Source organism: Sorex araneus, chromosome 2 (assembly GCF_027595985.1).
Source record: "Sorex araneus isolate mSorAra2 chromosome 2, mSorAra2.pri, whole genome shotgun sequence".
Lineage (NCBI taxonomy): Eukaryota > Metazoa > Chordata > Mammalia > Eulipotyphla > Soricidae > Sorex > Sorex araneus.
Genome location: NC_073303.1, coordinates 217,946,661 through 218,182,037, shown reverse-complemented (window position 1 = coordinate 218,182,037; position 235,377 = coordinate 217,946,661). Strand labels below are relative to the sequence as shown.

Here is a 235,377-nt window from a genome sequence, read left to right as displayed (position 1 = left end):
GGTAGTTTACCTCTCTGGATCTTGTGCCCTCTCCGGCTCTTCCGTACTCTAAGACGTGTTTCTCTGCTTTGAAATTTATTTATAGGCACCACCCCGCCTCCACTAGTCCAAAGTGATCTCCCATACTGGGAAATCCCACCACCAGGAGTGAGCCCAGGGCGGCTGTGAGGAGCCTCCTAGCCCTCCGAGATGGCCCCATACAGCTCTCAGCCCGAGTTTGTCTTGAGCTGTGAACATTTCACACTTCCTGGAAACTAATTATAAACAGATGCCAAGAGTAGAATTCTGGGTTTAGGGGAGTTGGGGGTGGGGTGCCAGGAGGGGTGAGGGAGTGAGGGAGGGCTGGGGAGGCCAGTGTGCCAGGCCCCATCGGCGGCTCACTGACTCCATTCACCAATCACTCAGGGGTCCCAGAGGGTTGACCGTAAGGGACAACCACATTTGGGGGGCTGGGCCTTCCTGGCAGAGGGGCGCACCGCTTCCACTGGCCAATACAGAAAGGGTTGGTGTCTCACTCTCCCCTCGACAGTGGAGACGAGCTCAGGGAGCCCAGGAACAGACCCCCCCCCGGCCCAGCTCCCTTGGCGGAGGCGGGGTGAGGGGGGTGGGGGCCGGAGACACCGCTTTCACTACCCTCCTCCCCCCCTGCTGAATCTATTCCTTTCTTGGGGAAGCCCTGCATTTAGACACCTCTAAAATTAATAATCCTCTCCTTACCTCTTAAAACAGAATCCTATTTCCAGCCTCAGCCTCCCAAGTCAGCTCTGAGATCCTCTCCCCCCCCACCCCCGCCCCGCGGCGCTGGGTGACCCTCCTGGGGTAAGGGGGGGCTCGTTGTTGTTGTTGCGAGGGAGCGTTGTGCCGCCATCTGCCCACCAGGTGGCGCGCGCGCTCCTACAGAGCCGCTCATCCAAGAAGCCCGCCACGGCCCCCTCCCCTACACACGCTAATTATGCACCTGCCCGCGCACCCCTGCCCAGCCTCTCCTTTCCCTCCGGCTATTTGGCCCCGCGCACCTCCCCTCTAGCCTCCCCCAGACCGTTCCTCTCCCTCCCCCCCACACACAGACACATCCCGCACGCCTCCCTCCCCCACCCTCCACACACACACCCCCGCCAGCCCCACCCCCTCACTCCTTCTCCCTGCCAGCCGTGCATCTGGCGCCCCCCGGGAGCCACTGATTCTCTGCCTGTCGCCTCGAGATCCTGGGCAGAGGGAAAGAGGCGCCCAGCTGCGGAATGGAGCACGCACCCCCCCAGCCCCCAGTCGGGATCCTCTCTCTGGACCAGCCAGAGGCGGGCCCGCAGGGAGGCGGTTCTCACCAACTCCCCGCCTGGCAAGGAAAGCAGAGGGGCCCTGTGAGAGCCGGGGAGGGGGGAGCAGAGGCCTACCCTACCCGCAGCCAGCGGCAGACACAGATGGGGCACCGAGGCAAAGAGGCAGAGGCGAAGATGGGTGGGTCTATGGTGCAGCTGCAGGCGGCAGGGGGGGCTGAGGCCAGCTCCCCAGGAGAGAGCAGATGGGTCAGGACCAGGCCCCTCGTGGCTTGGTAGCGGGGTGGGACCCACCACCTCAGCAGCGCCCAGGCCTGGGACCCGGCCCTGCCTCTCGCCTGGTCATGCCTGCCGCTCCCTGCACACACAGGCCGCCTCCCGCCTCTGTCTGATCTGCGGGGGTGGGGGTGTCTCTGTGACCCCTCGCCTTCTCAGCCAGTGCCCCAGATGCTGTCTGTGTGTCTGGCACATCCCTCGGTCTGTATGTGCCTGGGCTTGCCATTCAGGCTGCCAGAGCCAGCACATGCCTGTGTCTCGGGGAGCGAGCGGGTCTGTCTCTACCTGCGGCACGAGGCTGGCAGAGGAGCAGGGCGGGCTCTGAGTGCCCAGCTGGCTGTGCTGTCCCCTGTGCCACCGTGTTTTGTCTGTCTGTCTGTCTGTGGTCCTGCGCGTGTGAATGAACTGTGTCCCCCTGTGTGTGCCAGCCTGATTCTGGCGGGGTATACCTGTCTCTTGCTCTGCATGATTGTTCTGGGCTGGCCGCGGGCTCCCATCTTAGGTCCTGCTGCCTGGACGCAGCTGCAGGCGTGTCCCCCAGCGTGCAGCTATCTCTCTGTGTGTCTCCAGTGTGCAGCTATCTCTCCATGTGTCTCTCTGCCCGTCCCTATCTCTCCCTGTCGGTCCTAACACAACCTCAGCCACAGCCTCCGTGCCTAGCAACAGCTGACAGCTCAAGACTCTCCGGCAGGGGAGAGCGACTAGGGGGAGGAGGGAAGCGATGAAGAAAGAGCCCAGAGGATAGGGACGGAGCGAGCTGGGGCTGTGGACAGAGACAAGGACAGAGAGGGAGCTGGAAATGGGACAGGAACCTGGAGGAGCTGTGATGAAAGATGGGACGGGGAGAGGGAAGGGGCAGAGACTGCACCAAGAAGCTGAGCAGGCGACACGGTGCTGCTGGTGGTGGGGGGGGGTGACTTCCTGTCCACCCCCCAGGAGGGAGCACTTTGGGATGCGCGGGGAGGAGGCGCGGGCAGCGAGCGGAGGGACAGGGACAGAGGGGAAGTGGCCGAGGGGTCCTGAGACGTGCCTGGGGGGCGGGGCGGGGGCGGCGGGCGCCGTTTGTCAGCCCTATTGACAGACGTGATGGGGTTTCCGTCCGTGATCAATGATTCTCATCTCCGGGCAGAATGAGCCGCGGGGCGCCCATCCATCCCCGTCAGCGCCGCGCGGCGGCGGCCGCCCGCGGCCCCGCCCGCCCTCGCCCCGGCCCCGGCCCCGGCCCTGCGCCCGGCCCGGCTCCCGCTCCCTCCGGGGCCCGACGCCGACACGGGGCCGGGGGGCGCGCGGGGGGCCCCCAGCAGCCGCGGAGCCGCCCCGCCTCGCCCGCCTGCGGCTCGGCCGCGCCCCCTGTCGGCCGTGGCGCGCCGGACCCTCGAGCCCCACGCCCGGCCCGGCCCGGCCGCTCGCGCGGGGGGACGCGGGCCCGGAGCCCCCCGCGGCCCGCCGCGCGCGGCACCTGGGCTGGGGGCGTGTCCGGGGCGTGTCGGCTGAAAGTCACCTTCGGTGGCCCCGGCTGGGCGGGAGGGGGCGCGCGGGGCGCGGCCGGGATTGGAGCGCCGCGGAGCCCCGCCCCCGCCCCCCCCCCCGGCCCAACTTTCTCCCCCGCCCGCGCCCCGCCCCCCGCGCCGCGCTCCGCTCCGAGCCGGGCTCAGTCCGCGGGCCGCGCCGCCCGCTCCGCCGCGCGCCCCGCCGCCGCCCCGCGCCCGCCGCGCCCCGCGCCCCCCGCCCGGGAAGATGCGCCTGCCCGCCGGATGGCTGCTCCTGCTCTGCGGCCCGTGGCTCCCGAGGAAGGTAAGGCGGCGGGGGCGGGCGGGGGGCGGCGCCGGGACGCCCCGGTCCTCGGAGCGCCAGGGGCCCCGCGCGCCCGCCCCGTCCCCGCCTCGCCCCGTCCCAACTTTGCGCGGCGCGGGGGGTGGGGGGGGGACGCGGGCTAGACCGACTGCCCGATCCGGGACGGGGCTCTCCTGCCGGGCAAGTTGGCATCGGAGCTTGGGGGTCGGGTGGGTGGGCGGGGGGGGGGGCCGGGGGTGCACCGGGCGGGAGGCCGGCTCGGAGCTGGCTCGGGGCGCGGCGGGGGAGGGGACGGAGCCCGACCCGCGAGTGCGCCAGACGGAGCGGGAGTGCGAGACAGACAGACAAGCCGGCGGGGTGTCAGCCTCGCCGTCTTGCCGCGCCAACCTCGCTCGCCTCTTCTCGCTGTCTGTCCTTCCACCCGCCGCCCACCCCCGCGCCCCCACCCCGCCCCGGTCCTCTCCTCGGCACTTGTCCCCGTGCCGGGGGCACCGGGGCCCGAGCCGGCGCGGCCCGGACACACGCGCGCACACGCGACTCAGACGCGGCCGAACTTGGCTCCCGCGTCCCCTCGCCTTTCCCGCGGAGACTCGCCGCCCCGGCGCGGCCCCAGACACACCCCTTCGCGCGGCTGCGGGGCGGGGGTGCTGTCTGGACGGCGAGTCCCGCTCCCCGCCCCGCCGGACCCCCACCTCCCCAGGCTGCCTTCTGCCCCGCCCGGCGGGGGTGGGGGTGGGGGGGCGCACGGCCGGGGTCCCGGGGTGCAGAGAGTCCTTCGCCAGCCTCCCTCAGACTTCAACTCCTGTACACCGTGTGTGTGCTCGGGTGCGAGTGCGTGGGTCAGTGAGTACACCTGTGTGCCTGTGTGTGCTGGGGGGCAGCCAAGCCTGTGTGTGTAGTGTTGGGGTCCGGGCTGTGTGCCGCGACTGGCAGGGTTGTGGCCCTGGCTTGGAATGAATGGGTGAGTGCAGTTACCTGCTCCACCCTGTTGTGGGTTCCCCCCCGCAGTGCAATGGGGCCCTTAGCCCTGGCCCCATCTCTCCCCCTGCCCTGGGCTCCTGGTGCCTGCCCCCCAGCTGCGACTTGCCTAGTTCGGACAGCAGGCTTCCTAACCCCCACCCTGCACCCCAGCCCCTGCCGGCTTTGAAGGGGTGTAGTCATCCCCCCCAGCAATCAGATCAGACCCCTGCTTACTCAGCCAAACAGCACTGGCCCGCAGGGTGGGTGGGGGCTGCCCCAGGGAAGCCGGTGACAGGCGCCCTGATTCTCCCCGGGCCGTCTGGTGACCTTGATGGCTGGAAGGTGGGTGGAGAAGCACCCCCCCCACCCCCACCCCCCAAAACTCGCTTCCACCAATGGGGCTGGGTTTGGATTCACTGCCTAACTCTGCCCCTTAGGACTGCACAAGGTGGGGGGGTCTGTGCCCCACAGGCCACAGGGTGGAGAGGGGGTAAGGATGGTACTCACCCCCCCTGCACCCCCACCCCACACCGCCCGCCTTTCTGCTTCCTCCCGGCTCTCCCCTCATCCTCCCTGCCAAATAAACTCCCCTGTGGACAGATCTGGTTTAATTTCCTTTGCCCCCTGAAGGGGAATGGAACATCTGGTGGAGACTGGAGGGAGCGTGAGCCTGAGGATGAGAGCGCAGGGGCTGGAGCTGGCGTGTGCGTGTGTGTGTGTGTGTGTGTGTGTGTGTGTGTGTAGGGGGGTGTCTCTACCCTTTAGCCCAGCTTGTGTGTGTGTGAGAATCTGTGTTTACCATGTGCACAGATGCTGGGGGTGTGGTAGAAAATGGTGTGTGTACCTGTGTGCGCTTGTGACTGTTGTACACCCGCGTGTACCCCAGGGTGGGTTCCCAGTGCCTGTGTGTGTGTGTGTGTGTGTGTGTGTGTGCGCGCGGGGGTGTATGTGTTGGCTGTCAGTGTGGGTCTGTTTGTGGACTGGAGAGCGTTTGTGTGCAGGTCTGATACTGGGAGCCTCGAGGTGTGTGGGGGGGGGGCCTTGTGTGTGCCCCCCCGGGCGGGATCTGTGACAAGCTGGCAGGAGGCTGACACCTGGGAAGGGACTGGGAGCAATGGGGAGCTGGGAGGGGGCAGGGGAGAGAGTGGGGAGGATGGTGGGACCCCAGTCCCACAGGCAGCCCCTCTGACCCCGGCTCGCCAATATCACCAGCCCTGCCCTGCCCGCCCGCCACGCTTGCTCCCTCCCCAGTGCTCTGGGCTGGCCCACCTCCCAGGACAGTCTGTGGCTCGGGCCCTCGTTGCCCCGAGGGCTCTGGCCTATCCGGGTCCCACCCCAGCTCTCTCTCTCTCTCAGACCCCCTCCCTCTTGCCTGTCTTCCTCACCCCTTGCCAAAGGGGCTGCCTACTGGGAGAAGCAGCAGGAGATCAATAGTCACTAATCACTAATCACTAATTACTAATTAGCAGGGGGGAGGGCTGGGGCGCCCCGTCCTGCCTGGGGGAAGGATTAGGCCCTGAAGCTGGTCTAGCGGAGCCCGAGGGCCCCCGGTGGGCCACCCCTCCTGCCTCCTGCGCCCCTCTGCCCCCCCCACCCCCCCCAGCTAATCTCTGGCTGGGCCACTTAGGCACGTTCAGTCTGGGCCGGGCTCGCCGCCGCTGGTGGGGATTTGGGGGTAATCAGGGCCGCAGGTGGGCCGGGGCCACCCGGGCGCTGCTGCCGGGTCCCTGGGGCCAGCGCCTTCCAGGAGGCGAGGAGGGGAGGGGGCCCCGTTGCAAGGCAGGATTTTGAAGGCCGTGGGCTTGGGTGGGGGAGGAGCCGCAGATGACAGGGACGGGGTGACAGGAGCAAGGACAGGGGGGGGGGAGGGGGGAGAGGAACCAGGAGGGTGACGGGGCGGGGAGTGGGGGGGAGAGGAACCAGGAGGGTGACGGGGCGGGGAGTGGGGGGGGGGGAGAGGAACCAGGAGGGTGACGGGGCGGGGAGGGGCGGGCGCCAGGGCCCCGCCCAGTGACCCCGCGGGCCCAGAGGTGGGCAACTTTGGGCAGAGCCCCGCAACTCCACCTGGCCGGGGTCCAGGAGGGGAAGGGGTGCCGCAGCGAGAGCAGGGGCGCAGGGTAGGGGGGGAGCGGGCTGCCGGGCGGGGACGGGGCGCGGGGAGCGCTGCCCCAGCGCAGGAAATTGGCGTGTCTCCCCCCCCATCTCCCCCGCCTGCCCCTCCTCCACCTCCACCCCGCCCACTCCCCCTCCGGCTCCGGCTTCGGGAAATTACATCCCCGCTCCGCGGCTCCCTCCGTCCCCCCCACCGCGCCCCGGAGCCCGCGCCTTTATAGGCACATTTATTGCAATAATAAAGTGAGGCGCGGGGCGGGGGGCGGGGGGCGGCCGTTCCCGGGGGGCACCGCGCCGGCTCTAGGAAGCAGGGAAATAAAATAAAATAAAATAAAATCAAAATTCAGATAACGGTGAGCCTTGCGCTGCAGGCCGTGAGCGGGCGGGGCTGCGGGGGGAGGGGGCGCCGGCCCAAGGGCAGAGCCCGCCCCGCCAGCGGTCCCCGCCCCCTCACGCTATTCGGGGGGCTGCAAGGAGGTCTCCTGGCTCCCACCTGCCCGGGCCTCTCTGCGGCCTGAGCCTTCACCTCAGTCCCTGCCCGGTCCAGACCCCCTTCTCCCCCCACCCCTCCCCAGTGTCTCTGCTTCCCGGGGGCAGCCCATGCACCGGCCCGGCCCCCCACTTCTGCCCCACCTGCATCGGGCCCCCATCCTCATCACCCCAGCCCCTGCCCCACCTCCTTCAGCCCCCCAAGGCTGCCCTTCATCTGCCAGGCTTACCCTGCCGCACCCCTACTCCACCCCCACCCCCTGCAGCTCCCCACCTTCCCTCCCTCGTCCGGCCTGCCTGGTCTGCATGTCTGTTCTCTCTATCCCGCACCCCACACCTGTGTCTGCAGCCCCCTCTGAGCCCCCTTTCACCAGCCCCAGACCTCTCCCGGCTGGCTTCCTGGTCTCGAGCCAGCTCCCAGCCCCCCACCTCGCCCCATTCTAGGTGCAGGGGTGCAGGAGGCTCAGCCCCCGGCTTCCCCAACCCCCCTCCACACCCGGCCTGGAGTAGTTTCTCTCCCAACCTTGGGGTGCCACCCCCGCCCCCTCTGAGTGGCCCCGCCTGACCCGGCAACTGAGAGGAGCCACTGGCCTGTCCGGAGGCCCCGGAGGTGCGCCCTGCAATGCGGCTGGGGGGGCCGCCGGCCGAATCCTCTCCCTGTTCCCAGGGCCCCATTCCAGAAGAGATCCCCCCCCTCCACACACACACACACCCCAGGGCACTTGGCGCAGCGGCAACAAGAGGGGGCCCCGACTCCCACCCCATGCGCGCGCGGGCTTCCTGCCTGAGGGGCAAGCGCGCCCGCCCGGCTCCCGCCCTGCTCCGGGCACCCCCTCCCCACGGAGCACCTCTGCCCCTCCAGATGACAGGCCCGCTCCCCTCTCCCCTCTGCAAATGTCACCGCGCCCAATTAGCTTAATTAAACCAGCTCTGGAGCAAAGGGAGCCCCGTCTCGGACAACACCCTGCGCCCGTCCGCTGGCCAGTCCGAGGCGGTGGGGGGACAGCACCCCAAGTGCAGGCAGGCAGCCCGGCTCCTCCAGCCACCAGCTTCCCCCCTACCCTGAGGCCCGCCTCCCCCCTGCAGTCGGAGACACTGACCTAAGCCCCCGGGAGGGTATAGAGGGAAAGAACCTCCCCGGGGCCCGGGGGTGGGGGGTGGGGTGGGGGGGGAGAGAAAAACTGGGAGCAAAACCGGAATCGCGGGAGGAGAAAATTAGAGACGAGTGAGAGACTGAGAGACAGACGCGAGGCGAGAGAAAGATGGAACGCCACGGCGGGGAGAGGGGCGCGGGCGGGCGCGCGCTGGAGCAAGGAAGCCAGAGGGAGGATTTGATTTTATTTTATTCCATGTTCCCATTTCTCGGCTCGTTTCCCCGCAGCCTCTCGCCCCTCCCTGGCCGAGCTCCCCGCTGCCAAGGTCGCTTTGGCCGTCGCCCCCCCCAACTCTTCCCTTTTTTTTATCTTGGCTGTCTCCGGCCAAGGGTGGCGGAGATTTGCCAGGATTGGGAAAGAAAAGGCTTAGGCCGCCCTGAGTCTGGGATTGGGGGGACACGGCCCCCCAAAACTCTCGCCGCCCCGCTGAACTGCCTTCCCTCTCTCCAGCCTGCTCGCAGGGACCCCGGGGGCTAGCGCAGCTTAAGTTCCCTGGGGGTGCTGGAGGCAGGGGTGCTGGCTGCTGAGGGAAGAGCAGTGGTCGGGCCCAGAGGGGTTGGGAGACGGGGGTCCGCGTCCATGGGGTCCCCTCACATCTTTCCTTGGAGGCCTCACATCATATCCTCGCTCCCCCAACGTCCTCCCCAGGGTTCAAGTCCACCTCCTGAGCCTCGGCCCCTTTCCTCTGGGGGTGCTTTTCTCCCCTCCCGCTCTGGCCTGGGACCCCTGCTCCCTCCTCGCGACACCCCCCACCCACCCACTCACCCACCCAGCTTCTCAGGCCCACTGCCTGGGTGCTGACTCCCAGCCCTGGCTGGCCTGTGGAGTCAGTCACTCTTCCCGCCCCCGCCCCCCTCACCTGAGCTGGGAGGAGGGGCGGGCGGGGGGAGGAGTGAGGGGGGCGATAAATATGTATGACGAGCTGGTGGCGGCGGCATTAATAACCCGGGATCGCAGCGCTGCAGGGATGGGGACCAGCCGGCGGGGATCCCAGCCCCACCGCGCCACACTGGCCTCCCAGGACGCAGCCACGCGGAGTGTGGGCCACCGGAGACCACTTCCCCCAGGCCGGCCGCCAGCGTGACCACCAGGCCACACGGCTGCACCCCCCCCCGGGGGGGAATGCATGCGGTGGGCTCGCTTGTCCTGCGTGCACCCTCTGGACAGAGCCAGGCACAGGCCTCACGGGGGGGGGGGAATGACACCCCCAGCCACCCGCAGGCGTGTGGCCGGACATGCCAGCTACACCCAGCACACACACAACCACGCACTGACAGACAGCCAGCCCGCCAGCCCCCCAGACCAACGGCCAGCTCGGACGGGGACCCACAGGCACCAGACTGCCACCACGACAAACCGGGTCACACACCGCCGCCACCGCAGCCACGCACACAGACACCACACACTGCCCCAGGCACACACACCCACACACGTCAGCATAGGAGACACACACACACACACACACACACACACACACCACCCCCGGCGGCCGGGAACAGCCGCCCCCAGGCCCATCCTTGCAAGCCTGCCTCCACCCCCCCAGGGCGGAACCCCCCACACTGAAAGGGCCACACAGCGGGCGCTGCGGGCACCGTGTGACTGACACTCTGACACGCAGGCTCCTCTCCCTCCCGCTCCCCTCTGAGCGGCATCTCCATATTTCTTCCTCCCTCAGCCTCTCGCCCGCTCCTGCACTCCAGGCCACCCCCACCCCCGCCCTGATAATTGATGGCCCGGGCCTGGCCCCGCTGCTCCCGCCTCCCGATCCATCTTGTACTTACGGCCCGCGCTGTCTCCCTGATCAGCTGCCACCTGAGACAGGCAGAGAAGGGGGGGGATGCCTTGGGGCGGCTTCCTCGGCCCCCCCACCCCGGGAGCCCGGAGAAGGACCGCCAGGGGGGTCTCCTCCACTGCAGAAATGCCGGAAGCTCCAGGGGTCCTCGGCCTGGACCTGTGGCCCTCTCCCTGGGGTGGGAGGTGGGACGGGGACTCTAGTCTTGACGGAGCTCTGGGAGGCGCTGAGTATTACCGTGGCCAGGGCCAGCTGTGCCCGGCCCTTTGCCCCCCAACCAGCCGGGTCCGAGCTGCCCCTCCCTACCCATCTCCACTTGGCATTGGCGGTGTCTGTTGTGTCTTTTTTGTTGTTGGTGGGGGGGGAGCCCTCCTGGAGGTGCTTGGGTGTCACCAGGACTGCATCAAAATGTGCCAGCACAGGGTGGAGTGTGCCGGGATTCATGGGGAGTGAAAGCAGGGTGGGGCGCCCCCTCCCCCCAGATTACACCCCCCTTTGAGCCACTGCTCTGCTCCTTACTGGTGGGATTCTGTGAGAAGGTGCAGTTCTGCCCTCCCGGAGGTAGAACCACAGGCCTAGGAGGTGAAGGGCCCCTACCAAGACCATAGGCCTGGGGCCAGAGTGGTCGTGCAGGGGCATCACCACTGGGGTTTGATCCCCAGGATCCCATATGGTCCCCCAGCACCCCCAGTGGAGATCTGTGAGCACAGAGACAGGAGTAAGCCCGGAGCACTGCCGGGTATGGCCCCCAAAACCCTCCCTTCCAAAAATAAGACAAAAAACAACCGAGATCCATGGCTTGAATGACCTGCCGCCTGCTCCGTCGGCGTCTCCCTGGACCCCTGGCCACAGGCAGCCCCCATCTCTTCATCTCTTCGGGCTCCTAGCGGCTGTTTCTTTACAAAGTCTGTGAGGGGATCGCATGGAGGGTCTCACCCGTGGAGGCAGTCTACCCCTGAGCCACGTCCTGGGCCTCTCCAACACCAGTTGGAAAAAAGGGTCTGGGACAGTTGTGGAGGGAAGAGGCGCCCGGGTGGTGCTGGCGGGTCTCATGCATATGCAACCCTCCCCTCCCCGTCACAGTTCCGTGTGGCACGGCGGTGTCTGACATTTTCAATGAATTTTTAAAATTCCAGGGGCTGGGGGGCTGGAGCGATACAGCACAGCGGGGAGGGCGGTTTGCCTTGCATGTGGCCGACCCGCGTTCAATTCCCAGCATCCCATAGGGTCCCCCCCCCCCCCCCCGCACCGCCAGGAGTAACTCCTGAGTGCGTGAGCCCGGAACTAACCCTTGTGCATCGCGGGGTGTGACCCAAAGAGCAAAATAAATAAATAAATAAATTCCAGGGGCCGGCGTGCAAGGGCGCTGCTGGGGTGCCCAGGGCCAGCCCCAGATCATTTCCCTCCTCTCTCCCCCCTGCAGGCCCTGAGTGCCCAGATACCCGAGTCTGGGAGGCCTCCGTACCTGGAGCTGCGCTCCGCCGCGGCCGGAGAGGGCGCGCCCGGCCAGCAGCTGCCCGCGCCCAAGTCTCCCGAGGGCCTGGGTCCCTCCCGCGCCTGGAGCTGGGCGTGGCCGGTTAACCACACGGGCGCCCTGGCCCTGCCCGCGCAGCGCACCAAGGGCAAGCCGTCGGTCAAGGCGGCCCGCGCCAAGAAGATCTTCGGCTGGGGGGACTTCTACTTCCGCGTGCACACCCTCAAGTTCTCGCTGCTGGTGACGGGCAAGATCGTGGACCACGTGAACGGCACCTTCAGCGTGTACTTCCGCCACAACTCCTCCAGCCTGGGCAACCTCAGCGTCAGCATCGTGCCGCCCTCCAAGCGCGTGGAGTTCGGGGGCGTGTGGCTGCCGGGCCCCGCGCCGCACCCGCTGCAGTCCACGCTGGCCCTGGAGGGGGTGCTCCCGCGCCTGGCGCCCCCGCTGGGCATCGCCGCCGCGCCCGGCGCGCTGGCCGGGCCCGTCGGGGGCGCGCTGGGCGTGCCTGGGGCCAAGGAGTCGCGCGCCTTCAACTGCCACGTGGAGTACGAGAAGACGAACCGCGCGCGCAAGCACCGCCCGTGCCTCTACGACCCGTCGCAGGTGTGCTTCACCGAGCACACGCAGAGCCAGGCCGCCTGGCTCTGCGCCAAGCCCTTCAAAGTCATCTGCATCTTCGTCTCCTTCCTCAGCTTTGACTACAAACTGGTGCAGAAGGTGTGCCCAGACTATAACTTCCAGAGCGAACACCCCTACTTTGGATAGCGCGCCTCCCCTCCCCGCCACCCTGTCGCCCCAGGCTCCGAGCTCCCCGCCAAATCCTCGCCACCCTCCCCCCCCCACCATCTCCCATGCCGCCCCCCACCCCCGCAGCTCCTGCGGGCACGTCCACCCTTTCCATTTGGGGGGGGCAGAGGGGAACAGCTTTGGGGAGGGGGGTCCCCTTTCCTCTCTGGGAAGTGAGTGATCACGAGATGCGGAAGGGGGACCGCCCGCCCTCTCCGCTGCGCCCTCCGAGGAGGGGTAAGAGCACAGAACAGGACGGCCTTGGACGCACTGCAGCCACCCTGGGTCGGTTCGCCCCTGGCCTTCGGCTGGACACTCCCTTCGCCCGCAGCTTTAAAGGCGCCTGGCCTGGCCCCCTCATCTGCACCCCCCCACCCCACGTTCTCGCCCCGAGGTGCTTGTCACCTTCACCCAGACCCCTGTAAAGGCTGCCCCTTCCGCTCCCCCCTTCTGCCTGCGTATGCCCGTCCACCTCCCCACGACCCGGGTTAGGGTAGCAGAAGCACAACTCTCGCCCCACCCTCCGCCCCGCCCCTCCCCTCCCTGCAGCTCTGCTCCACCCCCCCCTTACTTCCTCCCCGTGGTATTTCTTTTTTTTTTTCTACGCCAAAACAGACGTGAAAGGGCACAAAATAAAGTGGAATACTACAGGCTGTCTGCGTGAGATCTTTGGGGAGGGGGGACGCAGAAGGGGTGTCTGGGGCAGGGCCTGCTTCTTTGGCGACTCCTGGGGAAACTGAGGCAGAGGAGGACGCCCTTCGGGAAATCATCCCGGGCCGCCGGGTAGAGATGAGGGTGGCCCTGGTTAAGGAGGAGCACGGGAGGGGTGTGTGTGTGGAGGGGGGGTCGCTCCCGGCGCCGACCCCCGAGGGCTGCCCCCGGGCCGGGGTCTGCGGGCGCCCGCCGCACGGGCGGCGGAGACCGGGACCGCGTGGGCAGAGCGCTGACAACCTGCTAAGCTCCGCGGGGCCCGAGGCAGGTGGGGGGAGGGGGACGGTGTTTGCGGCATCTGGAGTCATCGATCTTCCTTTTCCTCCCTAATTTCGTGGGCGCTGAGTTTGCAGACGGCGGGGGGAGGGAGGGAGGGAGGGAGGGAGGCCCGAGCCGCGGCGTGGGGGAAGGGACGCGCGGGAGTTTGGAGAGCCGGGCCGCGACGCCGCGCCTGGCCGCCTGCAAGCGAGCCCCCTCCAGCCGGCTGCCCACCCTCCCGCCGCCGCCGCCAGCTCCCTCCCGCAGCCGCCGCTGCTAATTTTATCCGCCCCCAGCCCTGGCCAGGGCGTTAATTGGCTGCGGCTTCATTAGCAGTTCTCAAGCTCAGCCGGCCCCCTCCCCTCGGGACCCCGGACAGGGGCGAGGGGGGAGGCACCGACAAGCTGGAGCACAGAGCCAGCCCTGGCGCCGGCCTGCGGCGGCCCGAGCCAGGGGTCAAGGGTTCAGAGAGGCCAGTGATCTTCCGGGAGATCCAGTGGGGAAACTGAGTCAGCGTTGAGTCTTGACCCGGACGTGCCCGGTGGTGGAAAGTCAGTCTGGTCCGTGCACGATGACCATCTGATCGCCGCTGGGCAGAGGGATGGCAGGACTGGCGGAGAGGAGGAGGCAGGCGGGAACCGGCTCTGGGTCTGAGGCCAGACCAAGGACCCACAGCCTCCTTACCTGGCTGAGGCTCTGAGGTGCCAACACCTGAGAACTCCTGAGGCTGGAGGGGGCGTGAGCAGCCCTGCCTCAGAGCCAGCTGGCGGTGGCTGAGATCTGCAGGTTAGTCCCTTTGGGCCTCTCACTTGTAAAGCAGTAATAAAATAGCGTGTCCTCATTGCAAAAAAAAGAAATAAATAAATTAACTGGGCCCAGAGAGATAGTACAGAGGGTAGGACTTTTGCCTTGCAGGCAGCTGACCTGGGTTCAATTCCTGGCACCTCATATAGTAATTCCTTCCCCTCCCCCCCACACCATTCCAGTCCTGCCAGGATTGATTCTTGAGCACAGAGTCAGGAGTAAGCCCTGAGCACCGCTGGGTTCGGACCCTCCCAAAAAAGGGAAACAGTATTTTTAACTATATATGGTGATTGATGCTAAGTAGACTTCCGTGGTGACCATATTGTGCTATATACAAATATTTCATTAGTATGTTGTACACTTAAAACTAAGGTATGTCAGTTATCACTGTAGCACTGTCATCCCATTGCTCATCGATTTGCTCGAGCAGGCACCAGTAACGTCTCCATTGTGAGACTTATTGTTACTGTCTTTGGCATATCCAATACGCGGGCGAGATACTCTCGGTAGCTTGCCGGGCTCTCCCAGAGGGGCGGAGGAATACCTTTAAAAAAAAATCAGGGGCTGGAGTGATAGCACAGCGGGTAGGGCGTTTGCCTTGCACGCGGCCGACCCGGGTTCGATTCCCAGCATCCCATAGGGTCCCCTGAGCACTGCCAGGGGTAATTCCTGAGTGCAGAGCCAGGAATAACCCCTGTGCATCACCAGGTGTGACCCAAAAAGCAAAAAATCATTACCTGCAATATAAAGGAAATTCTGCTGGGGGGATTCTCTGGGGTGCATTGTCCTTCCCCTCTTCCTCTGCCTCCTCCACAGACTCTCTTTATCTTATTTTTTGCTGTTTGAGTCACACCCGGTGATGCACAGGGGTTACTCCTGGCTCTGCACTCAGGAATTACTCCTGGCAGTGCTCAGGGGACCATATGGGATGCTGGGAACCGAACCCGGGTCGGCTGCATGCAAGGCAAACGCCCTCCCCACTGTGCTATTGCTCCAGCCCCTCTCTTTACCTTCCAACATCTGGCTCTTTTGTTCCTTTTTAATGCCTTTTCCCCAATGTGTATATCCGGGGGCGGGGTAGGGTGGGAAAGGAAGCAGGGATCTCAGTCATAAGAGTGTTTCCTACTTCTGAGCTACAGTCCCAGCCTTGCTTTTCAGCTTTTCACCTCTTGATGTCCCACCAGCCAGTAATCTCCTTTGAGGTCCCCTGGGGCGAGGTTATGCCTGTCAGAGAATGAACCCTGTATGCCCCTTGCTACTCTACGTCTAGTGACTGAACTGATGTGTAATATTGCCATGCAAGACAACGGTTCTCAAAGCGAATCACCGTCGAGAGGTTTTGTTGTGCATGGTCATAAGTGGGCAATTGTCCACTCGTTAAGAGCCACTGAATTAGAACCCCGGAGGAGAGGCCCCACACTCAGATACTTTTATCACGTTGCCCTGCTAATTCTGATGTCCGAGTTTGGAAGGGGTCAGTTAGCCTCCCCCTCTGGAGTCAGGTTAAATGGAAGAGCCAGCCCTTCCCATTTTGAGGAGCTGCAGCTCTGCAAGAGGTGAACAGAGTTCAATGAGCACTGTGCCAGGAGTGGTCTCCCCACCCAGCAGGTTTGTGAGTCTGAGACAGCTCATCCCACAACATGTTTACTTCAAGTGTCTTAATTTCCACATTATTTTATTATTATTTTATGGACGAGGAATCTGAGTCCCAGAGAGGATAACATGTTAGTCCCCAAGTTGGACTTTCAGCTCAAGGCTCTCACCTTCCAAACCAGATGCTTTCTGGACTCTGCAAGTCTGTCTGGGCCTCAGTTTCCTCACTTGTAAAGCAATATAAAATAGTGTGTCTTCATTGCAAGAAAAAAAATGTGTGTGGGGGGGTGCTGGCTGGCTTTCACATCTTTCTTTATCTTCTTTCTCTTTCTTTCCTTTCTCTCTCCCTTTTTTTTTCTCTCTCTCTTTCTTTCTTTCTCTCTCTTTCTCTCTTTCTTTCTTACTCTCTCTCTCTCTCTTTCTTTCTCTCTCTCTTTCTTTCTTTTTGCTTCTTGGGCCACATCCAGCATTGCTCAGGGGTTACTCCTGACTCTACACTCAGGAATTACTCCGGGAGGGTTCGGGGGACCATATGAAATGTGGAGGATCAAATCAGGGTCAGCCACATGCAAGGCAAATGCTCTATCTGCTATACTATCGCTCCATCCCAGGCTTGCTTTCTTGTATGGGCATTTTTTTTTCTTTTTGGGTCACACCCGGCGATGCACAGGGGTCACTCCTGGCTCTGCACTCAGGAATTACTCCTGGCGGTGCTCAGGGGACCCTATGGGATGCTGGGAATCGAACCCGGGTCGGCCTCGTGCAAGGCAAACACTGTGCTATCGCTCCAGCCCCCTGTATGGGCATTTTCCCAGAGATCCTAATGTTATTCAGCATCAATAACTGTTGTAGACAATAGACGGGAATAAGAAAAAAAAAACAGAAAAGTAACATAACACGGAGGAGATAATGGGGTATATATGTGTGGGAATCTCTTTTCTCCCAGGCAAGCCCTCTGTCCCTGGGGCTAGCTAGGGACAAGTAAAGAGGAAAAAAACTACAATTCCCAAAAGGCTGTGAACGGGCCGCTGCACGCATGCCTAGGCCCCGCCCCCTAGCTCCCGCGCGTCTCCGGCGCATGCGCGCTTGGCCGCGGGCTCCTTCCGACCCCCCGGCTCTCCCCGGCCAGAGTTGGTGGCAGGACCTCGTGGGACCTCGTGCGACCTCGACCGCTGCTTGTGATGCTTGCCTTCTCGCTGCTTTCGGCGGCTCGGGTGAGAGAGGGGCCCGGAGACGGCGCTGCCGTGGGAGACGGCGTCTCCTCCCCCCTTAGTTCCCATTCACAAACTCCGGGGTTCCCCCGCTTTCCCACGCACGTGGCCGGACTCCTCGGGGAGCCGATGAGTAACCCGGGATTCCCGGAGGTCCCTGGGTGTCTCAAGGGCTAGCGGCTCCCGCTCCGTGCCTCACCCCGGACGTGCCCGGGCTCCCTGACGTGGCGTTGGGTGTGAGAACCTCGCCGGCTGCCCCGGGGCCCCGAAGCGGGGCCAGTGGGCAGCTCCCGGGCAGGGACCGGCCCGCTGACCCTGCAAGCCTGCTCGGAGCGGGCAGATGATGATGCAACCGGCCCTGCTGCTTGCATCAAGGGTCCCGCGACTTCTCGGGCTGGAAGGTGGTAGGAACTGTGCGTGTGTTGTTGGGGTGTGCGAGTGGGCGCTGCACAGCACCGGGGTGTGGGGTTCGGCGTCCTTGGCAAATAGACGCCCGGCGCCTGCTCTCCAAGGACTGCCAAGCCCCCTCCGAAGCCCCATCAGGCCCCAGGAGCGTGTCCTGTCGGAAGACCCTCTCGTTCAGTGCGCAGTAGGACCCCCCCCTGAGTTAAAGACAGTCTTCTGGAGGACAGACTTTGCCCTGCGCCCCTGCAGAGTGGGTCAGGGGTCAGGCAGGAGGGAGATTCTGGGGTGAAGTGAATGGACCGAATCAGAGCCACCCCCTGGACATTGATCTCAATCTTGGCTCCCGCATGGCATTTGAAGGTGGCGGCGGGGGGGTGGAAAGAACTAGAACAAGCCGACTGGACAGCTGGCAGCTGGGTTTGGCGCCAGAGGGGTGTTGGCGGGCGCCCTGGGTGTTTGATTTGACGCTGCTGTTTCCCTTGTCTAGCCTCTGCGGAGATGTGGGCGGCTGGGCGGCGTGGCCGTGCGGTGCCAGCACCGGGAGGCAGCCCGGACCCAGCCTGGAGACGCAGCGCGGGGCTGGACGGGCCAGGAGAGCCTGTCGGAGAGTGACCCCGAGCTGTGGGAGCTGCTGCAGAGGGAGAAGGACAGGCAGTGTCGGGGCCTGGAGCTCATCGCCTCCGAGGTGGGCACCACGGGTGCAGGCAGCCCTGGGTCACTCACCGCCCTGTCACCACCTCCCTTCCGACGTGGGGCCTGCCTGTGGCGTCTTGTCCCTCCCTTTTTTTTTTTTTGGGGTCACACCTGGTGATGCACAGGGGTCACTCCTGGCTCTGCACTCAGGAATTACCCCCTGGCGGTGCTCAGGGGACCATATGGGATGCTGGGAATCGAACCCGGGTTGGCCATGTGCAAGGCAGACGCCTTCCCCGCTGTGCTATCGCTTCAGCCCCCGCTCCCCTCTTTCTTAACTGTCCTCTGACACACGCGGGGCAGGAGACGGGGCCTCCGAGAGCTTTTTAGGTCCCTGCAAACGTGTCCCTGGAAGAGAGGGGCCCGGAGCTTCTGAGTCACAGGTGGCCTTGCTAGGGACACTGGCAGAGCATCTGGTGTCACCGGCTGCCTCTGTCCTTCACAAGCCTGGCCAGGAGGAGCCCCGGGGGAGCAGAGGGAGGGCCTCCCTGTGGCCTGGCTGCCCAGCGGGTTGGGACTGGGGGGCTCCCGGGGGTGTCCTCAGTGCCTCTGACGCTGCCCCTCCTCCCAGAACTTCTGCAGCCGCGCTGCCTTGGAGGCCTTGGGCTCCTGTCTAAACAACAAGTACTCGGAAGGCTACCCTGGCAAGAGGTGAGGGCGCGCCCTGCGGGCATGCCCGCCCGAGTGCGCTGAGGCGAGGCCTGGCCTGGCCTGTTCTCGAGGGGGGGGGAAGTGGCCCCCCTCCCCCGCACCCTCACGGGCCCTCCCTCCCGCGGCAGGTATTACGGGGGCGCGGAGATCGTGGATGAGATCGAGCTGCTCTGCCAGCGCCGGGCCCTGGAGGCCTTTGACCTGGACCCTGCGCAGTGGGGGGTGAACGTCCAGCCCTACTCAGGGTCCCCGGCCAACCTGGCCGCCTACACCGCCCTCCTGCAGCCTCACGACCGCATCATGGGCCTGGACCTGCCTGACGGGGGACAGTGAGTGATGGGGGGAGGGGAGGGTGGTGGCGTGCTCGGAGAGGCCTCGGGAGCGTGGCAGGGGTGAAGCGGGGGGGTGGGGGTGGGGGGAGCGCCGCTCTGCAGCCTTCTCCCATCCTCTCCCTCCCAGCCTCACGCACGGCTACATGTCCGACGTCAAGCGGGTCTCGGCCACCTCCATCTTCTTCGAGTCCATGCCGTACAAGCTGAACGTAAGTGCCAAGAAGAGAGGGCGTGGGGCTGGCGCGACAGCACAGCGGGGAGGGCGATGGCCTTGCACGCGGCCGACCCGGGTTCGATTCCCAGCATCCCATGGGGTCCCCCGAGCACTGCCAGGGGTGATTCCTGAGTGCAGAGCCAGGAATAACCCCTGAGCATCGCCGGGTGTGACCCAAAAAGAAAAAAAAAAAGGGAGGGCGTGCCTGCGGGGGGCGGGCTGGGGGGTGGCTTGCGCCCAGTCCTGCTGCCTCCGCGGGCTTTAGTGGCTGTCTGTCTGTCCGTCCAGCCCCAGACCGGCCTCATCGACTACGACCAGCTGGCCCTGACCGCGCGCCTTTTCCGGCCCAGGCTGATCATCGCTGGCACCAGCGCCTACGCCCGCCTCATCGACTACGCCCGCATGAGAGAGGTCGGTGGGCGTGCGGAGCGGCTGCAGGGGGGCGGCGGGGGCGGCCGGCTGGCTGGGCTCCTTCCCCGCCTGGCCCAGGCTGAGGTTCTCTCTGTACCTGCCCAGGTATGTGATGAGGTCAAGGCTCACCTGCTGGCTGACATGGCCCACATCAGTGGCCTGGTGGCCGCCAAGGTGATCCCTTCTCCCTTCAAGCATGCGGACGTGGTCACCACCACCACCCACAAGACCCTCCGAGGGGCCAGGTCAGGCTCCCCCGAGGCCAGGCCTCCCCCCTGCCTCACGCTCCCCTTCCCGGGCACGGCTGGGCCGCCGCTGAGCCTTCCGCTCCCGCCCGAGCCCTAGAAGTCTTCTTCCCACTTGCTGGCGACAGGTGTGCGGCCGCCCCACGGTGGGGTGGGCCGCTGGGGAGGGAGGGGGGCTGCTTCCCTGCGCCTTCCCGTCGGGCCGGCAGGACCGCCCGGCTGGACTCGGTGGCCCACAGGGGCCAGGCCAGGCGGCTCATCAGCTTGGCTCAGCGCTGCCCGAGCTCCCCTCCCCCGCCCGCCCCGTCCATTCTGACCCCTGCTCCCACGCAGGTCGGGGCTCATCTTCTACCGGAAGGGGGTCCGGACGGTGGACCCCAAGACGGGCCGGGAGATCCCGTACACATTTGAGGACCGAATCAACTTCGCTGTGTTCCCCTCGCTGCAGGGGGGTCCCCACAACCATGCCATCGCCGCAGTCGCCGTGGCGCTCAAGCAGGTTGGACGCCTCCCCCCCCCTCCCCAGGGCTTCTGGGCTGGCGGGGGGGGGGGGGGGGGGGGGCTCTTTGTAGCTGATGCGGGAAACGGAGGGGAAGGCAGAAAGCAGCCCCAGAGCCTTCTTTGGGATGGTGGGGGGGACACAGCTCCGTGGGGGGGCCGAGGGGGAGGGCCCGGGGTCATGGGGCCGCGCTCTCCCGCCAGGCCTGCACGCCCATGTTCCGGGAGTACTCGCTGCAGGTGCTGAAGAACGCGCGCGCCATGGCGGACGCCCTGCTGCAGCGCGGCTACTCGCTGGTGTCCGGTGAGCCGGGGTGGGGGGCGCCTCTGCGGCCCCGGGCGGCAGCCCCCGGCCCCGGACTCACTGCCCGCGCCCGCCCCCGCCCCCAGGTGGCACGGACAACCACCTCGTGCTGGTGGACCTCCGGCCCAAGGGCCTGGACGGAGCCCGGGCCGAGCGGGTGCTGGAGCTCGTGTCCATCACGGCCAACAAGAACACGTGTCCCGGCGACCGCAGCGCCATCACCCCGGGGGGCCTGCGCCTCGGTGAGCCCCTGGGGGGGAGGGGGAGGCGGGGGAGGGGTGCGGAGCGGTGGGTCCTGCACCTTGGTGAGCCCCGGGGCAGGGGAGGAGGGGGGGAGGCGGGGGAGAGGTGCCGCGGGCGGGAGGCGGGTTGCCCTGACCCTCGCCCGCACCTCTGCCAGGGGCCCCGGCCTTGACCTCCCGGCAGTTCCGGGAGGACGACTTCCGCAGGGTGGTGGGCTTCATCGACGAGGGCGTCAGCATCGGCTTGGAGGTGAAGAGCAAGACCGGTGAGTGGGCAGGACCCGGGCTTTGGGGCATGGGGAGGACCCCACGGCCCCCCGAGAGTCTGACCACTCGCCCTCTCCGCCCCCTCGCCAGCCAAACTGCAGGATTTCAAGTCCTTCCTGCTCGATGACCCCGAGACCAAGCGGCGGCTGGCGGACCTGCGGCAGCGGGTGGAGCAGTTCGCCCGCGCCTTCCCCATGCCCGGCTTCGACGAGCACTGACCGAGCACTGACCGCAGCGTGCAGACGGGTGCACAGACTGGACTCTCCTCCTTCCCGTCCGGGCCCCGCAGAGGGGCAGGCCGGGCTCGTCGGCTATTGGCTGCCGGAGAGAGGTTGCCCCGCCCCCCGGCCTGGCCCGGCCCCGCCCCCGGGTCTGAGTTGAGACGGTTCCTTTTCATAACAAGACTTGTATCTCCAGGGGCTTTCTGCCCCGGCCTCGCCCCTCTCGCAGTGTTAGGCTCCCTCGAGGGGGAGCTGCCCTCCTGAGCCAGCGGAAGGGAGGGGTCGGCACCCTCCTTTCTGTTTTTATCTAATAAAATGCTAACCTGCTCTTGCACTTCTTGTCCTGGGCGAGGGTCCCCAGGGCGGCGCGGCGGGGCTGGGGGGGGGGCGGGGGGGTGTTTGTCTCCCTCAGCACCCCCCCACCCCCTGCCCCCACCAGGACCCCCCGGGGGGCTGCAGCCTCCTCCCTGTCTCTGATCGCAGCCGACACCAGACGTGATTAGCAGGCGCAGCAAATTCAATTTGTTAAATGAAATTGTATTTTGCCCACGGCTGCTTCTGTTTGATCCCCGGGGATGGAGGGGAGCAAGGGAGGAGCAGGCGATGGCGGGGGTGGGGGGGAGCCCAGGTGCTAGGCGGGAGGGGGGCGGGCAGGGTTGGGATCTCCGCTGTGCGCTGTGCTCGCCCGCTGGGTGAGGTCCTGGGGCAGGCTGGCAGCCCGCGGCGAGCCCGGTCGGGCCAGAGCAGAGCCGCCCGCCGGCGTGGGGCCCGCCACGTCGCCTGGCACTCGGGCCTCTGCCTGCTCCTGGCGCACGTAGGCCACGCGCAACACGTAGCCCGGCCCCGCCCTCCCAGGCCCAGGAAGGGGGTGGGTCGGGCTGCTGGGTGGACGGACGGGGCCGCGGTGGCCCTCCCGGCCCTTCCCCCTGGGATTCAAGCTCAGGGTCAGAGGCGCTTCCGCTGGGAGGCGGTGGGTGGGGCTGGATCCCGCCGCGTGGGAACCCGGGTCTGCACAGGGCCCGGCCGGGAGCTGGCCTGCTGGCCGCGGCGGGCAGCGGCTGTGCCCCCAGCCCCGCTCAGAAGTCCGGCCGGTCCTTCTTCAGCTTCTTATAGTCGGTGGAGACGGCAAGGAACTAGGGAAGGAGAGGGGGCTTGCGCTGAGGGCCCCAGGCCTCTGGCTTGTGGGGCACTGAGGGCCGGGCGGGTCAAGGGGCTGAGTGGGGTGGGGGGGGCGCAGGCCTAGTGCCCCCGAGGGTACCTTATACTGGTCATTGGGACTCAGGCGGTTCCACGGCTCCGGGTTGTTCTTTCGGTCCCAGCTGAGGACAAGGAGGGGGACGGGGATGAGCTATGGCTGCAGCCTGAGGTGACAGCAGGGCCACTGCCTCACCCAGGACCCCATCCTGCTCCAGGTGGGGGCTTCTAGAAGTGGGGGAGGGGGTCACTGGTGCTGAACTGGCCCAGAAAGCTGCCCCAGAGGCTGGAGAAAGGGCACGGCGGGGAAGGCACTTGCCTTGCACACGGCCCACCTGGATTCCACCCCCAGCGCCCCATATGGTCTCCTGAGCGCCTGCCCGCAGGAGTGACCCCTGGGCAGTGTGCCAGGAGTAAGCCCAGGTGACTGACAGGCCACCCAGCCACCCCAGGTGAGCCCTGGCAGAGCAGCGCAGAGGGGCCAGGCGGGGGCTCCCACGGGGACGGCTGAGATGTGCCTTGAATGCCAATAACAGCAACGGGGGGGGGTAAGGGGGGCTTCTGACAGGCAGGTGCCCCTGCAACCCAGCCACCCCTGGGGGGGCTCCGCAGTGTTCTGCTCCCCACCACAGCCCCTCTCTGAACTCCCCCCCGCGGAGAGAGAGGTACCCAAAGGCCGCTGGCGGGCACAGCAGCGTCGCCATGGTAACCAGACCCTGAGCCGTGTGGACTGCACAGCCCAGAGCCGGGGGCGACCGACCAGCTCCCGCCGCAGCCTTCCGGTGGGTCAGGCCAGAAGAGGCCCCGGGTCAGCCAGCGGGGAGTCCCCCACCCGTCCGTCCATCTGTCCGTCCCTCCGTCCGTGCCCTGCACCCTCAGCCTATCTCGCCCCAGCCGGGACCCCCTGCGAGTGTCCCCCCCCCCCCCCCCGCCGGCCTTTACCAGACGTCGGGGCTGCGCAGGGCCAGTCGCAGCAGGTAGAGGGCGGCGCTGCCCATGCCCAGGCCGATGAAGCCGATCATGGGGATGAGCTGCGGGGAGAGCAGGGGGCTGTCGGGGTCCGGGCCTCCCCTGTCCCCGACTTCCCAGTCACCCTTCTGCTTGGCCGGCTCCCACGCCCCCAGCTCAGACCCCCGCCCCCCACTCCCAGCTCCTGCAGGAGGGGCCTGGCCTCCCCTCCCCTCCCCCCCACCCATTCTCCTGGCCATCTCTGTAGTGGGCCGTCCCGAGCCGGGCTCAGTGGACCTAGGGCACTGGAACTCGAGAGGGGCCAGAGCCGGGGCGCTCACGGAGGGGCCGCGTCCCGGACTGGAATCTGGCTGTGCGGCACAGCTGCGACAGGGCTGGGGAGAGGGGGGGGAACCAAACTCACCCCCGGATGTCTCTTGACCTGCCGGTATAAGCGGGCCCCCAGGCCGGTTCCTGCCATGGCTCCTCCGTGCTCTCTCTGCTCCTTCCTCGTCGTAGTGGTTGTGGGGCTCCCTCTGCTCCTCCTGGGGTCCCGCCCCCCTGGGGAGGGGTCAGCCCAACCCCGCCTGGCCCCACCCGCTTCCTTGCTCCCGGCTTCCTCCCACATCTGGAAGCCCCGAGGGGAACGGTCAGGAGCAGAGAGGTTTTGGCTGTCCAGTCTCCGCCTAAGACGAGCCCTGGCCCTTCGGGTCCCTTGTCCAGGCGCCAGGGTGAGATGGTGAGAGACTGCTTCAAGGAGAGGAAGGGGCTCTCCATGGGACGCCCAGTGAACCACAGGCAAACTGTGTGTGTGACCCCTCAGCTGGGACCAGGGACGAGTGAGTGTCACTAGCTCCTCAACACACCGACCCTCGAGCCCCCTGGGGCTCGAAGGTATTAGGAACCTGGCTTCCTTTTTTTTTTTTTCTTTTTGGGTCACACCCGGCGATGCTCAGGGGTTCCTCCTGGCTTTGCACTCAGGAATTACTTCTGGTGGTGCTTGGGGGACCATATGGGATGCTGGGAATCGAACCCGGGTCTGCTGTGTGCAAGTCAAATGCCCTACCCGCTGTGCTATCGCTCCAGCCCCCAACCTGACTTACTTTTTTTTTCCTTTTTTTTTCATACACCTCGTTGTGCTTAGGACTTACTCCTGACTCTGTGCTCAGGAATCACTCCTAGCAGTGCTCATGGGAGGACCATATGTAGTGCCGGGGATTGAACCTGTCTGGTCCGTGCAAAGCAAATGCCTTTACCCTGGGCTTTCTCGGTGGCACCTGGAAACTTGGGTTTCTCTCCCAAGATGGGGGTGTGGGGCGGGCAGCATTACACTGACACAGCCCTTGCAGTCGGGGGGCTCTGTGCAGGTTGGTCTGGAATAGTGCTTGGAAACCAGCCCCTCCAAACCTGGCTCATGGAGGAAGTGTGGCAGCCTCCTCGGAGGCTTGTGGGTCCCCCGCGGTGGGGTGGACACTCCCCGGGGGAGAGAAAGATGCTGAGGGACAGGACACAGCCCGCCTCGCTTCATCTAGGCCAGCAAACAACTCAGGTGCGTGCAAGGCGAGTGGCTGGCAGGTGCTGGGGCTCAGGAGGCACAGTTCTTGGCGGGGCGTGGCTGCACCCTGCTGTGCTGAAGGCTTACTCCTGGCTCTGCACTCGGGCATCATGCCCGCCAGGGCTCAGGGGACCAGGGGGGATGCGGGAGACTGAACCCTGGTGGCAGCGTGCAAGACTGTACCTGACCTGCTGCGCTATCTCTCGGCCCCGTCTTAACCCACCTCTCCCCACGCACGGCCCCCCCCCCGATTCTGGCCCCCGGGTACCCCACTGGCTCCCTCTCCTCCGGAGCGCGGGCATCCTGGCCTAAGGAGCAGGGGAGGGCGATGCATTTGCCTCCAGACTCCTCCGGGGACGCAGGAAGGGCGGGAAGGGCCCTGAGGCTGCCCTTCCAGGGGCCCCCTCTTCCTCCGTGCGCGCCCCCCACCCCGCTGGTACCTCCCCACTCCCTGCGCTGACAGGCGCGGCTGTAATTAGGCTGCGGGGTCCTGGGCTCTCCGCCTCCCTCCGGCGGATAATGAGATAAAGTGTCAGAGACACGGCGAGAACAAAGAGACAGAGACTCGCAGCGACGTGTGACTGGGGCGGGGGAGGGGGACTGACGGGATGTCAAAGACTGGAGCCGCGCGGCGCCCCGCCCTCCGCGGCGCCCGCACCTACAGGCTGCAGGGGTGCGGGGTGGGGGGAGTGGAGAGGTGCCCGGGTGTGTCGTCTCCGTGGCTCGCCGCCGCCCACTTTCTGGAACTGAAAAATCAACCCCGGGGCTCGAGCCCCGGGAGCTGCACATCTGCACCGCACATCTGGCTCCGTGCGGCCCAGCTGGGGCGCGGGGACATCGGGCAGGGCCAGGCGCCCGGCCCGCCCTCCTGCACCCTGGTGCATTTCCGTGACCCGGGAATTCCGAGCCGCAAGCGCGTTCGGGGCCTCGTGTTCCCCTTTCCTGGCCTCCTGCAGGGGTGGGGGGCTCCCCCCACCTCCCCCACCAAGCGCCCTACTCCTCCCTGTCGAGCTCCTTGTCACTCACGTCATTGCTTCCTGCCTGGCCTCTGCACGCTCGCCTGCACCTGCCCTGGGGGCCTCCCGCCCTTTGTCTGTGCCCCTGCCGTCTTTCAGGAGGGTCGCACCCGGGGCCGAGCTGGGACAGCACAGAACCCACTCGGAGAGTTCCAGATCGCCCCCCCTGCAACTCCGCCCCGGCCCCTCGCACTTTCCCAGCGGGAGCTTCGGGCCGCGACAAGACAGCCGGCTCGCGGCGTGGCGTGGGGCGTGGGGGGCTGCGGGGGGCGCTCCCGACGCAGACACCTCCACCGCGTCGCCGGGACACAAAGCCCTGGGTCGGCGGCGTGGCCCGTCCCGGAGCCGAGGGGCCGAGGGCGCGGGCGCCCCCTGGAGGCCGAGCGGTTCCAAGCGCGAAGGGGCGCGGCCTCGGGCGCCCCCTGTCGGGCCGCAGAGACCCGGCGCCCCGCGGATTCCGTCCGGGTAAGTCCGCGCCTGCAGCCGCCCGCGCCTCTGCTCGGCTAATGTGGGGAGGGGCCTGGGGCGGCGGGGTCGGGGGGGCGGACAAGGGCCAGGAGGCGTCTGTCTTGCCAAGCGCGGCCTGTGGCTGCGCCTCCTCCCCTCCTCCCGCATCCCCGGGACTCCTGCCCTTTGCCCTCCGACGCGGGCCCCTGCTCCTGCTCCCACGCCTCCAGCCTGGCCCCTGCCTCCGTCCAGCGGTCCGTCGGCGTCTCTGGGTTCCTCGTCATTCTGGCTGTGTCTGTGCGTCTCACTCTCTGCCGCGCGCTCTCTCTCCCCCTGTCTTTGTCCCTCGGCATCGGTGTCTCTGCGACTGTCCTCGCCTTCCCGCTACTCGGCCACCTCGCCGCGCCTGGGCGCAAACGTCTCTCTCTCTGCCATCGTCTTCGCCTCGGCCTCTCCCGCTCCCACTCCCCAGCTTTAGTGCTAATTCTCCGGCTTGCTGGAGCGGGCTGGACAGCAGCAGCCCAGTGGGGCAGCCTTGGGAGCCCCCCGGGGGCACTGCCCGGGGCCCCCTTCCGGTCACCTCCACCTGCCCCGTGCGCTCGGCTCGGCGCGGTCTTCCCTCTGCAGAGGCTGGGCGTGGAGGGGGCGCCTGGGAGGGACGCCAGTGCCCGCATCTGCTCCGGAGCCCGGGGGGCCGCTGACCCCCGCTGCTGCTATTAAGGGCGCCGGGTCCCGAGGCTCCGCGAGGATCGTGATTGCATCAGCCAGACAGCCCGAGCCGCGCCGCGCGAGCGAGACAAAGACGCCCGCGCCATCTGTTTATGCAAAGCGCGCTCCGCCCGGGGACCCCGGCGTCCTGGAGCCGGGCCGGCGCGGGGCACGGGGTCGTGCGCCCGCCCCTCCTCCCCGGGGCCCCCGCCGCGCCGCGGCTGCCCCCTCCCCAGCACCCAGCGCGGCCCGCGGGGCCAGCCGCACGCGGGGGGACGGGGGGCGGGGGGTGTTGATGTGATTGGAGCGGACGCGGCTGTTTCTTCAATAATGGATGGAGATGATGCGGACGGCGGAGCCGAGCCCGCCCGGAGAGGAGAGAGGAATAGAAATGGGGAGACGACGACGACGACGACGGGGTGGGGGCGGGAGACCCACGCAGGCGCGCGGCCGTCCTGCGCGCCCGCGCGCGCGCGCTCACACACACGCACACACAAACACTAGCGCGTGCGTCACTGTCACTCGAATCCACGCCGCCGCCGCGGCTCACACCCAGGCCGGCGCCCACGCCCTGTCACTGAGACACACACCTGCAGGCGGAGACGCCGGAACGACACACACTCGGGCTTGGCGGAGGCGCTCCCCGATTCTCACACACAGCCACGCAGACACACGGAAATACCCATCCCAGGGGGCGGGGGGGCACGAGGCATGAAGCACACATAGATGGAGGCACCCCAGATCACATATGCGCACTTAGACAGCCCAGGGCTTCTGCGCCAGGCTAAAATCAGAGGCTGGGTGTGGGTGCATGCAGGAGGGGGGTCAACATACACGCACCGGGACACACACATCAGCACAGGGGCAGCCGCCCTGCCCCTTCAGAGGTTTGCACCCACATATGCGGTGGCTGTCGCCTGTGCTCTGCTGCGGGGAGTGTGGCCGAGAGGTCACTGGGGTCTCCTAAACAGCCTTGTCAGTCCTGCAGAATGAGTTCCTGTGCACCCTGTACCCCACTGACCGAACGCAATTGCCCCAAATCTCCTTCTGGGGGACTCGCAGTCATGATCAGATCATGGTGGTGATCTTGGGCCCTTCTGGCCACAGTTGACTCAGCTGCTTCCCTCCTGGCTCCTGCCCGCAAATAGGTAAAGGAGTGACAGTCCTTTGCAGTGCCGCTGGGAGAGTCCCTACATCCCCAGGTGGGAGTGGGAGTGGAAGAGTCATTCTGTGTCATCCTGAGACACCTCTGTGCTACCCAGTCTCGCTCCCAGGCCAATGCACCAGGTGGGGCGGAGGCAGGGGGTGGGGTGGGGGTGGGGGTGCAGGTGTGGGTCCTGTCCCCGGCCTCTCCTCGGGCTGTTTTCAATGCAGGTAGCTCCTTAGCCCAGACTCATGACCTTTGCGGGGTGAGCATGCTCATCCATCACCCAGGCTGCTGCTTCTGGGTGTGGGGACTCTGGGGGCTTCACAGGACGGCTGTCACTCCCTCCCCTGAGGGCAAGTGCGAGGAGGGTGTGCCCGGGGCAAGACTGGACCCCCTGTCCCACCCTGGCATCCCGGGCACCCCACATCCGTCCTCACAGCTCTGCACAGCGGCCTCCCGGCTCCTCGCGCCCTCCCTCTCTCGGGCCCTTTGCTTAATTTCCTATTAACTGCTGATAAATCCAATTAAACCGCCGCTCTAATTAGGGACAGCTGCCGGCTCTGCCAGGCGGGGAGGGGGGTGCCCCCCAAGTGTGGGGGGGAGGACAGTCTCTCTCTGCTTCTTAGCACCCCCCCACCAGCATCTCCGCCCAATGAGCCAGTAAATTGGTTTTGCTTCGGCTTTGTGGGGGGCCCTCTCGAGGACTTAAGGGGGGGGTCTTCGGATTGGAGTCCTTCCTTCCATCAGATTGCTTGCCTGGTGGAAGGGATGCAAGGGGGACGTCTAGCTGTCCCTCCACCCCCTCCCATATTTATGGTCGGCAGTTCCCAAGGAAGGAGGAAGGGGCAAAGGGTTTGATTTGTGTGTGGTGGTGGAGGGACGTCTTTGCTCTCTGTTCCTGTTCCAGTCCAAGCTGGTTCAAGGGGGGCTGTGTGGCTTCCATGACGACCCCGCGGTGCCCCCCGGGATCAGGGATTGTCAAGGGCAAAGAAAACAGGACCAGGGACCCAGCTTCGCAGGGCGTCTTGTGTGCTCCCCTCCCGCCCCAGCCTTCTGTAGGAAAGGGGGGCTCCGTCCGGGCCCTCCTCTTCCCCAGCCCAGCTGAGCCTCTGCCCTCCCCCGCCAGCAGCAGATGGTGCCCGGGCTCCCGCTGCCAACCTTGCTAGGCGGTGCCAACCTCAAGCCTGGCAGACAGCGGGCAGGAGAGGAGCTCTTGACTGGACCGGCTAGCCCTCCCCCGTCAAGCTCAGGACCCCTCCGTCTGCCCCACTCCCGCCATCACCCCTGGCTGCTCCTCACTGGTCCGCTCCCCGGTCCCCAAACTCCTGGTCTCCTTCAGCTCCCTTCCCCGCACCTTCCGGCTCCCCGCCACCTGCTACCCTGACCGGGGCCGGTGTATTAGCATATTTGCATATGCAAATAATAACATTTGCATACGGCGCGCCGCAGGGGGGTCTCGGCGCGCGCGGGTGAGCTGTCTGCCCCGCGCCCTCTCGCTCTCTACCTGTCGCAAAGGGCTGGGGAGGGGGCCGTGCGGGAGGGGTGAGGCCCCCCGGCCTCGCTCGCGCGGCTCCCGGAGGACTTGAGGAAGTGTTGCCATGGAGACGGCACGCACCCCACCCCCTCCCAGGCCCAGGGTCTCGGTGTCTCTGGTTCTCTCCTCTCTCCACGCCCCCCCGCTCGCCCCCCACGCCGGCCCTCGCTCTCCAACTGAGATCTTGTATCGCCCCCTGGCGGCGCCGCTCGGCATTGAGCCAGGCTCCGCGGGCTAAGGGGCTTCCCGCGGTTCCCGACCTGACCTGCCAGTGCAGGACCCCTGCTCCCTGGGGCCGGGACGCGGGGTGCCACGGAGACCTCCCCAGCGCCTGCCCCGGTGGGCGTCCGGCTGTCCGAAGGCAGGGCCAGGTGAGACAGCTGAGAATGCCCCCTTCCTAGGTCCTCACCTTCTTTCCCCCTTAGTTCAAAAACAAACTTTTTTTTTTTGCTTTTTTGGGTCACACCCGGCGATGCACAGGGGTTCCTCCTGGCTCTGCACTCAGGAATTACTCCTGGCGCTGGCAGTTCTCAGGGAACTGTATGGGATGCTGGGAATCGAACCAGGGTCGGCCGCATGCAAGGCAAACACCCTACCCGCTGTGCTATTGCTCCAGCCCCTCAAAAACAAACTTGTTAAGTTTTGTGGAAACTTTAATAAATTCCAACATTGCACAGTTTGCTTCCACCCCGTTCCTGGTTGTTGGTGTGTGTGTGTGTGTGTGTGTGTGTGTGTCTGCGTGTGTGCGCGCGTGCACACGTTCAATGGACACCAGCTCATTCTCTAGCTCCCAGAGGCTGGGCCTGAGAGGTTGAGAAGAAAGGCAGTCTTGGGGTAGGGAGTTGGGAAAAGGAGGTGCACACATGTCCCTTCCCAGAAGCCACGTGACTTCGGGAGCTCCGTTCCATCCCTTTCTCCCCAGCAGTGTCCGAGTTTCTGCCTCTTTCCTCCCCAGCCTCCCCCACTGGGCCTGCCCAGGACGGGGCAAGGGTGAATCTGGCCAGCAGGTGTCTTGCTTGCCTAAATCTCTTCCAGGAAGTCAGTGGGGAACAGCCCCACCTTGCGACCCGTGTAGACCTTGACGTAGCCGCCAGCTTCATCTCCCTTCTGCACCACGATCTAAAGGATTAAAGGGTTTGGGTGAGAGGAAAAGGGCAGAGCGCAGGGGAGCCTGGCATTCTCGGGTTAAAATCTGCATGGAATGTGGTTTGCAGGGGAGTCAAGATTTGGGGGCACCAGGGCTATCTGATTTTATTTTGGGAGGGGGATGGGGGTGCGGGTGGGGTTTCAGGTGCTGCGATACAATTCAGGATCACACACACGCAAGGCATGTGTGAGCTGTATCTCCAGCTCCTACCTGATCCTTTTTGAGAGTGATCTGCCCTATTTCTCGGTTTCCCACAAAGGATCTCGTCACGCGGTGAACACGCTCTCCAGCCCGGACGCGAATGATGAAGTTTGGAGGGAAAAATCCCACCTTCTCCCCGATCTTCCCCTAGGGGAGAAGGCAGGGATAATCAGCCTCTGGATTTCAGATTTCATCCCCCGATGCTTGCTGTACCCACCCTCGTCCGTTACTCTTACCCGCCACCACTCCTCGTTGGAGTCATCAACCACTGTTATCTTCTCTCCAGGCCTGGGAGGGAAAGGGGGGGGTCTCAGACGCCAAGGCCTGACTCACAAGCCCAGCCACCCATTACACCCAGCCCACCAGGCTCTAGCTTTCATTCCCTGTGTCCCACTTAACTCATTCCCTTCCTCCTGGGGACCTGGGGTCTCCCCTCCCAGCCCCACCCCACCCCAACCCTTCGGCCTCTCACGGGAAGTCCAGATCATCTTTCTCCAGGGCTTTGAAGCGATAGAGAGCCACAAAGTAATGAGACTGCTGGAAGCCGGGCTGCTTGTGCTGCGGGCGGAAGGGGCGACAGATTTTAGGGCTCCCTTGGGCCCCTCCTCTGAGAGGGGCAGGAGTCCGAGGTGCAGGCAGTCTCTGGACAAGCCGCGTGCCAGCGCTCCTCCAGGTCCCTGATCTGAAAGGCGTGTGTTGGCAGTGGAGGACGGAAGGGCAGGTTAAGGGCGACGTGGGTGATGCAGGGTGAGGCTGTGCATGTCAGGCCTGGACGGGGAGAGGGCAGGGGGCCCCCGGTGAGAAGGACGGAGTCTTACTTTGTCATCAGCGGTCTTCTTTTCGGCCTTCTTAGCCCCTTCCGGGTTCCCTGGGGTGGGAAACACCGACAAATTGCCCGGCTCCAAGGGGCAGTCTTCACCCTTACTCTTCAGTCGAAGGGCAGCTTTTTCTCTCACCTCCCCACCTGGCGTCCTTTTGCCCTCTGACCCCTGGCCCGTCCCCGGTGCTATGCCTTCCCCACAGATGAAGGTGGGGGACACTCACCATCCTGGGGTTTGCTGTCCTCCGGCCTGGCAGGTTCTGGCTCCTCTTCCATCATGGCTGCGAGAGGCTGGGGGGGCACCCGAGTTAGGAAGATGCGGCCTTGGTAGCCCGGGCCTGGCCTGGCTTCCGGCCTGGCCAGAGAGCCACAGAGCACGCTAGGACCCCTCGGAACGAAAAGAAGCTTGGAAAGAGGTATCTGGTCCAAGCACCCGCCTACCGCGGCACTTGCTCCGGAACTTTCCGGCAGATGGAGCATCCACACCGAGCTTGAATGTCGCCGAGGACAGGGGGCTCACTATTTTGTAGAACAAATCTATGCGATTTGAGAGCAATGCCCTATCTAAAGCCTGCTGGCCTCCCCTAACTTTTAGTCATCGTTCCCGATTTGCTCTTTAGAGCGATGTAGCATACAGTCCACACATGCTCAGTCCCTTCAACTCCCCCGGGGCTTCTGATGTCAGGTCCTTCACTCTAATGTCTACTCTTAAAATACCCCAGTATGAGGATGGCAGAGAAAGCTTAAAGGGCTGGATGGGTTGAGTGATGATACAGCGGGTAGGACACCTGCCTTGTACCTGGCAGACCCAGGTTCGATCCCTGAGCACTGCCAGGAGTAATTCCTGAGCATTGCTGGATGTGGCCCCAAAACAAAATAAAAAAAAACCCTGCACTGCATTCAGGAGTCACACCTGGCAGTGCGTGGGGGACCACGTGGGGTGACAGTGCACTGGCTGTGTGCAAAGCAAGTGTCTTACCCACTGTACCATCTCCACCTCCCTCCACCCCTGCCCCGGCCTGTCTTAGGTCCTGAGCCTTTCTTTTGTTTTTTGGGCCACACCTGGCGGTGCTCAGGGTTTACTCCTGGCTCTGCACTGAAAGATTATTCCTGGCAGTGCTTGCAAGTACCCAGGAATTACTCCTGACAGGTCTGGGGGGACCCTGTGGGATGCCGGGGATTGAGCCTGAGTCAGCTGCATTCAAGGCAAACGTCCCCCCGACTTCAGCTATTGCTTCGGCTCCAGGAGCATATTCTGGACATGCATGAACCTGGGTTCGATTTCCAGCAGTGTATGGCCCCCAACACCGCCAGGTGCGTTTTGTTTGTTTAGGGGCTGGAGAGAGAGCACAGTGGGGAAGGTGTTTGCCTTGCACATTGCCAACCTGGGCTCAATACCCAGCACTGCATAGGGTCTCCTGAGCATAGCCAGAATTAGTCCCTGAGCACTGAGCCATGAGTAAGGCCAGATCACTTCTGGGGCTCAGGGACAATACGGGGTGCCAGGGATCAGTTTGGATATGGCCCCCAAAATGAAAAAAAAATTAAAAAAAAATATTGTAAGAGGACTGGAGTGATAGTACAGTGAGTAGGTACTTGCCTTGCATGCAGCTGACCTGGGTTTGATTCCTGGCACCTCATATTGTCCCTGAGCCAGGAACAAACAAACCCCCACCCCCTCAAAAAAAAAAAAAACAAACCAAAATATAAAATGGGAAGGGAAAGTTTCTGTAATTTCTTTTTTTTTTTGCTTTTTGGGTCACACCCAGCAATGCACAGGGGTTATTCCTGGCTCTGCACTTGGGAATTACCCCTGGCAGTGCTCAGGGGACCATATGGGATGCTGGGAATCGAACCTGGGTCGGACGTGTGCAAGGCAAATGCCCTACCCGCTGTGCTATCGCTCCAGACCCCAAGTTTCTGTAATTTCCTTGTAAAAACAGAACCCAGAAATACTCATGGGGCTGCAGGGCCTGCTTTATAAGAGGAGCCTGAGTTCAGTCTATGTATGCTTTCTGGAGCACTGTGGGAGTATCACCTGAGCACAGAACCAAAAGTAACTTCTAAGAACTATCAGGTTGGCCTTCCCAGAATAAATACCCATCAGGGAAAAAAAAAAAAGAATCCAAGTGTGTGACAAATCACTTTGCCGGTGTCTTGCAAGTCAGAGTTGTCTCCACAGTGAACTTGCACCCAACCTTTATGGAAAATACTGTGAGGCCAGATCCTAGTTATATCTTCGTGTAGTTAATTTGGGGGTGGGGGTTGATCCAAGAGTAGTTTTTCCTTACAACAATTTTTTTCGGGTCACGCCCAAAAGTGTTCAGAGCTTACTCCTGGCTCTGTACTCAGGGATCACTTCTGGGGCTCAGGGACAATACGGGGTGCCAGGGATCAAACCCAGGTCGGCCGCATGCAAGGCAAGTGTGCTACTCACTGTACCATCACTCCAGTCCCCTTACAACAATAAAAGAAGTTAAAAAAAAGGAGCTGGAGCAGTAGCACAGCGGGTAAGGCGTTTGCCTTGCAAGCGGCCGACCCAGGTTCAATTCCCAGCATCCCATATGGTCCCCTGAGCACCGCCAGGGGTGATTCCTGAGTGCAGAGCCAGGAGTAATCCCTGTGCATTGCCAGGTGTGACCCAAAAAGCAAAAAAAAAAAAAAAAAGAAGTTAAAAAAAACTTTATCTCTGGGGCTGGAGCAATAGTACAGCAGATAGGGCATCTGCCTTGCACGTGGCTGACCCGGGTTCGATTCCCAGCATCCCATATGGTCCCCCGAGCACTGCCAGGAGTGATTCCTGAGTGCATGAGTTGGGAGTAACCCCTGTGCATCGCCGTGTGTGACCCAAAAAGAAAAAAAAATTATTTCAGTTTTGGGCTACACCTGGCAGTACTCAGGGCTTACTCGTGGCTCTGTGCTCAGGGGTTAATTCTGACAATGCTCAGGGGACCCTCTGCGGTGCGGGCCACTGAACCCAACCAGGTGGCTATGTGCAAGGCAAGCACCTGCCCCACTGTGCTATCTATCCAGCCCCTAAATGTTTATTTGAAAGGTTTTGATTAAACACCCGACAATGCTCAGGCCTGCTCCTGGCTCTGTGCTCAGGGATTATACCTGATGGGTCTTGGAGACTCTCTGCGATGCTGGTGGGGATGGAGCCTGATCTACCATGGGCAAGGCAAGTGCCTTCCCGACTACTCTCTGGCCTCTCCTTATAGAATATTCAATTTTAGGTTGGGGATTCTACTCTTATTTGTAAGAATTTGAGTGTGTGTGTGCCACACTCAGTGGTGGTCATAGGCTACTCCCAGCTCAGTGCTCGGGAAAACATGTGGCACCAGGATCAAACCTGTGCCCCCACAGAACATGAACGTCAACCCCTGAGTCATTTCTCTGGTTCTAATAAGTTTTTAAGCTTTTCTTGGAGGGGACCAGGTGCCAGGGATCGAACCTGGGGCTCCTGCATGCAAAGCCATGAATTTTAGTCCTTTGGGCGCTCTCCTGGGCCCGGGATCGTTTTCTCCTGGTTTTGGTGTGGAGTCACAAGCAATGCTCGAGCTGTACTTGACCAACCCGACTGGACAGTTCAGTGCTCAGGCCCAGCAGTGCCAAGGGGCCCCCAGGTGACAGCCAGCAGTACTAGGGACGGCCGTGCACTGCCACGGACTGCACCAGCGTCCCACCTCTGTGTGAGATCTACACTCCAGCCCTTTGAGCCGTCTCCCAGACCCCATGCTGCACAATATCTTTCTGTGTGTATGTGTAAGTGTTCTGCCTCCGAGAGACACTGCCTCTCTATGACAAGACTTCGTAACTCGAGGACCTCGAGAACCACGTGTGAAAATAGGTCACTGGGGTGACATGCACGTTCAGAGGGGCCCTAGCTCTGTCACGTATCAGAAGGCAGACGGGCCCACTCCCCGGGGAATCTGGCAGAACCTCGGTAGAAAGGAACGATGCTCACACTTTTCTTATCTGCCTGTCCCTTCTTCCGCTCCTTGTTTGCCATGATCACCCCCGTGCGCAGGGTCTCAAACACGGGGTCGTTGTGGCTGGCAGCAGCTGGTGGGGACGGGAGAAGAAAGAACATGTCACTGGGGATGGCAGAGGAGGCAGGAGGACAGCACAGGGGAGGCGGGTAAAGCCTGGAGGAAAGACTCCTACTAGGATGCAGTGGCAGACACCTGGTGTGTGTGTGTGTGTGTGTGTGTGTGTGTGTGTGTGTGTGTGTGTGTGTAGTGGTCAGTGTGTGAATATGTATAAGGCTCAGCATGTGTAAGGGTCAATGTGTAGGAGTCTGTGTGTGTGTAAGGGTCAGTGTGCGCAAGGGCCAGTATATAAGGGTTTGTCTGTGCGTGTAAGGGTCAGTGTGTGTAAGGGTCAGTGTAAAAGGGTCTCTGAGTGTGTGTGTATAAGGGTCAGTGTATAAGAGTCTGTGTGTATGTGTGTGTATGTATGGGTCAGTGTGTGAACATGTGTAACAGTCAGTGTGTTTAAGGGTCAGTGTATAAGGGTCTCTGCGTGTGTCTGTAAGGGCCAGTGTGTATGTGTGTGTGTGTATATATATATGTGTGTGTGTGTGTGTTTGTGTGTAACAGTCAGTATGTGTAAGGGTCAGTGTACAAGGGTCTCTGTGTGTGTGTGTGTGTCAGTATGCATAAGGGTCAGTGTATAAGGGTCTGTGTGTGTGTAAGAGTCAGTATGTGTAAGGGTCAGTGTATAAGGGTCTGTGTGTGTGTGTGAGTCAGTGTGTATAAAGGTCAGTGTATAAGGGTCTCTGTGTGTGTGTGTGTCAGTATGTGTAAGGGTCAGTGTATAAGGGTCTGTGTGTGTGTGTAAGAGTCAGTATGTATAAGGGTCAGTGTATAAGGGTCTGTGTGTGTGTGTGTAAGGGTCAGTGTATAAGGGTCTGTGTGTGTGTCAGTATGTGTAAGGGTCAGTGTATAAGGGTCTGTGTGTGTGTGTAAGGGCCAGTGTATATGTGTGTGTATATATATATGTGTGTGTGTGTGTCAGTATGTGTAAGGGTCAATGTATAAGGGTCTATGTGTATGTTTGTGTGTGTAAGGGTCAGTGTGTGCAAGGGCCAGTGCATAGGAGTCTGTGTATGTGTGTGTGTGTGTATGTATGGGTTGGTGCATGAATACAAAGGTCGGTGTGTGTAAGGGTCAGTGTATAAGGGTCTGTGTGTGTGTGTCAGTATGTGTAAGGGTCAGTGTATAAGGGTCTGTGTGTGTGTGTCAGTATGTGTAAGGGTCAGTGTATAAGGGTCTGTGTGTGTGTGTAAGGGCCAGTGTATATGTGTGTGTATATATATATGTGTGTGTGTGTGTGTGTCAGTATGTGTAAGGGTCAGTGTATAAGGGTCTATGTGTGTGTGTGTATAAGGGTCAGTGTGTGCAAGGGCCAGTGCATAGGAGTCTGTGTATGTGTGTGTGTGTATGTATGGGTTGGTGCATGAATACAAAGGTCGGTGTGTGTAAGGGTCAGTGTATAAGGGTCTGTGTGTGTGTGTATGTGTGTGTATGCATGGGTTGGTGCGTGAATACAAAGGTCAGTGTGTATAAGGGTCAGTGTGTGTGTGGAGGGGGAGGCGGTGTGGTGGCTGAACATACGTGCTCTATGACCAATGAAAGTGTGACGTGCTGGGGAGAGGCCTCTGGCCAGCGGCTCTTCCGAGCACAGGGGCAGGAGCACAGCTTCGCCACTGCATCGCCGAGCAGCTGGGAAATGCTCCGAGTGGCTCAAGTCCCAAGAAGTGCCTTTTGTTCCTTTTCTTGGGGGTGGGGGAGGATCTGGGGCCGCACTCAGTGATGCTCAGGGGTTACTTCTGGCTCTGAGCGCAGGGGCCATCCATGGCAGTGCTTGGGGGGTCTTGTGGGAGCCCTGGGCTGACCCCGGGTTGGCCGTGTGCCAGCAAGCGCCCTCCCCGCCGCGCTGTCGCTCTGCCTCCTGGGCTGGGCTTTCACTGATGACTTTTGTCCTGCTGAGTCGCACACCCAAGCTGGGTTTTCCTACGAGTGGGTTTTTCCTTTCCTGCCTACGTTCCCCTCGGTGTTCAGTCTCTCCGATAAATCGGGCAGATTGTCGATAAGAGTGTTTGCATTTCGGGTCTCCCAAGCGGTGCTCAGGAGACCCAGGGCCCCCAAAGTTCAGTGTGCAGCCCTGAGGACAGAGAGCCGCTCCGGTCCTGTGGTGCTGGGGATGGCCCAGGGGACCCCAGCAGTCCTCGGGAGCCTGCAGAGCCGTGCCCTGCGATGCCTGGGGGCCGTGCAGTGTCTGGAGGTTGATCCAGGGTTGGTCGTGTGCGGCAAGCATCTTAAGCCCCGAACTATTTCTTCTTGACCCCTATGCACCAATGAGCAAGGTTTTCGGGGTTGCTGGACTGTGAATGTGCCCGCGATGCACACAGCGTTGGGCGTAGTCCTGTGTCTGACATTGTTCTACAAGGATGAGGGCAGCCTAGAATCTTGGTTCTTCCCCAAAGGCAGCTTTGTGCATGAGGAGCACAGACTCTGAAGTTGAGAGAGTCTTGCCTGTCCTGAGCTGGCTTTCTGGAGGGCTAGTTAATCTTATATCCCTTGGGGCCGGAGCGATAGTACAGCAGGTAGGGCGTTTGCCTTGCATGCAGCTGGCCCGGGTTCTATCCCTGGTATTCCGTATGGTCCCCTGAGCACTGCTAGGAGCAATTTCTGAGTGCAGAGTCAGGAAGAACTCCTGAGCATCACCGGCTGTGATTCCAATAGCCCCCTATAAAAAAAATAAAAATCTTATCCCCCTCAGCTGCCAAATAGGGGAACATCTGCATCCGAGACAGTTAAAATAGGTTGAGAGAGAACAATCAGGAATAGAACTGTTTTCTGAATCAGAATTTGGTTTTCAGGGGCCTGGAGTGATAGCACAGCGGGTAGGCCATTTGCCTTGCACTCGGCCGACCCAGGTTCGATTCCCAGCATCCCATATGGTCCCCTGAGTACCGCTAGGGGTAATTCCTAAGTGCAGAGCCAGGAGTAACCCCTGTGCATCGCCAGGTGTGACCCAAAAAGAAAAAAAACAAACAAATAGGGCCAGAGTGATAGTCCAGCGGGTAGGGTGTTTGCCTTGCACGCGGCCGACCCAGGTACCCAGGTTCGATCCCCGGCATCCCATATGGTCTCCCAAGCACTGCCAGGAGTAATTCCTGAGTGCAAAGCCAGGAGTAACCCCTGAGCATCGCTGGGTGTGACCCAAAGAGCAAAACAAACAAACAAACAAACAAACCAAAAACCCAGAATTTGATTTTCAGGGGCCAGAGAGACAGCTCAATGGGTAGCGCACATGGTTTGCAGGCGGGTTCAATCCCCAGCACCATACGGTCCCCTAAACACTGCCAGGTATGACCCCCTGAGCACACATCTAGAAGTAACTCCTGAGCCCCACAGACTGCAGTCCAGAAACAAAAAACAAAACGAAACAACAGCATTTCGTTCCCAACTCTAGACAGAGGTGGTGTCGAGACCACTGGCTCCCCCCGGCCCGGCGGACGCACTTACAGACACAAGCGTACTGCTGGTTGCTGTAGAGAGGGGAGCTGTAGGCCCGGCGGAAACCAGGGGGCTGTCGGGTGGGATGGGAGGAAGCATTAGAGAGGCAGAGGAACCCCGCACCCCGCCTCTCCCACGGGCGCGCCCACCCGGAGGATAAGAGGCCGGCCTGCTAGTCCCCTCCCGTCTCTCTTCACCCCGGCGCCCACTCACGATCTTGCCGAAGCATCTCTGCATCTCCACGTAGGACTGACAGTGCTCGTGGATGTTAGTTTTGCAGTTCTTGCAGCGAAGGCCAAATTTGTTGTTGACTTGGGAGAGGGGGAGAACATTCAGTCGAGATTCCGGAAGCCCCTTTCCCTGGTGCCGCTGCACCTGCTCTGGTTCTTAGCTCACTTTTCTGTCTGGGCCTTGACATACTCTTTTTTTTTTTTTTTGGTCTGTTTGTTTTTGGGTCATACCCAGCGATGCTCAGGGGTCACTCCTGGCTCATGCACTCAGGAATCACCCCTGGTGGCGCTCAGGGGACCCTATGGGATGCTGGGAATTGAACCCGGGTCGGCCGCGTGCAAGGCAAACGCCCCAGCTGCTGTGCTATTGCTCCAGCACCCTGGACCTTGACAGGCTCTTAACAGTATTTTCTTAAAGCCGGGAAGTTTCCTGTGCCCGGGGTCCAACCCAGGGCCTCACATATGCAAGGCAGGTTCCCTACCACTGAGCTATATCCCCGGCCCCTTGCTTAGGGCAGACCTGGCCGGTGTGGCTGCTGTATCCCTACACCTCTCCCCAGCCTGTGCCCCACCCCTGCCTTCGGGAATCGCTCTCTCGACACTTCCCTTCCTCCGGGACTCACGGACAATCATCCGGGCACAGACATCGCAGAACTTGGGCTTCTTGAAGAAATGGTCTTTGAACTTGTGGGGCTTATCATTGACGAGCTTAGGAGGTTCTGGGGGTGGTTCCTCCTCTTCCTCCTCTTCCTCTTCCTCCTCCTCATAGATGTAGTAGATGGGCCCACCCCCGGCTCCCACTGCCTCCCCGTTGGCCTGGGGCTCCTCGGGGATCTCCATCTCTTTTGTCCCTTGAGCCTCTTTCCTGAATAAGTGCTTCAGCCGCTGCAGCTGAGGGAGGGCGGGATCGAGGGAAACCCGGGGTTAGAAGAACCGTCGTGAGTAGGAGAGGTGAAAGCTAACGGGGCATTTTTCAGGCCTGGGACAATGAACACACCCCAGGCTCGGGGGTTATTGGGGGGTCCTGGGGGCTGGCTAGCACCCTAACAGGAAGAGTCAGAGACGATGAGATTAATCCAAGCACTCTCCGAAAAGGGCTGCACCGGCTTCCCAAGTCCCCACTCCCGGTGACCGGAAGTCCAGACTCACCCCGCTTTGCGGCGTCTCTGCTGGGAAGGAGGGCTTAGGGGACTCCAGCCCCTCCTTTTCTGTCATCCTGCAAGAGGGCGGACCCCACTATGACATCTAACCCCTGAGTGCCATTCTGCCCTCCTCACGCCTGGCCTGAGACAGGGTGGTCCTGGAAGGGGGGGCTTTGGGAGAAACTGAGCTTAACGGTCGTGTGAAAAGGAAGAGTCCTCAGGGGTCCAGAGAAAAGCCACGAGGCTAATGAAAAGACCCAACCAGTGTCCCAAGCCCACTCTGATCCTCCCGCCCTAAGAAGTAGCCCCCAGGTTTGATTCTCCAACTCCAGGCTTTGGGGGGTTTTATAGAGACTCCAGAGGGGCTGTTTCGAGAGGGCCAGAGGACAGAGGCATTGCTTAGGGGCATGTGCGGAGAAAAGGCGCAGCCCCCCGAGTGCCCCGCCACTCTCTGAGCCCAGGGGCCCGGGACCTAGTTCCATGACTCTCAGGCCTCAGCTATTTTTAAGTTTTCAGAGTCATCTGAGCCTTGCCTTTCCTTACTCCTGCGTTCCCTCGACCCCACCCCGCCTACCCTCCAATCTGAGCTCTTACCCCAGGGAAGAACAGTTTTCCTCCTAAACCCCACACTAGTCCCAGACGAGGGGGGGAAATGAGAAAAGCTGAGTAGACCGGGATTGGGAGAAGCTGGGGGAGAGGAGCCCTGGGAACGGGGAGAGGACAACGGGGACACTTACGTCTGGGGTCCCCTAAGCCAGCTCGCAGTCTGTGGCGCGAGGCAGAGGAAGCCCCCGGGTCTTGAGGCGTGCTGAAGACCCGGTACCCTTTCTTGGGAGCCAAGACTCCCCCCCTGACCCGCCGGCCCTCTGGACTCACACCGACTACCGAGCCTGTCTGTGTAGCCCTCCCAGCCTCTCGCCCGGGTGTCAGAGCTGCTGTGACAGGGCTGGAGGGAAGTGGACAGCTGGGACACAGCTGACACAGAGAAATCGGACACGGGAGGGCTGGCGAGGCTGGACCCTAACTCCACCCCACCGCGAGAGCCGTGGCCGCCTGCGCTGCCCCCTCCGGGCTGCGGGTCAGGCCAGCCGAGCTCGGGGCATGCTGTCCGACTCGGTCTCCGGCAGCTCATTCACCTGGGTGACACGCTGGCTGGAGATAGAAAAGAATTAGAAATGACCTTGGCCTGTTCCCTCTCCCCTCCCTGGCCTTCCTCTGGAACCCACTTCTTGTAGCCACGGCCTTCGAAGCCTTCACTCGGAGATCGAGTCTCCAGCCCTTAGGAACGGAAAGGACTGGGAACTAGTGAAGAAAGAAAAAAAAAAAAAGAGTTCTCACAGCTCAGTCAGCCAGACGAGACTGCAGTGCCAGGGACGGAATCCAGCCCTCCCGCCAGGAGCCCCCGATTGGCCCCGGGTTGAGCATTTAGAAATTTTTTTTTTTTTTTTTGGCTTTCAGACCACACCTGGCAGTGCTCAGGGCTTGCTCCTAGCTCTGTACTCAGGGACCAATCCTGCTGGTGCCGGGGGTCTGCCTGCAGTGCTGAGGGTCCAACCTGGGTCATCCGTGTGCCAGACCAGCACCGGCCTCCACCCCTGATGCCTCCCGGCGCCCTCTGTCCCGTGGGTGGCTCAAGGGCGACCCTGCTGCCGTCTCAGGGGACGCAGGCGTGAGGACAGAAAGGGCTGCTCGGTTGCCCCAGTCACTCCCCAGACACCGCTCCTTCATTTCTCTGGACTCAGGAGGGAAGGGAATCGGGAAAGCTACTGAAAACAGACAGTCTAGGACTTCCAACAGGGAGGTTTTGGGAAGATCAGGTGAAGATGGCCTTGTTAACACTGGACGGAAGGGAACAGCTGCCGCACAGGGGAAATGTGAATAATGTGAATAGTGAAATGGCCCCTGTCCCAGGAGAACTGCAAACTCCAGGATGTAGAATGGGCAAGACTGACACGCCGTAGCAAAGGGAGTGGGCAGCACCTGGAAGTGCTCAGGGGACCATGTGGTGCTGGGGACTAAAAGTCCTTTGTCCCAGTACCACTATCCGGCTTTTTTTTTTTTTTTTTTGCTCTTTTGGGTCACACCCGGCGATGCACAGGGGTTACTCCTGGCTCTGCACTCAGGAATTACCCCTGGCGGTGCTCAGGGGACCATATGGGATGCTGGGAATCGAACCCGGGTCGACCGAGTGCAAGACAAACACCCTCCCCGCTGTGCTATCGCTCCAGCCCCCTAAATCACTTTGATTCTTTGGTTCTATCTCCCTCCTCTGCTGCCCAGTCTGTGAACAGGGTTAAGGAGATAACTGCCAGTCCTTTGAAATGGGGGGATGGCACATCCTCCAGTGCTCAGTACTTGCTTCTGGCTCTGCGGTTTCTGGAATCACTCCTGGGGGAACTCTGGCTCCCATATAGGGTGCTGGGGATTGCACCCAGGGTGGCTGCATATATGGCAAGCACCCTGTCTGCACCCAGGGTGCCTGCCATTCTGATCTCAGGGACATGCAGGGCTGAGACGGGAGATGCTCTTGTCATGAGAGAGACCCGGAGGTGGTGTGTAACGATGCTCAACCCCTTGTATCTATAAGACGGGATTAGACAATGGAGGCTGGGCCAGTCAAACATGGCTAGAGACACTCGGACCCAAGAAACTCCCAGAGCAGGGCAGGAGAAAGTGAACGGAGACAGGGTACTTGCCTTGCACACGGCTGACCTGGGCCTGATCTCTGGCAAAACATAGGATCCCCTGAAGCCCACCAGGAGTGCAGAGCCAGGAGTAACTCCTGAGTACTGCCAGATGCGGACAAAATAAAACCCCAAAATCCCAAGAGGAGGAAAAAAACAAATTCTCAGGGCAATGTGCTTAGTCATTTCTACCCACTACTGTATCCTAAGGAATGGCTCCTGGGTGATTCTGGGTCCAAGGGTCTTTGTTTTTTGTTCAGGGGCGACTCCTGGCTCGACACCAAGGAATTACTCCTGGCTGTGCTCGGGGAACCCTATGGGATGCTGGGGACTGAACCTGGGTCGGCCTCAAGGCAAACGCCCTCCCTGCTGTGCTATCGCTCCGGCCCCCAAGGGTCTTCAGTGGTCTTGCCCAGCTCCAGAACAAGAGCTAGCTAGGAGTCAGGAGAGAAGACGCTCCACTCCGGGGTAGCTGACTTCTGTTTTTCACTCGTCTTTAGCTGCAGAGAACAGGCTGTGAGAACTCTGGGATAACGTGCCGTCTCGGCACTGCGAGTTCAACTGGGGTAGCTCTTACTGTACGAAACACCCACTCTTCTGTTCCTGCCGGGCGGGGCTCAGTCCTCTAGCTTCAGGGTTAAGGGCCCAAGTCCTCTACCTCTGCGGAGTTTTCAGAGGTGAGGCGGGCGGGTATGAAGCCAGCATCTCAACCCAACTCTGGGCCTCACGCACCCCTCCTCGGCCCAGCTCTGAGGACCCAGGTTAACAGGAAAGCATCGGCAGAGTGAAGGAGCCCGAGGAGTCGTCTTGTAGTTCCAGGAGGAGAGCTGAGAGACGGGCTTGATGAGCCAGGCAGGGGTGGAGTTGGGGGAGCCCAGAACTAAGATCTCATTAGCGGCCTCAGACTAATCCGTTTCCAGAATCTGTGCAGGGCAGCGCCTGGGACAGAGGGGGTTGTACGGGCCTACTTGGGTCAGCCCTCCGGCCTTGACTGCCCCTTCCGCTGAGGGGCTGCACCCCTGGGCCCCCCAGACCCCAAGCAGGGCGGCAACAGAGAAACAGGGACCCGTGTCCAGTGACAGAATTTTTCTTTTTTCTTTTTATATTTAAAAACAAAATCAACTTCCCCCCAACAGCCCCCCCAACAAACAAAAAAATCAGATTAAATAAAATTTACAGTGAATATACCCAGCAAACATCTTTATGTGCAATTAAATACTGTGTCTGTTACTGCGGCACAAACCTCAAACAAACAATATACAAGTGTTCTGGGGGGTGGGGGGAGGCCCAGGGTTTAACTCTGTGAGGCTGGGGGAGACAAGATGGGGGAAGTGCGAGAAGAGGGAAATCAATTTTGTTTTTTTCTTAATTCTGTCCATATAAATATATTCATAAAGACCAAAAAAAAAGAAAAGAAAAGAAAAGAAAAGGGAATCTGGGATGAGAAGGAAACAGGAGAGTCGGGGAGTGTGGGGCCCTCCCAGTTCTACCTGACCAAAGAGTATGAAATTAATTTCATGGTGGGAGGGAGGAGGAGAGATTAAAAAAAATGATAGAAGAGATGGGAGGAGGAGGGAGGCAGGGGTGGGGAGGGGGAGGAGGAGGCCCACGGCAGGGGAGCAAGGGGCCAGCGCCAGCCCTGCATGGCTTCTGCTCCCGTCCAGGAGCCAGGAGCCCGTGGGGCCTGTTCTTCCCTCCTGCCTCTGTCCGAGGGTCCCGCGCCCCTGCCCACCTGCCCGCCGCTGCTGTGGGCTCGTCTCCCCCCTACTGGGAGCTGGCCCGCTCCAGGATCCTCAGGTCATAGTTCTTTTTGGCCACTCGGAGTTTGAAGCGACTCACGGAGTTGTTGAGGCGGAGGGAGGCGTTCTGGGCCGCCAGGGGGCTGGGGAACACCGCCACGACGGTGTACAAGGCCGCGAGGTCCGCGTGGCGGCCGTTCTCGGCAGTCCCCGCGCTGTCGCCCCCGCCCCCGCCCGGCAGCCCCGGAGCCTCCTTGAGCCACTGGATCTTGGCGCCGGACATGGCGAGCTGCGTGAAGAGCTTATCGGCCTCGGTCCGGGTGATGCCCTCGGGGAGATCTGTCACCTCCAGCACCCGCCCCAGGACTGGAAGGGGAGGAGAGAGGACAGGGTGTGAGAGGAGCACAGGAGAGACGGCCTGGCCCGGCAGGGGCAGGTCCCGCTGGCTGCGGCTGTACCAACTGACATTCTCCAAGGCCCGGCTCTCCCCGCCTCCCCCTGCGGCCTCCCCCAAGGGCCCCCCAACCCAGCTTCTGAGCAGGCCAGGAGGGGAAACAAAGGGAACGCTCTCTTCTCCTAGGCCGGAGGCCTCAGCAAGCGGAGAGTGAATGCGAGCCCTAGATTTCAGTCCTGAGCCCCTGTTCTCTCACCCGGGGCGTGAGGAAGGCTGGACTCTTGCTAAGAGTCGGTAAAGTGCTCCGGCTCGGAGACGCCCGAGAGGTCTGCGGTGCCAGAGACGGCACAGCCCGGCAACAGACATCCGAGGGCGGGGTCAGGCTCCCACCGGGGACACCTGCTGAGTAGGAGGCACAGCAGCCCCCGTCACTGTGTTTTTCCTGATCTTACCTTTCCCAGGGGGCTGGAGCAATAGCACAGCGGGTAGGGCGTTTGCCTTGCACACAGCCGACCCGGGTTCGATTCCTCCGTCTCTCTCAGAGAGCCCGGCAAGCTACCGAGAGTATCTCGCCAGCATGGCAGAGCCTGGCAAGCTCCCCGTGGCATATCGATATGCCAAAAACAGTAACAAGTCCCACAATGGAGACGTGACTGGTGCCCGCTTGAAATCAATGAGCAACGGGATGACAGTGACAGTGACAATGACTTTTCCCAGGACCTGGGTGACGTGGAGATGAGGACCGAGATGACTTTTTCATGCGCTTGAGTACAAGAGGGTCTCACTCCATTCCTCGCCCTAGGCTTGTTTGTCCTACCCGTCCCGAGCCGGTGATGCAGGGGTGGAGAGTGGAGGACTCGGCACCCTGCTACTCACCGACGTCTGTTGTCCCCAGGTCCGTGGAGGCAGACTTGAGCGCTTGTCTCTTGCTTCGGTTCCCATGCTTCAGTCCGCTCTGCCCCTTCACAGGGAAGGGAAACGGGACTCTCACAGCCTCGCACCCCGATGGCCTGCCCGGGAGGCTTGGGGAGTTTTCCCCGCCCCCGGCGCTCCCGCACCCCACCAGGCACGCCCACTGCTCAGCGGGGTAGCAGCCACAAACAAAGAGCACCCCTTTCCTGCCCCTGGAACTGGGCAGGAGGCCCAGGCACAGGATGAGACTTGGCCCTGCTTACCAGGGCACCCTTGTCTGTGCGCTGGTCCCAGGCCCTTACCTGGTGCACTGAGTACGAGGACTGGCCGTGGAGCAAGGGGGAGCAGATGGACAGGTTGTACTGCAATGGCTGGCCCAGGAGTGAGTAGCGCCCGTCACCTAGGGAGGAAGAGCCGACGGTGTTCTGGGAGTTTCGACTTCAGGGGATGACTTCTTCTTTTTTTTTTTTTTTTATAGTTTTGGGGTCACACCTGGTGGTGCTCAGGCTGACTCCTGGCTCTGCGCTCAGGAATCACTCCTGGTGAGCTTAGGGGACCAAATGAGGTGCTGGCGATTGAACCCAGGTTGGCTGCATGCAAGATAAATGCCTTACCTGCTGTACTATAGCCCTAGCTCCTCTGCCCTAAAGTTTCCAAACCATATGCTCACGTTTATTGCTATATTATAATAATTAGTATTAATTAATATTATTTTATAATTAATTATAATCATCATTCACAATAACCTATAATTAATTATACTTACTGTAACAATATCAGACTGGAGCATTAGCACAGCGGGTAGGGCGTTTGCCTTGCATGTGGCCAACCCAGGTTCGATTCCTCTGTCCCTCTCAGAGAGCCCAGCAAGCTACCGAGAGTATCCTGCCCACATGGCAGAGCCTGGCAAACTGCCCGTGGCATATTCGATATGCCAAATACAGTAACAACAGGTCTCACAATGGAGACATTACTGGTGCCCGCTGGAGCAAATCGATGAATAATGGGACGACAGTGCTCCAGTGCTATGATTACTTGTATTTTGGGGGCCACACCCCCCAGCAGTGTTCGAGGCTTACTCCTGATTCTGAACTCAAGGGTCACTCCTGACAGGGCTCAGGGGACCACTGGGTTGTCGGGGGTCGAGTCAGGGGGTGAGTCGCCTGAAAGGCAAGCGCCCTATCCACTGTGCTATCCCCAGCCCCTCTCATTTATTTTTCTACTGTTTGTGATAACCAAGGCAAAACTAAGGAAGATTATTGCCATCTCATGTATCAGTAAGTTCACTTGGTAGATTATAAAATTGCGATCTGGTTCCCAGTTTAAGTATCATCACAAGTTAGTTCGTGGAGAAGCTGGAATCTGAATTCAAGTCTTGTGTTTATCACGTTTTTGGCAGAGGAGTGTCCGGACCCCACCAGGCCTCGCTCTGTACAGAGGGGTAGGGTGGTACTTAGACTGTGTGGTGCCAGGGATGAAACTGGTGCCAACTGCCGCAAGGCCAGTGCCTTAACAAGATTCAGTGAATTACTTTTCGTGCATGTATGGTGGCAGGAATAAACCCCGAAGTGTCACACCTGCAAGGCTGGTGTCTCACTGCTGAGCCCCCATCTCTGGCCCCTTAGCAAACCTCCCTCCAGTTCACGATCACCTGCCTGACTGTGCAGTCACAACTCAGAATGGCCAGTTCGGGAGGAACTCAGCCGTGGGCAGTACGACAGAGGGCAGAGGTCCTCTGGCCTAAGCGCTGACACTGCAGGGACAGACCGGCCCTCAGGCTGGGCCCCCCGTCATACGAGTCCCCTTCCTACTGCTACTCTTCGGATCTCCCCGCCGGCATGTGGGGTGTGAACCGTGCACTTGGCAGCGCAGTTGGGCCTAACCTAGTGCCTCACCTTGTGCTGGCCCCCCGGGTCTGGGGAACTGTGAGAGAACCGGGAGGGGGCTGAGTCCTGTGCAGACGTTGCTGAGGCTGGCGACAGGCGAGGGTGCTGGAGACTGGGTGGGAGACGTGACGGGGCTGCCGCTGAGCTGGGAGCCGGCCTGCGGAGACAGGAGCGCACGGCACGGAAACACCGAACGTTAATTACCTTCGGGACAGTCTTTTGATTCGGCTTAAAATTCACCTCCCTCAGGAAAACGTCTCTGGCTGGGCTCGGCTGAAGACACTGCAGTTCCACGCTCCCCCCTCTGTCCCTGATGGGTTTATGATATATTTTTTTTCCTTTTTGGGTCACACCCGGCATTGCACAGGGCTTACCTCCTGGCTTTGCACTCAAGAATTACTCCTGGCGGTGCTCAGGGGACCATATGGGATGCTGGGAATCGAACCCGGGTCGGCCGCGTGCAAAGCAAACGCCCTCCCCGCTGTGCTATTGCTCCAGCCCCAGGGTTTATGATATTTTAACATCTCCTTCGGAAGCAGTTAGACCTCTCCTTCACCTCTTGTGTTTCTCCCCAAAGTGACCCCAGGAAAAGCCATCTGAAAGGGGCTGTTCCGCCAGCGGCAGAGGTTCTCTCCTGAGCAGACCGGGGCTTGCTATCTGGGGGCCGTGACCAGCAGACGCTGCTCCCAGCCGGAGCAGGGGTCCCCCGGCGGAGGCCCAGGGTTCGCATCGTCGCTGCCAGGATAGAGCTGGCGGCAGGACTCACCTGGGGGCTGCTGTCTGGGTTGTACAGGTCTCCAGGCTTCTGTCCCCGCTGATCCATGCTGTAATATTTACAGTGACTCCACTGGACCATGGATGGGTTCTGGGGGGGCTGGGGTCCATTCGGAACATTTAGCTGCATGACCACCACACCGGGTCCGGACGGTGACACACCTGAGAGGCAGGAAGAAAGCGGCTGGCTGTGAACTCGTGCTTCCTGTGGCTTCCCGCTAGCCCTGAGTGGGAAAGCCAAGAAGCAAATCCAAGGGCCTGCTTCAGGCTGGCTTGACTCTGCCCCACCAGGAACTGAGCCTGTTTTAGTTTTTGCTTTTTTTTTTTTTTTTTTGTTTTTGGGCCATACCTGGCAGTGCTCAAGGCTTACTCCAGGCTCTGTGCTCAGGGGTCACTCCTGGGGGCTCAGGGAACCAAAGAGCATGCTGGGGATTGAACCTGGGTCGGCTGCAGGCAGAGTAGACAACCTACCTGCCGTACCATCACTCCGGCCCCTGAGCCTGAAGACAGCACTGCTTTTGGTTTTGGGCTGCACCTGGCAGCACTCAGGAGACCGTACGGGTGCTGGGGCTGCAAGGCGAGCGCCCTACCTGAGGCACTGCTGCCCCAGCCCTAAAGCTGGATGCTCTAAATGCCTGGGCTTGACCGTTCAGATGAGGAAGGGAGGAAAAAAACCAAACAACCCAACAACTGAGCTCCAGCTCTGTTCCTGGGGACTGTGTGGCCCCTCAGGTACCAGCCGTATGGCTGCAAGCAAACAACCCCCCAAATAACAAACAATGAAACACCAGACTGTTCAAATTCTGGGCCTGGTTCGGATCCTCGTCTGAGGTTTGGGTGAGGGGCTCTTCTGGTTATGGTGGTTTCTAGAGATGCCTCCGGCACACTGCTCAGAGCTTACTCCCAGCAGCTCTTGGAGGACCATGGGTGTCCGGCATCAACCTGGCCTCCAGCCTGCAAAGCACATGTACTGGTCCTCTGAACCATCTCCTGTGTCCAGGACGGGAATATGTTAGCAGAGGGAATGGCGGAAAGATGCATGTCATAGTTAGGGAGCAGAGAGGGTACAGAGGGTAAGGTGGTTGCTTTGTACACAGCTGACCGGGATTCAATCTCCAGCACCACATGTGGTTTCCCCAAGTCCCGCCAGGAGAGACCCTGAGTACAGGGCCAGAACTAAGCCCTGAGCAGAGTCAGGTGTGGCCCCTGAAACAAAAAACAAACAAAAAACTGGAAACCCAAAATATGTCATATTCAGGAACTGACAATTATTTCAAGGTGAGGCACAGGGGCTATGGAAGAGAAAAAAATACATTAATTCAACAAATGTTTATTGAACATTTCGTGTACCAGTTTCTATTCTGGGCACCTAGTACACAACAAATCAAACTGCTACCAATCCTCATGAAATCCACTATGGAGTTAGATATTAAACACATGACTGCTATTAGAGATGGGTGTTCTGGTAAGAGACTATCTGTACGTGTGGGAACAGGACTTGTACTTCAGAGCGCAAACTCAAGTGGCGAGTATCTGACGGCTGAAGGGAGGCAGAGGCAGGAAGACTGACTGGGAAGCCACTGCAACCAAATCGTGTGCTCAGGAACGGAGTGTGTGTGTGTGTGTGTGTGTGAGTGTGTGTGTTGGGGGGGGGGGAGTCAGTAAGGGGACAGGGAGCTGACGGATGCACTCCTGAGGCCTGAACCCGTAACTATGGACACCTGACCCTCACGGGCCAGGGGCGAGAGAGGGCCCAGTCAGGAGTAACTCCACGCCCTGGATCTTTCGAGAGGTGAGAAGTCCAGCAGGGGCTCAGGGAGGAGCGTGTGACGGGCATTGACTGCGGGGAGAACTCCGCTTCCCCACGGGGGGCTGTTCCGGGAGAGGGTTTGTGCCCGACCTCCCAGGCTTTCTGCAGTGGGAGAGGCCGAGTTCCTGTGGCCGTGGAGAAACGGGACGGAGGTTGCTGGCTGGAAAACCTGCCGCAACGCTGCTGTTTTCATGGCTCGGCGCTCTGAGGCGGCCCCGCCGCTATCACGCTGCTTTCTGCGCCGGGAAATGTCGCCTCTGCCCCGGGCACCAGTCATGCTGGAAAGTGAGTGTGATTGCTTTTCTCAGGCAGATCGGTGAGGTCGAAATAAAGGGAAAGGGAAAGGCCTGAGCACTGCCAGGTGTGGCACACACACACACACACACACACACACACACACACACACACACACACACACACACAGCTTGGAGAGCAGCTCAAAAAGATACAGTATCTGTCATCTAAGGTTCACCTAATCACGAAATACACAGGGCAGCAGGCTGACAGGACTCAGCTCCCACCCCTGCCAAGGGGAACTGTCAGTCTGGCTTCTGGAAGGGATACAGGAAAAGTGGAATGTCATGCATTTAACAACTTGTCCCCAATTATGTTGCTCTGGGCATTATTTAATTTTTGTTATTTTATAAAGTAGTTCACAATATTTGACTGCATTTAATATTCAAACACCAATACCACCACCCTATTTTGGATGTTTCCATCCTGAACCCCAATCCCTGCCCCAAAGCAGAACCAAAATAATATATTTTTGCATTGCTTGTTATGAAAAACTGCTGAAAATGCCACAAAAAAGTATCCTTAGAGGAAAGAGTGTGAAGATTGCTGTATTTCATCCAGGGGCCATTAAACCCTTCTTTAAGAGTTCACTAACAGGGGCTGGAGCGATAGCATAGCGGGGAGGGCGTTTGCCTTGCATGCGGCCAAGCCGGGTTCGATTCCCAGCATCCCATACGGTCCCCTGAGCACCCCAGGAGTAATTCCTGAGTGCAAAGTGAGGAGTAACCCTGTGCATCACCAGGTGTGACCCAAAAAGCAAAAAAAAAAAAAAAAAAAAAGAGTTCACTAACATACTGTTAAAGGTTGAGCCTAGTATGCTTATATACATGTATTTGTAAAAAAAAAAATTCCCTCTAAGACTGGTTGCCTCCTACTTTGAACCCCATCAAATGTGGTACGGTACTCTTGGAGTGTGGGTAGGGTGTGTGGAATGAAGTGTCATGTGGCTGCAAATGCGGCCACATGGTCCAGAAAAAAGGTTCACTCATGGGTGGGTCTCGGCCCGAGTGTGTGGATAGCACATGGGCATGGTGGTTGAGTTCTGGAGGTTTTCAGCTGCTGGGGCTGGGTCACTTGGGGTGGGGAGGGGTCTCACCCGCCCCCCTACAAGGCGGATCTGGGCTTTTTATTTCCTCCTCCTCAACCCCCCCCCCCCCCCCCCCCGCTCTGACAAGTTCTACCAATGGAACTGCAACTACTGACCTTATTCAAACACCTCTTTGCTGCCGGAGGGGTCAATGCACAAAAATAATCAAACCCACAGTTCTGGAAGGCAGCTCATAACCTAGCCTAATGTCCCGAGCCAGGAAGGGGTGGGATATGTGTGAGGTGTGCAGAGTGTGGGCGAAAGTAAGGAGGTGGGCACTCTCTTCCTTAAACCACCCTGAAGCCATGAGGGCACTGAAGGGGGACAGAAACAAAACGCTCTGACAGATTTCTCTGATTCCCAAGACCACCGCCAAGAAGCCAGGGTCCTGAAGGGCAGCTCTGGCCTTGAGCGACGCCCACAGAGTGTTCTCCCCCACTGGCCTGGAGCACTGTCCCCTCCCTCAGCCGAAGGCATGGAGCCCTACTCTGAAGCGTTTACTTTTATGCTTTTCTTGCTCAAGCCAAAAGTAGGTGGCATCAGTTAGCAGCTGAACTGTCTCCTTAATGAATGCAGTAATAATAATAGTAAAAATAATAAAAAAAAAACCAAAGCAAAACAAAAATAAATGCCCACTGCCTGGTGACAGAGCTTCCATATAATCAGGCTTGGGGAAGGAGCCGGGCTCGAGTGGGAAGGAGAAGAAGGGTGCTGAATAAGGAAATCAATTGTGGCTTGAAAGCTCTGGAAAGAAAGGGGACGTGTGAATGGCTTTTTAAGTGGCATCATTAAACCTGGGCAGAAAGGTCGATTGGGCAGAGCAAACCATATAAATACAAACAGATGACATTTATGTCTGGCGAAATTGGTTTTTGTTTAGCAGTTTGTTGGTTGTTGTTTTTTTTTTTTTTTTAAATCTCTGAGGCAGAAGACAGATAAGGCGTCTTCCTCACCACCAGGAGTCAAATCTATGGAAAAGAATGTTTAGAGAAATAAAATCCACAGGCATCTTTCTCGAGTCACCAGACAGAATCAATAGTATCTCGGTCTCTTCCCCTGTTGTGGGGGCAGAGGAAGAGCTTCAGAGAGTGGGAGGGAAAAGAGTGAGTCCAAGCTCTGGAAACCCCTCAGTTACACAATGCCCGGGAAGAATGCGAGAGGCTATTTCTGTATTTCAGGCCCTCTGCTGTGTCACTGTGAGTTGGGAGTCTGTGTGTAGGGATCACTGTCACTTCACGTCTGTGTGCATTTTCCCCCAGAGAGCATCCCTAGAGCAACCTTATGGGACCTGCAAGGCATCATTTTAGACGGGAGGAAAGTGTTTCCTGGGTTTCCAGTCAGTCTGTTACCAGAGTGGAAGAATCCACAGACCAGAAGGCAAACTGGACAACTACAAAAATGTATTAATAAACCAGAACACTTGTTCCAGGAACAGCCAATCCTAATCCCTGCCTTTATTTTTGGAAAAGTGACCATGTTGCTATGTGGGAGAAAGGCGGTGGCTGTCCTCTGAAGGTGACTTAGCAACCTTGTGGCCATGCCTGCCTTCTGTCTTCCCGGGAGAGGGCAAACTGGGAAGAAAGGGAGAAGAAGCACTCTCTCCTACTTCCTCTATAATTTACATGAGAAGCAATCGAAGATTCAAAATCAATGTTCGGTGAATCCGGTCTCTGACATGGGTAGAACAGAATATTCCATCCCATCATGGAGGACAAGCACAAAGGATCTGTCAGAAACCTAGAAGCAATCAGCGTAGAAAGGGAAAAAAATGCAACCGAAAATTCCAAAGAGGAAGGGAACTAGATGATGAAGAGGGTTACCTTCGCGTCTATTGATTGGGGAAGAGCCTAGATCATCTTCTTCCAATTTCAGCCCAGCTCTCCAGTGCTACCAATTTTCAGGACAATAATTGTTTCCGTTTACTTAACAAGTGCTAGGTTCAGAGTAGGTAATAAAAAGTTATTTTTAATTGGTTTGTTTCTGATTTAGGGGCTGGAGCGATAGCACAGCGGTTGGGCGTTCGCCTTTCACACGGCCGAGCCCAGTTCGATTCCTCCGCCCCTCTCGGAGAGCTCGGCAAGCTACCCGTGCGTATTGGATATGCCAAAAACAGTAACATAAGTCTCTCAATGAGAGATGTAACTGGTGCCTGCTTGAACAAATCGATGAGTAACGGGATGACAGTGTGACAGTGTCTGATTTAGAGGCTTTGTTTACTGATTGGTGTTTATGTCATACTGGACGGTGCCCAGGGCTTACTCCTGGCTCTGTGCTCAGGGAACACTGTGCTTGGGGGACTATATGTGGTGTCGGGGTCTGAACGCGGGTCAGCCACGTGCAAGGCCTTAGTTGCTGTACTACCTCTCCAGCACTAAAGACCTTGTATTTGAAGATACAGCCACAGAGACACAAGACACACACACACACACACACAATGCACATACAAGTACATTCATGTGCATGTACACACATACACTTACATCTTTCGGCACAGAGCAGTTTTTAGAGCTGGTTCCTACAATTTCCTTACTGTATGGGGATCTCAATGAAAATACTACTTGGAGGGTCCAGAGTGATAGTCCAGTGGGTAGGGTGCTTGCCCTGCACATGGCTGAACCGGGTTCAATCCCTGGCACTGCGCATGACTCTTGAGCCCCACCAGGAGTGAGCCCAGAGTGCATAACCAGGAATAAGCCCTGATCACTGCTGGGTCTGGCCCCAAACCTAAAAGACATACAAACAAAAAACAACAAAAAAGAAAAGAACTACTGGCATATACTGGGGGAAAAACAGACTAGGGGGAATAATGATGTAATGAAGATTCAGAGCTGTAGGACTTGAGCTCTCTGCTGGGAGAGGCCCATGGCAGGCCTTGGTGGGCGGAAGTTGTTCCCTGAAGGGGAGAACTGACCGTATCTTATAAGCAGGATAACTTGTGAAATTTACTCCACAGGATGTCACACAGAGCACAAAATAATTTCTTGGGGGGGCTTGGGGCATAGCCAGTGGTACTCAGGACTGACTCCTGGGTCTACACTCGGGGATCCCATGGGGACCATATACGGTGATGGGGATTGAACCTGGGTTGGCTCTGTGAAAGGCAAGTTCCCTTTCCGCTGTACTATTACTTTGGCCCATTAGTGCAAAAAATCATTTGTGAAGATTCCACTTCCTTTTTTTTTTGCTTTATGGGTCACACTCTGCGTTGCACAGGGGTTACTCCTGGCTCATGTACTCAGGATCACTCCTGGAGATGCTCAAGGGACCCTATGGGATGCTGGGAATCGAACCCGGGTTGGCCGTGTGCAAGGCAAACGCCCTCCCCCCTATGCTATTGCTCCAGCCCCCCATTTCCATTTTTAAATAGGGAAGCCTGGCAAATACCTCCTCCTTACCAGAAGAGGGCACTCTCGCACCCCACAGCAGGACGGGGTTGGAGGCAACATTAAGCCTCCTCTAGAAGTCCCAGAATTTTGTTTGTTTTTTGTCTTGTCTTTAGGCCACACCCAGTGCTCCGGGCTTACTCCTGGATCAGTGCTCAGGGATCATTCCTTGTAGGCTTGGGGGACCACATGAGGTGCCAGGGATGAAACCTGGGGCAGCCACATGCAAGACAAGCCCCTTACCAGCTGTGCTCTCTCTCTGGCCCCCAGGACCCCCCGACTTTCTTTACTGCTGTGAGGGAAAGGAGCACAGAAGTGTGTGGTGTGTCGGGGGAACAGTCCTTGGCAGAGACAGACCGCGAGAGGATTCGTAACCCAGGCCTGGGACCGCTGGCCCCGGCAAGGAGTACCTTTCTCCCTGAAACACGACAGCACTCATGATTTCTTACGGAGGGAAAGGAACCGTGCACCAGCTGAAACTGTGCTAACGAGGATGCAGCCCGGAACAGAGGAAAATCAAAGGACACACCCAGCGGTGCTCAGAGGCGACCCCTGTTCCAGTGCTCCGGGGACCGTGTGCCGCTGTGGACCCACCCTGGGGCTGCTGCACGCGAAGCACGTGTGCCGGTTCGCCAAGCTACCTCCCCAGCCCTCCTTAGGGAGCCTCACAATTTCTTCACAAAATCCAAGAATCCAAGTGACACAACATCTACAAGCACATACAGAAACTGCTAAATGAATCTAAGGTATGATTTAAAATGCTTTTATCAGCCTCTCGCACGCCAGAGAGGAGAGAGAAGCTGCTTATAGGTGGACCGAGTGCAGAGACAGAAGTACTTCATGTCTCAGAGGCCTGCGAGTATAATGCTGGACGCAGGGGAAAGCCAAGGACGCAGGAACCAGCCAGGGAGATGGCTTCCTCGGGATGCAGATGGGGCAGCCAATCCTACTCCTGCTCTCGCCTGCTCTTCGGGCCACACCCACTGGAACTCAGGGGTTACTCCTGGCTCTGCACTCAGAAATTACTACTGGCGGTGCTCAGGGGACCATATGGAACGTTGGGGATTGAACCCGGGTCGGCTATGTGCAACCCTGCTGTACCCGCCTACCCACTGTACTATCACTACGGCCGCGCAACTTTATTTTTTTTCTTTTTGGGTCACACCCGGCGATGCTCAGGGGTTACTCCTGGCTCTACACTCAGGAATTACCCCTGGCCGTGCTCAAGGGACCATATGGGATGCTGGGATTTGAACCCGGGTCAGCTGCGTGCAAGGCAAACGCCCTACCCACTGTGCTATCTCTCCAGCCCTTAACTTTACTCCTTTTGAGAGATCAACTTCAAGAGCCCCGGAAAATACCAGTGAAGACTTTCCTCTGGATGAGGTCACGGCTGAAGAGCAGGCTTCAAACTCTCTCTGTCCTTCCCAGACCGAGGGCATCCATCCACAGGAACAATCTGCCCTTGCCAATGTCTAAGCACCCCCCGCCCCCACCTCCCCGCCTTTACCTCTTTTACCTGAGTACTGCTGCGGCATCTGCGGCGGGCTGCAGGGAGAAGGAGACGGGGACATCTGAAACTGCTCAGAGCCAGGAGGCTGCAGAAATCCCACCGAAGGGCTGGGGAGATGGAGAAGAAAGGAATGATAAAGCGGCGGAGGGAGGAATACAGCGCCTGACAAACAGCTGCTGCTTTCGGGGCCTCCCCTGTGGGAAGCACAGGCAGCTCCCAGCCATTCCCAGACCAATTTGCCATGCAATTTCTAAAATCACTCATCAGTTCAAAGTTAATTATATATATTTGTACTTGATCATCTTTCAATTAGGAAGCTGCTAATCAGTGCTACAGATGGAGTGTTAGTGACACATGTTTTAACCAACAGTGTGGAAACATAGACATAAATGTGCACGTGTCATGCACGCACGTGCATGCATGCACACACACACACACACATTTCTGACAGAGAAAATTCCAGACACAGTGCTAGAGAAAGGTAAGAAAAAACAAGAGAGATGTGATTTAGCATATTTACATGATGACAGAGTCCCCAAAAAGACAAATGGGGGAAACACCCACAAAACACAACATGCAGATACATGAAAAAGGCAGAAAGAAACATACACGCAGAGAGGGAGACACACAGAAAGACACAGAGGTAGGCCCACACCAGCGCCAGTTCAGCTTGCTTTTAAATTAGCTGTCTGACTTTGGCACGGTTCTTAACATTCCTTGCTGAGATTTCCACATTTATGAGACAGAAAAGCAAAACGAAGGAGTTGCCTGAATATGGTTTTTTTATTTCCCCTCTTCCCTTCTTTTGTTTTTGTGATGACCAAGGGTGGCACAATTAGATGCGATGCCTTACCAGGAATGAATCACTCACAAAAGAAGCTTTTTTTTTTTTTTTCTTTTGGTAGTGCTGGGGATTAAGCCCCTATACACAGAAATAGACTGACTATTCGAGATTCATTCATGGCCACAGCATATGAAGAAAAACGCTTATAAATGTATTCTAATTACTTTTTTCTTTGTTTTTTTGGCCATACCTGGTGGTGCTCAGGGGTTCCTCCTTGCTCTGCACTCGTGGTCAGGGGACCATGTGCAACGCCAGGGATTGAACATGGGTTGGCTGTGAGCAAGGCAGGCGCCTGACCCGCTGTACTATCTCTCCAGCGCTCATTACTTTCGGGGGCTGGTCTCCCGAGCAGTGCTCAGGGAGTGCTAGGGCCATTCCCAGTGGATCTGGCGTGGTGCTGCTCAGGCCCAGCAGTGCTCAAGGGGGCCCGTTGCTACTCAAGGAACCAACAGTGTTGGGAATCAAACTTGGGGGCTTCCCCATGCCAGGCTCGCGGCCCAGTCCTTTGAATCATCTTCCCACCCCAAAACTGCTTCTTTATTATTTATTTATGTATTTTGGCTTTTTGGGTTACACCTGGCGATGCACAGGGGTCACTCCTGGCTCTGTGCTCAGGAATTACTCCTGGTGGTGCTCAGGGGACCCTATGGGATGCTGGGAATCGAACCTGGGTCGGCCTTGTGCAAGGCAAGCGCCCTCCCCGCTGTGCTATTGCTCCAACCCCCCAAAAAGCAGTTCTACTTCTGAATCTCACTGACCAGAAAAACAAAGAAATGGGGAACTGGTATAGCTGTTGCCCCAGAAGCAGGGTTTTTACTTCTGAAGCGTTCTTCTGTAAGTGTCAGGTTCACGAGGAGAAAGGGAACGGCCCCTCTCCGTCGGCCTGCTGTCGGGCAGCACCGAGATCTCCGAGCCTGCTTTGCGCAGGCCACTGGAAACAAAACCACACTGCAGTCCTCACCTGGTGCCATTCTGCTGAGCTGGGGGGATCATGCTGTAGTAGACTGGGACGCCCCCGGCCGGGAGGCCCCCCTGCACAGACTGGCTCACGGGAACCAGCATCGGCTGCTGGAAAGGCGGCTGGACCACGTTCTGGGAGTCACTCCCCACCGGTACCTGGGCGGAGACAGGGAGGGAATGACCACCGTACCCACAACTGTCCCGTAACCCTGAGACCAACTTCCTCTCCCTGCCTGAGAGACTCCTACTCCCCCCCAGGGGCTGCAGGCTGCTGCTCCCAGAGCTACCTGCCTCTCTCTCTCCCCGCCAAGCTCCGCCCTGGGTATGTGACACAGAGGAAGGAACCCGGTTTCCCTGAGCAACTACTTCCCCAAGCATCAGCTCATTCGTCTGGTCGTATAAAGACTAAACAACTTTTCTTGCTCTTCGTGGTGTGGGGGACTGGGCTCAGGGCGGCACACATGCGCCCAGTGCGCTCTTGCTGAGCCACATCCCGCTCTGACTGAACAATTTAAATGACACTCTTGTCAGACTCTGCTTTCAAGGGGAGACTGCACAGGCTGGATGACTGCGCTTTTCCTCGTGCCAGGGGCTGGGGGGTCTTTCCCAGTGCAGAGTTCACCCACTTGGTAGGAAGACAGTGGAGTGTACTGGACCACCAGGCCTTGCATCTGGCCCCCCGGGCTGTTCCTCTGGCTGCTGAGCAGGCCCTGGTTCTGCGGCTGCTGGACCCCGATCACACCCTGGTAGGCTGCCTGCTGCTGGTTAGGCATCACGGGCTGCAGACCTAGGCACGGGCAAGGCAGAGAGACATCAGCAAGGCCCTGGCAACGCCTAGGGGGTCGCACACTTCTCACAGCTTCCCTTCTGTCTACTGAACCTTTTCTATTTTCTTCCTTTTTTCTTTCTTCCCTTCTTTCTGAGTACCTACTGTCTATTTTCTGGCTTACTCAGGGGTTACTCAGAGTGGTGCTCAGAATCAAACCAAGGCTGGATGCATGCAAGGCCAGAGGCAAGTGCCTTAACCCTTCTTTCTGGCACAAGCTTTCCTACCCCTACCCCACCCCATGCCATGCACAACGCTCATGGGATTCGGTTCCAGTGGTGCTCAGGGGACCATGTGGTGCCAGGAACTGAAATGGCTGTATGCAAGGCAAATACCTTAACCTCTGTGCTATCTCTCTGGCCCTATTTTAATTTTTTTTTTTTTAGGGGGCTTCTTGGGTCATACCTAGCGATGCTCGGGGGTTACTCCTGGCTCTGCACTCAGGAATTACTTCTGGTGGTTCTCGGGTTGGCTGTGTGCAAGACAAATGCCCTCCCCACTGTACTGTCACTCTGGCCCCCTCCTATTTTAACTTTTATCCTTTTTTGGTGGTGCTGGGAATTGAACCCAGGGCCTCACACATGAGAAGTAAGTGTTCTACTTCTCAATATTCACAATATTCACAATCCCTGCACTACTTTGCCTTTTCCAGGGTCCCTTGTTAGGACCCTAATCACTTCTGCCTCTTTGTCCTTTCTTAACCGGTAACTCAACTATTTCGTATTAGTATCGGCCTTTCTCCTACTCACTGCCTTCTTACGCCAACAATTATTCTTTTTTTTTTTTTTCTTTTTGGGTCACAGTGGCGATGCACAGGGGTTACTCCTGGCTCTGCACTCAGGAATTACTCCTGGCGGTGCTCAGGGACCATACGGGATGCCGGGGATCGAACCCGGGTCGGCCGTGTGCAAGGCAAATGCCCTACCCGCTGTGCTATCGCTCCAGCCCCAACACCAACAATTATTCTTACCAGGCTGCTGAGATGGCTGAGGCAGCTGCTGGCCACGCTGGGGGCTGTAGGCCACCGGGTGCGACAGAGGTCGATATTGCTGGTTGGAGTTAGGGTACTGTCCAGGGGGGTAGTAAGAAACCTGGATCTAAGGTGACAGGAGATAGCTACGTGAGAGGATCCCTCAAAATTCAGTCCCTAAACAAAGGTCACCAACGCAGAGGACTGGAATCGGTACACGGAGGTGCTGGAACCTGCAGCTGCATCAGCCGGCAGGCCTGTGTTACGTCCAGGGAAGACAGGCTTCCGGCTGGAAAGACAGACCTCTGGGGAAGGTGGGGGCACGGAAATCTGTTCCCGCCAGAGGAGGAAAGGGTCGTAACACCGGCCAACTTGGGCTGTAGTGGAGGAGGCTGGCGCCCGGCCACTCACCTGCTGCGGGGGCTGCATGTAGCCCTGGGGGGGGAGGACTGGCTGGGTCGGGGGCGCGTGACTTGAGGAGGGGTAGCTGGGGGCGGGGAGGGGCTGTCCCGGAGAAGCCATGATGAAGTTTGGCTGCTGGGCGTGCTGGGGCATGAGTGACGGCTGGAACAGCGCTGAGGAGGGGTCGGCGGCTTCTGTGGAACCTTGGCGGCTAAGGCTCATTTGTCCAAAGGGGTTGCTGAGGTCATCTGCCTGCGGGGAGAAGGGGGACACTAGGACGGAGGTCTGGTCGGGATGCACGTCAGGCGTCAATACAGACAGACAGAGATCACCCCCCAGAGCCTTCCTTATCTACGCCAACGGGGGGGGGGGGGGGGGAATCTCCTTTCCCGGTGCTCCCGCAGGCACCTCTGAGTTCCCAAACCTCTGTTGGTTTCCAACGGCTATGAGGTGGTGAGCAGCCGTTCAAAGCCGCACGCCAGCGCTCGGCTCCCTTCTACGTACGGGTGATATCCCTGGTCATTCAGACGATGATCTTTATTAGAACTAGTCTGGGGAGATGGGAGCAATGACACAGTCTCTACATGCGGGGGGGGGGGGGGGAAGGGAGGAGGCCAATTAGCGGGTAACTAGTGGATAAGAACAATAACGACAAAGATCAACGTTTCTGATTCCTGTTGTCTAGGCCCCAGCCACACACAGGGATCCATTTTTCACATAAAGGACGCAGACGACCCACTGCCGGTAGATGATGGACCGCGGGGTTCCCGCGCCCGTTCACAGGGAGAGGAGCGGGCTCCCGTTCCTGCTGTGTGTCTCCTACTCCCTCTTGAGGTCATTTCCACCTCTGCTTTCTGCCACTTGCCTAGAGAGCGCCTGCTCTTCAGAAACCACTTCCAATTCGCACCTCTCAGAGGAGACCAGGGGGAGCGGCCGAGCTAGCGGGCAAGACCGGCTGGGCTGTCATGCCTGCTCGCCCCCCCGCCCCTGCTCGCCCCCCCGCCCCTCCGAAGGGCAGCCGTGTTCCACAGCACACCGGGCCGCCGGTAAGGCTGGGGCTTGCTAGCTCCCTCGTCTCTAGATACTAACCACTAACTTCTCCTTTCTCTCACACACAGATACAAAACACACACACACACACACACACACACACAGGCTGCAGAGTATTCTGTGGTCCATATTCCAAGACTTTTCAGAATGGAGGTAAGAGGTGTGAGGAAAGAGGGATTCTAGTGAAAAAGCAACGAGTATGATTAACACAAAACTCAAAACCCAAACCAACAACCCTGTAACTAATAGGATTTATTATGCCTTCGAACTACGACTTATTAGCTACGTGCCAAATCAGATCTTTAAAGGATTTTTATTTGAGTATAGACTTTGATTATTTTGGGGGGTGGTTTTCTGGGGCTCTGTGCTCAAGGGGTCTCATGGCGGTGCTCAGGGGCCATATGCGGGGCTAGGGACTGCAGCAAGGCGGGTGCTTTGCCCCTTGTCCTATCTCTCCGACTCAGGTGGACCAACAATCAGAAAGCATTTGCTGTGCAGTGCAAGAGGGTATTTTAAATGTAAAGTAGCAAAGTAAGATAGGAGTAAATATAATATATATATATAATTTTGGTTAATTAATTTTTTTTGGCCACATCTAGTGGTGCTCAGGGCTTCTTCAGGTTCTGCGCTCTGGGATCACTCCTGCTGGGGCCCAGAGGACCACACAGAATGCCGGGGACTGACCCAGGCCGGCCATGTGCAAAGCAAGTACTCTACCTACTGTATTATCACTCCAGCCCTGACAAGGGGCACTGGAAAGATCCTGCAACTGTGCCTTTTTGTGTTTGTTTGTTTGCTTCTGGGTCACACCTGGCGATGCTCAGGGATTACTCCTGGCTCTGCACTCAGGAATTACTCCTGGTGGTGCTTGGAGAACACATGGGATACCAGGAACTGAATCTGGGTCGGCTGTGTGCAAGACTAGCATCCTACCCACTGTACTATTACTCTGGCCCTTAGTTTTTTATTTCATTATTTAATTTTTAAAAAATTTAAAGAAAATTACAGAGAACCATTCTGCAATGAATAAACCAGCGTCTCCAGACACCATCAGGGAGCAGAAGAGATAAAGCACCCAAGACAGACCAAAAACCAATGTCCTTCCATCTCCTTAAAACAGGGCCTCACCCAGCAGTGCTCAAGGCCTACTCCCTGGCTCTGTGCTCAGGGCACCACGTGGTGTCTGGCGGGCCACAGGCAAGGTAAGAGCCGGGCCCCTGGCAGCTCATTGACACATGGCCCTCGGCAAAGTGCGGTGGCTATGCAAGGCTGTCCCAGAACGACCCAGACACACCCACAGAGAGAAGTGACACATGGACAAGACAACGAGGGATCTGAGGTTATACCATGTTGTACTGCTGGGGCGGAGAGACTGGCAGGAGGACCTGGGGACAGGAGCCTGGAGAGAACGGAACGGGCTGCGGAGAGGGCTGCAGAGCCGGGACGGGCTGCGGACCGCAGAGAAGCATGTGGAGAAGGGGAGAGAGAGGGGAGGCACGGGGAGAGGCGGCGGAGAGGCAGGGAGGGAGAGGAAGGAACGACACGGTTAATCATAGAGGAAATCTCACGCGAGCAGCACGGCGGCAGAGCAGGCTGGGAAGCAAGCCCAGGATGCTCGCTCGCTCGAGGCTTTCGAACCTCCGACACACTGGCAGCCTCTCCTGTGAGAGCCGCAGCGGAACCTGGCGCCCCGCAGCCTGCGAGCCTGCGAACCTCCCAGTAGTCTCAGAACCGGAGTCCGCTGCCTGATTCCAAACCATCTTCCCCCAAGCGTTTTTGTTTGTTTGTTTTTTGGAAGACATGATTCCTGGGGAGCACATTCCTAACCCTCCCTGGGTGCACACCGAGGAGGGGTGCCTGTCTGCTTCTGCACAGGGGTCACCCCAGGTCTGGCTCTGCCCGCCCCAGGCTCCCCTGGAGGAAGTGCTCACTCACCAGGACCGGCTCCCTCCCCAGGGCAGAGAAAGCAAAAGCAGCCAGTCCCAGCCACTTCCTCTGGCTCGGGATGGTTCTCTGCCCCTCTAGGCGGTGGAGGCGGGTTCGGAAAAAGAACAGGCCCCAGAAACAAAACAAGGAGCAATTTAGGAATGGAAGAGAAATAGGTTTGTGTCCCTTCGGTTCCTTCACTCGCCCCAAAGCATTCTTAAAAAATTAAGAACATGCTGTCTTCTCAACTGCCTGACCGATAATTGTTTTTCTTTCGGTCTCTCTCTTCTTACCCTCTAGCCATTTCAATCCGCTGATCAATTCTCAATCACAGTCCTAGCCCCGAAGGCAGGGGGGGTGGGAGGAAGGTGGAAAGCCAGAAAGAGAAGGGAAGTAACAGTTCCATCTGCTGTCCTTACAGACAGTCTCTTGCTGCCGGCTCCTACAGGAGTCATGATAACCTGCATTCGTTAAGACGCTAAGGCTCGGAGACACAAAATCAGGCACCCAGGATCACAGGGGGCAGAGCAGGTAGAGGGGCACAGTTCTGGCTCGTATATTCTCTCCCTCCCCTTAGCCCAGTCCTGCCCCTTCCCCTGCTGGTGCTGCAGTGACCTGGGTTATACACGCATACTTGGCTGGGTGCTTGTCAGGGGCTGGACCCCCGTCCCTCAGTCGAGGTGGTGACCGTGTGCTCGCCAGGGGTTGAGCTCTGAATTTAGGGCATCAAGAATCTGGGGAACCAACACAAACTCTCTTGCCATCTATCTCTGGGGACCCTTTCACAGAGGGGACTGGGCAGATCTGGAGCGGAGTCTGGAGATCAGAAGATACCCTCCCCGACAGAGAGCAACCCTGGTATCTGGATTAGATGCGACGCTTACTTAATGGCCTTGATTAGGAAAAGGTTACTGAGGTCTGCGTAGTGTGGCCTGTGAGAGAGGCTGGGCTCGGGAGGAGAACTGGGGACACAGAGCTTCTCCCAGCTGCCCCCGGGAGGAACTTGTGCTGGTGACTCTCCACCCCTCGTCATGACCCTCCTCTCCTCTCCCTGCAGGGAGGACCAACTGTGCCTTGCTCTCGGGGAGAACAAGTGACACGTGGATGGTTGAAGTGTGAAACAACTTTGCCTTTTCCTCCCTCACCTTTGCGAATTCTGCATTGCAAGTGGAAAAGCAACGATGCTCCTCTTAGAGGTCTCCTCTGACTGAAGAAGGGTTGTAATAAAAATAGGGTCCCCGAGCAGTGTTCATGTTATTCCACGAATACCTGGAGCGGCAGGTTTTCTTCCAGGATAGTCTCAAAGATCCGAGTAAGGAACTTCTGGAGATTAAAGCGCAAGACTGGCCCTGAGGGCCGGTGAGCGCCACCTACTGGTGAATTCTGAGCTAGCGCTTTGGCTCCTACAGGTCTGATCAGACGCCAGGAAAGCTTGGGAGGGCTCATTCCTAGGACAGTCGCACACTTTTAAGTCAACTGGCCAAAAGGCAGGCTGCTGGCCCTTTAATCTTTGGCCAGCCGTATCAACCACCAGTTTCACACAGTACCTGACACAAAGGTAGACTTTAATAGCAGAGGCCTGCCAAGAAGGGAAAGTTTGGCAGCACTGGGGAAAAGACCTCTGGATACAAAGCTTAACAATAAGCACTTTCTCTCCTGGGGGTGGGGAGGTGTTTGTTCCATACCCAGTGATGCTTGGGGCTCCTCCCAGCTCTATTCAGGGGACCATCTGCTCAGGATCAACACAGGCTACGACATGTAAAGAAAGTATTTTATCCCCTATACTCTATCTCTCCAGTCCGAGTTTTCTATTTTTCTTTTAAAAAAGATTATTATTTTGGTTTTGGGGCCACACCTTGCAGGGACTACTCCAAGGTGAGAGCTCGGAGCCTGTTCCTGGTGATACCTGATGGGCCATGAAGTGACAGTGTTCGAACACAGGCTTCCTACATGCAAGGCATGGGTTCAGTCCCTTGAACTATCTCTCCAGCACTCTGTTTTTCTTTTTTTGTTTTTTGGGTCAACCTGGCAATGCTCAGGGCTTACTCCTGGCTCTGTGCTCAGGATTACTCCTGGTAATGCTCAGGGGACCAGATGGGCTGCTAGGCATTGAACTCAGGTTCGACGGCAAGGAATGCACCTTATCCACTAACCAGGTCTCTGGTCCATTCTCAATTTTCCTTGAGAGGAAAAGCTGTTAGAGTAAGCACACTATTTTTTTTTGTTTGTTTTTTATTTTTGCTTTGGGGCCACAACTGGTAGTGCTCAGGGCTTCCTTCTGGCTCTGCACTTGGGGATCACTCTGAGAGTGAGCACAGTGTTGTGCAATGTGGCTGGGCACAAGAGCACAGGTGTGTGTGTGTGTATATGTGTGAGTTTGTGTGTGTGTACTTGCTTCCTTTGTCTCTGAACTGTTACATCGTTTGAGAATCTAAGCCCTAAGGATTCTGGGGTTCAAAAACTTGAATGTAGCCCCATGCTAAGAGATAGGGGGAATAAACAGAAATAAAGAAGCACTATGAAGAGAAAGAAAGGGATAAAGAGAGAGAGAGAATAAGTCATGAGGAGAAAAAAGTAACAACAGGGAGGGAGAGTGGAATACTACTGCAGTTACATAAGTGCTTCAGGGACACTAAAATGGAATTTTTTTATTTAGCTTCTACTTATTTTGGTTTTGGGGCCACACCTAGCAGTGCTTAGGCATTATTCCTGGCTTTGAGCTCAGGATCACTCCTGGCAGGATTGGGGGACCATCAGTGGTGCTGGGGATTGATGCTGGGTTGGTCCCAGCTTCCAAGGCAAGTTCCCCACCTGCTATACTTTCTGGCCCCTAAAACGGAGCATTTTTTAGTCTGAAGTTTGAGACTGCAATTAACCTCAACAATAAATTTCGGACATAAAGAAATGGGCGAGAGATCATACAGGGGTCAAAGTGCTTGCCTTGCATACGGTCGACCCCAGTTTGATCCCTGGCATCACACGGTCCCCTGAGCACCATCAGAGTGATTCCCTAGCCCGACCCCTGCTCCCCAGACAGAAGAGGAAGTGGCTCATGAGCACCACTGGTTGTGGACCAAAATCTGACCCCTAACCACCTCCCCCAAGCCCCCAACAACCCCAGACAGGCAAATATCATGTGATAACATTTCCAAGTATAATCCAAAATATTTATTAAGAACCAAGAACAGAGCTCAGCATAGAGTACTTGCCTTCCAGGAGTGGGGCCCTGGGTTTGATCCTTGGCACTGAGATAAAAACAATCCAGAGTAAAACAGGGGGATGAGTGATAGTACTCAAGGGCACCAACCATAAAAAAAAGTGACTCAAGCTAGTCACCTAGATTTTAGCTTTTTCTGGTTTGGGCCACACCCAGAGGTGTTCCAGGATCACTCCTGGTTCCACACTCAGGGATCACTCCTGGTGGTGCTCAGGGGACCGTACAGAGTGTCAGAGATTAACCTGGGTTGGCTGCATGAAAGGCAAGCGTACTACCCATTGTACTATCTCTCCGGCCTGCTAGCTTCTTTATTTTTTATTTTTTTTGCTTTTTGTGTCACATCCGGCAATGCTCAGGGATTACTCCTGGATCTGAACTCAGTAATTACTCCTGGCGGTGCTCAGGGGACCATATGGGATGCTGGGAATCGAACCTGAGTTAGCCTCGTGCAAGGCAAATGCCCTCCCCGCTGTGCTATTGCTCCAGCCCCTAGCTTCTTTATTTTTAATTTTTGGGCCACATCTGATAGTGCTCAGGGGCTAGTCTTGGCACAGTGCTCAAGGGGTTACTTCCAGTGATGCTTAAGGATTGAACTCAGTATGCAAAGCAAACTGAGTTATCTCTTTGGCCCCAGGCCCTAACTTATTAAACTCTAACTGAATAAGGAGGTCACAAAAAAATTTGACAACAGCGAAATTTTCTGAACAATGCCAGCAACCAAAAACTCATTAAAAATCAACCACAGGGGCTGGAGTGATAGTACAGCAGGGAGGGCGTTTGCCTTGCACGAGGCCAACCCAGGTTCGATTCCCAGCATCCCTGAGCACCGCCAGGAGTAATTCCTGAGTTCAGATCCAGGAGTAATCCCTGAGCATTGCCGGGTGTGACCCAAAAAAGCCAAAGCAATAAAATAAAATAAAAAACCAACCACATAATGAATTCTAGGTGTTTCTAGTAGTGGTTGCCTATGTTGTATAAAAAGGGGCTGCGAGTGCAAAATGTCTAAGGAACTATGACTTACACATCACATCAGTGAGAATGGCCCATTTCAAAAGTTCGGGAACACGGAGCTGGAGCAATAGCACAGCGGGGAGGGCGTTTACCTTGCACACAGCCGACCTGGGTTTGATTCCCAGCATCCCATAGGGTCCCCTGATCATCACCAGGAGTAATTCCTGAGTGCAGAGGCAAGAGTAACTCCTGTGCAATGCTGGGTATGACCCAAAAAGCAAAAAAAAAAAAAAAGTTTGGGGACAGCCAGTGCTCGTGAGCTGTAGTTAAAAAGAAACCCTCAGTCACTGTTAGTGAGACTGTCACCTGGTTCAGTCTCTACAGAAGACTATATAAGTTTCTCAAAAAAATTAAGTCACTTTCATATGACCTAACAATTCTACTCTTCTTGTCTATCCCTCAAACACAGAAATATTAATTAAAAAATACACATGCATACCTATGCCCACTGCAGCCCTACTTGTAACAGCCACAGTCTTGAAAGAAAACTCAAGAGTCCAACAATAGATAAGTGATAAAGAAATTATGGTTTATACACACAATGGAATATTACTTAGCTCTAAGATGTAACCTTGCAACTTGCTGCAATTTGGATATAGCTGGAGGGTGTCATGCTGAGCCGCATGAGTCAGAAGGAGAAGGATTCAAAACCCAGATGATCTCACTCAGATGCGGAGTATTCAGAAACAAAGAAAGGGATTAGACAATGGCCAGGAAGCAAATTCTGAGATTCTGCCTGTAGAACTGAGTCTGCTAACACCAAGGATGAGAATGGACCTAGAGGCAGTGGGGGGGGGCGACGGGGGGTGGGGGGGGCTGGCACTTTGGCATTCAATGTGGTGTGGTGACACTGTGTGCCTAAAACATAAACCCTATTGGAAACCATGGTACATCAATTAAAAAAAAAATAAAATAGGGCCAGAGAGCGAGTGAGCGAGCTTAGCAGGCTGGGTAGAGCCCTGGGTTCAATCCCGGCACCCTCTCATCCCCTGACGACACCACTGGGAGTGACTCTTGAGCACCTCCCCACACAAAAAAAGAAACCCTGATCTAGACATTCCAAAACAGCCTTCCTCCCCCCGGCCTCCCTCTCTCTTTTTTACTATTTTATTTTTGTTTTTAGGGCCACACCTGGCCATGCTCAGGCCTTACTCCTGGTTCTGTGCTAAGGGGATCACTCCTGGTGGTGCTTGGGGAACTATAGGTTGTGCTAGGGATAGAATTCAGGTTGTCTGCAAGCAAGGCAAGTGCCTGGCCTGCCGTACTATCTCTGGAATAGATCTCTCTTTCTCTCTCTCTCTCTTTTTTTTTTTTTTGGCTTTTTTTTGGGGTCACACCCAGCGATGCACAGGGGTTACTCCGGCTCATGCACTCAGGAATTACTTCTGGTGGTGCTCAGGGGACCATATGGGATGCTGGGAATCGAACCCGGGTTAGCTGCGTCACTCTTTCTCTTTTAAAAAAATTTTTTGAGCAAGGCAAGTGCCCTAACTCCTGTACTATTTTTCTGGTCCCCCGATATTCTTTTTACTTATCTCTCTATACCTCTTCCACTCTTGCTGTGACTTGACACTGACTGGAAACAGATGAAGACTAAGGGAGAAAGGGGAGCAAGACTGTGTTAAAGAAAAAATATTGGGGCAGGAGAGATGGTACAGTGGGTAGGGTGCTTGCCTTGAGTGTGGCCTACCTGGGTTTGATTCCTGGCACCCCATAGAGTCCTCTGAACACCATCAGGAGTAATTCCCAAGTGCAGAGCCAGAAGTAACCCCTTAGCATCATCAGGTATGACCCCCAAATCAAAAATAAATACAAATATTTCAGAAAATTTTAAAAAGTCTGAACCTTGGGAAAAGCGATTGTTTCCACAAAAAGAAACAGGCGATACCCAGAGAGAAAAGCAGAGTTTACCAGCTCCTAAGTCTGAATTAACACACTGGCAGGGAGGGCCGGAGCCACAGTACAGTGGATAGGGCATTTGCTCTGCAGGTGGCCAACCCACCCGGGTTCAATCCATGGCACCCTCTGTGGATCCCTGAGCCCCACCAGGAGTGCCACCTGAGCACAGAGCCAGGAGCCAGGAGTAAGCCCTGAGCACTGCTGGATGTGGACTCCAAAACAAAAGCAAACAAACAAAAAAGTCCCTGATAGGAAAAGCCCACAAGCCGGCTATGCTTCAGCAAGGAGCCAGGAGAACGGATCTGAAGGAGACTTCATGAGGCTCATGGCGGCGGAATAAAGTCAAGAATACAGAAAGTGGGGTTAGAGCGATAGCACAGCGGGTAGGGCGTTTGCCTTGCACATGGCCGACCCGGGTTTGATTCCCAGCATCCCATAGGGTCCCCTGAGCACCACCAGGAGTAATTCCTGAGTGCAGAGCCAGAGTAACTCCTGTGCATCGCCGGGTGTGACCCATAAAGCCAAAAAAAAAAAAATACAGAGAGTGAGCAGTGAGATCGTGCGATGGGCTGAGGGCGTGCCTTTGCTCCGACACTGTATAATCTGCTGAGTGCTGCTGAGAGCGATTCCCGAGCACGGAGCCAGGAGTAGCCCTTGAGTACTGGGGGTTGTGGCTCCAAAGCCAGTAACAATAACTAAGGCAAAAAGAATATAAAGACAAAAGACTGGAGTGATCTGCACGTAGGTTACATAAGGTCACATACAGGAGGAGGATTTCCTAGCTCTTCAATTTATTTCAGCTTCATTTCACAGGATGTGGGGGGCGGGGCTGGGTCATTCAGGTGTGGGACTTGCTTCCTGAGCCTATGGGAGATGTAGATGAGGACAACCTAGACTGACTGGTGACAGAGAGGAGGAAGGTGGGAGGTGGAACCAGAACCTAGATGACAGCAGCCAAGAAAAGAGTACAGACAAGTGTGTTTCCGACTATGGAGAACACCCGAGGATACAGGATGGGCTAGCTGACAAACAGTCCTTTCCGTGGAAGGAAATAACTGAAGAGCTCAGCGTCACTCTCCCCAGAGTATTTTTTTTTTCTTTTTGGGTCACACCTGGTCTTAAACAGGGGTTACTCCTGGCTCTGCACTCAGGAATTATTCCTGGTGGTGTTCGGGGGACCCTATGGGATGCTGGGAATCGAACCCGGGTCGGCCACGTGCAAGGCAAACGCCCTCCCCACTGTGCTGTTGCTCCAGCCCTCCTCAGAGTATTAAGACTAAATGACTTGTTTGCTCTGGGTCACAGCTGGCGACGCTCAGGAGCTATGTGTGGTGTGTGGGAGACCTTGAGGAAATGAGGTGCCAGGGACCGAACCTGGGCCTCACGCACGAAAGAGTTTTAAATCTAATATGCTGAGGTTCCAGTTTAGACTAGGACCTCATTCTTCTAATCACAGGCATGGTCTCCACAGAAGCAAAACTTAAAACTCAGATCTTATGAGGTACCAATATCTGCCAGCCCAGAGCAGGAGGAGGGGACCTCCCTTACGGGGTGGGAAACAACAGCAGCACAGGCATTGGCTTTTGCCACATGGTAAAAGGATGGCAGGAGCAATGGGTATTTCTTTTCCCCCAAACCTCATTCCCATGCGAGCAGATTAGCAGCACGGATACACCGTCAGACCACAGCAGGAGCTGTAATCTCTGTACGCTCCCTGTGTGTACGGAGTGAGCGGTATCACCTGCCAGCCACAGAGGGTAGAGCCGCAGACGGGGCCTAGCAGTCTGGCAGCGGGGAAAAGGTCCTGCTGCAAAGAAGGACGAGGAGGAAATGCTGAGGGGAAGAATAAAAAACCCCAGGTCGAGACTCATGAAAGGTCCAGTCTTTGCCTTGACTCTCCGACCCCTGCAAGCAACGAAGAAGAAGTGGGGGAGGGAGGGCCGTGTGTCCGGAACGGGCCCCTCCTGCACCTGTCAGCCCAGGCACGGAATTCAGGCCTCTGGAGTTGGCCTGGCCAGGAGCGGCCGCGGCCAGCGACTCACCTGTGAGATCATGTGGTTGTTGAGGGGCGGCGGCGGCGGCTGCTGGGCGGTACAGGGGAGGAGGCCCCGGACGGACTGGGAGGAGGGCACCTGGTTGCACACTTCTGGGGTGCCTAGCACCATACCTGAGGCGAGGAAGAGGCAGCCCGTGAGCACACGGCGAGGGCGAGTCCGAATCACGCAAGGCCGCTCGGGGCAGACCTGCTGCCCAGAACCCTCCCCTCGCCAGCAGCCACCTGTGGACGTTTCGCCTGGAAGTGAACAAAACGGGACCCTGCTGAAGCGCCTCCTCTGAAGTGCCCAGAGTCTGCCCGGGGTGAGAGGACAGGGAGGACACGAACGTTTACTTCTTTTTTTTTTTTCTTTTTTGGTCACACCCAGAGATGCTCAGGGGTTACTCCTGGTTCTGCACTCAGGAATCACTCCTGGTGGTGCTCAGGGGACCATATGGGGTGCTGGGAATCGAACCCGGGTTGGCCGAGTGCAAGGCAAACACCCTCCCCGCTGTGCTATCGCTCCAGCCCCACGAACGTTTACTTCCTGGGAAGGTGCAGACTTCCTATCAGAGCCAACACCGCCACTCTTCCTTTGGACTCCGTCTCGACTCCAGCACCCCCGGCAGGGAGCTGAGAAGGGCCAAGGGGAGGCTCGAGGGCGGGCTGGGCACAAGCTCCGCACTCAAGAGCCCTGACCCCGTGGGCACTGTGCTGGGAGCAGTCCCTAAGCAGCACCAGGGGCGTGTCTGGAGGGGTCTGAGGCAAGACTCAGATCAGAGAAGCAGGAAAGGAAGTGAGCAAGGCGGCCTCGTCTCTCCCACCTGCAGGCGCAGACACAGACCTGCCCGCGCCAGCCCCACTGCACAGGTCGTGCATTCGCCCACACCGTTTCTTCTCTTCCTTCTTTCCTTCTGTGGCTGCTTGGGACACATGTGCTGGTGCTCAGGGGTGACGACAGGCATTGTCCTTGGGGCTCATTCCCGGCTGTGCCTAGGGGGCCGTGCACTGCTGAGCACTCCGACCTCCTGTACGTGAAGCGAGCACCACAGCCTGTGGAGATACTCTTCTCTGGCCCACAAATTCTATTTTTATTTAAAAAATTGGGCGTGGGGCCTGGGAATTAGCCCAGCGGTCAGCAGTGTGAGCCGGGATGTAAGTCCAAACCCAAGGAAACAAGGATTCCTGAGCACTGCCAGGGGCGCCTTGCTGGTCACTGCACCTGATTAATTCTGTATCCTCAGATCCTAGCATTGAACCATCCGGCCAGATTCGTTGAGTATTACCTGGAGTGGCTCCCTGAGCACTGCCTGGGAGATCCCCTTCCCAAACACCCCGACAGTTTTTCTTTTTGTAGTGATGGGAATTGAACTCAGGCCTTTTAAGCCTTTTGTGTTGTTGTTTTGGGGCCACACCCAGAAATGCTCAGGGGTTACTACTGGCTCTGCACTCAGGAATCACTTGTGGCGGTGTTTAGGGTGCCGAGACTGAGTCTGAGTCAGTTCGCTGCGTGAAAAGCAAGTGTCTTACCCGCTGTACTATCTCTTTGTTTCTCCTTCTACCACAGAGCCATTCCAAATTTTTTACCAAATAACTACTAGATCGCACAGGCATTGTGCAATAAACGGAAAACACAAAGGCAAATATGCAGTCCTCATAGCGGAGGATCTTCTGGAAGGAGAAGGACATCTGCACTGTGACTATAACATGGTAAGGATAAGGGATGCATCAGCAATAGAAATGGGAGCGCATGAAAGCAAAGAGGAGGCAGCAATGATCCCGGGAGGGTTAGGGAAGGCTTGAAAGAGAAAACAGCAAGTTTGTCAGACCAAAGGAGGACAGAATGAATGTCATATCAGAGACACAACTGGAAGCCTGGAGGAAGATGGACATCTAGAAATGAGACTGAGTGCAAACTGGTTTGCTATATTAAGTAATCTAGTCTTTTCTATGCAGGGAATGAAAAAAAACATAAATTTTGTTTGATTCTGGGCTGTACCCTGCAGTGCTCAATCAAGGCTTATTCCTGACTCTGCACTCAGGGATCATTCCTGGAAGTGCTCAGGAGATCATCTGTGGTGCCTGGGATTGAACCAGGACTGGCCGTGGGCAAGGCAAATGTTTAACCCCTGTACTACCTCTCTGGACTGGAGCGATAACACAGTGGGTAGGGCATTTGCCTTGTACATGGCCGACCCAGTTTCGATTCCTCCGTCCCTCTTGGAGAGCCCGGCAAGCTACCCAGAGTATCCCGCCTGCATGACAGAGCCTGGCAAGCTGCCCGTGGTGTATTCGATATGCCAAAAACAGTAACAACAAGTCTCACCATGGAGACATTACTGGGGCCCTCGTGAGCAAACTGATGAACAACGGGACGACAGTGCTACAGCGACAGTGCAGTGCTACTACCTCTCTAGTTCAACATTAGTTTTTGTTTGTTTGTTCTGGACCATATCCGGGAATGCTCAGGGCTTACTCCTGGTGGGGCTGAGGGACTTGTAGGGAGTCAGGATGTCAGGGACTGAATCTAGGTCAGCCGCATGCACGGAAAAGCACCTTCTTTTCCACACGATCTCCCTGGCCCCTCAGCACGAATGCTTCAGAGGTGGGTGATGTGGCGTTAGGTGGGCCAAAAGGGGTTGAGGATGGAGCAGTGACTAGCTTGAAGCTAGTGTCAAAATGAAAACAAAGGAAGATAAAGGTAAAAGAGGAAGCAGTGGGATTTGGAAGGAGCTAACAGAAAGAGGCATCCAAGCCCCAGTCAGAGGAACACCTGAGGCCCAACTGATGCCTACTGAGGACAATCTCACTGCAGGTCTGCGCGGAGACCCCAGGGGCGGTGGGGGTGTGAAACAGAGGCCAGTGAGGCTGAGCTGAGATGCAGTGAGCGGGCTCGTGCATTCTATGAAGCGGCCCTTGCAGCAGCTCGGAGTTCCAGCCTTCTGGCAGCTCCAGACCGATGACACACGGCTGAACTGTAAACGTTCCCTCTGCTCCACAAAGCCCCCAGAGTTTCAGACACCACAGGAAAGCTGTCAGCATCCCTCCTTTGCGTATAACTTGAATGTGGGCTGACGGAGAGTGATGCTCCCTCTCAGTAAGAAAACACGTCAAGCAGAGGCCGGAGACACAGGACAGTGGACTGGGCACCTGTATGCAGCCAATTCAGGCTGAATCCCTGGCACTCTATGCGGTCCCCCAAGCCCTACCGAAAGTGATCCCTGAGTGCAGAGTTGGGAACAAGCCCTGAGTACTGTTGGGGACGGCCCCAAAACAAAAAGAAATTAAACAGGTAATCAAAACTCCAATCACATTTTTCCCTCCCCAATTAGGATGTAGAGTCAACACAAAACTTACAAAGAACAATAGATCTCCTCCCAAAAATTCCCCCTCATTTGGTTGTGTTAAGACTTCCAGGGCCTGGGGCTGGAGCGATAGCACAGCGGGTAGGGCGTTTGCCTTGCACGCGGCCAACCCGGGTTCGAATCCCAGCATCCCATATGGTCCCCTGAGCACCACCAGGGGTGATTTCTGAGTGCATGAGCCAGGAGTGACCCCTGTGCCCTGTGCATTGCTGGGTGTGACCTAAAAAGCAAAAAAAAAAAAAAAAAAAAAAAAAGACTTCCAGGGCCTAATATTGGGTCAATTTTTGTTCTTGGACTTTTGGGGCCACCCCTGGCAGTGCTCAGGGACTACTTCTCACTCTCTGCTCAGGGATCATTCCAGGGGTGCTCAGGGGACCGTGTGGTACTGGGGATCAAGTCTGGCCCTTCCTCATGCAGCGCATGCACTCAGATCTTCAGGCTGTCTCTGCAGCTCCAGAACAAGCGTTTTTCTTTTTTTTTTTTCCAACACTGGAGCTGGGGTGGTGAAGGGGTTCGAGCACAGGCTTTCCATGCAGGAGTCCAACATTAGATCTCTGGCACTGCATGGTTCGGTTCCTGACGGAGGGCCCCTAAGCATAGAGCTGGAAGTGGTCTTTGTTACAAAAGTTACAAAAGTAAGCATCAGTGTTTGGGGGAAGTGAAGCGAGAAACAACAGTGCCAGGCATGTGGTACCTGGCCGGGAGATCCTTCCTGCGCTGCCACCTTTGCTGCTCCCAATGCTGTCACCGCGGGTGAGGATGGAGATTCCGCTGAAGCTGCTGGCTTTGGTGACGGGGGGACGCATGCTCCGAACAGAGCCGTCGGAGTCCGTGCTGCTCCACGGCCGGGGCTCCAGGGATTTGAGTTCGCTGTCTGTGCTGCTCTGGCGGCTGCTGGAGGTGCGACTCAGCCCCTCACGGTTCCCCCTGCAGAGAGCACAGTGGTCAGAGCACCCCCCACCTACCACTTCAGCAGAAGGGCTAGGAGAGAGTTCATTTCTACTCCTCCAACAGTGCGAGGGGGGTGCGGAGTGGGCGGAGGGGGGGGGGCGCTGATTTCTTGTTAGTGGGTTGGCCAATCAAGAACTCAGGGGAGCGGACAGAACAAGATCCAGTACAGTCACAGAGAGAACAGAGCGAGTCTGGGAGACAGTGCACTGGCAGCTAGTTCAGTACGTCAGACCAGAGGCGGATGGGAAACCACATACATGATGCTGAGATTGGCTGTGGTTTCCTCCCGAGCACCTGCAGGGATCCCACACATGCACGAGATAGTAGGGAGCAGAGGGCTACCGGTTCCTTCTGGGAGTTTGTGAAACGAGACGACTCCCAGAAGTTAGTGACGCTAGAAGGGAAGCAGCTAGTGGCATGGGTGAGTCTCCAGACAGGTCTTCCACATAACATCCTTCGAAGCCAGCAGAGGTGCTACTTAAGGCCAGAGTGTCTCCAGGGTAGGAAGAGAACAGTGGACTACAGGGGCAGGCTGCGAGGGCTCTGCAGAAGCTCTGTGTTGCTACCTAGGAACAGCGGGTCCCGAGGTCTCTCAGGGCTGATGTTCTCAGCACGATCGAGCAAATACGCTGCTGGCACCCAGACTTGCGAAGAGCAGCGGCGCTCACCCTGCCTAGCTGCCTCGCCTGAGTAACTGTCGCTCCAGACCAAGCACAACGCGCTGACAGACGGGGTTCGCCTCTTACTCTGCTCTGGAGACACCAAGGTGTCCTGACGTTTATACCCACAGACAGCCTGTGATCACTCGACTACAAACAGGTAGACTCTCCAACACAGGCGGGGTAGCAGGCCTGAAAACTCCTAAGTCTTGTGCACTCATACTGCTTATTAATCAAAAGTCCACTGCGAACCAGGAATTTTCTTTTCAGATCTCGCATCTCCTATGACCCATAACTTAAGGAAGCCAATCGACAACCGCCAAGATTTTGGCATGTAGAGAGCAATGAAGCAAAATTCTTTGTCGTTTGCTTTTCCTCCTCTTCAGTGTTTCATCTCAATCCCCTTACCTTCAAAAGCAGTAGGCTAAGAGTTACTGCAGCAAAGAGTTATTTTGTCTTAGGGGACCAAAAACAACAGAAAATACAGAGGCCAGAGAGACAGCACGGGAGCTCGGGGGCAGCCTTCCATGTGGCTGAGCCCTGCTCTACCCCAGGCTCCCCTTGGTCCCCTCAGCATCACCTAGCTGCTGGGCGGGGACCTGGGGGCCTCCGAACACTTCCAGGTGAATCTGCACAGGGCTCCAGAAGCACCGAGTTCCCAGGCCCCTGCACTGAGTCAACAGATGGCCCAGCTGGTTAAGAATCATGTGGAGGGCCGGGGCGGGAGCGACAGTACGGCAGGTAGGGCATCTGCCTTGCACACGGCTGACCTGGGCTCCGTCCCTGGCATCATGACCCATTCATGGTCCCCCGATGAAGAGCCAGGAGTAATCCCGGAGTATGGCTGGGTATGACCCAAAAAGCCAAAAGGAAATAAATCACTGGGTGGGGGTGCGGTGGCATCTCTGGGCCTCTTGGCCACCTGGAAGGCTTTAAACTAAAAAAAAACAAAACAAATCCAAGAAAACAAAAATATCAGAAGGAGAGAGAAAGAAAATACCTTTTTGTTTTGTTTTGTTTTGAACGGAATATCTGCTCTGAAATACTGTAGAGGAAATGGGCAAAACATATGGCAGGGTCCCTATTTATTACCTTATGGTTGCACATGCCATACTAACAGTGCTCAGAGACCCAGGACCATTCCTGACTGTCTCAGATGCCACCAGGACCCCACTGGTCCCTACAGGGACCATGCAGTGCCAGGCAACGAAGCCAGGGCCCTGCTGGAGCCATATTCTCAGCTCTAAGGTCGATATTTTACATCTTGGTCAAGCCAGTCATGGTGAGCTAAGAACATGAAGGCACCACTGGTTTGGAAAATGCTAGTTCTTCTGAATTAAAAGGAGATATACATGTAACCTCAATGCTTCCATGTAGCTAAAATATTCCAACCTTTCCTGAAAGTTTTCCCAGAATTTTACCCCTTTTCTCTTGGGGACAGCAAAGTAAAACAGGAAACAAGAACGAAGTACAACCCAGACTCCCCAGGAACGACCAGACCTGAAGTGAGGACCATGTGCATGGCTGTGATGGGCAGAGGTGTCTAGCTGAGAAGACCCCATAAATACTGGTGTTTGGGGCTAGGGGAATGGGCAATGGCCGTGGAAGAGGCTTGTCATTAGACAACACAGCTTGGATTTTTCAAGAGAAGTCCTAATGGTCTTTTATACCGAAATCAAACACTGTATGAGCAACTACGATAATTCTCGACCAAAGATAGACAGCAGATAAATCAATTTTGTGTCAAACACGTAAGTGAAAATGACAAGCACTTCTGAAGTTATCTAGTTCCCCGAAACAGAGATGGTAAAGCACTCAAAATGTAGACTATCTGGTGACCTTCTGACTGACCTTCGAACTAATCTGGATGAGCACACCACACCCTGGAGGGGTAGAATTACTGTGTCACTGTTATCCCTGTTGCTCATCATTTGCTCGAGCGGGCATCAGTAACGTCTCCATTGTGAGACTTGATGAAGTCTTTTATAGAAGAGAGATAGCTTCCCTCCTCTACAGCTAAACCTAAGTCTCTTGGCATGTCTTTCTACATCACTGAAAAAGGCAGTGGGGCAAAGTTATCAAGACTCAATTCTGAACACTGCACTGAGTAGTGCTAGGTTAGACAGACGGGAGTGGAGGTCAGGGATCTTTTAGAACTCATAATCATGTGAAAGCAGAGCTGACTAAGCTTTCACGAGTAGACTTAGTGCTGGTGAAAATAAATTCCCATTTACTGGGTCTAGGGAATGAGAGGAGAGGCTTGTGGAAGAGGTGGCAGTAAACATCAGTCCGCCTCACTCTGTCACATTTATTAGTGGAGCAGAATGTTTCAGAGAATTGGTTAGTTGCCACGGTTATTGCCAATGTGGATGATGAAATGTGGTGTACCCATGTGGATGGCACTAACTTGGGAAGAAAGCTATCCAGCTATCAGAAGATCAACTTGTAGTCACTGGAGTCGGAACTAGAACCCAAATAGAAAGAAGTTACCCCCAAGAGTCCATAGAGCTGCGTTTTAGATGATGTAGATCTATAGCCAAGTAACAGCTGGAAAGTGACAGCTCCAAAGACGGAGTGGACAGCAGAGTGTTGTAATGGCCAACTGGATCCTTCAAGCTATCATCTGTTTCCGTGATGTCAGAGTACTAACAGGGGCATCACTTCTATCAGCGAATCTGAACTAGTACTCTGAATGGAACATGACTCGGGATGAAGGGTGATCCCTGTAGAGAGCTGGTGCAGTATGGTGAAAAGAAGACTGAACGGGGGCCACAGAGATAGTACAGTGGGTAGGGCACTTGCCAGCATCTGCCGACCTGGGTTTGATCCCCTGCATCCCATGTGTCCCCTGGGCACTGCCAAGATCGATTCCGGAGTGCAGAGGCAGGAGTAACCCCTCAGCACTGCTGGGTGTGGCCCCCAAACAAACTACAAAAGAACACTGAACAGAGTTAGTCCTGGTCTCATCACCAAGAGACCAGTGAACTGGGGTCAGCTACTCAACTGCTATGCTTTGTTTCCTTACATGTAAACAGGTCAACCAAGTCAGAGTGGCAGAACTGAATTAGACACAGTATGCTTTGGCAACATAAAGCATTGGGCACTAAGTTAGTTTGAAAACTCCTTTTTAAAAAATGATATTCTGGGATGATTTTCAAATCACACAGTATTAAGCATATAACACGGAACTTTTTTTTTCCTCCAAAGGGGACTCTCTACCTTGACCAACACCAACAATGCAACAATGCAGAACCCTATCTTCAGATGGCTTTCCAAATGAAAGGGCTAGGATAAAGATCCCTAAACTGAATTTGCCTACTGTTTCCTTTGCAGGAAAAAAAAAAAACCAACAACAACTCAAAACTCAGCACCTCCTAGGAATCTACCTTCTTTAAGCAAACAAATGAAAGTGGCCCCCAACTGTACCTGAGCAACTATTGCCCCTGCCTCTCCCAGTCCCATTCCCCGGGGGCAGTACCTCCACCCATCCCAACCCCACCCCCCCTACACACAGAGAGACAATATTGCTCATTTTGGCAGACATTGACTAAGGAGCTATGGAAAAGGAAATAAATTCTCTGTCCAAGAATAGGAAACACCACTATCCCAATTTCCCAAGTTTTAGCAAGGACGACAGTGACAGGGCACTGTTGGACTGAGTATGAGACTACTGACTGTTTGATTCAAAAGGGGAGAAGCTCCCGTTGGCAAGGGTTAGATCTGAATCCTAATACTGAACGCGTAAGTTGCCTATAGCTTTTCTACTGGCGCACCGGGAAGAACAGGCTACTACTGAGTGTGATCCTCTGGGCTGGAACTAAAAGACTTAAATCAAGGGAGGAGAGCATGACTGCTCTGTGGAAAATGGAGATTAGGCACTGGAGAAGTTAATACAGCAGTTTTCACCGACATTAAGAACAAGTCATGGACAGCGATATACAGAACATGCTTTACATCCATCCTAAGGCAGACAACGTCCCAAAGAGACTATATAGAAAACTCTACAGGTGTATGTTTATGCTATTTTTTTTTCTTAAAGAAACAAAGTGCTCCCTATGTTGGATCAGGGATTAGTTCTTCACATCCTTCCATAGACTCGGGAAAAGCAGGCAGAAGACACCCATTCTTTTACCTTAATATAAATAAATGCTCAAATCTTCCCCGAATGCCTAATTCTAGCAAACTCCTGGGAGGGGAGCAGACGTACCTATTCGGTCCCCTTCACCACCTATCCACATCTTAAAATGAAATCAGCAACAATAAAAATAAATTATCGAGCAGAAGCCATTTACTTAAGGGAGAAAAATATCTAATGTTGCAAAAACCACAAACTGAGTTATTCCACAAGCAGCCATGCATGGAGCAAACTCCCTCCGCTGGGAAGAGTACAGCGAAACAAAATAAAACTTAAACAGAAACAGAACAAGGAGAGATAGAGATCACACAGAGGTACCTAAAAATCTGCCTTCTCTTGTGAGAGCTAGAAGAAAAGGCTTCTTTGGAGAGTCTGTTGGTTAACATCAAAGAAAAGCATCATTACAGGAGTATATTAACCTCACTGACAAAGCTCAATGAGAAGCAGGGAACATGCTAAGTGGTACTAACCTGATGTCATTTAGATATCCGTTCTGGCCAGTCTAGGTGGAGGGGAGAAAACGGAAAATAACTTATAAGAAAACAGCATGGCATAACCGAAAAGGGTGTCCATGATGCTATGAATACCCAAGGTCCAAACCAAGCTCACCGCCCAACGGGGGGGAGGGTGCAGGGACAGAGGACCTTCCACACCCGCGCACCCAAACTGACTTCTCACCTTTAGTGGGAAAGAACACTTGGTTCTGCAGCCTTCCCAGAGCATTTTAAAAGAGAGGTTGAGAAAGAAAGGGAGGAGCGTGGGAAGGAGGAAGAGGAAATATTAACCTAGCTGCTCTATCCCGGTCAGCCCTGAGTTTATTCTCTCTAGAGTGAGCGGGGCACAACGGCTGGTGTGCTCGGTCCTGGAAGGCGGGTTCAAAGGAAGGGACGGGGACAAGAGAAAGGAATTTAGTTTGTTCTGGTCATTCATTCTCAGTGTCATTTCTGTCCTCTACAGTGTCTAGCAGGAAAGACACTCGACCTGAGACCCAAGGAGAGGAAGAAACTGGGAATGCAGGTAACTTTCAGAGTCTAGAAACAAACTTAGAAAAAATTGAAAGCTTGACACACTCCTTTTGGGACTCATTCCCCGACAGAGCCACCGTGGTGGACTCCCGGGCCTTGGGAAAAGCTGCCGAGAGTGTCCAGCGGCTGAGCTGCAGGCAGTGCTCCCTGTACACAGCCCAGGCCCCCGAGGAGCTGCACTGCAGCCCAAACACCCTTCGTGCCACTTCCTGTTTCTTTTGGCCACTCTCTCCTTCCCCCTGAGCCCGAGCTACAGGCCCACCCTTCATCAGTCCCCTTTGGCTGCCCCTCACCTGGGAGTCTTGGAGTTTGTTTGGTTTGGGTCACTTTCCTTATCTATATCTCTGAGATTCCTGATGCCTCTACCACATCAAGAGTAAAAAGAAAAGCAAGTGATAAATCCTAATGTACATATGTATGTGTTTGGCTTGAGAGAACTAGCCAGGAGGAAAAAAGGAGTGAGGAGCTAATTTTGACTTTGTTATCAAATGTTCCAGTCTTATCAATAACTGGCCCCGCTACCCTATTAAAAGTTTCTTGTGTTTTGGGGATTATCTGTGGCTTTGCCGATGATGGACACTGTGGGACAGCATTTCCCAAGTGACAGTAAAGCAGAGAAACTCAACACAGACAGCTGCCTATGATGCCACTGGCACTTCTGACTTGAAGGAGCCCAGGGCAGAGGGAGAGGGGGTTCACTTCATGGGTTAAGGACACTTGGGGCCAGAGCAATAGCACAGCAGGAAGGGCGTTTGCCTTGCATGCGGCCAACCTGGGTTCAATCCCCAGCATCCCATAGGGTCTCCTGAGCACTGCCAGGAGTAATTCCTGAGTGCAGAACAGTGCAATCACCCCTGAGTATTGCCGGGGATGACCCAAAAAGGAAAAAAAAAAAAAAAACCAAAAACCCAAACCCCAAAAAACAAAAATAACCACAAAAACACCCCCCACCAAATTCTGTAATCTGTTTTTTTTTTTTCCTTTTTGGGTCACACCCAGTGATGCTCAGGGGTTACTCCTGGCTTTGCACTCAGGAATCACTCCTGGTGGTTCTCAGGGGACCATAGGGGATGCTGGGAATTGAACCCGGGTCGGCCGAGTGCAAGGCAAACGCCTACACACTGTGCTATGGCTCCAGCCCCTCTGGAATCTGTTTATTTGAATTTAAACATCAGTTCTTGCATTAACTTGCAGTATGGCTTTAGGAGTTTACTTAATCTCTCTATGCCTAGTTCCTTGTTCAGAAAAATGAGGAAAATAATACAAGCTACGTCATAGGCCTAGTGTGAGGATAAAATTAATTGACGTAAAGTGCTATGGATAGTGGCAGAAAGATAGTACTATATAAATGGTTGCTGTTACCATCTGCCACCATGCTAGATCCATAACCTGGGGTCATCACTGGCCAGTCATGTATACATACAACTCCTCTCCTCTCACCCCACCTGAATGATTTTCAGGTAAACGTAGAAAAACCTCTTTAAAAGACTATGAATAATTTGGAGGACAACTTTTTTTTTTTTCTTGACAGAATGGCAGTATTTTATATAAGAGAGTAAGAAAATTCCTTCTCCTTTGACTCCTCCCAGGACAGGTTTATCATGTATGTTGGTGAAGGGCCCTGGAACTCTTGGATCTCCTGGGATAAATGAGCAAGTTCATGGGGGAATTCAGTTTCCTTGAGTCAGAAACTATTTTTCTAGCTAAGTGATAATGAAAAAACTACAGATAGTCTCAGTGAGGGAGGGAGACTGGGAAAATGAAAGAAGAGCAGTGTCCATCTAAGCGTATCAGTTAAAAATAGGCCATTTTTGGACAACGAAGGGAGCCTGGCTCTTCCTTTTGGTTGCTAATTTTACAGGAAGACATATAATGCTATAACCTGGACTCTATGTTTCCGAGAGGTATGGCCCTCTCTCACCTATTCTCAACCTTCCTGATTTTCTGCTACATTTTTCTTCAATCTGGTTGGCAGGGGCCCTCAGGTACAGGGGTATCAAGCACATATGATATGGACCACACATTTTAAAAATAAAGTTGCCTAAAATGATTCATGTTGCCTTTTGGCCCACAGAACCAGTCCCAGTCTAAGAAGCAAGGTAAGAAATATGGGCAGAAAGAGACTTCCTATTTAGGGAAGGATTAGCGAGAATAATGAACGGTACCCTCTGTGCAGGTGGAATGTGGAGTTTAGGAAATGGATGGTGGATCTGTGCTCTAACAATCACCATCATATCCTGAAAAAATGAGGCTGGCCAAACAAGATGAATGCATAGGCTGTTTGGACATTAAGTCTTCCACTGAGAAGCAAAGATACCCATAATGGAGAGTGAAAGTGAAAGAGGGTAAATGGCAGGAGGGTTTAATAGGCAAGATTCAGGGCCCTTTCATAAGCTTTGCCAAAACCACTTCTATTTTCAATCTATATTTACCAAATTCAGCCACTCCATTTGTTCTCTTTGTGTGCTACACAGCAGAATATATTAAAAGTAATACAAATACAAATAAAAGATCTGCAATTTCCCAATAAGACAGATTTAACGTTAGAGATCAAATTTGGGGTTGGCTGATGTTGGTTAAAAAAAGCAAAAAGCAAAAATCAATAAAACATTTACGGAGGATTCATTCCAGTCACAGTTCCAAACTTAAGAGCTAAAAACTATGGGCTGACAACTCTCAGAAGCTACACTTACCTCTCGGGCAAATATTCTCTCTCGGACCCTTTGATATTCCTCCTCTCTCTCTTCTATTGACTTGCTCCTCCTTCCATCCTGCAATGGAACTCTGATCTAGATCGATGAGCAGAATTAAGCTAGTTAAGTTCTCCTCGTACTGCAAGCTCACTGCACACCAGCAAGGAAGAGAAACCGGGAGAGTTTATAGTTGCCATCAAAAAATGGAAAAATAAAAAGAAAACTTCCAGTGTTGGGCAGATTTCACTGGGAACATCTAACCACACAGTTCAGGAGATCAGTTTTCTGGATGGTGAGGGTCTCTCTATCTCCCCACCCCCTGCCCCAGAGTATCAAGAACAACTATTTATAAGGATTGGGCTGCTTCCCTAAAGTAATTGGGTATTCTACAGTCAGCAAGGTTCAAGAGAATAGCTCAGAGAATAGGAACATTGCTGTGGGGGAAAGCAAGGGACAGGAAGACGAGAGAGGGAGAAGAAATAGGTAATTAGCAGAGCTGAATGCAGAGAAGAGTTTTGCAGAACGAGGACTTCACATCATCCCTTCTTTAGTAATCAATGCCAGACCCTGGAGACCCAAGTCACATACAGCTCAGCAAAGAGGGCCTCGGCACTGAAATCTCAAGACTGACTCTAGAGTTAAAGGTTAAGGAGTTTTTCTCATCTCAATGATAGCAACTGGAGGGAGGGAAAGACAGAAATTACAGAAATAAAGAGTAGAGAACAACACAAAGAGGAAAAGAGGAAAGAAAGGAGAGTAGCACAGAGAGGATGTATGGAGAAACAGGGATGGCGGGTGGAGGGGAGAAACACAGTGACAGAAAGAGAAAAGGAGACGGAGGACAGAGGAGCTGACAATCCCTGAACAATGTAGTAAGTCAACTAGAAGGGCTGGCCAGGTAGGTCACCACTGTGGGTTTTCTGCCACCCAACTCTCCTGATTCTGATTCTCTAACTCTCTTACTCCTCCCTGGTTTGTGAGTCGGGAGCACTGTCTTTGCAAGGATGTCCTAGTGTCCCCATCCTTATGGCTTTTGAAGGCAAGAAGCTCTGGTGGAAATAGCCCATCAAACGAATGTCCTCAGGTCACGAAAGATTCTGACCGTCAATCCAGAGGCTTGTAAAGCAACCAAGGAGACTGCGGCTCTGATCTCTTCTTCCTGATCTTAACCTATCTCCAGAGGGACCTGGTTTCATTTTCCCTAAGCCTTCAGAGCCTGAACTCTACTAACTGTCCTGTCACAAATCCCATTCCAAGAAGACACAGGATATCAAGGCGCTATACTACCCTTGGCCCCTAGCACTGGCAAACCCGTGGCAGAGAGAGTGGTGAAACTTAAAGAGTCTGATGCACTTTGAGGTCAGGCAGGACAAGGATATTAACTCTGTTACTTTCGTCTAACATGACTCCACTCTAGGTAAGTCACTTAACATCTCTTTGCCCCATTTTTCTTATATACTTCACACGGGGTTGGTGACCCCCAATATATACTAGGTTAGAGGATAAAAAGAGATAATTGATATTGTGCATTTGAAATTAAGTTTAGTTTGAGGGAAATACTCTAAAAAACAGCAATTGCTGAGCTTAGTATGAATATCACAGACAGAAAGTACACAGAGCCTGTTCTATTCTGAACCAAGCCTGAAGCCGAGAGATGCAGGGTTCCTCAGAGGCCGATTTCACTCGGCCCCAGCGTGCTTCTAGGCCTGAATCTTTCCTGAGACATGGGAAAAGGGTTCTGAGAAAACAGAGGGAAGGGCATCGGGATGGAAAAGTTCTTTCTTGCTTTCTTAAAAAAACTTTTTTTTTTTAACTTTTAAAAATTTTCAATCAAACCAAATGTATTGTCCAACAATAGATAAAGGCGCTTTCCTCAAAAGGACTCCTGAAGACATACATACAGTAGTAATCAGGAAAAGCCCTGGTCATAAGACCACAGGATATCCCAAGCACACAAACTCTAACCCTAGAGGTAATATGAAAGTTATCGCTAATTAGCATGACTCATATTTCCTCAACCCAACCCTAATCCCAGATCTCCACCGACCCTCCCTTGGTGGCCAGGCAGAAATAGGCTGGATGCAAACCCTGTATGTGGCTAGTAAATTTATCTCTGATCTTCCTTCAGGGGCGAGTTAGAAGTGGGCCACAGTTAGGCTCATAAATGGAGGGATGGGACGGACTGTTCACTTCCTACTCCCCGAGGAGTCAGTTAAAAAGGGGATACTGCCTGAGACTCCCAGCATCAAAGGTCAAATGAACTCACCTTGGTGGGAGGAATTGGGAAAAAGATTAAGGAGCTTGTAGGAAGGGATCAGAAACGCCTTCATAAACGGGTAAATTACACTATAACTTTGCCAGTTCAAGGTTATCCCTGTGCTAGGAGAAGAGTGGAAGTGGGATAAAGTAGCTTTTTTGTGGTTCCCCAAGAAATCCCTAATTATTAAAGAAAAAAAAAAGAATGAAGTCACCAGCTGAATTGAGGTTAAGGCAGGAAGGGAACTTGCTTTATCCAAAAATAATATGGAATTAGAAGTCAGTGGCAGAGCCGGGGAGTTCCAGGTCAAATGAGAAACCCCAGCAAACCTCAGCACCATGATTCTCTGAGTTCAGCTTAGCAAGTAAGTCAGTCCTCAACATTAAGCCAGGGCCAACTCGGTCGAGCTCAATATATTTTTCCATAGAAAGGTATTTCGGATTTCACTCATGCCACAAAAATTCTCTTCCCCCTCCCAGTTTCTCTTACTGCAGTCTCTTTTCATACGCCCGCCCCTTTCCCATTCTCACCTGGTTATCATCTCGGTCCATACTGGCATCATCTCTCTTGAGAATGAATCTCTGTTGAAATTCGGAATTCTTTTCATCCTTTATATGTTCTGAGAATCGCTGTTCAGGGCTGGGATCGGAAGAGAAATGTGGAAGGAAGGGAGAAAAAAGACTTTTGTTAGGAAGCAAATCTTCTTGTACAGCTCTCTTCAATTCCACATCTGTCACTTGGGATTACAGAAGTCAAACATCTAAAATAGCACATGAAGCTTTTATTACAATCTTCAGATCTTGTTATTTATGTATCTATAAACTTGTCTTCCTCTAAAGTTATATATATCTGTCCTATAGGGGAAGACGAAGACAGGCCAAGGGCCGGTAATAGCAGTTTCCAAAGAAGAATATCCTGAAGTCTCATAGAGTCCAGGAATTGATATAATACAGCCCCCGCTGCTGTCCCCCTCCTCAGAGGGAGACATCTTAATCCTTCTACTCAAAGGTTGCCCAGGAAGGTCTTCCCCATCTGTGGTTTATTCCCTTACATTCTTGTATTGCTAGTTTTGTTGATGATGACGGCTTTTCCAGTCTGATCAACATTGTGGTCCATCCCAAAATAGGCAGCTACCCGGTGTAATAGCATCCGATGATATGAGGTCATCTGAGGGAACTTCTTGAACTGGTTACTGAAGGGAAACCCGGGGAGGGAAAAAAAAGTAACAGCAGGAACAGCCGATTGTAGTTTTTCTTACAAGTGTTTAAAGAGGGTAGTTTTTTAGGAGAAACGTAGTATAAGGAATATGTTTACTCAATGGGAAGCAAAAAGTTTCATCTTAATTTTTTTTTTTGGCTACTGTTGTGAGGGCTACTCTTGGTCATGCTCGGGGCATCTAGGGCTGTACCCAGGGTGCTGGGCAGCGGTCAGGGTGGGGGCTGGGTACGTATGGTGCAGGGGCTGGTGCTGAAACCTGTGTGCTCTAACACTCGAGACACATCCCTTATCCTCTCTCAGACTCTTTATCTACACATTGGATCACTCTGGCCCACTATCCTCTTTATTCTGTAGGTCCAAGCTCTCACCCACCTTGATGGTAAGTCTACAAAGCAAGAGAGGGAGACATTTAAGAAAAACACAATAGGGGACAAGGGCAAGGACATCTTGCTGAAAAGATAGAAATTATTTCTTAGTGCAAATATATGCCATAAAAACCTCTCTTATCCATTCTGATTATTCTCAGTATCTTTGGTTCCCAGTGAGTAACTACGTCACTATCAGACTTTAAGGAAACATGAAAGGATATTTTAAAGGTGTACTAAATTTCCTCCTAATGCCCTTAATGCCCCCACCCATCTCTAGATGTGTATTTTTATTCAGGTCACTTACTTGTTGTCATTAATAAATTCCAGAATCTCCTGTTCTAATTTTAGCAGCATCATTCTGTCCCTGTTCAAAAAAAAAAAGTTAAAATAAAGCAAAAAGCAGACCTTCGATAAGACACTGAAAACAAGGATTGAAAATGTAAGTTGCTTACTAGGGAACTTGAAGGGAGGGACAGGTTCAAATCCCTACAGAGGATTAAAAATGCTGAACTCTGGGCATCCCTGACCTGTCTTCTTTTTTTCCCTTTTTGGCTCACACCCAGCGATGCTCAGGGGTTACTCCTGGCTCTGCACTCAGGAATCACTCCTGACTGTGCTCAGGGAACCATATGGGATGCTGGGGATCAAACCCAGGTTGGCCTCGTGCAAGGCAAACGCCTTGCCTGCTGTACTATCACTCTGACCCCCTTCATCTATTATTTTAAGAAGAAAAATAATCAGGTATTCATTTGACAGAGCCTTCTTATTATATAGTTTGCTTGCTACATTTGACACCTACGTCTGTTGGCAGTCATATGCATATAAATACATATTTTATACACCTATTTATTATTCTAATTCATCTGCTTATTATAGGATTTAAGCAATTGTGATTTTAGCTTCTATACAAAGCAATTATGATTTTTAGCTTATTTTCTCCTGTGATTTTTAATAGTACTCCCAAGCATTCTTTGTGCTTCTTTCTCCACAGAATTTTCCCCAACTATTCTGAAAGCAGAAATGTCAATATGAGAGTATTCAAAATCCCTCAAATAAAACTACAGTGGAGAGAAATGAGGGTGTGGGGCAGGTATTCTAGATTTTAATATTAGAAAACATCTCTGCAAAGTTACTTGGCCTTTTAGGACTCCTGCCTGGCTCCTTTTCCCCTTCCATCAAATCATGCTCTTACCTTGGATTCTTTTTCAGTGTATTTACAATAAATTCATGTAGGTCTATTCCAGTGGAGTCTGTGTATTCTTGGCTGGAGTCTAGAGCAACCACAACAACAAAAAATAAAATTTGAAATAAATAAATCTGCTTAGATGTCTAATCCCATGCTGAAACCCATAATCTGCTCAGGAGAAATGAGAATCAAAAAGGTAGAAATGACACCTCTGGGTGATGTTCAAAATAAGTTTGAAGGGCTGGAGCAATAGTAGAGCAGGCAGGGTGCTAGCATGCAGCTGACCTGGGTTCGATTCCTGGCACCATACACGGTCCCCTGCCAGGAGTAACCTCTGAGCACTGCTGGTTGTGGCCTAAAACCAACCAACCAGTCAACCAAATAAAAAGTAAACCCCCCCAGAACCCCAAGCCAACAAACAAAAACCTCCAAATCTGCACTATTTAAAAAATAAAATTCAGTCCAGGCATCTCAGAACCCAAATATAAAGGGTAACTGGAGACTCTGGTTCTGACGATGGTCAGTGTCACTGCTAAATCCACAACATTTAAAAAAAAAAAGCCAGTGTCCTCCTATGACCAGTGTCAATGCGGACGGGGTGATGGGGCAGCTGTCTATGACCGTGACTCCCTCAGGCAGGGACAACAGAACTGCAAGGAAAATAACTGAGTTAGGTAGCTCTGCAAACAACCATGCAGGCCGTGAACAACTTCCTCAAGCAGGGGACACTGGGAACTCCGGGGCCAGAAAGGCCAGCAGGCCGCAGGGTGAAAGGGGAGGAGACGGCAGAGCCAGGTCCTGGGAGGTGCGAGAGAGGGTGTCCTCACCTCTAGACAGCATCTTCCTTGGGACCTTTTCTTTGTTTTTGTCCTTGTCTTCTTTTTCAGAGACATCCTTTGTGGACTTTTCTTCCTCCTTGTCAGAGGGGCAGCTGATATGCAACTGAATGATATCCTTGGGTTAGGGGGAAAAAAAGAAACGTAATCAAAGGAGAAAAAGATTTTAAGTCTTCTAGACCACCACCCTTAAAATCCCCAAAAAGGGAACTCTTGGGGTGGCAGCATCCTCTTACTGGAGTGTCTGCTTAATTCCTACTCGCCTTTGTTCTACCAAAGCGCAGGCCAAGTCTTCCGTGCCAGCAGCCACAGCCCTCTGCACGGAGAGCTCCAGTTACACGGGCTGTTCTTGGCATCGGAACTGGATGACACTGCTTCTAACTAACAGAAGGAAGAGGTGTGGGTGGGGAAACAAGATCCCGCCCTGGGCACTCCTGTCCGCATCACCCTGGGTGGTCCAGATGTGAAGAACTAGGCTCTTTCTTCATGCTCTTATTCATGTTTGGTTTCACTGCAGCAGCAGCAGTCCGCTTTGAAGCTCCGTTTACCCTCTTTCCAAGTCTACAGCTGATGCTGCGGTTGCTATATTACCTTTTCCCAGCCAACGGCCAAGCTGAAAAGCAACACTTTTATAAGGAATCTACCTGGGATTCCAGTGGCCCATCAGCAAACGGGGCAGAGGACTCTTCACATACAGCGAGGCTTCGTACCAACTTGAGCTTGGAATTGGACTGAAAAACACAAACACAAATATACATCTTCTTGGTGGACATTCAGAAAGGTTTCGGCTGAATGAAGGGCATCTCTTAGAGTCTGCTTGTGCTTCCACTAAGTAGTTTTGTTTCTTTTCTCCAAATTGGTCTAGTCACCTGTTTCTGCTTCACTTGAAATATAATTCTGCTGATGGCAGCAGAAATACAAAATGAAATAGTTACTTTAGTTAGAGAAGGAAAACGACTACCTTCTCTTCTGTCCCTAGCCCAGTGCTCCATTTTAGACTCAGAAGTATACCAGGAACATGGAGCAGCAGAGCTTAGGAGAAAGGTTCCAGCTTGTGGAGCTCATGCCCCTTCAGTCAGCTTAATCAGTGGCTGAAGAAACAGCAGTACTCCTACATTAAAAAAAAGTCCTAGGCTCACATATGCTGCCTGAGCCCACGTGTTGCTTGCGCCTGGTGGCCGAGCACATGTGTCACCCGAGCACATGTGTCGCCCGCATCTCCCCTCTTGCGATGTGTACTTTCATGCTTTCTTACTTTTGTGTCTAAAGCTCACTTATGTGTAGGGGCCTCCTCCACCCTTGGAGAAGCTCGAGTCCTCTCTTGAACGCGTTATTCTTACTATTCTCTCCCACTTATCCCTTCCTCCTTCCCTCAGAAACCTCTAAATAAAATCTATTTACTTAAAAAAAAAAAAAGTCCTAGCTTCTGCTTTTGATTTTGTTCTTATAAACTACTGACCTCTCAGTTTCCATAATTCTACAATAAAACCTGGATACAAATACTCATTTGCCGTGAGAATTAAATCAAATAAAGTAGACGTCCGTATCAAACAAGAGCCTTACACAGTGTAGACAAGGAGTGTAGATGATGCTAAGTTTGAGGTGCCAAATGTCTAAGAAAGAAATAAAGAGAAAGAAAATCCTAACGTTTGGGGATTAATATGATAAAAAGGAAATTCACTTCATTTCTTTCTGATGGCTGGAGAATAATCCCTGCGGGAACTGAAATTCACTGCGCAAATCAATGTTCTCCTAGGGATCCCCAAGCTAAAATTTGCATAGTGACTCATTAGAAATCTACCTGTAAACATTTGCTGAGGATTCTTTCAATAAGATGAAGGCTCACAGTGAATAGAAAAGAGCCAGATTTGGTATGCGTGTTCTGGGTAGTTCAGTATAACGAAAAGAACTTGCAAGTCTGAAGAACTGACTTTTAGTTTGGTTCTGCCATGAACTAGTGAGTGTCAAACACACTTCATCTCTGCAATCCTAAATTTCCTTAGCTGAAGAATAGAGATATTAACTATCTAACCTATTTCAAACCTTTTGGAAAGAAATGAAGCAGCAGTGAACACCCTTTGCTCTGAATGCTGCTGCTGTTGTTTCAGGCTAGAACTAGCAGTGCTGGGGACTGGTGGGAGAGTCACGCCATTCTCAGCTCTATGCTTAGGGTTCACTCCCAGCGGTGCTCAGAGGACCAGGGAATACCAGGGGCTCCTGCATGCAAAGCAGCCCACTGAGTTATTTTTCTAACCCTGTTCTGAATTTTAATATCAAACCCATTGCTGTGGACTAGACCATGAAAGGTAAGGCATGAAGTCAATTTATAATCTGTGGTCTTTTTTGTTTTGTTTTGTTGCCACATCCACGAGTGGTGAGGATTTATTCCTGGCTCTGTGCCCTGGGATCACTCCTGGGCGGGGGTGGGGGCCAGGGGGTTTGCTGGGTACCAACTGAGTTGCCAGGGAATGAAGCTGGCTGGTCATGTGCAAAGCAAGCATCCTACCTGCTGTACTGGTCCCTAGGCTGTGGTCTTTATTATTATTATTATATTATTATTTTTGCTTTTTGGGTCACACCTGGCAATGCACAGGCACACAGGGGTTACTCCTGGCTCTGCACTCAGGAATTACTCCAGGTGGTGCTCAGGGGACCATATGGGATGCTGGGAATCGAACCCGGGTCAGCCGCGTGCAAGGCAAATGCCCTACCCGCTGTGCTATCACTCCAGCCCCTAAGCTGTGGTCTTTAAACCCAAGCCACATACTGGCTGGGTCAGTAAGTGCTGACTTTTTATTTTTCTAGGGGAAAAGGGTTTAACTATTATCTTCTAGTGACAACTGTTCCCACTGGAAAAAAAAAATTTACTAGTTTACTGTTCCCCAGCTAATTCAAAAGGCATCACACTAACACATATAGCCCACCCTGACAACATCGCTTAAAATAATCAGTGATGTGATCATTTTATCGAATAATGATTAAAAACAAAATTTCCCTCTCTGCCCCAATCTAAAAAGTAAAACATAAAAAAATTCTGTATTTTTAGAATGTCCAAAAATGTTTAGTCATTTCTGTTTATGGGATAGGATATATCTTAAAGAAAACTCCGAGCGGAGGAAGGAGGGAGGAAGGATGGAAGGAAGGGGAGGAAATAGAGAGAAAGGGAAGGATGAACAGGAGTGAGGGAAGGAAGGTGGGAAAGAAAAAAATATAGGGGGGGGGGAAACTCATAAACAAACAGTTGTTGTCCTAGTGAAGTCAAAAGGGATATGAGAGATTGACATTACACAAAACCAGCAATAATTTACTCTGACTCACTGTGGGAGACCCGAGGTGGGTATCCTTTCAGTTAGTAGATATTTCTGTGACTGAACTAGAAATAATGGAGAAAAAGACACCCCAAAAGGACATGTGTATGTGCATGTGTGTCTTGTGTGTGTGCACATAGGTGTATGAATGGACACAATTTGAACAGAAAATGTGGGGACGACAGTTTGACCTATAAATAACCCGTGTAAAATGGTACTGGGGGTGTCTGTTTGTGAAATGTCTTATGAGTAATACCAGAAAGGAAGCCACAGAGAAAGGATCCTCACCTTGGCTCTTTTCCTGGCATGGCCATGGCTGGATGTCCGCCTCTGTCAGGAGAGAATCAGAAGACAGTAAATGTGGGGGAGATCAGGATTTTAGTCAAAAGCAATATAAATTTATAAAGAAAAAGCACTAACTGAAAACATCCTTTTAAAAGTCGAATTTGATAAGACGTATTTCCCATGGTTGTCCCCATACATGGCTCTAGCAACTGTGACACGGAACACTGACAAATTACCACTCACCATGAAGACAAAAAATAGGAAGATACTGGCTAGTGGGTTTATCTCAGAGAAAAAAGAATTATGAGCTACTCTGAGATAAACCACAGAATCCCCTCCTGATTAACATACTTCTGGAAACGTTAAGACCATAGCAGAGTAAGAGCATTTCTGCTATGGTCTTAACATTTCCAGAAGTTTCTCTCACCAGAGTCTACTTAAAGGAGACGTTTCACCAAGTTTCTCTCACCAGAGTCTACTTAAACCATAATGGATGTGAAATTTGGCCCCTAACTAAATCTTTCAGGGGGTGGGGTGAGGTAACGCCCAGCTTACTCAGGAGCTACTTACTCCTGGCAGTCTTTGGGGATGAAACCGGGATTGGCTGCATATACCAGCTCTTCAGTCCCTTATCATAATACATTTACGGGACAATGCTTCAGAATTCTAACTTGCTACATGACACGGGTCCCAATGGAAATGGAATGAGGACTCTTGTCAACTGTTCCCTTCCTGAATGAAAACTTTCCCACTTCTCCTAGACGGTCTCGGTCTGGAATTTAAGACAGAACAGGGTGAAGAGGCGGGAGGATGAAAGGGAAGGGCAAGCGCTCCAGAACAAGGGAGGTGGGGCAGGCGGCGGTTTCGTCCGTCGGAATGAGAGGAAACTGGTAAGGTTTCTGAACAACTGAGGAGTCAAAACGGTGCTTCTGAGAAGCGGATGGGGAGTGGTGATGCCTGAGATGAAGAATTCAGGGCACCCGAGGTATTCGGGTGAAAGTCACTGTGCTGGAGGGTCCGGAAGACTGGAGCCCGCGGGCAGGCGTGGGAGGAACAGACAGAGGCAGAGATCAGCTTGGATCCAGGTAGGAAAGGATTTCTCTTTCTTTTGACTTCCTTATTATTTACCAAAACAACACTGCCACAGTGCAGAAACAGAGAACCAAGAAAATGTAAGGAAAGAAAAAGAAATGATCACGAACCCGGTCAGTGTCAAGATCTTAGGGCAAGGGAAGAGTCACAAGACAGAAAGATGCAGCAGTGTTTGTAAATTTTTTTTCCCTTTTGGGCCACACCTCATGGTGCTCAGGGGTTAATCCTGGCTCTATGCACAGGAAACACTCCTGAGGGTGGTGCTCAGAGATCACCAATGGGTTCCAGGGACCAAAACCCGGGTCAGCCACATCCTAGTCAAGAACCTTAGCCGCTGCACTAGTGCTCTGGCAACTGTAACTATTTTTGATAGGCAATATCACATACAGAGCACAAACATTCAAGAGGCATAATGAGAAGAGGGTAGGCGCAGATATAAAAAAACATCCATTCGACCAGTTATCCGGGTCCCTTCCCAAAAGATCAATGAGTATTTAATTTCTTGTAATTTGTCCAGAGATATTTTTATGCATGAATAAACTTATTACTGTACCTCTCTATATATGTAGGTTTGCTTTTAAACTAAAAAGTATATTTCCCTCCCCAAAAATGTATTGTTACATACTGTTTCTCAAGCTTGTTTTAAAATTTCTTTTTTTTAAAAAAAAAATTTCTTTTTGGGGGGGCTGGAGTGATAGCACAGCGGGTAGGGCGTTTGCCTTGCACGTGGCCCACCCAGGTTCGATTCCCAGCATCCCATCGGGTCCCCCGAGCACCGCCAGGAGTAATTTCTGAGTGCAGAGCCAGGAGTAACCCCTGTGCATCGCCAGGTGTGACCTAAAAAGGAAAAAAAAATTTCTTGTTGTGGATATCATGCTAGGGAAAACCAACTGTTTAATGGATTCCTCAGCAGTCCACTGCCTGGCTGTGACAGAGCTCCTTTGAACAGGCTCTTTCTTAAATTACACCATTTAAGATGCTTCTGATTTTGTCATTGAAACAATGCTTCAATAACACTAGCATATCCATAAATACATTCTATCTTTAGTTCCTTAAAAAAGCTTATCAAGTATTATCAAATTTCACACGAAGAAGCCCGACTAATTTATAACCCGCCAAGCAACACATGAAACCTGCTCATTTCCCAGAAGGGACTGTTTTCATTCAATAGTCAAACACATACTGCGAGCCCAATATGTACCAGGTACCATAATAACTACTGGAGGATACAGACATAGAAGACACAAATCTCTTCAAAGAGGAATTCATAACCGTGTTGGAGAAGATAAATTACAGCCCAGTACATTAAGTGCATTATAGAGGCACTCCTGGAGGGCCACAGGGCACTAATGTCTAATTAAGATCTATCAATCCATAACGTCATACATTTACAAATATTGACTGCTGATAAGGAGCTGTGCTGATGCAGCTCAGAGATACAAGGGTGAGCCCCAAGGGAACTAATCCAGCATGTCATGGAGCTTCTGGTTCTGTGAAGCAGACAGACCTTCACTGGAGAATTAAACAGTACAGACTTGCAATCAGTAAGGTTGTCCAGGACAGATTCCTGGAGAAACATCCATCTGGACTGAGTTCTGAAAGACATATACATATCAGAGGTTGGCAGGTGGGCTCAGGGGTTAGAGGAAGCCAAGGTAAGCATACCACGGAGGGAACCATTGATAAAGAAAATCCATAAAAAAGCAAGTTCCCTCCACATTTTTCAGTTCCTACAGTTTATAAGGAACCAAGGAATAAGGTAATGCTGAAGAACAGGATACCTGAGGCAGAAAACTGGCAGACATGGGAAATGAGACAAACTAAGTTTGAAAATAATCAACAATCAGATCTTTATTTTCATAGGCATCTTTCTAAAGCAGTATGACAGATGAATCAGAAGGGATTACATGTTTAAAGGCAGAGAGCCCAGCAAGGAGTCAGACCCAGGACCCACCTAATTCCAGCATGTGTTAAGTCAGAACTTGCCCATTCAGAAATGAATCTGAGAACCTGCTTCTTTTTTCAACTTTTGTTTTCGGTTTTGGGACACACCTGGCTATTCTCAGAGTTACTCCTGGCTCTGCACTCAGGGATCACTCCTGGCGGGCTTGGGAGAGCATCTGGGGTGCTGGGGATCCCGTATCCGTTGGCCACCTGCAAGGCAAGAGCCCTGCCTACTAGACTCTCTCCCTGGCCCCAGAACTTGCCTCTTGATGGCACAAAAAGGTTTCTGGGAAAAAGAGGTTCTGCATTCGAACTGCTGATCTAAGTCTAATGTCTCACTTTTCCACAAGTTTCCTTTCTTTTCTCCTTTTTTGGTTTTTGGGCCACACCTGGTTATGCTCAGGCCTTGCTCCTGGCTTGGCACAAAGGGATCCCTCCTGGCAGTGCTCAGGGGACCACATGGGATGCCAGGGACTGACCCTCGGTTGACTGTGGGCAAGGCAAGTGCCCTACATGCTATTTTATTCCTCCAGCCTGACCTTTCCACAACCAATTTTGTGACAGGCACCTTCCTGACAGTAGCAGTGAGGCTCCTGGGGAGACGTCTGTCCGTGGGGGGAGAAGGCAGAAGAGGAGGAGGATGTCTGTTGACAGGAAACACCATTATACGCTATGAGGGATGTTAGAAGGAGGCCTCTGGTCAGCAGGACCTGAGAGCAGGAGCAGGAGCTCCAGCAGATGGCGGCAGCCGCTCCGCCTGCGCGGGCAGCGTCCAGGAGCCAGAGGGAGCAGGTGCCCTCCCAGCCGCCCACTTCCTTCCTCCTGCGTCCAGGTGAAGACGTTAGCAAGTGCATTGAAAATCTGTCCAGCAGTGGACAAAAGACAAAGCAACGAAGCCAACCCACAAAGGTCCTATCTTTTCTTCAAGAAGGACACGGAGCAGAGCTTCAGAAGCACTGACAATAGTATCCAGGGACAGAGTAACTTGCTCCCCAAATTCATCCAATTGTGTTTTACATGGACTGTGACGGCACATAATTAAACATTTATCAGCCACCGATCTGTTCTCATCTTTTTTTTTTTTTTTTTGCTTTTTGGGTCACACCCAGCGATGCTCAGGGGTTACTCCTGGCTCTGCACTCAGGAATTACTCCTGGCGGTGCTTGGGAGACCATATGGGATGCCGGGGATCGAACCCGGGTCGGCCGCGTGCAAGGCAAACACCCTACCCGCTGTGCTATCGCTCTGGCCCCTTGTTCTCATCTTTTAAAACCACTATTGGCATTAGTAGAGGCTGGGAAGGATAACTGGAACAGTCACACTGTCTACGCAAACTCTGGGGGATCAGGGACATGATAACTCACACACAAAAGAAAATGGTAAGAAGGGCAGCCAGGAGATCTGACATATGGTCAGAGGAGAGAGTGGGAAAAGCATGCAGCTAGAAAACAAAATATTTTAGAGTTGCCTAATTTTAATTTACCTCTTTATAGTGTTGCCATTTAATTCTTTAAAGACAGGGTGGGGTGAATTTCTCAACAGGAGAAATTATACTTTAAGCTTCTAGATCCTTCAAAACATTGCTACTGCTTTTCATTTTATTTATTTTGCTGCTTTTTGGGTCACACCTGGCGATGCTCAGGGGTTATTCCTGGCTCTGCACTCAGGAATCATACCTGGCGTGCTTCGGGCACCATATGGAATGGTGGGAATTGAACCTGGGTTGGCTGCGTGCAAGGCAAACACCCTACCCATTGAACTATCTCTCCGGCCCTGCTATTGTTTTTTATTTATTTATTTATTGCTTTTTGGGTCACACCCAGCGATGCTCAGGGTACTCCTGGCTCATAAACTCAGGAATTACTCTTGACAGTGCTCAGGGGACCATATGGGATGCTGGGAATCGAACCCGGGTTGGCCGCGTGCAAGGCAAACGCCCTGCCCGCTGTGCTATTGCTCCAGCCCATGCTATTGCTTATTTATTTATTTATTTATTTATTTATTTTTAAATAAATTTTTATTAGTGAATCACCGTGAGGTAGTTACAAACTTATGAACTTTCATGTTTGCATTTCATTTACATCCCTCCACCAGTGCCCTGTCACCTCCACCAATGTTCCCAGTATCCCTCCCACCACGCCCACCCCACCACCCTACCCTGCCTCTGCGGCAGGGCATTCCCTTTTGTTCTCTCGCTTGTTGGGTGTTGTAGTTTGCAATAGAGGTATTGAGTGGCCATCGTGTTCGGTCTATAGTCTACTTTTGGTACGCAGCTTTCAACCTGAGTGGGTCTTCCAAACATCCTCTACTATGTGTTCCCTTCTCTGTCTCTGCTGAAGCTGTGGGGCAGACCTCCTGGTTCTTATCTCTACTACTCTTGGGTGTTAGTCTCCCATTCTGCTACTTTATAATCCACATATGAGTGCAATCTTCCTATGTCTGTCTCTTTCTTTCTGACTCATTTCACTCAACATGATACTTTCCATGCTGATCCACTTATATGCAAATTTCATGACTTCATCTTTTCTAACAGCTGCATAGTATTCCATTGAGTAGATGTACCAACGTTTCTTTAACCATTCATCTCTTTTTGGGCACTCCAGTTTTTTCCAGATTTTGGCTATTGTAAACAGTGCTGCAATGAACATACAAGTGCAGATGTCATTTCTACTATACCTTTTTGCCTCTCTGGGATATATTCCCAGGAGTGGTATTGCTGGGTCAAATGGGAGCTCCATTTCTAATTTTTTGAGAATCGTCCATATTGTTTTCCAAAAGGGCTGAACCAGTCGGCATTCCCACCAGCAGTGAAGCAGAGTTCCTTTCTCCCCACATCCATGCCAACACCAGTTGCTTTTTTTTTTTGGATGTGGGCCAGTCTTTATGGTGTGAGATGACATCTCATTGTTGTTTTGATCTGCATCTCCCTGATGATTAGTGATGCAGAGCATTTTCTCATGTGCCTCTGAGCCATTCAGATTTCTTCTCTGAGAAAGTTTCTGTTCATTTCATCACCCCATTTTTTGATTGGGTTGGCAGTTTTCCTCTTGTGGAGCTATTGCTTTTTAAACCTCTGAGAGTTACCAGTCTATTTCCTAAGCCTATGATAAAGACCAGTCTCACTCATCACTGGTCACGAAGAGAAGATATACAAAATATGGGCTTGATGACAGAGGAAACCAGCAGTGACCACAGATAGGTAGGGTTGGAACACGTGAGCTAGATCAGCTCGGAGTCTGGGCTGGCTGAGTACCAAAGAGAAGGCCTGGAGGAGGTTGGCCATCACATCTGCATAGTGCTACGAAACACGGCAACTGAAGAGTGGAATTCCTCTGAATCCCATACCAAGTGGCAAGTTCAAACACTATTTTATTTTATTTTATTTTGTTTTTGGGTCACACCTGGCGATGCACAGAGGTTACTCCTGGCTCTGCACTCAGGAATTACTCCTGGCGGTGCTCAGGGGACCATATGGGATGCTGGGAATCAAACCTGGGTCAGCCGCGTGCAAGGTAAACGCCCTACCCGCTGTGTATTGCTCCAGTCCCCTCAAAAACTATTTTTTAAAACAATTTTAATTTTTATAAAGTTGTTCAACAATGCGAGCTGGAGCAATAGCACAGCGGGTAGGGTGTTTGCCTTGCACATGGCCAACCTGGGTTCGATTCCCAGCATCCCATGTGGTCCCCTGAACACCACCAGGAGTAATTCCTGAGTGCAGAGCCAGGAGTAACCCCTGTGCATCGCCAGGTGTGACCCAAAAACAAAACAAAACAAAAAGTTGTTCAACAATGATTACATTCACTATTCCAACACCTTCCCACCACCATTATTTTGAATTTTCCAAATCACTACCCAAGCCTGCCCCAATAGCAGGTCCTAAATAATTTATTTTGTATTGCCTGTTATAAACAATTCACTAAAAATCATCAAAAAATATTTCCTTAGAAGAAAGTGTGAAGATTGTAATATCTCACCCTGGAGCCATTAGCCCCCTGCATAAGAGATTATTAAGATGTTACAAACTGAGCCTTGTGTACTAATATTTTAATTGAGACTGATTGTCTTCTGCTTTACGTCCCCATCGAATGTGGCACACAACTCCTGGTACATCAGTGGTGTAGAGTATGACGTGTCTCTTGTAGAGTATGATGCATTTGTGGCTGTGCACTCCAGGAATTCTATAATTTTAAATAGGGTGATTAAATTTTTTACTGGATGTTGACTTTGGGGTTTGGAAGCACCTCTGCAGCTTGTTGATCTCTTTCAAGATTTATTTATGAGTTTCTGAATTACGGCTGGTTAATGAGCTTATATGGAGCCAGAGGCAGCTCGCAGGTGTGACTGCCAGGCTCACTGAAGAACAGGGGGATGGGGGAGGTCATCCATCCTGACTCTGTGAGAGCCTGCAGATTCTCGTCACCAAATCCGCACACCTGAGTTTTCCAGTAGATTCATTCCTGGATGAGGCTCTTCCCGTCCTGAGCCCGTGGAGTTTGGCTGTGAGCATGGCGGTGATTGGGTTATGGAAGTTTTCAGCTGCTGTGGCTCTGTTTGGGCGGGTGGTGGCAAAAAACTATTTCTGATCTAGAAAATGCTGACTGTTTTAACACGACCAGGATATGAATCTAGCACAGTGTCTAAAGCCAGGTAGCCCTAGTTTTAGGTGTTATTGTATGAGACATACTATGACTTGTTAAAGGTTTGTATAGTTTGTTTTTTAGTTATTAAAAATAGCAAAGTGTATCAAGAATCAGTATAACTCAGGTCCAAATGGGCTAGCAGTTCCCATCTTTTTTTTTTTTTTTTTTTTTTTTTTGCTTTTTGGGTCACACCTGGCGATGCACAGGGGTTACTCTTGGCTCTGCACTCAGGAATTACTCCTGGCGGTGCTCAGGGGACCATATGGGATGCTGGGAATCGAACCCGGGTCGGCTGCGTGCAAGGCAAACGCCCTCCCCACTGTGCTATTGCTCCAGCTCCAGTTCCCGTCTTCTTTACAGGCTTCACTCCACAGTTGTTATGACAAAAGGGGGAAGGAGATTTTCTTTCTTTTGGTTTTTGTTTTTTGGGCAATGTCTAGTGATGATCAGGGATTACTCCTGTCTCTGCACTTAGGGATATACTCTTGGTGGTGCTTAAAGGACCATATGGGATGCCAGCGATCAAACCTGGGTTGGCCGCTTGCAAGACAAGAGCCTGATCTGCTGTACTATCTCTCCAGTCCCAAGGAGATTTTCTTGAAAGCGGAATTTTTTAAAAATGTGTTTTTTTTTTTTTGGCAGGGACTTAGGGGCTACACATTGAGGTGCTGGCAATATTCCTGCTTTTGTGCTGGGGGTTTACTCCCAGAGGTGCTTAGGACACTCTGCAATGGATTAAATCCAATCCTTCCACATGCAAAGCATGAAACTCCAGTTCACTTAGATACCTCTCTGTCCCAGGAATTTAACTATTATTACTTGCTTTTGGACACACCCATCCAGGCTCAGGGATTACTCCTGGCTCTGCACTAGGGCATCATTCCTGGTGTGGCTTGGGGGATTATACAGAATGCCAGGGATCAAACCCAGGTTGGCTGTATGCAAGGAAAGAGCCCTACCCGCTGTACTAGCTTTCTGTCCCTCTGCTCTCTGAATTTAGATTTTTTCATTTTATTTTTTTTTGAATTTAGATTTTTTTTAGAAAGAAATGAATGTTGAGGGCTGGAGTGATAGCACAGCGGGTAGGGCGTTTGCCTTGCACATGGCCAACCCGGGTTCGATTCCCAGCATCCCATATGGTCCCCTGAGCATGGCCAGGAGTTAATTTCTGAATGCATGAGCCAGGAGTACCCCTGTGCATCGCCACATGTGACCCAAAAAGCAAAACAAACAAACAAAAAATAACTGAATGTTGGTATAAGTGATTGGCTTCCTACAGATCCCCAATGCCACCTCTAAAGCTATATTCATATGTAAAAAGAATAAGGCTGGCGCAATAGTACAGCAGGGTGTTTGCCTTGCATGCAGCCGACATGGATTCAATCCCCAGGTTCCCATCTGGTCCCTTGAGTACCATCACGAGTAATTGCTGAGTGTAGAGCCAGGAGTAACCCCTGAGCCGTGCCAGGCATGTCTTCCTGCCACCTCCTCTCCGACTATCCCCCCACCCCTCCACCCCACACACACACACAAAAAACCACACACACAAGAGTCACGTATACACTGTACCTTACCTGTGTCTCCTGGCGTGAACCGGAATCTTCACTCTCTTTCTCAATTTCTTCCTTGCTTGGAGTCTTAGCTATAAACTTGTTTTTGTTTACAGATTCTTCCACCAGTTTTTTTTCTGATTCTTTCATTATTTCTAAAGTCTCTTGCGTAGTGTTACTGTTAGACATCTTCTTCAATAGAGTACAGGAGTCTCTATGGACAATTAAAGAAACATGGAATTTGCTAATTTGTTAAAAACAAGAGGCGTATACGCATAAGACCCGGCACACACTAAGACTTTCACACACAAGTCTTCAGTACCTTCCCGTTGGTCTAAAATAAGTATTCTTTGATAAAGGTTGCTTAAAAAAATACTTTAAGGGACTCTTTTTCTACTTTTATTTTGTTGTTGTTGTTGGGAGAGGCACATCCAGCTGTCCTCAGTGGCTATGCCCAGCTCCGTGCTCGGAGGCTGCTCCCCAGTCAAGCCTGGGGAATGATGCAGTCCAGGGAACCCAACCCAGGCCTCAAACATGTGAGTGCTTTACCAATGACCGACACCTCCAAGTTATGGAACACGCATATACCCATGAAATCACCACTGCACTCAAGAGAGTCGCCGATCTCATCACCTCAAATTTGCCCCTGCTCCTTCATACCTCCCCTGCCTTCCTGCCATGCCTTCATGCCCTTCTCCACTGCCCATCTTCCCCAGACCCTGCTCTGCTTTCTATCACACCTCACGTTAGTCTGCATTCGGGAGTCTTTTTTTTTTTTTTTTTTTTTAACGTTGTCAACCAAGGGGAAACGTCCAGGGCATGTGCCCTACCACTGAGCTAGCTGCATCTCAGTCCAATTTTCTAGAATTTTACGTTACGTATCATCTGGATTCTTTTACTTAACATACTTGTTTTGAGATTTGCCAGGATTCAGTTCTAAAGCAATGTAACGAATCTGAGTCTCCTTAGCATTTTATTTACTCTCCCTAACAAGGGCAGTAGCCCTTAATTATTCCCTAAAAATCTGCTCATTTTCAGCTTGAGGATTCCATCACGTGAACTTACTAGAGGCTGAAAGAAAATATGAAGCTCTATTTCATCACCAGAGAGGACAACTCTTCCGTTCCCCGGGAGAACTTCAACATAAACCATAGACTGTTACCAGTTTCAGCTGTCTCTCCACTAGAAAGCAGCAAAACCAGACAGTGGTTATGGAATTTTAAATTCTTTCCTTTATTTCAAGGAAGCTGAAAAAAGCAAGAAGAGAATTTTGCAGTCCCCTGGCTTTCTCAAAGGCCGGGTCTGTCCGGGAGGGAGAACCTTTGCTTTGTCACCTACTGTGACGGAGTGTGTCTGTGCAGAGAAGGCAGGGCTGGCTCTTTATCACTTAGTTTCTACCTGAGAAAGCCTGTGAATGTCAACACAGCTCTCAAAGCCTAACTCACAAACAAAAATTGATCTTCTATATGTAGATTCGGGTTCTTAAGCAATTGTTGAAGTTAAATAAGCTCAGCTCCATCGATCAGTTAATCCAGACGAGAAACTGAATGCACTTCAACCTTGAATGTGTCTTCTCCTCCTTTGCAAAATAAGCAAACCCTCAGAGGTACAATGTCATGTTCCCCACGGTCTGAGAAATTGAGCTAAACAAATGGCAATGCTTTAAGAAAACCACAACATTAAATATTTTATTCTTTAAATAAATTTAAAGGATAAGACCCTTAAAAGATAGAGCTATGAAGAAGCACAGGCGACCTCCTCCTGGCCTCCCTTAGGCAAAAATACTGCTTTGTCCACCTTCTGGTGGCTCCTGGGTAGCTGCCTAGAGACATCCTTTGTATAAGGCTAGACAAATACCCCTTTGAACGCCAAAGTATCATTTATACAGTCAAAAACATGCAGGTGACGTTTGTCTTGTGGTGCCCAGGGATAAGGGCTTCATACATGTGAACAGGCATGTTACCTCAGAAGTACAGCCCTGACTTGATAGTTCAACTGAAAGATGCGACATAGGGAAAAACTGACCACAGAGGAAAATAGCCTATATATTATTATTATTTTTTTTGCTTTTTGGGTCACACCCGGCGATGCACAGGGGTCACTCCTGGCTCATGCACTCAGGAATCTCCCCTGGCGGTGCTCAGGGGACCATATGGGATGCTGGGATTCGAACCCGGGTTGACCGAGTGCAAGGCAAACGCCCTACCCACTGTGCTATCGCTCCAGCCCCCTAGCCTATATATTATTTTGGGTTGTTTTGTTTTGTTTTGTTTTTGTTTGGGGGCCTCAGCTGGCAGCACTCAGGGATTACTTCTGGCTCAGTGCTCAGGGATCACTCCCAGTGGGGACTGAAGGACCATATGGGATGCTGGGGATCGAACCCAGGTCAACCATGAGCAAGGCAAGAACCCTGCCTACTGTACTATCACTCTGGTCCCTAAGATTCTATTTAAAAAATAAAATTAGGGGCTGGAGCAATAGCACAGTAGGTAGGGCGTTTGCCTTGCACGCGGCAGACCCAGGTTCAATTCCCAGCATCCCACATGGTCCCCTGAGCATCGCCAGGAGTAATTCCTGAGTGCAAAGCCAGGAGTAACCCCTGTGCATTGCCAGGTATGACCCAAAAAGAAAAAAAAAATTAATGGGGGCTGAAACAATAGCACAGCAGGTAGGGCGTTTGCCTTGCACGCGGCCGACCTAGGTTTGATTCCCAGCATCCCATATGGTCCCCTGAGCACCGCCAGGGGTAATTCCTGAGTGCAGAGCCAGGAGTGACTCCTGTGCATCGCCAGGCGTGACCCAAAAAGCAAAAAAATTAAAAAAAAAAAAAACCTGACCAAAAAATAAAGTAAAATTAATTCAGAATGGGTAGGCTCCTACAAGACGCATGGCTTATAAAGCTTTGTGGATCGTTAGTTATGACAGGGGAACTGGCATAACCAATGATTAAACCAATATATAATTTTTACCAGCACCCTGTACGTCTCATCTTTGGTGCCCTTGGGTAAACCGATCCTCTCTTCTCTTCAGTTCGAGGTACAGTAAAGGCCAGTACAGGCCTCCTCTGAGTTTCTGGCTGGGAAACTTAAAAACAGGACTGACAGGCTCCTCCCCTCTCCCGTGCCTTTGTTGCTGCCAGGGCAGAGGGACGTCACACACATGCTTGGCTACAGTGCTGGGACATGTGGTCGAAATGTCTGTTCTCCTTTCAGTTGTGGTGCGGGTACCTGAGCTCGTGGAAGGCAGCACTCCTTCAGTTCCGGGGCTCACACCCCCCAAGCTGTGATGCTCCCCGCACACTGGCTGCAGGGAGCCTATACACTGCTCGTGTGCTGGTAATCCCAAGGAACACAACAGCCAGCCATGCTTGGTGCATGGGCGGCATCTGGAACTGATGGTCTTCTGCTTTTAAGGCAAGGTGTTTTGTTTTGTTTTGTTTTTTGCCACTGAGCTGTCCCCCAGGCTAGAATTCTTAAATATAATCTCATTTAATCTCCCTGTTCCCTCCAAAGGATGGACCACACCCAACAGTGTTTAGGCTGCTGCCAACAGTACTTGGGGCACCATATGGTGCCAGGGACTGACTCTGGGCTGCCAGGAGTGATCCTTAAGTGCAGAGTGAGAAGTGAGCCTTGAGCACAGCCAGATGTGGCCCAAACAGAGTAAGGGGCTGAGGACAGCTCAAAGGCTTGTAATCATTTCTTGCCACACAGTCACCGCCCCCCCCCCCGCCCCAATACTGAGGCCCCTGAGCATTACCAGGTATAGTCCCTAAACCCAAGCCCCTACCAAATAAAAAAAGGGGTAGGACTTAGGTGAAGATAATCAAAAGGGACAAACTTCTAGTTATTAGGCAAAAAAAAAAAAAAAATACTGGGTATGGGATGTACAACATGGTGTCTCTAGTTAACACTCTATGATCTACTTGGCAGCTGCTAAGGGAGTAGATCCTAAAATTTCTCATCAAAGGGGAAAAATGAAATTATACGAGGAGATGAATGTTAACAAAACTTATTGTGATAATTAATTCACAACAAATGTATGTCAATTCATTATGTGACATACCATAAGCTTATACATAGACTATGTATCAATAAGACTGAGGGGAAGAAAAAAGAAAAAGTAATATGGAAGAGTATACAGTATCATAATTTTTTCCCATGCTGGGTGCCACTGACCAAACAGGTGTATTTCCTCTATCAGACTGGCCACACCGTGCAGCTCCTCTGCTCTCAGGGGTCAGAAAAGACTCAATTATTGGATTACCTGGACAAACTTCAAGGTGTCCAAACACTGTTTCTGAGCCAAAGCACTTAGTATCTTGTTAACTAAGTGACAAAAAAAAAAAAAAAAAAGTCTCGGGGCCGGAGCGATAGCACAGCGGGTAAAGCGTTTGCCTTGCACGTAGCCGACCCGGGTTCAATCCCCGGCATCCTATATGGTCCCCCAAGCACCGCCAGGAGTAATTCCTGAGTGCAAAGCCAGGAATAACCCCTGAGCATCGCTGGGTGTGACCCATAAAGAAAAAAAAAAGTCTATTTATAATAGTGACCTGTGGGCTATATATATATTTCAACTCCGGGACTTTTCGGGGCAGAAGGTGACTATACTGTCTGGCACTTGAGCATGGCGACCCTCAGGTGCTGGCCCTGGGGAGGGCATGAGCGCTACCACTTAAGTTACACCTTCCAGCCCCAATTTTTTTTTGTTGTTGTTGTTGTTTTGGGGCCATACCGGCATTGCCAGTTATTCCTGGCAATGCACTCGGGTATCACTCCCGGCAGTGCTCAGGGGACCGTATGGGATGTCAGGGATTGAAGCCAGGCTGGCCCTGTGCAAAGCAAGCACCTTACCTGCTGTATTCTCTCTGAGCCCTAACTTTCACTTTTTTAATTAAAATTTTCATTTGTGGAGGCTGGAGTGATAGCACAGCGGGGAGGGCGTTTGCCTTGCACGCGGCCGACCCAGGTTTGATTCCCAGCATCCCATATGGTCCCCTGAGCACCGCCAGGGGTAATTCCTGAGTGCAGAGCCAGGATTAACCCCTGTGCATTGCCAGGTGTGACCCAAAAAGAAAAAAAAAATTCATTTGTGTGTTAAAATTCAAACCCTAGACACTGATTTTAAAGGAAATGGACTGATTTCAAAGGAAACTGAAAGGGAAATGTTCTTTGAGGCTGAGCATGTTCCCCTCAGCCTTCCTGGAAGGAGCACATATGATTTTCAACTTGTACCTACTGTGGTCCTACCACATGAATTACACCCAGGGCACCAGAACCGTGGAATTCTGCATGTTTTTAGTTTTACCCTAATTTCATTAACTGCCAAAGACTTTCTGGAGTAGAGTCATCATCACTTCAATCCCTTGGTGACTTTGAAGATGAGGTTCAAAAAACCTCTGAAATGAGCCTCCGTTGGCATATCTTCTCCGGCTCCCACAGTGAAGGCTGTGCCAATCCACCCAGCACCTGTGGCAGGTAAAATGCGCAGAGACATCCTGCTTCAGCCCAGGGCTGATTTGGTGCGGTTAAGATCTTCTGGAGGATGTTTATTCAGTCTCAAAACAGAATGAGACTGAATCAGGTGTAGAAATTTCAACACTAAGATATTTACACTCAACATCTTAAGATGACATTGTCCCTGTGACTTAGGGCTCAGTTAGTCACTTTTAAGCTTCAACCTGAGCGTCTGCCTCTCATCTCCCTCACAGTCGCAAAAAGGCAGGCCACTGTCAGAGGACAGAGGGGGCTCCACAAACCCCACCTAGACAAGAGCCTCAAGCTTTCTTGTTTTGGTGGGGTTTTGTCACACAAGAAGTGTTCAAAGGGTCTGGGGACTACTTCTTGTGCTAACTGGCAAGGCAGTGGACAGACACTTTCCCAAAGAAGACACAGGATGGCTGAGAGGCATATAAAAAGGTGTTCACCGTCACTCATGATTAGAGAAATGCCCAATAAAACAACAATGAGCTATCATCTCACGCTGGCTACATCGCGGTGAGAAAGGAACCTCCTCCACTGCTGGTGGGAGTGTCGTGTAGTTCAGCCTCTATGGAAAGCAACACGGAGACCTATCCGAAAAGCAGGAATCAAACTACCGTACGACCCAGGGAAACTGCTTCTTGGCATCTATCTCCAAATTATAGAAGCAGTAATTGAAAAGTACATATGCACACTCGTGTTCATCCCTGAATTTACACAACAGCCAGGATATGGAAACAACTCAAAACACTCAACTACGGATGGGTGGACCAAGAAACTATGGTATATATGCACACGGTAGCTGAATAACCATGCAACTCTAAGAAAGAGCAAGATCACGAAATCTGCAGCAGCAACATGGATGGAACTGGAGGACATCATGCTGAGTCAGTCTGAAAGAAAGTGATAGAAGACCAGGGAGGCAGTACAGCATGCGGGGGGCTTGCCTTGCGTGTGGTCAACCTATGTTCAATACCCAGCATCCCATACGGTCCCCCGGGCACCACCAGGAGTGATCCCTGAGTGCAGAGCCAGGAGTAATCTCTGAGAACTGCAGGGTATGGCCCCCAAATGAAAATCAAAAACAAAAAAGAAAGTGATACATAATGCTCTCTCATATGTAGGGCTTAAAGATGGGCCGCTGGGTAGCAAAGGTCCAAAGGCAACATAACTAGAGAAATGATGCACACAGTTGAGTTGTGGGTGGCCTTGGTCCCATGGGGAAGGGAGGTGTACACTGGTGAGGGTGTGCTGTTAGAATGATATGAATGAGAAACTATTAGTAACAGTATTGTAAACTAGAGAATCTCAATCAATAGATAAAATTAAAAAGGAGCTGTCCTCCCATTAATAAGGGTTAGTAATAAGGGAATTACTATTCTCATAAAGAATATTACTATTCCAGACTTGATACATTTGAAGGCACACTGTACTCAAAACCTTAATTTTTTAAAAAAATTTTTATTAATGAATCACCGTGAGGTACAGTTACAGACTTACAAACTTTCCTGCTTGCGTTTCAGTCATACAATGATCGAGTGTCCATCCCTCCACCAGTGCCCATTTTCTACCACCAATGGTCCCAGCATCCCTCCCACCACCCCCACCTCGTCCCCTCCACCCCACCCCGCCTCTGTGGCAGGGTGTTCCCTTTTGCTCTCTCTCTCCTTTTGGGTGTTGTGAAAACCTTAATTATTGAACGATGGGTTTCTTATTCTACAAAATACCTTAAAGTACAATAATTCCCAGTCTTTATCTTTAAATCCTATGCAAAAAAAGCAGCCTTACTCTTAAGGTATAGAATTACTGTAATCAAAACAAAGCAAAAGTTGCAACCAAAGGACATGAAAGTTTATAACACCTCCACCCCGCACCGCCCCGCTCCCCCCCACCACCTAAAATGCCTTAACAGGGAAGAATAAAGCCAGTAGAAATGGTTTGGAGGCAGAGAAATAGTCTTTATGGCTTTTTCAGCACAGAGAGGAAATGAAGGGCTTGGGAGAGTGTGTGGTGGGTGGAAAGGAAGAAAGAACTATGTGACATGTAGCTTCACTGGAAGGAAGCAAAGACGCATGCTCCCGTGTGCTTTTCAGCAACTGACTTGTGCACACTGTACGTTTTACCCAAGCAAACAGCGCTGATTTTAAGGCAGAATGTCTCCTGGGGGTCCTCAGTGGCTGAAGGCTGCACAGGCAGCATCAGAAATGGGGAACAAGGAGAGGAGGGAAGGAAACAGGATGATACAGAGAAAGATAATCAGGAGTCAAGGTTTGACCTTTTTATTTTTCAAGACAAAATACTGCATTTCCCCCATGAAATTTTAACTGCCAAGCTTAGTACTCTGTAGAGAACAATGAGAGTATATACCTTTCCCTCAACTCTACAAACAACTTTTCAGGCATTGAACCAAAAAGAACACATGGCAAAAGGGATACTCAGAGAAGGGCAGTTTCAACTTCTCCAGGGGCATGCAGGAGGAATGTAAACCAGAGGAAAACACTAGACCAACATCCAGATGCTACATATTCTGACAGACCGTTGCAGACTTCCCATAAAACTTCCAATCTTTACAAACTTGTACATCAAGAGTACATTAATCCGGACCAGAGAGAGGATGGAGCCGGGAGTGTGGGAGGTGAGAAGGATGGAAGACTGAATAAACGGTAACTGATCAGCCAAAAAAATAAGTACATTAATCCCAAGTGGCACTTGTGTTTATACCATCACTTGAAAGTTAGGGACTCAGAAGAATGTATAAACAAATCGTGGTGCATTCATACACAAAATACTAATCAACTATTAAAAGAAATGAACTTCCTCGGAGAACTCACAATCAGAAAATGCGTGCCTTGGGCTGCAGCAGAAGCACCTGCCTTGAGCCCATAGCTAGTCGTCCCTGAGCGCAGAGCCCACACCCAGAAAGTGAATTTCTGGTGGTGTTTTTGTGGTTACGCTTGGCAGTGCTTGAGAATCACTCCTGACGGTGGCCGGGATGGAACCTGGGTCAGCCTAGAGCAAGGCAAGCACCTGCTGCACTATCCCATCAGCACCCCCACCCCTCCAAATGAATCTTAATCATGGTGGTTTTGTTCTGTTTTGTAATTCCAACCACCACCAGTAGGGAGCTTAGCTGGAATATACTGACATCTACAAAAACATGGTGCATCTCAAGATTATATTAAGTAAAAGAGGATCTCTGAAAAAAATACTACATAAGTCCACTTATATGAAGATCAAGAACAGGCAAAACTGGGGCCAGGGAAGGGAGCATAGGGCTTCTGAGGTTGCTTTTCTTGTAAGAGACCTGGGTTCAAGTCTCAGCACATGATCCTCTAAGCATTACTGGGAGAGAACTGAGCCAGGAATAACTCCTAAGCACTGCCAGGTGTGGCTTCAAAATCAATCAACCATACAAAACAACAACAACAGCAACAAAAGAACAGGCAAAACTAACCTATAGTGATTTAACTGAGAAAATGATTGTTTATGGTTTGGAGTAAAACGCCCCCAAATTTCCCCCCAAATGGAAACAGACATAGTGGCCTTTCAGGAATAATGGAAATATTCCACCTTGTTTCGAGTAATAATCACATGGATGTACACAGTCATCAGGACTCACTGAGTGTTTAAGAACTGTGTACTTCATACATTAATTTTAAATGAGAGGGAGATGTCTACAGATGTGTGTGTGAGTGTGTGGTGAGTGTGTGTGTGTGGGGGGAGAGGGTGAGAGGAAGGGAGAGGGAACGAGACAGCGAGCGAGCCCAGTCCAGCGGTCCTTCTTGGACTTCAGTCATACATTCGGAGTAGTTAAACGACTAGCGAAGCCACACCATCACTAGGTCACAGGGCCATAGCAATGGCTTAGGCTCAGTAAAGAGACAAGCAAGACTGAAACGTTCTGGTCATGTGCTCTCTTACAGTGCTCACTATTTGTCGTGGCTCTATGTGTTCTGAAATGAGAACTTCGGGCACCACCTTTCATCAGTGGATTAAAGTGTTAGCTGGGCTTTATGAATTCCACTGGCTTCTCTACATCCCTGGCCTGAAATGTCCATTTTACTTTCTTCAGTGAAAGAGAACAAATGAAGTTTCTTCCTTCTTCAAATAAAGGGCGGCAGTATGGGTGGAGGCTTTTCCCTTTGCGGCTTCCATTTTCTTTAGTTTTATCAGAGTAACACATCACGTAGAAAAAAACATCACAGAGTCTTAGAAACCCGAAAGGACTTTGAAAATTTATGGCTTTCCCCCATGACTTTGCAAAATTGTTCCTAACTCAATTCAGATAAGACATTCTGGGAAAGAAAAGTAAAATCACAATTGACCTATTCTGTGGTATTTCAGCATGTTCCCTATCACTAATTTAAAGCAAGTATTATTGCATCCACATACATATATAAAAATATATATAACTTACACTCTGCTGTCAAGTATTACATATAAATATAGCCAACCATATTGTCCTGCTGTGATGACCTTAAAGATCAATGTCACCACCTGTCAGGTGGAGAGGAAACATGTCAACAACTTAATATCAATCACTCAAAATTAAAAACTAGGATTAAAAGAAATGAGGTAAGTATAATATAATCTTACATGAAGGTTGAAGGTATTAAGAATTCTTAGTCCTCAAACGGCAAAGGAAAGTCTGCAATTTATACCCTAATAGTCAATTATTCCTATTTCTGTTACCATTAATACTAATTCTGAGTTGGGCGCATGGCTTCTGGGAAAAAAACCCATGTATATCCCGTAGCTTAATGAGTATACGACTAAGTTCTAGTTCATGAAATCTAAGTAAAAGTGACATTTTGGCTTGAACTCTGTTCACATTCCTCACCTTCTCCCATCACACCCTCCCAAGTGAATATATTAAAGTTCTAACCTCCGGTATCTCAGGTCGCTAGTACTTAGGAAAAGGACCTTTAGAGAAGTGATTAAAATAAAACCACTAGGGTGGGCCTTAATCAGATCTAACACCCTTGTAACAAGAGGAAATCTGGAGCCAGGGAGATAGCTCAATGGCACGGAGCACATGCTTTGAATGCTGAAGTCCTGGGTTCAACCCCCAGCATTGAGCTGGGAGCAGGCCCTAAACACCCTCCCCCCAAGGAAAAGACAATTGACCTATTCTGTGGTATTTCAGCATGTTCCCTATCACTAATTTAGTGATAGAAGAAGAGAGAAGAAAAGAAAAGAAAAGGAAAGAAAAGGAAAGAAAAGGAAAGAAAAGAAAAGAAAAGGAAAGAAAAGAAAAGAAAAGGAAAGAATAGAAAAGGAAAGAAAAGAATAGAAAAGAAAAGAAAAGAATAGAAAAGAAAAGGAAAGAAAAGGACAGAAGAAAAAAAAAGGAAAGAAAAGAAAATCGAGTAGCACAGACAGCAGAATGTGTGGTTTTCCGTAAGAAAATGGCTTGCAAGTCTCTAGGAGGAGAACTTGGATGAAAGCAAACCCTCTGAGCCTACACCTTGATTATAAACTTCTAGTCTCCAGTACGTGGAAAACTTAATGTTATTTAAGCTGCTTTTCCCCCTCCCCCACTCCCACCTCGCCCTCCTCCTCCTTTTGGGGACCACAGCTAGTGGTGCTCAGGGCTCTACCCCAGTGAGCCACATGCAAGGAAAGTGGCCTACCAGCTGGACTATCCCTCTGGTCCCAGAGTGACACTTTTTTTTTTTTTTTTTACTACTCACTGGTACTGATTTTCACTTATAAATGAATATAATTCCACACAGAATAGGCATCTTGCAAATACCCCTCCCCCCAATTATTAATGAATCTGCATTACCCGATATGGGTGAGATTCTTATTTTAAGAAAAAATCAGAAAGTAAAAAACTGCAAGGAAAAAAAGGTAAATCTGTCTTATAGTTCCTATACTTAACTTCCTATTTTTCTTAATACTTTGGCATTTTAAGAATTGCTTTTAAAAAGTTAATTTTGGAGGCCAGAGAGACAGTACAAGGGTTAAGGAGCTTGCTTTGCACCCTGCTGACCCCAGTCCAAATGCCCAGTACCAAATGGCTGAGCACTACCAGGGATCACCCCAGGCACAGAGCCAGGAACAGCCCTTGTGGCCCCAAAGGTCGTTTAAGGGTTGGGGTGACAGGATAGGGATCTGCCTTACGTGTGGCTGGCTGGTTTGATTTCAGACACCATGCGGTCCACAGCATGGCCAAGAGTGATCCCTGTGCTATCAATTTAGGTAAATGATTCTTAACAAATATATATGTGTATATATATATATATATATATATATATATATATATATATATATATATTTGGTTTTTGGGTCACACCTGGCGATGCACAGGGGTTACTCTGGCTCTGCACTCAGGAATTACTCCTGGCGGTGCTCAGGGAACCATATGGGATGCTGGGAGAAATATATATATATTTTTTAAAAATATCAAGATTGTCTTAGCCTTCTAACTAGTTTCCTGTTTAAAGTACTGCTGCCTCAAGGTTTTTTCTAAATATAGCAGCAGGAGTTAATTGTGCAAAAACATTTTCAGATCATATTACACCTATGCTCAAAACCCCCCAGTGGGCTTCCCATTTTACAAAGTCAAAGTCCTTAAAAATTCCAACAAGGGGCTGGAGAGACAGCACAGGGGGGAGGGTGTTTGCCTTGCACGCAGCGACCAGGGTTTGATTGCCAGCATCCCATAGGGTACCCTGAGCACCGCCAGGAGTAATTCCTGAGTACAGGGCCAGGAGTAACCCCTGTGCAATGCCAGGTGTGACCCAAAAAAGCAAAGAAAAAAACCCAAAAAAGTCCAACAAGACCTTAAGTAATCTGAACATTAGTTTGTCCTCTGACTTCAGATGACTTCCCCACTCTCAAAGTTCAGTGGGACAGGCTCCTGTCTGTACCTTAAACCTACGTCAGGGAAATTGTTTTTACAGTTCTTTCCTTCTATCTGGATCCATTTTCTCCCAGATACCAGCGTGACTTGCTCACCTGTCAGTACTTCCAGGTCATTATTTCAATGCCATCTCACTGCCTTCCTCTGGTTACAACTAAAATGACAAAACCTCAAATAATTTACTGTTCCACTTCCCGAACATCTCCCCGAGAAAGGTTACTCAACCACATACCAAAGAAGTGATTTAGTTCCTCTCTGCTTAACAGATGAATCTGAAAAAAATTTCTCCCTCCGAGACATAAGGTATTAGTATAATGAAAAGTTCACAACTCATTGACAGAGATTTGAAGAGCTAAAAAAGGGGAAAATAAAATTCATGAACCTCTTTTTCTTGTTGTTTTTGGCCCATACCTGGCAGCAATGCTGGCCCAGTAAATCCGAGTGCTGGGAACTGAACTCGGGGCCCTGCAAAGTTTGTGCTGTAGACCTTTAGGCCATCTCCCCACCTTGCCATTATTACTCTATATAATCTGCCACGCCAGAGACTGAATTTAGGGTTTCATGAATGCAAGGCAAGTGCTTACCACTGAGTCACATCTTCAGCCTCCTCACGGCCCCTCCCTCCCTCCTCTCCTTCCCTCTGCACGGCTTGGTGCTACTCCTGGCAGACCTCAGGAGACCAGCGCGCAGTTGCATATCACACCGAGTTGCCCACATGCAAAGATGTACTCAGTCCTTAACGCTATCTCTGGCCCCTCCCCTCATGTACCTCTTTCTCGATCCTTCCAGTCTGTAAATAGCCAAATGTGCGAATGTCGAAGAGAAGTAATATCTCGTAATTTCTCAAGGATCCCTTATGTAATAACTAAGAGAAACACAAACTCCTGACTTTCTTCATTTACAAGATCTATAGTAGGAATTTTCTTTATATGAATGAACCATTCTCAGTCTCTAAAGAAGTAAAGTACAGGAGAAAATAGCCACAAACTGTTCTGACAAGGAGCTAAGTAAGGTGAAATCTACCAGACCTATGTCAATAAACATGAACAGGCAAGAAACCGGAGATGGAAAACCTTCAAGCTACTCCTAGGATATTCTCTAACCCTACATCAAATGGAATGTAAATATAACACCATCAGGAATCTGCCACATGGGGATAGAAAAGACAGAAGGAAAAACAAGGGGGAAAAAAAAACCTGCCAATTTCTGACTCAGCGTTAAAGCTACCAAGATAAGCAAAGCACCCCAGCTATAAAGACAAATCTCTGGTCCCTAAGACCAGAATTTGACTTAGATTTGGCATAAATCCAAGTGGCTGCAGCAGTAGCTTAATTCACAGACAGGTGATAGGTGTTTCTTACTATATTTTCTCTCAATACAATCACATTAAGTAGGTAATGTATCAGTATAATGTTTAAATAGAAAATTTTAAAAGAAAAAGGAAAAATACCCTACATCATTCTTGAAGCATTTTATAGCTCTCTATATAGTTATAGTTTTAATGTCATTTTTCTCTGTGTAAATGAATTCTGCAAGGTTAAATGATGATGTGTCTTTGTTCTATCTGCTCATTGGCCCCTGGGTCAGCCAATCTGATCCACAATTCCATGGCAACAGGCTTTATCACTAAGAGCTACAAGATTCAGATCTCCCTCTTGCCTTTTTTTTTTTTTTTAAATAAACCACTTTCCCCAGAAACTGCTGCTAAAGCTGTTAAAGAGCAGTTTCTACAAACAAGTAAGAAATACTCCCATTCTGGTATACTAAGAATGAACAGCAGGGGAAAGGGCGAACAGCAATAACAATGAATCTATGCAAATAATAAGGAATCTCCCAAGTTCTGGGGATTTTTTTCTTGTTGAATTTTAGTAGTGAAACTTAGGAGTGCTTGGACTGTGAAAAAGTCACATCAGGAGAAACTGATGGATTCATGAAAGGAAAGGGCAGCCTGGAGAAAGAATCACAATATTGAAGTTTTTCATATCACAATAAACAGGAAGCTGAAAGTTTTAAGATGGCGAATATCTGTATTTTGCTCATAGCTATTGTTTTTGGAGGGGAGGGGTCCCAACCAGAGGTGCTCAGGGCTCACTCCTGTCTTTCTGGCCTTAGGGGTCACCCTGGCGGGCTCTGAGGACCTGAGGTGCCCGAGATTGAGACTGTGTTGGCCACCTGCCAGGCAGCTGCCCTAACTGCTATACTACTGCTCTGGTCCCACTTTGAAAACACAAAACATTAAAATGAACATCAAAACTCAAGTATCTGAACCTCTTATCCACCATATTCTCAAATCGAGTCAGCTCATACAGTCCTTGGAATTCTGTAGTTTGTCTTCTTCTTCTTTTTTTTTTACATTCTCCTCCTTTACTATCTCCTATATGCTTCTAGAGAAAAATTGCACAGTCTAAGTGAGAAAATTATATATATTTGCTCGTCACATTCCATATGCCCCCATTCTTTCTCCTTCACTGCAGATCTCCTTGAAACATAGAGGAAACAAGATAATTACAAAGTAGATGAGGAGGCTAGGTTAAAAAAAAATCATCCATCCTTCCTCCTAGCGGCACCATTAGCAGTCTAGAATCCATCCAAGTAAAAAGGGTATTCCTTTTTTCTTTACATATTTCAGACACGGCATCTCAAAAATCATGGTAAAAATACATTCCATAAGAATGATCATTTTAATCATTTTTTGGTTTTGTTTTGGGGCCACACCTGGCAGTGCTCAGGGCTTACTCTTAGCTCTGCACTCCTGGCAGGCTCAAGAGACCATCTGGAGTGCCAGGGATTGATCCTGGGTCAGCTTTGTGTGAGGCAAGCACCCCTGCGGATGGCCCACTATACTGTCCCTCTGGTCCCCATTTAAATAATATTAAGTGTACAGTTCAGTGGCATCACTGTGTAAGACGGAGGAGAAAATGGCCTCAGTCATAAATGCCAGGGTGCTGAGACTATAGTTAATCTTTCCATAACTATTAACTGAACATGTATTTATTATGTTACTTACTTTAAGAATACAGAGTATAAAAAAAAACAATCAAATGTCAAAATACCTGACACTTAGGGCCGCTTAGGGCCAGAGAGATACACAACTAGTAAAGTGTTTGCCTTGCACACGGGAGACCTTGGTTCAATCCCTGGCATCCCATATGGTCTCCTGAGCACAGCCAGGAGTAATTCCTGCACACAGCGCCAGGAGTAACCCCTGAGTACTGCTGGGAGTTGCCCCCCCCCCAAAAAAAAACAAAATAAAAATATCTGACACAGTTTCCCAGTAAAAATAGCTTCTGATGTGTTTGTATTATGTTTTTTTACACGTTGAAGGTGAAAAATGTAGTTTCTTCCATGCATATCTCAGTACCCAAATAAGTCCAAATAAGGCAAGTGCAGTCTTAGAAATAAGGCAGGTGCAGTCCTTTTTTTTTTTTTGGTCAAGGGACCCATAAAAGTCAACTAATATGAAAAACATAAGAGCTTCAGAAATTCCTAAAATGGATATAACCTTCTCTATAATGCCATTTCAAATTTCCCAAGAAATTTTTTCCCCACTTTTTTTAACCGCATAAAGTACAGCTGGAGGTAATCATGCACGGAGCTGGGGGTGGGAGGACGCGCTGGGGTCCGTGCAGTGTCAGGGGTCAGAGCCAGGTCTCCAGGAAAAGCAGGCAGGCACTCAGCACACCCAGCTCTCTCCTCCGCCCTTCCTAGAATTCCTAGGAGGGTAATCCAGAAAGGGTAGGTAGAAGCAACTTGGGGCCAGAGACAGAAATTACATCAAAGCTAACAACAACAACACAAAGTCACTGCAAAATAAGTACAATTACTGTCTTCCACTATACCAATTTCCTCTACAATTTCCTAAAGGAAAACAAAAACACTTCACTTTCATTCTACACACTTTCTTATGGCTGCCTATTTATTTTAAAATCCAGGGTCAGGTGAAAAGCATATTTACTGACCTCAGGAGGACAAAAGTTGCATGAACCTGATTCTTTTCTCCCTTCAAACAAGAAAGCTTGGGGTACCATTCTCAATTACAACAGAAGCATCTCTCATTTATTGAACATCAACTGTGTTATGAAAACTAGGGTTAGGAATGTGTATAGGGCGTGACATTTATCTTCACCTTAACATAATCTGAAATTTTATTTTTATATAGCAACAGGAAGGATTTTAAAATGTTATTCTTCCATGTTTTGGCATATCGAATACACCACCGGTAGCTTGCCAGGCTCTGCCGTGCGGGCGAGATACTCTCAGTAGCTTGCCAGGCTCTCTGAGAGGGGCAGAGAAGCAAACCCGGGTCGGCCGTGTGCAAGGCAGAGGCCCTACCACTGTGCTATTGCTCCAGCCCACTGCAAATTGTGGCAAAAATAATTTTAAGTATCAAAGAGTGACTACCTAGGACTGAAAATGTGGTACAGGAGTTAAGGTGCTTTCCCTGCATATGGTTAACCCTAATTTGCCACAGGCACCGCATAGTTCCCCTGAGGATCACCAGAAGTGACCTCCCAACACAGCCAGGAGTAGCCTTGAGTACCACTGGGCGTGGCCCAACACCCTCCTCCCACACAAACATTACCCTTCAGCTTCAAGTAATTGTTTATTCTGCCTTTCCCTCCAAAATTACAATAGAAGAGTATTTGACATGCCAAAAACAGTAACAAGTCTCACGATGGAGACGTTACTGGTGCCCACTCGAGCAAATCGATGAGCAAAGGGATGACAGTGACAGTGATTCTTCCATGTTACCTAAACTACAACAAAAATGATGGACTTTATATTTTTTTTATTTTTTAATTTTTTTTTTGCTTTTTGGGTCACACCCAGTGATGCTCAGGAGTCACTCCTGGCGGTGCTTGGGGGCCCATATGGGTTGCCGGGGATCGAACCTGGGTCGGCCATGTGCAAGGCAAACGCCCTACCCACTGTGCTATCGCTCCGGCCCCAAAAATGACAGACTTTAAAAATAAATAGGACTGGGGGGGTCAGAGCAACAGTACAATAGTATGGGTAGGGTGCTTGCCTTACAACACGGCTTACCCGGGTTCAATCCCCGGCATCCCATATGGTTACTGGAGCACTGCCAGGAGTAATTCTGGAGTAATTCCTGAGTGCCAGGAGTAATTCCTGAGCACTGCTGGGTGTAACCCCAAACTAAATAATAATAATAACAATAACAATAATAATAATAATGTTAAATTTAAAAAGAAAACAGGAGTGATCCAGAGCAACAAATATTACAACACATAAGGCACTAGCATTGCATGCGGCCGGCCTGAATTCAATCTCCACCATCCCCTATGATCCCCTGAGCACCAAGAGTGATTCCTGAGTGCAGAATCAGGAGTAACCCTGAGGATCACCAGTGTGGGCCCCCCCAATAGAAGGCATTGTTGGGGTACAGCCCTGGGGGTCCGCAAGCATCAGCAGGGGTGTGGCTGGAGGTGCCCGAGCACTGAGGGGGTGGCGGGCGTAATTCCCTGTATCACAGGACCTGAGCAGCGTCACACCCTCAAGTGAACTGCTGGTTCATTTGACTGAGAATTGCTAAAGGGTCCCCCAACGCCTTCTGAGTACCACTTGGGTGCCCCGACCAGATAAATACAAAATAAAGTAAAAACAAAGTAAAAACGGTATTCTTATGACTAGAAAAACACAATTGGTTTATCTTGATATGAAACATGAACAAGTATATAAAAGGCAAACTCACTGATAAAATGTAATTCCTGAGAGCTGTGCTATCACTCTGGCCCCAATGTTGTTAATTTTTATAATGAAATGATAGTGCATGAGATTCTTTAACTTAAGATTCTAACAGTTTTTCCCAATTCTCTAGGATAAATATATTCCCTTTTTTTTTTTTTTTGGTTTTGTTTTTGCTACTTTGCAGTGCTCATGGTTCACTCCTGTCAGGTCTCTGGGGACCATGTGTGATGCCCTGGATTGAGCCCTGGTCAGCCTCCATGCAAAGCAAGCACTGCACTCACTGTACTATCTCACCAGCAACATTCAAGAGTTTGAGAGTTAAAAAGTTTCCTCCTGGGACCAGAGCTCTAGTACACTGGGTACAGGTTTATCTTGTACAGAAGACCCCATTATGATCTCCAGCATTGCATATAGTCCCCAGAACACAGAGCCAGGACTGATCCCTGAGCACAGAGCCTGGAATGATCTCTGAGCATCTCTAGGTATGATCCAAACCACAAAAGTTTCTCCCTTAGGCTAGCTCAAAGGTTAGAATGCAAAACATGTATGCACTGGATGTATACCTGGAGCACTGCATGTGTACCTGGATGAACTGCATGTATAACTGGAGCATGCTGGAGCAATCCCAAGCATCAACCCAGGAATAGCCCCTGACGACCATCAGGTATGGCTCCTAGACCAAAACAAACAAAACATCCCCCCTTGTTTAGCCTAGTTAATAAAGAGAAACAAGGGCAGTCACACTATCATTCATAATGTTTACTAGGAAAGAGTACACACTCACTAGTTTCTTACATCTATAAGACCCTGGGTTCAAGGCCCAGTACTGAAAAAGAGCAAAACAAAACAAAAATCCCATTAAAGGGGCTGGAGTGATAGCACAGCGGGTAGGGCGTTTGCCTTGCACTCGGCCAACCCGGGTTCGAATCCCAGCATCCCATATGGTCCCCTGAGCACCGCCAGGGGTAATTCCTGAGTGCAGAGCCAGGAGTAACCCCTGTGCATCGCCAGGTGTGACCCAAAAAGCAAAAAAAAAAAAAAAAAAAAAAATCCCATTAAAAAAAAAAAGCTCACTGGGCTAAGAAAATTAACTGTGAAGAATAGTGAATTGAGCATGTATGTTACAAAAGTTGTCTCTGTACCCTACTAGTATAGAGAGCAACCCAAAAGGTGAAGCCCCAAAAGCCATTAAATAATACCTTTTTAGGAATGGAGAGACAGTGTAGGAGGTAAGATGCTTGTTTGCCTTGTATGAATCCAACCCTGGTTTGATTCCTAGCATTGGAGAGTACCCTGAGCACAGAGCCTGAATACCGTGGGGTTTGTCGCTGTACCCCCAAATTACCTTCCTCGAAACATCAAGTCCATTTAAAATATTTAAACATCTCTTTCTTCTCTTAGAGATTTGCCTGCACCTCAACCTGAGATTCGTCTTCTCTGTCTTCCTCTCCCTTCCTCTCCTTCATTTCTCCAAATAATGTTGACTTCACTAGAAAAAGGCACAGTGTGTGGTGGGGGGTGCCGGGGAGAGGGAAAGAGGAGAGAGAGTGGGGGGTAGGGTGCTTGCTTGCACATGGCCGACCTGGCCTGACCCCTAGGACTCCATGTGCGGCCCCGAGCCCGACCCGAAGTGATCTGAGCAAAGCCAGGAATAAATCCTGAGACAGGCAGGTGTGCCTTCCCCACTGGAAAAAAAAAAAGCCACAAAGGAATCTCTCTAGATCTTTAATAATATGAAATTAAAAGAAGGTAAGAAGGCATGGGGATACTGGATATTTTAGTACTTGTGGTTAACATTTGGTCTATTTAAGATCCTAGATTTGATTAAGTGATTTTAAGGGGATTTTATACACTGTAGCTTATTTAAATTTTATACTTTCATAAATGGGAAAAGGAGGACAGTACAGGGTAAAGGTGCTTACCTTGCATCAGGCTGACCCGGTTTGACCCCCAGGCACCATATATATTCCCTCCAAAGCACCACCAGGGGTCACTCCTGAGCACAGAGCCAGCAGGCCCTGAGCCGGGCCAATGTGGCCCCACGTGAATAAATAAGTACACGGAAAGAGAATACTACACACACTTACAGGGAGGAAGGTAGAGGATACAGAACTTCAGAAGAGGATGCCAAAGGCAAGTAACCTAAGATTTCATTATTATGATTATGACTTGTTTTGGTTTGGTGACCACGCCTGGTTATGCTCAGGGGCTACTCCTGGCTTAGTGCTCCTCCTAAGATTTTACAGTACATCAGACTTCGTGCTACAGAACAAAAACAAACACAAAAGAAAACCATTACTTATAGAAGTAAATATGTTATTCAAAGAAAGAAAAACACAACTTAGTTTGAGGGAACATGCTTGCAACATGGTCTAAAGCATTAATCAGAAATGATACTCCCTGAAGTACCAACTCTGTCCATTTTAGACAAAGATTTAGATCATGCTTATATTCATTCAAAACATTTTCCTCCACAGATCAAAAATCTCCCCTGGGGACTGGACAGAGTACAGTAGGTAGGGCGTTTGCCGTGTACTTGGCCCACCTGGGTTTGATCCTTGGTACCCCATATCGTCCTCTGAGCCCCATCAAGAAAAACCCCTGAATGCAGAGTCAGCTGTAAGCCCTAAGCACAACCATGTGTGGTCCCAAAACAAACAAACAAACAAACAAAAAAACAATTCTTCTGTTTTTTTTTAATTACAGATGATATAAAGATATAATGGCATCTGTTTAATTTCAAAATATTAATGGCTAATGTTAAGGGAGCCTTTAAGACCACCTGGGCATATCTTAAAATAATTTACATGCATTAAATCTTTTAATCCTTAAAAAAAAACTGTGCTACAGGATGAGCACAATTATTCTCTTTGTTTCAAATGTTTTATGTATGAACAAATGGAGCACACTTCTCCATACGTAAAATTCAAGGTCACATAACCAGTGACTGGCCTGGATGGACATTGTCAGGCAGCCTAACCTCTGAGTGGTCACGCATTTTAGCCACCAAGCTCTTCCAAACAGGCAACTTGTAACAGGCTACAGAACAGTGGGTGCTGCTGGGTGGGAGAGAGCACCTGAGAAAAGGAGGTGTAGCAATTTTTGTGGTTGTTTTGAGGGGGCTCTCAAGCAGTGCTCAGGGGCCAGGGATCACTCAATTCCTGGCCCATACAGTTTTTTGTTTTTGGTTTTTGGGTCACACCTGGCGATGCTCAGGGGTTACTCCTGGCTCTAAACTCAGGAATTACTCCTGGCGGTGCTCGGGGGACCCTATGGAATGCTGGGAATCGAACACGGGTTGGTCACGTGCAAGGCAAACGCCCTCCCCGCTGTGCTATCGCTCCAGCCCCTCCAGGCCCATACGTGTAGGCCTAAGGTTGGAGCTCAGGCTGGTCATGTGATGCTGCCGGTGGGGGGAGGGGGGCCCGAATGGTGCAGAGGGTGACAAGGATGACGGTGCAGCACAGGGACAAACCTGGGGCCTCTACATGCAAGGAAAGTTCCTGCATATAGAGACCCACCCAAGCTCCCTGGACCCCAGAACAGGAGCCTGTAGTTAAGAAATAGTCTTTATTCTTTTTTTGCCAGAAAGTTTTTCCAATTGTATTTCATGTTTCTCATTATCAAAAGAAGGTAATACTAAAATCACTTTTTGCAAAAGTAATTCTTGAGGTTTTCCGCAAAGCAAAAAAATTTTTAAAGAGGAAATCTTTCTTCTCCAAAACCTTGAAAAATCAAAGGTGTTTTTTAAAAAGGTATGTTCAATCGAAATAAAAAGATCTCTTAGTAATTTTCCCCTTGCTAATGATTGAAACATTTAAGAAATACTTTAGGTCTATCCCACCCACTCGCAAATGGAAGGAAAACTAAGTTAACGAAACTGTCATCTTTTAATTTCACAGCAGTTTTCTTCCCCCTCAAAGGCTATTCCTGTCCTCACTGCAGACGGGGCCCTGCTCCTTGTGACGTCAGGACGTCTCCCGGCAACGATTAATGAGGGTTGTCCACCACAGGGGTTTCCTGAAAAGCTAACACGAAATTATCCACATATTTGCTGCAATGTTGCGATCAAGGCTGTGGTGGAATTTCTCTTAACCCTTGTAGCTCCAGTCTCTAGCAGGCTTCTAGACAACTTACTCTTCTGGAACGCTTTTGCTTTGCCATAGGATAATCTTCCTTTCCACTCTCCCCTACTTCTTTCTGAATAAAGTTAAGAATTTTGTTAGTCTGGAATATTTATGGCTGTAATAAATATTCATGTTATTTAACTACAACAAAAATAGGAATACATATGATCCAGAAATGTGCAAAGCATTTATAGGACTCTAGATTTGGTCCCTGGTACAGCATGGTCCCTGAGCATGCTGGGGTCACACCCAGTCACCCCCCCCTTTTTTATTTTTTTTCTTTTTGAGTCACACCTGGTGATGCTCAGTTACTCCTGGCTTATGCACTCAGGAATTACTCCTGGTGGTGCTCAGGGGACCATATGGGAAGCTGGGAATTGAACCCAGGTCGGCAGCGTGCAAGGTAAACACCCTACCCGCTGTGCTATCGCTCCAGCCCCCCCCCCTTTTGAAATATAAAAAGGAATGGGTCATGTACACTGAAAAGCAGACACTCCTCACCTCACTTTACACACAGAAATGAGAATAAATGAAGGCACAGCACACAAACGAGTTATCAGAATAGAAAACAAACCAGCAAGTTTTAAAAAGCACTTTTCTACAATTGCTATCTAAACACATCCACAGACAGGTAAACCTTGAATTCTCCTAGGCTGATCTCTCGGATCTCCTTTAACCTACTGAATTTTTCACAATGACTGTGGCAAGCGGTCCCCCAGAGATCAGCGTTATTATAATGGAGCTGCAGAAAGCAGAACTGAAAGCCCAAACATCTATTCCAAAAAGAGATAAAATAGGTTCACACTTGAGAGTAAATCTAACAATTTCTTTTAAAGCTTTGCTCCAACTCCATACATTCAGAACAAGAGTTTTATTTCAACTACAGTGATAAGGGATTTTATATAACTACCTATTTTTGAGATCTGAGAAACAGTGTACAAAGCTGCCTGCTAAGGACAAAGGCAAGAAAGGTAGAAAAATTCCAAATTCTAAAACTCAATCTAGATTACTCATGTATGCTAGGTCCCAGAAACCTCTAACCAGCCCGTTTTCAAACCATATTTAGTTTTTTAAAATTTGGCAATTCACTGGCAGCAGGATATGATAGAGTTAATTCAGGCAGCCTATTTCAGCAATCCTGACTTTGGTACCAACCTATTCCAAAAGGAAACGAACAAAATAACATCCCTATCATTAATAACATTCTATTTTGGCTTCAATTCTGTTCAGTGAAACCCAGTTATCATCAAGGTATAGATAGGAGAACGCACCGCTTCAGATGGATTTTTCTTCTTCCTTCTCTTTGTCCCCTCCCTCTCAGAAGAAAAAGACTGCAAACAAAATCACTACGTCACTGGAGATAGAGGGAATCCCATCTCTGCACTCTTTAGAAACCAAGGCCAGCAATCAAAAATAAGCCAATCATAAGAAATAAACAAGTAATCCAAAATAAGCAGCAGTAAACCCACAGGAAATTCTTACGACAACCTTAACACATAAACAAAAGATGTTTCAGTTAGAAAGACTGAACAAATTCCTCCAAGATGTTCATTAAAAAAAAAGAAAGCTTCATAGATACAGCAAAGGCGACATATTTCTTCTTATTACATTTAAAGACGAGGGGACAGTTATGTAAAGACATAGGACACAGAGACATAGTCACCAGCCGGATGTGGAGAGCCGTGGAATGACACAGTGAAGGATATTTATAGGGGATTCCCTGCTTCCTGCAATGTGCGTCAACAGCATCACCAAAGAGAAAAGAAACCACCACTATTCTCAAAAGCTAAGTCTGAATGAAGCATCGTTTGAAACAGCCATGGAAGAAACAGAATCTACACAGAGTGAGAGTTCCAGCAAGCCCACTGAAAAATTAATTTTTAGATTAAAAAAATCAAATAAAAACACCCCCAATATTCTCACAAAATGTAATACTTGAAAATTTCCTGATTTCCCTAGCGTGAATTATACAGCTAAGCTGGCCATCCCAAACGGTACCTATCTTTTCTTTCTACCTTCTTCCTTACCCAGTCTGTGGAGTTCAAGGACTTTTTACATTTAAAAAAAAAAAAAAAAAGAAAATTATCCAAAACTCACCCCAGATGGATCTGCACTTAAACCAACGGCAAGCTCACATTATTAATGGAGACCTCATTGTAAGAATCTGTTCTGCCGGAATATTGCCGGAAGAAATTCCTTCTGGGAAACCTGTGCTTCTTTCCCACCCCTGCACAGTCCCCTCCCGCCCCTTCACCCTTGAATGAAACGCTCCTGGTCCTTGCTGCAGCGTCCCCAGCAAGCTAACTGCTCTGACAAGCAGCTCTGAAGCTGACCATGGCCCAGCTGTTCGGAGGGATGTCACCTAGAGCTCTGCCAACAGTCACATTCTCTCTCTCCTCTCTCTCTCCCTCCCTCTCTCCACCCTCCCTCCTTCCCTCTTTCTCACCCTCTCCCTCTCACACACAGAGGCTGCATTGCGAGAGAGCACCCCCTTCCACCTCCGCCTCTTGCTCTCATTCAAGCACTTGAGCGACATGCCAGCCTCCACACTGCGCTGAGGATAGCTTTTAAAGACACAGCAGCAACTTTCCCTGCTGCTTCTGTTGAGATGCCAAACTGAGTCATATGAGAGAAGAAGAATCGGCTGGAGAGAAGTATTCGATTGAAAGCTCATTTTAAAATTGCTTTGCCTTTTTTTCAACCTATACTAGACCAGATAAATGGCCTTTGAGGAAAAGCTATGAGGTTGAACCTTAAAGAAAGTTAAGACCAAACCTAGTTACAGATGATTTTTGTACCAAGTCATATTAACAAAATCACTGCATTTGGGGGAAGACATAAAGGCAGCACAGGCTGCTTAATAGCTAAACCCATACAAACTCCCAAAAGGATGAGGAGAAAAATTCTGGCTAAAAAATGCAGTAATGAGGAAACGTGAACTGATAAACAAACAAAAAAAAAAACAAACAAACAGAAAGGGAAGATAAGAACAGAGTAAGGGGAATGCTGATAGGTAGGTTAAGATTGAGTAAGTGGTACAAAGAAGAGTAAGAGGTTTTTTTTTTTTTTTGCTTTTTGTGTCACACCCAGCGATGCTCAGGGATTACTCCTGGCTTTGCACTCAGGAATTACTCCTGGCGGTGCGTGGGGGACCATATGGGATGCCGGGGATCGAACCCGGGTTGGCCGTGTGCAAGGCAAACGCCCTACCCGCTGTGCTATCGCTCCGGCCCCAAGAAGAGTAAGAGTTTTTAAAATGTACATAGTTCTAGATCACAGAAGACTTAGAAAGGACTTTAAGGTCCGAATTGCTTTTACTTTCTTTCCCCTGTGTTCATTTTGTTTTGGGGGCCACACCCAGCAGTGCTCAGGGTTTACTTCTGGTGGAATTCAGGGAACCACAGACAGTGCCAGGAAATGAACCTGCTCAGTCACATGCAAGGAAAGAGATTGACCAGCTGTACGCTCTCTGGCCCTACGACAGATTTTTAAGAGTCATGCACAGGGAGTAATAATCCAGTGCTACAAGAAGTAACAGATATTACAGGCAGTACAAGGTCTATTACAGCACAAAATGACATATGGAGGGGCTGAAGATATAGCTCAGTGTCCAAGTACTTGTCTTGCATGGGTGAGGCCCTGTGTTTGATCCCTGAAACAGCAAACTAACAACATATGGGTATGATCCAGGCATTCTGATCAGAATGGGGAAAAAAAAAACTAAAACAAGGTTAGCCATTCATTCAAACATACACTTGTTGTGTGTCTGTGTTCTTACTGCAGGCCAGATACAATTAACTGTAGGAACAAGACGGATTAATGAAGGGGAGAGGGTGGCAGAGGAGGATGGGGGTGAAAAGGAGGAGAGAATATGGACGGAAAGGAGAAGAAGAAAGAATTCTGTTTTTTACTCTGAATGAGAAGTCATTTTTGGACGTCAGAAGGTCCATTCTGAAGGGCTGAGCAGACCACTTTAAAGGAGTCTGGCTTTTCTGCTCAGTGGCAGGAGAGACCACGGGGAGCAGAGGAATGATTTTGCCCCTGTTTCTTTTTTACCTTCCCAATTTCTGACTTGAGAAAGTTTTTACCAAAAAACCTGTGAAAATAGGATGAAAGGGTTGGCGAGATAGCACCTCGATCTCTACAGGTGCTTGCCTTACATGTGGCTGGCCAGGATTCAGTCCCTGACACCACATATGGTTCCCTGAGCACTGCAGAAGTGATCCCTGAGCACAGTCAGAGTAAGCCCTGATTACCACGGGGTGTGACCCAAACGTACAACAGTCACCCAGACTCACAGACGTATATGTCTGTGTGTGTGTGTGTGTGTGTGTGTGTGTGTACACAGAGGTGAACTATCTAAGATAGTCTCACAATGACCCTTTACATCTAAAATAATTCGGCATGTATCTTCTACCATAAAGCTCACCGTGAACTATGGAATAGCCACTGCCTGGAAAGGCAAGTTCCAGATGAGTTAATGAGTAACATACAAGCAAAGAAAATCTAAACAGCACCAGGGAAGCTGAAATGACTTTGGAATTATCATGCACTGAAAACTGGGCAGAACTTGTAAATTGAACCCAACTAGGTCAAATGTCAGCTAAAATAAAGTCAGCATTTACCATAGCACTCAAACAAGACTTAGACCTCTGCAATACAATACTAAAAATAAATTATCTGGCATATGAAGAACAAAGGCAATCCCAATTTTATGTGAAGAGATGAACAGATACAAGGTGACACATATAGTAATTGTTTCAGTCTTATAGCAGCTAATTAAAAAAATGCTCTAAGTTAGACCAAACAATCCTGAAAGTAAAAGAATTAAGAAAGAAAGAAGAGAAATAAAAAACCCAAGAAGTTTTAGAATTAAAAAATTAGGACAATCAAAATGTAAACTCTTTTTTGTTTAGTTTTTTTGGCCCCAGCCAGGAGTGCTCAGTGCTTATGCTCAGTTCTACATTCAGGGATCACTCCTGGCAGGGACCAGGGGACCATCTGTGGTGACAGGGATGGAACCTAAGATGACTACATGCAAGGCAAGCACCGTACCCACTGTACAATCTCTCTCTCTCTTTTTTGCTTTTTGGGTCACACCCGGTGATGCACAGGGGTTACTCTTGGCTCTGCACTCAGGAATGACTCCTGGCAATGCTCAGGGGACCCTATGGGATGCTGGGAATCGAACTCGGGTCAGTCGCGTCGCGTACAAGGCAAAGGCCCTCCCCGCTGTGCTATCGCTCCAGCCCCCAATCCACTGTACAATCTCTTTGGGTATAGACTCATTTGAGGGGTTCAACAATATAACAGAAATGAGAGAAGTGAGTCAATTTGAATAGAAACAGAACTGAAACTGGAAACAGATAAATTTGAAAACATCGTATTTTTGGTGTATCAAATATGAACTAAACATCTGTACAATAAAGAGAAAAAGGACTGGGGGTGAAGTGGATAAATTATTAAAAACCTATAGGACAATATCAAATGTCTTAACATTTGGGCCATCGGTATTCCTAAACAAAGGAAGAGTGCTGGGAGATAATTGGAAAGATAGTGGCTGAAAACTTTACAAATTTGACAAAAGAACTGTACATAATCAAGAAGCAATCCTCCAGTAGGTCAAATGTCACAAAATCCACTCCTAGATTTGTCATAAGCTAATAGCTTTAAACTGAAGAAAAAATTTAATTGAAAGCAGACAGAAGAAAAATTATGCATTAATATTTTTTCTCCCCACTGCCAGGGACAGAAGAGTTTTCCAGATGTCACATCTCTCCCTGACCTGTGGATTACTTGTAAGGCCATAGTAATTTTTTTTTTCTTTTTGGGTCACACCCGGTGATGCACAGGGGTTACTCCTGGCTCTGCACTCAGGAATTATTCTAGGCGGTGCTCAAGGGACCACATGAGATGCTGGTGCTCGAACCCGGGTCAGCCATACGTAAGGCAAATGCCCTACCCGCTTGTACTATAGCTCCAGCCCAAGGCCGTAATAATTTGAATGCCTTTGTACTTCCCATCAAAAGAAGGATGAAGACTTGAGCCTGGGGGATGTGACTAGCGTGGGCAAGACCCTGAGTTTAATCCCTGGGGCACCAAGCAGTGCTTGGGAGCCAAACCAAACCAAAAACAAATCATTATGAAGGCAGTAAGAGGAACAACATTCTAGTAATTTTTTGTCAATTTATCAGTTATGAAATTTATGAAATTTTATAAATTTATAAAATTATGAAATTTGGGGGATTCAGCTTTGTATTTATTTATGTCGATAGGTGTCACCACCCTCACCACCCAAGTTCCAGTGCCACCCTATCTCCAAAAAGACCCCTCTGCTCATCCTCCACCCTCCCACCCCTTTCTCCCTGGTAATTACCACACTTTCAGTGAGTCTAGAAGTATTGTGCAGTTTTCTGCCAAAATATGAATTCGTCACATGTGAGTGAAACCATGTGATGTCCTTCACTTCCTTACTTATTTCACTCAGTACATCTCGAGTTTCATTCATCTTGTTTCCAAAGATACAACTTTCCAACCCTCCCCTCCCCCCCCCGTCGCCCCACAACTCCCCTGTTTCTAGGGCTAACTCCTGGTTCTCCTGGTTCTGTGCTCAGGATTCACTCCTGCTTGGGAACCATATGCGGTGTGAGTGATCAAACCAGGGTGCAAGGCAAGAACCTTACCCACTGTGCTATCTCTCTGGCTGGGGCACATCTTTTCATTTTTTAGGTATTTTGGAGATGCTCAGGGATTATTCCTGGTGAGCTCAGGCAACGACAGGCATACCAGAGATCAAACCAGGTCAGCTGCATGCAAGGCAAGCACCCTACCTGCTGTACTACCACTCCAGCCCCCTAGGCAAAACTTTAAAAAATAGCAGAGCTGCATTCCATGAGCATAAGAACCAAAGCTTCTTTATCCAGTCATCTGTTCATGAGAATTTAGGTTGATTCCATGTTTTGACTATTGTGAAAATGTTGTGAATGTAGAGGTGCAAATACCTTTTTAAATTAGTATTCTCATGTCCTTCAGATAAAGTCTAGGGATGGTATTGCTTAATCATATGAAATTTTCATTCTTATTTATCCAGGGAAAATGAGAATCTTATACTCTCCTTATTAGTTATAAGCTAATAAGCTTGTAATTTAAAAACAACTTATATTTACACCAAAAGTATACCAGCTTCCCCATATTCACTATTACCTGAGTTTTTCAAACTTATTGATACAGGCCATTTTCACAGTGTAAGGAGATTTGTAATTGTGGTTCTGACTGCCATTTACTTAATAAAGTTATTCTGGGCATTTTTCACACGTCTGTGGGATAGCTTTATGTTTTCTTTGAAGGACTGTTTATTCAAGTCTTTTGTCCATTTTTTAGAAATTGGGTTACTTGGGGCCAGGGAGATAGTATAGCAGGTATGGCGCTTGCCTTGTACACAGCAGCCTGGGTTCAACCCCTGACATCCCAGGTACCACCAGGAGTAGTGCAGAGGCAAGAGTAACTAACTCCCTTTGTGCATCGCTGGGTGTGGCCCCAAAACAAAAACAAACAAAAAAGAAATTCGGTCACTTTTATTTATTTATTTATTTGGCTTTTTGGGTCACACCTGGCATGCACAGGGATTACTCCTGGCTCTGCACTCAGGAATTACCCCTGGCTGTGCTCGACCATATGGGATGCTGGGATTTGAACCCGGGTGGCCGCGTGCAAGGCAAACGCCCTACCCGCCCTACCCGCTGTGCTATCTCTCCAGCCCCCAAATTCGGTCACTTTTGTGTTTGTGAAGGTTCTGAGTTGTTTTGACATTTTGAATTTTTATCTTTTAGTCAGGTATTTCATGTGCAAATATCTCCTCCCAATTTCTACGATGAATTGATGAATTTTGGTTGTGTCATAGTTTTGCTGGGTGAAAGCTTTATAATTCACATTTTGTATTTTTGGTAAATCATTTTGACTAATTTATGATACTTATTTAAAAATTAATGAATCAGTTAAGTAATCCCCCCTTTCCTTTGCTGCTGAGGCCTCACACTCGAGTACTTACCAGGGGTGTGTCACATGCCGAGCTGCGGGCGCGTGCGCTGTGCTGTGGTGCCCGTCTGGTGTCACCCTTGGCTGTGCTGGGACTGCACTCCGCGTGTGGGGCAGTGCTGGGGATCCAACTCACGACTGCATACCTGCAAGTCATACGGTCTATTATAAAGCCATCCCTGCCCCATGAGAGCTGTTTAATTTCAGGCAGTTCCCTTTTGTTTATTCTTGCTTGTTTTCCTTACTCTTAGATGCTGAGGCCCTGAGAAAAACAGATAATCTAGACTTTCTTCCATTTTATTGTTTAAGTTATAATACATCTCCCCCCCTTTTGGTTTTGGGGGCCACAACTGGTAGTACATGAGGGACCATATGTGGTGACTGTCCATCACTGAACAAAGGTCAGCTAAGTGCAAGGTGGGCACCTTAACCCCTGTATTATCTCTCCAGCCCACAGATAAGTCTTTAATCCATTTTGAGTGAGGTTTTTTTTTTTTTGGTTTCAGGGTCACACCTGGGAGTGCTCAGGGCTTACTTCTAGCTGAGGTCGGGGGTCACTCCTTGCTGGACTTAATGTACTGAACAGGGGGCCTGGGGCCAAGCCTGGGAAAGCACCTTACCTGCTGTACTTTAGCCAGCCCCATTTTATGTAAATTTTTGTAGCTGGTGCTAAGGAGTGATCGTGTTCCTTTATTTTGCATGTGGCAGTTTCATTTTCAACAGCCACTTGTCTTTGTTGTTGTGTTTTGGAGGCACTCCACCTGGTGGTGCTCAGGGAACCATGTGACGGCAGGGATGGAAGGAGGGCAACATCTGTGCTCCAGCCTTTAGAATCATCTTGCCGACACCTTTGGTTGTGGAAACTTTTCATCCTCCATTTTGTTCACTTGGTTCTCTTATATATTAGTTGTCTGTACGTGTATGGTGTCTTTTGCCAGGGTTCTCCTTCTGTTTCGTTGGTTTATGTGCCTGTTCTATTCCACTTGGTTTTTATTCCATTACCATGCTATAATTACCACTGCTTTGAAATGTAGTCGGCTTTTGTTGGTTTTTAATTTTTTTTTTTATTTATTTTTATTTTTTTATTTATTGCTTTTTGGGTCACACCTGGCGATGCACAGGGGTTACTCCTGGCTCTGCACTCAGGAATCATCCCTGGTGATGCTCAGGGGACCATATGGGATGCTGGGGATCGAACCCGGGTTGGCTGCATGCAAGGCAAACGCCCTACCCGCTGTGCTATCGCTCCAGCCCCCTGGTTTTTAATTTTTTTTGGGGGGGTGGGGTGGGTGGGAGGGCCCACACCCAGCAGTGCTCTGTGCTTACTCCTGGCTCTGCACTCAGGAATCACTCCTGGAATGGCTCGGGGGACCACGTGTGGTGCTGGGAACAGCGCCCAGGTTGACCACACGCAAGGCAGGCACCCCACCTTCTCTACTATCTCTCCGGCTCTTGTTGGTTTGGGTTTTGGGTTCACTCTCTGCGGTGTTTGGGGGAAGCATGTGATACTGGACATCAAACTCTGGAAACTTCTTGCTTCAAGCACCATGTGGGGCCAGGGATTAAACCTGAGGATCATACATGCGAAGCAGGCACTCCAGCCCTTTGAGCCACCTCCAGCTACTTAAAGCTGTCTTCCTTTGTGTACTGGAGGCCTGCAGAACCTTTCCGAGTGTGGATCTGAGTTCACTACTTTTGTTTTCCCACAGGTGGCATTAGGCTTTCGTGTACAGACTCTCCTTTGTTTCTGTCTATGACAGGAAGAGGTAGAGGGATGGTGATGGGGCCATGAGAAGCTCCAAGGGGAAGATGCACCCTGTCCCCTGACCGCGATGGCCCCTGTTCCAGCCCTCAGCCCACTACGCTGCTTGAGTCTCTGGGCTCCAGCTGGGTGCTGTGCCGGGTGTGGGAGCAGCGGTGCTGGTCTGGCTGCCACCAGCACAACGCTGCAGGACTTGGTTTGACTCTCAGCGCTCCTTATCGCCAGCGGCGCAGTGTGTGCCTCTGACTGGGTTACCCTGGCGCCACCCTGCTGGGACAGGTCTGTCCTCAGTAATGGCAGCAGCGGTGTGCGCCATTCTGTTTCGGGAACTGCTCACTTACTGATACCGTCTCTCAATTCCGCCCCAGGCCGCAATCCACGTAGACAGAGGTGCACTGTCTCAAGCAAACCAGGCTGGGAGAACTGGGGGCCCAACCTATGGTATTCAGGGGTCACTGCTGGCTCTCACTCAGGAATCACCCCTGCGGCTGGGGGGACTATATGGGGTGCTGGGGATCAAACCCAGATCTGCCGAGGACAAGACAAGCACCTTACCTGCCGTACTCTCTCTCTGGCCCAACAACTGTTTTTGTTTTTCATTTAATGAGCTATGTAGTTGATGTCAAGTTGCACTTGCAGGGGGAATTTTGCCTGCAAGTATCTTTTCTATAATTCTGCCCAATGTCTTCTTGAGTAATGTTTCTTTGTTTTTTTTGGGGGGCACACACGTTACAGTGCTCAGAAATGACTCCAAGATCAGGAGGTTACTCCTGGTGTTTCAGGATCATGTGGTGCCAGGAATTAGACCTGGGACATGCAAAGCATATATTCCAGCCCTCCGAGCCACCTCTCAGCCCAGAAACAACATTCACAGATATGGAAAGAACCACACATACTAATTCTCTCTTCTGAGAAACAATCCTCCAGGAATAAAGAAAACATGAAGACATGAAGACAATGTTAAGATGAAGAAAATTTGGGGGGCTGGAGCGATAGCACAGCGGGTAGGGCATTTGCCTTGCACGCAGCCGACCCGGGTTTGATTCCCAGCATCCCACAGGGTCCCCTGAGCACCACCAGGAGTAATTCCTGACTGCAGAGCCAAGAGTAAGCCCTGTGCATCACCAGGTATGACCCAAAAAGCAAAAAAAAAGAAAAAAGAAAATTTGGGTTGAAGTGATAATACAGTGGGTAGGGCTCTTGCCTTGCATGTGTCCAACCTGGGTTTGATCCTTAGCAATCCATGTTTTCCCTGAGCCTGCCAGTAGTAACCTCTAAGTGCAGAGCCTGAGCACTGCTGGGTGTATCCCCCACTGGAAAAAAAAAAAGGATTAGGAAAAACTAAGTGAATTAATTGCTAGCAAACCTATCCTAAATAAGTGACAGTCACAGAGAGAGAGAGAGAGAGAGAGAGAGAGAGAGAGAGAGAGAGAGAGAGAGAGAGAGAGAGAGAGAGAGTCAGTGGAGGGCTTCATGCGTGTGATATCCCAACTCCAGGCCACTGTAGTGCCCATTTGCCTCCACCACTGTACTAAGTTCTTTTTTTTTTTTTTTTTTTGCTTTTTGGGTCACACCCAGCGATGCTCAGGGGTTACTCCTGGCTCTGCACTCAGGAATTACTCCTGACGGTGCTTGGGAGACCATATGGGATGCCGGGGATCGAACCCGGGTCGGCCGCGTGCAAGGCAAACACCCGACCCGCTGTGCTATCGCTCCGGCCCCCTGTACTAAGTTCTTTTAAAAGAAAAAACGCTAAATCATCTCGTGGGGTTTTCGATGTATGTAAACAAATGCAATGATAAGACAACTATAATGGGTTTGAAGAGACAGTGTAGGGGGTTAGGGGGTTAGGTGTTTACCTTGCGTGTAGAGGACCCTGATTTCGTCCCCAGCACATACGGTTCCCAAGTACTGCCAGGAGTGATCCCTGAGCAAAGAGCCCGTGTGAGCCCAGATCGTGCCAGGTGTGGCTCCTCCTTTCCAAAAAAAAGGGGCAACTATAACATTATGGGTAGGGGATAGGGAGTACCACCTAGATTTGTGTAATTATCTCTGATGTTGACATCATCTAATGATGCATTTTCAGAATGTGTCCCTTCATTAAGCAACACATTTCTATAGTAAATAGCTAATGAACACATTAGAAAAGGAATACTACAAAATGTTCAAATGACTTAAAGGCTAGGAAAAGGGAACAAGAGGATTAAAAAATAAAACAAGGAAAAATAAGATAGTAAACTGAAGACTAATCCTATTAATAATGAAATTAAATGTAGATGGCCTAAAAGGCCAATTAAAAGACAAATAATGTCCTGATAAATTAAAAACGCATTCAAATATAAAGAAATCGGTTAAAAGCAAATATTAGTTTTCCTAATTGCATAAATTATTCTTCCTGGAACTTTAATACTAGATAAATGACATTATACCTTAATAGTGTATTCAGACCCCTACTGTGTGTAAACAGAAAGTCTAATGATTAATCAATATTGATCAATCACTGTAACACATGTTTTTTAGTAATGTAAAATGTTAATAATAGAAAAAACGTGTGCAACAGGGAGGGCGGGAAGGCGGTATATGGGAACTCTATATTGCCTCTTTCCTTCCTTTGCTCCTTCCCTCTCTTCCTCTCTCCCTTCTTTCCCCTCTTTCTTGTCTCCCTCCTGCGTGTGAACCTGCTGGCATCTCCCTCAGAATGGAACTCTATTTTCTTGGCAATTTCTCTGAAAAATCAAAACTGTCCAAAACATAAAGTGTAGTAATTTAAGATTTAAAAGACTGAAAGAGGACCAAAAAGACAGTACAGAGGTGGGGTTAAAGTGCTGCTCTGCACAGGCTGCTGCCCTGTTTCATACAGGCCCCTCTTTCACGAACCGACAATCGTAGGACCAAGGTCAGCAAGAACATGTAAGAACTGAGTAATATCACATAAGAACAAACTGAGATTTCTAAAACATTACAACTAAAACCAAAACATTCTCCCCCACCTCCTTTTGCTTTTGCTGTCAGGGATCAAACCTAATTTGGGTGCCTTCTGCACTCAAAGCTCAGACCCTACAGCTGAGGAAATTCTCACTACGATCCGGTGAAAAACCAAGCAGCATGCGCTGAGCGTTGGAAGGACTCAAGTTTATCATGCCCGCAGACTCAGCGGAGTTCGTGTTTGCTGCTCCCCAAAGTTGGGAGTTCCGTGCTCTAGGGTGTCTGGTAGGGAAATGGGATATTTGCAGGCATCTGGCGGGACAGTACAGAAGCAGAAATTCTCAAGCATGTCATTTGCAGAGTAAGTCTGAGACTATCTCATCAACATGAGCATATTTGGAGGATATTCCTATAACCATAAAACCCCCTTGAGGACATCTCAAATGCAGTCTGCGGTTACGTCTGGTCACTCAGACTTAGCTGCCAGGGGTGCTCTCTAGTCTGAGTCTGTTTTCCTCTCACTACCACTGACTTATCTACCTAGGCCTTAGGGATGTTTTCAAGTGTTCATGGAACATTTAAAATGATAGACTATATATACTAAGACATTTAAAAAAAACTTAGTAAGCTAAAATAATTCAAATTATACAAAGCATATCCTCGGACTATAATGGAAGCTAGAAAAGATTACAGGACAAAATTCTAAACACCTAAAAATTAAACAATACTTTTTTTTGTTTATTTTTCATTTGTCTTTTTAAGCCACACCAAACTGTGCTCAGGGGTCACTCCTGAATATGCTCAGGGATCAATTTTGGTACGGTTCAGGGGACCATATGTGATGCCAGGCACTGAACACTATTTAGCCATGTACAAGACAAGCATCTTTTTTTTTTTTAATTAAGTTCTACCTGTTTTTTTTTTTTATTTTTCTTAAAATTTTTAAATGAATCACCGTGAGGAGTTACAGAGTTACAAACTTTTGTGCTTACATTTCAGTCATACAATAATCGAATACCCGTCCCTCCACCAGTGCGCATTTTCCACCACCAATGGTCCCAGTATCCCTCCCACTGCCCCCATCCCATCCTCCTCCTCCCCCCGGCCCCCCCCCCGCCTCTGTGGCAGGGCATTCTCTTTTGCTCTCTCCTTTGAGGTATTGTAGCTTGCAATATAGGTATTGAGTGGCCATAATGTTCAGTCTATAGTCTACTTTCAGCTCGCATCTCCCATCCCGAGTGGGCCCTCCAAGCACCCTTTACTTGGTGGTCCCTTCTCTATCTGAGCCAAGGCAAGCATCTTACCTGCTATATTAGCTCTCTGTCCTACACAACACATTTCTAAGTGATTTCATCTACTGATGAAAGAGGTACTCTCAAGGAAACTGAAAACATTTTTATTTATTTGTTTATTTGCTTTTTGCTCTTTTTGGGTCACACCCAGCAATGCTCAGGGGTTACTCCTGGCTTTTTTTTTTTACTCAAGAATTACTTCTGGCGCTGCTTGGGGGACCATATGGGATGCTGAGAATCAAACCCGGGTCGGCCGCATGCAAGGCAAATGCCCTCCCCGCTGTGCTATCGCTCCAGCCTGGGAACACATTTTAAAACTGAACAAAATATAAGTATAAAATCAAAATTTGCATCAAAAATTTAAGTGTTTATTTTTTTAAAAAAAGTGAGTGCTGATGGGCTGGAGCAATAGCACAGCGGGTAGGGCATTTGCCTTGCATGCGGCCGACCCGGGTTCGATTCCCAGCATCCCATATGGTCCCCTGAGCACCGCCAGGGGTAATTCCTGAGTGCAGAGCCAGGAGTAACCCCTGTGCATTGCCGGGTATGACCCAAAAAGCAAAAAAAAAAAAAAAAAAAAGTGAGTGCTATATGCTGAATATTTACATCCCGCCAACATTCCAATGTTGCAGCTCTGTGAAGGGTGTCAACTAAGTGAAGCCTTATTTGTAATGAATATCTAAGGAGGTGATTAAGAGTATATGAAGTCACCCAGACGGGTCTCTGATCCAATAGGATGGGTGCCCTTCTAGGAAAAGAGCCCAGAGAGTCGACTTCTACTCCAGGATGCACTGGAAAGCCATGAAGGCACTCAGTGAGAGGGTGGCTGCCTGCAAACCAAGGAGTTTTAGAGTGAACCCTACTCTGCCTCCAGAGCTCTGCAACAGAATCTTCTCTTGTTTCGGCTACTCATGCTGTGCTACTGTGTCCTGGTATTCCACACCCATATGTGCAAAGGGAAAGATTTCATATCAACAATCTTTCTACTTAAAGAAAACCAAAGACAGGGGCTAGAGAGAAAGCACAGGAGTTGGGGCCCATGCTTGCATACGGCTGGCCCTGGGACTGATTCCTAAGCATCACCAGATGTAGTCCTGGAGGCCCTCAAGAACTCCTAGGTCTGGCCTTCCACGGGGTCACTGCATGATTCTCTGCGCCTGCGTGGCTGAGCGGCACCCCATCCTCCAGCCCCAGCACCGAACTGCCAACCAGTTGGCCAGACGTGCTGGGCGGGGACTTGGGCCTCCTAAACACAGTCCGAGAGACCCCCTTTTGCTCCCACAATATACTAAAAACAAGATAATCTGAATAAAGATAATAAAAATTAAAATCAAAATAAAAAAAATAGTAAAACCAAAAGCTGGATCTCTGAAAAATCAATACAACTGACATCTAGCAAGACTGGCAAAGGAGAGAAAAATAGCAATAGGAATTTTAAAAAAAAGATGATCTCCATACCTGCCATGTAGTGGGCAGAGAAAAAGCCCAGCATCCCATCTCCAAAAGAACATGATACCGTTGCATCTTCCCACACAGACTGGTTTGGGCCGAGAACCCTGGGGCCTTAGAATGAGGATGGACAGATTCCCAACCCGGCCTGACGGCACAGTAGCCCACTTCCGTACCCGGAACCCTCTGACACAGCAACAGCCCAGCTCCATGGTGAACCTCATAAAACTGCCAGGCCACCAAACTGTTCCTGGTCTACACTTCCTGGACCGTGAGGGCACATATGTAATTGCACAGCACCTCAAAATTTCACAGTAATGTCAGCCCGGTAGGATCAGAGCAAATCCAACTGGAAAGTTGCATAAAAGACCACCAAGTTCAATGACCCTAAATAATAACACAGACGGCGCAAGCAGCACGAACCAGCACTGACCAGTGGATCCTCAATATAGCATCACTGTGAGACAGAACAATGATCACAAATTGATTCTTACTGATCTAAGTTTTGATAATTTGTTGGATAACACTGGGTTGTCCAGGGGCTGGAACAATAGCACAGCGGGTAGGGCGTTTACCTTACACGAGGCTGACCCGGGTTCGGTTCCCAGCATCCCATGTGGGAACCGAACAGCTCCAAGGGTAATTCCTGAGTGCAGTGCCAGAAGTAATAACCCCTGTGCATCACCGCGTGTGACCCAAAAAGCAAAAAAATTAAAAAATTGGGTTGTCCTTGCTGCCCCTGCAGGGAGCTTAAGGTTTACTGAGCCACTCCCACTATAGTGCAGCTGAGGCACACCCAATTCCACAATTCCACCAGGCACTAATAATTCTACATTGTTTTTCCCTTTCCTTTATGTCATCTGCATGGTTTATTTAGCAATGTACTTTTTGTATGGACACAGGAAGAGAGTTGATGCTGTGCTGTGTAACATGAGAGTTAACTGACTCCAAAATAATATTTACTCCTGGGCATCCACATTTACTTAAGCCTCAGTTGCCCTTACTTCCTAGTACTCTAAGAGCAGGGTCCCGACGAGGGACTGGATGGACCCAGGGCAAGCTGTAAGCTACCCTGGCATCAAAAATGGGCCAGGCAAAGCGCCATAATACTTAACTATAAGTTAAGAGCAAGGTCATGGACAAACTCTGTCATGACCCAAAAAAGAAGTAACTGAAGGACCCTGTTGGGGTTAGGAAAGACTAACCTGGCCTGAGGACTGTGGTCTGGAATGTATAGTGAGATACATTCCCCAGGAAGAGCCAACCTTTAAGCTTAATATATCTCTTACTGTGTTCACACAGAATGACATTGCTAGAAAGATTATAAGAAGTAAATTTACTATGATTGTTTAAATGGATTACTAGCTGTGGAAAGGAGAAAGCAATACACCCTGGATGGAATCCCACCTTGAGCAGAATCTCTTAGTAATCTGGAGTGCTGAATCCTCAAATGAGATTTTGTCCTTGAGTTAATCTCCTGAAAGAGAGGTTTTATATCTCTTTGTTATGATAACAAAGGTTCAACCCCACCTTTGTGTCCCCACCCTTCATGATTTCTATGTAACTATGCTGTAAGGGCTAAGAACAGAACTAGACTCTGGGAAGGAGATGGAGACGAGATGCTGGGACTAGATGTTGGGAATGAGAGTCGGGACTAGATGCTGAAGGCCAGATGCTGAAGACAAGACGTTGAAGACGAGGAGGAGAACGGAGACTTTGGAGCCTTTGGGACTGGATGGTGAGCCAATGATGATGGCGACTGGAAGCAGAGGTCTATGAAACTAAGATATAACCAAGGAGATGACTCTGAGGTCTACAAGAAGACGAGGATGATAGAACTGCGATGACTGGGTCTGTGACTATGACCAAAACGATGACCACGACTGCACCGTAAGGGAGAGAGTGGACGACGCTGGGGAGGAGAGAGAAATAAACCAACTGCTGCCCAGCCTGAGTTCCTGTTCCCCTGGTCCCTGGCCCGTCCATCCACCGCTGCCTGTTGCTGGCCCGGGGAAGCGGCTCTCAGCCACCGAATGCTCAAGCCCTGTGTCTTGCACACAGGACCATCACACCCCTTCTTCTCATGGTTTGAAACTTCCAATAATTCCATTTGCCTTTGTAGTGTAACAAACAACATGAAGCATCTGTTTCTGCCTGCACGGGGGCAGGCTAGGGTGGTGGGAGACTGGGGGCACTGGTGGAGGGAAGGTCACACTGGGGGTGGGACTGGTTTTGGAACATTTAATTCCTGAAAATATATATAATAATATTACATATTATGAACAACTTGGTAAATCACGGTGTTATGCTAGATTTTTTTGAAAAGTAAATAGGGACATCAAGGGATCTCTAATGAGGAAAGTAATACTCTAACTTCAACTGAAACATAGCCAGTAGGTGACTGTGAATTTTAGAGCTTGAAGACGCAGGCCCAGATCCCAGCTCTCTATATATTCTATTAAGTCTTTAACATCTCATTTTTCAACATCCAGTAGTTGGTACTAATGTTTGTATTTCCTAGGGCTCATGAAAGATTGAAAGAATCTACAGACATTGGTAATAGAAATAAATAAATAAAATAACCACTATATATCCTACAGACATTAAAAAAGATAATTAGAGAGACCAGGGATTTTACTAAAGTGTCAGTAAAATGCTTAGCAGATGTGGTGACAGAAGCCATAAGAGTGAGATAGAGAGACTGTGGTAAGAGAAGGGGGGTGGGTCTTCTGAGAACTGGACAACAGTCTTTGGAGTGAGGCCCAAGTCACCCAGCCAATGGGAAGCGAGTGTCCTAATACAGCATAATTTCTCTTTCTGCTTCTGTAACTGTGCTTGCTGCAGGTGTATGTGGCTTTTTCTGCCTGAAGTTAGGGATATGACTCTAGGTTAAGAATACAGGGCTGGAACGATAGCACAGCGGGTAGGGCGTTCACCTTGCATGCGGCCAACCGGGATTCGAGTCCCAGCATCCCATATGGTCCCCTGAGTACCACCAGGAGTAATTCCTGAGTGCAGAGCCAGGAGTAACTCCTGTGCATAGCCGAGTGAGACCAAAAAAGAAAAGGAAAGAAAAAAAAGGACTCAACCAAAACCTTATACTTCTTGCAAAAAAATAACTCAAAATGGATTCTGTAACTAATTGCCAAATGTAAAAACCATAAAATGTTTGAAGAAAATATAGGAATAAATTTTGAGGATTAGGTGAAATTTCCTTTTTCTATATACTTTTAAAAAATCCCCACTACTGTTAGTGGCACAAACACCACCCGCAGGCAGCATTCCTCTGCCCAGCTGTGCCAGTGCTCCAGCCCGCAGACCTCTCCTTCCTGCCGCCTCCCACAGCGCACTCAACCAACCTGTTTCTCACTTGCCTTCCTCTTTAGTAAAGGAGATTACTTTAACAAATCGATAAATTAATAGTAAATTCAATTAGTCAATTCATAGTAAATTAAATTTGGTAAAGAAGTTACCAAAAGCTAGTCTTTGGTAAAATTCTTTCCTCCCTGCAGAAATACCTAACCTACAATCCCATACAGGGACCTCTCATCTCTTCCTCTTTATTCTTTTCTTTTTTTCTTCTGAGCCATGCCTGGGATGCTCAGGGGTTATTCCTTGCTCTGTTTCAGCAATCACGCGTGGCGGTGCTCAGGGGACCATATGGGATGCCGGGGATTGAACCGGTGTGCAAGGGAAATGCCCTACCCACTGTACTATCACTCCGAACCCTCTTCCTCTCTTTCAATTTCTGCTCCTCAACTGTGCAGGACAGAAGCCAAAGGACCCCTGCAGGCCTCTGGCCACGGGTCCTCTTTGGTGGTACTGAAAGGTCATGGCTTTCTCTCTGCCATAATGGTCTGATACAGTGTGAGATTTTTTTGTTCCACATACCATAGAACAGACAACTCCAGCCCCTAGGATTCTCTCCTGGGCTGTCTCCTAAACAACTAGATTAAATTTGCCGCTCCCTCTCCCCGCCCCATTACACACACATAGACACCACCTAACCTTAATCTGCAATGTCACTGGGTCCCAATATAAACTAGAAGACCAGGGGGTTTGGTCCCTTCATTACACTCTGGGCACTAACTCCATCCTCCAGCCTCATCTTTATTGTTGGTATAGTGAAAAGTGGTACAGTGAAAAATGGGCTGGAGAGATAGCACAGTGGGTAGGGTGTTTGCCTTGCATGTGGCCAACCCGGGTTCGATTCCTCTGTCCCTCTCGGAGAGCCCAGCAAGGTACTGAAAGTATCTCACCTGCACGGCAGAGCCTGGCAAGGTGCCTGTGGTGTATTCGATATGCCAAAAACAGTAACAAGTCTTACAATGGAGACATTACTGGTGCCCACTCAAGCAAATCCATGAGCAATGGGATGACAGTGATACAGTGATAGTGAAAGTGGTCAGAGGTACCATGTGGTCAAATCTTAACGATTCTGAGCCAAGACCCAACCCTCCATAAAGCCTGTGACATGAGCCTGGCAAAACTGCCTGATTCCCATGAAGTTTGTTTCAAAGATTCCTTACACTCCTGATCTCCCAAAAACTCTCTCCCCCACCTAAAGATCTGGTAGGAGCACTTTCTCCAGCTGAGGAGGGGCCTCCAGGTCCCTCTCTGGTTCCTCCTGAGCAGCTTCAATCCTGAGGCCACTGTTCCATCTTCATGTATTTCCCACCAACACACTCAAATTGGCTTCTCCTATACATTCCTCCCTTCCAAAGCCCAGTTCCCTAACTTCCCCTCCAGAATGTTGCTAAGAAGGACGCTGGAATTATCAGTGTCCATGTTCCATAGGGAATATCTGACTTAGTACAAATTAAATGAAAACTGGATTCCTTCTCAGAGGATCCCTCTTGATTTTTCACAGAATTCCAGAGTCTTGTCCTGGTCTTTGATGTCACTTGGCAGGATAGTGATAGTTTTCATTATAACCTGCTGTTCCTTAGAGGAGAAAAACTGTGATATAGAGCAAGCCTATCACCGTGCTGATGAATTAGCAATCCAAAAGCCAAATAACTACCCCACGGGATCCCAGTTGGGGCTCGCAATCTGGCAGTGCAGACCATCACTACTGGGATCACATGACCAGCTCCCTCACAGTAGGCATGAAATGGGGCATTCATAAACCCATTAACTAGGGTAAATTAAACGAGGCCCCTCAGATTCCCCATGAAAATATGGCCTGTCTTCAATCTACACTGGCTGAGGCTCTTAGAAAATATATCAATTTAAATTCTGACTCTACCGAGCAATAATACACTATATTGGCAATGTTTTTACTTGATTTTGGCCAGTCGGCTTCTGATATTGAACAAAAATTATAAAAATCTGGATCAGGAGTCACAAACCCCCCAATCCATCCTCCCAGACAAAACCTTCAATATTTTTAACAAAAGGAAGAAAACTAGCTAAGCCAAATGGGACCAGAAAGAACTGGAAAGAGACCAGGAACCAGGCCATTTCTTTTTTTTTCCCCTTGGGTTTTTTGGGTGACACTTGGTGATGTTCACGGATTACTCCTGGCTCTGCACTCAGGAATCAGTCCTCATAGTGCTTGAGGACATATGGGATGCTGGGGACCACACCTGGGATGGCAGCATGCCAGACACATGCCCTCTCCCCTGTACTACCGCTCTGGCCCCCAGACAGGGCCCCCACTGGAACCAGCGCCTCACTGAATCTTAACCCAACCCTCCATAAAGCCTGTGACATGAACCTGGCAAAACTGCCTGGTTCCCATGAAGTGTGTTTCAAAGATTCCTTACACTCCTGATCTCCCAAAAACTCTCTCCCCCACCCACCCAAAGGAGCACTTTCTCCAGCTGAGGAGGGGCCTCCAGGTCCCTCTCTGGTCCCTGCTGACCAGCTTCAATTCTGAGGCCACTGTTCCACTCTGCCGAGGCCTCAAACACTAGTGTCAAATACACACAAGGGGCCACAACAGGGTCCTTCAAAAATCGAGTGATGTTTCACCCACTAATTCCCAGCTAGAAACTGGAAAAAGAAAACGAAAACAGTCAGTCTGAAATACAGACCACTAGAAAATTTCCTTCGTTTTTAATGTTCATTGGGAATGAAGGATTGGATGAATGAAGGGGAAATGCATGTATATAAAAACTGCATCAGCAGCATAGAGAGGTAAAATAAATGGCTTTTTATATATGAGAGGATAAAGGATAGACGTTCTAAATACAGGAAGCAAAACAAATTTTCTAAAGGATAGAACAAAACTTAAGGAACTTGGAAGGTCAAAAAGTGTGCATGAGAAAGCAGATTTGTGAAAGAAGTAAATCTTTTAGAAAAGAGATGTACATGGTTAAACTAAATCTAATCTCAAAGGTCACTTGAAACATTCACCGTCCTTTATACTCATCCAGTGAGAGGATACATACCGTGGGGACCAGCAACATCACGGACTGGCACCTACCCCTTGTGAAAAATTTAAATTCCTTCTGGTTTGTGTAAACACAGTTACAGTACAGATTAAGGCCTTTCCCTCTAAAACAAAATAAAAATCCACTGAAGTCACTTCAATCCTTATCAATGACATAATATCTAGATTTGAGCCGCCACGATGCTTATAACCAATAAGGGGCTCTCCTTTGTCTCCAAAATCTCACGAGCCATTAGTCAAGTCCTGCTAATACAGTATCATCTAAACACCATCCAATGTGCATGCCCAAAGAGCTATGAAACTAAAGATACCCGGCCTAGATCTAGAATGGTGGCACAGCGAGTAAGGTGCTTCCCTTGCACGTGGCCAAGCCAGGTCAATCCTCGGCACCTCATATGGTCCCCTGAGTTCTACCTGCCAGGACACAGGAGTAAGCCCTGATGACCACCAGGTGTGGTCCAAAACACAGAAATAAAATAAAATACACCAAACTAGTGCATCAAACTCAATAATCATGGATCACTCTATAACCCATAACTTCACTCAAACACAGAATAACCCCGTAGGCCTTTCTACAACTTAGCTGCTTTATTCAGAATAGCGAATAAAGAGAAACAACATAAGTATCATTGAGTGACTCAACGGATTAGCTGATATACTCACACAATGGAATTCAATAAAGCCCTAAAAAGCAATGAGTTACTGACACATGAAACAACTAAGATGAATTACAAGGGTATCATGCTATTTTAAGAGCCCATACTAAAAGTTACTGATTGTGTAATTCTATTACAGGGCATTCTGGAAATGTCATAATTATAGGAACATGGAGATTAGTAATTTCCAGGGTCTGGGAATAGTTGAAGTTGACCTACAAGGGCCTAAAGACATCATTTGAAATGATGGGAATATTCTGTACCTGGATTGTGATGGTGGTTATAAGACTATATACATGTCAAATATTACAGAACTATTTGCCTAAAAAGAGTAAATGCTCTTTTTTTTACTTTTTTGGTCATACTTGGCAATGCACAGGGGTTACTCCTGGCTCATGCACTCAGGAATTACTCCTGGCAGTGCTCAGGGGACCATATGGGCTGCTGGGAATCGAACCGGGGTTGGCCACATACAAGGCAAACACCCTACCTGCTGTACTATCGCTTAAGCCCCCTAAATGCTCCTTTATGTAAATTACATCTCAGTAAAGATGACTTTGAAAAATAAGAAAAATAACATCAAAATGGGAGCAAGCAATGGCTGGAGATATAGACTAATCAATAAAAGCAGAATGTTTCTAGGGCTGTAGTTCAGCAACACAGCACTTGCCTTGCAAATGTGAGGCCCTGAGTTGAATCCCTGGCATTACTTTTAAGTCTAAAATATTTCAGTAGAACAAAAAATGAAAGTCCAGGAGAATCACCAAACAGCAAAAGAGAATAAGAAAGATTACACAGTGAGGAAAAAAACTGGTATTTTGGAAGCCAAGTGAAAATGCATTTCAGAAGAAGGCAACCAACTATGTCAAATACTGACTAATAAGTTAAATGAGATGAGAACTTACAACTGATTTGTGGATTTAGAAATACAGAATGATCGTAGTAAAGACAAATGGAGTAGGATCAAGAGAGGGAAAAAAAGGACAGAAATTGGGGGTAGCAATATTAGATAATTCTTTTAGATAATAATACTATTCAAAGAAATGAGACAGTAGCTGGAGCAGAAAGAATGTTGAGAAGTTTTTATAAGATCAAATGGACTGTAGTATATTTGAACGCTAATGTTCCTTCACAAAATTATTTTCTTTCAGATCATTAGGGTCTGGCACATCCAAGAGTCTGCAAACAGCCAGTATGGGGCTGTGGGTCCCTCTCCCACTATTGGTGGGAATATCTGGTTCAGCCTCTATGAAAGCAATATGGAGATCAATTTAAAAAATAGGAATAGAACCATATGATCCAGCAATATCACTTCTTAGCAGCTACTCCCAAACACAAAATCATTACTTTGAAAGAATATATGCATACCTATGTTCATCTTAGTAAAAGAGCCAAGATATGAAAACAACCCAAACGCCCAATTACAGATGAATGGATCAAGAAGCTATGGCATATACACACAACAGAATACTATGCAGCTCTGAGAAACAACAAATTCATACAATTTCCATGATGGAACTAGAGGACATCACATTGAATGAAGTCAGTCAGCAGGAAAGGGACAGATACAGAATGATTTCCCTCCTATGTGGGACTTAAAGACACAGTGAGACAGCAACAAAGGCAACATAATGGAAAAATTAATCCACACAGTTGAGTGTGTGTATGGGGGGGGGGGGAGACTGGTGTTTGGGAGGGAGTAATCTTGGCAAAGGGAGGGGATACACTAGTGATGGATGTAGTGTTAGAATTATGTGCATGAGAAACCATTATTAATAGCATTGTAAGCCACAGAGTCTCAAAACATTTTTTTCAAAAAATTTTAAGTCATTAGGACCTGGGGGGGATAGTTCAGTGGCAAAAATATCTTTTTTGGGGGGTCTCCTGGGGACACTGCTGGTGCAGAATGTGCACTGGTGGAGGAATGGGTGTTTGATAATTGTGTTACTGAAACTCAAACATGAAAACTTTGTGACTGTATCTCACGGTGATTCAATTAAAAAAATCTTTTCTTTTGGGTGCAATATAATGAAAAATGAGTGAGCACTGTGGGGCTAGAGTTGTGTCCCTTAAAAGAACAATCCCCAGTGAGTTTATGTGCAAGCACAATAACTAAAGGTATACAACATCAGTGAGCACTGAATTCAAGTGTGTGAGCACTGCAATCAAATATATGGCACATGGGGAGTATCACAACCAAAAGTATGAGCTTGCAACCCTGGTTGCTGGAACAAAACAAAAACCAAGCATGGTGTTTTAATTGAAAAAAAAAAAAAAAAAAGGCCAAAGGAAGGGGGAATATAATTATTAGCTAAATCCACATGAAGTCAAGAACTCCAAGTCATATAAATGATAAAAGCAAGATGCATTCACCAGAAACTTTTTGAGTACTGTGTCTCAGTACTTTGTATATCTGAAATGATTTTAATTAAAATGTCATCCTTCAATAATAAAAAATATATCAAACTTTTTTTTGCTTTTTTTTTGGGGGGGTCACACCCGGCAATGCACAGGGGTTACTCCTGGCTCTTCACTCAGGAATTACTCCTGGCGGTACTTGGGGGACCATATGAGATGCTGGGAATCGAACTCGGGTCAGCAGCATGCAAGGCAAATGCCCTATCTGCTGTACTATCGCTCCAGCCCCAATATATCAAACATTTTTATAGAAATTTTTCCACAGTATTTTTTATTTTTGGGAATGCTGGCGATCAAACCCAGAGCATCTCACATGCAAAGCAAGTACTCTATCTCTGAGCCACAAAGTTGGCCACAAGTTTTATTTGTAATATGTAAAAGGCTATAATAAGTAACCGACAATAAAAATAATAAAAACATTAATATGATTATAAATTTGCATGATGTGTGTAAGTTTTTGAGGAAAAGAAAAATAAGTCTAAAAACCATATATATATATACTATGCATTTCATATGATTATGATAAAACTAAAATATGTAAAAAGTATGTCTTACATGTGATACTTATTCTTTTTACTCACCTAATTTTCTAAAATGCCATTAATACCCATGAAATGATTCTATAAGTCAAAAATTTTTAAATAGCTTATGGGAGTTATCAGATGACAGTAACAAGGAAAGCAGGCAATTGAGAATTTTTAGGAACAAATATATACTGGTTTGGGGGCTACAACTATTGATACTCAGGGGTTACTCCTGGTTCTACACTCAGGAATTACTCCTCACTGTGCTTGGGGGACCATATGGGATACCGGGGATCAAACCTGGATTGTTGTGTTCGAGGCAAATGCCCTCCAGCTGTATTATTGCTCTGACCCCTGCAAATTAATAATTTTAGCTACAGGCTGCAACACAGAACTAGAATGTGCTTCACTCCTAATAACTGTGAGCAGAGCAAGTTTTAAATTTTTATTTAAAATTACTAAAATTTAAAATTACTAAATACAAATTATTTTTGGTTTGGGGGCCACACCCAGCAATGCTGAGGAATTACTCCTGGCAGTACTCGAGGGACCATATGGAATTCTGGGATTGAACCCAGGTCGGCTGTATGCAAGGCATGTGCCCTACAAGCTATACTATCTTTCCGGCCCCCAAAGAAATGTTTAAAAAGAAAAGATTTAGAACAGGAACCTACTTGTGATTATGAAAGCTTATCTACTTATAACTAAGGCAAACTTGACATTAAAATTCACACTAGGGTTGGAGTAATAGCACAGTGGGTAGGGCGTTTGCTTTGCAGGTGGCCGACCTAGGTTCGATTCCCAGCATTCCACATGGTCCCCCGAGCACCGCCAGGAGTAATTCCGGAGTGCAAGAGCCAGGATTGACCTCTGTGCATTGCCGGGTGTGACCCAAAAAGAAAAAAAAAATTCAGACTAAAAAACAAAAGTGTTTATTCGTTGCAAAAGATCCTAAAAAGAAGCAGTAGGTAAGGTCTGTGGAAGGTGAGTATTGAGAAAGTATGTGCTCTTTCTATTGAACATATCAAATAGAAAATTCATAAAGAAAGTGTCAGCATTCTTTTAGTTATACTTTTTCATGCCCTGCTAGATTGTTTATATATTTTTTAATTATTATTTTTTTCAAATTTATGGTGGTGGGAAATGTACACTGGTGAAGGGACGGGTGTTGGAATATTGTATGTCTGAAACCCAATCATGAACAACTTTGTAATTGTGTACCTCTCGAATTTAAAAATAAAATTAACAAAAAAAAGTCAGTATTTTATTTAAGCAATTCACTTTCTATCTTCCAATGACAGATCTTGCTCAAGGTGAAAAAACACAGACTCCCACATCTTAATTGGTATATAGAAAGCATACAACAGTAGAGCACATATTCTACCTAATCAAGCTTATTCAAATTCCATTGATACTTTTGTTTGAAACTGTACAGAATTTACAGATTAAACTGGCTTCGGTTTTTGACATGATCCACAGGCTTTCACTCAATCATGTAACTGGCAAACTACTGTCTTTGATTTTTAAGCTTTCGTTTTGGTTTTCTGGGTCACTCCTGGCGGTGCTCAGGGTTTACTCCTGGCTCTGAGCTCAGGGATTCCCCTTGGTGGAGCATACGGGGTGCTAGGGATAGAACCTAGGTGGGCCACATGCAAGGTAACTACCCTCTCCAGTCCACTATTCTCTCTGAACCTCATCTATATGAGCAATAACTGTGTTTACCTTTCAAGAAACTATGAAAATTTTCAAAACAAATTAGAGGCATAGAACAAGATACAAAGAAGATACTCTATACCAGCAACTGTAATTTGCATTATTATTTAGCAATGTTACTGTGTAAAAAAAAAAAAAAAGCAAAAGAAAAAAAAAAACAAGAAAATCTAAATCTAAAGACTGACCAAATGATGTATTACAGACCTCGGCTGGGAGAGATGCCACAGCTATGTCATCACAGGTAGGCTGGAGCCTTCTCAGGATGGAAGAGAGCTAAGTCTCACCCCCCACCCCCCACCCCTGCAGAAGGCTCAGAGTCCCATCCACACCAGACACCCTCTGGGATATCCAGCTCTATGACCCAGCTCATAGAGCTACTCAGCTGAATCAGACCTGTAGCCCCGGTCTCCAGGCTGAGATCTCTGGGGCATTCTTGGGGGGTGGGGTGGGCCGAGTCCTACAAGTGCACCCACAAACTGATATTCTCAGGCATGTGAATGGCCCAGGTTCACAGCTCCACAACTAATCTTGAAGAGATGCCAATTAACTAAATCATACCAGTTCCACAGCTCCTGGAGTGGGTGGCTCACATGTGGCCACAAGACATCACCAAATTTCACAGTACTGAAAGTCCAGTAGGAGCACAGCAAATTCGATGGGAAAGTTGTGTAAAAGACACTAAGCTCAATGAGTGAAAACAATAACATAGAAGTTATTGTTAATCCAACTAGAATTTAACAGCTTAGCAAATCATCAAATGATGACTATAATAATACTACTGTGATATAAATATCTACTTAACAAGTAATATAAAGTAAATCATTTTGTGCCTGTTAACAAAAGATAGGCTTGGCGGGGGTGGGAAACGGGGACACTGGTGGCGGGAAGGGCACAAAGGGCACAAAGGTGGTGGGATTAGTGTTGGAACACTGAATACCTGAAACAACTGTATCATGAGCAACTTTCTTTTTTTCTTTTTTTTGGGTCACACCCGGCAATGCACAGGGGTCATTCCTGGCTCATGCACTCAGGAATTACCCCTGGCGGTGCTCAGGGGACCATACGGGATGCTGGGATTCGAACCTGGTTCGGCCACGTGCAAGGCAAACGCCCTACCCGCTGTGCTATCACTCCAGCCCCTCATGAGCAACTTTGTAAATCAGTGTTTAAGTAAGATTGCATACCAAAAAAAAAAGTACCTATGTAGCTCTAAAAACCATAAAGAGATAAAAGGTAAGCTACAGTCAAGTAACTGGTATTAGTATACTTAAATAACTATTAACCAAAAAGAAAAAGACAAACAGAAAAGTTGACAAAGACTAAAAAGCAGGAACCCCAAAGGACAATAATAAAAGAATCTCATTTTCTATTCGTGATTAGAAAAATTCAAGTTGAGACAAAGAAATGCCATAGCAAACCCAATGGGCTCTCAATGTTTTCCCCTTAATTTTTGGGTCACATCAGGCAGTGCTTGGGGGCACTCCTAGTTCTGTGATAGGGAGTCATTCCCACTTGTGACATGGTTGGGGGCACTCCCAGTTCTGTGGTAGGGAGTCATTCCCACTTGTGACATGGTTCCCACAGGAACCTTAGTTTGAGAGTTATCTCTGTGGCCTGCAAATATTTTTAAATTTAACATTTTTCTAAATTTCATTTTTTTCAAGAACAGTTAAACTGGTGTTCATTAATACCACATACTGGTGTATCAACACATTGTTCTATTTTATTACTGAGCAGTACCCGTTGAATAGCTAAACCATAATTTCTCTACTGATCAGTAATATCTAGGCTGTTCCCAGTTTTTATCTATTACAAATAGAGCTGGTGGAAACACTTATGTACTAGTCTTTCAGTGGACACAGGAATTTTTTTTCAGAGGTAGAATGGCTTTGTCATTATGATAAACTATTTTTAATGTCAAACTGTTTGAAAGTGGTTGTCTGACCTCATATTCCTATCAGTAATACTAAGAGCTCCACTTACTCCAGGTCCTCAACAACATTGTATATGGCTACATTTTAAAACATCAGTGATGCCAATAGTTGTGGAAGTAGTATCTTATGATTTTAATTTGCACTTTTAATTTGACTAGTTGAGCACCTTTTCATGTTTGTTTTTGGTCAATCCCATATCTTCTTTGACACTGAGTTTGTTTTCATCTCTTATCCTGATTTAATATCCTGGTTAAATTTTAAAATCAGTTAAATTTAATATGTATCTATATTGGAGAAGTAACTCACAAAATGGTGCTCAGGGAGCCCCAGGACCACTCCCAGAGATATTCAACAAAGTGGGCCCGTTTCAGTGCAAGGGCCTGAGGTTGTGGTGCTGTCCTGGCCTGCAGCACAAGGGACCACCAGGGCGACCCCAACAGTGCTCCTGGGCTCTAGAATCATACCCAGCAATGCTCAGGAGGCCATCTGGTCCCAGGGACCGACGACTTTACCTGGGATGCACCCTAATAATCCCTCTCTTCGTCACCATCTATTCTTTTTTATGTTCTGTATAAAATTTGGGGGGTTGCTTGGGCAGCCACACTCAGCGGTGCTCACGGCTGACTCCTGGTTCTACACTTAGGGATTACCCCTGACAGGGACCACAGTGGGTGCTGAGTATTGAGCCTGGGTCGGCTGCATACAAGGCAAGTGTTCTATTTGCTGTACTATCACTGTGGCCCCTGAATAAAGTATTTTTTGTGGGGCTAGAGCAATAGTACAGCAGGTAGGGTGTTGGCCTTCTTGCTAGCACTGTGCTTGTTTTCATTTAATATGTCTTTATAAGGGAGATTTTATTTCAAACTCAAATTTATCACTTTGTTTTTTAAAATTTTTTTCTTTTGTACTTTGTGACCTTCTTGCATTCAACTTATGGAATCTTTGCCTATTCTATATTCATGATTTTCTCCTGTAGAATGCAATCACTTTTGTTCAGACATATAAGTATATGACCCATTTGAGTTAACTTTTTTTTGGGGGGGGGGTCACACCCGGCGATGCACAGGGGCTACTCCTGGCTCTGCACTCAGGAATTACTCCTGGCGGTGCTCGGGGAACCATATGGGATGCTGGGAATTGAACCCAGGTTGGTTGCATGCAAGGCAAATGCCCTACCCGCTGTGCTATTGCTCCAGCTCCTTGACTTAACTTTTAATGGTGTGAAGTTGGAGGAATTTATTTGGTGAAGAGAATAGAATTTGCTATTCAGCATTCCAATCTGGCATAGGAATTACTTTAGAAAGGGCAACTGTGAAACAAAATAGATCTCTTCTCTCCATTTACCAAGGAACAGGGTAAAAATCTGCAAAGGTTTCTTTCTCCCATTTTTACTAAGAAGAGTAAAAACTAATCACCAGGGGCTGGAGCGACAGCACAGCGGGGAGGGCATTTGCCTTGCACACGGCCGACCCAGGTTCAATTCCCAGCATCCCATATAGTCCCCTGAGCACTGCCAGGAGTAATTCCTGAGTACAGAGCCAGGAGTAACCCCTGAGCATCGCCGGGTGTGACCCAAAAAAAAAAACTTAAAAAAAAAAAAAACCTAATCACCAGAGACAATGTTTATCAGCCTGGAGATGGCACCAGTGGAATCTACACAACAAACCTTGCAAACTAGCCTTCTCTACTGTTAGTTCAGATTGATTGCCTTGTCATGATTTTCCACTGCTAGAGACACAGTCCCTTCCTTTTCTCTTGTCAGTTCTCTAAAAATTTAGTACTCCAGGGCTGGAGAGATCACTCCGCCACCTGAGACGCATGCTTTGCGGTCGGGAAGCCCAGCTGGATTTCTAGCACTGCCCAGTCTGCAGAGCTGGGGGCAGCCCTGAGCACTGCTGCGTATGACCCCAAAGTAAACAACTGAGATTCTATTGTTAAACGATGCTAGTTAGGGGGCAAGGGAGGCAACTCAAAGGACTAGTGTGCATGCATGGCATGTGGGAGACATGGGTTAGTCTCCCCGATGTCACCACCAAAGACCTCATCGGGAACAAACCACAAATAACGAGCCAGAAGCTCCTGAGCACTGCTGAATGAGGAAGGAATGAAGGGAGGAGTGAAGGAAAGGTGGGAGGGAAGGGTGAAGGGAGGGAAGGGCTGATAAGGAAAGGGGTAGAGAAGAAAGGTGGAAAGAAGGGGGGAGGGAAAAGAAGGGGAGATGCTAGTTATATAAACTAACCCAATCTTTTAATTTTTCCCATGAATTTCTCCCTTGCATATGTGAGACATACGTGTTAATAAACATGTTTTTCTTTTAAAAATCTGTCTTTGCTTACAGAGACCCAGCTAAGAACCTAGAAAAGAAGAAAAAATGTATCCAATTGATAAAGGGTCATTTTCCGAAAAGTCAGCCTTTCCTCACTGAAATATTTTGGCAACTGCCAGAAGTTTATTGACCTTCCATACATGGATCCTTTTCTGTATTTTTATTCTCTTTCACTGATCTTTGTTTTCATACCTATACCATACCATCTTAATTACCAAACATTTATAATAAGTTTTGAAACTAGGTATGTTAAGTCCTCCACCGACGGCAATCTTTGCTTCCAAGTTTGTATATCCTTACTAGGGTGTCTTAAAATTTTCCATTCATAATCCCTTTTCACTTGAAAATTTTTTATGTGATCCTAGGTATACAGATACATAAAAAATGTATACAGATCAAACATTTACCAATAGTAGATCATAAAGAAAGTTATTTTAAAACAAATTTTTAAGCAGTGATCCCATATGAGGTCACGACACACACTTTAAGAAACTAGGATCTAGGGGCCAGAGAGATAGGACAGCAGGGTAAGGTGCTTGCCTTGAAAGCGGCCGACCCGGGTTCAATCCTGGCTCCCCATATGGTTCCCCAAGCACCTGCAGGAGTGACTCCTAAGTGCAGGTCCAGGAGAACCCCTGAGTATTGTTGGGTGTAGTTTTCCCCTTCACCTCCCCTCCCAAAAAAAGAAGCTAGAACCTAGACCACAGGTTCCCAAATTTACTTGGCCCATGACTCCCCAAAACAAACCTATTTTGTGTCCCCCCTGAAAAATATTTGCGGGGGAGATATGGGCCAGCCCTCTAGTGCCTAAGCTTACTTCTTGGCTGCTGCACTGAGACCACTCACAGCAGGCGTCTAGGACCATATGAGGTGCCAGAATGGAACCTGGGTCAACTGAGTACCAGTGGGCAACCCCCTACATATCTACACTGTATCTCTGGCCCAAACACACTTTCTTTAAGCAAACAAAGCAACTCCCAGTTGCACCCTACGCTACTAGCACAGGGGGGTTAGGTCAGGGTACCAGTTATAACTTTTGGAAAAAATGATCTAGATCCTTTGTGTCTCCATATAAATTTGAGTCAATGTGTGAATTAACTAGAATAGCTATTAATTTAAAGACTGATCTGGGAAGAATTGAAATCTTAGTAATATCGAATCTTTTGAGCCTTAAACAATATCTCTAACTTTTTCAATGTAAAAATATATTATGTGTCACATAAAATTTAGGCATATATATAGATATAGATATATGTGTGTGTGTATACTCTTCAGTTGTAGTGCTTGTACACAACTGGTGGTGTTTCAAACAAGACCAAGTTTTGCTGTGATGCTAAAGATGACAAACGGCATGCTGCAAGCATTACATTTAGGATGTGAAGTGGGTCCATTGTGGGAATCCAACTTGCAGCCTCATGTCTAAAAGGCAGGAATTCTGCCCTGGCGCCCAGCCGTGGGCCTCACCTCCACCCCGTTCGCGTGGTGAGTGGTGTGTGTGCACAAGCAGTTCCTGACACTGGCAGCACAGTGCTCCGAGGGCCTCTGTGGGAGGCATTTGATGCTAAAATACGAAAATTGCTAAGGGGGAAAATACTGAACTACTACTAAGAATTAACCATAAGACTAGTTGATAATTAATACAGGTTTACAGTTCGTGCCTGTGGTTTTTTGTTGTTTTGTGGGGTTTTTTTGTTTTTTTTGTTGTTTTGGTTTTTTTTAAGTGCAAAAGGTTTAAATTTATAGTTGTGAACTTTGCTTGTATGTGTTTTCTAAGTAGATTCACAAGCTAATTAAAAATTCACTTTTCTCAGTAAAAATAAATAAATAAAAGGCAGGAATTCTTTCACTATTTTATCTCCAGGACCAATAAAAGGTTCGGGGTTGGTTGTGCTTGTTTGTTTTGGGGAGGGGGTGACACATCCGGCTCTGTGCTCAGGAGCCATGCCTGGGGTTTTCCGGAATCATATCTAGTGCTGGGAATCAAACCAGAGTCACAGCCATATACTAGGTAAGAGCCTGGACTTTTGTGCTCTTTTATTTATTTATTTTTTTTGCTTTTTGGGTCACACCCAGCAACATACAGGGGTTATTTCTGGCTCTGCACTCAGGAATTCCCCCTGGCGGTGCTCAAGGGACCATATGGGATGCTGGCAATCGAACCCGGGTCGGCCGCGTGCAAGGCAAATGCCCTACCCGCTGTGCTATTGCTCCAGCCCCTTTTGTGCTCTTTTAGATCCCTCCATATAAAGGATTTTTTTAAAAAAGGAATATGTATATGTAAGTAATAGTATGATCATATATCAAAGGGAAAAATATCAGTGATATTAAAAGTAAGAGATAATGAAGGAAGAAACAGAATGAACAGAAAAGAGAAGCAGTAGATACATCAGAAAACAGAAGATGGGAGGAGTATTACTCAAAATAACTATCTCGCTCTTCAAATCTAGTTAGTCTGTAAGGTAAGAAAATAGGCAATGAGAAATAACACTCTAAAACAAATGAATACCATAAACCTCAAACCACAAGACTGGGGAAGTTCAAAGCATCTTCAAGTGTCCAGGACACATGCATAATTAAATCTTTATTTATTTTGTGCTTTTCATAGGAATTCCTCCCTTTCTCTCCTAAATGACATCAATACAATAACGATAAAAATTAAACGTTACCATGAAAATCAGCGTAACATAATCTTTACCTCTGAGCAGAGTGTAAGGGAAAAACATGGCATAGCTTCTCTCTTTCCCACTTCTGCCAAAACAAAAATAGCAATAATCTGAAAGTCTGAATGATTTTACAGTGTTATCACAGATTGTGGCCTGTTCTCCTACTGCCTTGCAGTCCTAGAATGGCCCAGTGGGATTTAACATGAACCAAATCTGTCAACCAAGTTGAAGACAGACACGTGGGTTCTAATGAGCAGTGGTGAAAAACATACTGCTTCATTCAGCTCCAAACAATGATAAATAATTCAGGAAAGAACTGCCGCAATGTAGAGCATAGCAGCAGGATTTAAAAATAGACCACAGGCTACAGAGCCTAGGTGGGGGAATCAGTAGTCAAAGAAAATGGATTTATGACAAATTCCCAAGTCTTTTGCAATACACAATGCTGCTGAAACTGTCACTCAGAAACAGAAATCCTAATTCTAATGTGCTTTAAAAAACGAAACAAAACAGTATTTTTCAGGAACTTAGCAAATTTGGTAACAAGAACCAATAAATAATAAAACTTTATGACCAAAGTAGTTATCACAGAAAAAATTCAAAAAAAAAGAAAGACATAATTTTAAGAAGAAATTAGAAGGAAATTATAATTCTATTTTCTATACCACTAAGTTTAGGTCTAATATTAATTTAGACTTTTATTGATTAATTACACCTCCTGAACCGAGGGTACAGTAGAGCACTCTGGTTCTTTGCTTTTATTTTTGTTTTTCTGGGACCATACCCAAGGGTGCCCTTCACTCAGGGATCACTACTGGTGGGTCTCGGGGGACCATAAGGGTGCTGAGAATCAAACCATGTTGGCTGTGTGTAAGGCAAGCACCCTACCCGCTGTACCATGGTGTGCCAGGGATCAAACCCAGGCCTCCTACATGCAAATATAGCATGTACTCAGCTCAGCTGATGCTCCAATCCTAACAATTTATTTTGAGTTTTGGATTTGTTGCAAGGGTGGGGGAAAGCTCTCAGGCGATGCTCAGAAGGCTCTGTCCCCCCACCCCCCCCCCTGTGATTTTTAGTCAACCTGATCCGTGTCCCAGTGCAAGGACCCGAGGCAGCTGATCAGGCCCTGTGGTGCTGAGGATGAGGTCAGAGGCTCAAGGGTCTCCAAGGCCACATCTGGCAGAGGTCAGACACCACCAGGAGATATTTAAGGAACACGTAGCACAGGGATCAAACCTAAGGTAGGCATAGCATGTGTCCAACCACCGAACTCTCTCTCGGTTTCTATTTTATGTTTTTGAGCCACACCCAGTGGTATTCAGGGGCTGTTCTCTCAACTCAGTGCATGGGAGACCATGCAGGTGCCAGGTGTTGAATCCAGGCTTTCTAACTGCAAAGTATGTGCCCCAGCCATGTCCCTGGCCCCTGGTTTTATAACTAGATGAGGACAGACCAAGATCCTGGGTTGATGGGATCAGACATTTCAACCCAAATGAAAAATGCTTCAAGTATGGGGTTTGACGAACAATGTTGATGGACTGTCAATCTTAACACCCCTGTCCTATGGCCAGGAAATGGCTCCGAACTAAAGCACAATGCTCAGTAGCAAAGCTGCAGGCCTGCATTGCAGAAGAGGGTGGCGGGGAGGGGGAAAGAGCAATGTCCTGAGGACTATATGAATGACCAGAACCCGGATGTATTCTACAAACTAAAAACAGTGAGAAAGAAATAATCTACATCCAAACTACCTTTCCACAGGCACCAAAATATACACTGGTCTCTCTTTTTAAATCTGAAATCCATTTCAGATAACTAAAAAAAAAACATATATAATAATTTTATCTCTAACAGATGAAATAAAATACAAAAGAAACCATAATCAAATATTACACTATTCTAACTCAACAAAACAAACTATACTTCTTGAGTATAAACCACAGACACTTTTGCCTCACTTATCTTTAGAAGAATACTTTATATGTCTCTTCATAACACTGCCATTCAATTTAAACTAGTTTTTTTTTTCTTTTTGGGTCACACCTGGCGATGTACAGGGGTTACTCCTGGCTCTGCACTCAGGAATGACTCCTGGCTGTGCTTAGGGGACCATATGGGATGCTGGGAATCGAACCCGGGTTGGCCGAGTGCAAGGCAAATGCCCTACCCGCTGTGCTATTGCTCCAGCCCCTAAACTAGTTTTATTCTTTAAAGATACATTTTTAATTAGGTGGGTAATATTTTGTTTGTTTGGGTTTTTTGGGGGACGGGGTTGGAGGGGCTGTTTGGTCACACCAGGGATGCGTGGGAAATCATGTGGACCAGGTATCAAACCTGGGTGCCCTATATACAAGGTGTGCAGTCTATCAGTCTATTAAGCTACCTCCATGGCTATTTTTTCTTTCAAAATTTCAATAATCTATATTCTAATAGTAAATGTTAAATAGCATTTCAAAGGTTTATAAGGCTGGTTCATTGAAGACATGATCCATCCAATGCACTTCTGTAGGCACTCCTGCTCCGCTCCCCATGACGTGAGTGTCACTCTGTGTCAAACCCAGGCTTTCTTACAATCGACAAGAGCAAGACCACAGGGGTCTCCGTTGGAGTGCTGGAGCTGACAGCACACTTGGTTGTGCTTAGCAGACCCAATTCTGCCTTAGACAGATGCACACCCTCTCCTGATCTGCTATTCTCTCAGAGGGAGATGTTCATGGGACCCTGGGGAGATATCTGGGGAAAGTCACGACTGTCCTGCCTATGCCTTGAAACCTAGAATCTTGCCCTAAAAGTTCCCAGGCCACATCCAACGCTTTCAGCGGTTCTTTTCTCAAACTCTATTTTCCCACAGACAGGACTCACTGTTGCGTGCACTCCGTGGTCTTAATGGCAAGGAACTGATGATGAGAAGGGGAGAGATGTAGACTAGATTTAGAGCCTAGCCTGTACCTTCCCATCTTTCCTCAGAACTTTGAGGAGTCAAAGAACTTTGGACTTCAAGGTTATTAAGAAAAAAAATATCTGTCACGGTAGGAAAAGAAAAATCTCTTCGAACGTTTTTTTTTTTTTAAATCTTCATTTATGGGCAGAAGATGGCACAGGGGTTTAGCCACTTGTCTTGCACAGACCTTCAACACTGGTTCACTCCCTGGCATTGCATATAATCCCCAGAGCACGGCCAGGAATGATCTCTGAGCACAGAGGAAGGAATAAGCCCTAGAGCACTGCCTAGTATGGTCCCCAAAGCTCCCTCCACCCATAAAAAAAACCCTAAATTTTCATTTACAACTTAAATATTTAGGACAACTTAGTTTGTAAAAGCAGGCCTACCTAGTTCTATCACATACTAGTAGATTGATCACAGATTTCTTAGAATCTCTTCTATAGCCTTCATATTACTGACCTATAAAATTAGTATTGCCTCCACAGGACCTTAATTAATTTTCAAAATAGTTGCAGAGGCCAGCCCTCCACGCTTGTGTTTTCCCTTGAACATCTTGCTTGCTTGTTTCTTTGCTTGCTTTTTCCACCGGAGAAGTCCGTGTTCTCTCTTGAAGGCAATTTCCTTCTTTCTATCCTCTCACATTTTTGTAGGCAAAATTGCCTTACTTCACTTAAAAAAAGTGCAGGGTTCAAGGTACACAGCAAATCTATGACAAATAGCTGCTATTATCATATACAACTTCATATACATGTGCTACCATTCTTCTCCCAGCTATGGGCAAATATCAACCAAAGGGATGGGGGAAGTTAATCTCCTATAAACTTACAACCCATGCACAGCCACTTGTGGGGTGTCATTGTAGAGATTTGTCTGATTCCACAGAGGTCTGGTAATATTGATTATTTTTCCTACAACTATTTCTCACACTGAGATGTAAACTATTTTTTGCAACTATATGAAGAAATGAAGGTTAACTAAATAGATTGTGGTAATCATTTATCAATATATGTATGTCAAGGCATTAGGCAGTAAGTACACCTTAACCTGGTACTAAGCTGACTAGCAACTATGCCACAATAAGTGAGGGGAATAAAGGTATTATAAAGGGCAGAGATTCCTTTTCATGATATCCCTTACTTTCAGTCAGCTCCTGATATCACTTTTTTTTTCTTTTTGGGTCACACCTGGCATTGCACAGAGTTACTCCTGACTCATGCACTCAGGAATTACTCCTGGCAGTGCTCGGAGGACCATATGGGATGCTGGGAATTGAACCAGGGTTGGCCACATGCAAGGCAAATGCCCTACCCACTGTGCTATCACTCCAGCCCCCTGATATCACATTTAAATATTTGTTTATACCATTATCCACCAAAAGCAAATATGAAGGGTCATCTGACACCCCAACATTAATATATGAGCAAGTCTAGAACAACCAGAAAATGAAATATTTAAATATGGCTATATCATTCATTTACTTCCTTTAATTTCAGAACAATTTCTTTAAAAATAAAATTATGAGGGCGGGAGAGATACTACGGCAGGGAAGGGAACTTGTCTTGCTTGTAGACAACCCAGATTCAATCCTAAGCATCCCATATAGTCCCTAAGCACCGCCAGGAGTGACTCCTGAGTGCAGAGCCAGGAGTCTCCCCTGAGAATTCCTTAATCAATCAATTAATTAAAAATGAACAAGTATATCTATCTTATACGCATATTTATATTTTTTCAACTCTGCTTCCTCATCTGTCTGCATATGGACACTAATACTCAGTAATTTCATATATAATCCCACCAGAGACAATAATTCAATTAACTGAATTTTACTGAAGCTCCTATTTAAGCTCCAAATATGAGGTAGATATACTCTTCTCTTAAACATAAGAGTAGTTACAAAAAAAGATACCTTTCAGCATGTCTCACTTTTTCTTACTAACCCCCTTAATCTTGCATAGATTAGGTCTACAACTGGCAAAAAAATCAAGGTAAGTCTATTGTCATAATCTAACATTTCATCACACTCTGAAAAACATGATGGTTTTCAAATTTCCTTCTTCAACTCATTTATCTCTCTGATGTAGGTTCACTCCCAAACTAAAATTTAGAATATTGTGAGATAAGCAGGTGATTTGGAACCCAATCTATTCTGAAACATGGGAAAGCTAGCTCAGCAGCCGCCGCCTGTAAAACCCACAATTAAAAGTGTGTTAACAAGGGACCATGGTACAGGTGTGTTTTTCTGTGCCATAAATCTCAAAAACAGCATAGGGGCTAATCAAAGCATATTCTATTTATTTTCTATATTTGGGTGGAGTGGGGTTCAGGACCACACCCAGCTGTGCTCAGAGCTTACTCCTGGCTCTGTGCTCAGGGATTACTCCTAATGGTGCTACGGGACCCTACGGGGTGGTGTGGATTGAACCCAGGTCAGTTGCATGCCTGCTGTACTGTCTGACCCCTCAGACGGGTAACTATGTTTTAATAAAGTTACAGCCTTCATACTGATCTCATTTACAGCATAATGAATCATCTTTTAAAAATCTACTCTTGATGGTCTCAAGATACTATTAGCAAAACTCAAGTATGCTATTCTTGGGAATGGAAAAATATACTCCCAATAGCCCTAAATTCCCTGACTGGACTCAGAGAGATTAATATAAATCTACCCTAAACAAAATTCAAAGCTTAAAAAAAAAAAGACACAAAGCCAACAAGCTCTAACACGTCCTATTCTAGACCAAAAATGCCAGGCTATAAATGTCTAAAAATGCCTCAAGGTGTGTAATTATTGAAGCTAATTAGCATTCTCAAAATTAAACATTCACTGCAATGCTCAAGGGACCAGGGGTGCAGAAAGGAGGTACAGGCAGATGAATCCCACCGAAAGATAAAGTTCAGATGCATCTTTCTAATACAAAAACAGAATTCTGGAATTAACCAATGTAACTTGCTGTGAGAAGGAAAATGATGATAAACCTCATAAATATAAATTAAAACATAAAACTTTGTTTGTTGCTGTTACTCACTGGGGCAAGTGAGAATTAACTGGGAAGGAATCATTATCACAGTTTTGTGATAATGATTCCGTAATAAAGATAGCATGAAAGATTCTTTCCTACAGAAATAAAAATGCTGAAAAGGTCTGCTATATCTATATATTGAACCATAGAGTCAACAAAGCTGAAAATATGAGATCCAAACCAAATCAACCGAACTTAAAAATGTGTCTGGCAAGGAGGCAGGCTGAGGACGGGTGGGAGGGAAAGGGGACACTGGAGGAGAGAAGTTAATATTGCTGATGGAACTGGGGACGGAACAATATATACCTGAAACTCAACTATAAATAACTATGGAAATCATGGTGCCTTAATTTAAAAAAAATTAAGGAAAACACACACACATACACACACACATTTTTGGGCCAGGGAGGTTGCACAGCCTGCACCTTGCCTTGCACTTAAATTTGATCCAGAAGACTTCAGATACGAAAAAAAAAAAAAAACAGCACTTTTTTTTTTTAATTAACACTAAATCATCTTTTTCTGTAAAACCAGACAGGAGTTGTATCATGCAATCCTAATTTACCTTTATTTTAGCAAAGAATTTCTTTTTTTTTTTTTTTTTTGCTTTTTGGGTCACACCCGGGCGATGCACTCAGGAATCACTCCTGGCAGTGCTCGGGGGACCATAGGGGATGCTGGGAATCGAACCCGGGTGGGTCAGTCACGTGCAAGGCAAACGCCCTCCCTGTTGTGCTATTATTGTTCCAGCCCTATTTTAGCAAAGAATTTAATTATGGGATTTTAGGCAAAGTTTTACCTAAATCTTCATTATTTTGTATACAATGTAGTTCTTTTTTTGTTTTTTGTTTTGTTTTGGAGCCACACCTGATGGTATTCAGGGCTTACTCCTGGCTCTGTGATCGGGGTGCTTGGGGGCCTTATGGGGCGCCAGGGACTGAGCCCAGGTCAGCTGCAGGTGCATGCAAGGCCCTGCACTATGGATTACCTCTCAAGCCCTATTCCTTTTTATTTATTTATTTATTTATTTATTTATTTATTTATTTATTTATTTGCTTTTTGGGTCACAGGTCACAGCGATGCACAGGGGTTACTCCTGGATCATGCACTCAGGAATTACTCCTGGTGGTGCTTGTGGGGGGACCATATGGGACACTGGGAATCAAACCCGGGTCGGCCCCGTGCAAGGCAAACACCCTCCCCGATGTGCTATCACTCCAGCCCTCAAGCCCTATTCTTTTTTTTTTTTTTTTTTGCTTTTTGGGTCACACCCGGCGATGCTCAGGGGTTACTCTTGGCTCTGCACTCAGGAATTACTCCTGGCGGTGCTTGGGGGACCCTATGGGATGCTGGGAATCGAATCCAGCTTGGCCACGTGCAAAGCAAACGCCCTGCCCGCTGTGCTATTGCTCCAGCCCCATCAAGCCCTATTCTTAAAAGATTTGATACCCCACTCTGCCTCTTACAAACTGTGATCTTGGGCAAGTTAATTAAAATAAAAAATCTTGATGCCTCAGTTTTTCTTATTTGTCAAAGAAAACTAACAGTAACCATCTCGTGAGGCTATAAAAATTAATATGAGTAAATATAGAGATACAGTGCTCAGACACATGGTCAGCATTTCCAATCAATGCTAAGGATCCAGAAATATGGCTTCCTGGTACAGCACTGCCCCTGCTAGCACGAGACTGCAAGTTCAATCCCCAGCGCCACCTTACATGCTGAGTGGGAGCCCAGTGGCACGAACGCTGGCATTCCCAGGACCATAACGAAGGCTGGAATCTCCAGCACACCACAGTGATGTGTGAGTGCGCACAGCAATTAAAGTGTGACACCCACAACCCACATCCCAATGCTTGTACTGCAAGCTAATGCTCCAGTCCCATCATCACAAAAACAACAAAAGAAAGAGGATTTTTTTTTTACATGTTAACTAGTACGTTCATAATTTAGACTTCTCTTTTAAAAAAAATCAGCAGGTCTTGGGACACTACTTTTAGAAACTCTAAAACTTACCACAGAAATAATATGATCTGTTTTATGGGATCTGCTTGTGTGGAATGAACGGAATGACATTAAATTTTAAGGTTCTCAACATGCACTTTCTTTCAGAGAAAAATATTCTGAGATACAAACTAATATTCCTGTACCGAAGGGATGGCCCTCCAATGACCCCTAAGCATAGAGCCAGCTGCTCCTGAGCACTGTCTCATGTGCACCCCCACAAAAAACGCTGTTTTTATGTTAGCAGGTAATGAATTACCATTCTTAAATGACTGTTTTTGTAATTTCTAATATATTGATAGCTGGTAGCTATACCCCATGTTTTAAAAGTCCCTGTGTTGGGACCTGAGTGATAGCACAGTGAGCACGATACTTGCCTTGCATGCAGCCAACCAGGGTTCAAGTCCCAGCACCTCAGACAATCCCCTGAGCCCCAACAAGAATAATCCCTGAGTGCAGAGCCAGGGGTAAGCCCTGAGCACAACTATATATGGACCAAAAATAAAGCCAAAATATTCTTACGGAGGCCTCAATAATTTTTTGAGTTCCTGGAACCACTCCCAGGAAGCTCAACCCTGAATACGGGCCTGACAGCCAGTGCTCAGGCCAGTCATGCGCTGCTGCCAGGGCCCAGCAGGGCTGAGGGTCACCAGAGCTGACCCAGCAGTGCGGTGTGAGGATCAAACTCAGAGCCATGTGCATGCAAGGTCTATACCCGCCCCACCCATCTTTCTCCTTGGTCTCAATAGTGTTTAAGACGATAAAGAGAATCTTACACCAAAGCAACTGGAGCGATAGAACAGCGGGTAGGGCATTTGCCTTGCACACGGCCAACCCAGGTTCGAATCCCAGCATCCCATATGGTCCCCTGAGCATGGCCAGGAATAATTCCTGAATGCATGAGCCAGGAGCATCGCAGGGTGTGACCCCAAAAGAAAAAACACACACACACACAAAACCCCACAAAGCAACTAGAATATGAGATATTTCCACTACTGAGACAGGAATATTGGGGGAAAAAAGAGTCTGGAAAGATGATAAAGTTGTTCACTTAAAAAACTGCCCCCCTTGAGAAAAGGCAGCTCAGATGTAGAAGGGAACACCAAGTAAAGGATGTTGGGAGGGCCCATTTGGGTTGAAAGCTGCGTGCCAAAAGTAGACTATAGACCGAACACATGGCCACACAATACCTCTATTGCAAACTACAACACCCAAAAGGAGAGAGAACAAAAGGGAATGCCCTGCTGCAGAAGTGGGGTGGGGCCATGGGGGAGGGGGTGGGGGTGGTGGGAGGGATACTGGAACATTGGTGGAGGAGAATGGGCACTGGCGGAGGGATGGGTAAACAATCATTGTATGACTATAATACAAATACAAAAGTTTGTAAGTTTATGACTACTGTACCTCAAGGTGATTCACTAATAAAAAAATTAAAAAAAAACAAACTGCCCCCTTTTCGTTCACTCGGTTGATGCATGCTGTTGTGAAGACGAGAGTCTGTACACGCTTTTGATTATGATGATTACACATGTGGTTGGGACACTCACTGGGGATCACTTATGAGATTCAGCTGCTCACACACTCACTGTGGCACAGCCAGAAACTGCCTGCAGCGCCAGGGATCACAGAGAGAAGAGGTGCCAAGCCCCGTCGGCAAAGCTGCCAGGCACTAGGTGTGTGCAGGCAGCACTAGAGACTGCACTTCTGACCTCCCCTGCAAGGAAGGTGCTTGACCCGTTGGGTGATCAATCATCTGGCTCCAATAAAGATCAATTTAGAACATAGTAAATGGCCCAGGGACACAGGCCAGTGGTAGAGCACTGGCCTTGCATGTGTGAAGCTCTAGATTAAATCCTTGGCACTGCAACAAAACAAAACAAACACGATGAATGTAATGATTCAGAGAACCACAGAATCACAGTGCCCGAGAGACAGGTACAGCGGTAAGACTGAACATCTAGACCCCAGAAATTAAAACCTTGGATTTTAAGTGGAGAGTGTGTGGTAAGAACAGCAACAGATCAGCAGCAAAAAAGAGCTACAGAAGTAGAAACCTTTATGGTCCCTTGAGCACTGCCAGGGGTAATTCCTGAGTTCAGAGCCAGGAGTAACCCCTGTGCATCGCCAGGTGTGACCCAAAAAGAAAAATAAAAGAAGAAGAAGTAGAAACCTTGGGGACATACATTGAAGAGGACAACGTGTGGAAGGAAAAGTCTCAAAAATTAGAAATAGCTCCCCCCAGAATGCCCCCCTCCCCACATACACAATGCATAACGGGGAGAGGGTGGCACGGAGTCAGGGTATTTGTATGGGGGAACCAAGGAAGGGGAGGTTGCATCAGTCCTGAAGAAGCTTCTCCAAAGGCATCTCACATGGCCCCAAGACAAATACGAAACAAGCATCACGGAACAGACTAGAAACAGAACAGAAACTGCTTCAACAGGCTCCTGATGAGTCTGGAAGAAGCAGAGGTAGCACTATTCCAAAAGTGGTCCTAGCAGTTCTAGCAGATTCCCGGGGTTCTAAACTGTGTCCCTAACTCAAGAAATAAATCCAAAGAAATACTGGAGTTTTCTCTAAATATTTAATAGCTATTGGTTCTGGTAGAGCTATTGGTAATACTAGCTCTGAATTTTTTATACAGTTAAGTACAGCTTTGAAATTCAAAAATGAATCTTTAAGAAGTCTTCATATATAAACAATATCATCATGAACTCTGGTGGAAACTGAAAAAATATAATGAAGGTCAAAGGTAAATTATCTAGCTAGATGCACTTAGTCTGGAAAAGATGTTTCAAGCAGGCAAGTTTATCCTTTCAAGGAAGCGTAGGTTCTACATCTCACACAAAGGAAAATGTAATTTTACAAATATAGCCATTTTTTCATGAAAGGACTATAGAGAAAAGCTATGTGAAAACATTCAGAATCCAGCATTACATACGAAGAAAAATTTGAACGAGACAAGATATATTAACACACACAAGCTGTCACTAGAATCTTTCCATACCATCATCCTGTGCTATGGTAGCTGACCTATTTCTAGGGCTAAAGCCTGATTTGCAAATCTCTGGAAGTAGCTGGGCTCCAACACACACACACACACACACACACACACACAGATTTCTGTCTCCACTGCATTTAGCCTCCATTGCACCAATTCATCCCCTCACTTTTTTTTTAAGGGCCCAAGAAAAAGGGGCAAGGAGACAGCTCAAGTGAAAGAGGAAGAGAATACGCCTAGAGTATGCAAGGTCCTAAGCTGATGTGGTACCACACAGTTCCCTATGTGTGACCAGGTGTGGCCTTAGTGGCCCCCCAGCACTGCAGGGCTGGAGCACTACACAACCAAGCTCACGTGTCGAACCTATTAGGCCTGCACCTTAGGACCAAACATTAGGACAGTGGCCCCAAGCTCTCAACCCTTCAGCAGCCCTGACTGTGTCCCTATGGAAAAAAAAAAAAGAAGAAAGGAAATAATTGTAGGACAGTAGTTAATAAAAGTAGGTGTTTCTAATGTCACTGAAAACTCTAGGTGGAACTAGCAGATTTCATTTCTAACTGAAAATCACAGGGATCACAATTATCCTGCAAGCACAATGACAAGTCAAACAAGATGTGTCAAACTGTGAAGACAATGAGCATCGAGGCAATGAAGGACAGTGATTCCTGAGAGATGGAAAACATGCATGATTCCCCAGCCTTAATAAATGAGCATGTTCCAAGTAATGTCAAGAGAAAGGAGGAGGCCAGAGTCTGGCTACTCCCTGAGTGAACAGGACCAGAGTGAAAGTCTGAAGCAACAGAGTTCACAGAAGAGAATAGGACAGGAAGAATGACTGACAAGGTACATATCCAATAAGGAAGTTGTATCTACAACATACAATGAATTCTCAAAACTAAACAGGAAGGAAATAACCCACTAGAAAATGAGGTCCTATGTTTGTTTTGTGTTGTTTGGCGGCCACTTCACCAGAGCTCAGGACTTCCTCCTAGCTCTGCACTCGGGATCACGCCTGGCAAGGCTGCGGGCCATGTGGTACGCTGAGGATCTAATCCTGGTTTGCCGGGTGAACGCTAAGCACCGTACCCGCCATATGAGCTCTCCAACCCTGAGCCCCTGTTTGATTGGATCCCCAACACCAGAAAAGAAGGGGCAGGGAAGTGCAGGAGGTGAGGCCTTGCATTCAACCCTGGCTGAATCCCTGAACGGCCCAACCTCAACACCATATACGGTCCCCTGAGCACAGAGCCAGGGCTAGCCTCTAAGCACTGCCCCATGTGACCCAAAGAGACCCCCATCCAAATAAAGAAAGAAAACAAACAAACATGCTTAAAATAATTAGCTGTGAGGGAAGTGCAAATTAAAGCTATACCTATCATAATGACTAAAATAGAAAATACAGACAATGAGGCCAGAGAGATAGTACAGCGTTGGGTAAGGTTTTTGCCTAATTTGTGGCATTCCTGACCAGAAGTAATTCCTGAGCATCACCAAGTGTAGTCCCTACACAAAACGCAAAAAATGACAAAAAAAAAAAAAAAGACCAAAAACTAGTAAGGACACAGAAAACTATCGCTTATACATAGCTAGTGGTACTCTGGAACTCTGACAGTTTCTTTTCTTTCTTTCTTTTTTTTTTTTTTTTTTTTTTTTTGCTTTTTGGGTCACATTCGGCAATGCTCAGGGGTTATTCCTGGCTCTGCACTCAGGAATTACTCCTGGTGGTCCTCAGAGGATTATACGGGATGTCAGGTTCAAACCTTGGTTGGCTGCATACAAGGCAAATGCTCTACGCACTGTGCTATTTCTCGGGCACCCAAACTGACAGTCTCTTTTATTTTTACTTTTCCCCTTTTTTTGGGGGGTACCCACCCCCCCTCCGGCCATGACAATTTCTTATAAAATAAAATGCAATTACCATCATCCAGCATTTTTATTCTTGAGCATTCACTTTTATAAACTTAAACAAAAGCCTAGATGAGGGGCTGAAGAGATAGGACAGTGGGTAGGGTGCTTGCTTTGTATGCAGCCAAATCATGTTTGATCCCCAGTATCCCATATGGACCCCCAAGAACTGCCAGGGAGTAATTCCTAAGTGTAGAGCCGGGATCACCCTGAGCACTACTAGGTGTGGCCCAAAATTAAAAAAAATAAAAGGAAGGAAGAAAGGAAACTGAATATCAATCAAATTATAGTGTTATAAATTAAGGTATTAATTGTAATCACCAGGGCAATCGCTAAAAATTTAAAGAATTAAAATGTAAAGCCTCATCTTTACCAAGGCAACTCGGAGGGGGGCAGATTGAGTTTCCTTCCCTGCCCCAACAGAACCCCAGCAACCAAAAACCTCCAGAACTCAACTGCAGCCATGCTCAAGCCACTCTCCACAGGCTCAGACGAACCTCACCCATGAGAGAACTTGCAGAAAAACCCAGGTATGTGGGACCCATGACTAAAATCTTAAGCTCGCTCGGAGCAGGACTGGGCCTCCTCCCCCCAGCTCCCTAGTCTTCCAGTAGCTTGGCAGTCACAAACACAAGCTGCCCAGGTGCCATATAATCTCATCAATGGCCAAGAAGAGAGTGACACAGGCCTTACTCAGGAGTAAATCTGCTCTATAATCATATTCTAAATTTCAGAATTCCTAGAGCGACCTTCTATACTACAGCCCACTGATGAACCAAAAGTAGCACACATTTGTTTGGCTTTAACATACATACTTGGAATCTCTTATACAAGGGCTTAAATGGCTCCAGGATGAAATATAACAATCTTCACACACTTTCCTCTAACAGTGGTGGGAAGGTGCATGGTGGTGGGATTGGTGATTGAATATTAAATGTAATTAATTATTGTGAACAACTTTATAAAAATAAAATACACTTTAAAACCTAGAAACCTCATAAAGATAATCTAAAAACCCATAAATAATATCACAAAGGGCTGGAGTGACGGTACGAGTAGAGTGCTTGCCTTGCATATGGCCAACCCAGATTCGATCCCTGGTACCCCATAAGGTCCCCTGAGCCCACCAGGAGTGATCCTTGGGCACAGAGTCAGAAGTCAGCCCTGAGAATTGCTTGGTGCGACCCAAAACAAAAAATAAATAATACACTTTGTGGTGAAAGACTAAATGCATTCATCCTAAAATCAGTAACAAAGTAGGCCAGTGACTGGCCTACTTTTGCCAGTTCTATTCAACATTTATTGAAGGTTTTAGTAGAGAAATGAGGTAATAAAAGAAAAAGCTCCCAGAATGGAAAAGAAGTAAAACTATCTCTATTTGCAGATGGCATGATTTTATATCTAGAAAATCCTAGGCACCAATTAAAAACTTTTAATAAACAATAAGGCCTGAGAGAAAAGGGCTAAGGCTCTTTCTTGCCTTGCATCCTGCCAACCATGGTTCAAATTCCTGGCACTGCATTAGGAACCCCAGAAACAAAAATAAAAAAACCTTAGTATTAATTTGTCAGAAGTATAGTGGGGTTGGTTTTTGAAAGTCCAATGATCAGGGGCTGGAACAATAGCACAGCAGGCAGGGTGTTTGCCTTGCATGCGGCCAACCTGGATTCGATTCCCAGCATCCCATATGATCCCCTGAGCACTGCCAGGAGTAATTCCTGAGTGCAGAGCCAGGAGTAACCCCTGTGCATTGCCGGGTGTGACCCAAAAAGCAAAACAACCCAAAAAAAAAACAAAAAAAAGGCCAAGAATTTGTATACCATAATATACAAACTGGGAGCCAGGTGGTAGCACTGAGGTTAGGGTGCATGCCTACAAGGAGTGCCACCCTAGCCCTGCCATGGTGGCCCTGCGGGGCACTAGCACCCCTGGAGTGGCTTGAGTATCTCCAGCACTGCAGCACTGAGGAGCATCACATCCTCGGACCCTTGAGCTGAGTCAATGGTCTGCTTGGTCAAGAATCAACAGTGCTCGGGGCTGGAGCGATAGCACAGCGGGTAGGGCGTTTGCCTTGCACGCGGCCGACCCGGGTTCAAATCCCAGCATCCCATATGGTCCCCTGAGCATGGCCAGTGGTAATTCCTGAGTGCAGAGCCAGGAGTAACCCCTGTGCATCGCCAGGTGTGACCCAAAAAGCAAAAAAAAAAAAAAAAAAAAAAAAGAATCAACAGTGCAGCCCCTGACCTCCTGAGCACTGCTGGAGAAAGCCTTCCGCATCACCCCCCAAAATTACAAACGATTGCTGATAGTAATTAAATAAGATCTAAATAAAGGGAAGGATTGCTCGTGTCCACTGACTAAAAGACAATACTGCTAAGATGGTAATATTCTCAAAATTTGATTAATCTAATGCAATCCTGATTGGGGGGTTACGGGGAGAGTAATTGGGGGGGAGGGCTGGTTATTTTATTTTTTTTAGAAATGGACAATCTGATCCTAAAATTACCATGAAAATGCAAGGGACTTAGAATAATAACATTTTTGAAAAAGAACAAAATTGGATACTTCACAATTCCGGAAATCTATTTTAACTTACAGTAGAGCTACACTAATTAAAATAGTATTTTAGTAGGATAGAATTTAAATCCCAGTAATAAACCCTTAAACCTGATTTTTGTAAAGGACGCTAAGATATCAAATAGGTCAAGAATAATCTTTTAACTCGAATGTGGCCAGCGTCCCCTCGGGGGATCCTTGGCTCTTCTCTGCCCCCCTGGGCCCCAGCTGCCCACCCTGAATGTCCTTTTCATCTGCCAACTTGAGCCTTCCCTCCCCTCTCCCTTCCCTCCCTCTCCCTCACTTCCTCCCCACCCTCCTTGAGCCACCCCCCACTTCTTTCAGCAGAGCCACTAATCTAGAGACAAAGATGGGTTTGCTATCTGTTCTTGAGCCACTTCTTTAAAAATTTCATTTTGTACTGTGGTTTTCCTCACCCTTCTCTTCCTCTTGTGTGTTTGTCTCTAAATGCTGGAGTAGGGGGGAGTAGGAGGGGAATAAGATTTTTTTAAAGGGATTTAACAACTTCATAGAGAAATAGAACAATTTTCACAAGTTTGCTCTTAGTGAAGTTTTTTTTTAATTTTATTTTATTGAATCACCGTGATAAGTTACAAAGCTTTCAGGTTTAAGTCTCAGTCATATAATGATCAAACGCCCATTCTCTTAGTGAAGTATTTTTGATAATTCCTTTAACCATTGAGTTGTAACAAGCAATATAAAACAAATTATCGTACGCCTGCTAGGCTTGGATCGGGGGAGGGTTGGGATAATGGGGACACTGGTGGAGGGAAGGTCACTCTGGTGGTGGGACTGGTGTTGGAGCATCGAAAGCCCGTAACAACTGTATTATGAACAACTTTGTAAACCACGGTGTTTAAATAAAGTACTTTATTTAAAAGAAGGAAAAGAAGAATCTTTTCAACAAATAGTACTTAAAACCATTATACATAAAACCATTCAATTGGGCTGGAGAGACGGCTCAGTTGGCTGAGTGCAACCTTGATGTGGAGGAGGTCCTGGTTCACGTTTGGCACCACATGGTCCCAGGAGCAGTGACAGGATGTCCCCTCCCACTGATGTTTCTCCCACCCCCACAAATCCAGAACAGCCCCTAAAGTGTCCCTAGTAAGCATTACAGGTAAACACTGCCACGTGAGGTCTCCTCAAAAATAAACAAAAAATGGGGCTGGTAGGGCACTTGCCTTGCACGCAATTCCCAGCATCCCATAGGGTCCCCCGAGCACCACCAGGCGTGATTCCTGAGTGCATGAACCAGGAGTAACCCCTGTGCATCATGGGGTGTGACCCCCCCCAAAAAAAGCAAAAAAGACCACCGCAAAAAAAAAAAAACCAAAATTAATTGGAACTCTACATAACTCAAAATTAACGGTAGGTTTAAAAATTAAAATTATTTTCATGTGTGTGTTTGGGGGAGGGGGGAAGTGCTGGAACTTTGTGTCCATACCCTGTGATGCGCAGAGGCAATTTCTGGTTCTATCATCAGAAGTGACGATATGCAGTGTCAGGGACTCAAACTGGGGGCGGCAGGATGATCCAAGGCGGCACCTCAACCCCTGGACTAACTCTCTGGTCTCAAACCATAAACGGATTGGCCAGAGGAGTACGAGTACAGCAGCTGGGGCACTGCCTGGGGCATGGCGGACCTGGTTTCCATCCCCAACATCCCACACGGTCCCGCAAGCACGGCCAGGCGTGATCCCTGAGTGTAAAGTCGGGAGTAAGTACTTTCGGGGCCGGAGCCTCCCAAAACAAAGCAAAACAAAACTATGAAATGGGGGCACTTCATGAAATTCAAAACTATATGTAAGTTGTACCATAAAGAAAATAAAGATCCAGGGATCGCATGCCCTTCTCTCCTGGAAGAGACATGTTACGTTTAACATGACGCTGGCCAGAACCGTGCTGTAACCAGGCCTCGGCCCCCACACCAGGCTGCTGCCCCGCCCCAAGGGACCCAGCCCTGACAGCCAAAACCCTCCATAACTCAACGCCACCATGCTCACGGCCGCTCCACACATGCTGGGCGGGGTCTCACCCACGAAAAAGAACCTTTTCCTGGACACTATATAGGACACCCCCTGCCCATACTCAAGAGCACCGCACCACTTCTGAGGGGATTCAAAGTAGGAGGCACCAATCTTCGAGGGAAATACCATATTATTTCGGTTCTGCTTTGGGGCAGGGGCTGGGTTACGGGATGGAAACACATGAAATATGGTGGTGGGAAGGTGGGATTAGTGTTTGAATATTAAATGCAATCAAATATTGTGAACTACTTTATAAAATTAAAAAAATTAAAAAGGAAAGAAAAGAGAAAGATCCAATCCCGAAGACAATGGGGAGCAGAGGGAATTTATTTTTTTTTGAGCCACACCCAGAGATGTCAGGTCACTCCTGGTGGGCTTGGGGAACCATATGGGATGTCGGGGATCAAACCCAGGTTGGCTGCGTTCAAGACAAATGCCTTAGCTGGTATACTATCGTTCCGACCCCCAGGGGGAATTTTTTAATAATTAAACAAAAAATTTAGAGTTACCACATGATCCAGCAAGTACTTCCCTAAAATTATATCCAAGAGAAATAAAAACATGAGCACACAAAAGTGTGTACATAAATATAGCAGATTATGCACAGTGTGTAAAAAATTAGAAACCGATATCCACCAATTGAAAAATAGGTAAAAAAATTATATTCACACAGTGGAATTATTATTTATTTATAAAAAGGTATAAAGTACTGACCCTTGCTCCCTTGCTACAACTTGGATGCACCTTGAAAACATTTCATTAAGTGATAAAAAGTCAAACATAAGAGGTCACATAATTTAATTCCATTAACATCATACATATCCAAACTCTAAATCACCAAGACACAAAGTAGATGAGACGTTACCAGGGAATGGGGGATGATGGTCTAGGGAGTGATATATAGTTTACTAACAGCATAATTTTGACACTAGAAAACGTGGGTGTTTAGATAACACTACAAATAGGCCACTGAGTTATATAGTCCCCCCACGGAAATCTTTTGTTTTAATTAATAAGGTACATTTAAGGCTCAAATAAAGATTCATATTTACACGTAAGGAAAATTTCTAGACCCAAACAGGTAACAGCAATACTCCCACTGTTGGGAGAATGCACGCCACCCTGATGCATTTTATTTTATTTATTTATTTATTTATTTTTTTGCTTTTTGGGTCACACCTGGCGATGCACAGTGGTTACTCCTGGCTCTGCACTCAGGAATTACCCCTGGCCGTGCTCAGGGGACCATATGGGATGCTGGGATTTGAACCCGGGTCGGCCGCGTGCAAGGCAAACGCCCTACCCGCTGTGCTATCTCTCCAGCCCCAACCCTGATGCATTTTAAACCAAAAGAAAAGAGACTACTGGCAGAGGGGGCTATATACATCCCTCTCTGGTCTGCATAGCTAGAACTGGAGGAAAAAGCGGAAGACTCAGTGAAGCTCTTGCAAACACCGCCCTTCATGCTGGAAAATCAACTGAAAATTTTGTACTGTTAGACAGATTCCCAATTATAGAGTGAAATCTTCTCCTATTTTTAACTATCAGGATAGGGTATTACATACAGAAAAGTTTCTACTTAGAAGCCAGAATATTAGAAAAGGAAACACAAACTACACGGGTGATCTGGGTTCCTCAAGTATTGGAAATCTCTACACACGGCCCGGGGAGATAATACAGCTGGCAGGGCATTTGCCTCGCACGCATCCGACTTGGGTTTGCTCTCCAGCACCACGTACGGTACCCCCCAGCACATTCAGGAGTGGTCTCCGAGCACAGAGCCAGGAGTAAGTCCTGAGCATCACTGGGTGTGGCTCAAAAAATAGATGGATGGAAGAAAGGAAGGAAAGAAGGAAGGCTTCATAACATACAAGATATGGAAGAGCAAAAAAATACATATATGGAAGAGCATGGATAAACTCCACCTCCCAAAGGCTTAATCCAGTACCTTCCCTTTGGCATTTGTGTGGAACAGGATTCCCCAGACCCCCAGCATCATCTGACAGGTGATGAGACCCAGTGAGCTTTCTAGGGTAGCAGAAGTCTTCATTTTACATCATCCACATTATGCATTTCAGTTCTACTGCTACTTTCTTATGCAAATAACTCTCCTGATCAATTTAGACATCTACCATTTTTGTTGGCAATTTTTATACGGGAATTGTTTTCTGCACAGTATTCTTACCAAAAGAAATTCTGCGTCCTACAATGAACAATAACTCAGTGCCTCAGTGCTACAACAACTGTTGCTACCTTAGGAGAATTGATCCATGCAGCAGCACTGCTTATGCCTGTACTACTGTGCTGAGTCTGTGTTGTTTCAGTCTGTGCTAGTGATCGAACCTGGGTCAGCTGCATTCAAGGCAAATATGCTGTCTGCTGTGCTATCTCTCTGGTCTCCAATATATTTTATCTGTGTGTGCGTATGTGTGTTTGTGTGTGCGCGTATGTGTGGTGTCAGGAATCAAACTAAATGCTTCATACATGCAAGGCATGTACTTGACCACTCACCTATAGCCCTGGTCCCCAATTTTCATTTTTGAGCATCTTAAATTGGTTGTGCTGGACATCCTCTCAGTTCTAAACCAAGAACTGTAATTAATGGAGATATCTGTAAAGCAGCATTTAGATAACACCCAAAAAATAAAAAATTCTTCTACCAAAAAAAAAACCTAATTAATTTGGGGGTTGGAGTGATAGCACAGTGGGTAGGCCATTTGCCTTGCACGCGGCCGACCCGGGTTCGATTCCCAGCATCCCATATGGTTCCCTGAGCACCTCCAGGGATAATTCCTGAGTGCAGAGCCAGGAGTGACCCCTGTGCATCGCCAGGTGTGACCTAAAAAGCAAAAATACAAACAAAAAACAAAGCAAAAAACCTAATTAGATTCCTTAAAGATTAAGACATATGTGATTAGTACGTAAAATATGACCAAAAAATCAACTAAAGAGATTCATTATCTATATACCACCTCTTAGGAATTCTCCAGTATAGTTACCCTTTATTGATAAATAAATGAATGCAAACTTTTTCAAAACTTTTTATCTACTTTCAAAAAATTAGAAAAGCTTTAAGGTGGGTGAGGGATGTGGCTCGGTGGTAAAAACACAAGCACTGCGATCATAAGCCCCTGGGTCTGATCTGTAGAAAAGGAGGGAAGGAGTAGGGGAGAGAGAGAGGGAGAGAGGGAAGAAGGACCGGAGGGAGGGAGGAAGGGAGGAAGGAAGGAAGGGAGGTTGGTTTTAAAGTTAAGAAAGTTACAAATCCTAAACTAGTCCAGACAGATATGTTGCAGGCAGGAGTTGCAGATTCAATCCCCAGTACTGAATGGTCCTTTGAACACTGCCGAGAGACCCCAAATAAAGCTAGAAGTAGCCCCTTAGTTCTGCTGAATACTATGACAAAACAGAATCCTTGGGGTCAAAGCTACAGTACAGCTGGTAGGGCACTTACCTTGTGTGTGAGCACCCCATGTTGCTCCCCGAGCCACACGCACGCTTTGCATACGCAAGGCCCTGCATTGATACTGACCTCACACGCACTCAGCATCACCAGCTGTGGCCCCAAGGGCCCCTGGACACCTCCATGCCCCACCACCACCAAGTACCCCCCACACACAACAATTTAAAAATCCCAAACTGTGTTTCTGCCAAAAGGTATGCTTGTTTTTGTTGTTGTTGTTGTTGTTGTTTTTGCTTTTTCGGTCACACCCGGTGATGCACAGGGGTTACCTGGCTCTGCACTCAGGAATTACTCCTGGTGGTGCTCAGGGGACCATATGGGATGCTGGGAATCGAACCCGGGTCGGCCGCGTGCAAGGCAAACGCCCTCCCCGCTGTGCTATTACTCCAGCTCCAGTATGCTTGTTTTTTAAAAGAAAAATAAAATGTACAGTATATTTATTAGAGGGGAAAAGTTATGGAAATGAAAGTGAAGTCAGTCATTCAAAATCACTTTATATTCAAATGTATTCCAGTTAAGGGCTGATATCATCTATCCAAGATGTCATCATTTCTCACTTCAACTACAGCTAATATTTCTTAAGATCAACTTAACTCAATCTTGATATACTCAGTCTCGAATCATTGGTTTATTAAGTGGGTTCAGTAACACCTACAACATAATGTGAGGATTAAATGAGAATATAATACAGCAGTTTACTGCCTGCCACAAAGAAAGTGCTACATACATTTTACCCATTAGTACCTGAATAAATGCTCAGCCTCCATGTGTGAAGTGCTGAAACAGCATCTCATTTAAGGAAAAGTCTAACCTCAAAACAAAAATTTGAACTTTAATTTATTGAAACTTCCAAGAAATAAAATGCCACTTAAAAATCCATGATAACTTCTTACTACTTTTTCTTTTTGGTGGAGGGAAGGGTTGTTGGTACTGGGCCCTGACCCAGAAGGGTCACACATGAGGTAAGAGCTCTACCACTGAACTACAGACTATCTTAGTATCTTCTCTCCCAATTCACTTATCTGTCGGGGGAGGGGAGTAAGGTTCGGGGGCTGGGGAAGAAGGAAACAAACGTAACGAACCCAGAGCTCTCCCTCTGTGGTGCTTGGGGACCATGAAGTCCTGGGATTGAAAAGGGGTCAGATACAGGCAAGTGCCTTACTACCTATACTATCTCTCTGACCCAAAACATTTTCTTTCTTTTTTTTTCTGGGGGGTGGAAAGGGGATGGGCTTGGGGGCCATGCCCCGTGATGCACGGAAACTGTGTGTCGTGCTAGGGATCAAACCAGGGGTGGCAACGTGTGAGGCAAAGGCCTTAACCCTTGTACTCTCTCTCCAGCCGTTATAAGGGTTTGGGCTTCTCTGAAAAAACTTCTTTGTACAGTTAGTAAGGTGGCCAAGCTATCAAAAACCATATCTGCTTCTTCATTCCCACCATCTGTTTATATTCTTAAATCTATCCCTTCCTTTCTCTGAAGGTAAAATTAGCACTCAGAAAATAAACTGGCAGCTGTATGTAGCAACACTGTTCTTCGCATCTATGGACCCAAGTCCTCTGTTCTATGTTCAGCCAGTACCCAGCCACTTGCAAGACCAGGAGGAATATCTGTAGTCAGACCTCGACAGACCCAGCTTTCAAACGCCTATGAGAAGATCACTGCTGCTCAGCGTCCTGTGAGGTAGCCCAGATGCCTTATAGACGACCTTACCGGAGGGGAAAGACAAGCCCGCCAGTCAACTCATGGCACATCCTATGCCTGCAGCCCGAGCTACAAGCCCAGGCTTGGGTTCAAGCCCGAGCAGGTCACAGTGCCCCAAGCACTGCCAGGAGCAACCTCCAAGCATCGAGCTGGATGTAGCAACCAAGAACCACTGGGTAGGGCCTCCTGCACTTCCATCCCCCAAAATAAATAAGTTTAGAGTCACCCGTGAGTGAGGATGGTGTGGCTCTAGTGGCAGAGCTCTGCAAGGCCCTGGGTTTGATTCCTAGTACATGGCTTCAAAGCTCCTGACGGGGACAGAGTCATAGTACAGTGGGTTGGGCATCTGACCTGGGGTTGATCCCCAGCGTCCCATATGGTCCCCCAAGGACCGCCAGAAGTAATTTCTCACTGCAAAGCCAGGAGTAACTTTGAGCATTACCAGATGTGGCCCCAAAATAAAAAAAAGAAGAAGAAATAGCTCCAGAGGGTGTGGCCCTCTGTGGTCTGTTCAGTTCTGTGGCTACAGAGTGGCCCTAAGCCCTAAAGTACTGCTGGGTGTGTGTCCCTCTCCCCCCATTAATTTCTTTAAATGCCACTTCTGAGTTCCTGTTCCTATTAAACTATCACTGGTTTGCAAGACAGCTAAATCTGAAGGTAGAGCTGACAAATCTACATAAACAAATCTTGTCTGGGATCCGAGACAATTAATTAAACTTACCGAGAGAAGCAGAATTGCCTCTAGTCTTCTGCAGACAAGTTTTAAAGATCCTAACACTTGAACATATCAAAATGGCTGTAATCTGAAGAAAAAATAGCTACATGCCACTACCAATGGTGCACCTGTACAGAAAGTGACCATCTCCAAAGTAAGTTTTAAAGTTGCTGAACCTTGAACAATGACCCTGATTTTTCTCTAAAATGTGGAATACGGCAGCACTACTAATGAGAGGTCCGATAAGCTCAGGGCGAGGGCTCATTGTGCTGACACTGTCACCTCGTCTAAGACAGCTGCTGCTTCATTCTGATGAGCTACCCGTCACTGACATCTGTACCAGCCTCATCAAAATCCATGTTTATGTCCACACAGAAAAACATCACCTATGTTCAAGACAGCTGCTTGCACACAGCTGCTGTGAAGCCTTCCCCTCCCCAGTCCCACTGAGCGCCTTCAGGGGAAGCAGCTTTCATTTCAGGCCCGTATTAGTAACTCTGGATGACTAACAAGGCACCTAGAGACTGGGAACCGTGCCCATAAAGATGACCAATTGTTAGGGTATTTTTTTAATGATTAGAAGAATGTCAGGATCAGGATTTGGCTCAGTGGTAGAACTCATGCCTCAGACATGTGAGGCCCCAGGTTTGATCCCCAGCACTGTCAAAAGAGGAAAAAAATATCAAAATCATCTGGGGGAAGAAAGGAATCCCATCAGCATTAATAAATGTTTTATATTAACACAGTAGTTTGAAAGTAATAAAAAGTCAGGATGTGAAAAATATCTGGTCCTAGCCACAACAAATCATTTACGAGGAGGCTTTGTTGCAACATGAACTGCAAAAAGAAATCAACTTAAGGCAAATGAAATTTTTTAAAAGGAAGGAAGGAAGAAAGGAAGGAAGGAAGGAGGAAGGAAGGAAGGAAGGAAGGAAGGAAGGAAGGAAGGAAGGAAGGAAGGAAGGAAGGAGATGAAAAGGAAAGAAAAGGAGGAAGAGAGGGAAGAAGAAAAAAATAGAAAGGGAGAAAGACAAGAAAAACAGGAAAAAAGAATAATGCTCATGTTGTAGCTTAAACACAGCAACAAAATATTTGTAGTTAGTCTCATCAAAAAGTTAAATTCAGGGTCATTGATAAGACAGTCCTCACGTAACCACGAGCTGACATGTGCAAAAGTCTTATAGTACAGGCCCCAGACGCAACTCCCACTCTGCTAGAGAATTAACTCAGATCCTTCCAGGACTCTTAAGACTTCTGGGAGTGACACAAATCAAACGAGGTAAAAGCAAGGAAAAACACCCAAATCTTTGCAAGATTTATTTTAAAGGGAAATAAGGGATAAATACTCAACATGCAAAGGTCTTGTGAAGAGAATAAAGGAAAAACCACAGAACATATCAAAGGTGATGAACGCCCATCTGCTTGTCCTTTGAAAGATGTACCACAAGAGGCAGAAGGAAATTCTCAATTGTCCACAAAGGTGTAAACCAGGAAGCAAAAGCCTTGAAGGAAGGTTGACTGAACCTGACCAGGGATTTTAGGATACCCAATTAATAATGTGGACCCTGGAGAAATGATAAGAAGATCTAATGAGTTTGGGAGGCTTACTGAAGAATAAAGAAGAATAAGAAACAAGTTTGTGATGATACATTCATCCGTATTTCTTTATCTGGTCACTGCTTTCTTTCTTTTTTTGTGTTTTCTTTTTGGATTACACTCAGCGATTCACAGGGGTTACTCCTGGCTCATGCACTCAGGAAGTACTCCTGGCAAGCTCGGGGGACCATGTGGGATGCTGGGAATCAAACTAGGGTCAGCAGCGTGCAAGGCAAACGCCCTACCCACTGTGCTATCGCTCCAGCCCCTGGTCACTGCTTTCTTTAGAAAAGCAATAATAATAAAGTGAAGTTTATTGTTCAATCTCTTAAATCTGAACTGGCCTTGTAACTTGCTTTGTCAAATACAGTGCAGCAAGAGTGACAATGTGCAATTTCTGAGCTTAATGAAGTCTTGTAAGGGCTTACAGCTTCCACTCTCATCTTCCTGGAGCCCAGAAACCAAGACAGCCTGCAGGGTCACAATACCCTGACTAACAGCCCCTTCCCGGAGTCAGAGAGATGTACAGGGGTAAAGGTGCTTGCCTTGCACACAGCTGGCGCAGGCTTGATCCCTGGCACTGTACATGGCCTACTTAGCACTGCCTGGAGTGATCCCTAAGCACAGAGGTAGGAGTAAGCCCTGAATACTCCCAGATATAGCCCAGAAACATAATAATAAATAATAACAACAATAATAACAGGAGTTCCACCCCGACACTGGACCTGTACCTATGGATAAGGTTATCCAACTCCCAACCAGCCCCTACCCACCAGACAATAAACACATGACTGACTTCAGCAGATGCTATTTAGAATAGAGAAAAACTTCACCAGCCTATTTAATCATAAGTAAATGAAAATAAGTAAATAATAAATTTTTAAGCCATAAGCAAATAAATGTTTCAAGTTACTAAGATGAGATGATTTGGTCCATGCAATATTTTTTTTCCCTTTTTGGGTCACACCCAGCGATGCACAGGGGTTACTCCTGGCTCTGCACTCAGGAATTACCCCTGGCAGTGCTCGGGGGGACCCTATGGGATGCCGGGAATCGAACCCGGGTCGGCTGTGTGCAAGGCAAATGCCCTCCCCGCTGTGCTATCGATCCAGCCTCAAGGTCCATGCAATATGTAATAGAAATACCCACAATTACTTGCGACTAATTCAAAGTCTAATTCAAAGACTAATTCAAATTTTGAGTCACTCCAAACTAAGTCTGTATACTCCCATCATGTAAAGCAGCCTTTTCTGGCCTTTTACACCTACGGACCAACTCCTGACCTGCATACTATAGCCAAGACGGCTGACTGACGATTTCCAACCTTTCTCTGCCTGTGAAACGTCACTGGATCATAGGACAGTGGTCAAAGAACACTGCTGTAAGGAAAATAGAATTGCCAAAAAACAAATATCGAGGGCCACTCTCTACTGATAACACACACACAGTTATGTGTCACTTAACTTCAGGGATATGTTCTGAGAAATATATTCTTAGCCAATTTTGTCATTGTGCAAACATCATAGAGTATTATTATATAAACCTAGAAGGGGCAGCCTACTATATACCTGGGCTACAACTCACCCATACAATATTTTTGTTTTTGTGCCACACCCAGCAGTGATTACTGCTGGCTTTGCACTCAGAGATCACTCCTGGTGGTGCTTGGGGGACCATACATGGTACCAGGGATTGAACCACGTCGGTCATGTACAAGTCAAGCACCCTACCCACTGAAACTGCTCTGGGCCACACTTCTACAATATTACAGCCCACTGGGACCACTGTTGTGTATATATACATACATATATCACTCACTGAAATGCTCTTAAACAACACGTAAAGTGTACACCCAAAGAATCTGAGCAAAATGCTCCGATCTGTCAATTTTTCACTGCGTCTATTCCCACAGAGAGAAAACATGTCTAGCTATAGGTATCCCTCAAGAACCCATATGCGGGTCAGAGAGAGAGAGTTCAACAAGCCGAGCACATGCTTTGTATTTAGAAGATTAACATTTAATCCCGGGCACAGCTTGGTCCCCTGAACAGTGTAAGAAGTAACCCTCCCTCCAAGACAGACAGGGACAGCCTTACCGATCCCACAATAACCCCTATGCAAAATACACAAAGAATTTCTGGAAGATAAGAAAAATGTAAAAAACCCATTTTTTTTAATGACCAAGAATCAGATGCATCACAAAAAAAAATACTTAAAAGGCCAATATGAATTTATATTTCACATCAGAGCCCTGTAAATCAAAACTACAAAAAGACAACACTGTAGCCCCAACATACCAATTAAAATTAAAAGGACTGACAATGCTGAATGCAATCAAAAATACAACACAGCTATAACTCATGTACTGCTGGCAAAAATTATGAATTAATAAAACACTTTGGAAAATTGGTAGTACTTAAATACACACACTTTCCATGAACTAGGAATTACAGTCCTGGTTACATAGCCAATTAACTGATTGAAATGAGTGCTTACATCTATGAAAAGGCATATATAAAATGCCCAAAGCGGTATTAATCTTAACAGCCCCAAATCTGGAAACAATTCAACAGAAACATAGAGCGTAATCAAGGAACTATTCCACAGCAATGAAAAAGAACAAATCATTGCAATATGCAACTAACTATATTCATGAATCTCTAAGACAATGATGGGGGCGTAAAAAGGCGCAAGAGTGTATTCCAAAGGATTTTATTAACATTACATTTTAAAATAGATAAAACTAATCTGTAGTACCAGAAGTCAAAATAGTGATTACCATTGGAAGCCCTTCTTGCTAGCTTTTGGGGGACAGAGCCTAAGGTGCTTGAGGGCGACTCCTGGATCAAACACAGGCCTCTCTCATCTAATTCCCTCCCCAGCCCAGTGAGCAGCTTCTCTGGTCCTGGAAGTCTTTTCTTTCTGTTTCTTTTTTTTTTTTTTCTTTTTGGGTCACACCTGGCGATGCACAGGGGTTACTCCTGGTCTGCACTCAGGAATTACTCCTGGCGGTGCTCAGGGGACCAGATGGGATGCTGGGATTTGAACCCGGGTCGGCCACGTGCAAGGCAAATGCCCTACCCGCTGTGCTATTGCTCCAGCCCCCTCTGTTTCTATTTTAATGTTTTTTTTTTAATTTTATTTGAGACACCATGATTTCCAATACTGTTAGTGATAAGGTTTCATGTCCACCATGTCCACCACACCCTCCATCAGACTGTCCATTCCCCTGACCATCTTCTGAGTGTTCCTCCCTTGTAAACCCGTCCTTGTCTCTCTGCCCTCTCTGTCTCCCCACCCCTCCCCATCCCCGTCACGGTAAGCTCAATTCTTAGACCAGTTTTCAGGTTCTGATGCTGTTGGCCATGTGTTATTCTCTTATTATGCTTCTTGGTACTCCACACAGGAGATAAATCATTCTGTATCTGTCCCTCTCCGGGTTGACTTCTCTCAGCATGAATGCTCCATGAATAACTTTATACTTACATTATCTTGTACATTTGGAATAGCAACCACTGAGATAAATTTCTACAGGTGTGTGATTTTTATAAATATAGCAATACTGCCTTCTTTCAATATGCACTTTACATTTCAGAATTTCATTAAAGACTTAAAAGAGGACTCAGTCATGGTGGATATACCCAAAATAACTGACTTATCTTTGATTTTTTTTTTTTGGCCACACATAGTGTGCAGTGCTCCAAGGGCTACTCCTGGCTCTGGGCTTGGGGGGTGCTCTTGGCAGTGCTCAGGGAACTGTGTGGTGCCAGGGATCAAATCTGAGTGCAAAGTGTACACTCAGAGCTACCTCTCTGGCTCCCCAGTTTGAAATTTTGTGTGTGTGTAGTTTTGGGTCCATGCCAAATTTGGGTGATGCTTTGGGCATTCTCCTGGTTCTGTGCTCAGGGATCACTCCCGGCAGTGTTTGGGGGGGGCCATATGCCAGGGACTGAGCCAGGGGCAACCATGTACAAGGTGAGCACCTTAACCTCTGTACTATCTCTCCGCCTCTCCCCAGTTTGAAATTTTTTGACCCACATGTATTTATAGTGGAGCCCTCAGCATTGGACTGAATTTTAGCACTGCTCATTTATCACAGCATTGATAGATACTGAAAAAAAAAAAAGTTCACCTGAGGGGCTAGAGTGATAGTACAGCTGATAGGGCACTTGTCTTGCATGTGGTTGACCCGGGTTCAAGCCTTAGCACCCTGATGGTCTCCCAAGTCCATGAGGAACAATCCCTGAGTACAAGACAGGAATAAGCCCTAGGCACTACTGGGTATGGCCCAACCGCCCCCCCGCAAAAAATATTCCCAGAAAATGTTCACCTGAGCTCTAAGCAAAGGCTTCCTGGCAGGTCTTGAAGGGCTAGGAATATAGGAGGCAGAGCAAATATTCTGGTCTCTGACCTTTTAATTATTTAATTTAAAAAATTTAGGTCACACCCACTGCTGCCTGGGGAACCACACAGTGCTCGGGACTGAACCTCAGACTCCTACACGAAGGCATACACTCCAGACCTCTGAACTTTCTTTATGGCCCAATTTGAAGAAAAAAAAATTACTGCAGAGCATGCCGGGGATGAAGTTTAGAGTAGAACATTTGCTTCACATGTGTGACGCCCTGGATTCCATCCCGGGTATTACATTTTTTTTTTTTTAAGTAAGGAACTAGGAAAATGGTTAGGTGGTAGAGTTCATCATACCTTGCATCTGTGAGTTCTTTGATCTGGTTTGCAGTAACACAAAAGAAAAATAAATGAAAATTTCTATAGACTCAAGAAATGTAATTTATGTGGGCTACGTATTTGCTAACATTTAGTGTATTAGAAATAAAACTAAAATGTATTTAAATATTCTTTTAAAATTCATATGCCCTTTATAATGTACATAACAAAACACTTTCAAATGAAAAGCCTTTTGCTTTCCTTCCTTACCTTCACTGTCATGGCACTGCATCAATCGGAACTGCAGGCCACGCCTACCTGGCACAGATGTTCAGATAGTTTTAGCTGTACTCAAAGGCACTTTGCATCAGGCTGTGGTGCCAATGAGTGTTACACTCCATTGTGGTTCTTGCAACCTTCTCTTTAATCCTGCTCGTACACATTCTGATTGTGGTACTCTCTAGGGGTCACTGCAACTTTCATAGATGCTCTCCAGGTTCAATCCCCTAGCCCGACCTGGAGTAAAGCTAACCACAGGAGTAAATCCCGAGTATCACCAGGTGTGGCCCCAAAACAAACACCTCCCCCCAAAAAAGAGCAGGGAATTAGGTCAAAGGAGTGGAATATGATCAATCACCAGCCCAGATGGCCACAGCAGACCACACCATTGGGGTGGCCCTAGTAAAAATAATAATAATAATAATAATAGCAGCACATTTCATTGCTGTGGAAAGATAGCACAGCCAGCCTAGCATGCTGCAGACCCTAGTTCTATCCCCGGCACCATATATGGTCCGTGGGCACTGCCAGGAGTGACCCCTGAGTGCACAGCCAGGAATAGCCCTCAGCACTGCTAGATGTGGCACAAAAGCCAAAATCAAAACAAAACCAAGCATATATGCATATTTACAAACATATGCGTATATGTATATACTTATAGCTATTTAATACTTATACTTCAAAAGTATATGCATACACCCAAAGTGGTATCAGTAACTCTGGAAAGAATTGATGAGTTTAGGCTAAAGAAGAAAAAACAATTCACTCTATTTTTCTACTTTTATAATTTCTAATTCAAATAATTAAATGTAAATGTCAACCAAAAAAAGCTAAATCTAGAACCCAAGAATGTGGCTCAGAGGGGCTGGAGTGATAGCACAGCAGGTAGTGCCTTGCACACGGCTGACCTGGGTTCAATTCCCAGCATCCCATGTGGTCTCCCAAAAACCGCCAGGAGTAATTTCTGAGTGCAGAGCCAGGAGTAACCCCTGTGCATCGCTAGGTGTGACCCAAGAAGCAAAAAAAGAAAAAGAAAAAAGATGTGGCTCAGTGTTCACTTGCCGTCCATGTGTGAGGCTGAAGGTTTGATGTCCAGCATTGCCAATAAATAAATAAATCTAAAAATGTGGGCCAGGACAAAGAAGGGGCCGTTGGGGCCATGGGGCCACTTCCTGCACTCCCGGCCCTGTGTCCGGGTAAGAGCGCCGAGCCAAGCCACTGCCACCGAGCCCACAGCCCCCATGCCTAGAAGTTACAGCATGATGGCAGACGATGGCTCTATGGATTATAGCGTGCATGAGGCCTGGAATGAAGCCACCAATGCTTATTTGGTGGTGATCCTTGTGAACTTTGCTCTCTTCATATATGCCAAGAGGAATAAAAGGAAAATTATGAGGATATTCTGTGCGCCATCTTCAGTAGAAACCTCGTCAGAGCCTAACTTTTATAACACAATGAGCAAAATTCGCTTAAGACAGCAACTAGAGATGTATTCTATTTCAAGAAAGCATGACCATCAGCAACCACAAAACCAAACTGATAATGTACAGCTCTCACTGGAATAAACTCTAAAGAAGCAATAAGTAACAACAGTTACTTAACTGTTGTAAAACTATCCAGTACCAAGTTCCTAATTCTTCCTGCTAAATCATGAACTATATATTTTGTTAGTGTTTTGCTGTTTTGTTTATGGGCCACACCTGGCTCTGCACTCAGGAATTACTCCTAGTGGTGCCCAGGGGGTCATATCGGATGCCAAGTATCAAACTCCGGTTGGCCTCGTGCAAGGCAAGTGTCCTACCCATTGGACTATCACTGCAGCCTCTTCAGACTGTATTTTTTTTTTTTTTTTTACTTTTTGGGTCACACCTGGCAATGCTCAGGTGTTACTCCTGCCTTTGCACTCAGGAATTACTCCTGGCGGTGCTTGGGGGACCATATGGGATGCCAGAGATCGAACCCGAGTCACCCCCGTGCAAGGCAAACGCACTCCCCGCTGTGCTATCACTCCGACCCCCTCCCCAGACTGTATTTTTAAAAAAGACTTGAGCATAGAGTCTGTCCATACTTAAGATACAACACAACCAGAAATTTTTATCTAATGAAATCCTTGATTTCTTCAGGATACAATCAACCAGGAATCTTAAACTATATCTTTAGAGGTGAAAATGTATAGCCAGTGCTATGAATATTTTTACTAAGTTAGAAAATAAAATCTAGTCATTGAAATGCAAAAAATAAATAAATAAATAAAATGTGGGCCAGTGAGGCACTTGCAAAGCAGCAGGTAAGGCACCTGCCTTGCACGTAGGTGACCCAGGCAGCAAAGTCCCTGGCAGCCACTATGTTCACCCAACCCTAGCCTAAGTCTTGAACATTGCTGGTGTGGCCAAAAATCAATAAATAAACAGGAAAAGAAAAGTTCGAGAATCTGTACTTCAGAGCAGCGAGAGCGGCTGTGCAAGTGCGGGTCTGAGCCACTTAGTGACAAATGCGGCGGTTGTGGGTCCCAATACACCGCAGGCGTGTCTGTTATGTCCTATCACAGACGGGCCGTCATGGCCTTGCAGGGCAAGAACTGTGTGGCCATCGCTGCTGACAGGCGCTTTGGGATCCAGGCCCAGACAGTGACTTTCAGAAGATCTTTCCCACGGGTGACCGGCTTTATATCGGCCTGGCTGGGCTTGCCACCGACGTCCAAACCGTTGCCCAGCGCCTCAAGTTCTGACTGAACCTGTATGAGCTGAAGGAAGAGCGGCAGATCTAGCCTTACACCCTCCTGAGCATGGTCTGATGCTTGGGGGCTGGAGTGATAGCACAGCCTGCCTCTATGGCAGACATTTTCCTTCTCTCGCTCCCTCTCCCTTCCTCTCTTTCTCTCTCCTTCTCTCTCCACCTCTCTCAGAACTTGGGGAATTTAAAGAAGTTCCGGATTTACCAAAATTAAAAAGATCAATGAGATTTCCATAAGGATAAAGCCAAATATTGGCTGAAATGCAAAATTATGCTTAAGTTGGAGAGTTTATAATGACTATATGTTAATTTTTTTCACTCACCTTCGTAAAGATGCTGAACAAACACACTATTGTTTTATTTTGCTTTGTTTTGATTTGGGGTCATACTTTTTATGTACTCTAGTCCACTGAGGCATATCTCTGGTCCCAAACTCACTATATTTGAAATGGCAATAACTATAAATGAAAAGGAAGACTGTGAAGCCAGAGTGAGAACACAGCAGATTAAGCACAAGTGTTGCATGAACGAGGCCTGTGTTCGATCCCCACAACCACACAGTTCCCCAACTCTCACCAAGAGCAACCCCTGAGCACAGAGCTATGTCTGAGTACTGTTGGGAATGAAGTTAAAAACAACAGAAAACTGAAACACTTGTCCCACTTTTCCTGCAACAGTTGTAATAAGGGTAAATATAAAGTTTTCCAGCTAAAAGAAATGATAAAATGCTCAAATTTGAGAACTGGAGAGACAGTACAGCAGGTAGGGCACTTGTATTGCAGGCAGCTGATGTGGGTTTGAACCCCATCACCTCATATAATTCCCCAAGCCCACCAGGCGCAGTCCTCAAGTGCAGAGCCAGGAGGACCCCTGAGCACTGCTGGGTGTGGTCTCAAAATAAAAACAAACAAAAACAGAAAGTTCAAATCTGGACCAGGGAGAGAGTTCAAAGGGCTAAAAAAATATGATTTGCCTGTGAGAGTTCTAAATTCAATCCCTGGTACCATATGGTCCCCTAGAACAATCAAGATGGGTTCCTATACCCAAAAAAAGAAACGTCAGTAGATAATAATATTTTCTAGGTCCCATTTTAAGTATATTCCAAATCCTGCCCAACTGAATTTTAACACCTGTACACATCGGTATCACATGTTTGCTTTTGTTTTGAGGACACACCAGGTGGTGCTCAGGGGTTACTTCAAGCGAGACCCTTTGGGATGCCAGAGGTTGAACCCAGGTCAGTCAAGTGCAAGGCAAGCGTCCTACCCACTGTACTATCTCTCTGGCCCCCCCATTGGTATCATTTTTTAACAACTGAAGACCAAAATTCAGGCAGTTAATGTGAGTTTTCTGAGTCTGTTTAGCTAGGAATCAAAGGACTAGGGTTTCAATAAAAGTCTGATTGCAAAATTAAGGAAAAAAAACAACAACTAGGATTTGAGTATCACCAGTTTAACCCCTAATAAATTTTACTGACGGGATCTGCATGACTATCAATGGCTGCTGAACTGGGGTCAAAGCGAAAGCACGCCAGGTAGGGCACTTGCCTTGCACGCAGCTGACCCAGGTTCAGTCCTGGACATCCTCTATGGTCTCCCAAGCACCAGGAATAATTTCTGAGTGGAGACCCAGTAGTAGTCCCTGAACGTTGCTGGCTGTGGCCAAAAAAAAAAAAAAAAAAACAGTCTGCTGACATAATAATGCAAATCCCTCCTAAAGGAATTACACTATGAAGTATTCTAGCCAAAACCAATGATTTGCTTTTAAGATCAGCATCTCAATCTAATCAAGACTCTGAATATAATTCCCAAGTTGAAGGAAATACGATAAACAGAAATATCTCAAATGACACCACTATGATGCTGATAATTAAATCCGTCTGTGAGGAACTCTACTAGACAGATAATCCAATTTCTTCAACAAACTGCAAAGAAAATAAAAGAGGGCAGAAGAAAACTTTTACACTGAGATTTTTAAGAAAATGATGACCTTGGGGGCCGGAGCGACTGTATAGTGGGCAAGGCATTTGCCTTGCACACAGCCAAACTGGGTTCAGTCCCCAGCATCCCTTATGGTTCCAGAGCCTGCCAGGAGCAAGACCTGAGCATTGCTGTATGTGGCCCAAAATCCAAAAGAAAAAGAAAGAAATCCAAAAGAAAAAAAGAAAGAAATGCTGCTCTTGGATCCTATTTTTGGAAGGAAAGCTATGCCCAGCTGTGTTGAAAGCCAGTAGAAAGAAGCACACCAGGAGGTACCTGGAGGCATGTGGTACCAGAGATCAAACTTGAAGTTTTATACATGCCAGACATGTACTCTAGTACCTTGAGTTAATTCCTTAGCCATGAATCCTGTCTTAACTGAGAATGTCCATAAACACACGCACAGACACATATACACACACCCATATGTACATACATATATGTGCCTTTTCAAAAACTGGAGCTGGAGCAATAGTACAGAAGCAGGTAGGACACTTGCCCTGTATGTAGCCAACCCAGTTTCAATCCCCAACACCCCATTATGGTCCCCCCCCCAAGCTCTGCCCAAGTGATCCTCGAGTGCAGAGCCAGGAGTAAATAAGCCCTGAGCACCGCTGGGTGTAGCCCCCCAAAATATTATTATACAATCAAGGAAAAAGGAACTCCAAATATTTAATAATAAGGAATTAATAATCATTTTAGATGTGTAAATGGTATTGCTAGTGCTTATTTTTTAGAGACAGACTGAAAACTTTTGAATGAAATATGTCACGGATTTGCCTCAAAACAGAATGGGAGGGGCCGGAGCGATAGCACAGCGGGTAGGGCGTTTGCCTTGCACGCGGCCGACCCGGGTTCGATCCCCGGCATCCCATATGGTCCCCCAAGCACCGCCAGGAGTAGTTCCTGAGTGCAAAGCCAGGAGTAACCCCTGAGCATCGCTGGGTGTGACCCAAAAAGCAAAAAAAAAAAAAAAAAAAAAAAAAAAAAAAAAAAAAAAAAAAAACAGAATGGGAGGGGGTAGGAACATATATGAAATCAGTTAGCTCTCAGCTAATAACTGCAAATATAGAAGTTAGTTGTATTACTTCTATTACACTCAAATGTCTAAAAGTTTCCCTAATAAAACTGTTTCTTATAGAGCGAATCTCAAAGACAGGGTATGGCTTACCAGGAGAATGTGTGCTTCTCATATATATGGTCCTGGATTCGATCCCTGGAGTTTTTAAATTTTTATTTAGTAAACAGCACGTTTGGGAACCATATTCAGTGCCTGGGATTTTACCAGGTTTGGTCACATGATAGGCAAGCAACGTAACCCTGTATATCTCTTAGTCCCCTCATATTATATTTAAATTAACTATTCAATGTAACCATTTATTTTATCCTAATATGCTGAGATCCTTCCCAATTCAACAGCTTTTCACATTTCATGTAGAGTGGTACAAACGTGGAATAACCTCCTCCTTAAAATACCCTACACTAGTGTTAGAGATAATGGCTTAGCAGGCAGAGCACACGCTTGTGGCCCTGGATATGATCCCCACACTCCAAAACAGAAAAAATTCTAATTAGTAAGACTTCACACACATGCAAAACAATTACAATATCAACAAATTGACTCAAAAGTATCCAAATGCTCACCTGATCTCTAGCTCAGATGCATTGCCTCATCCATTCAGCTGAAGTATAAGACCTGTACCATCAAACATAATTTGGGGCAGCAATGGGGAGTGGATGGTAGATAGCCTCCAGCAATTCACCTACGAAAGGAAAAAAAATTATATCTGTCACTACAGTCTCAGCTCTAACAAGTTTTCAGCAAGTCAAATAAAATTCTCAGAACATTTCTGTCATTTCATTAGGCTTTGTGTCTTAATTAAATAGTTTAGGTGACAGTGCAAAAATTAATTTAAAGCTACTTTCCTCCTTACTCTGAAAAGCTGAATATTGTATGTCTTGACTATTAAAATCCTTAGAGAATTCAATTCTGCAGAAGCTCTGCATGGTTCTAAATTTAGGCAAGTAATAGAAATAGTTGGAAGGAATGCATTCATTTTTTTATCTGCACTTTTATATGTTGCCAGGCAGCTAATTTCTTAAGTAATCTGAAAGCAATAATCCACATGAAATATATGCCATGTGATCAACTGAAAGATAAGCAATGATGATAATTAAATTATCTATGACTTCTGGAAATAGTTATCTCCACCCCCTGAAAAAATATATTCTGTATTCCTCCCATAAGCAAGATTCTTGTTTGGTTTTTGTTTGGGGGCCACACCCAGAAATGCTCAGGGGTTACTCCTGGCTCTGCACCAAGGAAACACTCCTAGTGGTGCTCGGGGGAACCACATGAAAAGTCAGGGATCAAACCCCGTTAGCCACATGCAAGACAAGTGCCCTACCTACTGTACTATGACTCTGGTCCCCATAGACAATTTATAATTTTATTTTTTAAATTTTATTTATTTGCTTTTTGGGTCACACCTGACTATGCCCAAGGGTTATTCCTGGCTCAGCACTCAGGAAGTACTCCTGGCAGTGCTTAGAGGACCATCTGGAATACTGGAGATCAAACCCAGATCGGCCACATGCAAGGCAAATGCTCTACCCACTGCACTATCTCTCTGGCCCCAACAGACAAGATTTTAAACAGTCTGCCTGAATATGTTAATTGCACACCACCACTTTCCTTATAACTTATTTGTTTCTAGATTAAAGGATATACAAATAGATAAGTTTAATGGTTTTCACCTTCAGTAAAAAATGTTTTCTGTGAAAGAAACTAACTTGTCTCCTTTCTTATGTATTCCTAAAGCAAAATATCAACAATATGTTAAAACTATTTCTAGGTCTAATCCTAGTTTAAATTTTCTACAACATTATAAGGAGTCCCACTACCACAAAACCAAAAAGTATCTGAAATGTTCACTATAATAAACACTGAAATTTCATGCCTGTTTCTTAGATTTAGAGGTCAACATGCAGATGAATACAAGACACTTATTCTTAAAACTAAAGTATAAAAAAAGTATGAAAGGCCTGGCTTAGAAGTATTCCTTATCTAAGGAGATTTTAATTCAGAAATCCAGAAGATACAAAGAAGAAAACTCTGAGGTTTCTTGGAAAGAAAAAAAAACTGGGTTACATGAGAACAAGCACATGTGAAAACTTATTTTAACCTTCACCTATCACTAAAAGGAAAAAATACAATACTAATTTTCTGTGCAATCCCCATATCCATGGCAAGTCATTAGACCTCCCTATAACTCGACTTAGCTCTGAGAACTAATTTCATTCAAGCATTTTATTACCAAGTATTTCTGAGAAGACACAGAAGGCCTTAGATCTAAAACCACTTATAATTTTTGTACTGGATATATCTGACCCCATAAAGATAACTAAGGATAAACAAGAAAGAGAACCAGTTCTTCTTTTAAAGAAACCATTTCCCACTGAAAGAATCAGGAATTCCTAAAGAAACTCGTTGGAAATCTGGAACAAAATGAGCCAAAATGCCCTACGCCATGGAAGAGTGAAATTTCAGACTTAAAACTCAACTGCACGTATCAAATGGAATCAATTTAATGAGATTCTCTTTGATCAAGTTTAGGACAAATGCACTAGTTTAGATATTGAATACTGTTAGCATTTTTTTCCCTCAGTGCCAAGAGTTTAACCTAAGGCTGTTCATACATGCGAAGCAAGAGCTTTGCATGCACAAACATGCAAAGCTGATATTAAGCTAATCCCCCTTGAATATCATTACTGTTTTCAACAGCAATCACACAGATCATAACATAATGAATTTTTTTTAGACACCAAAATCTACAGCTATCTTCAAAAACAAAACCAAACTAAAAAGACATTCTCCTTAATGAAACAACGTCAACAGCATGGGACGATGGCTCAAAGATCTGAGGTGCATGTTCTGCATGTATGAGATCTGGATTAGACCCCCAGAACCAAATGGTTCCATAACACTAATGGGATAAGCCCCCAGGCCCCCAGCACCAAGTTGGGGGTAGCCCCTGAACACTGCTGGCATAAAAATAAAAATGAAAAATGTCAACACATGGGAGAAGAAATGGGAGAAACAACTTTTATGACCAACAACGTTAATGATTCGGACAAGGATCAGTTTTTATTTTTAGTGCCAATAGATACTTGTAAAATGTTGAGGCTGGCACACAGCCAACCCGGGTTTGATTCCCAGCATCCCATATGGTCCCCTGAGCACCGCCAGTAGTAATTCCTGAGTGAAGAGCCAGGAGTAACCCCTGTGCATCGCCAGGTGTGACCCAAAAAGAAAAAAAAAGTTGAGGCTTAAAAGAGTTGAACAATCTTCAAAGTATCATCCCAGGGGCTGGAGTGATAGTACCGTGGGAGTACTCTTGCCCTGAATACAGACAACTCAGGTTCAACCCCTAGCATCCCATCTGGTCCTCTGAGCCAGCCAGGACTGATTCCTGAGTGCAGAGCCAGGAGTAACTCCTGAACACAGCCAGGTGTGGCCCCCCCACAAAAAAAAAAGTATCACCCCACAGATAGCAAGTTACAAAGTAGAAAGATACCTTTAAAAAAAAAGAAATGAAGGAATGCGGTACAGAGAGAAAGCACTTGTGGTATAGAAGGGAGAATCCAGCTTCAATTCCCAACACTGCAAAACTTAACATAAACTTAGCTAAGTGATCAAATTTAGTATCAACAATGATGTGACTAAGTGACATTATGTAAAAAGAGAGCATATCATGTAAGTAGTATTCTTGCCAAAAATGTTTAATATGAATCTAATTAAGACAAACCCAAACTGTAAAACATTCAATACAACTAAACTATTGTAGACATTTTATTTTTAAGGAAGGGCCTGAGATACAGTACAACAGGTAGGACTCTTGCCTCGCACACATCTCACCCAGGTTCAACTCCCAGCACCACACATGGCCCCCGGAACCCCACAAAGAGTGCTCCCTGAGCACAGAGTCAGGAGTAAGCCCTGAGCACATCCTGGGACCCAAAAACAATGCAAAAGAAATGGGTGGTGGGCAGTAGGGGAAGAAAACTGCTCTGAAATAAAAATTGGAACACATACTCTTAAAATAATTGTAAGACTGGAAAGAAAACTATAAAAGCAGTATCTTGATTGAGATCGCTTAGGAAATTTGGATATATAATTGTTATCTTAGCTCTTACTTTAGGGTAGATATGTCAACACTCCCAGGAGATGCCTATAAATTAAAAAGTACTGAATCCTACACACACTGTTTCTTCCTATATAATTATACCTATAATAAAGTTTAATTCATACATTTGGCATAGGAGACAAATAATGCCAAACAAAATAGAATAATTGTAAAACAGGCTATAACAAAGGTTATGTGAATGCTACCTGTGTGGTTTTGTTTTGGCTGCATGATGATGGACAAATAACCTAACCTAAACTCTCTACTAGGCCCTGAATGCATCCTCCCCAGTTTCACGTTACGCTCTAGGCCCAGCTGATGACAGCATTCAAATGGGGAGCTTAGAACGAGTGGTAAGTCATGGGGACTGAGCCCTCAAGAACGGAACCAAGACCTCTCCTCGCTGTTCCACCTTCCAGGTGAGGTCACTGGTCCTGTTGGGAACAAAAGGCGGAGGCCCTCCCTTCCGTCTAAGTACCCAGCCTCCACACCTGACCTCTGTCGTATCGATGGGTCCACACTACAGCTCCAGGAGCACTCAGCCCTGTATCTATCTACTCAACCAACGACACACTGCTCACAGTTCTACTTCCTGTCAGTCAGTGAAGACGGGCCGAGAAGGAAAGCAGCAAACCCCAGCTTAATCCCGCAGCATCTTCAAAAAGGTCTAACGACAAAGATTCACTCCAGCACAACAGGGACACTAGGAAACTAGTGGGAAAAACACAGAGAAGCCCCACATCCAATGAACAAAAATAATGGCACAGAATGCACAAAGAACACCAACCGGCACCGTAAATCCTCAGAAAATTATTTTAGTGATACTGTGGTGAGGATGTTTAATGAATAAAGGAAATGATAGCATAGAAGCAAAACACAATAAACTATGAGATTTGAAATGAGAAAACTACAAGCAGAAATGAAGAATTAGTAGGTGATATTAAAAAGAATAAGCCAGTACGAGCTCTGAGCAGCAGAATTATAGCAGCTGAGGAAAAGATCAAGAAACTCCAACATGAGATGGAGGAAACCTCCACCAAAAAATGGAAGACGGAAAAGAGTCTGAAAAGAAATGAGAGCACACCAGAGTACTATGGGATGAGCTTCAGTGTAGCACTGTAGCACTGTCATCCCATTGCTCATCAATTTGCTCAAGCGGGCACCAGTAACATCTCCATTGTGAGACCTGTTACTGTTTTTGGCATATCGAAAACGCCACAGGGAGCTTGCAAGGCTCTGCCATTCAGGCGGGATACTCTCGGTAGCTTGCCGGGCTCTCCGAGAGGGACAGAGGAAGGGGATAGCTCTATGGTCTGAGGAAGGAAGGAAGGAAGGAAGGAAGATTGTCTTTTCATTTTGTGAGGGTTTCCTTTGCTGTGTAGTAGCTATCTGGTCCTAGGTAGTTCCATGTGTTTGTTTTTGCTTTTGTTGTCTTTGGTATCAAAACAAAATGCAAAAAAGCATCTAATTTATTAACAGTGTCAAGGAACTCATTGCCTATGTTTTCTTCCAGAGATTTTATTTTCACATTTCAATTTTAAAAGTTTTTTGGTTTAGAAAGGGAGGCCACACCCAGCGATGCTCAGGGCTAATTCCTGAGTACCCCTGGTTACTCCTGAGCCAGTTGCATGCAAGGGCAAGCACACTACCCACTGTACTACTGCTCTGGTCCCAATTCTTTTAAATCTAGTCTAAGTTTTCTGTGTATAGTGTAAGACAGTGGATTCATTCTTTTACATGTGATTATCCAGTTTTCTCAACACTAGTTCTGAAGAAATTGTTCTTTCCTGATTATATATTTTTCACTCCTTTGTTGTATATTAACTGATCATTTATGCCTGAATTAGTTTCTGGGCTGTTTCACTAATCTATGTGTTTACGTACTGTTTAAATTGCTATAGCTTTGCAATATATTTATTCCTTGGGCCTACGCACTTCAGTCACTTCCACTGATTTTCCTAATGATCACTTCTAGCAGACAGTGCAGTGCTCAGACCCAACAGACCTTGAAGCAACCAGAGTCACATCAGGCAGTGCTCAGGGAACCCAGTGGTACGAGGGAGCAAATCTGGAGCCTCATGTACTCCAGACCTTTAATCTATTTCCCCTGCCCCTATATTACAGATTAGATATAGAAAGCATGCTACATCCAGCTTTGCTCTTCTTTTTCAAGATTATTTTGGCTATCTGGGAATCTGTGACTCTATGCAAATAAATGTGGTAAGAAGCGCAATGAATCTGTAGATTGCCTTTAGTAGTACAGACTTCTTGTGTCAAACAGCAATACATCTTTTTTCTTTCTTTCTTTCAAGGTATTGCTAACAAATGAGATAAGTTTCAGGTGCATAGCAATGATTCGGTATTTGTTGGGGCTGGAGAGATACACAGTGGGTAGGGTGCTTGCCTTACAGGTGGCTGACCAGGCTCGATCCCCAGCATCCCATATGGTCCCCTGAGCACTGCCAGCAGTAACTCCAGTGTAAGCAGGAGTAAAGAGGAACCCCAAGGGGCTGGAGCAATAGCACAGTGGGCAGGGCGTTTGCCTTGCACTCGGCCAACACAAGTTCAATTCCCAGCATCCCATATGGTCCTCCGAGCACCAACAGGAGTAATTCCTGAGTGCATGAGCCAGGAATAATCCCTATGCATCACCAGGTGTGACCCCCCTCCCCCAAAAAAAGACTAACCCCGAGTATCACCAGGTATGGCCCCAAAACAAAACATAATAAAAGCATTTGTGTGTATACATATATATACTGCAAAGGGTACACTACCAGATTAAGTCCAGTTGACATCGATCTAGGTCTACTCTTTTTGCTTTACTTTGTTGTTTGGATTTTTTGAGCCATACGCAGTTGTGCTCAGGGATCACCCTGGCAGTGCTCAGGAGACCATATAAGGTGCCAGAGGTTGAACTGGGGTCCACTGCATACAAGGCACGAACCTTACCCCTGTACTATCTCTCCTGCCCTATCATTCTACTCTTTCAGCAACTTTCCAATAAATATGATTAACTAGAGTCACCATACATCACACTGCATAAGTACAGACATTCACTATTGTTGTTGTAGGAGGTTTATTGCAAATACTATAGCCAAGTAGATTCACAAAGCTCCACTCATGTTTTGAAATTCACCCGAGCTAGTAGGCTGGGTGATAGACAAAGTCTAAGAGTTTGAGCATCTCCAAGTGTCAGAATCCCCTTCAGTGATCTGGTCCAGGGCTGAGGCCTCAGGCTGAGTTTTGCCTCTGCTCCCACCCCTCTGCCTGCACCCTGATGGCAATATCCTGCCCGGGCCCCTCTAGATACGCTTCATCGGGTGAATGACAAAGCAGCAATTTTGCTGTGAAGCTTCTTGCTGGAGTGATGGCAATCTCTTCGCACATGTGACTGCTGTGTGGAAGCTGCTGTCCAGGCACATGTGGTACTGCTCTATGAGGACCTGGGCCACCTTCTTCATGGCCTTGGTGCAAACACATCCATGCTGGCAGGTTCCCAATACAGGAGGAGCATGGACACTTTACTAACATTAATACTTCTATTCCATGCATATGAAGCAGCTTCCCATTTGTTTTCTTCAATTTCTTCAATGTTTTCTACTTTTCAGGGTGCAAGTCTTACTTTAGTTTAATTGATTCCTAGATTTTTTCTTTCAGTGCCAGGAATCAAACCTGGGTCTCATGCATGCCAAGACATGCACTTTCTCACTGAGCCGGATCTCTCCATACTCCCTAGACTGTTTTCGTAACTTCTTTTTCTGACAGCTCATTATTTGTGTTTGGAAATGCAGCTGAATTTTATATACTGATTTTTTTTACCCAGTAACTTCACTAAGTTTATTAATCATTTTTAAGTGGCAGTAAGGGTCTTCTATATAAAATGTTGTCTACAGTGGGGTCAAAGAGATAGCACAGTGGGTAGGGCACTTGCCTTCCACACACCCAGCCCAGGTTCAATCTCCAGCACCCCCACATGGCCCACTGAGCCTGCGAGGAGTGATCCCTGAGCTCAGAGCCAGGAGTAAGGCCTGAGCACCACTGGATGTGGCCCAAAATCCAATAAGTTAAATGTCTAAACATTTTTCATTTCTTCTTTTCCAATTATTATCATTGTTTCTGTTTCATGTTAGTTTGTCTGGGGGCCATAAGTGCTTAAGTGATTACATCTGGCTGTCTTGGGCACGTGAAGGCTTACTCCTGCACAAGGAATTAAGGGATTCTGCACTCAGGTATTACTTCTGATAGTGTTCGGGGTATCAAGAGGTGCCAGGGAATAAACACGGGCCTCCAAAATGCAAAGCATGCACTCAGACCATAGAGCTATCCACTTCCTCCTGCCTAATTACTTCGGCAAGGGCTTCCAATAGTGGCTGACTAAAAGTCTCAAGAAAAAGTTTTAAGCTTTTCACCACTATATGTTAACTGGAGGCTTGTAAAATGTGGTCTTCACTATGTTGATATGAATTCCTTCTCTACCTACTTAATGGAGAGGTTTTAATGATAAATTTGGATTCTGTCAAATTATTTTCTGCAAATACTAAAATGATCATGATTTTTATTTTGCTAATGTAGTCATCGCACTGATTTGCAGATGTTGAACTGATACTGAATCCCTGCAATAAATTTCATATGTACAATTTTTTTAATTGTGCTGCTGAACTAGATTTGTTAATATTTCATTGAGGATTGTTATAACTACGTTAATCAGGTATACTGTTGACTTGTAATTTTGTATTCCTGTATTGTGTTTCTCTAGTTTTGCTGTCAAGCTTTTGGTGGCCTTTTAAGATGAGTCTGAAAGTACTCATTCCTCTTATTTTTTGGGAGAGTTTAGCAGGATTTATAATAACTCTTCTATAAATATTTTGTAGAATCCACAAGGAAACCATCTGCTCTTGGTCTTTTATTTTTAAGCTTTTTTTAAAAATTATTGCTTCAATTTCCTTATTAATATTGGACCTGTTCAGATTTTTTGTTTGGTGGCCACAACCAGCAATGCTCCAGGGCCATTCCTGTGTTCAGGGGTTGCTACCAGTGGTATGCTTAGGAGCCGGTATGTGGTGCCAGGCAAACCCAGGCTCCTGCACCCCAGCCTGCTCTCAGCCCACCGCGCCATCCCTCCAGTCCAGACTCTCTGTTTCTTTAACTGTCCTGGCAGGTTGTATGTTTCTAGGAATTTATCTCCATCTTCTCTGGTATCCAATTTTGAGTGTATAATTGTTCATTTTAACCTCATGAGTTTTTTTCTTCTGTAAAATCTTTCATTTCTGATTTTATGCATTTGTGTTTGATTTTGGTTTGGGGGCCACACCTGGTGATGCTTAGCAGTTACGCCTGGCTCCACACTGAGGAATTATACTTCTGGTGGTGCTTGAGGCACCATATGGGATACCAGGAATCGAACCCAGGTCAACTGTGTGCAAGTCAAGTGCCCTACCCACTGTACTATCTCTCCAGCCCCTGATTTTATGCATTCTCTCGTTCCTCCATAGTCTAGTTAATTGTTTGCCTCTTTTATCTCTAAAGGTTAAAATGCTGGGGCTGGCAGAGAGCACAGAGGGTACGATGCTAGCCCTGTGCACACCTGGCCAGGGTTCAATCCCGGAGCCCACCAGGAGCAATCCCTAAGCGCAGAACCAGGAGTAAGCCCTCAGCACTGCCGGCGGTGGTACAGAAGCAAAACAAAACAAATAAATAAATGAGTAACTAAAACGAAAACCCTCTCAGGAGGCCAAGAAGTTAGCTCAAAGGGCTGGAGTGCACGCTTCGCATGTGGGAGACCCACCAGCAACAGATGGTCCCCTGATCACTACAGGCGGGGGGAGAGGGGGCGGGGGGGGGCTGAGCTCCATGCTGCGACAGTAGTCTCCTCGTTTGTACTGCAGAGTGTGGGCCAAAATGAGTCTCTTCAGACCCAGGGATGTGGCTTAGGGCTAAAGACCTACTTTGTATGTGTCGGCCTGTGTGAGTCTGAGCCCTGCGATTGCCCTCCACATTGGAATGCGACCCCCTGCAGCACTGTCACCAGAATTCCTCGTGCTCCAAGTGTGCAAACTCAGCAAGCACCGTAACTGTGTGACTCCCAGACAGGAGCGATTATAACTCAAGGGAGGGGGAACATTCTTAGCGTCAGTGGTTTGTGTTCTTCTGAGTCTCTATTTCGGATCTCTGGTCCACTCTTCGTTATTTTTGTCTACTAACTTGAACCCAGGTCGTCTGCATGCAAAGCATGTTCACTAGCCCTTTGAGCTATCTCCCCTGTCCCCCAGTCCCTTTTAAAAAGAATCTTTTTTTTTTTAAATAACAGATGCCACTAGCAGTGCTGCCTGGCCCCAGGGCCACTCTTACTGCTACAGGATCTGATGGTCCGGTGCTCATGGGCCACTGGGCGTATACCAATAGAGTCTGAGGGGGCCGTGGGAGCAAGAAATCATAGTCAGGGCACTGCACGTGCCAGGCACACATTCTCTCCCTGGGGAATCTTCCAGGTCTCCCATCTTACATCAGCAACAACACGCACTCATTCACGGCAGAATCTAGGTTTGGAAGAACAACACAGAGATTCAGAGTACCTATCCTGAAAGTGTAAGGCCACAAGTTCAGATCCCGAGGGTGCCACATGCCCAGGGCTCAATCCTGACAGTTCTGCTGTGTGACCACAGGCAATTTCTGGCAATATCAGAGCCAAGCGTAAAAGCACCACAAAGAGGGGCACAAGCCCTGCTAAGAACCACAACTGGAAAGACAGCCAGGAAGTATGACCTCTGCAAGCACAAGTGTGAGCCTGCAGTGACTTCTGGTGAGCATCACCACCATAATTTGTGTCTCGCTAAGAATGCAATTCCCAGCAAGCACGGTGCAAGTACAACTAAAGAAAACCTCAGTGAGCACCGCAATCACACATGTGAGCACTGCATCCTGACAGACAGCCCACTGGTGAGAATCAAAGACGGGAAAGTAGGACTGGAGAGATGGCTTAGTGGCTGGCTGGAGCTCATGCTTCACATAAAATGTGGTTCAGTCCCTGGAACCACAAGATCCCAGAGCACAGAACTGGGAGTAGTCCCTGAGCACCAACAGATGTAGCCCCCAAACCAAAAACCAAAGCCAGCACTTGCCAGGACTATAGCAAGACTCGTGTTCCCATTATCACAACATCAACCATAGCAACAAACAAAAGGGGGAGGAGAGGTTTAAAGACAAACACGACACCCTGAGCAATGCCAGGTGCGGCCCGAAAAGCCAAAAAAATTAAAAACTAAAATAAAAATCAGAACTCAAGAGTCACAATTTCCTTCTCTCCCCCATTCTTTAATCAATCTCCAAATGTTGGCACTAAATCCCGAACCCATCTGATTTTCTCAGCTCCTGCCTCTCTTCTTTACTCCCATCACTTTGGAGCTGAGAATTTCGTTAATGGAGCAAAGACTTCTAGAACTCACACTGCCTCCAGCAGAGCAAATGGATATGTTCCCATACTGTCTGCTCCGTCAGCCTTTATCCCTAAATAACTGAATGTCTCAAACCTATTCTTGGTAGATGGACATGCGGTGCAAATGTGAAAAACTGCTTCAAGCCACTGAATTCTGCAGCTTGTCCTTAAGCAGTATATCCTGGTGTAGAGATTCCTAAGCTTATTTGGCCTACCACTCCCTTTTCAGAAAAAAATTCTTCAGCACTCACTAGAAATCTTTCTCTTTTTGGAGGAGGCCTCACCAACAGGGCCAAAAGCAAGTCTCAGTGACCCCGGCCAGCAGTTCTACGCAAAGGCCTGAGATGCTGTGTTGCTCAAGCCCTGTGTGCAGATACCAGGACACCCCTGCCGCACGGGTTCCGGGAGTCCTCAGGGCCAGATCCAGTGGGGGGGGGGTCCCCCAGGGTGGCATCCAGCAATGCTCAAAGATCATGTGGTGCCCAGAATTCAGTTCAGGTCAGGCACATGCTAGGCATGCATCCTAGCTATAGTACTACCTCCCGGTCCCCTACAAATCTTCTTTAATAGCACAGAAATTGCCCCCCAATTGCACCTAAAGCTAGTTCCAGACCCCTACCCCACCAGGGATGGCATCCACCTGTTTGAAACACTGTGCTAATCTATCCTCATTTCAACACCTTCTGTACACTTAACTACAACAGCTGCCTAGCCAGCGTTTCTCCTCTACTGGAAATTGCCCGAATTTCTCCTAATGGCTACCAGTTACCTTTATCTTTTCAATTCTGTTCAAACTTGAAGTTCCTCTTCTTCTCAAAATATTCTCTGTGAAGGGTCTGGAGTGATAGCACAGCGGGTAGGGCGTTTGCCTTGCACTTGGCCAACCCGGGTTCGAATCCCAGCATCCCATATGGTCCCCTGAGCACCGCCAGGGGTAATTCCTGAGTGCAGAGCCAGGAGTAACCCCTGTGCATCGCCAGGTGTGACCCAAAAAGCAAAAAAAAAAAAAAAGTTCTCTGTGAAAGCCTATCATAAAATCAGGATTGCTGTATATCCTCTCCAATCATTAAAAACACTAGTATCTTAGGGTCAGAGAGAGAGTGCAGGAATTAAGACGTTTGTCTTGCATGAAGCCAACCCTGTCGGATCCCTGACACCCGATACGGTCCCTGAGAACCATGAGGAATCACCCATGCACAGAGCTGGGAAGAACCCCCAAGTACCAAGCTGTGTCCCAAAAAAGAAAGAAAAAAAAAGATGGACAGGTACATAAGTATCTCTCCATGCATATCATATTCTTTCAATATGCTTAGATTTTTGTCCAGGCGATTTTACCTGCTTGAATTGCCTCCCCACCCCTATACTGCCCCATCTCTACCTGCTTAGTCATTCAAGATTATTAGTCAGCTGTCCCTCCCATTCTCTGAAGAACTATTTAAATTTGGCCCTCTTCTCTAGGTCCCTCTTCTACTGACATTCTTTAACACAGAAGGCCTGTAATTCAAAAGGATAGGCTTCCTAGACCATGAGTAGTACTATCTAAGGCAATTTTCTCAAATTCCTTTATCCAGGAAGATATGTCCCCACTACTTTCTTGACTCTTCCATGCATTAAAAGAAAACAACAACAACCATAATTCTATTTTGGCTTTGGATTCCATCTCTATATGCTCAAGCACTTAATTCCATTATTATCATTCACAACTGTTTTGCTAATGCTCCAATTTCTTCTAAATAAAAAAACTCTTCTTGGAACCCCACACTCCTTCATTACTATCCCCTTGTTCCATCTCTTTATAATCGCCCTGGAAAATGGGGTCTATCTGCCTTTTCTTTTCCATCTCCTACTTAATCCTCAACTCAATGCAGGGCGTCTGCTTTCGTCACTACAGTGGTCCTGCTCTCACTGGTCATCAATGAACTAAGAGTCAAATCAAATAAGCTCTTTTCTCTCTATACTACTTGACTTTTCAATCCCATCTCACCAACGTTACTGTCTTCCTCCTCCCTGAAACGCTCATCTTTAAGATTCTACAACACACACTTACAGGTCTTTCATCTCCCTCCCAGTGCCATGAGCTTTCGTCTAAGACTCCACCGGTATCCACACCTTTAGCTGTGTCCATGCTTCCCAAGCTCACTCCTTCAGCTCTTCAGGCACAACATGATCCTTCAATGACACAAACACATGACTCCAATCACAACATATACAATGCTGACTCCCAGAGGAGTCTCCAGACCAACCTCTGTTTCCAACTCCTGACCCATTCATCTAACTTCCTTTTAGAACATGGTTCCACATGTACCTCAAAGTCAATCAATCTCAAACCAAACACCTCCCCCTAATTCTGAAACATGCATCTTTCTGTATTCCCTAACTCATAAATGACATTACCATCCACGATGGTAAGTGACTTAGAAAAATCCAGCTAATCACTATTCTTCTTTCCTCCCTACCTCTATACCTGCCACTTCACGCATATACATACACACTTCTAAGTCTAACAGATTGTACCCCTAAAAATCTCTTGAATCTGGGGCCAGAGTGATAGTACAGCAGATAAGGAACTGCCTTGCACATGGCTGACCCCCGAGTTTGATCCCGGCATCCCATATGGTTCTCTAAGCTCACCAGGAGTGATTCCTAAGTGCAAACCCAGGAGTAACCCCTGAGCATCTGAGCATCACCACGTGTGGCCCAAAAGCAAAACAAAACAAAAGTCCTCTTGATTCACCTCACCCTGTACATTTTCAGAATCACTTTAGATATTACTTCTTAGCTGAATTACTATCGTTGCCCATAAATTTAATTCCCTAATTCCAGTTAATTCCAACTCAGTTTCCACATGGCTGCAGAGCTTCTTTTAAAAAATAAATCCTTTTGGGGGCTGAAGCGATAGTACAGCGGGTAGGGCGTTTGCCTTGCACGCGGCCGACCCGGGTTCGATTTCTAGCATCCCATATTATCCCCCGAGCACCGCCAGGAGTGATTCCTGAGTGCAAAGCCAGAAGTCATCCCTGAACATCGCCGGGTGTGACCCAAAAACCCAAAAATAAGTAAATAAATAAATAAATCCTTCATGATAAAATCATGCAATTCATTACAACTAAGATGAAAATGGAGGATATCAAAATAAGTAGGACAAATGCTGGATGTTCTCATTTATCTGTAGTTTTATATACCATGCTATCTTATATACAGTATGACAAGGGAATGGAAGGTATCCAAATTGAGCCTAATCAGAGAAATAAAAACTTCAGAGGAGAGAAACAGAAGGGTCAGAGCAAGAAGTAGAAAGGAAATAATGTAGGGGCAAGGGTGAGTGGCCTCAGACCCATTGATGGTGTAGAGATGTGGTGTCTGTATACATCTAAATCATAGAGCAACACCACTACAAGCATGGGCTCAAACTACAATAAGTAAGCTAAAAATGGAGCTGTTAAGAAGGTGGGCTGACTTCCCATATTCTTAATTTTTTGAAGACTGTACACAGGTCAGTCAGAGACACTGCCAGAGGCATACACAGATGCTTTGGAAGGACAACAGCATCTAAAAAGACTCTACGGGGAGCACTGAGGCACCAGCAGGAACTTGAGCAACAGGCAGGAGTCAGCTAGGTGGAGAAGTGTGGGGAAGAAAGTTCTAGGAAAGGTTGCATGTTATTAGGTAAGAGGTGTCTAGCAGAGCCCTTATGCCTTTAAACACTTATGAACTTGCAGGTTTTTAATAATATGTCTTTAATAAATATTTTATAAAAAACTTTATAAATTATACATTTTTATAAAAATTTCTATACATTTAAATAACCTATACTAAAATATTAACTCCTTGAATATAGGACAATTTCACATTTATTATCTTTAAGTAAATAACATCATACTTAAGAAATAGACACCTATTAAGCCTGGACATAAATGAGCTTCTCTTTTTATAAATTTTCTTTGTAAGGTATTACTTTGGGTGCAGTGCTATGAACAGTGCTATAAACCTGACCTGAAGCTCACTATCAAAAGTATAGAAAGACCAGACTTAAGGGGATCTTCTAACAGAGTGCAACCCTATTAGAAAGCACATGAAGTGTCTGGAGGAGGCTCGATGGGCTGAAGCACACACTACGCATGGGGAAGTCCCAAGCACAGGAAAGACCAGTATAGGACATAACCCCCTGAGCACCATCAGAAGTGACCAGTGTGACAGTACAGCATTTGTCTTGCATGCGGCCAACCCGGGTTCGATCCCTGGCATCCCATATGGTCCCCCGAGCACAACCAAAATTCCTAAGAGCAGAGCCAGGAGGAACCCCTGAGCACTGCCTGGTGTGCAGAAAAAGCTAAACAAATAAATAAGTGATGCCTAAGCAGAGGCAGGACTAGGTCCTCCTCACTGCTGGTGTGGTCCAAAACCCCAAGCAGAAAAAAACATACAGGTGATGTTTATCCTAACAGGCTAACGTTAAACTGACGACTTCTCTCATTTCTAAGTAAGTATTTATTGCTAGAGGACTACATTGGTGTTAAGCGAACAATGTTGGTCTGTTGGGCCAAAGGAGATAGCTCAAAGGGCTAACGCGCATACCCTTGGAGGAGTCTTGACTGAGAACTCTGGGTTCAAAGGGACCTGGAACGAAGATCCCCTGCCCGTATCCCCCAGTCTTCCCCAGTCTCTCGCAAGTCACCAGTCACACCCATAAGCCACCTCTGGCCAGCGCCAGATAATCTCGTCATTGGCCACCATCCAGATCGCACGTCCCTCTCTCCCGGAAGGGAGCACAACATAACACTCGCCCTAACCATGCCACCAGACCCTGCGCCAGGCTGTTTCACTCTGAGCACCCTGGAGGGGGGCGGGTGAGACCCCTCCCTGCCCCGAGGGACCCAGCCCTGGAAGCCGACAACCTCCAGAAGCCAGCCGCCGCCATGCTCATGGCCGCTCTGCACATGCCCGGGCAGAGCATCACCCACAAGTGAATCTATTCACTTCATACCACACGCCCTACCATACTCCAGGAGTACTGCACCACACCTGATGGGGTTCAAAGCAGGAGGAAACCAATCCTAGAGGGAAAATATACTTTTTTTTTTACAGATACTATATAAAAAAGCACACAAGGCTCAACCTTTAACAACATGTTAGTGATCTCTTATAGAAGGGCTTAATGGTCCCTGGGTGAAATACAACAACCTACTATCTCTTTCTTTCTTTCTCTCTTTCTCTCTTTCTCTCTTTCTCTCTTTCTCTCTCTTTCTTTCTTTCTTTCTTTCTTCCTTTCTCTCTCTCTTCCTTCCTTCCTTCCTTCCTTCCTTCCTTTCCTTTCTTCCTTTCTTTCTCTTTCTTTCTCCCTCCCTTCCTTCCTTCCTTCCTTCCTTCCTTCCTTCTTTCCTTTCTTTTTTTTTTTAAGCACAGCAGGAAGGGCATTTGCCTTGCACACGGCCAACCCGGGTTTGAATCCTCCACCACTCTCAGAGAGACTGGCAACCTACCGAGAGTATCCTGCCCGCATGGCAGAGCCTGGCAAGCTACCCGTGGCATATTCGATATACCAAAAACAGTAACAAGTCTCACAATGGAGACGTTACTGGTGCCCGCCTGAGCAAATCGATGAACAATGGGACAACAGTGCTGCTTTTTTTTTGTCATGCCCAGAGATGCTCAGGGGTTAATCCTGGATCTGCTGGAAGGAATTACTCCTGGCGGTGCTTGGGGGACCATATGGGATGCCGGGGATTGAACCCGGTGGGCCGCATGTAAGGCAAATGTCCTGCCCACTGTAATATCGCTCCAGCCCCTCTTCAGACTCTTTCCTCTAAGGATACTTTTTTGTAGAATTTTCAGTGGTTTTTCACAACAAACAATACAAAATATATTATTCCAGTTCTGCTTTGAGGCAGGGATTGGGGTTCAGGATGGAAACAGCCAAAATATGGTGGTGGGAAGGTGTAATGGTGGTGGGATTGATGTTGATGTTTGAATATTAAATGTAACCAAATATTGTGAACTACTTTATAAAATAAAAAAAAAATTTAAATTAAAAATAAAGTGCATACCTTACTGGTGTACAACACGTTCGTTCCCAGCACTGCACGGCCATCCGCCATCCCCGACCCCCAATACTGCTGGGTACAGTCCCAGAGGCCCAGGAGCACTGCCAGGAATGGTCATAATGACACCCACGAGTGGCCTGGTGGCCTCAGTACCACAAGGCCCAAGAAGTATCACACGACCAGTTAGGTCTGAGCATTGAGCCATCCACAGTTAGGTTTTTTTTTCTTTTTGGGACACACCTGGCGATGCACAGGGGTTACTCCTGGCTCTGCACTCAGGAATTACCCCTGGCAGTGCTCAGGGGGACCATATGGGATGCTAGGTATCAAACCAGGTCGGCCTCGTGCCAGGCAAACATCCTCCCCGCTATGCTATTGCTCCAGCCCCAAGAGCCATCCACAGTTGGGCAAATATTCCAAGTACGGGCCTCCAGGGTCCCTGAGCATTGCTTGGGAGGCCACCTTCGCCCCTGCCCAGCAAAATAACGCTGGCCTGTACAATGAAACAGTACCAAGTGAATGTCTGTATTATTTACCTAAAAATCTATAATATCTCAATAGGGGAGTCTCATGCAGCAGATACATATATAGATAGAGCTACAAATAGATGTATTATATATACATACATATGGTAAGGCTGAATTTGTATCTGTGTCCTCCTATGGCAAATGAACAAAACACAAGTCAACAGAAAAGGAAATGATAAAGCAGAAGGGATTCCAGGCCTGCTCTTCAAGCCCTTGAACACACATCTCGCATGCTTGTCTCGATGTCTCTGTGCTTTCTTTTTCCTCCCTGGGAGGAGCCCATGCTCTCTCTTGAACACACATTCTTCTCTTTCACTCTTCCCACCTATTTTTAAACTGCCTCACTTCACTAAAAATTAAATAAAAATAAATAAGAGGTTTTCATAAACCAGAATATAGTACAGTCCTAAATAGGCCTGTTACTAGATCAAGCCTATCAAACTGAAAAGACTATCGCCATTTCTCAGCCTCTAAGAAAACAGAAGGTCCAGCGACAGCTCAGGAGTGAGGTGCCCGCCTCCATGTGGGAAGCCCTGGGGTTCAATTCTTGCACCAGAGATCCACATCCACAAAATCCGAGTCAGAAAACAATAGCTGATTTCCGGAGATGGGATGTCTACAGCCATCAGGGCACATGCAGACACACCCCCCACCTGGTTTTGGTCTCTGCCACTGCATGGCCTCCCAGGCACTGCCAGGTATAACCTGGGGGTCCCCGGGCACAGCAGAACTCTGCAGAGTTGCAGCAGCTCCAGACCCCCAAGCCTAGCATCCGGCCCCTGGCCCAGACTCCACAATGTTCATTTCAAAAAGATGTAAATAGAAATAAAGCATCACTTCTTGTGTACCAATATTAAATTCAGTATTACTATTGCTTCAGTGACACAGGAACACGTCCTTTAGAGATTAGTAACCTGACTGTGCTTGGCCTTCCGAGAGTAGGCCTGCTGACTGCGGCCACCAAACAGGCAGAGATCCATTCCAGCAACACCAAAAGCGTGCTCACTAATTATCTGCAAATATTTGTCTGCCCCTCTTCTGTAAATGCCATCCACAGGTAGCATGAAATATTAAAGTCAGCCTAACAACTCAACAAGTGCAATTTCAATTTTAGTGTTTACATTATAAATCAATAAATACTATCAATAAGCCTAACTGTACATAACCTTAAGAGATATCTTCAAGATAAGTTTTTCACTACCCTAAAAAAGAAACGTACTATCAAACATCACCTATTAAGATAATGATTCAACCATAAGACCACATTGCCCAAACCACTGAGCTGAGTGGAAGTAGGAGTGGTCCCTGGGCACTCCCAAGGAGTTCCTCCACACACACATAGACAATTCATCAGGGTAAACTAAGATAAACTCAGTAAGGCCAGCGATGTCAACCATTCGAAGCTGTGGGCTGGAGAGACAGTGTGGGAGATATGCAGTTGTGGTGGTCGGCTGCCACCCCGGTTTGAATCCCCAACATCGCATATGGTCCCCTGAAACCTATCAGAGATGAATCCTGAGCACAGAACCAAAAATAGCCCCTGAGCACCACCAGGTGTGGCCTAAACCCTACCCCACAAAAAAAGAATTTTTTAAGTTGCAAGCATTGGTTCTGATGTTACTTCCCCTCAGAATTAAATACAAAATCAAACATGTTTATATTCTTTCAATAGTCTTCCTATATCATTGTTCAAATATACTTAATTATTCAATCATGCTCATTTGTTATGGACCAAAAGAAGAAAATTTTTGAGCTGGAGAGATAGAACAGGGATTAAATGCTTGCTTTGCACATAATCAACCCCCAGTTTGATCCTCCCCCCATCACCACCACCACCAGAAATGACCCCTGAGCACAGAGCCAGGTGTAAAACCTGAAGCCAGATGCGACCCCAACCCCCTCCACTCCCAACCCTCCTCAAAAAAAAAGTTCTACAATTTGCTTCCTTAATTTTTTTTTTTTGGCTTTTTGGGCCACACCTGGAGATGCTCGGGGGTTACTCTTGACTCTGCACTTACGAATCACTGCTAGCAGTGTTCGGGGGACTATATGGGATGCCAGGATCAAACCCCGGTCGGCCGCACGGAAGACAAACGCCTTACCCACTATACCATCGCTCCAGCCCCAATCTGCTTCCTTGAGAAAGTTGAAACCCATCTACCTCTGTCCTGGCATGAAGGCCCAGAGACAGCCACGTCGACAAGATATTGGCTTTGTCCTACAATGAAGAATCCCGAGAAAAAGATCAAAAAGGTGAGGTCAGTCCACAGCAGGAGCCGGCCCTGCCCTGTGTTCATATTTGCTAGAAGCTTCAGCTACCAGGCCGAGTGTGCCTTCAGGTCTACAGGAGAACTTTCAACATTCAAGCCACCCCCCTTCCTCTAACCTTCCCAAACAAAGAGAGCAACCACTAAATTTACTCTGCAAGATCAAGCTCACATTGTAAACAGTGCCTCTGCTTTATCAATTAATTAAGAACATTAGAAGCCAATCTCTTATAGTTAAGGAAACATATTAGCTTCTAGCAAGCAATTATATTTTCCTTTTGCACATTTAACTTTCTATAGAAATTGAGAACCCATCTGTGAGGGTGAGCCAGTCCACTCTCGCTTGGTGACTTAAGTATTTCCTGGCCTGGGGCACCAGTTTGGCTCTGAACAGCCAGCCACTTAAGGAAATTTCTCTTTCACTGTGTGTTGAATTTACTTCACAGCAGTCAGTATAGTCAACACAGTTAAAAAGAAAGAAAAGAAACCGTGTCCTCACTAGCATTTAGGGAAAACACTCCTAGTGTACAAACCTTTTTAATATTACTGTTTCTTTAACAGTCAAAAGCACTGCTAGATGAAGAATGAAAAATGAATTTTACACAGAGAAAAAGAATTTTAAACCAACTCTAAAGGGAAAATAAGACTTGAAAAGAGTGGTAGCTAATCGAAGGCTAAACCAATGTGATAGATGGACCAAGGTGCATGCTTTCCTTGAAGGAGTCCCCCCAAACACACTGCCAGGTATGGTCCCCAAACCACACATACACACACACATACACACACACACACATACACACACACACACACACACACACACACGATAATGAAAACGAAAAACTAAATCAGAGTTTCAGTTATTGGCTTTACCATAGTTCTGGCCCCAAATAAGCCTCAACCAATGATCTTTCTTGGGCTCACAAGGATCATCTGAGCTGATGCTAGAATAAGGAGTGGGGCAAAGACATTGGGCAGAAATAGAGTCACAGGACTAAGGCATATGAATAGCAGAAAAATGTAGAACTTTGATCAAAGAGACGGGTGGGAAGCAGACGTTGAAGGCTTTTTTCGGAAGGGTCATCACTGTTGTGGAGCCACTGTTGGTTCCTTGGGAGTCACCAAATCATCCAGCTGAGGGTGAAACATAAGGTAGTCCTGGTAATCAAAGCCAGGAATCAAGACATGTATACAAGTACTGATCTCTGAGACTATCCCTAACCCCGAGAAGGCTCTCACAGCCACTAACATTTACCAAGAAGCACTTTCACCATTAAGGTTTAAGATCCAAAGTGGAGAGGAAGAATACAATAAAAACCTAAGAGAGAGAGGGGCTGGAGCAATAGTACAGTGGGGAGGGCGTTTGCTTTGCACACGGGTTACCCAGGTTCGATTCCCAGCATCCCATATGGCCCTCTGAGCACCACCAGGGTGATTCCTGAGTGCAGAGCCAGGAGTAACCCCTGTGTATCGCCAGCTGTGGCCCATAAAGCAAACAAACAAACAAACAAAAACCCTAAGAGAAACACACATTTTAGGAATTACTGGGAGAAAAAGAGCTGGGAATGCAAGCAGAAAAGTTAAAAAGTCCCAGAAACGCTTTAAGAAAGAATAAACTCCACAAATGAGAGCAGTACCTCTATGTTTGTCCCTCTCTTTCTCACTCATTTCACTTAGCATGATACTCTCCTGACCTCTCAGTGTCTGTGTTGCAAGCCATAATGCCCAAAAGTAGAGAGAGAGTATGGGGAATATTGTCTGCCACAGAGGCAGGGGGAGGGTGGGAAAGGGGGGTATACAGGGGATATTGGTGGTGGGGAATGTGCACTGGTGGAGGGATGGGTGTTTGATCATTTTGAGATTGTAACTCAAACATGAAAGCTTGTAACTATCTCATGGTGATTCAATAAAATTTAGAAGAAAGAAAGAAAGAAAGAAAGAAAGAAAGAAAGAAAGAAAGAAAGAAAGAAAGAAAGAAAGAAAGAAAGAAAGAAAGAAAGGAAGGAAGGAAGGAAGGAAGGAAGGAAGGAAGGAAGGAAGGAAGGAAGGAAGGAAGGAAGGAAGGAAGGAAGAAAGGAAGAACTGACACACACTGCAAGAAAACTGAGGTAAGGAGGGAAAGTTAAACAAGGCACATCACGTTTTTCCCACTGAACTTGATGATTGCTGGGTGATACCTCCAAGGCATGAGAAATATCAAGTGACTTCTAGGGGTACACAGTTAACGCCCCATCCATAGCACATGTTTTCTAAAAGTTTTTCGCTCAGTACTACCCTTGATTTTCTTCTTTCTTCTTCCACAGAATCAAAAAGGATAAGGAGAAAGCATCATTTGTGAGATCAAGGAGAAATTAATTGTATTTCAAATGTATCTGTCACTGACTGAATTTCTCTGCCTTAAGGACTCTCCTCTCTCAAGGCCCTCACAGAGAAGCTTTTACACACTTATCCAAAAGACAAAAAATGAAGAGGCCAGGATATGATGCAAGGGCTAAAGAACCTGCTTCTGGAGCATGAGGCTGAGATTTTTGATGCCTGATTCTACGTACACAAGCACCGCAGAACAAACCTGGCAACCCTGCTGTCTGTCATCCCAGTGCCATAGCCGGGCCCAGGCAAGCCCCGCAACTAACAGTCCAATCCCCAGCAATCACTGCAACCTTAAAGAGGTGTGGGCAGCACAGCCAATAAGGCTACCCTTGCACTGCAACTAAATAGTGCAACCCCTGATGAGCGTCACAACCAAATGGGAACCACAACCAAGCAAATGGGAGACTTCCATTATCATAGCATCAACTAAGAGAGGGAAGAGGGGGTATAGTAAGTTCCGACAGCACCTTAAGTTCCAATGTTGTATTGAGTTTTTATATTCTGTTTTTGGATGGGTACCTTGTTTTTGCTGTTGATATTTTTTTGTAGGGTTTTGTTTGATTGCCTGTTATTGTTTTAGCTTTTTTTTTCTTTCTTTTTTTTTTTTAAGTTTTGGGCTCACACCATGTGGTATTCAGGGCTTATTCCTGGCTCTGCTCTCAGGGATCACTCCTGGCAGGGCTCAGGGGACCACATCACTCCTGGCAGGGACCAGGGGACCACATGGGTACTGGGGAGCAAATTCAGGTCAGCCACATGCAAGGCAAGTGCCCTACCCACTGTACTATCTTTTCCAGTCCCTCCAGTGAGTTTTTAGGAAAGACAAAGGCTTTGTAGATACAAAATATGGTTTGGGTCATTATTAAAAATACTGTAATACAAATGTCCTCAATATGAAACATACAACAGCATCCATACAGAGCAGATAACCGATCAAGGGGAGAAGAAACTAGTTAATGTAACTAAAAGTCTCTCCAAGGGCTAGAGAGGAAGTTTTGCATATGACAGTCAGGGGCGTCAATCCCCGACACCACACAGACTCTCAAGCACCACTGGGGTGGCCCTGGGGACCGCCAGCCAGTCCCACCAGGCCCGAGCCGCATCTCGTCGCTAGGCTCCAGATACACACCCTGAGGCCAGGCCTCCCCAGGTGCAGTCGGTCATCAGCATCTCCAGGAACAGCCACACACGCCCCTGGGGAGCCCCTCCCTCCACTGAAAAGAAGTCTATCTCAGTCTGTACATTAGACAAAAACGATATAGAATTTTACTGGCAAAATTCAGGGATGAGGGGGATGAGGTTCAAGATACAGAGAAAATGCCTTGCATGTGTGAGGCCCTAGGTGTGATCCCTTGTACACGGCTGACAGGCTCGATCCCCAGAACACCATCAAGAGTGAATGCTGTGGGACTGCACCTCTAGTTCTATAAAATAAACTTAGACTGAGGTCTTTCAGAACCTTAATGTACAAGGATAAGGTTATAATCTTCACTTATTTGCAAAAAAATTTTGCGGTCTTCCACGTTCAAAACCTCTCTAAAGGCCTGGGCATGTGGTTCAGTGACAGAGTGCCTGTCTTGTGGATGTGAAGCTACAAGTTCAAACCCTAGTATAAACCTTCATCACCAAGTATCTTCCCTGTGGTACTGCTGTCATCTCTCCCCACACTGCAAGACCTGCAACCACTTGTATGCAAGTACCACAACCAAGTGTGTGGCCCCCAAACACCACAACAGCAACAATAAAGGGAAGGAGAATCAGCGGATGGTTCAACAGCTAATAGGGGTCTGTCCTGCAGCATGAAGCTATGAGTTCAATCCTGTGTCTGCCCACATGCCTTGAGTACAAATGCAGAGACTCTTCTGTCTGGGATCGCCACAGCACCAGAGTGGGGATCTCTGAACACAGCCTGGCATGCCTGAACACTGAAAGTAAAGCGACACAGCCAACGTTCTGCAAACACTGCAGCCAGGAGTGCAACACCCTGTGAGCGTAAGAGCACCACTGGCAATGTGCACTGGTACAATTAAATGAGCACAACCCCTGAAAAGCCTGTATGCAAGCACAACTCAAGTGTGCAACACACATGAACACAAACCCACAGCCTCATGTGAGAGCACCACAAGCAGGTGTGCAATACTTGGTGAGCACAACCAAGCATGTGGTACCCTCACCATCACAACAGCAGCAACTACAAAGGGAGAGGAGGAAATTACCGTGTAGCTACAACAAATACACAATCAAGAAAAGCAAAGGAGGGGAGCAAAACTAAGATATACTGGGCCCAAGAGACAGTACAGGGGGAAAGACACTTGTATTGCATGCAACCAACCCAGTCCCCAGCACCATAGTACCAAGTACGGCCCCCAAGTACCACCAGGAGAGATCCCTGAACACAAAGTCAGGAGTACACCCTCAGCACCACCGGGTGTGCAGTGCTCAGACATACTGTCGGCATCTACAGAGAACACTGGTTTAAGCTAGGGAAGAAATCTTTTTTTTTTTTTTATTTGTGCCACACCTGGCTATGCTCAGGGTTTACTCCAGGCACTGGCTCTGCATTTGTTTTGTTGTTGCTGTTGCTTTTTGCTTTTTGGGTCACACCTGGCGATGCTGAGGGGTTACTCCTGGCTCCGCACTCAGGAATTACTCCTGGTGGTGCTCAGGGGACCCTATGGGATGCTGGGAATCGAACCCGGGTCGGCCTCATGCAAAGCAAACACCCTACCCGCTGTGCTGTCGCTCCAGCCCCTGGCTCTGCACTTGGAGATCATTCCTGGGGGGTTCAGGAGACCATATGGGTGCTGGGGATCGAACCTGGGATGGCCACATACAAAACACACAGACTACCCGCTGTATTACCGCTCCACAGCCCCTAGGGAAGAGATGTACAGAGTATTTAACAACTAGCGTCATATTCCCAAGAAAATACCCAGTTGGAAATTACTACAAGTGTGTGTGTGTGAGGTGGGGGCGTGGGGGGCGGAGGGTAGATAGGACAGAGGAGGGCCCAGGATGACAACAATAGTTGGAAATGTTCACTCCGGAAAAGAATTTGAATGCGAAAGTAGATAAAGAGATATCCATGATAACCTTTTTGCATCTGTATTGCAAACCCAAATGCCCAAAGTATGAGAGGGGGGGAGAAGAGAGAGAGGTGCATGCCTTAGAGACAGGCGGGGTGGGAAGCGTTGGGGAAGAAACGGGACACTGGTGCTGGAAGATACACTGGTGGAGGAATGGGTGTTGGAACATTGTGTAACTGAAACCCAATCATGAACAGCTAGCTTTGTAATGCTCTATTTCATGGTGATTCAATAAATAAAAAAAAATTTAAAAGGAAAACACCCAGAAAGTCCTGAAAATTGTTTCGCAAGAAAAATCAACCGTCTTTGTCACTTTAGAACAAGTCACAGTGAGACGAGTAAGCAAGCAATTAAAGGAAATAAAAAGATTTTTGAAGCTTTTGTGATTAACTGAGGAGGAATAAAATAAAATGGGTCCTTCAAAAATACTAAAAGTATTTTGACTACTGGGAGACATGACTGTGTGAAGCTTTTGCACCTTTTCTCCTATCTACTCTCTCTCTCTAAGCTAGGGCTCCCAAATTTTTTGAAGCACAGAAAAGCACTCTGGGAAACCCTCTCAAAACTAACGAGTTGAAATAGCTTGCCCAGTATTGGTTCGAACAACTGAACAACTCACAAGAGATCCTGCAGAAGAATTTCAGAAGAATCCCAGAATTTTTGTCCTGACATATAGCCGGGTAAAAAATGACAGAATCACTGCCAATCATTTTAATTAAGGACTTTCAACTTTTCTGCGGGTTGGTTATGTGCTAAAGAAATATAAAGGGGAAAGAAGAATATAAGGAAAATTAAAAAGAGTGAAAACAGATTAAGGCTAAGATAGTTCCTATCTACACCTTCAAAAATAAATCCGTACTTAAGAATGAGCAGACTGGTTTAAGTGGGGAGATGGAACAGGTACCATACCACTAAACTGGCAACCACGACTAACCAATAAAAGACTATGAAATGGACTGTTTTCCACATGGGGGGAGGGAAGGGTGAAAAAGACGCAGCTGGAAGAAAATACCAAATACCAAAGCTACCATGTATGACGAAGGCTGCTATAGTTAGCCCAACCACCTGTATTCATGCCACATACTCAAGCCGTGAGTCCAGTTGTTTTTTTCCTACTTGTAAACTGGCATCATGTTCTACCAAGGACACTCAGAGTCCCTTGTCCAGTCTCAGACGGAGCACAGAAAACTTTTACACCCAGGTTTAGAGATGGAGACAGTGCAGAGGTTAAGATGCTTATTTTTCAACAGGGTCAGCCCCAGTTCGATCCCCAGCAATATCTACGGTCCCCTGAGCCCTACCAGGGGCTACCTAAGCAGAGAGTCAGGAGAAAGTCCTGAGCACTTCTAGGTATGAAGCATAAATAACACAGTAATAATAATAATATTTAAAGGTGAGACCATAGCAGAAGGATGTTTAAATACCTCTTAGGTCTAAGAAAGACTTCTTAGAAACATACGAAAGGACTGAAAAGAAGGCAAAATAAACATGGTAGGTTTTCTCAATCTGTCTAAACTATGTCAGAAATTATTCACAAGGACTAGAGAGACAGGACAGGGGTTCAGGTGCTTGCCTTGCACGCAACCAACACTGGTTCACTCCCCAGTACCTATATGGTCACCAAGGCAGCAACAGGGAACACTCAGAGAGTTGGGAATATCCCCTAGGCACTGCTGGATATGCCAACACCCCGCCACCACCACCTTTTATTAAAAGAAAAAGAAATTATTCACAAAATAAAAATGACTAATATACTTCTATTTTTTTTTTGTTTGAGGGCCATACCAGCAGCAGTCAGGATCTAATATCGACTATGTATGTGCTCCAAGGTCACTCCTAACGGCGCTGAAGGGACCATGAGTACTGTTCGAGGAATCAAACCCAATCCTTTGTGCAGAGTATGGACTCAGCCCACGGAATAGCTCTCTGGCCCTACACTTCTAACGCTGTCACACTAGTAAGTGAATGAAATCCAGGCCTTAAACAAAAACCTATCTTTGTCACCAACATTTCCACAAAGTGTTAAAAGCTGCATCTCACCCAGATCTGCCATTTTTTTTGGGGGGGAAGAGGAGTTTGGGCTATACCCAGAAATGCTCAGGGGTTATAGTTACCCCTCTGTGATCAGGAATTACTCCTGGCAGGCTTGGGGGCTCATATGTGATGTCAGGGACCAAAGCCGAATCAGTCGTGTGCAAGGTAGACACCCAACCCACTGTACTATGGCTCTGGCTCCAGCCCCCCACCCCCCACCCCACCTCTGTTCTTTCTTAAATTGAAGGATAATGGCTAAAACTGCTCCCCAAAAAAAAAAATCCCTCTGAGGCATTCTCACCAGAATGTCAATGAAAGTAACAAACGCACTAATCCAGTGTAAAGACTATATAAATGGGTGACAATCACAGAACTTGGGGGAGGGAGGAGTCTGCTCTACTCTCAGACTTAATACAAATAGAATTTAGTTGCTAAAAATGCACACACGCCCCCTACCCTGAATTATTTTGTGAGGGGGGGGGAAATCAGATGTTCCCGAGATGTGAACACTCCATCACTGCTTCTAAATATTCTTAATAGTTTCTTAGTTGAACTGTCCCCACATGAATGGGGGAGGGGAAGCTAGCCCAGTGAGCCAGGACTATAAATATTAAACATTATCTTTCATGAAAAACTCAAAGTGAAGCCAGCTGCTCAGTTCTCTCAGGCCAAAGAGGCAAAGAAGGTGATCTCATCAGACTCATGGACAAGCCTCAAGTGAAAAATCTAAAGCAGTTTAAAATTCAAGCCATGAGTTAATCTTCCTCTAAAACAGTGACCCCAAGAGCTTGAGAGATATGGTACTTGCTCTGCAGGACCCCAAAGGCCCGATAGGGTACTGACTTCGAATGCGGCCACTTTGTCTGTAACCCCAATTCAATCCCTGGTACCACTGGGTGTGACCCCAAAACCAAAATAGTGATCCCCAGAATGGCAGACACCCCCTCAAGGGGACAGTCACTGCAATATTCCTGGGAAAACAGTTGCCTCAGTTGTGTCTGGAAGGGCACTTTCTGTTTGATCCTTAAAGGAGGAAGATTTCCAGGAGGCACTGTTTTTTTTTGTTTTTGTTTTTCCTAAAAAAGGGCAGGTTTGGACAAGTAAGACTGAGAAGCTCCATTCTAACACCATCAATCCCAAAGACCACCACCACTCTCTGCCTTCAAAGTGCTTTACTCAATTACCTGAAGTTGTAAGCTTTTTTTCTTTTTGGGTCACACCCGGTGATACTCAGGGGTTACTCCTGGCTCTGCACTCAGGAATTACTCCTGGCGGTGCTCGTAGGACCATATGAGATGCCGGGAATCAAACCCGGGTTGGCCGCGTGCAAGGCAAACACCCTCCCCACTGTGCTATCGCTCCAGCCCCCGCAAGAATTCTTATAAGGAGAAATGTAGCAGGAACTGACAGAACACAAGAAATCAAGTTCTTCTGATGAAGACTTCATAAAATCCTAGTGAAAGTTCAATACTCCCAAAGACTGACCAAGCAGGATTTAGAAATTTACAAGACTGAAATCATGCAAGGATAAAACTCCAGGGGCTAGCGAGACAGCAAGTGGTACAGCACACAGGATCAGCTTCCAAAGTGTAAATCCTGGGTTGCAAAGAGCTAGCACACCACACAACACACACACACACACACACACACACACACCACACATACCACACACACACACACACCACACACACCCTATTCTTATTAGTCATTCAACAATAAATGTGGGGCTGGGGAGGGAGGGCGGGTTTGAAGCTGGGCCGGGGATAAAACCCAGGGTCAGCTGCACACAAGCTCATACCAAAGCAAGCACCTTAACCCCTACCCTATCTGGCTCCAGTCACTAAGTAAATCTTTTAAGCACCAGCCAAATGTCAAGTGCTATGCAACATGCTCAAGGTAAAGCAATTATCAAGGCTATCAGTCCTCATGAAGTTTTCTTTTCTTGAGGAACTGGGGGGGAGGGGATTTGATGGCAACCAGCTATGCTCAGCCTCACTCCTGGCAGTGCTCAGAGGACCAAATGCCAGGGACTGAACCAGGTTCAGCCCGGATTCAAGGCAAACGTCTACCCCAGTACTAGCTCTCTGCCCCCGCTGACTTGCTAATGGGTGGGAGGTGGAATACACAGTCCATTATGGTAAAGGGGTAAACAGAGGAAGAAAGCAGAGAATAGGGCATTATGTAAATGTGCCTGGGGGAAAGGCTGCAATTTGGGTAGGCCAGCGAGGCAGCTGAATGAAGTCCTGCCGGGGGTGAGAGACAAGACTACTTAGGCGGCCTGATAAGGAAAGGTGATCCAGGAAGATCTGAGGAATCTTTACAACCCCTGAAGGCTGCTGTCTGCTGCCCTGAAGGAACCCACAGAGAATGATCAAGCCTGGTATTCTGTGAGAGATAGGATACTATTTCCTTTTTGACTCCCATCAAAAAAAAAAAAAAAAATCTGGGGCTGGAGCGATAGCACAGCGGGTAGGGCGTTTGCCTTGCACGCGGCCGACCCGGGTTCGGATCCCAGCATCCCATATGGTCCCCTGAGCACCGCCAGGGGTAATTCCTGAGTGCATGAGCCAGGAGTAACCCCTGTGCATTGCCGGGTGTGACCCAAAAAGCAAAAAAAAAAAAAAAAAAAAAAAAAAAAATCAGGCACCCTCTAAATATCTGTAGCACTGTAGCACTGTCCCTAGTACATCAACTTGCTCGAGCGGGCACCAGTAATGTCTCCACTGTGAGACTTGTTGTTACTGTTTTTGGCATATCGATACGCCACGGGGAGCTTGCCAGGCTCTGCCATGCGGGCGGGATACTCTCGGTAGCTTGCCGGGCTCTCCAAGAGGGACAGAGGAATAGAACCCAGGTTGGCCGCGTGCAAGGCAAACACCTTACCCACTGTGCTGTCGCTCCAGCTGAAAGTGATAGCACCCTATAAATATCAGGCACTTCTATATCTATGTGACATAGAAGCAATATTTTCAATTATGATTTAAGTTGTGAAGATCTACCGGTATAGATGGTATAGATCACACAGAACACAAAGACAGCGGGAACTAGCAACTCTAAAATTTAACTTTTGCTAACAGTTCATTGGGCCTTCAAGAAAAGTTTTCATCTCCCTCAATCCTGTGCAGAAGACAAGACAACGGAGCGGATGTGGGAGGTACAACAACTAAAAGGGAACTGAAGGGGGGGGGGTCGGTATAAAGAACTGGAAAGCTTGGGGAACCCTCACCGGGTGCTCAGGGTACTTGTGGTGCTGGGGATAGAACCCTGGGCTAAAACAGACACTAGGCTGGAACCTTTGGGCCTACTTGAACTCTTGTTTGTTTGGGAGCCAAAACCCGTGATGCTCCGGACTTACTCCTGGCTCTGTCTCAGGGATTACTCCTGGTGGGCCCGACTGGGGAGAGGGTATGTGGGGTGCCGGTGATCAAATCCTGATTGGCACTTTGCCTGGCAAGTGCCCAGCCTGCTGTACTATGGCCCCAGCCCCTATTCATTTGTTTTGGCTTTTTGGGTCACACCCGGTAATGCTCATGCTCAGGGATCACTCCTGGCAGTGCTCGGGGCACCATGTGCGATGCTTGGGATTGAGCCCCGGTCGGCTGCAAGCAAGTCAAACGCCCTACTCACTGGATTATCACTCAGGCCCTCCAGTCCCTACTTAAACTTCTTTTAAACTTCTTTTTTTTTGGGGGGGGTCACACCTGGTGATGCACAGGGGTTACTCCTGGCTCATGCACTCAGGAATTGCTCCGGGCGGTGCTCAGGGGACCCTATGGGATGCTGGGAATCGAACCCGGGTCGGCCATGTGCAAGGCAAACGCCCTCCCCCGCTGTGCTATTGCTCCAACCCCTTAAACTTCTTTTAAATCTTGATGCCTCAGGTTCCAAGAACAGGTTGGTTGAAAGGTAGTATTAGAAGACAATAAATAATAATAATAATAATAATAATAATAATAATAATAATAATAATAATAATAATAATAAATAATGTATTAGGAAATAAGTGGATCCACAATTAACACCAATGTCAATCTGACTCTCAAACCCAGTGCTAAATGCTAGAGCTGTGGCACCTGCCCGGGCCTCTCCGGTCTCCAAGTCGCTGCTCTGACCCGGTCTATTTCAAAACCAGAGACACGGGGACGCGTCCCGGGCGCCGCGGCACCTGAACTGACAGCCGCTCCCGCCCGGCTTGGGTTTCCCAGACCCCCAGGGCGCTCGCGGGGTGGGGGAGGGCTTTGCTCATCACTGCCCGGGAGTAACTCGCTCCGCGTGGCGACGGGCTCCGTGGAGCGACACTCGGTCAAGGGTCGCGAGTGCTGGAAACTTCGGCGGCCCGCGGGCCCCCCGGAACCTCCCCAGATTTCGGGGGGCTCCGGGTCGCAGGCCCGACTTCCACGCGCCCCAGAAACCCCGTCCCCGAGAGCAGCCCGGAGCCGCGCGGCCTCTGCGACCCTCCAGCCCGTCTCCCCGCCGTGGTCGCCCGGCGCGGGGGAGCGGGGACACGGGGAGGCCTCCCCCCGCCCCCCCCCACACCGGGAACGAGCCCCCCCACCTCGAGCGCGCCCGCCCGGGGCGCAACAGTTTTCAGGCCACAGGTGGTGCCGCCCCCCCACCCCCTCAGCCCTCCGTCCCGCGCCCCCGGCCCCGCGCATTGGCGGCCGGCACGGGCCGGGAGGGGGGGGGGTCGTCCCGCCCCTGGCGCTCGGGCCCCGGCCCACGGCCCCTCCCCCCGCCCCCCACCCCACCCCCCGCCGCCGCCCCCTCCCACGGAGCCCCGGACCCGGACGGCTCGAGCGCGGGGAACTGGGGCCGCGGCGGGGGAGGGGTGGGGGAGGGACCCCCGCGCGCCCACGCGGCCGCCACGCCCCCTCCCCACGGGCCGCCCGCCCCGCCGCCCCCTCGGCCGGGAGGCGGCCTCACCTCGCGCGGGCCGCAGCGGGGAGGGCGCCCGAGTCTCCGCCCGCCGCCCGGGCCCGCGGCCGCTCGGCTCAGGCTCGGCCCCGACGGCGGCGGCGGCGGCGGCGGCGGCGCGCTCCTGGGGGCGGGCTCTTCGCGGCGGGCGGGGGGCGGGCGCCGGGGGAGGGCCGGGGCGGGGGAGGGGAGGGGGAGAAGGGGGGGTACCGGGGGGGCCGCGAGCCCGGCGAGGGCGCGGAGGGGGAGGGGGCGCCGAGGGGAAGAAAGGCCCCGAGTCCGCCCCCCGCTGCGCCCGGCGCGCCACGTCAGCGCGTCTGCGTGCTCGTCACGGCCGCCGCGCCCGCGCTTCCTGCCCGCCCCCGCCCCCCGCGCCCGCGCCCGGACCCGCGTTCGGACCCGCCGCCTCTCCGCGCGGGCGACGGACCCGCGCTCGGACCTCACGGACCTGCAGTCGAACCTTCGAGACCTTCAGTCAGGCCGTCAGCCGGCCCTCACAGACCGTCAGCCAGACCGTAGTCGGCCCTCACAGACCGTCAGTCAGTCAGCCCGTCAGCCGGCCCTCACAGACCGTCAGTCAGTCAGCCCGTCAGCAGGCCCTCACAGACCGGCAGTCCGACCCTCAGCCGGCCCTCACAGACCGTCAGTCAGGCCGTCAGTCAGACCGTCAGCCGGCCCTCACAGACCTTCAGTCAGACCCTCAGCCGGCCCTCACAGACCCTCAGTCAGACCTTCAGTCAGGCCGTCAGCCGGCCCTCACAGACCGTCGGTCAGACCGTCAGCCGGCCCTCACAGACCTTCAGTCAGGCCGTCAGTCGGACCCGCTATCCGGGGCCGCAGATCCGCCCCGGGGCGCCTCCCGGGGGTGGGTGCCGGCAGGGCCCGGGGACGGACGGGGAGAGCCAGACGCCGGGTCTTCGTCCTCCTCCTGCTCCACTTTCCCCCTCCTGCGTCTTTCCTTCTTCCTTCGCTTCCTTCTGCCGCTTCCTCCTCCTCTTATTCTTCCTTCGCCTCTTCCTCTTCTTCCTCTTTTTTCCTCCTCCTTCATTTTCCCCTTCTCTGTTTTTCCTTTGCTTTCTCCTGATCTTCCTCCTCCTCTTACTCTAAGCCTTCGCCTCTTCCTCTTCTTCCTCTTCTCCATTTTCCTCCTTCTGCGTTTTTCCTTCGCTTCCTTCTGCCTCTTGCCCTTCCTCTTCTTCCTCTTCCTCCTCCTCTTTCATTTTCCTCCTTCATTTTCCTTCTGCGGTTTTCCTTCTACCTTCGCTTCCTTCTGCCTCTTCCTCTTCTCCTATTCTTCCTTCTCTTCCTTTTCCTCTTCCTCCTCCTCCTCCTCCTCCTCCTCTCCAACCAGGATCTTGAACCACTTTTTATTTTTCTGTTCACACCCCGCGATGCACAGGGGTCACTCCTGGCTCTGCACTCAGGAATTACTCCTGGCGGTGCTCCGGGGACCCTATGGGATGCTGGGAATCGAACCCGGGTCGGCCGCGTGCAGGACAAACGCCCTCCCCGCTGTGCTATGGCTCCAGCCCCGTGCCACTATTTTATTAAGAATCCACTGAAGGGACTGGAGTAATAGCACAGTGGGGAGGGCGTTTGCCTTGCACGCAGCCAACCCGGGTTCGATTCCCAGCATCCCATAGGGTCCCCCGAGCACCGCCAGGAGTAATTCCTGAGTGCATGAGCCAGGAGTGACCCCTGTGCATTGCCGGGTGTGACCCAAAATAGCAAAAAAAGGGGGAGAAAAAGAATCAGCTGAAGAGAGGGCGGGCCGGAGAGATAGGATGACAGGGAGGGCACTTGCCTTCCCCGCCGACCACCTGGGTTCGATCCCCAGCCTCCCCTGTGTTCTCCGGAGCTCCACCAGGAGCTCAGGGCCAGCACAGGATTAGGCCAGAGCACCCCTCGCCCGCAGAGCTGTAGGGTGAGTATCCCTGGGGGTGCCTGAGCACCACAGGGTCAAGCACAACACTGTCATTCCTGTGTCAGGGGGACTCACCCCTTCTGCAACCGAACTGCGCCTCTGACTGTGACCCCAGTTTTGAAAAAAAAAAAAAAGTCTGGAGAGATTTCAACAGGTTTGCAGCCCGCCTGGAATGCCAAGGAGCACCGAGATTGGATTCCTAGTCCTGCACCTGAGCGCCACCCCCAGCTACACGAGGCCCAAGCACCACTCCGCTGGGAACATACCCCCGGGAAGGACCCCTGAACACTGCTCAGAAGACTCAGAAGCAAACAAGCCTGAAGAACAACTGAAATTTCCAGCCTTCCTCATTCTGTTCATTCTCGAACGAGTCAATTTGGTTGTTTTTGTTTGTTTTGCTTTTTTTTTTTTGTACTTTTAGAGGTATTGGGTCACTCGTGGCTGTGCTCAGGGCTTACTCTTACCTACGTGCTCAGGAATCACTTCTGGCAAGACTTGGAGGACTATATAAGGTGCCAGGAATCAAACCTGGTCGGCCACATACAAGGAAAGCACTTGAAAGCGCTCCCCCGGCCCCTGAGTAATTCCTGATTGCATGAGCCAGAAGAACCCTTGTGCATCGTTGGGTGTGACCCAAAAAGCAAAAAAAATTTAAAAAACTAAGGAACTTGTTTGCAGCTGAAGTTATGAGCCTGGTTCAAATCCTGGCATCACGCATGGTTCCCCCTGAGCACTACCAGGAATGGTCCCTGAGCATATAGCCAGGTGTGACAAAAAAAAAAAAAAGTTTTAGGGCTGGGGAGATAACACAGGAGATAAGGCACATGCCTTGAATGCTGCCAACCACAGTTTGAATCCCTGGTGTCATGTATGGCCCTCCAGGCACCACCAGGGGTCACTCCTGAGCACAGGGCTAGGAATAGGTACTGAGCACCCCAATTATGACCCCAAAAATCCCTTAAAAACAACACAGATAGGGGCTGGAGCGATAGCACAGTGGGTAGAGTTTGCCTTGCATGCGGCCAACCCAGGTTCGATTCCCAGCATCCCATATGGTCCCCTGAGCACCGCCAGGGGTAGTTCCTGAGTGCAAACCCAGGAGTGATCCCTGTGCATCGCCAGGTGTGACCCAAAAAGCAAAAAAATTTAAAAAAAAATACTGTAATAAAAAAAAAAAGAAAAGGAAAAGATCAGCCAGGGGCCAGAGAGATAGTACAGCAGATAGGGTGTTTGCCTTGCACGTGGCTGAACCGGGTTCAAAACCCAGCATCCCATATGGTCCCCTGAGCACTGCCAGAAGTGATTCCTGAGTGCAGAGCCAGGAGTAACCCCTGAGCATCGCCGAGCATCACCGGGTGTGACTAAATAAATAAATAAAGGTTTTTTTTTTTTTTTTTTAAATAAGCCACTATAGAAGAGAACTAGCAAAACATTACACCCAAAATCCAATAAGGGTGATTTGAGGGTACCCTCTGAATTGTAATTTTTACTCCCTTAATAACTATTCTCTGGCCTTTTTTAAAAAATTTCATTTTCAGAGCCGGAGCGATAGCACAGCAGGTAAGGAGTTTGCCTTGCACGCAGCCGACCCAGGTTTGGTCCCTGGCCTCCAATATGGTCCCCCAAGCACTGCCAGGAGTAATTCCTGAGTGCCCAGGAGTAACCCCTGAGCATCGATGGGTGTGACCCAAAAAGCAAAAAAAAAAAAATTATTTTCATAAAGTTGTTCACAATAATCGATGACATTCAATATTTCAATACCAATCCCACCACCATTACACCGTCCCACCACCGTTATCATTTTGTATTGCTTGTTATTGAATAGTATGAGATGTCTCTAAGGGCCATCTCACAGTGATTCAACAAAAAAGAAAAAAAATAGTATGCGATGTTGCATGGCCGCCAAAGCAGCCACGCACACCTGGAATTCTAAAATTTTAAATAATTGGGGTCCGGAGACACCTCTGCAGCGAGCTGCTCTGTCTGAATTTTTATATACCAGTATCGAGCATTTATATACCAGTATTGTGAGCAATACTAGGAATGTAATGATAACTTGAAGCCACTACTTGCTAAGTGACCGTACAGCAGGTAGCGATGGGTCATAACCTGTGGGAATGCATGTCCTAGGTGATGGGAAGTCAGAGAAAGTGTCCAGTGGGTAGGGTGCTTGTCTTGCCTGAGGCAGACCCAGGTTTGATATCCAGAACCCCTTTTGGTCCCTCAAGCCCGCCAGGAGTGATCTCTGAGTGTAGAAGCAGGGGTGAGCTCTAAGCACCACCAAGTGTAGCCCTAAAACAAAGCAAAACAAAACAAAAGCCTGGCTTAGATGAATACTAGCCGTTTTTTCAATGTATCTACACTGAAGACACTCTGGTCACAACTGGACCTACGTGTCCAAAATAATCATGATGAACATGCCCTGAACACTGACTACATACCAGATACTATAAACACCTCAGAAAATGATTTCGTTCTTAAAACTCTGAGGTAATCGTTCTCTGTAATCCCATTTCCAGAATCCTGATGGCCAGTCATATTTCAGAATTTAGAAAAGTTCAGAATTTTAGAAAAGTAAAATGATATATATACACTGTTTTCCATGGGACATTCCAAAGGTAGCATAGCTCAATCAAATAATATTTCTAGAGAAAAATAATGTATAGTTATTTTTATTAATGAGATTTCTTTCTTGTGGGGGATGTCTTCTATCAGTCTTAGGGGATCCCAGGGCACCCCTGATACTTGGCCTCCCTGGCCTTCCTGTGCACTCCTGATGGTCAGTTCAGTGCTCAGAGATCCTATGTTGCTTGAGCCCAGCTAAGCTGGGGGTCACTGGGACCACCCCAACAGTGCTCGGGATCACGCAGTGAGTAGAACAAACAAATCCTGCATTCTGCAGGAATGCTCTCTAGCCCTCTGCACTATCTCCCCACCCCTCAGGAGACTTTTATAAAAAAACATAAATAGTCTCACTTCTATGTGGGTCAGGTTTAACCACCATATGTTACCCTCCCCTCCACCCCCCCCCAAAAAAAAAAAACAACCAAAAATAAGTGGTGGGGCCTGGGGATGGCTTAGTGGGCAAAAGCGCCTGCCTTGAAGTGTGAGACTGACGACAGGCTCAGTCCCCGGTGCCACCCACGTGCTCTGCCATGGTCTTGGCAGCTCTGCCAGGGAGACTCACTTTGCCACAGCCACATGCAGTCTGCAGGGTGCCACAGCCAGGGATGTGAGCACCCCAACTCCAAATCTGTGACGCCCCCCAGCCCACAGAGAGTTCCACAATCAAGTGTGTAAGCAGCACAGTCAAGGCAGCGTGTGAGTCCTCCAGCCTCCCCCAAAACAACAACTGGAAGCAAAGGGAGAAGCGATGGATGCAGGGTGATGGGATTTGGGAATCAGAACCATTTTTTTCTTGTGGTGCCAATGAAAACCCTAAAGTAAGACAAGTCATATAACTTGCCCTGAATCACACAGCGAATCTGGTCCCAAAGAGAGAAAATTTTAACCAAAGCCATCTGTCTTAAAGCACTGTAGCACTGCCGTCCAGTTGTTCATCGATTTGCTCAAGCAGGTACCAGTAACGTCTCGATCTGGCTTTTAAAAAAAAACTGCTAAGTGGAAGCAAAAGTAAACAAATAGGACTACATTAAATTAAGAACCTTCTGCACCTCCAAACAGTGACCAAAATACAGAGAGTCCATGGAATGGGAAAAATTATTAAATTATTTACCCAATACCCATCAGATAAGGGGTTAATACCAGGATATACAAGACACTGGTAGAACTTTACAAGAAAAAAAAAAAAAACTTCAACTCCATCAAAAAAAAAAATGGTTGGGGCCGGAGCAATAGCACAGCGGGTAGGGCGTTTGCCTTGCACGCGGCCGACCCGGGTTCGATCCCCGGCATCCCATATGGTCCCCCAAGCACCGCCAGGAGTAATTCCTGAGTGCAAAGCCAGGACTAACCCCTGAGCATCGCTGGGTGTGACCCAAAAAGCAAAAAAAAAAAAAAAATGGGAAGAAGAAATGAACAGAAACTTCCTCTAAAAAGAAATACAAATGGCCAAAAGGCATATGAAAAAATGCTCTACATACAACAATGAGATATCATCTTACACCACAGAAACTGGCACATATCAAAAAGAACAAGAACAACCAGTGCTGGCACAGATGCGGGGAGAAAGGGACTCTCATTCATTGCTGGTGGGAATGCTGAGTTGTTCAGCCTTTTTGGAAAACAACCTGGACATTCCTCAGAAAACTAGAAATTGAGCTTTCATATGACCCAGGATTACCACTTCTGGGAATATATCCTGGGTATGCAAAAAAAACACTGTAGAAATGACATCTGCACTTGTATGTTTATTGCAGCACTGTTCACAGTAGCCAGAATCTGGAAACAACCCGAGTGCCTGAGAACAGATGACTGGTTAAAGAAAACTTGGTACATCTACACAATGGAATACTATGCAACTGTTAGGAAAGATGAAGTCATGAAATTTGCTTATAAGTGGATGGACATGAAGAGTGACATGCCAAGTGAAATGAGTCAGAAAGAGAAGGACGGACATGAATGACTGCACTCAATAGAGAGAAAGTAAGAAGGAAGGTGCCCGCCATGGAGGCAGGGGGTGGAGAGGGGTGGGGGTGGTGGGAAGAATAATGAGGATATTGATGGTGGAAAATGCACACTGATGGAGGGATGGGTGTTCAATCATTATATGATTAAAACTCAATTATGAAATCTCTGTAACTTCATCTCACGGTGAGTCAATAAA

The 235,377-nt window shown here is 48.8% G+C and overlaps 6 protein-coding genes across 18 annotated transcripts; 3 read left to right on the top strand and 3 right to left on the bottom strand.

The window, feature by feature from the left end:
* The first annotated feature begins 3,223 nt into the window (after positions 1-3,223).
* NXPH4 (neurexophilin 4) lies at positions 3,224-12,767 on the top strand. Its single transcript, XM_055127329.1, has 2 exons — positions 3,224-3,344; positions 11,275-12,767. Exons 1-2 carry the CDS (start codon positions 3,288-3,290, stop codon positions 12,091-12,093), a joined length of 876 nt encoding a protein of 291 aa, XP_054983304.1. The 5' UTR covers positions 3,224-3,287; the 3' UTR covers positions 12,094-12,767.
* A 3,790-nt stretch (positions 12,768-16,557) lies between these two features.
* On the top strand, positions 16,558-21,501 carry SHMT2 (serine hydroxymethyltransferase 2). Its single transcript, XM_004601631.2, has 12 exons — positions 16,558-16,694; positions 17,584-17,781; positions 18,361-18,440; positions 18,569-18,769; positions 18,900-18,981; positions 19,275-19,397; positions 19,503-19,642; positions 19,976-20,141; positions 20,345-20,444; positions 20,531-20,686; positions 20,845-20,952; positions 21,044-21,501. The coding sequence occupies exons 1-12, from the start codon at positions 16,662-16,664 to the stop codon at positions 21,169-21,171; spliced, it is 1,515 nt and encodes a 504-aa protein (XP_004601688.1). The 5' UTR covers positions 16,558-16,661; the 3' UTR covers positions 21,172-21,501.
* Positions 21,502-21,740: 239 nt separating this feature from the next.
* On the bottom strand, positions 21,741-23,866 carry NDUFA4L2 (NDUFA4 mitochondrial complex associated like 2). The gene is made up of 4 exons (XM_055128321.1): positions 23,741-23,866; positions 23,311-23,399; positions 22,433-22,493; positions 21,741-22,307 (listed from the first exon to the last, which is right to left on the bottom strand). The coding sequence occupies exons 1-4, from the start codon at positions 23,795-23,797 to the stop codon at positions 22,251-22,253; spliced, it is 264 nt and encodes an 87-aa protein (XP_054984296.1). The 5' UTR covers positions 23,798-23,866; the 3' UTR covers positions 21,741-22,250.
* A 6,539-nt stretch (positions 23,867-30,405) lies between these two features.
* On the bottom strand, positions 30,406-42,835 carry STAC3 (SH3 and cysteine rich domain 3). Its single transcript, XM_004601946.2, has 11 exons — positions 40,797-42,835; positions 40,271-40,538; positions 39,631-39,728; positions 39,427-39,490; positions 35,859-35,956; positions 32,116-32,182; positions 31,890-31,939; positions 31,544-31,629; positions 31,308-31,359; positions 31,081-31,218; positions 30,406-30,842 (listed from the first exon to the last, which is right to left on the bottom strand). The coding sequence occupies exons 1-11, from the start codon at positions 40,860-40,862 to the stop codon at positions 30,744-30,746; spliced, it is 1,086 nt and encodes a 361-aa protein (XP_004602003.2). The 5' UTR covers positions 40,863-42,835; the 3' UTR covers positions 30,406-30,743.
* Positions 42,836-44,544: 1,709 nt separating this feature from the next.
* R3HDM2 (R3H domain containing 2) lies at positions 44,545-228,813 on the bottom strand. 13 transcript variants are annotated; one of them, XM_055128739.1, is made up of 28 exons: positions 228,677-228,813; positions 196,458-196,576; positions 134,152-134,284; positions 103,945-104,134; positions 94,695-94,736; positions 91,743-91,829; positions 91,090-91,216; positions 90,269-90,347; positions 89,381-89,440; positions 88,542-88,682; positions 88,021-88,129; positions 85,234-85,329; positions 81,986-82,017; positions 81,834-81,887; positions 76,465-76,697; positions 72,649-72,663; positions 72,413-72,537; positions 63,664-63,765; positions 61,277-61,519; positions 60,866-60,992; positions 59,696-59,856; positions 59,071-59,225; positions 57,272-57,372; positions 49,171-49,340; positions 48,414-48,561; positions 46,821-46,918; positions 46,483-46,567; positions 44,545-45,578 (listed from the first exon to the last, which is right to left on the bottom strand). In XM_055128739.1, the coding sequence occupies exons 4-28, from the start codon at positions 104,107-104,109 to the stop codon at positions 45,238-45,240; spliced, it is 3,096 nt and encodes a 1,031-aa protein (XP_054984714.1). In that variant the 5' UTR covers positions 104,110-104,134; positions 134,152-134,284; positions 196,458-196,576; positions 228,677-228,813; the 3' UTR covers positions 44,545-45,237. The 13 variants fall into 13 exon arrangements, with proteins under 13 accessions (XP_054984714.1, XP_054984715.1, XP_054984716.1 ...); XM_055128740.1 differs by lacking the exon at positions 134,152-134,284; XM_055128741.1 differs by lacking the exons at positions 134,152-134,284; positions 196,458-196,576; positions 228,677-228,813 and adding an exon at positions 128,202-128,337.
* On the top strand, positions 191,154-192,055 carry LOC101555066 (small integral membrane protein 19-like). Its single transcript, XM_055128747.1, has one exon. It carries the CDS (start codon positions 191,226-191,228, stop codon positions 191,664-191,666), a length of 441 nt encoding a protein of 146 aa, XP_054984722.1. The 5' UTR covers positions 191,154-191,225; the 3' UTR covers positions 191,667-192,055.
* Positions 228,814-235,377: the final 6,564 nt, after the last annotated feature.

Excerpts from the sequence above, each read along its gene's own strand:
- STAC3 (XM_004601946.2), bottom strand. The coding sequence starts at position 40,862 with ATGACAGAAAAGGAGGGGCTGGAGTCCCCTAAGCCCTCCTTCCCAGCA. Across the intron at positions 39,491-39,630 it reads AGAGATGCTTCGGCAAGATC|CCCCCTGGTTTCCGCCGGGC; the intron begins GTGAGTGGGCGC and ends CCCACCCGACAG. Across the intron at positions 32,183-35,858 it reads GACAGGCAGATAAGAAAAGT|CCTCTCGCAGCCATGATGGA; the intron begins GTGAGCATCGTT and ends GTGCCCCCCCAG.
- SHMT2 (XM_004601631.2), top strand. The coding sequence starts at position 16,662 with ATGCTTGCCTTCTCGCTGCTTTCGGCGGCTCGG. Across the intron at positions 18,441-18,568 it reads GAAGGCTACCCTGGCAAGAG|GTATTACGGGGGCGCGGAGA; the intron begins GTGAGGGCGCGC and ends CTCCCGCGGCAG. Across the intron at positions 20,953-21,043 it reads GGAGGTGAAGAGCAAGACCG|CCAAACTGCAGGATTTCAAG; the intron begins GTGAGTGGGCAG and ends CCCCCTCGCCAG.
- R3HDM2 (XM_055128739.1), bottom strand. The coding sequence starts at position 104,109 with ATGTCTAACAGTAACACTACGCAAGAGACTTTAGAAATAATGAAAGAA. Across the intron at positions 63,766-72,412 it reads ACAACCACATGATCTCACAG|CCCGTCCCGGCTCTGCAGCC; the intron begins GTGAGTCGCTGG and ends TGCGGTCCGCAG. Across the intron at positions 46,919-48,413 it reads ACCCGGGGGGCCAGCACAAG|GTGACGGGCGCTACTCACTC; the intron begins GTGAGGCACTAG and ends CTTCCTCCCTAG.
- LOC101555066 (XM_055128747.1), top strand. The coding sequence starts at position 191,226 with ATGTGGGCCAGGACAAAGAAGGGGCCGTTGGGGCCATGGGGCCACTTC.
- NDUFA4L2 (XM_055128321.1), bottom strand. The coding sequence starts at position 23,797 with ATGGCAGGAACCGGCCTGGGGGCCCGCTTATACCGGCAGGTCAAGAGA. Across the intron at positions 23,400-23,740 it reads AGGTCAAGAGACATCCGGGG|CTCATCCCCATGATCGGCTT; the intron begins GTGAGTTTGGTT and ends CTCTCCCCGCAG. Across the intron at positions 22,308-22,432 it reads GTCCCAATGACCAGTATAAG|TTCCTTGCCGTCTCCACCGA; the intron begins GTACCCTCGGGG and ends CTCCTTCCCTAG.
- NXPH4 (XM_055127329.1), top strand. The coding sequence starts at position 3,288 with ATGCGCCTGCCCGCCGGATGGCTGCTCCTGCTCTGCGGCCCGTGGCTC. Across the intron at positions 3,345-11,274 it reads GCCCGTGGCTCCCGAGGAAG|GCCCTGAGTGCCCAGATACC; the intron begins GTAAGGCGGCGG and ends TCCCCCCTGCAG.